This window comes from Lepidochelys kempii, chromosome 27, assembly GCF_965140285.1.
Source record: "Lepidochelys kempii isolate rLepKem1 chromosome 27, rLepKem1.hap1, whole genome shotgun sequence".
NCBI classification, from domain to species: domain Eukaryota; kingdom Metazoa; phylum Chordata; order Testudines; family Cheloniidae; genus Lepidochelys; species Lepidochelys kempii.
In genome coordinates, this window is record NC_136406.1 from 15709899 (window position 1) to 15984191 (window position 274293).

General features: G+C 58.9%; 9 protein-coding genes across 15 annotated transcripts in view; 5 read left to right on the forward strand and 4 right to left on the reverse strand.

Moving 5' to 3' along the window:
* RAPGEFL1 (Rap guanine nucleotide exchange factor like 1) overlaps positions 1–20815 on the forward strand; it is a 22555-nt gene extending 1740 nt beyond the window's left edge. The window contains exons 2-15 of the mRNA XM_073326308.2: positions 7188–7266; positions 8207–8357; positions 8857–8954; positions 9297–9409; positions 10142–10309; positions 11125–11222; positions 12173–12295; positions 12938–13116; positions 13604–13694; positions 14689–14739; positions 15696–15783; positions 16605–16669; positions 18513–18567; positions 19071–20815. Coding sequence (XP_073182409.1) covers positions 7188–7266; positions 8207–8357; positions 8857–8954; positions 9297–9409; positions 10142–10309; positions 11125–11222; positions 12173–12295; positions 12938–13116; positions 13604–13694; positions 14689–14739; positions 15696–15783; positions 16605–16669; positions 18513–18567; positions 19071–19192 — 1481 coding nt within the window. The 3' untranslated portion in view covers positions 19193–20815. The remainder of the gene's footprint in view (positions 1–7187; positions 7267–8206; positions 8358–8856; positions 8955–9296; positions 9410–10141; positions 10310–11124; positions 11223–12172; positions 12296–12937; positions 13117–13603; positions 13695–14688; positions 14740–15695; positions 15784–16604; positions 16670–18512; positions 18568–19070) is intronic.
* A 1812-nt stretch (positions 20816–22627) lies between these two features.
* On the forward strand, positions 22628–46670 carry WIPF2 (WAS/WASL interacting protein family member 2). Of its 2 annotated transcripts, XM_073325524.2 has the most exons (9): positions 22628–22754; positions 27960–28012; positions 36207–36333; positions 37411–37543; positions 38062–38184; positions 38895–39557; positions 40798–41007; positions 42525–42626; positions 43464–46670. In XM_073325524.2, the coding sequence occupies exons 3-9, from the start codon at positions 36271–36273 to the stop codon at positions 43502–43504; spliced, it is 1335 nt and encodes a 444-aa protein (XP_073181625.1). In that variant the 5' UTR covers positions 22628–22754; positions 27960–28012; positions 36207–36270; the 3' UTR covers positions 43505–46670. The 2 variants fall into 2 exon arrangements, with proteins under 2 accessions (XP_073181625.1, XP_073181624.1); XM_073325523.2 differs by lacking the exon at positions 27960–28012.
* A 3488-nt stretch (positions 46671–50158) lies between these two features.
* On the forward strand, positions 50159–61728 carry CDC6 (cell division cycle 6). Its single transcript, XM_073325665.2, has 12 exons — positions 50159–50199; positions 50964–51160; positions 53400–53657; positions 53743–53942; positions 55395–55570; positions 55992–56098; positions 56479–56618; positions 56806–56906; positions 58310–58374; positions 59307–59521; positions 59893–60033; positions 60556–61728. The coding sequence occupies exons 2-12, from the start codon at positions 50980–50982 to the stop codon at positions 60643–60645; spliced, it is 1674 nt and encodes a 557-aa protein (XP_073181766.1). The 5' UTR covers positions 50159–50199; positions 50964–50979; the 3' UTR covers positions 60646–61728.
* A 5026-nt stretch (positions 61729–66754) lies between these two features.
* On the forward strand, positions 66755–131764 carry RARA (retinoic acid receptor alpha). Of its 4 annotated transcripts, none has more exons than XM_073325661.1 (9): positions 66755–66845; positions 91532–91990; positions 122559–122707; positions 124696–124837; positions 127966–128126; positions 129080–129256; positions 129640–129844; positions 130224–130382; positions 130720–131764. In XM_073325661.1, exons 2-9 carry the CDS (start codon positions 91813–91815, stop codon positions 130929–130931), a joined length of 1383 nt encoding a protein of 460 aa, XP_073181762.1. In that variant the 5' UTR covers positions 66755–66845; positions 91532–91812; the 3' UTR covers positions 130932–131764. The 4 variants fall into 4 exon arrangements, with proteins under 4 accessions (XP_073181762.1, XP_073181760.1, XP_073181764.1 ...); XM_073325659.1 differs by lacking the exon at positions 66755–66845 and adding an exon at positions 80733–80817; XM_073325663.2 differs by lacking the exons at positions 66755–66845; positions 91532–91990 and adding an exon at positions 98301–98417.
* Positions 131765–135851: 4087 nt separating this feature from the next.
* GJD3 (gap junction protein delta 3) lies at positions 135852–139487 on the reverse strand. 2 transcript variants are annotated; one of them, XM_073325692.2, is made up of 2 exons: positions 139433–139487; positions 135852–137214 (listed from the first exon to the last, which is right to left on the reverse strand). In XM_073325692.2, exon 2 carries the CDS (start codon positions 137187–137189, stop codon positions 136320–136322), a length of 870 nt encoding a protein of 289 aa, XP_073181793.1. In that variant the 5' UTR covers positions 137190–137214; positions 139433–139487; the 3' UTR covers positions 135852–136319. The 2 variants fall into 2 exon arrangements, with proteins under 2 accessions (XP_073181793.1, XP_073181795.1); XM_073325694.2 differs by lacking the exon at positions 139433–139487 and adding an exon at positions 138478–138577.
* A 7058-nt stretch (positions 139488–146545) lies between these two features.
* Positions 146546–172803, reverse strand: TOP2A (DNA topoisomerase II alpha). 2 transcript variants are annotated; one of them, XM_073325643.2, is made up of 35 exons: positions 172237–172803; positions 171855–172010; positions 170419–170509; positions 169872–169935; positions 168241–168386; positions 167177–167274; positions 166598–166810; positions 166207–166380; positions 165882–165983; positions 165083–165220; positions 164762–164900; positions 164262–164419; positions 162888–163013; positions 162068–162178; positions 161866–161971; positions 161053–161162; positions 159833–159925; positions 158903–159017; positions 158467–158588; positions 157567–157715; positions 156703–156934; positions 156469–156603; positions 156139–156339; positions 154759–154954; positions 153616–153707; positions 153103–153249; positions 152925–153008; positions 152046–152243; positions 151081–151186; positions 150669–150809; positions 149994–150138; positions 149778–149842; positions 149276–149413; positions 148571–148800; positions 146546–148157 (listed from the first exon to the last, which is right to left on the reverse strand). In XM_073325643.2, the coding sequence occupies exons 1-35, from the start codon at positions 172267–172269 to the stop codon at positions 148014–148016; spliced, it is 4698 nt and encodes a 1565-aa protein (XP_073181744.1). In that variant the 5' UTR covers positions 172270–172803; the 3' UTR covers positions 146546–148013. The 2 variants fall into 2 exon arrangements, with proteins under 2 accessions (XP_073181744.1, XP_073181745.1); XM_073325644.2 differs by having other exon boundaries at positions 149994–150105; positions 172237–172693.
* A 4330-nt stretch (positions 172804–177133) lies between these two features.
* LOC140903757 (uncharacterized) lies at positions 177134–196372 on the reverse strand. Its single transcript, XM_073325525.1, has 23 exons — positions 196283–196372; positions 194219–194394; positions 192918–193059; positions 190849–190938; positions 190263–190325; positions 189796–189864; positions 189054–189233; positions 188266–188622; positions 187119–187238; positions 186727–186780; positions 185940–185966; positions 185416–185520; positions 184976–185020; positions 184457–184528; positions 184327–184368; positions 183804–183831; positions 182746–182795; positions 182043–182177; positions 181412–181474; positions 180248–180316; positions 179559–179753; positions 178932–179053; positions 177134–178262 (listed from the first exon to the last, which is right to left on the reverse strand). Exons 1-23 carry the CDS (start codon positions 196370–196372, stop codon positions 178070–178072), a joined length of 2487 nt encoding a protein of 828 aa, XP_073181626.1. The 3' UTR covers positions 177134–178069.
* Positions 196373–205719: 9347 nt separating this feature from the next.
* IGFBP4 (insulin like growth factor binding protein 4) lies at positions 205720–236073 on the forward strand. The gene is made up of 4 exons (XM_073326022.2): positions 205720–206293; positions 231920–232083; positions 232670–232804; positions 233711–236073. The coding sequence occupies exons 1-4, from the start codon at positions 205948–205950 to the stop codon at positions 233843–233845; spliced, it is 780 nt and encodes a 259-aa protein (XP_073182123.1). The 5' UTR covers positions 205720–205947; the 3' UTR covers positions 233846–236073.
* A 34771-nt stretch (positions 236074–270844) lies between these two features.
* TNS4 (tensin 4) overlaps positions 270845–274293 on the reverse strand; it is a 13635-nt gene continuing 10186 nt past the window's right edge. Inside the window, exons 9-13 of the mRNA XM_073325526.2 lie at positions 273508–273579; positions 272545–272713; positions 271933–272001; positions 271575–271601; positions 270845–270974 (exon numbers count right to left, since the gene is read on the reverse strand). Of these exons, the coding sequence (XP_073181627.2) occupies positions 270845–270974; positions 271575–271601; positions 271933–272001; positions 272545–272713; positions 273508–273579 (467 nt within the window). The remainder of the gene's footprint in view (positions 270975–271574; positions 271602–271932; positions 272002–272544; positions 272714–273507; positions 273580–274293) is intronic.

Sequence of the window (274293 nt, forward strand, 5' to 3'; positions counted from 1 at the left end):
CCAGCACAGCGGGTGCTGGAGAATTAGACTCAGGGAGTCGGTAGCAAAGCTCCTGCAGTGAGCCAGAGCTTCACCCTCTGCGCCTTGAACGTCCTCTGTAAAGGGTGTCTGTGTGTGTGGAGGGGAACAAACCACCGTCTGGCCTGGACGTTCCTGTCCCGAGTCAGGGGGTGCAGTGGGCATGCAGGGAAAGGGCTGTCACTCCTTTGCTTGGGACCTTAGCAGCAGCGTGGGTGGGTCTGATCAGGACCATCTCTGCATTGGCTGGGGGGTGCAACAAGCCCTGCTGCCTCCCGTCCATCTCTGAGCTCTGGCTCGGGGAGGATCCTGGGCAGGAGGAGAAGCTGGCGTCTGTTCTAGGACTCTGGGACCTTAGCATCCATCGAGGCTCTTCTGGGAGGTGGCAGAGCCCTCTGATTGGATGCTTGTCTTTGCTCCGGCTGCCTCCCACACCCTACTGTCCAGTGCATGGGCAATGCCAGCGATGCTGGTGGCCATGCAGCTGTTCAACAGCTGCTGTGTTCCACCCCAGAGGTGGCTGCATTTCAGTGTCACCTGAAGTGATCCCTTTACCCGTGTCACAAAGGGCCTGTGGGGCTAACTTGTGATTGAAGCACTATGAGAGCCTCACAGGAGCAGTGTCTTGTATTGTATGTAGATGGGGAAACTGAGGCACAAAGCGAGGTGGAGCCTTGCACAGTACATCAACAGCAGAACAAGGAGTAGTGCTGGCTCCCGGTCCCCTGTAGTGACCACGGGACACGTGCCTCCGTGTACGTCGCCTCCCAATGCAGTGTGGGGTATAATTATCCGGATTTTCACAATAAAGCAGGGGATGAAATGTCAGGACAGGTCCAGCCTGGGGAACAGAAGGATTTCGGTGCCCCCGCCCCGCAGCCCTCATTGCAGGACCACCCTGGCAGCACAGCCCTGGCTCCATTGTGTTACGGATTTGCTTAATCTCCAGCTCACTGGTGCAGAGTTACCTCGTGTGCAGATTGGCAGTGCTTTGATCCCGAGCTTGGCATTGGCCCTGAGCCAGAACAACGTGCCTGCCGAACGATTCCCATCCCAGGGTCTCCAGGCACTCGCCACCCCGCTGTCGGCAGCCCCACTGGCAGAGGGCAAGTGACTCCTCCGTGGCCTCCCTGCCCTAACCACTGGACACCGCTCCCTTCCCAGAGCTGGGAATAAAACCCAGGAGCCCTGGTTCCTAGCCCCATTCGCTCTAACCACTAGGCCCCACTCCCTCCCTTAGCCAGGGATAGAACCCAGGCATCCTGACTCCTGGGCGTTTAAACCACACCCTGCGCCCTCCCTGCATTAGGTGCTGTGTCCCCACCTCAGAGTGCGGCTGGGCCCGTGGGGGCCAGCAGCTCGCAGAGGGGGCTGGGCGTGGGGGGTACCAGTGGGTCATGCTGGCTGTGTTTCAGGCGGGGGGGGCTGGCAGAGGTGCCCCCTTCTCCTGTGGGGCTCAGGGGAGGAGCAGTGGTGCTGGGAGCACCCAGACCAGCTCCCCTCGCTGCAGTAAGGGGCTGCTCTGAACTCCCTGGGTGCTCAGAACTGCTGTCTGGTGGGAGCCCCGGGGCAGGGAGCAGCCCCCCCCGCCCGCTCCCCGGGCGCCTGCACGGTGCCGAATACCCTGCAGCTGTTCTGGAGCATGGGCTTGCCCCGCACACAGGTTCCTGCCTTGGGAATTTCCCTGGGCCTCTAGCTCTGCCCGCCTGGCTTTGGCGGGGTCTCGATGCATGGCGAGGGCCACTGCCCAAGCGGTGCTGAGCGTCCCCTAGGAGGCGCTGTGTTCCCAGAGGCTCCCAGCCTGGCAGCCAGCTAGCAGGCTGGTAACCCCATGGGCAGCCTCGATCTTGCTAGAACAAGCCCTCTAGGGCCGGGGGAGCCGGCTGAGCCTCTCTCCGCTTTAAGGAATGTTTTTGGGAGGGTGGGGCTGGGGGGGGTCTGAGTGTCTGGGGCAGGGAAGGAAGGACCCTGCCTCTGGGAGTCCTCCAGGGTACGGTCCCCATGGCAAGGAAAAGCCAAACAAGCCAGACAAACCGACCATGCGGCTAGCAGGAAATCCCCTTTTCTTATACACGGAGATACCCCCTAGCCTGCGGGGCTCACTGCCCCAAGGTGTAGCAGCATGGTCAAGGGCTCGGTACGATTCAGGAAAGCGTTAAATACATACCCTGGCATTTTCCAAGGGCCTTAAGGGACCCTGATCCCAAATGCCCCTAGATCCCCAATCTCAGCCCCTGGGGACAATAGAAGGAACATCTGGTCTGTCCTTCAGCAATCCTAGCTAAGGGCTGAGGGATATACACCCTCATGCATCAGGGCACAAGTCAACCCGAACCTTCCCAGGGTCAGGAAGGAATGTCCCCTAGAGGCAGGCTAGGGCATGAACTGCATGGTTGTATAGTCCATCCAGGCACCTTCCTCTGTAGCGCCTTGTCCTGGCTGCTGTCTGAGACGGGCTGCTGGGCTAATGGCTGCTCTGAGCCCGTGCAGCAGGAGAGACATCCGAGGAGGGACAATGTGACTCAGGGGGCAGGGCTGGCTTCCTGGCTTCTGTTCCTGGCTCTGCTGCTGACCTGCTGGGCAAGTCATTTCCTCTCTGCGTGCCTCAGTTTCCTTTCCCGTCCTGGGTCTGCTTAGGCTAAGATCTCTATGGGGCAGGGACTGTCTATCTGTGAGCACCCGGCACCATGGGGCCCAGTCTGGGCTGCGCGCTCTAGATAATACGCCTCCTGACCATCGCTGTTCTGAGGCCACGTGGCAGGGGTCGCATACCAGGCCAGAGGGAGCCCTGGTCTCCTGCACTAGGCTAACCCTGGTAGTCCCCCTGCGCCAGGGGAGGTGGGAGTTTGCTGTGGCTGGTCCGAGGCCGATCTGCCGCCCAGAGATTGCACTGCAGCCCTTCCCGACTGACGTCGGGCCGCAGGGTCCCCTGCCGCCCTGGCTGGGCAGCGGTGGGTGCCCTCTCCCAGCGCATGCCCAGGGCAGGCGGCTGGCTGAGCATGGGGAGGGCGACATCAGGCGAGTAGGCCCCGGTTGGGGCAGGGTACGAGATGGTCCCTCCCTCGGGCCTCTGGGCACCGCGAGGGAGCGGGCGGAAAGCGGGCTGGTTGGCTGGCGCCACGAGGAAGGATGCTCATTGATTGCTTTAGACCCCACCTGGCTTCCCTGACCGCCCCAGTAGGTGTGTCGGCGTTCACCTGTGGGCTGGCCCTGCCAGGACACGCTTGGCCCCTGCTGCCAGGCAGTGCTTGCCCAGCCTGGTACCTGGCACGAGGCAGGGGTAGGGGCAGACTTCCCAAGGCAGAGAAATTGCAGCGCAGAGCCAAGGGGACTGGGCGGGAGGGAGCTGGACGCCCTGGTGTCGGAAGCCACCTGGGGTCTGATCTTCCAAGCGGTGGAAAAGGGGAGAGGCCAGGTCACCCTGCCGGCGCTGGGCCAAACCGGGGTCCCCGGCAGTTAAAATCCCCTCCCCCCACTCAGGGAAACGCCCCCCAGCCCCTGGGCAATTCCACTTCTCTCCCTGCACTGGGGAGTGGGCACCAGGAAGTGGGCACTGGGGAGCTGGACTGAGTGGGGCTGGCGAGGACTCTCTATACTCTGCCGCAAGAGCCCTTTGTGAAACGCTCCCCCTGGCTCTGGGGGAGCCAGGTGCCCGTGGCCCAGAACCCGCCCCACACTGGGTGCTAACCGACCCCTTGTTGGCGCGACCGTGGGCCTGGAGCTGCTCCTTGGGCAGGGTTTGGCATGCAGGCAGGGCGTGGTGTGGGTGGGAGCCTCCTGCCCTGCTCAGGTGGTGCCTGCTCTCTAAATAAACAGCCGGCAGGGCGGGGGGCCCCGTTCCCCAGCGTCCGCCCCCCCTTGTTCAAAGACAGCTGGCAGCCGGGGGAGGGGGACTGGGAGTCAGGACTCCTGGGTTCCATTCCCAGATCTGGGGCCGGGCGGTGGGTGATTAGAGCAGCTGACTCCCGGTCAGGATCCCTGGGTGCTGCCGCTGGCCAAGGGGGAGGCAATGTGGACTAGTGGTTACACCAAGCCACTGGGACTTGAGACATCTGGGCTCTGCTCCTTCCTGGGTGGCGCAAGAGGACCCCTCAGCCCCCGCCCGTCTCCTGGGTGTGGAGCCCTGGGACGGTTAAACGCTCTGGCCCAGCCCTGTTGTTGTGAATTCGCTGGGGCTGGGGCAGCGCCAGGAGCCTGAGTCTTGCGTCAGGGCTCGGCGGGCCGGGCGCTGCACAGACTGGGATCAAAGGGACGGGCCCCCCCCGCGGGCCTACGATGGAAGTGACCCAGCGAATGGGGTTCGTGCTGATACCCCGTCCCCTCCTCTCAACCCGCCCGCCCCCAGACTTAGCCCCTGAGTCACTGCAGGTGGGGTGCAGCCCCGCTCTGTCCCTCCGCTCTATGCCACGGGGTCTCTGCTGCTCATGGCCTCGCCGGCCTGGCATCTCGCTGGGGCCTAGCGAGGCGGCCTCTTGTCTCGTGTCCATTCATTGGAGCCGGATTCGCTAAGGGGCTGGGAGCCAGCTTGGCTGGGGTTGAGCAGCTGGCGGGGTTACTCTGTTCCTGGGGTTTGCATTCGTTGTCTCCCCCGGCCCTGGTACCTCGCGCCCCTGCAGAGAGAAATGTAGAATTCCTTCAGCGCCGATTAGCCAGCCAGCGGCAGCGCCCGCGGCAGCATGTGCCGGGCCGGGATCCCAACGGCTGCGTCAGGTGCTGGCTGCTTGAGCTTGTCCCAGACCTGACAAGAGGCAGCGTGGCCCAGTGGTCAGAGGCCCTGAGGCTCACTGGCGAGGGCTTGATGGCTTGTGGCAGCCTGGCCTGGTGGCAGGGACACTGGGCAGGGAGGCAGGACTCGCGGTTCTATTCCCAGCTCTGCCGTGTCACCGTGGGCAAGTCATGGCCCTGCACCGTGCCTCAGTTTCTCCTCCCACCCCTTCTCTTGTTTGCTTAGATTGTCACCTGCTCGGGGCAGGGCCTGTCTGTCTCTGTGCAGCATCCGGCACAACAGGGTGCTGGTCTCGGTCGGGCCTCTAAGCAACACCCGGTGCTACAAATACTAATATTAGGGGGGGTGTTAGCCTGGCTTTCCTGCCTACACCCACCCCACCCTGCAGCCTCCGGCAGACAGAGTATTTTCCTTCCCTGCCTGTCCCGTGTGCTGTTAAACAAATCAGGGCTCCGCCCTAGAGGTGGCTGCTTCTCCCGGTCGTGGGGGAGACGATCTGCGCCGGCTGGTGGGGATCTTTTGTTCTTTTGCCTCCTGCCCTAAGCTGTGCTGTTCCAGTCGGCTGCGGGGCCGCACGCTAGAGGTGGCAGGGTCTCGGGGCTGGGCGGGGTGTGTGGGCTCCGAGCGCATTTTCGAGTTGGGGTGCTCTGCTCTGACTGCAGGCTCCTCGCGTGGGGAACCGTCTCGCTCCCACAATGGCGTTACGAAGGCAGTGAATGAATTTCCTTCCTTGCCACCCACCTCCTTGCTGTGAAGTGGCTGCCCTGCTGGGGGCGGGCGCTCGGCCTCCCGCTGGCTTTTGATGCCGGGAGCTCGAGCGGGGCTCAGCGCCACAGGCCCTGAAGCAAAACCAAAGGGATTTGCTTTGAGAAAAACCTTTGGCTAATCTTGACTGACGCCAGAGGCTCGTTCCCCCGTTTTCTGGCCTGGCGCGTGGTGTCACTGGACAGGCTGGGCTTCCGCGGGCAAAGTGCCCGCTGGGGAGGCTTGTCTGAGTAAGGAATGGCAGGACTCGACCCCTTCAGCGGGTGCCGTGTTCCACCCCAGAGGTGGCTGCATGTCAGTGATTTTCAGCCCCTTTTCCCTCCCCCAGCTCCCTGGTCTCTTTTCCCTTAACCCCGTTCCCACCTTCCTGCTGCATGTCAGGGGGTGATGTCGTGTTTTGGGGGGAGGTATATGAAGTGGGTGGGTGGGGAGTGTATGAAGTGGGCGGGGAGGTATATGGGGTGGGGTGGGTGTAGGAAGTGGGTGGGTGCGTGCTGTGGGGGTATATGAAGTGGGTGGGGGTATATGAGGAGTGGGTGGGGGAATATGGGGTGCGGTATGAAGGGGTGGGTGAGGGGTATATGGAGTGTGAGGTATATGGGGGGTAGAGGAAGTGGGTGGGTGAGGTATTTGGGGGTGTAGGAAGTGGGTGGGGGGATAGGTGGGGTATGAAGGGGTGAGTGGGGGGGTATATGGAGTGTGAGGTATATGGGGGGTGTAGGAAGTGGATGCGAGGGTGACTCGTTTACAGACAAACGGGTCTGCAGGTTTGCTGTGGGTGCTGGACATTTTGGCATCACCCAGCATTGCTGCCCCCCGGGGTCGTGCCAGGGGCTCGCCTAGCGAGGGGGCTGGACTGGATCAAGGAGCTGTGGGGGGCCGTGGCTCGTGGGTGCAGAGAACCCCCTCTGCAGAGCCCTCGCTGGCCCCTGGTGTGGAGGAGGAGGTCAGAGCGGGGGCAGGGGGCAAGGCAGGGGCTGGGGGCAGAGTCCATGGGCAGAGGGTGAGTCACAGCATTCCTGGCACGGGGACAGCCTGGAATCGATACCAGTGCACCCTGGGAGGTCAGGGACCGAACAGGCTGCCCCCACCGCCCCTCCAGGCCGGCCCCCTGGGGAAAGCGGGTGAGCTGGGTGCTGCTGCCCAATCGCTAGCGCCAGGAGGTGGGTGACAGGATGCCTGGTTCTATGCATGGCGCTGGGACTGAGCGAGTCCTCCCCACGGCCCCTGCCTCAGTTTCCCCAGCTGGGCTAACAATGCCAGCCCACCCTTCTTAAGAGCAACGTGAGATTATCCTGTAGCAACGGGGGCCGAGCTCCCCGAGTTGTGAGCCCGGCCCGGGGCCTCCGCGTCGACCCTGTTAACTCACCCGAGCCCTGGCACAGGCCAAGCGATTGGAAATAGCTTCGATGCAGGCGTGTGTGCGCCTGAGGGACCGTGTGTGCAAGGGCAGCGTGCGTGCGAGGGTGGCCCGCGTGCGAGGGTGGCCCACGTGCGCTTAACCTACTACCCGCCCCCCGGGAAGGGATGGGGCCAATTCCCTGTGACTAACGCCGTGCTCGCGGTGTTTGTGCGTCCACCAGTGGGTGCGTGGCCCGGCCGTGCCACCGTCAGTGGGCACAGAGTGCCGCCCGCCTGCCCCACGCAGCCCCCAACCCCGTGTCCGTCTCTCTCCTAGACGTGCTACTGGACGACGTCATCCTCACCCACTCGCTCTTCCTGCCGACCGAGCACTTGCTGCAGGAGCTGCACCGGTGATATCCTTCGGGGGAAGGCCCCTAGGTTGGGGGCAGTGGGGATGGGCAGGGGGGTCTGATCTCGCCTCTTCCCTTTCCACAGCTGATGGGGGCCGGACTCGGGGGGGCGCGCCTTTGCCCGGCTATTTGCTTGCAGCGGGAGGCGCTCGCTCGCCGTGGGGATGTCGGGCGCAGCCATGCCCTGGCTGTGATTTTCCATAGCACCGGCGGAAGCTCGAACTGGAAATCCCGTGGGGTGAATACTTGGTTTCCTCCACGGCGGGTAGAAGCTGGTTTGTTATTGTAGGGTCTCCCGTGAGGAGCTGTGCTCTGCACGCTGGTTTGCTCCTGAGAGCAGGGTGGGAGCTGGGCCGGTTTGTTATGGTAGGGTTGAGCACCGGCCTGCTGACGTGTATTCATGCCAGGCTGCCCGTGTGTCGGCGTGGTCCCTGTGGACGGCGACGCCAGGGAGGGCCGGGGTCGGGATGCCCGTGGCTCCCCTCGCGGCCTGACCTGGAGCAGAGTCGACCAGGAGAGAGGAGGTGGAAGGAGCCAACGTGGCGCTTTGGCCGGGTGCCCTGGTTCGTTCCCCAAGGGAATGTGCCCCATCTCCGGGCCAGGCGAGCTCGAGTGAAACTCGCATCAGCTCACTCAGACGCTTGTCCCGCCGCCTCCCCCCGCGGGGTTACCCCTGTTTGCCCCCCCTGTGGAACCACGGTGTGCAGAGCAGGGCCCGGGGTGCTCAGCACCCGCCTCCAGAGCTGAGCTCATCTGTCCCCGGGGGGCAGCTGGGAAATGAACCCAGGTGTCCGGCGCCGCAGCCCGGCCCCTTTCTCTCGCTGCGCTAGCCAGGGCGCTCGTTGCCCCAGAGGCTGGTTGCCCCTCTTCCCCCAGGGGAGACTTTCAGCCCCTTTCCCCTCCCCCAGCTCCCTGGTCTCTTTTCCCTTAACCCCGTTCCCACCTTCCTGCTGGCGTCGGGGGGCCCTTCGCCTGGCTGGGCGGCGAGCGACGCGCGCCCGAGGAAGCGGGCCGTGCTGACCGTGTTGCTGCACTTCCTGGAGACCTACAAGGGCATCCTGCAGGAGGAGGAGAGCGCTGGGAAAGTCATTAAGGTCCGTGGCGGTCGGGGGGGGGGCAGCTTTACCCTCCTTCCCAGCCCTCGAGGGGCGGGGGGGTCCCAGCCCAGAGCAGGACAACCCTGGGTCTGTCACTGAGGGGGGGGGGTCATCGGATCCTCTCTGCCCACCTCTGTTTAACCCTCTGCGCTTGGCCAGGCTGGTCAATTTCACTCTCTGGGCTGCCCCACTGGCCCCCACCCGGCTGCCCTGATTCTTCCTAGTAGATTTAATTCCCCCCCAAACTGTGTGTGGGGCTCCGATACCCCAGGGACCCCCTGCCCCAGGGAGAGTATCTCTGGTGATGTGTTGCTCAGTAGCCGGAACATGGGCCCTGCAATCCACTCGGCTGCGCCCCCCCAGAAAACCAGTGCTGACCATGGCCGGGGCAGGGGGTTGTTCCCCAGTGTGTCAGGGCAATGCCAGGCCAGATCTGAGCTGGGGGAGCCCTGCTGGCCGGGCAGCCGAAGACCCCCCTCCCTGTGCCCCCCCGCAGGATCTCTACCTGCTGATCATGAAAGACGTCTCCCTCTACCCGGAGCTGGAAGACGAGATCCTGAGACTGCACCAGCTGGTGGAGAGAGCGGAGCTCAAGTGAGTGACACGGGGTCCCCGCCATGTTAACTGGAGCGACGCTGCCCCGAGCCGCGGCCCTGCGACTGCACCCTTGCTATGAGCAGCGTGATAACGCCAAGAGGCCCCGATCCGGGCTCAGGGCCCCCTTAAGCCGGCTGGTGCCGTGCTGGTACCCAGACCTGGGTGCAAAGGACTACTGGGGGACACTAGATGGCACCCAAAGATATTTCTGTTGGGGGGGCCAGGGCCTCGTGAAAACCAAGTGTGGCTTAATGCCCACTCTGCAGCCTCCCATCCCCCACAGGGCATTATTCCCCTACATCCTGCCCCTTTCCCTGACCTGCCCCTGCTTGGTTGCAGGGTGCCCGAGGAGATCCCGCCACCCAGCAAACAGGTCAAGCCGCTTTTCCGGCACTTCCGGCGCATCGACTCCTGCCTCCAGACCAGGGTGGCCTTCCGGGGCTCGGATGAGAGTGAGTGTGGTGGTGGCGGGGGTCCGAGTGGTCGGCCTGGCACGGCGAGCAGAATCCGATTCCCTGCTGGGAGGCAGGACGTCTGGGTTCCCTCCTGCGGGGGAGGATGTAGCTGCTTGGCCCCAGTCACCAGCGCTGGGTTCCTGCCCCCGATGGAGGGTGGTTGGCACCGGGGGGGGGGGGGGGGGATGACATGCCTGCTGCCTGCATTCGTTACTGTGATTGCGTCAGTTTCTGCGTGGGCTGGGGGCAGCCCCAAGGCTCCGGGCGAGCTGCCAGAGTGGCTGTTGGGGGTGTAAAATGTGGGCCCTGCCCCCACTGGGTAGTGCGGGGAGACCTCAGGCAAGTCCCTTCCCCGCTCTGTGCCTCGGTTTCCCCATCTGTAAAGTGGCTGGGCAAGCAGGAAATGCTTTGGGAGCCTGGGAGGGAGGGTGCAAAGTGACGCTGAGAACGAACTGTGAGCTGCCCCCATGTCTGATCTCCCCCCGCCCCAAGCCAACAGCAGCCCCTAAGTGACCCTGCCAGCAGAGCCCCCGCCAGGGGGCCCCTCCGCACACATCCCCTGCCCCCCATGCCCATCAATGGGGTTGTATGGCCGCGGGCTCACGAGAGCGGGACCTTGCTGCCCGCTCCATTCGGGGGGCGCCGGCGATGGGACAACGGGGATGTGGCTGAAATTCCACCCCCACAGCAGCCCCCCCTCTTACCCCTCCCTCATCTGTCTCCCTGCAGTCTTCTGCCGCGTGTACATGCCCGATCACTCCTACGTCACCATCCGCAGCCGCCTCTCGGCCTCGGTGCAGGACATCCTGGCCGCGGTGACGGAGAAGCTGCAGTACTCGCAGGAGCAGGGCGCCCGCGAGGAAGCCCTCGCCCTGGTAGCGGTGGCGTCGTCTGGAGGTGACTGGCCTAGGGGGTCTCAGTGCAAGGCATGTTCCAGCTTCCCTTGGGGCTCGGAGGGTCATGACTGGGCAGGGTCCGGCCTGGCATCGCTTCCCCTGGCTGCCTGCAGCGCATCAAACCAAGGATGTGCCAGCCCCCTCCAGGTCCGCCTGATCCACTGAGCCGGAACCGCCGAGGCCTCCGTGGTCTGAGCAGAACGTGGCCCCTGCCCCAGGGAGCCTGCAGCGATGTCCTCCCTGGGTGCCAGTAGGGGGCACTCTGGGTGGTTATCGGGGCACAGGGGCCACGCCAGACCTCTGCAGTCTCCAGCTGACGGGCTGGTGCCAACCCTGGATAGACATGGGTGAAAGGGGCTGCAGGAAGGAGAGACCCGCTACCCCGCGGGGGTCTGAGCAGAAAGGGTATTTTACAGCTGGCCCTGGCTGCTGCCAGCTCATGGGTGGGGGAATTGACCCCTGCCTGGGGCATTCCAGGGTCTGGTGGCTCCGAGAGGCCCCTTGATACAGATCCAGAGAAATGTGGACCCTGCATGAGCCCACCGCCACCCCCTTCCCATTCCAGGCCGGGGGGCAGAGCCTGATGGCCATTCATTTGCTGGCTGAGGTGCAGTGAGTTTGGCAGGTCCCAGAGCCTGGGTCACAAACCTTTGGGCACTAGCCAGCCCCCCTTATGAGCAGAGAGACTGGCATTGATTGGCCCCTGGGTCCTACGCCCCGCACCCCCAGGGCAGAGGGAGGGGGCAGTGTGGCTGGGAGACGGGGCGTGGGGGTGGGCTGACACACTGACCCCAGCCCCGTCTCTCCTGCCCCCAGAGAAGGCTGTGCTGCAGCCCAGCGAGGAGTGTGTCTTCACCACCCTAGGCATTAACAGCCACCTCTTCGCCTGCACGAAGGACGCCATCGAGTCGCTGGTGAGAGCCCCGCCCCGCCCAGGGCACGCGCCAGGGGCCGCCCACGGCAGAACCCGGCTTCCTGCCTGTTACTCCAGAGGCAGCCAAATGATGCCAGCTGTGTCACAAACCAGAGGGGGAGCTGGGGACGCTGGTGCCCAGAATCCTGCTTGTTTTACTTCCCTTGCCCTCCCCTCGGCGGGGCTCTGGCAGATTCCACCCCCCCAGTTCCCCATGTCCCAGCCATCCCCGCCCCTGCCAACCCTGGGGACGGATCGCTGATCTCCCGTGGTTCTCATTCATCCTGTAGGGGAATCCCAGGGCTTTTGGAAACAAGTCTTAACCCTGAGATCACTGCGCTAGCAGTGAAATGCAGCCACCTCTGGGGTGGGACGGCAGCTGCTTGGCAGTGCACCACAACGCTGCACAACAGCGCAGGGTGGGGATTTAGAAATCCTGTATCCAGCTGAAGCTGCAGGAGACAAAGCAGAGTCCCCGGGGGTTGGGACGTGGCCAGAGCCCTGGGGTCGATGTCCCGACGCTTGCAAAAAGCATCATGAAATCTTAAAGGGCCCCCAGGATCTAACCACTAGGCAAGACCGCCTTTCCCACCCAAGGCCGCCAGTCCCCTCTTGACCGCTGGACCTCGCTGCAGTCCCTGCATAGCGCATGCAGGTGCCCTTTGTACCAGGGACATATGGCCACAGTGCCACTGGCTTACTGGGGCAGCGCTGCGTGAGCGGGTGATTTAACTGGGGTCTGGTCGCTTTAGCTGTGTGGTTCTCTCCCCTTCTGAGCATGTGGGTGGGGGGAGAAACTCCCCGCCCTGAATGCAGTGGCTTTTCTCACGGCCCACCGAGGGGGAGGGGAGGCTGCTACAGAGGCCAATAGCCCAGGCACCTTGCCCCCTCTCCGCACAATTAGCCTGAGGCTGCAGCCTCATGGCAAGTCTCGCCCCTTACCCCCGACAGGTCCCGCTCCCCGAGGAGATCCAGGTCTCGCCGGGCGACACTGAGATCCACCGCGCGGAGGCTGAGGAAATAGCCAATCACCTGACGGCCTTTCACTGGGAGCTCTTCCGCTGCATCCACGAGGTGAGGTCGGTGGGGCTGGCCTGCAGGTCCCAAGCCTGTGTGCAGGGCTGCAGGGCACATGGTGGAGAGACATGGGGGGCAGGGGGAGGAGACACGGAGCAGAGCATGCTGGGGAAGCCAAAAACAATTGACAAAAACAATCCCCCACCCCCCGCCCATTTTTTGTTGAAAAATTTGGTCCACGTTTTTGTAGGCTCCGAACCCGGCCGCTGCAAACAGGAGCAATGGGCCGGCCGGGTCAACAAAATCTGAGATTCCCGCACAAAAATGGAAAGCGGCACAACGCTCTCCATGGAATCGAACGTCTTTTCTGTGGGGTGCCCAGCTCTGAGATGGGGCCTTTGCTCCTCGCTGCTGGTTTGAGTCCAGCCTAGGACAGCAGGCAGCAAATGCTGTTCCCAGCAAACAGCTGTTTGGCCCGTAGGTGACACGAGTCTGGCGGTAGTTGACGGGGGGAAGCGTGTAGGGCACTGGGGCTTTGCTAAGACTTCCTATACAGGAGGGGGCAGGGGCAGGGAAAGGGTTCAGGGTTGGGGGCTGGTTACGGGACGGGGTTAGGGTGACCGGCAGGAGCTCAGGGTTCAGGCCGTGGCGCACTGGCGTGGAGCGACACCCACCGCACCCCTCTCCCGTGGTTTGCAGCTGGAGTTCGTGGACTACGTCTTCCACGGGGAGCGGGGCCGGCGGGAGACCGCCAACCTGGAGCTGCTCCTACAACGCTGCAGTGAGGTGCAGCACTGGGTGGCCACCGAGATCCTGCTGTGCGAGGCGCTGGGGAAGCGCGCCCACCTGCTCAAGAAGTTCATCAAGATTGCAGCCATGTGAGCGCCGCGTCTTGCCTGCTGCCAGGACCGGGGGGCCCTGCATGGGGCTGGGGCGGGTGCTATGGACGGGGGGGGCCCCCCTCCTTGCAGTCCCAGCCCCCCGGTCCCTGGTCCCTCGGCCTCAGCTCTGTGCTGCCGGGCGTCTCTCCTGCGTGGGCAGCTGGGACAGCGTGTAAGGCAGGTCAGGCGTGGATGTCGGTGCTGATGCGGCAGGAGGCTGCCGGGCCCCTGACTGGCACCGCCAGGGCCGGGACTGGAGTGCTGGGGGTGGGGGGTGGGATTCCGCAGGGGCTTGGGGACACTGGTCATGGGGCTGCCCTCCACTTGCCCCCAGGGTCCTGATGACCCCATGCCTAGAGCTTGCCCAGCTGGAGGGCCGCAGGTTGCACGCCCCTTACCCCTCCCGCTGGGCTGGGGGGCAGGATCTCTCTCCCTTTTAACCCGTTAGCGGCTGGCCCCTGAGTCTCCTGCTCCGTGTCCCCAGATGCAAGCAGAACCAGGACATGCTGTCATTCTATGCTGTGGTGATGGGGCTGGACAACGCGGCCGTCAGCCGGTTACGGCTCACCTGGGAGGTAAGGGGGTAGCAGGAGTGTGGGTCTCTGCTTGTCGGCCCAGGGTTTGGGACCCCCCATCGGTCAGGGCAGGGCTCCCCATCCCCCATCTGAGCCAGCTGGGTCGCTTTGCCCCGACTGGCAGGGACCTCACGTCATGGACCGCATCCAGCCTGCGCCGTGCTTGGGAGGGAGACCTCTAAGGAGAACCCAGGGTGCTGCTGGCTCAGTAGGGGGCGCTCTTCCCTGGCAGTCAGTGCTGACCCCAGGGGGGCGCTACGGGGTGCTGTGCTGCAGGGACTGGGGTGGGGGCTCAGTAGAGGGCGCGCTCCCCTGGTAGTCCATGCTGACCCGAGCCAGGTGCTAGGGGGCCCGGGCTGCTGTCTCTCCGAGGTTGGGACTGTTTTGGAGGCATTAAAGACCCTGCCGACTGCCCTTTGCATCCGAGTTGGCTTTTAACCCCGATGCCCGGGCTCAATTCCAGCCCTGTCCTGCACCCAGCCTTGCCCCTGTGGTTTCAGCCGAGTACGCAGTGCCTTGCCCTCCCTGCCCAGAGAGGCTATGCAGCCTTGCTCCGCGGCTGGGCAAGCAGCTGCCGTGGTCCACCCCAGAGGTGGCTGCATCTCCGTGCTGGGGGAAATGGCTCCTTCCGCAGCTGCAAAGTGTGTGGGGATCCCGGTTGCTGTTTATCTTCCTTTTCCTCCCTCCAAGTAAACAAACCCAGGAAATAAACCCCAGGCCCCTCCCTCTGCTAACAAGGGCCTGGCCCATTGCACAAGAGACCCTTGCCCAGACGGGGATTAGCTGCGCTCCAGCAGCCTCCCCGCCCCCTCCCTGGGGCCCGGTGACCCCGCTCCACCTCGCTGCCCAGGGATGGCGCCCTGCGATGGAGGCGAGTCCCCCATGATGCCCATGTGCCAGCCTGAGCCGGTGACCTCCTGGCACGGGGGTGCTGGGCGGCGGGGTCTGAACCTGGCCCCGGGGCTGGGCACTCACGGTCCCGTTTGTTTTTCAGAAGCTTCCGGGCAAGTTTAAGAACCTGTTCCGGAAGTTTGAGACTTTGACGGTGAGACCCTCGCCCCGGGGGGCTGGGCTGAGTGGGGCGCTCACCGCTCTTGTGCCAAGGTGCTGGGGGGGCAGGACTGGGCACCCATGGGTACCTGGGTAACCTGGCACCCGCACAGGGGCGGGGTGGGGGCTGGGAAGGGAGGGGGTGGAAACGGTCCCCTGCGGCTCCGCTCCCGGGGGCCCCCAGTGGGAATCTCCCCTCGGAGTTAACTAGCAGCCCAAGGACGCGGCTGAGAGGAGGGAAAACACAAACAGGGCCAGGGACTAGCCGGTCAATGGCCTCGCCCCTGTGCTGGGCGAGGCGACCGGCAGCCCCCCAGCGCCTCCTGCTGGGAGTCCCGTGAGCCGGGTGAGAGGTACGCACCACATGCCCCCGGCTGCCGCGGAGAGGTGGTGTGGATAACGTGGTGCCACGGCAGGAACCGTCCTCCCAGCCCGGCCTTCTCGCCCCCAACACCGGCCTGCATCTGCCCCCTCGCTCAGCGTCTGAGTGTCGGGGACATAGGCGGGTTCCCCCATCCGTGTTGAGCGCACAGCACTTGGCTCCTACCCGGAGGCACCGGGGGATTGGAACCGGCGAGTTCCTGAGGCAGCCACGCTGGGTGCACTAGGCCGTGCTGCCTCGTCTGTGCCAAGCCGGCCGGCTGGAGACCCCCTTGCGGGGGGCTGGGCCTTGCCAACGCTGTGATCTTAGCCACCGGCCCGGCTGCCTAGAGCGGAGCCTTGGGTGGCAACGGGGCTGACGCCGGCGTGACCCCATGTGCCACAGTGTGGCCAAGCTCAGCCGGGTGGGTCTGGGTCCCCCGAGGGGTTTGCCTGGTTCTTCTCTTCCTGGCCCTCGACCTGCAGAGCCCAGCCCCTTGTTCAGCGTCTCTGGGGTCCCGCTGGGGTGTCCAGGCCGGGGTTCCCTGGAGCACCCCCCCTTGACCTGTCCTCCCTCCCCGCCCCCTGCAGGACCCCTGCCGGAATCACAAAACCTACCGGGAAGTCCTCTCCAAGATGAACCCGCCCCTCATCCCCTTCGTGCCCCTCATCCTGAAAGGTGAGCCATGGGCCGCCAGGGAGCGCCAGGTACAGTCCCTCCCTGGGGAGGCCTGGGGGCTCCTGGGAGGCGCTCCCCACTGCCCCCTCCCCAGAGAGCTCGTGGCCACGCAGGGACCCAATCCTGGCAGCCGAGGGCCCATGTGTCTGCACCTCGTTGTGCAGGGAAAGCATTGCCTAGTGGTTACAGCTGGGGGGCTGCTGGACAGGGCTTCCGGCTCTGCTGCTGTCTCATGGGTGACCTTGGGCAACTCCCCTCCCTCTTCGGTGCCTCAGTTTCCCCAGCTGTGCTGCAGGGAGCAGGGCCCAGGGCTCAGTAGGGGGCATGTTCCCTTCACCGTCAGTGCTGACCCCACTGCCCCAGGGCGGTGTCAGGAGGCACTGGGCTGCCTGACCTGCTGTCGCTCCCAGGAGGTGGTAAAACCTGGTGACCCCACAGCCCTTCCTGGCCAACAAGGGCCTCCTGCCCCTGGCCACATTTCGACTGGGCAGAGTGAGCCCTGCCTGCTCCCCTCCCTCCCCCGCTGCTGCCCGCCCGGGATTTTCCCTTGTCCACTGACAGCTGCCGTGCTCCACCCCAGAAGCAGCTGATTCCTGGGACTCTTGGGGGCTGTGTCCTGCCCTCAAGCAGAGTCTCCGGATCCGGCAGCCCTGGGAATCCCGCTGCCTGCAGAGCTATGGACTGGGGCATGGGGATCTCCCAGCCAGGTGCCCACAGAGCAGGAGAAGGGGCTGAGACCCGGGCCAGCACGGCATCCGGGCGGGGGAGGAGAGAGTCCATCTTGCCTGCGCTCACCTTGTCCCTCCTCCTTTGCCCCCCAGACCTGACGTTTGTGCACGAGGGCAGCAAGACGCTCCTGGACGGGCTAGTGAACGTGGAGAAACTGGTGAGTTGCCCCCCTCCTCCGACCCCCTGGAGGAAGAGACCCCTGGATCCAGTTCTCCCCAGTGGGTTTCATTTTCCCGGACACCTGGGTTCTTTCCTTGGCAAGGCCCTTCCCCTCTGTGACGTGTGTTACGCACAGAGTGCGTCCCTGCCTCAAAGAGCTCACACAGGGTGGGAGGGGAAACTGAGGCAGAGAGCAGGGACGGGACCTGGCCCGGATCACCCAGCAGGCCAATAGCAGAGATGGCGACGGCTCCCGCCCCGTGTGCCTGTTGCAAGCCCCTGGCCTGGCTCTGAGAACAGCTGGTGTCTGGGGTGGGGTGGGGGGCGTTGCAGCACCGGACCCGCAGGGCAGCGAGCTCTGCCTTTGTCTGGATGGGACCCCAGGTGGCAGAGCCCCAGCCCCCTGCAGTGCCCCCCCGCCCCCCGCGAGATTAACTGGCGTTGTCCTGGGAACGTCCTTCATGCAATATTCAGCCTGGCGCAGGCGCGGGGGGGCCGGGAGTGCCGCAGCCAGCAGAGGTGGAGTGTGGGGGGGGGGGCTGCTGCATGGAGCCAGTGTTGCCATGGCTACGCACTCAGTCCCGCAGCCCCTCCAGGGACGTGCCAGGCGCTCGGCTCATGGGGTCCTTGGGCCGCAGCTCGGCACAGAGAACGGGCCATGGCCAGGCTGGGGGGCGCCTGCTGCCCTTGGGGAGATTCTGGCCCGATCTGCCCATCTGTCCAGCTCGACTCCCCTGTGCTGAATGTCCCACTTCCTGAGCTGGTGTAAACGGAGCCGCTGCCGCTTAGCCACCGAGCAGAATTCCCCCCACCTGGCCCGTAGCTTCCGGGCGGCTGGGCTGAGAGATCCCCTCCCCCCACGGCACCCCTCTTCAGGTTTCATGGGGCTCTGGGCTGGCTGCCGAGCAAAGCGCCGGGTCGCTCCCCGACTAACGCAGCCCGTCAGTGCCCTTCAGCTGGGGCGGTGCTGCGCCGGCAGGGGGCGGCACCCTGGGTCTCCGCAGCGAACCCGGGCGGCCTTGCCCTGGGCACGTGGGCATGACCATACCCCACACGGCATCCTGTCCCCTCGGAGCCTCGTCCCTGCCTACGGATTGGCAGCTCAATGCAGCAGTTCCCTGCACCCCAGGGTTCCCGGCTCAGCCTGCGCCCCGGGGCGGGCGTCTCACTTGCCTGGGTCCCCCCTGGATCGGTGCTGGGTGCTGTGCTGGGCTGGAGTTCAGAGCTCCCTCTCACCCACCCCTGGTGGGATCCAGGCACCCTGTCTAGGTGCTTGGTGTAGGAAACCGGGGCCCAGGTCTTGCTAAATCAACCCCCGGGGTGGAATTTCCCCTGCGCGACCTGCAGGTCACAGCCCCTGTAGGGCAGCAGCAAGGAATGATGGGTGCCGGGACGGCAGAGGCAGCCTTGCTCCTGGCACTGGTGGGGCTCCCGGGTGCTGCGAGAGACCAACAGCTGGGTCCAAATCCCCTCCCCCGCCTGCACCTGAGCCCCTGTGTGTGTCTTGGCTGGGGTGTCTACCGCCCTCTGCTCCCTGTGCGTGGAGGGCTTCGACCAGCTGTTTGTTATTTAACACACCTGCAGGGGTAGAGCCAACTGGATCGGGCTCCTTGGGCGCCCGGGCGCAGGGTGGGCGCAGAGTCGGTGCCTGTCCCCTGTGGGATGAGGTGGGTTCTCCCAGCTGTGGCACGGGACGGCTCACTGCCCTGACTGCCGGTCTCGTTTCTGTACCCGGCTCGGGGGCTGGGCCCACGGTCCTGAGGCCCTTGCTGGGGCCTGGGCTGCCCCAGGGCCAGGCCCAGCGCCCAGGCTGTTAACCACGTGGCTGCCTTCCTTTGCAGCACTCAATCGCCGAAAAAGTGAGGACAATCCGAAAGTATCGCAGCCGTCCCCTGTGTGAGTATGAGCGTCTCCCACAGGCTGCCCCCCCGCGCTGCTCTCCAGGGACAGGAAGGGCAGCGTCATTACCCCACGGAGCTCCCTGCTTCCCCAGACTGCAGATCCCGACTGGGGGGCACTGGGACTGGCAGCCGGGGTGACTTAGGGGGTGGGGCCTTTGCCCCTGGTTTACTGCTCTGAAACCTGCCCAGCATGGGAACAAATGAAAGCTGCCACCTTCCAAGCGGCAGAGATCTGTTGCCCGGGCCATAAACCTGTGCGAAAGCCGACTCAGGCTGGCCTGTCTGGTTCTCAGGGAAGCTTCCCAGCTGGCCCGGTCAGGCCACCTGTGCCAGGGCCCGCCTGGCAGCCGCCATGCTTAGCCCCAGGGCAGCAAGCAGCCCGCCGTCCTCTCTCATGCGGGCAGGAGCCAGGCAAGGTGAGTTCCACCAGGGGAGGGAGAGCAGCGCCTCCTGCTGCTGGCTCCCGGGTCATGCGCCCTGACTTCTCCTCCCCCGCAGGCCTGGATTTGGAGGCGTCGCCCAGCCAGCTGCAGACCAAGGCCTACGTGCGCCAGTTCCAGGTGATCGACAATCAGAACCTGCTCTTTGAGCTCTCCTACAAACTGGAGGCGAGCAGCTAGTGACAGCCGGGGGGGCGCTGGATCCGTCACACTACAGCACTTTGGCTGGCCGCGGCCCCGGCTCGCTGGACGCCCCTGTGCGCGGAGAGACACGGGCACTTTGTGGTTTACAGAGCCACGGCACTTTGTGGTTTACAGAGCCGGCTGGACTCTAGACACATGGCCCTTCCCCATCAGGGGGTGGGAGGGGACAACCCCTGCTGCGCAGACGGGGTGGGCCGGGACTGGCTTTCGGTCTAGCTTTAAACTCTGGGCCAGGCGCCCAGGGCACGGTCTGGGAGACCAGGGCATGGGCAGGAGACACTGTCCCCTCTGCCAGGTGCCAGTGGGGTGGGTTGGAGCCAGGTGGGGTGAGGGGCAGCATGTGGTGTGGGGTCAGCATTCCCCTTGGCAAACAAAGGGGACCTGTGCCCCCTCTACAGGGTCCCAGCTCCCCCTCTCCCCGTTCCTGTCCTCTCTTCTTGGGTTCATCCCTCCTGCTTCTCCCACCCCTGTGTGTTTCCCTCCTTTCCTCCTTGCCCCAGCCAGAGCAGCTGTGACTGCATCACCCCCTGCCAGCTCTCAGACCCCCTCTGCTGGGGTGCTCTCAGTACATGTCAGAATGCAAAGCTCCCCCCCCCCCGGGGGAAACAGCATTGGGGTGCTGGGGAGAAGCCCTGGCTCCCATGCCTCTGTCCCCCAGAGTCGGTCCAGCTGCAGGCACCTCACTTCCCTCTAGTTTCAAAATTATGGGTTGTCCCCACCTGCCCGGGGTGCCTTGGTCCCTAGGAGTTTGGCTGCAGTACCTGACACAGGTGGGGTTTGAACCTGTGAGCTACAGAGTGGAAAGCAGGAGCCACCGGAGCTAGAGCCCTAAATCCCTTCAACAGCTTTCTAACCTCATACATGGGCTGGCAGGGGGAGGGCAGGCAGAGCCCCCTGTGGGGGTTATGTGGCCCTCATAGTGCTCTGGGGCTGGGTTTATTTTCCCATTAGACTCCACCTGCCCCCCAGCTTCTCCCCCATCTCTGCCCCTCGCTTACCTACGCCAAGGGCAGGGTCCCCAGTATGCCTGGGCCGGCGCTAAGGGCAGTTGTGTAACCGCATTGCCTTTAAACCCTGCCTGTCTGCTCCACAGAGCTGCTCGTGTCCTGAAGCATGACCCTAACGCCCCGGCCCCCAGCCACCCCCCACTGCTACAGCAGGGACTCTTCACCTGGGATGAAGCCAACCCCAACCCCCCTCCCCCCACACACACATTGTGCCCCTTGGCAGGATGGGAGCCACTCCCTACAGCCAGCTGTATCTGGCCCCAAGGAGCCCCCATGGCAGTATGCAGAGAGGATAGCAGCCTACGGGAGTGGGCATCAAGAGTGGGGTGAGGTGGTTGCAAGGGGCAGCAGGTGGGCGGGGGAGCCCCAGAACAATGTTCCCCGCAATTCTAGTTTTGTACCTATCCTTTTGGGCGCGTGGTAAACAGCCCGAGGAGGTTCTCTTTATGTATATTCAGGGTCTTTCTGTTTCTGTCACGGCTGAGGGTCTCGCCTGCGGCCTGGGCGGCTCCCTGGCCTAACACGAGAATGTATATGTTTTGTACCAAAATGCTCTCTTAATTGTAAATTTATTTTTTAAAAGAAAACGGCAGCTCCTTGTGTGCTACGGTGCTTTGTACAGAGACTTTTCTACGGGCGGCTTTGGGGTTGCGGCCCTTTGCCCACACGAGCTGGAATGGAAAGATGCACTGTGCAGCTTGGCTGAGGCTGTTTGGGTTCTGAGTTTATGATTATTTTACCATGCTCCAGAAGCACTGGGGTGGGAGGAAGACTTCGGACCGGAACTGGCAATAAAAGCGGCACTGTCTACTGAGAGGCATGTCCAGCACCTGAATGATTGCAGCAGCGGGTCCGAGCCCCAGCCGGGCACCAGAACCGCACGGCATTGGCCCTAGGCAAATGCAACCTGCTGAGTCTCTAGACTCCAGTCCAGGCCAACCTGCCCCTTCTCATTCAGTTCCACTCGTCACGCCCCATGGGGGAGACAAACGGGGCTCTGCGTGGCGTAGCCTTTTGGGAGAGTCTTTCGGGAGAGTCTTTCAGGAGAGGCCTTTGTAACCCACACACCTCCTGGGCGTGGCATTGTGTCCCATCTCGTGGCACCAGACCACTTAGAGAGAGACAATGAGTCTGCTCTACAGCCTTAGCTACAGCCAGTTGGCTTTTAGCTCATGCGGAAGAGCCTCTTGCACTAAGCTCCAGAGAGCCACAGTTCGATCCTGCCTGCTGCCGGCCGGGGGCCTGTTGGCGTTACACCTTTAAAGTCCAAGGTCCCTAACCCCCTTTCGCCCGAGTGCGTCTCTTGAGAGGGGAGGTTAACCTAGGGGCTGGCCGTGCCTCAGATGGCCGTCTCTGTAGTGCATAGGGTCTCTATCCTAAGCCCATCAACCTGGCCAGCTGGCGTGTGTATGAACCCCATTGTGGATTTCCTAGGACAGCTACCTCAACAGAGGGACGCTCCTGAGAACACTGGGACAGGCGCCAACCTTAAGTCCATGTGCCCTTTCCCCCGGCTGCGCCCAGAGGTGCTCCCTAGCACTCTGTGTGTGACTCCCTGCATGTTCCCTGGGCTCCAGCATGCCCAGGAGCTGGGCCCCTCAGCTGTTAAAGCGGGGTGAAGCAATTTGGGGGATCCAATTAGTAGGAAGGATCGGACCCCTGGCACCGAGTTCCTGAGTGTGGGTTATCGGGGGGTGTGTGTGTGCGCTGTGCAGAGAGGGACATGGCCGTCACCCCAGGAGAGAAGCTGGCAGAGGACCCCATGTGGTGCTCCCAGCTGACACCCTGCCCCCCCCCACCCCCGTAGGGTTGCTGGGGGTCTTGTGACATGGCTGGGGGGGCATGAGGTTGGCTTAAGATCATTGCATTTTGGTGCAGCATGATGATGTCATATAGTGGTGTGATGTCACTGAAACAATAAGTAGAGGCCTACTGAGGTGTGACATCATTTTGGCGCAGTGTGATGATGTCACGTCGTGCTGTGAAATGCCAGTACCCCAGGCTGAGGGCAGGTGGCAGCCTCAGCTCCACAGGCCTGCGGACAGGTGGGTCCCAGGGTGCTCCAGGGTCTGGCAAAGAGCCTCAGCAACCCACCCCCACTCACTGGTCCTAGGGCCCTATGTGACCTTCCCTGCATGGTGGCCCAGGCCACACAGCTCAGCGACCTTCCCAAGAGGCGTACATAGCAGCACTTCCTTTGGACCTTCCTAAAATGGCCACAAAGATGGTTTCGCTTGACCTTCCCAACAGGGCAGCGGGCTGCTGTGTGACCGGGTGACCTCGCCAACATGGCCGCATACTGGCAGGCCATATGACCTTCCCAACATGGCGTCTTCAACCTGTCCCAAGCGTTGAGCGTCCCGTCGCGCTAAAACCGGATGGGGGGGGCGTGTCCTCTGCCCATGCGCAGAGGGTTCCCCGGCCGCCATTTTGTTTGGCCGCCGCGGCTAGGGGCCGGGGAGGTTCGCTCATTTCCGGGTTGGCGGAGGCAGGAGGCCCCGGTGCGGAGCGAGCGGCGGCGGCGGCTCCGGGTGAGCAGGAGCCCCGGGTGGGCGGGGCCCTGCGCTGCTGGGGGCTGCGACGTGCCAGAGCCCACAGGCGCCGGGGGGGGTCTGCCGGGGGGCTGGGCCCGGGGGCGGCCGGGCGGGGGGTTCTGGGGCTGGGGTCCGGGGGGGGGCGTCTGCGGGAGGCTGGGGCCCGCGGGGGGGGTCGTCTGGGGCTGGGCTGGGCCCGGGGGCGGCCGGGCGGGGGGTTCTGGGGCTGGGGTCCGGGGGGGGGGCGTCTGCGGGAGGCTGGGGCCCGCGGGGGGGGGTCGTCTGGGGCTGGCGGGGGCGGCCGGGCGGGGGGTTCTGGGGCTGGGGTCCGGGGGGGGGCGTCTGCGGGAGGCTGGGGCCCGCGGGGGGGGTCGCCTGGGGCTGGCGGGGGGCTGGGGCCCGAAGATCCGGACGGGGAGCCCTTGCAGCGAACGGGGTGGCTCCGATTCCCTGCAGCCCAGTGGGGTGCCGCCCCCCGCCCCGCACTCCCTGGTTCAGCCCCTCCTGGGTGTGTCTTGCCCTTGTGAATTGCCGCGGGCTCGGTGCGGGTCGGGGGGCTCTTGCCAGCTGTTCCAAGGCTCTGTGTTGCTCCCTGCATGAGGAAGGTGGGATTTCCCTTTCAGGATTGGGCTCGTCCTTCCTCAGCTCTTCCTCACGCCCCGCTGGTCGGTGCTTCTCTCCCACGCCTGCAGCACCGGGGTGCGTGCTACTCCCTGCCCCTGTTGGGACGCTGTGTCGTGTCGCTCCCGTCGCACTAGTTGGGAAGGAGGCTGCGCCTTATTGAGCATCGCCAAAGCACCTGCCTCTGCCTGACGAGCTGCTTGTGCTGCGAATCTTAAATTGCCCTTCTTCTCTGAGAAGAGACATAGAGTTCTTCCAAATTCCCCGTCCGTCTCCCAGTCATCCCCACTCCTGAAACACAACCCCCCCCCCCCCCCCCCCCCCCCCCCCCCCACCACCCCCCCCCCCCCCCCACTCTCCATGAAGGACTTGGACGGTCAGCCAAGGGAGCGTCAGTCTTGGGGCAGAGGATTACCCGTTCTCAGACTCTCACAAGCATCTTGACCCAGGTGTTTATCCCTGCTCAGGCTGTTACCTGCCCAGCCTTTAGCCTTCTCAAAGCTAGGTTTATGTGCAGATGAGGAAAAACAGGCAAACAGACTGCCAGCAACATACTTGAGAACTTGGCTAGCGTGTGATGGGTTTGTCTCTGTTGCTGGATTTTAAGGAACGGGCTGCAAGAGAACACCTCAGTTTCATCTGTAGTCTGGGGGAATCTGACAAGCCAATTGCAGCCAGGGAACTCTCCTCCTGGGCCATGTACAGAATTGCCCAACTGGTCAGGTGCATGATGGGGTTTCTTGCTTTCCTCTTAAGCATCAGCTCTTGGCTGCAGTTAGAGGCAGGGTAACAGCTGGGGAGGACCAATAGTCTGATCTGATCTGGTAAATTGTGCATTGCCATGGTTCTAACTAATCATGTGATAACCTGGGTGCTCCCCCAGCTTCCTGCTCTGTGCTTCCATTGTAAATCTTTGGGGTTCCCTGTGCAAAGTCCTTGTTTTAACAAACAAACGAGAAGGCAGCTGATAATTGTCTTATCATGGCTTGAAAGAAACTGGTGTCAGGCCAATGTGCCATGGTATAAGCACTGTCCTTTCCAACCCCCTTGCTCTGCAGAAGTAATATGGCTTATTCCTGTCCTTGATTATTCTCCTGCTTTTCCAGGCTCAGGTTTCACCTGTGCAGAGACTGTGACTCTTAGTCTGTTATAGGCATTTGTCTGTGTGGTATCTTGGTGCCCCCAGATAATCTTCAGGGCTCCAGAACTGGCTGCGTGTTGGGGGCTGTGTATGGGAAGAATATCTCTGCACAGCCGGAGTGTGTGCCAGGTGTCTTGGCGTTGAGTTTTCTCTTGTCACTGCATTCTGTTGGCTTGCTCATCTACTGTCACCTAATTGATGGGCTGGCTCGCTCTCTCTCTCTCTCACTCGGCTATTCAGTCCCAGCACAAGACTGTACAGGGAATGTCTTGTACTGGAAGAGCCAGGGAAACTGCATGTCAGGTTTTGAGGGGCTTTGGCCAAATCTCATGTGGGAACTGGGTCTGGAACGACAGGTCAGGTGTGAGAGGCGGCAGCAGCAGAGCTGGGGGTGGGTAGCCCGGGACTGAATTAGGGAGGGATTCTCAGCCATCAGCAAGCAGTGTGTTACAGGCAGTGTGGCCTGATGGCTAAAGCACTAGACTGGGATTCAGCAGACCTGGGTTCTACTGCTGATGTTAGAACAGTACTACCGTTCTTCTACTTCTTCTGGGTGACTGGGAAAGTCACTGCCCCTCTTTGTGCCTGTTTCCTCATCTAGCAAATGAGGTGGTAATACTCGTCCGCTTTGTAAAGCGCTTGTGATCTGCTGATGGCAAGTGCTGGGTAAGAGCTAGGTTATTACTGGTGTTCTGGGGTCCGTAGTGAGTATTTTCCAAACCGCAGCTTGAGCTAGCTTCCAAGCTGATGCATCTGGAATGAGTATCTCACACAAATCCATTTGCAGTTAATAAGCTATGAATAATCCATCTCTGATTCAGTAGCTCTGAGAACCAAATTCATTTAGAGAGAGACAATGGCCCCCTTTGCAACTGTTCAGGAGCCTTGGCAAGCAGTTATTTTAGTGTCGCCCGATGGGATGTTGTGGAAGCAGATGTGAATTGCATGTAGTGATCAGCAGATAAATGAATGCACTGCTCCTGGCACCTTGAGAGCACTTCACAGGCGTTACCAACAGTTCCTTGCAGCCAGCTGGTATCGGCATGGAAGTCGTTCTTTGCTGAAATGCAGGTGTTGTACATGGAGGGAGGCAAAGAGACACCTTCAGGCCAAGGACGAAGTGCAGCTTAAGCGCGCCAGGACGGGGATGTTACAGCTTCTTCCGTGGGGTTGTGCAGGTGTCCTAAAATTGGGCTGTGCCGAGGATAGAAGCATCACATGGGGGAGTCATTTAAAGGAACCACTGCAGAGAGCATATTTCATGTACTGCATGCGGGTGGGAATGTTTGGAAAGATGCCGTGGCTTTGTCTGAGGCCCCTCGTTCAGCTGTCAGCAGCCTTGGATTCTGCTCTGCCTGCTGCTGATCTCTTTGGTGTGGCCCGTGGTGGCCCTGCTAGAGAACGCCAGAGGCGCTTGGTGAAGCTGATTCCCCTTTACGGTAGTGCCTTGACCGCTGCTGAAGGAGCCGATGCAGTTTCAGGCAAGGCGTGAATTTGTCCGGCATCATGCAGGAGAGCTGATTTGAATGTGCTCTCTGAGGCAGACCCACCTGCCAAGAATGTCTCCTGCGGTGCTGGGCTGATGCCTGCGTTAGTGTTTTAGTGCCAGGGCTTATTGCGGTTGTCACACTCCTGGGTAGTTGGGCACACCCGCTAGGCCTCTCGGCTCGCTCATGGAGAGTTTATCGGAAACGTCGTCAGTTAGGTTATTGCTGCAAATTGTCGAATGACGTTGCAAGATTCTGCCCAGTTTCAGCTCTCTCGCTGTATTGCTTCGCTGCTTAGGGCTCTGAAGGGGCCCAGCCCCCCCTGCATGACAGTGAGCTGTGCATTGGGCCAGAAACTGCCCAGACCGGTCGTTTCCTGAACAAAGTGTCGCATCCAGCAACTTCGCATACGTTCGATATGTGAGCTGCACCACACAGCTGGGGGGAGAGCAGGCTGTCCATCGGATCTGCACACAAATTGCCCCCCTCTCTCCAGACATTATTTCTTTGCAGCTGGGCCGTTGCTCTTCAGAGCCAGACAGGCTGGCTTGATTTACTATCTTCCCCTTTCACTGGGTCCGTTTGACTGGTGTTCATAACTTGGTGCTAAATCAAAGCCCTACTTTATGTTGTCGGCCATCAAGTCATGGCAATGTGTGAATTTCAGAAGCGAGCTGTCTCTGTGGCTCTGGCCCCAGGGCATTAGCGCCAGCAATGAGAGTCGCTGCTCAAGACTTCCACTCCGTTATTGGATTTTCTGTTCTGACTGGATTGGCTCTTCATGCATTATCTTTGAAGTGAGGCGTGACAGTCACCTGCACGCCAGTGGAGAGGTGAGGGTGCTTGCTTCAGAGCGGGGCTCTCGCCGCCGGGCTCTCTTCGCTTTCAAGCGATTCTGTCAGGGCGTTTGGTCCTCAAGTCTGTCTGACCTACTTACTTCTCGCTCTTTCAGAGGGCAAGACAGAGCCATTCTTCAAAATAAAAGTAGGGTTTTCACGGCGAAACAGACGTTGCCTGGGGGAAAATGGTCCCTAGTTAGACATCCCACGAAAACAAACTGTCTTCTTTCATCTCCTGGCTTCCCAGTAGCACTTACTGAATCAATTCCCTCTTTGTGCTTCTGGGGCACAGTAACAGCACTTAGTACTGGAGCGTTTCACAAAGGTGAGTCCGTTTCGTGGCCCCCATTTTGCAGAAGGGAAAACTGAGGCTCTTAGTGGCTGTGACTTGCCATGGGTCATACACTCAGTGGTGGAATTGGGATTGTGATTTGGAGACACTCTGGTTGCATGGTCAGGATGAATGAGATGCTGCCATTGCCCCTGACAAGCAGTCTTGGCTTCTCACCTCCCATTAGCCCTACTCCTGGTTCTCCAGAGCCCGTCCTTGGACACCAGAGCAGCAGCTCCCTTGGAAGCGCTGGCAGCTCTGGGAGGCTATTACTTGTCTCCGTGCACGAGGCAGAACAGGACAGAAGCTTTCTTGCTGGCGATGCGTGGCCAGAACGGACCCAGGGTGACTTTCGGGTCCCACTGGAAGTGCTACAATGGCACAACTGTAGCGCGACAGCTGCAGCGTACACACGACAGTACTGGGAGGGGCTTCTCCGTCCCTGTAATAAATCCAGATGTTGTAGCTAGATTGAGGGAGGAATTCTTCCATCCACCTCGTGGTGTCTACACGCGGGTGTAGGTCGGCTTAATGACACCATATGGGGGGGTGACATTTTTCACAGCCCTGAGCGATGTAGTTAAGCCAACCTCACTCTGTAGTGTAGACCACCCCGGGGATGACTCTGCCAAGGCTGAAATTTTCTTTTTTAAAAATAAACCTGTTTAAAATTTGAATTTAGTACGGACTATTTATTATAATGTGCTATAGATACTATAGATTGATTATAATCTCTCAAAACATTTCCCTACAAAATAAACATGGTGTTGTCTGTAATTCCAGTTACCACCCTAGTGCAGCTGGATACAAATCAGGAACAAAAAGTGAATTAGCTGGTAAGTAAGCAATGTATCATTCACCACTTCGTAACATTTTACAAATTCTCAGGTGTAAGCTAGATAATTGCTTAAATAAATGTGGATAGCTACAGCGGCTCCTCCTAGGCGGCCAAGCAATGGAGCAGATCTCGTGTAAAGGCTCTATTTAGTTGTAAATCAACATGTTTAACTGGTTAGATCAATCAATTAGAATGTGCTTTTGTTCAGTTATTTTCTAAAGTCCCAGTGGAAAACTCAGGTTAAATCAGCCAGTGAACTGGAGGCTTTGCATTGAGTGATTAAATCAGTCCACGGGGCTGGGTACTGAGCTCTAGTCTGCAGGTGTGTCAGTTTCACCCCCGTGTTGACACAAGACCTTTCTTACACTTACCCAACCCTTGCAAAACACACACGCCCCTGCAACTGGAGCTGTTGTGGTGAAGGCCCTAACACCTGCTCCTTCAGCTCCTGTTGACTTCTGGGGGGGCCTTGCCTGAGTAAGGACTGCAAGATTGTCTTAATCTAGTGGTCCCGGGTTATGCACAATGGCCTATGGCTAAGACATGGCATTAATAAAATGATTTGGGGATCCATATGGACTATCCACCACACCTGGCAGGAAGATGCTTCCATTTGACGTCTTTCCCAGAGTGCATAGGTAGTGGTGGGGATAGCAGAATGCCTTGCAGGCTGGATTGCAGAGAGAGCGATGTTATAGTCTTGCCATTGGCAGTAGAATTGCATATTTATGCCATAAAGCACCCATATGGCTCTTCCAGCATAACACTGGGCCCATGTGTAATGCTTTTGTGTCTTCAGAACTGTGTACAAACATTGAGCGATTGTATAAATGGCCCAATATCACTCGCAAGCACTGAATAGATGGCCCTGGGCTTGTAAACTTGCTCCTAATTGCTCGTGAACTGCAGAACTGGTTAGAAGCAGCAGCGTTTTTAGCCACTGAGGTTTAAAAAAACATGCAGCAAACTGTTTCCTGACTGCATCTCTTCTCTCTGTGAGGTCATCCTGGCTTTGGCTCAGCTCGGGGTAACCAGACTCTCCTGGTGGAATTCCATTAAACGGTTCCCACATTGTTACAGCAAGGATTGGCCATTTGTGGTAGCTACGCAAAATAACTTGCACTGCATGCCTGTTCCTTGCCCTGCATAGTCTGGATTATAAATTGGTCCATCTCTGCTTGGCCCGTGCCTAGGAAAACCCTGCGAATACTTGGCTATGTCCCTGGGCCCAGGAGCCTGCTTTCGCTAGATCGCATGGAAGGACGAGAGATCTCTCCCCACACTGAAAGAGAAGAATGCAAGGGACTGTTGTGGCCAGTGCTGCCTCCCAAGGCAGTGCTCAGAGATCCCAGCCTGTGAAAGAATCCCTCCTAGAAAGTGGAGGAGGCAGGCAAACCAGTACGTCCAGTCCCTTGTGGCCTACAGGGGAAAAAACAAAGGATAGCAAAAGGAACAAGTTAAAGGCCAGAGACTTCCATGGAACAAGAAGGGCTGAGAAGGTATCTTTGAGGAGTGCTCCACAGACAGCTGGTCCGTTAATAAGTAAGGATGGGTGGGAATGACTCAAACTGCGAAGAACGTAGAACTCATGGGAATAAAGAAGAGCAGTCTGGACAGCCCTGAGCCCAAATGTCTGCTCTGTAACTTCATAGCCCTGCAGCCCGAGTCAGCTGAGATGGAGCAGCCCTGGTGTTTTATTACAGTGTGGACACACTCAGAGAGGGAGTCAGGAGAAGACACGGGCTGGGACTGGCCATCGTGGGGCCAAGGAAGTGGCCACCGGTTAGGGCGCGAGAGGCAAAGTTCCCTGCAGCACTGCGTCCAGGCATGAGGGGGTGCCCTAGAGGTGAAGATGCACTCTTACAGACCCTTAGCACCTTTTGAAAATGCTATCAGCCTAGCCAGTGACGTCTCCTCCGCTTCTGCATTGCTCAGTGCTGAGTCTAATTTCATTGGACGTTCTCCTTGCCTAGTACATTCTGTTGTTGCACCTAAATTCTGCTCTGAGACCGTTCTCGGGGGCCTATATGAGATGAACTAAACAATAGCCCTTTTTTCTTTTCAATTGTGAGAGTTTAATTTACTTGGAACATACAAGCAGCTATTTGAGCTCTTAGTGGACGGGGATGTTGGATTACTGGCTGTTGCTAAAGAAATGTAACTTTTATTTGAACTATAAGCTACTAACGTCAATCAAACAAAGGCACTGGGGTCCTTTTTCCTCTTGCAGCATATTGTTTGGTTGGAGGCGTGGGTGGTGCAGTTGAATGCATCCCCCTTTCCCCTCCCCAAATGCCTTTATGGGGTCACATTCTAAAGCCTCAGAAAGCCCTTGATTCAGTCTCTATTTACTGTTGTCAGTTAAATGATCAGTAGAGGATTTTTTAAAATAAAATGTTGATAAGAAAAGTCCTCTTGTTAGTTTTCGTCACATGCGTCCCCATCCCTCTCTGCACCTCATGGGTTGTTCTGTGGCGGGAGAGGGAGGGAAATCCCTAAGCTTTTATGGGAGGGGTGTTTCCTCCTTGCCAGATCACTGTTTCCTTTGCTTCAGTTTGATGTGATGACAGGATTCCTTGATCCTGCTGACACTCTTCCTTTGCCAAATGAAGAAAGTTAAGATTTCTGGAAAGCTGTTAATGCACGGCCCAACTTGGCAGCCCTCCAATGGAGCAAAGCTCCCACTGAGTTGCAAAGCGGGGTCTTGCTCCATTGAGGACCCTGGAATTTGGCCCTGAGGCATCTGAAACTTTTGTTCAAGGTTTGTTAAAAATGCACTGTCAGGGCCTGTGGGTTGTTAATAATTCATGATGAGTGTCTGAGTCCTGCAAACTGAAGCAGGTATGTCTGTTTGCACTCAGAGATGGGCCATGTGTCTGAGAAGCTTTGAATTGAGATGGCAGCTTGCTCTCTTAAAACATTTATGGTACATTTTTAAAAGCCTGACTGACCCTCAATTCCGAGATATTTTGCAGAGTAAATTAGTTATGTAGCAACCTCTGTGCTCTTCAGAAACAGAGACTCAGGAATGTCGCACTTCAGGGTTGGGTCTGGGATACTGAGTCCAGGATCTGGAATACTTTCAGGGTGCTGAAGAAGGAAATTATGGAAGTGCTCTAATCTTGTGTATAGTCTAAAAGCTACTATAGCTACATCCAGCAATCAGTCCGGCATCATAAGGATTGGAAATTCCACTCCAATCTGCAGTTCAAAGCCACTGCCCTCTGTGAGGATGAAATGTTTTCTTCATCTTGGTTTGCAAATGCAAACTAGCCGTAGAAGCATTGTAACTATGAAATATGAATCTGGCACGGTACCCAAATCCCTTTGAAAGGTGAGGAAATGTGCTCCTGACCTGTGAAAGGCACTGCTGCATCTCCAGTGAAAAGTCCTGACTGGATCAATACTGAATGCTTTAGAAAACAAGTTATTTCCCTTTACAGCACATCTGGATTTCACAAATGCCTAGAAAGTTTAAACTACTTCCAGCATGGGTTTGATCTGTGTGGATTTTCGAAGGCTAAGCACAGTTGGTCACTACAATCCAGTGAGTTTCTGAGCATGAAGTTTGGCTTAGTTATTCTTTAAAAGGGTGGGGGAAAGGACTTGTTCTTACGCTCAATAGAAGTGCTTGCAAATAGACCACTTCTGATCTGGGTTTATTGGGCGGATGAACTAGTGTATAAGTTTTCCAGTGGGTGGGACACAAGCTGAGTTCTGAATGGTTACTATAAAGGATCTCTGTCAAAGGAGGCCTGGTTACCTTGCCATCCAAAAACCACTTGCCTCCTTCTGAGCTCTTCAACTGAAGAAACTGGGAAGAAGATGCTTCCTTTATTTTTATGTATAAAAGACCCACTAAATGGCAAATGTCTTTTCCTCTGGTTTACCCAAAGAGCCTGGCTGTGTTCTGTGCTTTAGTCTATTACGGTGCCTTTTGCATGCTGCCCTGCTCTGGGTCTTTCAAATTGCTTCCACCACAAACCAGAGGCTAAACCGTTGGAGCGTATAAAACCCTTGAACATTAAGATTTTTTTCCAGGTAAAAATCCTGGTTAATAAAGGACAAAGCAAATGAAATGCTGGGCATCGGCTGTGTTAACTGCATTGTGTCAAAGGGGCGCGTTTCCCATAAGGTGCAGACTCAACGGGAAGGGCCTGTAAGTGTTGCTGTGAGAGACTCTTCTGCAGTTTCCACAGTATGCATCCGATGAAGTGAGCTGTAGCTCACGAAAGCTTATGCTCAAATAAATTGGTTAGTCTCTAAGGTGCCACAAGTACTCCTTTTCTTTTTGCGAATAGAGACTAACACGGCTGTTACTCTGAAATTTATCAGCTGTGTTGACTGACTTCATGAACCTAACAAAAGATGTGGTGTGGTTTTTTTAAGATTCCAAGATCTAGATTACTTCAGCCTTCCTTTGGAGTTTTCTTCTGGTTTCTCTCGGTATAAAGTAACGCGCTCCAATAGGGGCTGTTTTTTGAGCTCAGTTGAATTCATTGGCTCTTAATTTTAAACCTGACCTTTGCTGAGGGGTTTGTAGCCGTGTTTAGTTGCAGGATATACGAGAGACCTTTCCCAGATCTGAGGAAGAGTGCCGTGTCGCTTGAAAGCTTCTCTCTTCCACCAACAGAAGCTGGTCCAATAAAAGATATTCCCTTGCCCACCTTGCCAAGTGGTTCATCCGTAATGTGCATTGGGCCACACATTAAAATGAAGTGACCTGGTCATTAGAAATCTAGCTCCCTTTTCTCTCTGAGCTGCTTTAGCTTAGACTCTTTCTGCTTTTTTTCTTCTAGGGCAGAACCTTTATTTGAACGCCTGTTTCAGTAGACTGGGACTTCTGCTCAATGTAAAGCGTTCAGAGATTAAAGTGCATCCACATGTACTGTGAGAATCTTTCCCCAACCAGCCCCACAGTCACTCAGTTTAATTCTGCGGGATTTTCCCCTCTGTTCCACTGAACGATTGCACGTCAAACTGATGAAAGTTGAGTAATGATCTTCGAGGTACAGTGAGGTCCCAGGGGTCTGAAGTAGGATGTGGAAGCAGGTGTGCCCTGATTCTATCCTGGACTTTGCCAGTGACTTGCTTTGTGACCGTAAACAAATCACGTACTCGGTGTCTGTGGAATGGTGGTTGCAGCTCTTGGTCTAGGGTGCCTATCACAGTCGTCCGCGTATTACTTCCGTAGCATCTGAGCACGGCTGGTACTCGCACGGTTGGGCAGGATTGGTGTATGTAATGTTCAGGATCTATGGGAAGTGCTGTTGTGTAAGTACAGGGCTAGATAGCAACACCTTCCTTTGCATGGACTGCGATGGGGATTCCATCAGGCCTGATCATGCTCGTAGCAAGCTGCTGAACTTTGATTTCCGCTCAGTGGAGATCCGTTACCTTGCTGATAACTCCTCTAATCATCTGAATGCTCCTACAGGCCACGCGTCGAGAGGATGGGGAGCAGTTCTTCATGGCTTTGATATTTTTAAAGAGGAAGTTGGGTGCTAGGCATGGCTTTCAAATACCTCAGACTGAATCATAAATCTTTACCCCGTGCGCATTTCCCAGCTGTTAGTGTAAGCTAATTACCCCAAGCTATTTTCATCTTCGCCGCCGAGCTATGAAATCACAGTATTGGCCTTGTGACATCACAGTTGCTTCTGTGGCAACAGGCAGTGCGAACATAACACGAAAGCATGAGTTCATCGCAGGAAGGAGTGGGAGCACACGTGATGCTATTCAGGGAGCGAGCTCCTGTTCAGACACACCGAAGGCAGTGAAGGCAGCGCAGAGAAACCCCAGCCAAGAAATTTGTTCTCTTTCAGATCTGTTCTTGTGTGCGAGTTCCTATCTGAGTGGATTTGATGTCTTACTCCAATTCACTTGCCTTCTCGATTGTTGTGAGGACAAGGTGGGTAAGGTAGTGTCTTGTTGGACCAACTTCTGTTGGTGAAAGAGACAAGCTTTTGAGCTTATGCAGAGCTCTTCTTCAGGTCTGGGATTAGAGTCTGGAAAGTGCTGAGACGAGTAATAGCTGTAGATGAGGTCTAGATTTTATTTAAAAGCAGGATCTCATCCCGAACAGAATTCCACAGCGGTGTCAAAATGAAGAGCTGTTGTCTGAAAGGGCTCTTGGGTAGCTGGATTGCAGCGCTCACTTGGTGTGCCGTGTTCAAACAGGGAGCCTCGTTATTTAAAGAGATGTTTCTATCTGAATTTTTTTTCATAGTAATGTTTCAAGTGCCACTTAGTATCACACTAAACAAAAGACTTAGACAAATATTTTTCTTCGGTTTGTTTATGTATTTAACAGCAGTTTGTGTAGGGCCAGTTTCACTCTTTCCCGCTGTCTGTATGGCTCTTTCACTCACCAGCAAGAGAGGGACGTTTTTAGAGAAGGGGTTGTAAAACCACAAATATTGGTATGTGGGCTCTAGGGCAGGGAAAGTCCTTTACATTATTTTGAACTCTGTTTTTTTAAATTGACTCTTTCAGTCTGCTGGTGTCCCTTTAAACAAGGCAATACATATAAATGATGAGACTAGAACCTCCCTAATTTGCTCTGATTGTGGAAGGAGTACTGTGGGAATGACGGGATTCTGTGAATTAGCATGAAAGGAAATGAACACAACTTAAAAAAAAGCTGCTTTGATAACCTAAAATGTACATGATTTATTTAGACAATATGGGTTGCCTCACTAGTAAATTGTTCTATAGTTTATCTTGTAGGAATAATGAAATCTTATTACAAGCCCCCATTGCAGCCTCTGTTGCTCACTTCCCACCTCTCAAAGGTTGGCCAGGGTTTATTTTCTGCATTATGAAGTCTTGCTATGTCATGTAACTGCCTGTTAAACTCCTTGGTTTGCTTATGATGGGATCTGGGCAAGGGATCTGGAGCACATGTAACTCCTGCTTTGACAAGTGAGTCCTGGTGTTCATCACATTCCAATCCCATTAGCCGCTACTGTTTGAGAGTTTTAATTTTGTAATTTCATGTTGTCAGACTAATGGCTCTGACAGGTATCGGTGTCTTGCAGTCACCTGGTGATTCACCATCTTGTGCCTTTATCTGTTTCCTCCACGGAAATGTTTCATTTGTGACAGTGGATGGTTTGTACAGGCTGTTCAGTACCCAGGTTATTCAAAGGCCTACCAGCAGTTGGTGGTGGCTGTGCTAGGTAGGGTAGAACTCAGATACATTATTAGGATATTTCTATATGAACAGTTCAGACAGTGAAATACGCTCCCATTGGGCACTTTGGAGTCACTGTTAGAAATAACCTAGACACTGGGCCAGATTTTCAGGTACTCCGCTGGCCCTTTGCATTGGCGCCTGTGTGCGATCTGAACCTTTTTGAAAATCTGGCCGTTAATGCCTCCTTCTCAGGGATGGTTCAGGAAGAAGAGATTCTCCCCTGCTGTGACCCAGGGGTGCAGGCTCCAGGTCTCTTCCATCTCAAATGGTTCTTGATGATGATTTACACGATAAAAGATGTAGATACATTTATGGCTTGTGGCTCCCGCCTGGGAATTCTGCAGCGTTAGCTCGATTTCCACTGATGAGCTGTAGATGTCATGGGCCCGTTAAATCCTGGCGTTAGCAGCCGCCTGCTGTGGCTGAAGTGGTGTGGATTGATGGAGTGTAGGATCAAGGTAGCTGGTTTGTTCCTTTCTCAAGTGAGATGATTGGGTTAAAAATAAATTGAATTCTGGATGCTTTGCAGCTCTCACCAGCCATGCTTCCTGGGCAAGTGCTGAGCCTTCCTTGCTAGGGACCTAAAAGCGGGTCCAGATACAGGGTCTGGGAGATAGTAGCTGCCCCCAGGCTGCTCTTCCAGGTGTGATTGAAGTAGTTGCCTCTCAAGGAATCTCGCACCTTAAGCTGGCCAGGAGGTGGCGCTCGAAGCTCACAGGTATTGCTCTCCTGAAGCCAAGCCCTTGTAGAAGTCTCTGTACCCGACGGACGTCCATGTGGTGCTGTATCCTAAAGCTCTGTGCTCAGCGTCCGCCTGTGATTCTCTCCCAGGATCCGTGTCGTTGGGGACTCTCAGAAAGGCGGGGCTGCTGAAGTGGGGTGTTTCAGACAGCGTGGCCCGCTCGTGCCAGTTGCCGTTCCTTGCCCTGGGACTTGCACGGTTGTGTTGCTGAAACGGCCTGCGGGTCCCTGACTGGTTCTGTCTGAATTGCAGGTATATGAGGGACCAAACGCTCCACGGACGCTAAGCAGACTGAGCCAGCCAGGAGTGGGAAAGGATGCCAATACCTCCTCCCCCTCCACCGCCTCCTGGCCCCCCTCCACCACCAACCTTTAATCAGGTACGGCCCCGCTCGCCCCCTCTCTCTGGGGCTAGTGGCTACTCTGCCCTGCCACTTCCCTTCTCCTGGGGTAGCTCATGTACATGGGGTGCTTTCTTCACAGCTGCATTTTCTCTGGCTGGACACCCTGGTGCGTTGCTGGAGCTGTTGGCGGCAGCTTGAATGGGACTCCAGAGACTGTGTGTAACTGTGGATAAGTCACCTGACTCCTGCCCTCAGTTTCCCTGGCTGTGTGGTGGGGATCAGTGAATGCCCATGTGACACAGACGATGCTAAGTGCTGGAGACGTGTTGATTAATTAGGTGATGCTGTGAGATTGTGCCCTGTGTGCATGATTCTGATCTGGCACTGTGTGGTTACTGCCTGCTGCAGTGTCCCCTCAGGGCTCAGCTGGGCAGCATGACCAGCCCTATGGACGTGTCACTAGCAGAAGTTCTGGTGTGAGACAGGGCCCTGCTCAGCAGCGAGAGCTAGGCGCGTTTTGGGCAGCGGGGGAAGTGGAGCTGGTCAGAAGCAGGGGATGAGAGGAGGGAACAGGGGAAGTGAAGTTGCTGGTGGGCTAACGGTTGCCATCACCTGTCAGTTGGGAGTGGCGCTTCCTCCACCAAAGCCAATTCGAGGCGTGCTAGGGGAGGGCTGAGATCCTGTGATGTGGGGCTGCTGCCCCCTTCCCTCCCAAATGGCCCCAGAGGGAGAGCAAAGAATCTCAGGTGTGGTTCTTATGCCCCTTTGACCCAGCGGAGATGGGGATACTTATGTGTGGGGTAAGGGGGCAAGGACTGTAGCGACGCTCCTCTTGGGCATAGGAGGAACCTGCCCGGTACTACCTGAGAACTCTGCGTGTGCCTTGGTTTGGGTCTGGCGCGATGCTCCGTCTGGAAGGGAGGGATTGAAGCAGAGCTGCCTTGTGGCGGGAAGGGACAGTGCATTGCTGCCAGGGGCTGCAGTCAGGGTTGGAATGGGGGGATTGGGGTTGGTTTGTAATGAGACTTCCAGCCAGCCCGTCTGTACCAGCAGGGCTGGGAACGTGCCTGGCACTGACTTGCTTTCTCTCTGTAATGTCCCTCTTGTCTCTAGGCAAACACCGAGCTCCCGAAGCTGAGCCGAGATGAGCAGCGAGGTAGAGGAGCCCTGCTCCAAGATATCTGCAAAGGGCCCAAACTGAAAAAGGTGACGCAGGTCAATGACCGGAGCGCTCCAGTCCTGGAGAGTGAGTATCCTAGGCGTTTGCGTCCAAAGCGCCGGGCGGTGCCTCTTGGCCCCAAAGCCTCCTGTCCACCTCTAACTGCAATTCCAGTTGGTGTTCCTCCAAATTGCTGCCGTTGCTGGGAAGGGCATTTGTTGTGAAACTGCGACAGCCCCATGGCTGCTCCGGACTGGCCGAGTTGGTTTCTCCCCACACCTTCCCTTAGAAACTTTTGAGGCCCCATGCTCCTAGGCGTACAGTCCTCGTTCTGTGAACACGCACTCACTCCTGAGCCAAGGCCTGGGGGAATATTGGTGCTCCAGCTGCAGACGTGAGAGGCACCGTTCAGTTAGTGGTCCTGGAGCGACAGCGAGTGGGGGTGAACAGAGCTGCTAATGCCCCGCATACGCGCCCGGTGCTGCCTAATCTGAGGCATGCTGCACCTGGAGCTGGGATGCTTCAAATCAAAGCCGCGAGAAGGAAAGGGGCCCCTTGGGAGGGAGGCTGTGTTAGGGGCTGAGTTTGGACCCCTCTTGTTTCAGAGCCCAAGGGAGGAGGCGGCAGCGGCAGCAGCGGGTCCAGTTCAGCAGCGCTCCAGCCCAAAGGGGGCCTCTTCCAAGGGGGCGTCCCTAAGCTCAGACCCGTAGGAGCGAAGGACAACTCAGGTACCCAGTAAATCGCTCGCTGCCGTTGCTTACTGGTCACCAGCGTCGAGCAGGGGGGTCTGAAATGCTGCTGGGGTGCAGGGGCGCATCACAGCACGTTGCAATGCACCAGTCCTTCCGTGGCCCCCCGCCCTCGCTAGGCTCTGGCACCTGATCTGGTCTCAGAAGGGCTGGGGGTTCTCACTGCATGAAACCAGGGTTACCAGGCTGGCCCCGACGGGGGAATTGTCTGAACACAGGCCTATGAGCCAGGCGATAATCCCAGTTTTTACAGCCATCCTGTCTGGGACTTTGGGTAAACCAGTGCATCCCTCTGTGCCTCAGTTTCCCCCATCTGTCCCATTAAGGATAGTTTATTTCCCGGGGTGGGATGAGGCTTGTCTTGTCTCGTGCTTTGGGAATGGCCCTAGGTGCACCAAGTGTTAACAGAAGAATGTTACTTTGCCTTTCTTCTGTGCATAACCTTGGCCTTCAGAACCTGCGAGGGTTAATTAGTGCTGCCTGGGAGGGGAGCTTTCCGCTCCCTCTGGAGATCCCTGTGCTTGCCATTCCCCTGGCGCTCTGGCTCCGCTGAATTGTGTGCCGGGCGCTGGCTCCAGTGTGTCCCTTCAGACCAAGCTGGGCCCATCGATCTCCCTCAACTCAAGCCCTAGGCCGGCTGGGACCCTTTTCCTCCCTTGGCAAGTAACCCAGCTTTCTGTCCGTCACAGACAGCTCCTCTGGCAAGCAGTCGCTTCAGGTTCCTGGCTCCAGATCAGCAGCCCCAAGACCCCCGGTGCTTGTGACCAACAGCCGACCTCATGATGACTCCGACAACAACCGGGCTTCCCCTCCCGAGCTTCCCCGGATGCAGAGACCCTCCTTGCCTGACCTTTCCCGGCCCAACAGCGCAGGCAGTACTGGCATGAAACACAGCTCGTCTGCCCCTCCGCCCCCGCCTCCAGGCCGCCGAGCCAACGCACCCCCCGCACCTCCTCCGATGCATGGCAGCAAAGCGCCTTCCTACAACCGGGAGAAGCCGTTACCACCAACTCCAGGACAGCGGCTCACCGCAGGCCGGGATGGACCCCCAGCACCGCCCCCCATCAAGCCCCCCCCATCCCCAGTGAATGTCCGAACGGGGCCAAGTTCTCAGAACCAGTCTCTAGCTCCCCCTCCGCCCCCCTATCGGCAGCCCCCCGGCGTTCACAATGGCCCTTCCAGCCCTATCAACGAGCTGGCCCCGGAGCTGCCCCAGAGACACAACTCTTTGCATAGGAAAACCCCGGGCTCCGTGAGGGGCATGGCCCCTCCTCCACCCTCTTCGGCCTCCCCGTCACTCCAGAGCAATCGACCCCCTCCGCCAGCCCGAGACCCTCCAAGCAGGGGAGCAGGTAAGAGCCCCTCCAGCGCACCCTGGTCAGCAGCCCCGGAGCTAGTGTGGCCGTCAGGCAGCCACGTGAGACGCGGCTGCCGGCTCCTGATGGTTTGCAGCGGTGTAGCCGCGTGGCTCCCCAGGTGTGAGGAGAGACAAGGGGGCGGGGTGGAATCCCCAGTGCCTGCTGCGGGTAAGGGGCGTTCGTTTGTCAGGCTTACCGATGTGTTTGTCTGATCCCTGAGGGGGTTCAGCCTCCTCCTGGAACTTGTCCCTTGCGTTAGAGCCCTCGTTTGCAGGAGCTTCCTGGGAGAAAGTCAGAGCTTCAGGGTCTGATGTCAGCCTTTCCGAGCACGACTTAAGGCAACATTTTCTCTTCAAGCTCTTTGCGTTTTCTCCCGGATGCCCTCAGCTTCCCCCTTGCACGTGGCTCCGTGGCCGTGCAAGCATCCGCCTGTGGTCAGCCCTTGGAGTCGGGAAAGCATAGCACTCGTATTTTATCGGGCTCTTCGAATGCACCGTCCCGGGCTGCGCCACAAGGCTGCAGTTCTGCCTCGGTTAGTTGCCAGCTCCAGCCCCTTGTGGCCCTGCTGGAGTCCCTCAGTTGAGTCACCGCTACAGAGCTGGTGCATTATTCTGTCTAATTAACCTAATTAGGAACATGAGCTGAAAATGTCTCATTGGGGCACGAAACAGCAGAAAGGCTCTAGTAGGTACTTGCCGAGCCCTGATCCTGGTGTGCTCTAGCCTGGCATCTCTGCCTGACCTGGAGTCTCGGCTGGCATGAGGGGGTAGAGTGGGCCCCTGAAAATACTGGCTTGAAAAATGTCCAGAGCCTGACGGGTGAGCTGTGTGCTGGGATTTTGCAATGGTAACGACCAGTCTTGTTGAACGTGGGCTCCCCAGCCGGCCGGAGGAAGGTTAGGTCTGGCGTTCTGTCCCCCGCTGGGCTGCCCACTGGAGAACTGGGCAGTACCTTCCGAGCGGTGGAATAACCCTCAGTGCCCCGTTGCTGGAGGATGCCTCACTGGAGAGTGCTGGGGGAGGCACAGTCCTGCCCAGGCTGCGCGGATGGACATGATGATCCAAGAGTCTCCCGGGCCCTTGTTTGCTGGAAGCTGGGAGCGGGCGACGGGCTGGATCACTCGATGGCTGTGTTGTTCTGTTCATTTGCTCAGGGGCACCTGGTGTTGGCGGCTGGGCCATGGGTCTGACCGTTCCTATGTCCTTATCTGTGCTGATCAGGGTTTCTGTTGCAGCCCCCCCGCCCCCGCCCCCGCTGATGCGGAATGGTGGTCGTGATGCTCCCCCGCCCCCGCCCCCCTACAGAATGCATGGGTCATCGGAGCCTCCGAGTCGAGGGAAACCTCCGCCCCCACCTACCAGGACACCTGCTGGGCCGCCCCCTCCACCTCCGCCCGTGCGAAATGGGCACAGAGATTCCATCGCCACCATGAGATCTTTCTTGGGTAAGTAGATGATGTTAGACCCCAGACAGAACCTGCCTCGGCCTGCTTGGGCAATGCAGTCCAGGTTCCAAACAGCTCTCTACAGACACTGCGTTGGGGAGGTGCATGGAAAACTGCTGTTCTTGTAGGTCCTACGTAAACAAGGTGCGAGCCACTCCCTGCTGATGCTGCAGCAGTTCAGGAATCTTCATGGGTGGGCGCACGACTCTCCGGCAGCTCGAGCGTTCCTGGGTCTGTCTCCAGTACAGTGCCTCTGCTGTGGCTGGCTCTTGGGAGGAGAGCATAATGCTCCCTCCCTCCCTGCCCTTAACAGCCAGATGCTTTCTTCCGAAGGGTGTTATTGCAGGGCTGACTCTGCCCTTCCCCGCTTCCGGGGTGGAACCCCGCTATTGCTGTCCTCCTTCAGTTCAGAGAGGAATTCTGTTCCCCCCAGGGCATTCATTGCCTCGTGTCTCTCTAGCCCCTAGCAGCCTGGCTTCTGATACCATGTCGTGGTAGAATTCTAGCTCCTTTGGAGACAAGGGAGGATAAAATGGATGAATTTCAGGGTCTTATGAAGGCTTTAGGGGGTGGTGGGAAGCCCTGTGTTCCCTGGCTGTGGTGTCTATGCTGGCTACAAGGGTGGGAAACCTTCAGGAATCCCCACTCCTGCAGAGCACTGGGCTTAACTATTGAATGAAAACCTTCCGGCCTTGGGCAGTGCCAGGCATGAGACATGCTGGGGTGGGCAAACTCCCTGTGCGTTGCTCTGGAACCGGATTTGATAGAGGCTGAAGTGATCAGGTTCTGTATTTGCCCCCTGGCTTGGAGTCATGGGCCCCACTCAGAAAATCTAACCACCATCGACTGGAACTTGAGCCTCGTGAACCATTTGGCTCCTGTCTGAATCGGGTCCAGGCCCACTAGGAACAGAGGGTGGGGAGGGAGCATGTTCCAGTTAACAGGTACTGGGGCCCAACTATTCGATGAGGCTAAGGCCTGATTTCCACTCGCGCAGCACTCCCTAATGCTTGCAGAGTGGCTTTGCAGCTAGCGCAGTGAATGGAGGGCCCCCGTCAATGGGATCGTGTCTCTAACTGCGTGATTAACACCCGCTGATCGGGTTCCAGGTGGAAATTCAGCCCTGTGTCTGGAGCCATTCTCCTTTGTCAGCCAGCCAGGCAGCATGGCACAGAGAGAAATGGGAACTTACAAGGGGAGGGAAAAATTCTCCTCTGGTTCATTTGTACTGACTTGCTTAGCCAGACACTGTTTGACTCCGCTCCCCCGTGACACCCAGAGCATGACCAGGATGGGTATCTCCATCCCCAGCTGCTCAGACTCGCACAGCTGGATCTCCAACATGCCCAGCAGCTCCCGCGAGTGGGGAGAGATTCTCCGTGCTCCCCCCCAGCAGTAGAGTGCTTCTGCGTCACTGGCTCCGATTGGGAGCTCCGAGAAATCGGGGTGCAAGCTGACCTTTTCTGTTTCCTCTCTTCAGTTGTCTTAGTTAGTTCACCCTTTTCCCTTCTTCCCAGATGACTTTGAGTCCAAATATTCCTTTCATCCAGTTGAAGACTTTCCAGCTCCAGAGGAGTATAAACACTTCCAGAGAACTTATCCCAGCAAAACGAACCGAGGTAGGTGACGGACCTAGCCAATGCGTCTCGCCGCTAAAACATCTGCGCCTGGTTGGTGGAGGACTCCCCAGCGCCTGTCCCGCTAAGCCACCTGGGTGGCACCTACCGCTTCAGAGCAGGAGGGCTAAAGCCACTGCTGAGCACTGCTGTCCACCGGCTGTCTGTACAGCGAGCAATGGGCTTTTGCCTTTCTATCAGCCCGTTGTCTTCCCTTGCTAGGCTTCTCCAAGCCCGCGCGATGGGTCTTTGCCCCTGTTCACACATGGGGTCTAACCCCAAAGGTGCCTTGATTAAGCTCATGGCCTGTGGCAATATTGTGCCTTCTAATAGCACCCCCCAGAGACCTGCCTCCGTCAGTGCAGAGCTTCCAGGGCTCTGGCCTCCCCACCTGAGCTCCCTGGGAGCCTGCTGCTGACAGGCACTGGCTGGAGATGCAGTCCTGATTTCCTTCCCCCCCCGCCCCCTTCGCTCCTGCAAAACCCCAGGCCTCACACTGGGCTCCTCCATGGCTCGTTCGGGGGCGGTGGCTCTTTGCATCCCCTGGGTGGGTGGAAGCTGGAGCCCCAGGGGGCAGTGCTGGAAGCTGGGATGATAACGAGCCCGTGCACCAGTGACAGCTGGGTCTGTGGTTGCTGGACAGGGATCCCAGGTTTTGGGAATTCCCTGGGGGAAGTGGCCCATGAGTGCACAGACTCGGCAGCCGTTGGCCAGGCTGGTGTCCAAGGACCGATACTTGACACGGCAGCTGGTGAGGAGACCTTTGAACTGAGTGTCTTGGCCAGGAAACTCCTGCTCTTCCTGTTACAGCCTAACTAACCCGGCTTCCTTGCCTTGCAGCAACACGGGGGGCCCCGCCGCTGCCTCCCATTCCCAGGTGAAGTCCAGCTGCACTGCCTGGTTGCTCCTTGGCGAGGAGACAGACCTCCTCTCCTTTCCTTGAATGGACTTTCCCTCCTGCCCCTAGGAACCTGCATGAGAAGCTCCCAGTGTCTTGTTTTGTTTTTCCAATGGTGCAAGGAACAAACAAACCCGGATGAATCCCCTCTCACCTCCATCTATGCATTCATACCTGGACTTACCTGGGTGAGTCCCTTCCTCCACTTTATAGCTGCAGATCCACGGGCCGCGCTGGAAAGAGGCTTCCTGCGCCATTCTGCAGATCTGTGCAAAAAGACTCTCCTGGTCCACAAAGTTAATATAACGTAGGGTGAACTCCAAGCAAGAAAGCCAGTGTGTGATGGCTTTGGGGCCAGAAACCAGCGTGGTGTGGCCAGTACCCCCCGGTGCTCCATGCTAGGGCAGGGGCATGTGGGGCGGGGCGTCAGATTTGGAGAAGGGAGGGCGGGAAAGGGCCCGGGGGGGAGGGGGGTGTCAGATTTGGAGACGGGAGTGTAGGAAAAGGGATGGGTTTTTGAAAAGCGGAATGTCTAGAACACTATTGGCTGAGAACACTATATACTGATCAGGTCAGCTAAAGCAACAGGGTACAGGAAGAGTTTAAACTAACATGGTTATTTACCCAGACACAGCAACTGCCATTTCCCCCCATGGATACAGCGAAGGGGACCCTACTGTCCCAAAGGAACACGGGCACACTGGACGGAGCAAATGCTAGCTCAGGGCATGCTATCCCAGCCGTTCCAGAGGGACTGACCCCTGGCTGGAACATGCAGGCTGTTTGTGGGCCGTGTTCTGTCTGGGGATGCTGTCCATGGCTGCGTGGCCCTTCCTCAGAGCGCATTGTTGTAGCAAATAGGGCACTGCTAGATTTCCCCTCCTCCCCCCGGAAGAGAATTTGACAAGGCTAATCATTCCTGGTTTTTTAACCTGGTAACAGCAGCTGCAAGCATCTCCAGCTTGCCCCCTGGTTACGAGACGGATGGTAGCTAGCGGCCTGTGATGTCGGAGCTTGCTGTATTGGGAGCGGTCAGTTTAATCAGACTGATGGGTTCCTGCGAAATGCTGTCTCTGCTCCCGATGGGTGGCACGGCCCTTCATGCCCTGCTGGGTACTCTGATTTTAATGCTAAATGACCAGATTTATCATTTTAACAGGAAGACTATCATCGTTGTAATGTTAATAAGCAAAAAATATGGAAACCCTGCTAAATAGGTTTTAATCTGTGGGGGGGAGATCAGGGTCCTTGTGTTCTGACTGTGGGTTGCCTGGCTAGAGAGAGTGTTTTCACACTATTTCTAATGGGGGGATTGCCTCGTTTGGCCAAACTAGCTAATGACTGTTCAGATTCCATGGTTTCTAACAATAATCCAGTACCTAGCTGTTGTTTTGCCTTATACACTACTTCTGTCCTCCTGTTGGTACCAGATTGATGATTATTCTGTATATTTACTCTCTAACCAGGAGGGGTTACATTAATCATAGTTACTGATCTATTTTGTATGTTGTAAAAAGCTTGTAATATAGGATTAAGGTGGGCTTGTTGCAAGTATACTAAAATCCTCACCTTTAAACTGCTCTTTTTCTATGATGATGGAAATGTATCCTTTTTATGTTAGAACTAGGCAGCACTCATGTTGAGGACCACTGCCCAGTTACAGGAAATTTTGGGTTTGTTTTTTGTTTTTCTGGAGGAAAAATATCTGCCCAGCTTAGCTGGTTGGAAGAGAAGTTAATGCACTGTGCATTTTTGTTTAAATAAATTTTAAAAAAGGAAAAAAAGTATTTCCCTATAATGTTCGCTTCCTGTGAGTCTTGTTTTGGAAGCAGAGGGGGTTCTTTTTAAAGGAAAAAATAAAAACCAATAAGCTTGAAATTGCATTTAAATAAAAATAATAAAGATGCACCTCTGTTCAAATCGCAACTTCTGGGCCAAAGCACTTTGCTATTAGGTGTTTCGAATGTTGTCTTGTATATGTTTTGTGGTACTTCCACTGCTCGTCGGAGACCTGTTAGCGTTTCCTTCATCACCCTGCTGTGGTGTCTGTATGCCTTGGTCATTTATCGGTCGGTGGGAAAACGCAGGCGGAACCAGCTTTGTAGCAATGCGGGGAGTATCCAAGATGGTTCGGCCAAACTGGTCTGTGACTCATCAAAGGATGCTGCTAATGGTAGATCACAGGGAGCCCTTCAAGGAGGCATAGACTTGTTTGGGTGGGGAAGAGGGGCAGAAGGAAGAACAGGAAGATACCACTGTATGGCAATGTGATGCTTCCTCAACTAGCCTGACTTAAGTGTGCTTAATGTCAGCTTTGCTTAACGTAACATGGGGTTTGCTTGATTTTTTTTTTTTCCTGACTGCTTGAAATGGGGCCCTTGAGCCTGGGCTTTTTGTAGTAATAGACACTGCACCAATGAGGAGGTGTGTCCACCCCCCAAGAGGTGAGCAATCAGTTTGGATGCTCCAGCTAGCAAGGCTCTGCTGTGCCCTCTTTGGGATCACAGGGATCGGCTGGAAACAAAGTTCCTAACAGTACTGTTTTTCGTAGTCTTGCATTGTACCTGGAGCAGCTCCGAAGGGCTGCAGAAGGGAGAGGCTCAGTGGGTCTTCAGTGAGAGACCAGTCAATGGATGTAAAGAAAACGAAAAACGTTCTCCATTCATGCTTACGGTGCCTTACCTGTGTCCAAAGCATTTCGGACTCCTCTCCTTGTGCTTTGCGGACTGAAACAATTCAGCATGCATATTCCCACCACTGAGATTTGTTTTTCCTTTCACCTGTTTGGTCCTATTTTAAATCCCAAGTTCGTCTTGACTGCAGCGCCACTGGGAGGAAGGGTTCCAGTTTCTTGAGTCTCTCCCACTGCAGCCGCTCCTCAGCTTGGAAGAGCTCAAGTATTCGACGGCCCATTGTATAAATGGACCAGATCTGACCTGTGTGTGGAGTCTGCATGATTTTTATAATTTATTGTATGATGATTTTTTTTGTTACATTTTGCTGCAAGACTGTAGCCATCTCTAAAGGTTTGACTTCTCCCTTGGAGGGATGTGTACTGTAGCTCAAGATTCTGGTCTAATTTTGTATGTTTCTTCCTGTCTCTGCTACATGCAATTCTTTAAACCTCACTATTAAAATAATAATCGCAATGTTCTGTCGTGCTTCAGATTCTTACCCTGAGGCCCCAAGGAGCTGCTGGCCAGGTTGGTGAATCCCCCGCTCTCCCATCTCCCAGCGGAAACAACAGCTGGATGGAGGAATCACTTGTGGCAGGTCATTTCACCTGCCTGGGTTTTCACAGTCCACATCTGTAAAATGGGGTGACTCAGACCTGCCTTTCCTGAAGCGCTCTGAGCTGTTCCCTTGTAGCTTGCTAGCTAAGTGCCAAGTATTGTGTCCTGTTCTGTGCAGCTCCTCAGCTGGTGTCAGGCTGCCAAATCAGAGGTCACGGCTGCCTGGACTGAGAGGCCCTGGATGGGATTTTTCTCAGAGGTGCGGAGTGCCCCCAACCCCATGGATTTCAGTGGGACATGCAGCAGCTCAGCCCTTCTGAAATGGGGGGTGTCTACAGACATTTGAAAAAGGGTGGCTTTAGAGCTCCGTGCCTCGATTTCCCCATTTCTCTACTGGGGGATTTTTCCCTATCTCAGTGTTCTGGGTCTGTGAAGTGCATTGAATTCTCAGATAGGAAGGAACGAGGGAAAATCCCAAGGCTTCAGCAGCCCTGAAGTTTGCAATCAAGCTATCTCCAAGGCAGAAGATGCCAAGAGCCTGCTGTGTATCCAATGGAACAGGCAGCTGACCTGCAACTTGCTACTGGCTTGGCTGGAAGGTCTTATTAGCAAATGTTGCCCCTGTCTGTTTTTGTAACATGACAGCGATTCAGATGGGCTGCTTGCCCTGGCCAGACCTTCACCTGAGTTACCTACATCAGTCTGGGAGCTTCTCTGCAGAGTCCAGAGGTGGCAGGGCTGAGTGGACGCAACAATGGCATTGAAGCTAGAGTCAAGTCCTGTCCCCCCACTCCCTTTCTGAAAATTCTGCTTAGGAAACTTCTCAGAGCTGGGCACTACCCAAGGACTCCCGGCTTGCAGGGCAGCAGCAGCCTCTGGCCTAGTGGCTGAATGAGTAAGAACCCCACTTCCTCTGAGTAGAGGAATTCTGACCCAGTGCGTGCCCTGAACCCAGCTCTGTCGCAGCTCCCGGAGCTTGTCATTCTAAATTCTCCTCGAACTAGGGCTTCCATGAAGTCTGCGCGTGGCTGCTTCACCATAATTAAGGTAAATGTTCTGTGGAATGCTAATCATTAGTGCAGATGAGCACAGAGCCAGCTGGCACCATCACTGCCTGCCCAGTTTGCAGTACTGCCTTCAGATTTTAAAAATCCGCTACTTTCTGATCCACATAACTCCACGGCTTGTGGCCGGCTGCAGCAGGTTTGATTCTCCAGTAATAGGTGCTTAGAGCTGGCTGCTATTTTTCTCACGGGGTTGAGAAGCTGTGCTGTATAAACGGTACGGTACTGCCTTTTGATCCCGGAGACCTAGGGTCTAGTCTCAGCTCTGTGACCTGGGCAAGTCCCTCTGTGCCTCTCCCCCGCATCTGTTTAGATTATAAACCCTGGCTGGGCAGGAGCTGTCTCATGCATTGTGTTTGTAAGGTACCTAGTACACCGGGGCTCTGTTCTCAGTTCTCTGAACCTCACTACTATAGTTCATAAGAGGAAGATGTAATGTGTGCTCTTATCAGTTCTCTTTATTTTCTGGTCTGTGGGGAGGAGTGGAGGTGGGCCAAAGAGAAAACTTGGTTAATATTAACTCTTATCTCTGGGCACCTTGTCCCAGTTTGCATTTAGCAGGCTTCTTTAATAATACACCCAGGGCTGCTGACACCCTGCCCATCAGCCTTGGAGAGAGACTTAGATTTGTTAAAAGGGTAGGTTTAAGCATGCTTACAAAAAATACCTGAGTGGGTTTTTGTTTGTTTTTTTTAGTGGTAATGGCCCTCCAGCGATAGTGCGGGTAGCAGTGGTATAAATTTCCAGCCTAGCTCCTCAGCCACAGAGAAGAGGCTTCAGTCACTGGCTTCTCTGTGTTATGCCTGCTGAGGTAGGCTATGGATACTTGATCACCATAACTATCATGCCATAGCAGTCGGGGCTGGATCTGCACCACCCGTGGAGTTTCCTTAAGCAGCCTTCTGCCTCCCTGTCCTGTTACTAATTAATTAGTGATATAGTTAATTGTAGGGACTGTCCTTTTTCCTCAGCAGTGAGTGCAAATGTTTTCTCACTTTGTTGGGGCTACGTGCTCATGCCTTTGCTTTTCGTTGAAGGAGATGGATATGTGTGTATTGCTAATGGTATGGTCTGGCTCTGGTCCCTGAAGAAGAAGAGAGCACTACCCTTTCCAGTGGTGGTTGGATGGTCAGATCTTCCAAAGCTTGAGACCTGCCTGTGCCTTCCTATCCTGCTAACTCACCTGCCAGAACTGATCCAGGAGTTACAGATACCGCCCTTCTAACAGGCTGGGGCTAACCTGCTGTGTTCCTTGGCGGGGCTCACCAAGGGCCGAGCCTTGCTGCAGGAAGTAATCCTGCTCCTGGGTGGCTGTTAGAGCTGTGATTCATCTCACACTGGGAAAATAGGCAGCAGGTCTTCGCACAACCCACAGTCAACCTGTGGAACTCCTTGCCAGAGGATATGGACAAGGCCAAGACCATGACCATAACAGGGTTCAAAAAAGAACTAGATAAGTTCATGGAGGATAGGTCCATCAATAGCTATTAGCCCGGATGGGCAGGAATAGTGGCCCTAGCCTCTGTGTGCCAGAAGCTAGGAATGGGCAACAGGGGATGGATCACGGCCTGATAACCTGTCTGTTCATTCCCTCTGGGGCACCTGGCATTGGCCACTGGCAGCAGCGAGGACGCTGGGCGAGATGGGCCTTGGCTCTGACCCCGTGGGGGCAGTTCCTATGTTCTAAAAACCCTCCACCCCCGGTGCTCTGACGAGTCTCTCTGTGGCTCAGCCCCCCACTTGCTCCCCAAACACAGGGCTCCCTACGCCCCCCTCCTGCTGCTCCCAAGCCTGCATTTTCCCTCTCTGGCCCTCAGCCCCAGCGTCCAGCCCCGGGCGTTTGCAAACCCCCCCCGCACGTAGCTGGGGGGGGGACAGGGAGCGTCTGCCTCCCTCCCCAACAGCAGGGGCCCCTGGAGCTGCTGGCCCGAGGCCGTGGCTGAGTCCGCTCCTGCCTGGCGCCGCTCCGGGCCGGGCTGTCCCTGGGCCCCCCCGCTCCAGGGCGTATCGCAGCCGCCAGCTCCTGTCCCGCGCGGGCTGTCCGTCAGGCCCAGCACGTGTCTTTCCCCGGGGACTCCATCTCCCGGCATGCACTGCGCCCCGTGAGCACGCGATGCGGCCTCAGCTCTGCCGCATAGGCTGCTGGGAGCCGTAGTCCTCCGCGGGGGCCTCGGTTTCCGGGAGGGAAGGGGGAGGGGGTCGCGGCGGCTCCCTGGGCGCTGATTGGCTGCCGGGCGGCTCGGCTTGGCGCGGAGGCGCGCGATTGGCGGAGGCGCCGGGCAGAGGAGCCTATGGGGCGCGTGGGCGGGGCTGGTTCGGGCCGGTGGCGCGAAGTGAGAGGGAGAACGCTGAGGTGTTTGGCGCCGAGCGGCCGGAGCCGGGTGAGAGAGGCGCGGGGCCGGGTCTGGGGGGGCCCGAGGGGCTGGGTTGGGGCCCGGTTTGGGGGGGCTGAGGTGAGAAAGCGGGGGGGGGTCGTGGTGTCTGGTTGGGGGGGGCTGAGGTGAGAAAGGGGGTGGCGGGAGGGCGTGGTGTCTGCTTTGGGGGGGCTGAAGTGAGAAAGGGGGGTCGTGGTGTCTGGTTGGGGGGGCTGAGGTGAGAAAGGGGGGGCGGGGTGGCTGGGTGGGGGGCTGAAGTGAGAAAGGGGGGGCGGGGTGTCTGGGTGGGGGGCTGAGGAGAAAGGGGGGTGGCTGGGGGCGGGGGGGCTGAGGTGAGAAAGGGGGGTGGCAGGGGGCGTGGTGTCTGCTTTGGGGGGGCTGAGGTGAGAAAGGGGGGGCGGGGTGGCTGGGTGGGGGGCTGAAGTGAGAAAGGGGGGGCGGGGTGTCTGGGTGGGGGGCTGAGGAGAAAGGGGGGTGGCTGGGGGCGGGGGGGCTGAGGTGAGAAAGGGGGGTGGCAGGGGGGCGTGGTGCCTGGTTGTGGGGGCGGGGGGAGTATTCCTGGCGAGTGTGTTCTTGGCTGAGTCCCCTGGCTCCAGCCTGCTCCTGTGAAGGGGGTAGCCGGGGGCAGCTCTTCCAGCTGCCCGGGAGGGTCGGGGGTTTCCCATCTAGCTGCTGAGCCTCCCCCCTTCCCCGCCCAGCGTTGTGTGGGGGGCCGGTGCCCCTTATGGGGAGGGGATGAGTCTGAGGCCAGTGGTTCCCCTGCCTCCCAGGTATCGTGTGGCAGCCATGCCCAGCACCAGGTCCCAGACCCAGGCTGCTATTGACTTCCCCCGGAGGAAACAGCCCAGGACGCCTGTCGCACGCGCTGGGGCTTACAGAGATGCCACATCGAACCCCACCAGGGTGACTCTCCTGCCTCTCTCACCCGGGGAGACGGTCCTGCCGCTGAGCCCCCGCAAACGCCTAGGTGAGGTACTGCCAGGGGACTTACCCTGCCCCCCACCTCTTGCAGGGCCAGAACCTTAATGAGTTCAGGGTTCCTGGCTCCCAGCCCCACGCTTGGAGCTCACCATTCCCACAGGCGTTACCAGGCTGTCCCCTACGCCCCACAGACAGCAGGCTTTCTTTTCCTTTCCACCTGGAAAAAGGAGACACTGTGATTGCTAAATGCCTGAGAACTGGGCCTTGTTTCTTGGGTAGCAAATAACTACCTGGTTGGTCATCCTGGGGGAGGGGTGGCAAACACTCAGCCCATGGGCCAAGTCCAGTTCTTTTGCATCTCCAGAATCCAAGGGCTTGTCAACGCTAGAAAATTTTGCCCCTTTAAGTATGTCAGTATAGTTAGAGTGATGCAAGCCTCCTCATGTGGCTGCATATATAAGGCACTTCTACACTGATGCAACTTCAGCCACACAGGAGCTTAGACCTGTATAACCATGTCAGTAAAATATCACGCTCCTAACTGACACAATTATATCGGTAAAACTTTTATTTCCAACCCCCCACCCCAAATACCAAAGAGCGTGTCAGTTATGAACTGTGTGTAACTAAGGCAGTACTGACTCAGGTCTCAAGACAGCCTAGACCAGCGGTGTCCATTCCCCACTCCACTCATCACTGAAATATTCACTCTTAGGGTCCTAGATTATTTTAGTGGGTGGAATAGGGGAGTGGAAACGGAGCCCAGGGATGTGGAGGTGGGATCTAGGGTTGCCAGGTGTCCGGTTTTCGACCAGAACGCCTGGTCAGAAAAGGACCCTGGCAGCTCCGGTTAGCATTAAAAGTCTGGTCGACAACGCAGCAGGACAAGGCAGGCTCCCTGTGGCTACCGGAAGCAGCAGCATGTCCCCCCCTCCTGATCCTATGTGTAGGGACAGCCAGGGGGCTCCATATGCTGCCCCTGTCCCAAGCACCAGCTCTGCAGCTCCCATTGGCCAGAGCCCCCTGGCTGCCCCTCCGCCTAGGAACCAGAGTGGGAACATGCCGCTGCTTCTGGGAGCTGCTTGAGGTAAGCGCTGCTTGGAGCCTGCACCCTGACCCCCTCCTTCACCCCAATCCCCTGACCCAGCTCGGAGCCTCCTTGTGCACCCTGAACCCCTCATTTCTGGCTTCACCCTGGAACCTGCAGCCCCCTCAGAACCTGTACCCCCTCCCATACCCCAACTCCCTGCCTCAGCCCGGAGCCCTCTCCCATACTCCAAACCCCTCGGTGCCACCTCAGAGCCCCCTTCTGCACACCAAACCCCTCATCCCTCGCTGCACCTCCAGTCAGAGGCCTCACCCCCTCCCGCATCCCAACCCACTCAGCCCGGAGCCCCCTTCTGCACTCTGAACCCCTCAGCCCCATGTCGGAGCCCCCTCCTGAACCCCGGAGCCTTCACCCCCTCTTGAACCCCAACCTCCTGAGCCAGCATGGTGAAAATGAGCAGATGGGAGTGGGGGGGCGGTGCGGTAAGCGTTTTTGGTTTTGTGCAAGTAGAAAGTTGGCAACCCTAGTGGTACCTAGGAGTTGCTGCAGGGCAAAGAGATCAGAGAAGTGGGAGAGGAAGATGGGGAAGGAAGGAAACGAGGCAGGAATAGTGCTGTTTCTAAAGGGCAGCAAGTTTTTCCACTAAGTGATGATGAAAATGACAAGACACTGAACAAATAAGCCAGGGTGACCGAAAGCTTAGTCACTGCATAAATGCTGTTACACTTTTAATCTGTGCCAGCCTCTGCTGAGGTCAGAAGTGAGACGTGGTCCTAAATGGAAACCACTGCCCAGGGATTGCAGTGAAAGTTAACACCTGTGTTAGACCCAGCAGGCTTTTCCTGGGCCCTGTAGACTAAGGGAAGTTTCCCCCTCCCTGAGGCCAATGCAGGATTGTTTTATTGTCTTAACCCAGCCTAATATGAAGGATCCCAAGCAACAGATGAAACTGCTCCCCTGGGAGGCTGGCCCACAGCTGGATAAGTCTGTCTCACGGACCTTTTGCTATTATCGGGGCTAAATTTTCCCCTTGGCCCATTAATTGTAGTTACCACTGCTGGGTGCCATTCTAAATTTCTCAAGGGGTTGACATCCTAGCCTGTCTTTCAGAGCGTGCCTTAATCCTGCAATGTAAGTTGGTCCCTTGTCACGGCATCCAGATGCCAGACCTTCCTCCAGCCATTTACCTCTCCATTGGCCCCTGCTACCTATTGAACTTGACGCTTCTCTCCTGTAGGTGATGACAACCTGTGCAACATCCCTCAATCACTGCCCTGCTCCCCAACAAAACAGAGCAAGAAGGAGAATGAGCTCCTATCTGCCTCTCACAAGGGGCGATGCTTGTTCTTCAGCGAGCAGCCAACGACTGAGTCTCCTGGCAAGAGGAAAAACTTGGTGCCATCCCCACTCCACAAGCGGCAGGAGACCCCAAGAAGCTCGGAGCGCTCTCGTCTCAACAAGGAACCTGTGTGCAACCAGCTGTTCAAGCAGGAAAGTAGGTGTTGATGCAATGTCTGGTAGAGAACAAGCCCCAGGGCAGCTCCGCAACCTTCTCTGATGTGTTTCTTTATCTGGCATAGGCACTTGTTATCAGCAGGCGAAGAGTGTTCTGCACACGGCTGTCCCTGACCGGCTTCTTGCCAGGGAGAAGGAGACTGATGCTATCAGGCGGTTCCTGAAAGAGCATGTCTGTGGGGAGAAACCTGGCAGTCTTTACATCTCTGGTGCTCCTGGCACTGGAAAAACTGCCTGTCTGAGCAGAATCCTGCAAGACTTCCAGGTATGGCTGTGCTTGGAGGTTCAGACACCTGTCTCAAATGCTCTGTTATGGATGTCAGTGTCTCTTCTGTAGCTACAGCAGGAACATGCCTACTTGCTATAAACCCAGTGTACCCCCTACCTTTGACAAACAAAATCTGATCCCCATGAAATCTTTCTTGGGTGATCTTATGTGGGATGGATTTTCCTGGGAAGCGTGAGGCAAATCACACAAGTGGTTCGGAGCATACAGGGAAGGGAGCAAACAATGGGGTGACTTTGGTTCTCCGGCCCCTCCTTAAGGCTGCTCTTCTGGCTCACCACAGCTCAAACACTTTGGCCTTAATGTTTCATGTTTGGTTTAATCTGCCATCCCCAGTCAGCATTAGCACCTCTTATTACTGCAGTTTGGGCATGTCGTAGCTCCATGTATGTGCAGAGTAATCTACGAACCCTGGTCCCTGTCGTGTGGTGCTTAGTCTGGTTCAGGCAGTTAAATGCAGTGCATGTGGAGGGGGAATAACGAGATAGAGCATGTGCAGAGTGGGGTTTGAGGAGGAGATAGTTGAGGGCATTTCCTCAAGAAGAGGGGAAGATGCCATGAGAATCGGAGTAGGAGAAAGGAGTAAGTGTGCACTAGATACGCTTCAGGTGCACCACTGTAGAGTAGACTCTTCCTACAGAGATGGAAGGGCTTCGTCCATTGCTTTAGTTAATCCATGTCTTTGAGAAGCGGTAGCTGGGTTGAGGGAAGAATTCTTCCCCTGCCCTAGCACTGTCTACACGGGAGCTTTGCTCGGCTTAATTACATCTCTTGTGGATGAATTTTTCATCCCCCTGAGTGATGTAGCCAGCTTGATCTAAGGCGATGGCTATGCTACAGAGCTTAAAGCAGCACGGCTGCTGCACTGCTAATGCAGACGCTCTAAGCCGACAGGAGAGAGTTCTCCTGTCAACTTAATTACCCCCGTCCTCGTGAGCGGTGGTAGCTCTGTTGGCAGAAGAGGTTCTTCCATCAACGTAACCCTGTCCACAACAGCGCTTAGGTCAGTGTGACTTGCATTGCTCAGGGGGGGTGGCTTATTCACATCCCTGAGCAACATAACTTATACCGACTGAAGTTCTAGTGTGCACACAGCCTGAGTTTTAGGTGTAGACCAGGCCTGAGGCCGAGGGACATAATGGGGAGAGAAAGAGAGACAAATACAACACCTTGAAAGTGAGGTTGGGAGGCATGAATTTGCTGTGATGATGCTGTGGGACTGGTGCACTGGGAAAGGGAGCTGGCTGCTAGCCAGTCTCCGCTCTGGACAGACTGTCAAAGCCTGGGTCAGCTGAGCTGCGTTGTCCTGTGCTCCGGTGCGCTGATCTGCTTGGCTCGCCTGAGCCTTTGCCTGGCGCAGGAGGGTGAGTGGGATGGGATCTGAACTGTGGCTCACTGGCTCTCTAACTCTCCCTTTTCTCCCTGTGGCAGAATGAACTCCCGGGCAGCAAAACCATTGTCCTGAACTGCATGTCCCTCAGCAGCTCCCAGGCTGTGTTCCCAGCCATAGCTGAGCAGATGGGCCAGCAGGGGGCATCCAAGGTAGCTGGGAGAGACTTGGTGAGGAAGCTGGAGAAGCAGCTGACAGCAGAGGGGACGCCCATGATGTGAGTACCCTGTTCCGAAACTCTCCTGAAGTGTTGTGAGCCAGAGGCTGGGCCTGTGTGATAGCTGTGTTCCCAGCCAAGATTCCCCTAGTCATTGCAGCTGGTTAACTGCCAGAAGAGGGAGCTGATCGGTGCCTCTCTGCACCCAGGGGCTGAGGGCTTGATTTTCCAGAGGTGCAGAGCATTGCCAGCTGCAGTGGAAGTCAGGAGGAGATGTGGGTGCTTGGCATCTTGGGATAACCAGGCCCTTATTTTGTTACTAAGTACAGGCTGTGTCAGGGAAGGATTGCACCCTGCCTCTGCCATGCCCCAGCACAGAAGGGGAGTGCCCCGCCATGCCTCAGCAGGGGCTGGTTAGTCTCCATGCCCCCAGGGTAAAGCCTCGGTGCTGAGCTGGGCTTTCTTTCCTGCCTTTGCATAGCGTGCTGGTGCTGGATGAGATGGACCAGCTGGACAGCAAAGGACAGGACGTGCTCTACACAGTGTTCGAGTGGCCCTGGCTCATTGGCTCCAGGCTTGTCCTCATCGGTAAGTGTGTCAGTTGTGCTGTGACAATGCTTTGGCCTGGTGCTGCCATTGAAATGCCCTGTGGCTGCAGAAGCTTTGTGTCGGAGTGCCCTGAGGGGATGGCACGTATCCACCCTCCTGCAGGAGGTGCCCTGACATTTTTCCTCTTGGAGAAAGCTGGGGAAGATTATGAAGCTGGTTTCTGGCAACAGAAATCAGCCTAGTTATAGTAGCAAACCTATCACCTGATAGGTGTGTTTAAAAACTGCCCTTGCCCAGCCCCAGGATGCATGATCGATGCAGGGCCTTGCACATGATATTCTAACCCTGGGCTTTGGAAGATCTCCCCACTCCCTGTTAGCCTAGGCTGCCATTCTCAATAGCCTCAATGTGCTTCACAGGAGTGGCCAATGCCCTGGACCTCACGGACCGGATCCTGGCCAGGCTACAGGCCCGGCCCAAGTGCAAACCCCAGCTACTAAACTTCCCACCTTACACAAAGGAGCAGATTGCCTCAATCCTGCAGGAACGGCTGAGACAGGTAAGAACCCAGGGACCAAGTCCACATGGGCTCATCCCCTTCTCTGGGGAACAAGCTTAGACTCCTGAGCCGTTATACACAGAGATCTGGAACCAAACGAGCAGCTTTCTGGTGCTGTATTGGACCACCTGAGGCTTCTGCAGTGGAGACCTCTCCATAACTGCCCTGTGCCCCGTTTTCTTGGCAGGTGTCTGGTGATCAGGTCCTGGACAGCACTGCTGTCCAGTTCTGTGCCCGGAAAGTCTCTGCCGTTTCGGGAGATGCTCGCAAGGCACTGGATGTATGCAGGTAAATGCCGCCGCCTTGCCCTGCTGCCTCTGAAGGCAGGCTCCTTACCCAGTGTCCTTTGAGCGAATGTGACTTAAGGCTCCATTATGCCGCTGCTTCCCTGGCATTGAAAGGAGGGCTTGCATCACTCCAGGCATGCTGCCTCCTGACCATGTTAATGTCTGAGACGTTCGCAGTCCATTACCTATGGAGGGTGAGACAACGGGCTGCTGCCAGCCCTCCCTGCTGTGACTAGAGATTGGTTAATTACATTTGTATTGCAGAAGGCCCCATTAGCAGCTCTCAAGCAGGCTTCTTTATGAAGCTGAACCAGTTTTTCTTTCAGAATTTTTTTCTCTCCTCGTTCTTTCTTTCTGGGGCTGTTTTCCTCCTCCAGTTTCATTGTAGGTGGGACTTCTCTACCGCACTGGGGACACTTCCTTTGCTGGGGCACATCACTTCCAGAAAGGGGTGCCAGTTAAGCCTGTGCCAAAGGGTACATTCTGGACTATCCTGTTGCTTGGGGCTTCCGCACTGGCACAAGGACAGGTGCCATCCTGAGCTGGGAGTGTGGGAGAAGCAGGGCTGTCCCAATAGGAAAACAGCTGTATTGGAGGGACATTGGCCACCAGTTTGGGCCCAGAATTTGGGCTGGGAGGGACTAGGAAAAACTTACACTAGAATGCTGTAGAAGTCAGGTTGCTCCCCCCACCCAGATCTGAACCTTCCCCTGCTATGCTGGCCACCCAAATGCCGCATCATCTTGCCAGGCATGCAGTGGTTCTCTTGCTTCCTTTTGTGGTCCACTTCTTAAAATCAAATGATTTCCTGGGCGCCTCCTCTCCCAGCCTCCATCCATCAGTGACCCTGCAGCAACTAGAGGATTTTGTCTCATTAGGGCCATGTTTAGAGATGAAAATGAGCTCCTGTTAATGGGCTGTGTGCTGCTGTTTGTATCCCACAACTTCTGTATTCATGCTGGTTTAGCTTCTCTCCCTGGGTGCAGGGCTTATTACTTACTGGCTGTGATACTGCCTGCCCGGGAATTCTTGGGAGATTGGGTCCAGCCTTCTGGGAGTGGGGTGGGGTGAGTTGGTGCCTAAAAAGTGATCACAGCTGAAGGAGGGGGTGCAGCAGTCCCATAGCGGCATGACCCAGGCTGCAGCTAGCAGTGAGCATCCCTGCTTGGAGACGAATGGATGCCCCGTTGTTGTTAGGGGACCATTCTTTAGTGGGGCAGTCAGGGGGGTCCAGGTGTGGGGCATGCCATGGGGATTTACCCGAGTCCATGCAAACCCTTCATGTTCCAAGCTGCTCTGATTCAGTGCAGAGGGGCAAGGGTGCTGCTGGCAGGTCTGGGGCGTTAGGTTTTGACAAGCCCCAAAGGCTCAGTCTAAAGTAGCTTGCGTAAATCTGTGTCCTAGGCGAGCCATTGAGATTGTGGAGTTGGACGTGAGAAGCCAGACTGTCCTCAAACCACTGCCTGGCTGTAAGTAGTTGCCGCCAGCCTGAGTCAGGAAGCTCTGCACTCTTGGCTTTTATTTTTCTGTCAGTCTCCTCGACCTTAATTGTAGCCTTCCTTGCCAATGGCGTGTTTTGCGCATTACTGGAATGGAACTCCCCAAGAGATTGAACAAACGCCTGGCACGCAAGGAGCTTTCCTTCCAGCTCTCTGGAAGCAAAAGCCCTGGATGTGAAGGTCACACCTGCTCTTGTCTCTGGGGCTGGCTTTAACTAGAATGAAAGCACTTAAGTGTAGGTGTGAAATAGCAGCTCCCAAAAGGGGGCGATAGAGTGGGCGGGAGAGCTTGGGATAGGAGCCGTGGAACCTTTCCAAGTGCAAGCTGTACATAGGGGCTGTGCGTGGGGGGGTATTAGCACAGCCGTGTCTCAGCCCGTGTTCCAAAGGACTTCAGCCCTTCCCCTTGGATTTTTGGCTGCCATATGCAGGATGTGCTGCTCTTAGGGGTGGCTAAAACATCCCCCACTCTTGGGTCCTCATCAATTTTGTGACCATATATATAGAATATGAGTCTCTCTCCCACTACTCCTGGTGCTTCAGACTATAATAAGATGAAGTTTGCTTTAAAAAATCCGCTTTTCTTTGCACCATTTTATGCCGCTGGCATTTTGCCCTGCCATGTCCTAACAGCGAAACTAGATGGATCAGTTTCACTTCCTGGTTCCCACGCACTGGCCCAGGGCTGCAGGATTTGGGTTCCCAATGCGATGGGGGAGGAAGGGATAGTTACATCCCACTCAAACCCATGGCGTCTGACAACTCGGACTTGACTGAGTTGCCTTTAGCAGTAGCCAATACACTGTGTGTTCTGCCCTGACCTATTTCCTGTCCTTAGTCTTGTATTGCTTCTATATTGATCAAACCACAACTCCTCTGACTCAGCATTGTCTGGCCTACAGGTAAATCGCCCACTACATCTGCCTCGGTTTCCCCAGTTCCTAGGAGAGTTGGGCTCCCACACATATCCCAGGTGATCTCAGATGTGTATGGTGACAGGATGGCCCTGGGAAATGATAGGGCCAGTGACTCCTTCCCCCTGCAGCAGAAGATCCTGGTCTGCTCCCTGCTGCTCCTAGCCAGGCAGCTGAAAGCCAAGGAGGTGACACTGGGGAAGGTGAGTCAGACCATTGGGTTGTACGGCTAGACGATCCTGCAGCAGAAGCTGAGCTCTTTGCCTCGTGCCCTAGTCCAACGGCAGTAGGTTGGGGGTTGCAAATCCCTGGGAAGGACAGTCTCTTCCACCTCACTGGTCCAGTCGTGAGCCCCACTGGGCATATGATGTGGGCCAGTCTTGTTTGCTCTCTAGCAACTCCCCGGCAGGTGCTCAGAGTGATGTTGACACATTCTGGAGGGGGAATTAGGTCTAGCCACACACCTGGAGATGGTCAGCCCGGGGAGGGTGCTGAGGCTTGCTGGCACCTGTGCATCTCCCTCACCTGCATTCAGTGGCTGTGGGTAATGTCTGCTCCCTCCCTCCTCTTGCAGCTACATGAAGCCTACAGCAGAGTCTGCCAGCAGCAGCAGATGGCAGCTGTAGCCCACTCCGAATGCCTCTCCCTCGCCACCCTCTTGGAATCCAGGGGCATCCTGGCACTGAAGAAAGCCAAGGAAGCCAGGCTCACAAAGGTACCCCTACAAACCATGCTGCTTTTTCCCCATGGACAGGCTCCAAAGGGAGCCGCTGCAGAAGGGGCGTGGCTGTGACACACAGGCCTTGAGGGCGAGCGGAGGAGAGCACTGGAAAATGCAGGGTTAGCTGGGGAGCCAGCAGGGTCGAGGAGAACCCTGAAGGGGGCATGTACAGCAGCGGAGGGCTGCCCTGACCTTACAGTTAGGTTCCCAGACCAGTAAGCTCTGTCGTGGGGACATTTTAACTCCTGGAGGATCTGACACCGACCGTTCTCGGAGGCGGGCTACAGACGGAAGGCACTAGTGCTTTGCTCTGGTGGTGGGCTAGGTGGGCCAGTGCGGGAGTGGCAGGATAGCAGGCTATTGTTGGTCAGCTGCACGGGGGCAGTTCCTGTTGGTGCTGCTGCTTCTATGGACTCTGTAACATCGGGTGAGGGTTTGAGTAGCCTGGGCCGTGCTCATTGGCTACCACGGATGCTGGGCAGGTCTGTGTAGTAAGGAGCCTTGTCTCTCCTCCAGGTTTCCCTGAAGATAGAGGAGAGGGATGTGGAACATGCCCTCAAGGACGGCGTCTTGGTTGGAAACATCTTGGCAGGGGGGCGGCTCTAGACTCATCTACCTTGATGCCTCTTTTTCAAAGGGATGTGGCTCTCTCCATATCTTATACAAATAACTGCATGGGCTCCGTTGTCCGCGGTAACAACCTTTGCTGAAGGTCACGCTGAGCCATGGCAGTGGAGCGTTTAAAAGGATGAATTTGATCTGCCTTCATCTCACGGCATCTTGTTATAAAGCTGCCTCGTTTGTTTTTAACTGTATACTTGTTTTTAAACATGCTGCCGGCTGAGGTGGATAATGCCCTGTGTCGGAGACAAAGCCAAACTGACCCTCCTTGTGGTGGATTTTGAACTGTTTGGGAATGGCTGAAGGCCCTACCCTCAGCCTCTTGCAGGGCTTCATCTCCCTCTTGGATCCAGGATGTTTGCTGGCCATCCTGACATCCTTTCCCCACAACCTGCACGTACGCCATCATGTTGCCCTTTTTGAACAGCTGGAGATCAAAGAGATGGTGCTCAGGCAGCAAGAGTCTGTTTGGAGAAACGAAACCATTAGCAGTGCGAGAGGCTGCAGGAGGAAATGAGATGGCAGGCGCTGCGCTCCCAACCCAGGCTCCTTTGAAGTCTGGTTATTTCCGCGTAGCAGATGTCGCTCTTAGTGAGGCTGAATGTCTCTGGGGCTCGATCAGGGCTTAGTATGAAGCCCTGAGGGCTGTGTGTATCTTACTGTTCAAGCTGTGGATACATTTATTCCTTCTTCTTTGTGGCATTATGAAGAGTCACGTTAGGCCTCTTCCAAAAGACCTGGTTTCTTCTCCCCTTTCCTGCGCAGTAGAACAGAACATCTGTCCTATGACCCCACCCAGCCTGCATCCTGCTCTGCACATCGGAGGTTCCTAATCTCACCGTTGGTTTTTAATTTGATCTACTCTTTCCTCTTCCATCCCTCCCCCAACCCCTTGTCCCGAAGAAGTGACCCACTTCAGACCTTGTGATGTATTCGCCCTTGGAGCAAGGTTTCTCCAGCAGGGGGCATTCTTGTAGTACAATGACCGGTGCTTCTGTCGCCTGGAACAAGTTTGTAAAGTTTGAGGAAGCTGTATTGCGTGTGTGAGGCCAAACAGCGTGGGGATTCTGGGCAACTCCTTCTCCTATCTATTTTTAAATTAAAAAGTAGCCTTTCTGGGTTGAAAATGACTTATTGTCTGCACACAGTGTCATCTGTTTGTAATGAGCCTCTTGTGAGAGCATAGACCAGACAAATGTGTGCCAATGCAGTGAACATTTGGCATGTGTTATGTCCCTCCCTAACCTCTCTGTCCCCCACATCTCCCAGGTTAGAGCTGCCCTTGGGTGGACTCACTCCTGTAGCAGATGTGTTTTGAAAGGCAGGTGCAAGGACACAACTCCACTGAGAGACAGGCCCAGCTGTATTTACAGGTTGGGAAACATAAAAAAGCCTCCACTCTCACTGATGTGTGGCACTCTCTGACCAGCTCGACAGACACATTGAAACTATCCTCCAGTGCTGAGAAGACACAATTACATTTTCTGCAGCTTATGTTAAAAATAATACAGGCTTTGACAAAATCGTAGCTTGCTTGATAGGCCAGCTATTCCTCCCCCTTCTGGTGCCGTCCTCAAAAGGGGTTCAGTGGGGATGTGAGACTGATGCTAACTTGTCTGGAGCCCCTCTGCTATCCCATGGGGTGCTCCGATTCTCCACACACATTGCAGGGAGGGGTAAGCTGCCACCACGCATGGCCAGTGCAGCATGTGGTGTAATCAGTGGGAACTCTCTGATGCCCACTGTTTTAAATGGAGTGGGATGTATGGTCCCCAAGCAACCCAGGTTCCTGGCTACTGGAACCCATCTAGGCCCTGCGCTACAAGGAGTTTCTGTGGTGCTGTTCACCCAGTCTAGTCCATTAGCCTTTGCCATTCTCATAGCAGGTGAATAAAGAAAGGGGAGGTGGCCTGAAGTAGGCTGACTGGCTGTACAGTGAATGCTGGAGCCCCCCTGTTCCTGCTATCAACGCTTAAGGGGAAGGGGTGTGTGGATAGCTTCTACCTTTTCTAGGATCTGTGCCCCTCTAACAGTCACCCAGTGTGGAAAACGCCAGTGGGCAAAGTTAAAGGGCTGCTGGTGAAGATGAGCTGTGGTCTAATAAGAAGCAGGCTCGGAGCAGGATTGAGAACAGATGGGAGCCTTGATTTAAATGGCATTTTATTGGCTGTGGAGACCTTGAGAGAGACAGTTGTTCCTGCAGCTACTGTCTGTACTGGGTCCAGTGCCAGATGGTCCAAACTGTTCGCAAATTTGCAAAGATGCTGGCAGCAAGATACGGGTCAGCCAGAGCCACCACAACAGATACGGCCTTGTGGGCTGCTGTTTCCTTCTTACCCTCTGCAGCTCCCAGCACCAGCTTGCTGTGCTGGCAAGCTGAAAGCTGATTTATTTTTAACCACCCCTGCTGCAGCCTCCCAGTGGGATCTGCGAATCCCTTTGGTTCCTCTCCTGTCGTGGCTGGTTGCTATCCAGGGTAGAAAAGACTCCAGCTTGGTCTTCCCTAGTGCTAATGGCACCTGCAGGGCCTTGAGAATGAGGACTGCTGTCAGAAAAGGCAACAGCTCCTTACTGCTGCTGATCACTCACTCTCCAGGCTGCAAAGAGGGTGTGGTGTCCATGCAGCAGCGGAGTGGGGCTGTGCTGTGCTCATGGAGGGGATGGCGCCTGAAAGAAATCCTCTGCGTAGAAATTAAAGCCCACCGAGACCTGGCCCTTTCTAAGTGCAGGCTTTAATCCCCTTGAGTGAGGACTTTGCTGCTATTAATCAGAGACAGGGCTTGAGCCGAGCACTTCCAGAGCAGGTCTGCACCTGGCAGCTGATGTCAAGAGGAGAGGCAGGTGCCTCTGTGACCGAGCACCACACCTACACTAGAGAAAAATGCAGCTGTTTCTTTCGTTCTTTCCCCCAGTGAAGGTTAGAGGCCTGGCGTGCCTTAGGGGCTGGCCCCAAGTAACTGGCACAGAGCTGGAGCAGAGCTGGCAAGCAATGGGATGAAGTGGCACTAATTTCCAACAGCCTGGCTGCATGTCACCTTGCTGGGCTGTTGGCTAGTGGGCTTGAAGCTACTCTGAGGGGAAAGGGATGTGGAGGTGCGGGGGAGACCATGTTTGTCCTGGAAGCAGCGGGGGCTGGCAAGGTGCAGAGGAGGGGGCTGAAGTGACCTAGGGTACAGACCCCTTTCAGGCTTGCCTCTTAGTCGTGCCTCCAAGCTCGGCCTGTGCGTAAAACAGGCTCGTCCGTTTGAACCAATTGTCCTGATGGGGCTAGCGTGCAGCTGCCCTCTGCCAGTCGGATTTGAATTGTTCAGCTATGTGGCATAGGCCCTGTACTGCTGCTTGCTAATGGAGGAGGGGCTGCTGCTGGGAGGCTCTGGGCAGGGCCGTGCTGAGCGGCTCTGGCATAGGAGGGAAGCTCTGGGGTGTCTAAGAAGAGCAGATAGTTTGGCACCATGGCTGGGCATGGTCCCAACACCCCCTCCCTCCCCGCCTTGGCCTGGAGTACAGACCTGGTGGCCCCTTTTCTCAACAATTGATGGCTGTGGGATGAAGGCCGGGCTCCCGCAGTCAGTGGTGCATATGCAGGGCCCTCAGCCTAGCTTCATACAACAGCTGACTGTGCCCTGGCAATAGGGCTCCCTTTTTATTTTAAAGGCACTAATTGGGTTCTGAATCACGCTAGACTGCTTTGATCTCTCAACCATTTCCCACACAGCCTGCAACAGCCTCATCAGCAATTTCTAATGAGGGGGCCCAACTGTCTCCTCTAGGCCCTCTTCCACCCCTCCCATCCCTGCCTATTAGGCCCGGTACCGCCCCCCTGCACTGCTTGGCAATGACGCTGGGAGGTGTAGTCTGTATTTCTTACATGCCTGGGGGGTGGGGTCAGGCGCCCCAGCATGACTGCAGTGCCTCTGAGTGCAGAGGGGTGCCCCCTTCTGGCCAGGCAGCAGAGCGGCTGTACTGCATTAGTGCCATCTGCCTGAGAGACTTGAACCCAAGCCCCTCGCAGGCAGCCGGTAGAGCCTGTTTTCCCTGCTGCCCTTTGGCAATGGATGGAACCCTTTTAACAATGCTCATTAACAGGTTGAACCTGTCCTGCTACATGTGGTCATTGGAGATCCCCAGGAGTCAGGGTGGTACTGCCAAGGTCTGGAGCATGGTCCACCGTGGGTCATTACACTCTGCCTCCCTGAATCCAACGCCCCTTCCCTAGAGTCATACCTGTGTGATGGTCGAACACTGGTGCTGTTCCACCCCAGAGGAGATTGCAGATCAGCAGCAGGCACAGTAATTCCTGTGTGTAGGTAGGTCCTGATCTATCTGCGTGGTTGGACCTCTGCACGGCTGGGGCATGGGCACCAGGATCCAGCCTCCTGGAGCAGTTTACAGGATCTGCAGAGCACTTTGGGCAAAGAAAGGAGCGAGAGAGTGTGGATTGTTCTCATCTCTGCTCTTACCCCTCCGCACCCCCTAGCTCCCTGGTCCCCCAAAGATGCCTTTGTTTACAGCAGGGCTGCGCCCCCAGCCTGGGATGGGTGCCCCAGAGGGAGCCCTGCCGTTACAAGGGGATCCTTATGAACCTTTTGGTTTTACAGTCGCTTCAGGAACGGAGCAGGTGCGTTTGACTCCTGGCAGCAGCCTGGGTGCTTGAGGATGACAGCGGTGGTGACATGCGGTGCGGGTGAGGTCAAGGGCAGAGCAGGTGATGGGCAAGCTGTGGGGCTGTGTGATGAAGCAGGACTGTTCTTAATGTTTCCTCTGAATATTCTGGGGGTGCCTCAGTTTCCCCTATGCAATTCTTAAGTATCTAGGTGGGGGGATAAGGGTGTATGATTGTTGCAGAGCCCTAGAGGGCAGGTGCGTGCAGGGGTCTGGACACAGAGAATGGCCAACACCCTGTTTCCTGGCAACTGATGGCCTGAGCCCTTTCCCGCTGCAAGGTGAGAGCTAAAGGGTTGGAGAACAAAGGAACCAGGTGACCTCCTGGCCTGGAAAGGGACAAATCCCGGAGGAGGATGGGCTGGAGGGGGAGGCAGTTTGGGGCTGGCTGGGGACCAGGAGTCAAGTGCAGATGTGGTTGTCGGGCTCACTGCCCCCCAGAATGGACCCAGCTGAGGGGTCCTGTTCTCTGCACCTACGAACTCTGTGTTAGACCATGTTCCTGTTGTCTAATAAACCTCTGTTTTACTGGCTGGCTGAGAGTCACGTCTGACTACGGCGTTGGGGGGCAGGACCCTCTGGCTTCCCCAGGACCCCACCTGGGCGGACTCGCTGGGGGAAGCACACGGAGGGGCAGAGGATGCTGAATGCTCCGAGGTCAGACTCAGGAAGGTGGAAGCCGGGTGAGCTGTGTGTCCTGCAGACAGGCTGCTCCCAGAGAGGAGACTTCCCCAGAGTCCTGCCTGGCTTCATGGGGAGCAGTTCCAGAGCATCGTCCAGGGACTCTGTGACAGGCTCGGGGAAGCCCCTCCCTCAAAACCCCACCACTTCCACCCCAGCACCTTGCAGCAGAGAGTCCCACATGGGGTGGCTAGGTGATGGCTCCGAGTAGAAGTGTTGTAGGGAAACTCCCTGCAGATTGTTTCCTTTCACATATTTATTTAATCCGCTGGAAGCCAATAAAAACATCCTTGCTGCCAGCGTGGGAAGCTGCCTGGACCCTGGGGAGATGGCCCAGTTCCCTGGGGCCTGGGGGGGTAGAGAAGAGGCAGGAATGGGATGGAAACAGGAGGGGAAGGAAGAAGGGTGGGTTGGCTTTTTAACACTCTCCTGAGCCTGAAAGCCTCCCTCCAAAGGCCTCCGTCTCCCCATGTCTACGTGGGCCTGTGCATATCTCCCCTCTGATTATCTCCTTGGCCTCCTTCCCCCGGTCTATAGTGGGGGTAGCATCGCATCTGAGGCGCCCCCCCCGGGTTGAGCTTAGCCCCCTTATTGCTGGGGATTTGGGGGGCCCTTAGACTGCTCCCCGCAGTCCGTGTGCCCCCGAGCCCGCCTGGCAATGAGCCGCCAAGGCCCCAGATGGGCCACCCTGGCGCGGAGCCGGCCAGGCGCTAGGACCCGGGGCAGTCGAGTTCCTGTTGCCGCCGCAGACGGTGCAAACACTCACTCCCCCAGAAGCAGGGGAATCCTGGCTGCTGGCTTCCAGGAGGGCTTCCCCCGAGCGGCCCCCTGACCCCCGCCAGGTAAGCGAGCCCCGCCGCCCCCTCAAAGGCGAGCTTCCCGCTCTGTAGCGCCTCTGCCCCGGGGCGCCCCCAGCCCGGCCGCGGGGCAGCTGCTGCAGGGCCCCTGAGCCCCAGAAAGTTGTGGGGGGTGGGGGGGGGGGGCTCCTTCCCTTTCGTGCCTTTGCTCGTGTCCGCCCCACCCCGGCGGCTGCACTTTGTCCCGGGTGGGGGTGGGCGGGGCGAGCTTGTCTCTGCAAACTGCCGCCCCCCGCCCCCCCGAGCTTTGCAAACTCTCCGGCAGCCCCCGAGCGCAGGGAGCTGCAAACTGCTGCTGCGGGGAAGGAGAAGTGGGAAAGGCTGGGGCGAGCCGCCGGCCTGGGCTGGCAGGAAATCCAGCGCGGAGCCTGGGCTGGCTCCCACAGGGGCAGGGCCCTGGGGCGGGGGGGCTGGACCCGCCGTCTGCACGGGCAGGGCTGGGCTCTCGGTGCCAAGCCGGAGGAGGAGCTGATGTGAACTTTCCCCACGTCCAGGGCTGGGGCTAGGCAGTCCCGTCTCCAGCCCTGTCTTGCTCTCCAGAGTCCCGGGGCCAGGGCTCTGTTTGCCGGCTGCCAGCCGGGCACGGGGGCTGCAGGGCCCGGGGGGGCGAGGTGGAAACGAGACATGAAAGGCAGGGGCAGAGCCCTGAAGCCACGTGATGTTCGTTACAGCTGTTGTCTGCCAGCTGGATCTGTGTGTGTCCCCCCCCCACTCCCCAATGCAACATAAATGGCCCTGTCTGTACAACTCCGCTTTCTGCTCTCGGCTGAGCCGAGCGCCTGGGAGACTTGGAGCAAAGTTTCGCCGGTGCCGGGCTTCGGCTCCGGCTTCTCTGTTGTGCCGTTGCTAAAAGCCTGCTGCCAGCTTCACCCCAGAGGTGGCTGCATTTCAGGGTTGGCCGAGAGAGAGATTTCCAGCAGAACCTGGAAGGCTTGAAATGGGAGCTGGGTAATTCTGAATTAGGGGCAGGGGCAAAATCTCCACTTTTTCCGATTCATTCCAAAAGCCAAAGCAGGATGTTGGGGGCTTTTTGAGCAACAGAAGAGATTAAAGCCTGGAACAAAACTGCAAATATCTGTGTGCCAAGGGCTGTGTTTGCTGCTCTCAGACTGAAAGCCAGGATGGCCCCGATCCTGCCTAAGGCGACGCACGCGCAGGCCTGACGACGGGACAAGTTGAAGGGTTCTGGTTAGACACGGACTAGGCTGGTTTTTGGGGTCCCCGGCACAGACTCTTGAGTTCCCAGTGGCTGGGAGTCAGGCCCCTGGGCTCTGGCGGTGGTTAGAGCAGCCGGACATCTGGCCAGTGAAGGGAGGCTAACTGGCTGTTTTCTGGTTGCGCGGCTGTTGTACCCAGGGCTGGGGGGCAGAGAAATGGGGCAGGCATCCTCGCTACACCCCAGCCTTCCTGTGGGCCTGACGAGGGGGAGGAACCGGGCCTGGTGGCACAACCAGTTGCAAGGCCAGACCCGCGCCAGGCAGTGCCCCCCAGGTTCCAGGACTCTCCCCTGCCAGGGCCCCAGTGTGCTGCGGGTGCCGGGCCAGGGAGCCCTCTGCCATTGTGCATGTGTCCCAAACCTGGGCTTTGCAAAGGGTGGGGGGGCATTGTCTCTGTGCTGTGGATGGGGAAACCGAAGCACAAAATGGCATGGACGTGCCTCAGGTTGCACAGCCAGTCAGTGGCTGGGCTGGGAACAGAACCCAGGAGTCCTGACTCCAGTTGTGTCCTGTAAACGAGCCGCCATTGTCTTGCCCTGACCAACGTTTGCCTCCTCCCTGCCCGCCCCCGCCGACAGCACTGGAGATCTGCCAGGACCTGCTCTGAGTGGGTCTGTGTGTGGGCACCCTGCCAGGCATTGCCAGCTGCTGTGTGCGTGCCCAGGGGTTGGATCTCAGAGCAGCCATGGTGCCAGGGCTGGGCCGGGCAGCTGCCTGAGGCAGGGGGTGCATTGCGCCCAGAGGTGGGGTGGGGACTCGGTCCCTGCTGCCGTCTCTGCCCTGTGATCCCCATCGGTCCCCGGGCCTGGGGGAGGGGTGCAACACTTGGTGCTGTTGGGGAGCACCTGGGTGTCCCCACTTATTGGCAGTGTGTGGGGGGTGTTGCTCTGCCTGACATGCGGCTTGCCAGCTCCCTGGCTGTACGTTGCGGGTACTCTCCCCGGCCCCGTGTAATTATCTCACGGCTCCGCTGGCTGCTGAGCGAATGTAGGTCATGCAGATGGGTGAGTCCTGGATTTCCATCAATTAGAGCATGCAGGGGGACGGGGAGGGCAGCTCGTTCAGTGCCATGGCACCAGCCAGCCCTTCTCGCCTGGTCCATCTCTCTCCCTCCTGCTGCAGGACTGGCTGGCCTATGGGTTAGCACTCAGTGTGGGGACCCCATCCAGCCATCCTGGGGGCTAACACCCTCCGCGGGCTGGTGGGAGAAGTGGATTCACCTCCCAGTCCAGAGTGATAGGAGCGGGGTGGTGTCCAGAGCTCAACAGCCCCCCCTCCTGGCTGAGTAATGGGCGGGGGGAGGTATTGACCAGATTTGGGGGTGGGCGGAGGAGCATCCTCTGCTGTCGCGTTCATTTGACTGGAGCCCGGAATCAGACCTCTTGCCAGTTTGGGGTGATGGGGGGCAGCGGGGTCTAGACTGGGGAGGGGCTGGGAGCCAGGACTCCTGGGTTCGATCCCTGACTCTGCCAGTGACTCACTGTGTGAGCTGGAGGTTCACTCTCTGTGCCTCAGTTTCCCAGATGTATAATGACAATTGGGAGGAGAGAGGCTTTGAGATCGTTGGCAAGATTGCACTAGACTAAGCTCCATGTGTCTGGCAGGGAAAGGGGCCTGTCTGCCAGTTGGGTCTGGATGGGCTCCACCCTCCCCAGGGCAGATGGGGGGATGGAAACTGGAGAGGATGGGGGCCTGGGCTGTCCCCGGCCTGGCCTCGGAAGCGCAAACCTTCCAGCAGCCTGGGAGGGGGCCTTCTGAAAATGCACCCCCAGCTCAGCCGGTCACGGTGCCTGTCAGTCCTGCCCCCTCAGCCCCATGCTGTCCCTGCTTCTCCTTCCCCCTCCCAGCCCCCTGTAATGGCCGCACCCTCTGATCTCCAGCAGCCTCCAGTACTGAAATCAGGGTGGGTCAAGGGGACTTGATTAGATTTGTGTGGCTGAGTGGGGCCTTTCGGAGTGGGGGTGGGAGCTGGGAGTTAGGACTCCTGGGTTCTTTTCCCAGCTCTGCTTCAGACTCCCTGTGTGACCCTGGGTGAATCCCTTCTGTGTGCCTCAGTTTTCCCCCGCTGTCATTGGGGGGGCGGGGGGACTTTGCTGTGGTTTCCCCCACTGGCCATGTCCCCACAGTGCAGACAGGTGAGGTTACCCCCCCTGACTATCACCCCTCCCAAAGCTGGGACCAGCTTCTCCCCCGACAGTGCTGTCTCCCTTCTCGTGCTCCCCAATGCCAGAGTGAGTCTCCCGGTTCCATTCCCCTCCCCCTCCCCCCTGAGCACCCCCCCCCATTCTCATTTCTTGCTCTATGGCTCCACGGCCCATCGGGCGCCCGAGGGAGCTAATCGGATCTGACAGCTGAGAAATACCACGTTGGCTTTTAGGCCGAGAGTCGGGGATGGGGGGGGAGTGCGGGGGATGGGGGTGCCAGCTGATCTTACAGGGGCTGGATGGGCCTATGGTGAAACCCACCCCCCGCGTAAGGGATGTGCTGAGCACAGCAAGGCCTCTGCCATTCCTGCTGTCCAGCAGCAGGTAGTTCCACAGGCTCCGGCCATCCCCATCCCCGCGGGAGCCCTGCGCTTGGCAGGCCCGCACTATGGCCCAATAGGAGGACAGGCCTGTGCGGGGAGGGGCCAATCCAGGGGACCTGGGGAGCAGTGGGGGATGGCTCAGCTCCCTGGGTCACTGCTGACCCGAGCCGGCCGGAGTCATTTCCCAAATGGGCCCCGGGAGCAAGCCCTGTGCCAGCTGGCCTTGTCTCTCCATGCACTTCACCTGCCTGCTCAGCCCCCCAGGTGTCAGGGGCTGCAGGTCAGGAGTGAGGGGCACCAGCAGAGTGGGGGGCAGGGACCCCAGCACGGGGCTAACAGGGCTGCAGGTCAGGAGTGAGGGGCACTGGCATGTTGACGAATAACCTTGTCATTCATCCCACTGGCCGCTAGGTGTCGCTGCTGCTCAGTGCTGGGAGGCCCCATGTTGGGGGGGGGGCTCTAGGGCTCTGAGCCAGCCCCCCCTCACCCCCAATGGACCCCTGGCACCTTCAGCCAGGAGCCCTGTGAGCTGGGACAGGCCCTGCCTGCTGCCCCTCCGCTGCCCCCCCCCCCCCCAGGCCTGGTGCAGCCAGGGCCGGTCCCGCTGCCTGGTGGGGGCGGGCGGGGGGGGGGGGTTGCTCTTGGCTGGCTCCTTAGCTCCTGACCTTTCGCCAAGTTGGCTGGGAGTGGGTGGCGGAGGGGCCTCCGGGCGCCTGCTCCCAGCTCCATCCTCCCGCGCCTGGCGCCCGGCCAGGGCCTTCGCCAGCGACCGGCCGGGCCTTGGGCACCGACCCAAAGGTGGGAAGCTCCCCCGGGTGAGGGAGGGGCAGGCAGGAAAGGGGAGGGGCCTCCCCAGCCCCCCTCATCACTGAGATTCCCTGTTACCAGCATTGGCGTGAACTAGCCAGTGTCCCCTGGGAGGGTGAGAGGAGCCAGAGCAGGGGGGCTGGGAGCCAGGACTCCTGGGTTCCAGCCCTGGCTCTGACACTCTCTGGCTGTGGAGGGGGTGTGGATCATTTCTCTCCCTGCCGTGCCTCAGTTTCCCTCCATCCCCTGGGGCTGATGCCTGACCTACAGGAATCGTTCAGTGTTTATGGGTCCCTGCATGGAGGGCGCATGTGGGAAGTGGGGCAGCATCTTGCCCAGAATCACCCACCAGGGCAACTGCTGAGCTCCTTGTGCCCCTTGCTCCCGACCCGCAGCCCCCTGCTGTCCCAGCCCTGGGCTCCCCACGCATGCTAGGAAATGCTTCAGCAGCTGGGCGGGGACGGGGAGAGCTGTGTCTGGTTGGGCGGGAGGGAAGTGCCTGCCCTTTTCCCAGTGCTGCCCAGTCCTGGAGTGTTGCCAGAGGCTGGGAATGGGTCACTGGATGATTCCCTGTTCGGTTCATTCCCTCTGGGGCAGCTGGCCCGGGCCGCACTCGGCAGACAGGACACTGGGCTGGACGGACCTTTGGTCTGACCCAGTCTGACCGTTCTTGTATAGTAAGGATTTGGGCTGCTCTCATCACCCCCATTTTACTGGGTGTGGGGGGAAACTGAGGCACCCAGCGAGGGCAGGTCAGGCCTTGACGTCACAGGGCGAGTTGGTGGCAGAGCTGGGGAGACTGAACCCAGGTGTCCTGGCTCCCCGGCCCTTGCCCCCCTTGTCTCTCCTGTCCCTGCTGCCCATGGTCCCTGCTTTACCAGGAAGCCTCCCACCCCCGTGCGCTGCCTGGGAGCAGGAGTTAAGCAGATAATGTGCCAGGGCTATTTATAGCTGTGCATTCCCTGGCATGTGTGGACGTGCAGAGCGCGGGGGGGACGTGGGGGAGCTCTGGGGCGGGTTCAGCTGAGGCTGCTGGTCTCTGTCTGAGGCAGCGAGGGGCTGAGCTGGGGGGTGACGGGACAGCATTGATGGAGAGGGGAGCGGGAGAGGCAGCGGGTGGCCCCAGGCTCTGCCCCTCCCCTACCCAGGGGACCCTCTGGGCTCCGCCCTCCCAGATCCTGCCCCTGGAGGCTGGGGTGGGGCTGGGGAGCTTTCGGGGCAGCTGGGGCGGCCTCATCCCACGCGGGGCTGCTGGCGTCCTTGGGGAGCCCTGGGAGCTCCTCCCCTGGCACCGCGGCATACCCAGGTGCTGTGCACAGCCGTGCTGGTGTCACCCTGGCTGAGCCGGGGCTCAGCTCTCCCCAGGGTGACAGGAGCTGGGATGCCCCTGCCCCGAGTCTCTGCCATGACTCATCCCCAGCATCGTCCTGGCTCTGGTACGAAACGCGGGCCCCATGACGCCAGTAGGAAGGAAAAGGCCGTGGGGTTTCTGCCAACCGCAGTGACGCCGGTGTGACGGGGGAGGGCGAGTCTGCCAGGGCCCTGGCCCCCGCCAGGGCCCTGGCCCCCCCCAGGAAAGGGAAACCTTCAAGGCAGATCGGGGAGCTGTTCAGATTGGGGGATCCCCCCTGCCTGCACAGGGCCCCCCAGTCCCGCCCCTCCCCTTCGCAGGGGTGACCGGGATGTGCCCCGCAGGCTCCAATCTGTGTACCCTGCCCGGGCTGGAGGGCTTGTTGATTGTAGGGTTGCTGTCATGGGGGGGAGGGGGGGCGATGCCAAGCAGAGGTGAGAAACAGCCTTGTTGGCTGCCCGGACTCCTGGGTTCACGCTGCGCCGGCAGGTGCTACAGGAGCTGTTTGGGGGGCTGCCCCCCCGGTCCCGTCACAATCTGGAGGAGACCCTGACACTGTCCTGCCCCCTCCCCCATGGTGCTGCCCCCCCCATGGTGCTGCTATGCCCAGCAGGAGCCCCCCAGGCATTGTGGGTAATGGCTGCCGGTGCTAAAAATAGACTAGGGAAACCTGTCATCCCCGTTCCTCCCGGGTTAATTTCCAGACAGAGCGGGGGGGGGGGGGGCGGACAAGCCCCCAGCTCTGCCCTGGCGTCCGGAGGCCTGGCTGGGAGTGGGGTCCTGCTGCTCCGGCTCCGTGGGGTGTCGGGGGAACAAATTTGGGGAATGGGGTTGGCTCAGGTGCTGGTGCCATCTGGGCAGCGCCACCCCCTGGGAGAACACCCTGAATGGGCACTGGGGGGCAGTCGGGGGCCTCAGCAGCACCCCCCCAACGAAGCCTCCCCCATCCCCAGCCGGCTGCTCCCGGGTGCCGGCTGGGCTGCCAGCCCTTTGCCTGAGCCTGATTGGGGCTGACGTGGGCAGGGGGCTCCCTGCAGCCTGCCCCTCTGGGGCTGCCCGGTAAAGGTCACTTGGGGGGGGGAGGCGGGGGACACGAGCTCTTTGCTGTGTTCGAATGAGCCAGGCCTCCCCCTCCCCGTGGTGCCCACCTCCCAGCCACTAAGGGGTTAAACAGGCTGTTGGGGCCCGCCTAGGAAGGGGGATGTGAATGTGGAGGGGACAGAGAGACAGCGGGGCCCAGGGACTGGTCAGGGGGGAAGCCAGGACACCTGGGTTCTATCCCTGACTCTGGGAGGGGAGTGGGGTCTAGTGGTTAGAGCAGGGAGGCTGGGAGCCCGGACTCCCAGGGTCTGTACTACAGGGACTTATGCTGTTACCTGGTGGATGATAGGCCCTGATCCACTCCCCAGGCCCAGCTCAAATGAGGGGCTCTGTCGGGCTGGCCTGTCCCAGCACTGACATGCAGCCACCTCTGGGGGAGCCCAGCAGCTGGCCCCGAGGGGTCCCTGTGCCCAGCGTTGACCCGCGGCTGCCAGCGCAGGGGAAGGAGCCGCCCTGCCCAACATGCGCTGTGGGCTCGCTGCTCTTGGGGCCACCAGGCAGCTCAGGGAGTGTCTGCCTGCCGAAGGGGGCACTCGGAGCCCATGTTTGCCCAGCTCTGGTATCAGGGGCAGTTGGAAATGGGAGACTTCCCCCCCCGGATGGCACAAAGGCCCCCGTGTCCTTCCCCATCACGCCTCACTGGCAGTCTGGGACCCTGCCATGGGCACGGGGGGCGCAGAACCTTGGTGAGGACCCCCTGCTACTGGCGGGGCCGGGGCCAGTCCCTCAGGGCAAGGGACGGTGGGTGGCATGGACTGGCACAGGGCATGGCATTGTCCGGGCGTTGGCATGGACGGGTGCAGGCATGGTGTTGCCATGGCATAGACAAGGCAGAGTGTCGGCACCGATGCCCGTATCAGGGCTGGGTGTGGCTGGCGTGGGTGTGGCCAATGGAGCCTGTGAACTCCTTGGGGTGGGGTGGAGTGGGGGGCTACGGCTCACCCTGGGGGTCCCCCAGAGCAGCATGTCAGGGTCCCAGATCGATTCCTCACTCTCCAGATCCCGTGGGCCTTTGTCCCAGATGTGGGTGGGGGGAGCCTGGTGTACGGGGGCGGGCAGGGGGATGGCACTGGGGGAAGCCAGGCACATGCGGGGTGGCACATAGGGGAAGGATGCTGGCACATGGGGGAGCTGGGCACTAGGGGGTGGCACACAGGGGGAGGAGGCTGGCCTATGGGGATGCAGGCACCGGGGGGCTGACACCAGGGGGACGTGGGCACCGGGGTGGGGGGGCGTGCATGCTGGGCCACGGGAGGCGGATTTGTCATCTCCACGGCCCTTCAGATCCCACTTTCTGCCGCAGTGGATGAAAAATCGATGGCGCAAATTGATTCACTCCTGGCGGCGCCGGAGCCTCCTGCCAGAGCCGTTAATCACCGGCCGCGGGGGGGCTGGGCTGCCCGCGCTAACGGATCCCGCGGGGGGTGACTGAACACAGCGGGATACCTTATTCCCCTGGCTGCCCCCAGCTCTGGGGAGAGGGGAACCCCCAGCCTCAGTGATGGCTCCCAGGCCCCAGGGCAGGCTGCTGCAGGGACACCCCCAGCCCAGCCCCCCCCAGGAATCCCAGCACAGCCATTTCAGAATAGACAGAGCCCGGGGCTGGGCTAGCAGCAGGTTGAGAGTGAAGGGCACCGGCAGAGCTGCCAAGGGAACATGGTGGCGGCTTGGCCCCAGCCAGGAGTCGGGGAGGCTTCGGGGAGGACAGGCCGTGTCTGGGCAGGATGTGGGGTACTGAGCATGACATGTGTGCAACTGGACATATGTATTAGTGTGATTGCACACACGTGTGCATGGATGGGGCAGGTGTGCGTTCACTAGTGTGCATGGGGGGGACGTGCCTGGCTCCATGCGCACACACCCGAGCCCTCTTCCACACACGTGTGCACATGCCTGAGACCGCTTCCACACGTGTGTGCACATGTGGCTGGGCATCGCAGGACCTTCCCTCCCTTCTGAGTTTCTCCAGGCTGCTGTCTGGGTTGCGGGGAGCAAAGTCCAGGGACCCCCCTTCCCCACAGGTTCCGACAGCTCCTTCCCCGGCTGCGGCTGTGCTGGGGGCTCCGGTGCTCCGTCCCCACCCCAGCACGGCCTGTCCTCCTTTGCACTCTCCTTACATAAGCCCACACGTGGCCGTCACTGGCTGCACCCAGATTCCATCTGACAGGGAGCGTTTTCCACACGGCTGGGCTTCTGCCGGGCACCGGAGCTGTGGGCGCGGGGGGGGGGACGACCCCGCATGACCCTGTTGAGTGTGGCCCTGGCCAGTCCTGCGCCAAGAAGGAGCCATGGGGTGAGGGTGGGGGGGGGAGCTTCGCGTGTGATCTGTGTGTGAGATGGCGGTGCCCAGCTGGGGGGTGACCTGGGGAATGGGGGAGGAGGAAGGGATGGGATGGAGCAGAGCTGGAGCAGGGAGCCCAGGGTTGGGATCATGGGGGGCTGCAGGTCGGGAGTGAGGGGCACGGGGGAGGGCCCTGCTCTGCCAATCTCAAGGGATGTGTCAGGAGCAGCTGCGGCTTCTTGCCGCCCGGACGGGAGCTGGGCCTGTCCCGAGCTGTGGGCCCCGGCTGTGTCTGAAACGGGCCAGTCTGCCTGGCACCTGGCCCCCTGGCCTGACGCCCCAAGCTCCAGGTGCCCTCAGGACCATGGGTTCGCGGGGCAGGGCCTGTCCCCTGCTGTGTGTGCAGCGCCTGGCACCATGGGGGATCCAGGTCGGGGCCTGGGCAGCCCCCGGCACGATGGTGGGGGGACCACTGGGGGTAATGGGGCAGCTGGTAGGACACTGGGAAATCGCCCCCCTGCCCCATCACCTGGGTTAATAGCGGGGGGGGGGAGTTGCTTCTCTTTGTGTTTTCCCTTTTGGCTCCATTCCTGCCCCCTGGTGGTTGTGAGGCACGGATGCCATGTGTGCCCCCCAGGTTGGGGGGAGCCAGGACTTGGGGGGTGACAGGGAATGGCCTGTGGCCGTGCAGGTGGCTGCTGGATTTGGGGGGATCCTTTCCACCCCCGTAAAAATGCCAGTTGCCAAACCCCCCCCCCCCCCGACCTCCCCCAGGGCCCCAGAAGGTGGGAAGTGCAGGGCTAGTGGGATCCATGCTGGGCATGGCCCCAGCTCTGTGCCCCTCCTCCGGACCAGCGCGGGGGGAGGGTGGCGCCCTGCGCCAGCTGTAACCGTTGGCATCTGACGGCGTCTACCTGGCTGCACCTGGGCCATGGTACAACCCTGGGTTCCTCCCCTAACCCAAGCTCTGCCGGTGCCCCTCACTCCCAACCCGCAGCCCCCTGTGGCTGCTGGGGGGAGCTTGCAGTGCAGTGGGGGTGGCTGCGTGCGTGGGGTCCTGGGGCGTGTCCCCCAGCAGCGGGAGGGAGTTGGGGCGCCCAGGCCTCACTTGGGCCGGCTCCCTGGGCTGCGTGTTCGTGCTTTGTCCCGCTCCAGCTGGCTGTCAATCCCTCCCAGCTGGTGTGGGGGACTCCGGGCCAAACTCGCTGGGCCGGGGCCAGGTGTGTCCCTCTGCCCCCTGCTGGCACTGACTGGCCTCGCTGCCAGGCTCCGTGCCCGCCCCCGGCCCAGCGGCTGGAGCCCACCCAGAGATGCCGGGGGCCTGAGCTCCTGGGGCCGTGGGGGGCGCTTGCCCAGGGACTCGTTCAGGAACTGACCCACGGCCGTGCCCGGGGTCTGTGTGGCACGTGGCCTGGATTCCCACGGGGGGCTGCGGGCCGGGATTGCTGAGGGGGGCGGGGGCGGCTGGCGCGGGAGCTGCCGGGGCTGCCTCACATCTGGGAGTGATCTGGGACATTCCTGCAGGCTGAGCGCATGCAGCGGTGCAGCGCCCGGGCAGCTCCCAGCACAGTGCGGGCGGGTCACCTCGACAATAGGGACCCCCCGCCGTGTCTCCCCACCCCCCCACATGGAGCCAGCGCCTTCCAGGTCTTCACTGTGTCGGGGGGCCATGGGACCTTGTGCCTCGGTTCCTGGGGGCTGCGCTGCCGCTGTACAGTTCCCCTGCCCTGAACGGACTCAGGCTCCATCGCCCTCCCCCCTGGGGAAACTGAGGCACGGAGACCCAGGTGCCCAAAGTCAAGCAGTGAGTCAGGAATGAACCCAGGCATCCGGGTGCCTGGCTCCCCCCGCTTCTACCCCCCGCGACCTGTGTCCAGGTGACTCCCAGCCGGGGCCATTCTCCACAGAGCCTCCCAAACTCGTCCCACTGGGTGTTACCCAGCACTGCACCCCATGGACCCCCCCCCCCGACAGGAGCAGTGCAAGACGCAGCAGGGGTCCTAATGCACACGCATGTGCACCGGTGTGAGCGCATACACGGACATGCGTGTGTTTGCATGCAGGCATACGGGAGCAGGTTCATGTGCACACGTGCACAAACACACGCACATTTGCACACACGTGCACACGCACAGGTTTGTGACTTGGTCTGCTGGTGCCTTTTTCATCTCAGTTGAATGAAATCATCTCCCCCCAATCTCGCTGCCCCAGGCCGTGCTCGGCAGGGGTGCAGGGTCAAGCAGTTAGAGCAGGGGGATGCTAGATAGGCCCTCGGGTTCTGTTCCAGCCCCGTCCTCAACTCGGCGTGTGACTGCCCTGCTCCATGCCTCAGTTTCCCCCGCTCTGTGAAAAGGCTCCTGTGATCCCAGCCTGTGGGGCGAGGGATGTTGCTGGTGTCTCCGACACACGCTGGGGTTTGGGGGTCCCTGGGGGGCTGTTGCTGGTTGTGTGCAATGAAGCAGTCTCATGACAGAATGGTCGGGTTCGAGTTCCGATTGCAAAGTATCCGGGGGGGGGAGGGGTGTGACTTAGATGTGAGCAGGAAGCCTGGGGGGTCTGGGTGAATTGCTGGGGTGTGGGGCCCAACTCCAGACCGCTGGATGCCCGGCCCCCTCACCGGGCAGGTTAAAAGGCTCCAGGAGGTTTCATTTGTAGGAACTGATCAATCTGTCACCCTGGGAGTGAGGGCGGTGGGCTCAGGCCCTGGGGTCGTGACTCCAAGCACCTCCGGCCTCTCTGGGGTGGCGGGTCCGGTGCAGCAGGAAGGAGGCTGGTGCTGGCAGCTGGGTCCCGGCCTTGGTGAGAGTGCTGGCATCTGCCCTGCCCCACGGGTGGCACCATAATGCACAGAACTGCCACGTCCCGCCCTCCCCTGGCTCTGGGGGCCTGGTAGGAAGGTTGCCCCACACATCTCGTACCATGGCAGCCAGCATTCTGGCATGTCCTGACAGTAGAGAGCCCGACTGCACCCCAAATGAGGGTCTTTTTATGTTGTCTGTGTGTGTGTGCGGGGGGGGTTCACTCACCAGTCAGTGAAATGCAGCCAGCTCTGGGGTGGAAAGTGGCTGCTGTGTAACAGCTGCGTGGTGCTGGCTTAGGGCCGAGTGTGGGAGGCAGCAGAACCGGCTGGGGGAGTTCAGGGAGAGGGCTGATCTGAACCAGGGCCAACGCCCTGACTCGTGTGAACATGCCAGGGGAGCTGCCATCGTGTCACACGGCTGGCACCTTGCTCTCGTCTGACGTCTTGGGCTCCAGGGGCCGGGACCCCTGCAACATGCTGCCAGGGCAGCCTGATTCCCCTCCCCCAGCATGGAGCCAGCCAGGGTCCGAGATGCAGGGGCTGCAGACCCCAGGGATGCCCAAACTGAGGCCGGGGGGTCCTTCGGCCTTTGCTCCCCACGTGGGATGAGCTAGAGGTGGGCAGCCATGAGCCGGAAGTGAGCTTCACCCAGCCCCCCTGCCTTGGGGGGAGCTCCCAGCAGAGGCAGCCCATAAATCAGGGCCTGCTCCTCGAAGCCCTCCCCCTCTCCTGCTCGGATGCGTTTCCGATCCCTGGCCAGCCATTAAGATCCGAGAACAGTGCATCTTGCACTCCGCCCCGGGGGGCACAGCCAGCCCCAGGCAGCCCCAGGACAGGGTGGGGGGGCTCCCCGGCAGAGCGGCTGGCTCTGGGGCCGGCCTGGCGGGAGGGAACCCATTGGATTCTTTTCTTCTTTCCCCTTTCTGAGTGAGACAAATTCCCAGGCTGTCCGGCGCTGGCATAAGTCATTAATTCAGCCCCAGCCAGGCCTGGAGTTGTGCAGGGTCCGACGGCCGGCAGGCGCGTGCTGCAGCCGAGAGCGACCGCTCTGTGGTTTGCGTCTCGCTCGGCTCCGCGCTCGCTGTGGGCCTTTGCTCGGCAGCTGCGTGCACTGAGCAGGGCCCAGCGACTTCCTCAGGCCGACGGGGGCCAGGGTCGGTAACAAGACTCGGCGCTTCGCGATCGCTCGCGTGACTCTCCGGTAGCTCGACGCTGGGCGTTCGGGGCCCCAGCTCGGAAAATCCCAGGGCCACGGGATGCTGCGGAGTAGCTGCCTGTCCATCTATCTGTCTGTCCGTCCATCTATCTGCCTGTCCGTCTGCCTGTCCGTCTGTCTAGCCATCTGTCCGTCTATCTGTCCATCTCCGCACACTGCAGCTCTCTCTGTGAATCCGGCGGTGGGATTTTCACTGGGGTTTCCTGCCATCTTGGCTACCCAGGCTAGCGCCCGCCAGCTCCTCTCCCCACACACCACCCCCTGGCATGGCTGGGGAGAGGGGAAACTGAGGCAGGGGCAGGGACTTGCCCACGGGCACGCAGGGCGGTCAGGGGCGGAGCTGTGGGTAGAACCCAGGAGTCCTGGCTTCCTGCCCGGCCCCCTACAGGCCCCGCCCCGCTCGCCCCCCCACCAAGGCGGGGCCCCTGTCCCTTTAAGAGCCCTCTCCCTCCCCCAACCCGCCAGGCACTTCAAAGGGCTGCTCCGGAGCCGCCGCCCCGCCCCCCGCGCGCCATTGGCCGGCTGGCGCAGGGGGCGTGGCCCGGCCGCTCCCCTCCCCCCGCCCCGTGTAAAGTTTCCCCGAGCACATGACCGGCCATGGCCGCCGAGCGCTGAGCGCGCGCCTGGCCCCGCGCAACGTTCCACCGCCCGGCCCAGGTACCGCCCGCAGCGGCGCGGGGGGCTGCGTGCGCTGGGGGGGCTGCGGGGCGGGGGGGTACGGGGTGCTGCCGGGGTGTTTGGGGGCTCTGGGGGTGTTCTCGGGGGGCTGGGGGTGCTTTCGGGGCGGGGGCGCTGCGGGGCGGGGGCGTTTGGGGGGGTGGGGAGTCTGGGGGTGCTCGGTGTGTTTGCGGGGCGGGGGTGCTGTGGGGCGGGGGCGTTTGGGGGGGGTGGGGAGTCTGGGGGTGCTCGGTGTGTTTGCGGGGCGGGGGTGCTGCGGGGCGGGGGTGTTTGGGGGGTGGGGAGTCTGGGGGTGCTCGGTGTGTTTGCGGGGCGGGGGTGCTGCGGGGCGGGGGTGTTTGGGGGGGTGGGGAGTCTGGGGGTATTAGGTGTACTTGCGGAGAAGGGGGATTGGGGGGTCTCCTTCCGCCCGCTCCCCCCCCCCCCGACGGCAGCGCCCGTTGCAGGCCCCTGTCTCTCGCTGATCTCCCCCCGGCCCCTAGTAAGCTTGTGTCGAGGGGCGGGGATCCTGCCGTGCCCGGTACCCCGGGGGCTGTGGGGTACTTCGATGCCTCTGAGCTAGAACAGCTGGGGGGTGGGGGGGCAGATCCTTTTCTTCTCTCCCCTCCCCTCCCCTCCCCAGCTGGAAATGTCTGAACCCAACTGTTGCAGAAGTTGCTCCAGGCTGGGAGCATTCCCAGCTGTCACCGGATCCGCCCCCAGCTCCGTCCCTGCCAAGGGGTAACCGCCCCAGGGCAGCTTCCAGGCCAGGCTGGGGAGTGCGTCCTTTGCCCAGGGACCACTGGTAACCTCTGGCTTCCTTCCTCGCCTGCACCTTGCTCGAGCTGTGTCCTCGTTTGGGAGAGAACTGGGGCCTTTTGTGGGGAATCCCCGTTGCTCCCAGACGGTCCAGGGGCGCCGGGGTGAGCGGGTGGGCGTGGGTTTGGCCAGCTGGCTCGCCCTGCTGCGCTGAGCGCTTTCACACACAGCTTTTCACTCCTTCAGATTTGTTTGCCAGGCCCCATCCGGAGAGCACTGGGCTGCTTCCCCTTTAGCTGGTGTTATCTGAGGCGAAGTGGTGGGTAGTTGCTGTGCTCTGGCCTTTCCAGGGGCCCGTGCTGGTGCCGTGCCAGGGGGCCGCCTGCTTTGGAAGATTTCAAAAAGACACTTTCGTTTGTGTGTCACTTTCCCCGGCCTGGCGCGATCTTTAAAGGGCTCGACGCGGCTTCCGAAAGGCGTCTGCACGGCGACGAGCATGGGGCCCCGGCCCGCTCCCTTCCCCCGTGTGCCGTGATCCATCAACAGGTGTCCTGCAGCCGGGCCTGGGGCCTGGACTTGGGAACAGCCGTGGGTGGGGGTGAGAGAACCGGGGCAGCGAACCCAGCCCGTGGGTCAGGGTAAGAGGATCTGTCCAGGCTGTGGTTTTGCAGCATCTGGGGGTGCGGGTCTGAACTCGGAGCTGCGTGTGTTGCGGGGACCGGTGCGTGGCGCTCGGCCGGGGCTGGGGGCTGGTGTCGGGCACCCCCTGCTGGGACACCGCATTTGGCTTGACAGTTACCGCAAGACTGTTGGGATGCATCGTTCGGCTCTGCGGCGTGGACAACGCCCTCGGAGCTGCGGGACCTGAGGCCATGCGGAGGTCTCGGCTGGGGGGCCGGTGTTGGGCACTCCCTGCCGGGACCCGCGTTTGGCTTGGCCGTTACCATAAGCCCGGTGTCGGGCGCGGGCCATGCGCTCGGAGCTGCGCGGTTAGGCCGGTTCCTGCCCCAGGAGCGGGATGTCCGAATGCCCCAGGCAGTGGCATGGGCTGGTCCGGGCGCTCCCTGCCGTGTCTCTGCTCTCCGGCGCGGCACCGGGGGGCTGATGGTGGCCACCTTCCCGCTGGTGGGGGGTTGCGCTACGCCTGCTCTCGTTGTCCTGCTGCGGTCGGGGGGCGGGGGCGGGGTGGTTCCTGGCATGGCTCAGGACTGGAGGAGGTGATCCTCCAAGGAGGAAGTCCTCTCTTTGCCGACAGACAACCCGCTGGCACAGCTTCACACCTGGCACCCTCCCTTAGTTCCCTCCCATGGGGGGGCGGGGGGGAGTGTTTGCGTCACTCGTGGGCCGCTGCAGCAGGTCCGTTCCTGTGTGGCAGAAGCCGGGAGCCTGGCCTGGGGCTGGGGGGAGCCCTTGTGTGTTACCTGCGTCCTGGTCTCTGTCTGTCTGGCGCGCTGCTGAGAACAGCAAATTCGTCGCCGCACTCGAGGTGTGAGCATGGCGCTCTCCAGCCCGGGGGGGTGGGTCCCGGGCAACGCCAGTGCAGTGGGTGTCCTCCCCCTGCCCTGTGGAGCCTGCAGCCCCCTGGACGGACAGTGCTGGGACCCTGGGTAGGTGTGAACTAGCCCGCTGCGTTTCCGTGGCCACAGCACCTCTTGGCAGAACAGCAGAGGCTGCTGTGGCCTTACCCTGCCCGGTAGGTGCCGACTCCCTGGGCCGCAGGGAGGGTGGATCTGAGTGAGCATCCCCTGTGGTGAGACCCCTGTGCCACTTCCTCGAGCGAGGGTCTCCACGCACTTTCCAACAAGCCCCAGTGCGATCTCTGCTGTGCTGATGGGGAAACTGAGGCATGGGGGGGGAGAGAATTCCCTTAAGTCCTGTAGTGCTGGGAACAGAACCCAGATGCCCTGGCCATTAGACCCTGGACCTTTTCAGATTCCTGCGTGTGCATGGGAGCATGGATGGTATTTACTGAGCTCTCGGAGTGAGGGAGCAGAGGGCCCCTCTGCTCTTTCTCTTCATTTATTTTCCGTGACCCCTGAATGCCCAGGTGCTAGTGAGCTGCGGATCTTGGCTCGTAGCACAACGGGGTCTGTGATAGCCGCGGCCCAGATAATAAATCGTTGTTGTGGTCTTTGTGTGGATGCTCCTGGCCAAAGAGGAAGGGGGCTGGACACACTGGGATTGACTGAATATGTCTTGCCAAAGTGATCAGCAGTGACGTCGTTATTGTCAACATCAGGGTTGTCGTTAGGTTTCAGAGTCAACCACCAGCTGGGATGAAGAGGGGCGTGAGCCCTGGAGCGATTTGCTCAGGCTGTCTGCAGACTCAAGTGTGGCATTAGTCCCCGTAGTCCGTGTTCTGTTCATCGTCTGTCCCTGGCTCCCACCCAGCGGCTGCCTGGCAGGACCCTCCCCTGCAGGGTGAGCCTGGAGCTGGGAATGGCACCGTGCCCCATTCCTGACTCGGGGCTCTCATGGGGGCTCCCCCTGCCAGGGAGGGGGCTGTCACTCCCGGCAGCAGCCCTTCCTGCCCTTGGAGGGGCAGCTGGACCGATGGCTGTCTGGCCTGCTTCCTCTGTATGCAGGGGGGTATGTCCATGTGCTGCTGGCACTGTGCTCTGCCCCAGAAGTGGCTGCATTCTGGGAGGGGATGGGAAGAGAAGTGCTCCCAGTGGGATATAAATGCAGTTTGTTTTGGGCGGGATGGGGGCTGGAGAGAAGACCCTGCTTTTCCCAGCCCCCCTGGGCTCTGTGCCAGCCCTGCCCCAAATCCATTGCCTGGGGTAGCCCCGTGGGCCGGGGCAGCGGTGGCGAGGGTGGGCCTGGTGCCTGCCCAGTGCCAGTCCCGACACTACAGACGAGCGTGTGGAGTCATGAGTCTGGGCTGCGGGTGCCTGGCCACGCTCCAAGCAGGGGCCTTGGGGGAAGGTGCTGAACTGCCGGGGGAACCAGCCGGGACCCTCCTGCCTGCCTTGTCCCTCCTCCAACACGCACCCACCCCAGCACTCCATGGGGCTGGGACAGCCGGGGGCTGCGGGTTGGGAGTGAGGGGCACCGGCGGGGCTGCGTGCAGGTGGGGGGCCCAGCCCCAGGTGGCTGGGACAGAGTCCAAGCGTCTCTTGCCGGGCTGAGGATGCAGTGAAGTGACCCCCACGTGCCCCTCTGGTGGACAGGTAGCACTGGCCCGGGGTTGGGGTCGGAGCCTCAGTAGATTGCCATGGGGTGGGGGTCTAGGCAGCCAATTTTCACCCTGTCCCCTCTGCCCTCCCGGGGAGGCATTGGGGTCTCTGTTCTGGCAGGACACTGGGGAAAGGGACTGCTGAGTGTTTCTCTCCTCCCCACCCCCCAGCTCTGTGGCCGGGTATCCCCCATGTCTTTGAGGAGGTGGAGCTCTGACTCCGCTGGCTGGGCCGGGGGAGAGGGGCTCTCTTTGGGGGTGCCCGGTCCCCACCCAGCACTGGCCGCAGCTTGGTTCACACCTGGCTCCGGTAATCCCTCGATCTGCTCTGAGAGGATTTCCGAGATAAGGCTGTTAAGCTGCCCCCCGCCCCCCTCGCTGCCTCTCTTCTCCCCCCCCCCCCCCAGAAGACTGGCTTTAAGCCAGGGGTTTGCGCCCCTCTGCCGCATGCCTGCTCCACGCCATAGGAACGGCTCCTCCCCGTGCTATGGGCGGGGGTCTGCGGGGCAGCAGGGAGCCCCAGCACCTCATTGGTGGAGGTGAGAATGGACGTCATCCACCAGGGCCCCCTCTAGCCCGGCATCCCATCTGGCAGCCGCTGGCTTGCCCTGCCTGTGGGAAGTGCCACCCCATATCCTACTGGACTGGGGCTGGCTCTGGCTGTCATGGGGGAGGTGGGTTCCTGGGATCCGCTGCCGCCTTCTGCAGGGCCAGGCCTCCCCAGTCCCGTCAGGTTCTAGCAGCGGGGAGTTCCACGGGGTAACTGAGGGTTGAGCTGCCTTTTGGTTTGATGGGTGTCCCGTTGCTCTAGGGCCCAGCAGCGGCGCATGTCTGTCCCCTGAGGGTCTGGACCCTCCGTCTGCTCCTCCTCTGCCCGCCCCGCTCTCAGGTTCGGCTGGGGGCGCTCTCCGCGGGCATAACACCAGGGCTCAGCGCCCCGTCCCCGTCATACCGTCCAGCTCAGCCACACTCGGGAAGCCGGCCGCTGTGGCTTAGCCCTGCCCGGAGCCGTCAGCTGGCCGGGCAGCCGGCGTTCAGGTCGGGACTGGCCAGTGTCCCCGGCATTGGAAAGGGCCCGGCTGGAGCTGTCTGGCACTGCCTTCCCCCGGGCTGCACCGCTGGTGTCTCCAGACCCTGTGCTGGCTTGGCTCCACTCTATTTATAACCAGCTATTTCACTTCCCCCTGCTCCCTGCCTTGGCCTGGCCCCCGACCTCTCCCCGGCCTGACGGCCAGCCCTGGGCAAGGGCAGGTGGGGAGCCAGGACTCCTGGGTTCTCTGCCGGCTCTGGGAGGGGAGTGGTGACTAGTGGGTAGAGCAGGGGGGTGCCACCATATGCCTTAATTTACCTGTAGAACGGGGCTGACAGTGGCCCCGTGTTGTGGGGGTTGAGTGGAGGTGCCGGGCGTTTTGATGCCAGGCCGTGCCCGGGGACGCTCCCTGCCCTGCTGACCCTGTGCTGGGCTGGGTTCCCCCTCCTGTGACTCTCTGCCCGGATGGAGCAGGGGGGGCCATGTCCCCAGGGCTGCCTGTGATCCCTTCTGGAGCAGAGCCCAGGCCGGGTTCGTCCAGGGGCTCTGCCTAGACCTTTCCCCCTTGTGGGCTGGGGGGCTGGCTAGCAGCAGCCATGGGCATGGTCTCCCCCCCCCCCATGGAGCAGGTGGGGTTGTGCCAGCTGGAGTTGCCCTGGCAGGAGGTGCGGCCGCCCCAGGATTGGGGCTGAAGTAATGACGCTGCCGGCCACTGCGCCTGCCTCCGGGTGTGAACACATCGAGATGACAAATGTGCTGATTAAAGAAAATGGGTTAATCTCTCCCCGCCGCAGGAGGTGGCTTAGTGTGGGGGCGGGAGAATAAATAAAAGTGTTTTAACCCCTTGCATGGAGCTGGGCTGGGGCGGGGGAGCCCCAGGCTTTGCTGCAGGCTTGCTGTGTCACCTTGGGCAAGTCACTGAATTGCTCTGTGCCTCAGTGTCCCCGTCCCCCCCCGTTTGCAATGGGGATCATGGCCCCGCCTGGCTGGTGAGCTCTCTGGCCCAGGGGCACTCGCGCCCTGTGCAAGGCCTGGCGCAATGGGCCCCAGGTTGGGAGCTCCCAGGACCCCGTGGGCAGTGCCCGGGCAGGCTCCCCCAGCCACAGGAGCTGATTGGCAGCTGGGTTTGTTTGCTCTGTTTCTCCTTTTCCGCCCCGGGGCGTCCCTGGATCTACGTTAGCCACTGCTGTGGGGCTGGGGTCCAGCGGGGGTGGGGAGCGCGGGGGCTGCATCCAGATCGCTGGCGCTGAGAATCCCACCCCCCAGCTTGGCTGGAGACCCTTGTCCCCCCACTTTGCATTGGGGCTCCTGCCCAGCTCACTGAATGAGCAGGGCTGGCATGGGACCAGGGCAGCGTGTCCGGTGTCTGTGCTGCGGGGCTTGGCCTGCTGGCCCCCCATGCTGCAGCTGATGGATGGATGCTAGCTTGCCGGGCTGTCGCTTGCCCTCTGCCAGCCTAGGGTCCCTGCGAGGGGAAGGCTGGGCAGGGACTTGGGAGATGGGGCAGGGGGGCAGTTCCCAGCTCTGCCTCGCCCTCCCTGTCTGACCAAAGGCGTGGTGGGTCGCGTCTGGCCGTCGCGTGCTGCGGCGATGCCAGCTGGGTGAGTATGGGCATGCTCGGCCGTGGGAGGAGATGGCTGGCAGAGCTGGGAAGGGAACCCAGGAGTCCTGCCCTCTCCAGGGGCCGTGGGTCCCTGACCCAGTCATCGAGCGGGAGCCGGGCCTGGTGTGCTGGGGGGGCCGCAGGCTGAGGGACGGGGCAAAGCAGGGTCTGCCTTGTGCCTGGGGTGCAGAGCTGCTGTTTGCTCCTCCCTCAAGCTGGGTGCGAATGGTGGTTTCCCCCCCCCCGGCCCGTTGCGCCAGGCTGCGGAGACCCCAGCCCGGGGCCCCCATGGGAAATGCAGCAGCAGCCCAAGCCGGGACATGGGGTAGGGCCCCCCCCCCCCCCCCAGTTTCGGAGTCTTTGGTATTTGTCGTATTCTGGTATGACCTGGAGGGCCCTGGCCCCAGAGGTCGGGATCCTGCGTCCCTCAGGCCCCAGCCTTGCAGGGAACCGTCCACACGGCCCAGCCCCGACCCTCGTCTGGGGGAGATTGGGGGCGCTGGGCTTGTGTGGGCAGCAAACCCAGCCGGGGTGACGCTGCACCGAGCTGCCCCCCAGCCCAGTGTCCCCTGAGAAGGGGCCTTGGGTAGGGCTTAGCGGGGGGGGGTCAGTAACTCTCCGATTTAAAACCACAGATTCGGAGCCCGGACAAGTGATTCCAAGGGCCAGGCGAGAAGGGGCAGCTGCAGGGCTGCTCCCCTCTCCCGCCCCCCAGCCTGCAGCCCTCTGCTAGCCCAGCCCTGGGCCCCCTCAGCTCTCCGGTGCCCCTCACTCCTGAAGCGCAGCCCCCTGCCGGCCCAGCCGAGGCTGGGAGCTCTGGCTGGGCCCCACACGGTTCCTCTGCCTTGGGCCAGAGCAGTGGCTGTAGCTGCTGGCGGGGGCAGCACCTGTCGCTGGAGAAGAATGGGGCGCTGGGGGGGGCCGCTGGAGGGGGGGGCACATTCCTGGCAGTAACTGGAGCCGGGGACAGGTGGAATTTCATTTTGCAGCTTCAGCCTCAGGAGGCGGGGGCAGGATCTGTGCTGGGTGGGTGGGGCGCGGGGGCTGGGGAGCCTTGCCAGGCTGGCTCTGGGCCTGCTGGAGCCCGTGTGGGAGGGGAGCAGCCCTGCCCCCCACCCCCGGTCGCTCTGGCAGATCGTACCTCCGCCTTGCCCCTCCAGCGGGCGCTGCCCCGGGGTGCCAGCCTGCTGCAGGATTTTCACCCTCTGTCTTTGGGTGCTGTCGGCGGGTGTCTCTGTGTGCCAGCTGCTGGTTGATGGCTGGGGTGGGGGCCTCAGCTGGCCCCCAGCCCTGTTTCCTGAGGGCAGGAGTGTGGGGGGGAGGGGCTCCTGACCCGGTTGGATTTAACAGGTGGGGGTGGGGGCGGCAGCTCTGGGCACAGGCAGCTGGATCCCTGCCCCGGCAATGCCACCAGGGTGGGTCTCGCGGGGGCCGCTTTAGCAGCTGCCTGGGCCCCCTCCTGCCCGGGGGCCGGGGGCGTGATTCATCCCCATCGGATGTAACAAATGTGCAGGTGACTCAGAGCCTGGAGGCTGCTCGGGGTGCTGCCCCCCCTCCCCACCTGGCGTGAGGCTCCGGGTGCAACAGCCCCCGGGACTGGAGGGGTCTCAGCTGCTGTGGTTTGCCCCAGTCGGGGCGGGGGGGAGCCCCTCAGGCCCGACCTGCAGCCCCCTGCTCTGCCAGCCTTGGGCTCCCCTGTCCTGCCCGTGCCCCTGGCTGGGCAGCACCTGCCCGTGCGCATGAGGCTGGCATAGCCGAGAGGAGAGAGGAAGCCACAGGCTGTGACCACACCTCAGATTGTCGGGGCACTTCCTGCACTGCTGTCCCTCCATCCCGGGGGGCGGGGGTGGCTGCCATATCAACGGCCCCATAAACAGCTGGTCGGGAGGGGGCGTCAGGCTAAGTGCCTCCTTTCCCGGAGTGCACCAGGGCGCCCAGCCCGGCCACGAGCCGCCCTGGCTCTGCCCCGGCCAGGAATCGAGAGCACTGAAGGGGAAGCTGCGGTCGCAGGCGTGACGGGAAGTGTGCGGTCAGGGCTTCTCCCGCAGCAGAAGAGCCTCCAGGATTCGCAGCTGCCGTCCCGGGCGCAGGCCTGGCTCGGTGCCCCCTCCGGCTCGCCCCTGTGCCAGGCCCGCCCTGTCACATGGGGCTGCCTTCCTGCTGTGTGGCGCGTGCCCGCAGGGCGTGTGTCACATCCGGGGGTGACAGTCCCTTCTGCCAGTGCAGAACACCATCCAGCCTGCATCTGCGCTGGGGCGCCCCGGGAAGGTGCAGGCAAAGCAGCGACGGGCACGGCAGGGCGGTGCCCCGTTGGTCTGGTGTGGCCCCGGGCTCTCCCTGGCCAGGCAGCCACACACAGGTGCCAGCAGGTGTCCTGGGGCTAATGGGTCTCGAACTCGCTGGGAAGGGCTGTGTTGCCCCTGGCAGTCTGGCCCAGGGCTAGGACACCGGGCTGGGAGCCAGGACTCCTGGGTTCTGTTCCTGGCTCTACTTGGGTTCCTTCCTGCCCCCTTCCCCCCAGGTCTCGCACTCGGGGCAGCGCCATGGGGTACCCTCTCAGCAGCTCCTGTGCCAGGCAGGTCAGGGTGGGGCCCTCCTGGGTCACCGCTGGGCCCTGCCTTCCCACCCCTTTGAACGTCCCCCTGGCAGCTGGCCCAATGGCGCATGGGGTGGGCCGGGGACAGGGCTCTGGGGGGCACGTGCCCCTTGGTGCAGGGGTGCCCTCCTGCCATGCCCTGAGCCCAGTGCCTCGGGGGCAGAGCCGGTGGGGCCTGGGCTGGGGGACTCCGGGGCTGGCTGGGACTTGGCCGTGGCTCCTGGCACCCAGCTCTGGATTCTAGGAAGCGGCGGGTCCCAGCCAGGCCCTGCCGTGGGATTGGAGGAAAAGGCTCCGGCTCCGGCCCCGCCCCGGCCAGCTCCAGCAGGGGACAGAGTGGGTGCCCCCCCCCCCTCCCCGGCCCCAGCTGTGGGCTCCCCTCCCCCAGCCCACGGCTCTGCCCCTCGCCTGGCTCTCAAGGGAGCGTGGCCCAGTGGTCACAGTGGGGAGCCAGGGCTGGCCCAGGGGTCGGCTCTCTGCTGTGGGGGAAAGAGGGGCGGCGGCCTGGGATCCAGGACTCCTGGGTTCAGTCGCTGATGTGCTGGGCGACTCGCGCTGGGGCGGCTCCGGGGGGCGGAGGAGGAATCCTTGGCAGGGCTGCGGGCGGGGAATGGCTGGCTGGAGCCCAGGAGGCCGGAGCCGCGCTGAGGGGTCCGGCTCTGGCTGAGCCTGACGCATTGTCCGGCAGCACTTGGCACCAGAAAATAGAAACGGCCCCTGCCCAGCCCCCTGCGCTTGGGTGGCTGCAGCCGAGTCCCCAGGGCCTGGACAGGATGCGCCTGTGTGCGCTTGGTGGGCAGAGCCCATCGTGCCAGGCGGGGCTGAGCGCAGCTGCCAACCCGCTGCCATCCTGTGCCCACCCTGTGCCCACCAGCGAGGCTGTGGGTCAGAGCCGGGGGCGGGGCTGCGGGTCACGGTCGAGAGGTGCTGGGAGAGGAGGGAGCCTGGGGGTCGGGGGCACCTGGAAGAGGGGCCCGGGCCCTGCCGCCTGCGCTGGGCCTTTGTCCCTTAGCGCTGGGACCAAAGGGCTCTGGAGGCTGGGGAGGGCCAAGGCTGGCAGCCAGCAGCAGACCTGGGGGTGGGACCCAGGTGTCCTGGTTCCACCCCCTCCCCCCATGCTCCTGTTCAGTGCTGGCTGGGGCAGCCTGGCCTCTGGGTGCTGACCTGGCTGGAGGGGTGGGGGTTCTGTCTCGTTCTTAACCCCCTGCGCCCCGGTTCTGTCGCCCAGGAGCCCTCCTGGCCCCAGCACCCCCGTTTTGTCGCCCCAGATCCCTCCCCCTGGTATCCCTGTTCCTTTGCCCGGGCCAGGCCTGGGGCACCTGTGATCTCTGTCCTGGGATACTGATAGTTTTCATTCACATGGTGCTTCACATCCGTGTCTGCAGCAGGGAAACTGAGGCACAGAGAAGGGGGAGGGGTTTGCCTGGGAGCCAGGGCTGGAACCCAGGTGTCCTGTGGCCGTGTATCAGGCTGGGTTCCTGCAGCACCTCAGCCCTTGCCCTTGCCCCCTCGCTAACCAGCCCCCGTTTGTCTCTGCTTCCCTTACAGCTCCAGCGCCGACGTGGGCCAGGAGCCGCCAAGAGGACGCCACACACGTGGCGTGGACCCTGCCCGCTGGTGCCAGAATCTGCCTGCAGCCCCAGAGGCCTCGTGGAAGGAGTGGGGAGGCTGCCCTGGCTCCTGGGCCCCGGTGGGCGCCGGCCTAGCCCCGCAGAGCGCTGCGTCCCGGGGAGGCAGCAAGGCCCTGTTTCCCGGGGCAGCCCCATGGAGCTGCCCGTGGTGCTGCGAGCTGCCTGCATGTGACTCTGCCAGGACTGTGCATCCACGCCATGGCCAGCAACAGCAGCTCCTGCCCCGCGCCGGGGGGCGGGCACCTCAATGGGTACCCGGTGCCCCACTACGCCTTCTTCTTCCCGCACATGATTGGGGGCCTCTCGCCGCCGGGCACGCTGGCGGGCATGCAGCACCAGCTGCCTGTGAGTGGATACAGCACCCCCTCGCCAGCCAGTGAGTACCGTGCCCGGGTCGTGCCCTCTGTCGCCCCGGGGAACGCCGGGCGCAGCTGCCGTGATGCGCATTTTGGGGCACTGGCGGAGCGATGTCATCTGTGAGCAGGGGGACTGGGAGCCAGGGCTCCTGGGTTCTGTTCCCAGCTCCAAGAGGGGAGTGGAGTCTAGTGGTTAGAGCAGGAGGGCTGGGAGCCAGGACTCCTGGTTCTGCTGGCCACATGCCATGTGTCTCGGGCGCGTTCCTTGCACCTCTCTGTGCCTCAGTTTCCCCCATTTGCCAATGAGTGGGGTGCTGGTTTGTGAGGCTGGGCTGAAAGGCCAGGGGGAGACTTGGTGGGGTGGGGGTCTCTGGGTCGCTCTGCCCCCTTGTCCTGGCCCCTTTTAGGGGAGGGGAAATCATCGTGTTCAGCACCAGGAAGTGCTGCCCGGCTGGGGACATGCCTGTTTATAGCTAGCCCCCTCTCCCTCCACCCCCTTCCCATCCCAGCACATGCTTCCCCCCTGCGCCTGCCCACAGGGCCTTGACTGGGGCATCCACGACTGGGTAGGGCCCAGGGCCTCGCCCTCCCTCACTCCCTTCCAGTGCTCAAAGGGTTAAAGGGACCCTTCACCCTAGCTGTGATGTCAGGTCCGTGCTGGCCAATTGGGGCTCACAGCAGGAAAGCGGGGGGAGGGGGGGGCGCCTTGGGGCCGAGCTGCTGTGTCTGGGGAGGAGCCGGGGGCCAGGTGCCCGGCTAGGAGCACAGAGCCCATCCTGCAGCCAGGCTGTGTCCACCTGCGCCAGCCACTCCGGGGCTGTCCTTGCGGGGTCCCCCCGCTGGCTGGATGCTGTGGGGTGCTGGCCCTGGGCACCCCATGGGGGGCTGCTCTCAGGGCACGGAGCTCTGAAGTACGCTGCCCCCCCTGTGCAAGGACCCTGGCACGATGACTCTGCAGCTGGTGCTGGGGGTCAGCGTGCCAGGCTGCTCTTTGGAATGAGGTGGGAAATTAAGGGGGATCCTGGCGTCAGCTCTGCCAGCAGCTGGGGCAGGTGAGCTCCTGGGCTGGGCTGCCAGCTCGAGCCAGCTACGGCTCTGAGGCAGTGCCAGGAGGTGCCAGCTGGCACCGGGCGCTGCCTGGTCAGAGACAGACCCTGCCTCAGATCCTCAGGGAGCAGAGTTGGGGGACCGGGAGCTCGGGGGGCTGGAACTCACAGCTGGTCAGAGCAGAGCCTGGGCAAAAAGTCGGTGCCCGCTGGGCCATGCCCGGCATCTGGAGTTAGGGGCTCGGCACCTCTGGCTGGGGGAGTGTCTGGCTGCACAGACCCCACCCCCACCATCTGTAAGGCAGCACCCCTTCCCTCCCCCACAGGCCCCGGACCCGCCGGTAAGCCCAGCTGGGGGTGGGGGGCCACTGTCCCGGGGCTGGCGTTAGCCTGGGTCGGCTCCGTGGGGGCGGGGAGGAGGGCTGGGGCGGCTCCGGGGGGGGGGGGGGGCGGCCGAGCGGGGAAGGGGGGAGGGCTGGGTCGGCTCCGGGGGGCGGGAATACTGAGTTAGATCGGTTGGTCCCCGCCCGGGCACTGGTGCCGTGCCAGGCATGGGCAGTGCCCGGCCTGGTGACTCGGTGGCACTGGGACCCCTCGGCATGTCGGTGCCTCGTGATCCGGCTCCGGGCCGTGCCCGCCTGGAGAGGGTTGTTGAAGAGCCTCGCGGCAGGAACCGAAGGGTGAACAAACCTTGAGTGCTGCCCTGCCCGGGGGGCCGCCGCACCCAGCCCCCATGCCGGGGGCGATCTGAGCTCAGCCCCAGGGCCCAGACAAGGGGGGGGCAGCCCTGGGCAGCCCCCAGTGGCTCACGCTCTCACGGCCTGTCCGTGGTGCCGGGAGCTGGGGGGCTCCCCCGGGGGGGAGTGGAGGGGTACAGAGCCATCGGCTGGCCTGGGAGGGATCTGCCCCCTACCCCACCCCTAATATTGACCCCATCTCTTGGCCAGAGCGTTTTCCCTGCCAGAGCAGCTGGTGCTTCGTGCCGATCGAGGACCCTGCAGGCCCCCAGCCCTTGCTGTGGGGTGCGCACTGGGCTGTCTGCAGGGGGTTGGGCACTGCCCTGGGGCAAAGGGCAGCCACAGTGTGGTTGCTGCGGCTTGTTCCTCCCGGAGGCTGGGCCGTGGGCTCACCCGGCGTGGGCAGCCTGCAGGGCTGTGCTGAAGCCAGGACGAGGCCCTGGGTGGCTGGAGTCTGGCTGGGACCCTTGACACTGGCCCCGGGGGGTGCAGCATGGCTGGGGACCCCTCAGGGGGGGTGGGGGGGTGAGTGCTGTGCCGTGCCGAGGCTGGTGGGTGCTCCCTGCCTGCGGCCGGGGCGGGGTGTTAATTGGAGCCGCTCGCGGAGAGTTGATAATTGTTGTGTTTATGCCCCGCACCCGTCAGCCGCCCAGCTGGCTCTGCTTAGGGGGAATCTTGCTTCAATTAGTGTGGCCCTGCTGTGAGCCCGTTAGGCCTGGCTGGGAAGGGGGGGGTGCTGCTGGCCTGATGGGGGGTGGGGGGGCAGATGTCTGACAGGTCCCCTTCCTGTCTGCACCCCTCCCCCCTCAGCCAAGTCCCCCTTTCTGGGTCCTATTCCCCACTCTGCCATGGAATGGGAGACCTCTGCCTCGGTTTCCCCATCCATCGTGTGAGCAGTTGCAAAGGAGGCCTGCTTGTCTCTGTCCCCCATGCCCCACTTTTTTCTGGGGGGGGCTTCAGCGCCCCAGCTTAGTCACTGCAGAGCCCCCTGGGGAAGGGAGGGGTCCACGGAGGCCTGCTGGGGCCCGGAGCTGCAGCAGCATTCGCTCTCCCGGGGACCTGCCTGCGTGGCCCCAGTTTAATTTCCCGATCAGCGTGTGGCACTGGGATGGGGGCGTGGAGGGGGGGTCCCCACTCCCCTGTATGAAGTTCCTTCCTCAGGCTGCAAACTGTCCCCCACTCCTGGGGCGGGAGGTGGCTGGGCACAGCGCGTGGCTCCCCCTGCCTGAACTGGCTGGCCAGATCCTGCTCCAGTGGGATTCAGCCATCAGCTGACCTATTTCCTCCCCCTCCCCAGCTCTGCCGGTTCCCCTTGCTCCCAACCCGCAGCCCCCAGCTAGCCCAGCCCTGGGCTCCCCCTCCCCAGCTCTGCCCTCGTCCCTCACTCCCGACCCACAGGACCCTTCCCTCTTTCACACCCCTGCTGTTTCCCTGGAAGTGCCCCTCCCCCTGGGCTGGGTTCCCTCACCCCCATTCTGCTCTGGGGCCTGGCTTTGACCCCCAGGTCTCTCCACCATCGGGGCCGATTCTTCCACGGCCCCTCATACGATTTAAAAACAAACTGCAACGAAAGACGCCCCCTCCCCCCATTCTCCGGGGGTGGTGGGAGGGTTGACCAAGTGGCTCAGCGGGGTGGGGGATGGAGGCGAAATTCCGGTGCCCCGGGCCTGGCCGGGTTATTAATGGGCCCTTTGTTCAGCCCCTCGCGGCGGCTCCTGGCCCCCGAGCTGCGGCTCAGGGAAAGTGACAAATCGAATCGGCCTCTCGGCTGCGGCTGCGATTTACCCTGACAGGCTCGTTCATCACCCGGCCCCGGATAATCACAAACACCCGCCGCGGGGGGGACGGGGGAGCCTGGGACCGGGGCGGGGGCTTGTGTCCAAATTCGAGTGCGGCTGCCTCTTTTCGCTCCCAGGCCAGTGCCCAGCCTGCTCGTGGGAGCTTTGTGGGCTATGACTGCAGAGCCTCGGGGTGCGGGGAGCTCCCGTGGGGGCCCTGCTCTGGTGCTCGTCATGTTCCTGTTGTGGGGTCTGGCTGGCCGCTGCGTGCGCCCAGACATCCCCCTGTGCTGGGGGGCAGGGGCTCTTTGCCATGAGCCGGGGCGTTAATTTGTGGGCGCAGGAGCCGTTGGAAGGTGCTGGGGGCGAGGGGGGCTGCTTGCTTGCGCTCCTCCAGAGGCTGAGGCTCTGGCCAGGTGTGGGGCCCTTGGGGGCTCTCCTGGCTGGCAGTGCCCATGGGGCAGGGAAGCTCTCTGAACATATCACCAGTGGCCCCATTTCCCCCCCCCCCCCTCGCCTGCCAGCCCTGCACTTTTAATGTGCCGCTGAAAGTGATGGCTGAATATTTCATGCAGTCGCTTTAAACAGATCACCTGGGGCTGTGGGTGGGGCCGTGGGCAGTGCAGGCTTGGCGCTGAGCCATGGCACCGGCGTAAGTGGGCAACTCCATCGATGATGCCAGCTGCCTCCGCGTCACCCCACATTCAGCCGGGCGGGAGTTTATGAGGCGCAGGGGTGAAGCCCCTTTCCTGTGTGTGTCTCTTGTGGTTTTGCCGGGGGCTGGGAGTCAGGACTCCTGGGTTCTGTCCCTGGCTCTGCCACTACCTGCCGTGTGGCCTTGGCCAAGTCCCTTTCACACTCTATACCTCGGTTTCCTCTCCAATCCTTTGTATATTTACACTGTGAGCTCTTTGGGTCAGGGGGTGACTCACAATGTCTGGGCAGTGCCAGCCGCCATGGGGGGCCCCTGCTCCAGGCTGGGTCTGGGCAGCGCCTGTTGTCACAGGCCCTGTCTCTAGGTGACGAAACACGTGGTTGCCAAGGAAGTTTGGTGGGGAGGGAGGATCCTCGTTTAGGTAGGACCTACACTATTTTGTAGGTGGAGTACCCGCTGCCCATGTGTGGCACTCTCCAGGGGGCGGGAACCCAGGACTCTGGCCTCCCATTCCTGGGCCTGAATCCTCTCCCTCGCGCCCGCAGCTGGGCAGCCCCTGGGTCTGGGGCGTTGTGCCAACCCCATGTGGCCCAGCTGCTGCTGTCCCCCGGAGCAGGGGGCCCGGTGCAGGGAGGGGGGCTGGGGTTAAGTAGCCGTCCCTCTGTCCTGTGTCCCTCCCCCCCATACAGGCCCTAACATGACCCGAGACATCCTGTGCTCCTGCTCCGGGCGGGTGCGTGGTCGTTCCCCCGCGGCCCAGCTGTGCTGCAGCTGGCCTGGCGGCCTCTGGATTTGTTCTGTCCTTGGGCGGGTGACAGACAACTCAGAGCTGGGACCCCCGAGCCTCTCCCGCCCCAGGAGCCTGGCACCAGGCCAAGCCAGCCCTGCTGGGCTGGGCACAGCTCAGATCAAAGCCCCCAGCTCAGACCCCTCTGGCCAGGCTGATGGGGGGGCCCCTTTGTGCTGGGTGCTGCAGCCCCCACATCGTGTCAGATGCTGCATGGACACAGAGCGAGGGCCCCCCCCCCAGCTAAGCTCTTTGCCCAGCTCAGCCATGGTGTATTGAGATCAGTGTGTCAGGGGGAGGGTCCGTTGTCTCCATGAACCTTTTGGGGCCGGAGGGAGCTGCCAGCAGTGGATCCGGCCTGGGGGGTTGTAGGGCTTTGTCCCCGCGCTGAGTGACGGGGCAGGAAATCGGATTCCAGCCGTATCACTTCCCACTGCCTCGCACCAGTGCCCCGGGCATGGCCGAAGGGGGGCCCCCCCGGCTGCATGCTGGTCTGGCCCAGGGGAGGGGAGGCTGACGGCAGTGGCTCGTAACCCCCCCCACACACACACAATGGCCGGCCGGTACCTGCCTCCAGGGATCCCGGGCTGACCCCTGCCACAAAGTGAGCAGTTTGTCTCTGGCTGGGTGGGAAAGGCGCAGAAATCCAACCCAGTTTCTGTCCCTGGGGGCCTGCCACAGCTCCCAGAGCCCCTGCCCCCCCGGCACTCTCCTCCACCTCTGGGGGGGAAACTGAGGCACAGAGAGGGGCAGGGACTTGCCCAAGGTCACACGGGCAGTAGGTGGCAGAGCTAGGAATAGAACCCAGAAGTCCTGGCCCCCGCCCCCTGCTCTGGCTGTGAAGGAGCGGAGCCAGGGGGCCCGTGCCCTGCCAGCTTCCTGGGTCCCTGCCCCTTGGTACCTGGCTGGAGCGTGTGGTCCTGGTGGCTGTGACCAGCCCCCTGGCAGAGGGGATAGTCGAGCTGAGCCCACCGGCCTGCATGAGACCTTCGTGCCGGTTGCCCCAGGGCTCCGAGGATACGGCCAGTGGGGCTGGCCCAGCTCAGGAAAATCCAGGGGGCTGCGGTGAGGGGGGCAGGAAGGGGGTGTCATGCTGTAGGGGGCAAGGGGACTTGGCAGGGCTGCAGGGGTCAGGGCACTGCGAGTGTCCAAGGCCCCCAGCATCTCCCACCCGGGCCCCGCTGCTCTGAGAACCTCCTGCCCAGGCCGCTCCCAGGCCAGGGCGTTGGCAGGTTCCTGTGACCTGGTTTGTGCAGTTTCGTAAGGGCCCCCAGAAAAGGGGAACCGAGCCTGTGTTGGCCAGAGCTGGGAGGACACCCATCGCAGCAATGCCCAGCCAAGAGCCGCCTTTCCCGAGACCTGGGCCTGGGGCTCACTGCTGACCACCTGGAGGGAGTCTCTTCCCCCCACCCTCCCCCCAATCCGGTTGCCACAAGAGCTTGCGGTATTGTGGGTTTTGGGGAAGGGAAGGGGTGGGGCCGTCAGCGTGGGCGCTGGGTGGGGGCGAAACTGGCCTGTGGCCACCAGGATGTCCCGGGAGGGGATGCGAGCACCTTGCCCTGCCTGGCAGGGGGATGGGACATTTACAGCTCCCTGGTGGGGAAACTGAGGCACAAGGCAGGGAGGAGACGTGTCTGAGGCCTCATGGGGGGTGGCAGAGCTGGGGCATGACCTCCCCCACTGGCCCCCAGTCCCGTACCCTGGCAGGGGGGCTGTGGGGGGCTCTCCCGACAGCCACCTAGAAATGTTCCCTGACCTTTGTCTGGGCTGGTGGCTCAGCTGAAGCCCTCTAACTGCTCGGTGATCCCAGCCGCCTCGCCCGCTCTGCACCAGGCCCCATCGCCCCCGCTGGCCCAGGTCTGCCACATTCAGCAGCGTTCGAGCCAAAACCCCGGTCCTGGCGGCGGGGGAGCATGGGTGGGTCCTGGGCAACCCGCGTGCTGTGGGGGGGGGGCACTCACCTCTGTAGCCCCATCCCCTCCCACCCTGGCTCTGGGGCAGCCTGGTCCCTCGGGTGGAGCTCGGGCCCTGGTTCGAGGAGCTGTTGTGGTCCTCAGGCCCCACGCATCCATCCGGCTTCATGGGGCAGCCTGCTGGCCAGACCCGCTGCGGCAGCCGTGGGGGGTGTGTGTGTGTGGGGGGGCAGGTTTAAATGCCCACTGGGGGACCTCCAGGCACTGGGGGTTATCCCCAGCCTGTCTAGCTTAGGGGGCAGCCCTCCATTGCCCAGACCCTGGATGCCATCAGTGCCCTGGCACGGTCCACAGGTGCTGCGGAGCTCTGTGCTCAGCGCTGCTGCCCCTTGGGGGGCCCTGCCAGCTCCGGGGCGGGGGTGCATAGTGGACTCCTTATGGCAGCACGTCCACCCGTGCTCCCAGCAAAGCCACGCGCATGACTGGCTGCAGAGACTACATCTCCCAGCGTGCCCTGGGCCAGGATGCAGGGGGGGGCAGGAGTGCTGCATGCTGGGATATGTAGTCTCTCTCCAAATGACACCCCCCCCCCCAATCATTAGATGGCTCTTAGCAAAATCACTTGACATTTTCCCTCTGTTTAAAGTGTGGGTTCAGGTCGTTTGCCCCCCTCCCCTCCTTGTTGCGGGGGGTGGGGGCTGCCTCGAGATGGCTTCGTCCTTGGCTGAGTCCCTCTGCTCATCCCAAGGAGCGCTGGGCACCCTGTGGGGGGCTGGGCTGGCCCCTGGACAGGGCCCAGCTGGAAGCCCCAGCCCCGTCCCACCATGTCCCCTCACCAGCTGGGCTGTGACTGCACTTTGGGGCTGGACCCTGGGCCATGCCCCAATACACAGGGCAGCCTGGTCTAGAGGGTAGGGCGTTGGCCGGGGAGCCAGGACACCTGGGTTCTATTCCCGTCTCTGCCACTGACCTGTTGGGTGACCGTGGGCCAATTATTTCCCGGCTCTGTGCCTCAGTTTCCCTTCCCCACATGCCCATGGCTGTGATTATGGGGGACCCCTGCTAAGTGGGGTGATTTTGGGAAGCGGTGGGGGAGGGGTGTCACCTTTGGGGTTCAGGCGCTTGTGTCTTTGCGGGGGGTGTTGGGAGCCCCATAAATTAGGCCTGGGGGAGCCCTGTGTGTTAATTTAGCAGTTTATTCAAATTACCTGAGCCCAGCCTCACGCGATGTGTGTGGGGGGAAGGTACCATGCAGTTGCTGTGTTTGAAATCCCCCCCCATCCCATCCTAGCCGGTGTGGGGTGGGCTGGGGGCAGGGTGGAAGACCCCAGCCCAGAGAGGCAGGAATCTGAGGGTGATGGTTGCGGGGGCATGGCCCCATCAGCCATCGGGTCCCTTCCCTGAGGGCACAGCCCAGGCCTGTGTCGCCATGGGGACGACCCTGGTGCCAACCTGCCAGGCCAGCACCTCTGCGCGAGTTAGTCTGGACGTGGCGGGCGGAGCTGATCTCCAAGCCCGGCCCTGCTGGCATCATGTAAAGAACCAGCCACAGCCCAGAACTCCCAGAGCTCAGCCTGCAGCTGGCTGCTCGCCCGGGCACTTCCGGGTTTGTCCAACAGCCGAGCTGGGCACGCCCGAGGAGTCCAGCCAGCTTGGGGAATGCCAGCAGTGTGCCCCCAAGGTCTGTGCCGTCCTCGCTGCTGGTTACCTGTGCCCGGCCGGCCAGCTCTGTGCAGCAGGACCTGAGCCTCCCTGGTGCCCCCGGTGCCACCCTAACTACCCTGGTTAATAATCATCGCAGGGGCCGGGGAGAACCGGGCCGTGCCTGCCAGGACTCCCTTAGACTGTCCTTTCTCTCTGCACACCCCCTTTGCCGGGGCGGGGAGATTAACGAGCGCCCGGCTGCACCGCCAGCGGATGGGAAAGCCCATTAACTAGGTTGCTTCTCCATCATCCTGTCACGGGCGGGTTTGGGGAGAGCCTGGAATGTGCCTCTCAAAAAGGCCTGCCCAGCTGGATAAATGATCCCCTTTGGGGGGTGGGGGGAGCTGCAGGGAGAAACAAAAGCCGAGCGAGGGAAAGGAGGGAGGTGAATAGCGCAAGACAATGGCCCTGCCTGCAGTGAGGGGAAGGGGACAGGGCGTTCTGCCGTCCGGTTCCCCTGGGTTAGATAGTATTGGGGGTGGGGGGGTCTCTTGCAGTGGAAGTCGCAGACTCCCCTGGGGGATTCGGGGTGATCGGCTGGATGTTACACTCTGGTGACCTGCCCTGCTCTGGAATGCCTGCCTTTCCTGGGGCTGGGTTGGGGTGTCCCCTTCTCTCTGGGGATCCCCTCTGGTTGCACAGGGCGGGTTCTGGGCACCAGCCCCGCTGGGGTTGCTTGCGGGAGCCAACTCTCCAAAGGCTGCAGGAGTGGGCTTGGGGTCCTTGTTCAGCCCAGCGGGTGCTACTGGGGAGGGGGGTCTTGTCTCCTGGTGCTCATTACAGCTAAGTCGGGGGGGACCGGCTGAGATGCAGGCAAGCGAGAACCTCTGCCGGTGCCAATGGTCACAAGTCCCACACCTGGCCCGGCCCGGTCTGTAGGAGAAACCGTCTGTCTGCCTGCGAGGGCCGGTCACTGGGGAAGTGGGGAGCCCGCTTCAAATAGCTGCTTGTTGGGCAGTGCGCATTCGCACCGTGGGGCTGGGAAGGGGCAGCGGGAAAGCACCGATCCAGGGCTCTGATCCTGTCACGTTACAAATAAAAAGCCGACCGGCTCTGCTTAGTGATTGCCCTGGGCCGCCTCGCTGGACCCAGAGTGATCCCAGGGTCTCCGCTCCTGTTCTCTAATGCCCTCGGCCTGGCGGGTGCTGACCCCTCAGGGCTGCATGTGGGCGCTCGGTGCTTGGGAGACTCTGGCCCTGGGTAGCAACTGCCTGTGGTACTGGGCACAGCAGCGGGCAATGCCCTGGCAGCCTCCCGCCTGAGCGAGCTCACACGTGGGAGCAGTTTTCCCGGCCTGCCAAAATTTTCAGTGTATCGAAGGATTTTTCTGCCCCAAATCAGGGGGAAAAATGAAAGTTTCAAAAATGTTTTGAACCAAAAATCGGAAGAAAATCTCTGCCCTGGGTCACTGGCCGAGGTGGTTGTGGGGGCTCGGACCACGGGTAGTTCTTTGGCTGTAAGTAGCTGAATGTTTGAGCGCCAGGCGATGGCAAACGGCAGAGCGGGAACTTTCCCATCCAGGTTTTCTTCAAAGAATCTTCGGTTAGAAAAAGTCCTTGAGGCTGACCCCCGTGTATAATTCCCCCTCCTTTGCCATCCAATCAGGGAATGGAAACGCACCCACCTGACTTTAGGCAGCCAATCGCATGCGTTGTGATGAGCGACTTGACAGCTGGTACCGTTTTCGAAAGTGGTGGCTGGGGAGGGGGGCAACCTGTGCCCTGGGTTTGGCCGGGGCCGTGTTCTGCCCCCGGTGCCAGGGCTGGAGACGCCCAGCACCAGACCAAACGGGGCCTGCTGAGGCCCCGTAAGCAGAGCCCCTCCGTGGAGATGTTGCCTGTGGCACAATGTTATGGGTGCAAGAGCAGGAGTGATACCGGGGCGGGACTGAACGCCCCGGGGGGGTGCTTTGGGCCGATGCTGCACCCAGGGCTCTGCAGCGGGGCCTTAAGGAAGGTGCATCTCTAGGGGGCTTATCACCTGCAAGATCCCAACTTTCCCGCATGCCCTAGGGCGCGACTGGCCTCAGAGGAGTCCAGAGAGGCTGGGGGTTCTTCCACTCTTCCCTTCTCTGCTTGTTTCCTTTCTCTTCTCTCCTTCCCCAGCCCACCCCCCCTTCTGCTCAGTCTGCCTTTGCAACAGGGACTTTGCATGACTAACAGCCTGGTGAGAACCGGAGAAATGTTTTCTCACCATGTTTCACACGTCCAGGGTCAGGTTCCAGATTAAACACTGGGGGGCTAGCGGTTTTATTTTGGGAAGAGAAGTTCGTGTGCGTGCATGTGTGTGTGAATGAGTGTGCGCACGTGTGCAGCCAGCCGGCCAGGGGAGTGCATTCCCCTGCTCGATGTTAAGTGCTTTATGGAAAATGCCCAGTTCCTCCGACTGTTTCTGTGGCCCCTGCTGGGACTGCCATACTCTGACCGGCGGCTCTCCTGGCTGATGCAGGGTAGAGCAGCGAACACCCGGGACATGGCCCTCTGCTTTAGAGGCATTTGCACGGCGCGTGCGAGCAGGTTTTTCACCGTTGCACTGGTGTGTGATTAGCAAATTGCATGTTTGGGGCGGCTCTGGTTGGAGCCTGTGGGTTTGCGTCGTTCCCGGCAGTTAGCGGGTTTCCCTTGTCTGCAGCCGTGGGGTGGCGAGGGAAGCCCATCTAATTCCAGGGCCCTTTGCTCGGGAGCAGGGCTGCCTGTGAGGAGTGATGAAGAAGTCAGCCCTGTTCTGGACTAGGCTCCGTGGCCGGCCTGGCTATGGTGAGAAACAGGGCGGGCCTGCGGGCTGTTTTCTGAGCTGTGACTGCTCAATTTGTTGCAGGTTTCTAGCAGCCCTTCCGGGTCCGGCTCCACAAGTCAGGGCTCCGGGATTCTGTGGCTGGGGGGGTTGCGTAACCCAGATTGATACTCATCTCCCAGCCAGAAACCTGGGTGCCAAATTCTGCCGCTGTGCTCGGGCCGAGCAGCCCCTTCCTCCTCGACGGGGCTTGGCAGCTGCTCCCCAGTGCAAGCGGCAGGCCGGGGTCCGTGAAGGTGGCACTGTCTGAGCCTGCTTGGCACACTGCCGGACCTCGGGGGGGGGACGCTGGTGACAGAATAAACAAGGGGCCCAAGATTTTCCCGAGCGATGCACCGGGAGAGTGCCAACTCCAGGCACCTGGCAAAGGGCCGAGCACCAGCCCCAGAAATAATCCAAAAAAACCACACCCCCAAACCCACCAGTGCCCCTGCAGCCGGGGGGTCCGAGAGCCGCCTCCTAGAGTGCAGCGGGGCTTCCAGGGGGCCGGAAATGATTGAGGGGGTTTTTAAAAGCAAAAGCGCTCGGGGGTCATATGCGCTAGGGAGCATCCCAAAGGGCCTTTGCAAGCCCTGGGTGTGAGGGGCCAGGCCCGGGGCTTGGCTCTGCCGTAGGCTGGTCAGCCCCTGGCCCTGTACCAGGCTCACCCGGGGGGGCCAGCTCTGTGTGCCAGCAAATGAGGAGCGCAGTTGGGCCTGGCTGGCCGGTCGCTCCCAGTTGCCCAATTGAGTTTGGCTTTTGCGTTGAACTCTTTAACACAATTTTTACTCGTTTTTCCTGTTGTCGGGGGAGGGGGGAAGGACTCCAGAACCCCGGGACCGAAGTGGGCAGCGGCTGAGTATGAGGAGGAGAGATTTGGGGGGGGGACGGGGGGCTCTGTGTGTGTGTGTGTCCCCCCAAGGTGAAGCATTCCTACCGCAGGCCGGCCTGTTTGGTTCTTTCCCGGCGTGTGTTTGAAGCCAGCTTTCCTTCCAGCCCCAGTAAATGAGTCAAAGCAGACATTTGTCATGTTCGCTGCAGGAAGTTGGAAGAGTGCTGGGCTTTTGTTCAGAAACCTGCTGGCTAAGCAAAACCTTTGACTTTCTATTATTATTTAAACAGGCGCTGCTGATGCCTTGCTCTCTCTCAGGCGCACACATGCCTCCAGGTTTTTCGGGGGCAGATTTCAGACAAGCCTGCTCAGCCCAACTGTTCACTTTTTTAGGCCAGCGGGGAAGGGAGAGGGAGTTGCAGGGGGGCGGGTTAATGCATGGGGAGCCCAGCCCTGTCACATGCAGATAAGGCCGAGAGATCAGAGAGGAAGGGGACCTGGTTTCTTTCACTCAGCTGCATGGAGCCTGCAGGAGGCCAATGGGCCCAGCATGGCTGCTAAAAACCCCAGGACTCATCAGGTTGCTTTGGGAGGTCGAAACTAACCAGGAGGCTTTGGGGTGGGGGCAGGGACCCCAGGGGCCTGGCAGTGATGTGGGGGCTGGCACTGGAGTTAGGTTGTGCCTCTCTGACCTTTTGTGGGGGAGTGCCTTACACCCCATCCTACCTCCCACCCCAGCCTGGGTCACTCTGGGGGAGTTGCATTGTTCCCTTAAGGGGAGTGGGGTGGAAAGAAACTGGGAGATACCCTCCCCTGCCACACGCCCACCATAAAGGCCCTTGTCAGGTTGTATATCTCAGCTGAATTCCCGCAGGCCCCCTGCTCCTCTGAAGGAGATGGGGGTGGGTTTTTACTGCGCCCCATGGCCACGCGATTGCAGCTTTCAGGGCAGAGGGGGAGGGGGGAAGGTTATAAAAAGGCTTTCTCGCAGCTCGCACGTCCAGCGAAGCACCCAGCGCCCGTGACAAAGCCCCGGGGTCTCCAAACAGACGTGCGAGACCCTGGCACTGCTGAAATCCACTGTGAGCCCCCCCCGAGAGAAGGAGGGAGATTTCTGAGGGGGGGACTTGGCTGGGATGCCTCGCCACGGGGCACTGACGATGCCGATCCTGCGGCCCGCACATCAGCCCCGGCAGCCGTGCAGCTGCTGGAGGGGCAGCGGCTGCCTGGGTGGGGGAATCCCGACTCAACTGACCAGCGAGCGGTGCCGTCCTGTGGACGCGCCCACAGCTTCCTGGACCTGGCGTCCTGCCGGATTCCTCCCGGAGGGCAGGGAGCGAGGAGGGGGGATTGGGTGTCGCCCTGCTCTGCTGTCTGGGACGTGCTGGAGTCTGGCCCCGGACCAGTTCTGAAGGCCCAGCTGGCCCGGGGTGGGGGAGGGGTGGGGTGGGGCGCTTCCTGGGGCGCTGTGGGGAAGGGGGCAAGATCCCATAGCTTCCCCACCCACCCCCAGCTCCAGTTCTGGTGTGGGGTGAGCAGCTGGTCTTCTCCTGGCGAGACCTTTCTTAGGCCATGATCCTCAAAGTCCAGGGAGACGAGGCAGCTGGGGTGAGCACTGTGTCAGGTGCTGGCCAGGGACCCAGGAGTTCTGGGCTCTGCCGCTGGCCCTAGCCAAGTCCCTTCCCATTTGTGACTCAGTTTCCCCTCTTGCCCTTTGTCTCTTTCAATGGAAGCTCTTTGAGGCAGGGGCCTTGATCTCGGTGGGGGCGCCCCGTGCTGGGAAGAACGGTGAAGTCTCCGTGCTGTTTCAAGACTCGCCGGGCAGCACAAGTCGCTGGGTGGCGCTTGCTTGCTGTGCCGCTGCATGGGGCAGCCGAGCGGAGCTTGGCAGGATTCAAACTTGCAGTTTAAGGAGCCTGCGTTTTCCCTGGGCCCCGGAGCAGGACTCTCCATCCCCTCCCAGTGGTTCCCCCCTGTGAACTGCTCCGTGAGGCAAGGGCAGCCGGCTCGGGGAAGGGGGTTCAGCCTGGACTGGGCAAGGAACTGAAATGCCTGTGAGCTCTTCCCTGCCTGTCGCACCTCGTGCCAAGGCGGCTGCTTTCTGCAGAAGGTAGCAGGACCCAGGTGCGCACTGCCTGGCCTGGCTTGGAAACGGAGAAGAGGGGAGAGGGCAGGTTGTAGCTTGCAAATGGCTTTGCAGGCTGCATTGCTGCTGTATCCCCAGTCGATGTGTGTGGGTGCAATGGGGGGGCAGAGCCAGGACTCCTGGGTTCTTGTCTCTGCCCCGGCCTTATTGCCTGGCCTGGGTGTGGGGATCAAGTCTCTTCCCTGGGCCGTGTCTAGGGCAGCTCTGCACTTACAGCCCCGCACAGGGGCTCGGTTCAGCAAAGCCCCAACCGAGGGGAGAGCGTCTCTCGTCGGTGGAGTTCACTCACCCACCTCCCCAAGGGGCGGGAGCAGCGCAGGGGGTTCGGCTGGTGTAATGGTGGCACTCGGGTGTGGACAGGGCTGAGCAACAGGGCAATACCCCGGGCTCCGTTTCCTCTTCTGCAAAGATGGGGCTGGTGCCCCTGAGCCCCTCCTGCAAGGGGGCAGGCGCGTGGGGGTACAGTGCTCCATGAGCCGGCACGGCCGCGCACTAGGACGGGCGGCAGGGGCCTGGCCAGGGTCAAGGACTGCAAAAATCTGGGGAAAGCATACAATGGGGGGGGGGGTGTATTTCTATAGATTTCTACCCCCGAAGAAATTCGCTGTCTGCCTTGTATGGCTGGAGCTGGCTGGAGCCGCAGCAGGGCTGGACTATCCGTCACCGCCCCTCGCACCCCCTCTGCCGCTGCACGAACTGGAACGGGACCCAGCGCTGGGCGCTTACAAAGTCAAGTTCCCCTCCCCGGCCCCTTTCTGTCTGTCAGGTGTTTGTGCAGCCGGACACCGGGGGGGCGTCCTGGCCATGACGGGGGCGCCCGGTGCTACCTTAATACAAACCAGACCGAAATGCTGAGCTGGGCCGTGTCCGTGCCCCATGTGAATCGTGATCCCCCGATCCTGCGCTGGGCGCTGGCCTCTGCTCTCGGGCCACTGGGTGCAGGGCTGGGGGCTCTGAGGCACCTGGCAGTTCAGACTCTGTAGCTGCAGATACGAATGGGGGGTGTGGGGGGGTGTCACACGTATTAATGGGACAGGGAGATGGTGTGAATCCAGGTGGCGGGGAGCCAGGATGCGGTTCGGCCGCTAGCCTGGGCTTGGGGAGGTCTGGGCCTAGTTCCCAGCTTTTCCACAGGCTCCCCATGTGGCTTAGGCTCTGCCTGCCTCAGTTTCCCCGCTGTCCAGCGAGGCCAGCAGCCCTGCCCTGCCGCACAGGGGGTGGAGGGTAAACACAGGCAGGAGGGGAGGGGCTGTGAGCGCTCCTGCTCCGTGCTGGGGAGGAGCTAGGTTGTGTTATGTTGTGTGATGTGATGTAATCCTCCGGGGGGTAGGTAATTAGGCGCTTGCAAACTCTGGGGCCCGCGGTAGGTGCCGTGAGCGCGCAGGAAGCGGCGGGGGCGGGGCGCGCAGGATCGGGGCCCGGGCGCGGGTGGAACCGCTGGGGCGCAGCTCGGCGCGGGGCGCACCCACGTCGCTGTGGCTGGAGCGGGGGCCCGGGGGCGGCGGGGCCTGGGGCCGGGGGTCACGGGGAGGTGAGGCGCTTGCGGCGGGTTCAGCCGGAGTTCAGCCGCATGCCATTAGGCAAATGAGGCGGGCGCTGCCGCGCCGGAAAAGGCCCTTCCGGCGAGGGGCGCCCCGGGGCCGGGCCGTGGCGCAGCGCGGCGGCCCCGCGCAGGCAGCCAAGGGGTTAAGGCCGCTGGGAGGCGCCGCGTGGCAGGAGGGATTTTCAGCCGCGGCTCCGTGCGCAGAGCAGACGCGCCGGCCGCAGCCCGGCTCTCCGGGGGCGCAGCGCGCTGCGGGCGGCCGAGCCGCGGAGCCGAGCCCGGGAGGGGCCCCCTGGAGGCCGGCCGGGCCGGGAGCGCCCCTCCTGCCCCGCGCGGTTCTCAGCCCGCGGCCGGCTGGAGGCTGCCGCGCCCCCGGGAGCGCACGGAGCGATGGGCTCCTCGCCGGGGAACTAGCTGCTGCGCCCACGTCTGAGGGGCCCCGAGCCCCGGCTGGGGCGGGGGGGTTTGTTCCCCAGCGCCCCCGGCCGTGGATTTGGGGCCGGTCCTGGGCTGGGGGAGCCCCCTTCGCACGCTGCGGGGCCCGGGCCCCAGGTGTGGGTCTCCGAGAGCGGCGAGCGGAAGCGGGGTCCGGGGCCCCCCATGGCCCCTGCGTGGGAGCTGAGCGCCTGGACGGCAGCCTGCTGAGGGGCTTGACCCGCCTGACCCCGACTCTGGGCCGGGCGAAGGAGCCCCCGGGAAGATGTACGAGAGCGTGGACGTCGCCGGGCTAACCCCCAGCCCCAACCCCTTCCTCATGATGGATTTTTACAGCCAGACTCGGGCCTGCTTGCTCCAGGACAAAGGGATCGGCCCCCCCACCCCGTACGGCCCCCCGCTCCGGAGCCAGCCCTGGAGCAGCTCCAGCCACTGTAGGTATCATCCCCTGAGCGTGTGGAGAGCGACCCGGTGCTTGGGCGCAGGGGGCCCTGATCTCTGCCAGGCCTCCAAGGTCCTGCCAGCCCCCCTTGGTTTCCTGGCCCCAGGGGCCGCCCTGCTCTGCATGGGGGATGGCAGGGCACTGGCTGGAGGCAGCGGTGTGCAAGGGGAGCAGGGGAGCGTTGTGTGGCCTTTGGGGTTGGGGCCAGAATTAGATTCGGCTCCTGGCTGGGAGCAGCCTCCTGAAAATCCGGCTGTAATCCAAGGGCTGGGCTGGGAACGGGCTTCCCCTCGCCGGGCCTCTGCGGCTCCTCGCTGCACATCCCTCCTGATTACTGCTAGGGCTAATGCCCCGCGCCGTCGCCATAAGCAACCCTTGGCCTAGTTAATTCCCGCCTCCCCCCGCCTTGCCTCGCCTGGGCAGGCGGCTGGTGGGGTGCTGGGGGTCCCCGGCTACACTGGGCTTTCTGGGAAGAGCCTGGGATTGAAAAGCGGCTCCCTGGCCCCGGGGGGGGGGTGTGTGTGGAGGGGGATGAGCGGGGTATTTACTGCCCATGATCAGCTCTCTGACCAAATCCAATTAACTAAATAGTCTGCTGTGGCTTTATCCGATCTATGTGTGGGGGGCCGTGTGTGGAGGCAGGGTGGAGCTCCCAGGAGGGATCATTGTTTCCTGGAAAGCCCCCCCCCCATACCCGTTCACATCCCAGGCCTAACACGAAGAGGCCGGGTGCCCTGTTTTCCGAAGGGCAGCCAGGGAGCTGAACCCATTTCTCCCCCCGCCCTCGGCGGCTCGCACCAGCCCAGGGAGCAGGGTTGTCAAAGCCCATCAGGGGTCCACCGCTCCTGGGGCTGGGGGAGTAGAGACCAAAACTTCAGTTTGCCTGGGGCCACCAGATCTGCCAAGAGTTCATATGCCCCCCGGCAGGCGAACCGCAGTGTGGGACAGCCAGGGTGCCAAGGGATGCATTCCTCGCACCCTGCCCCCATGCAGCCCCCCAGGAACTGTCCCGGGCCCCTTTGGAGCGCGTGGGGTCAAGACATAGTTGAAACAGAGTGAGTTTAAGGCCGCTGGTTCTTTCCCAGCGCCAGGCAGGGTGAGGAGGAGGCTTGGAATGGGGGTGTGTGTGTGTTGGGGGGGTGTTTGAAATGCAGACTGGGGTGGAGTGGGTTAGAAATCGGCTCAGTCCCCCAAGAGGCGGCTATTGCCTGCTCCGAACAGGCCAGCTGGGATCGGAGCGAAACAGGAGAGAAAAACAAACCGAGACACACAGACACAGAGACGTGTGGGGAGCGGAGGGGCTGGGAGCTGGGTTCCTTGGTGGGACCCGGGGTTCTGGGCCTGGTGCGTCTGCGTCCGGTCCAAGGCCCTTTGGAGCCAGCAGCACTGCTGAGGTCCGAGCCTTCGGCCCGGTTACTGGGATGAGAGGCCCGTCCTTTGGGAGGGACAATCCCCCCCTTTGTGAGGCGCTGGGCTGGACGCAGGGCGAACGCGCCGCCCTGCTCTGTGTCTGGGCTCTTTGTAGATTGTTTTCGCCTTGGGGGGGGCTCTGGGGCCCTCCCTGCAGAATGATCTGCCCTGCCCGGCTCCCCAGGGATACTGGGTCTGGATGGCAAACAACAGCCGGCGCCATGCTGGGGGAAAGTCCTTGCCGGGCGGGGCGGCTTTCCAGGACTTTGTTATGGAGGGTGAAAGTGACACCCCCTTGGATGCCAGCTTTCTGGGGCGGGCAGCCTCTTCTGTTGCCTCCCCCTTCCCCGGGCTGTGCAGGAGGGCAGAGCCCCAAGGCGCTGAGCAAGTGCACCCGGGAGACTCTCTTGTCTTCCAGTGTCAGGGCGGCAGCCTGAGCTGGGGGATCCACAAGGGGCAAGGATGGGGGGACCCCCCCAGCTGGGTTGGCCTGTACTACTGAGCCAAAGCGATGCCCGAGACCCTGCCTGGCATTGGAGCTGTTAGCTGCCACCTGAACTGGGCCCGTTAAATAAAACCTCCCAAGGCCAGCGCTGGGCCTGGAGTGCAGCCCCGGTCCATCCAAATCTGCCGTGCCCAGCCTGCCCTCCTGGTCGCCCAGACACGACCCCCCCCCTCCCCGATGCCCAGCCCCTGGGCGCTGCCTGCCCTCCTGGTCTCCTAACACCCGCCTCCCCGGCCCAATCTCCAGAGAACAAAGTCCCTTTTTGCCATTGTCTGTGGGGCCCTTTGACCTTTTGCTCTTATCAGGGAGTCAACAGGACCCTCCTCCGGGGCCTTTGTCAGCAAGGGGGGTGGGAAGCTCCTTGGGCAGCTTGTTGGTTTTTTGGCTTAAAGCTTCTAAAAGGTTTGTGTCCAGAGGGCGGAGGGGGGCTGCCCTTTTGCCTTCCCCTCCCCCTCCAGGTGTTGCGAAAGGCCCGGGCTGGGCCCTGGGGGGGCCTTGGCTGCGCCCCAGAGCCTGGGGCCGACGGGGTTTATTTTCAGGCGCCTGCTGGTGCAGGAAATAGGATGCAGGTTTGGAAGGGTGAGTTGGCCACGCGTCGTGCGGCCACCTCCCTGGCACTGGCAGCTCTGGCCTGATCTCGGCTGGCCTGGGCCGGGTGCGCGGGGGCTCCCTGGTGTCGGGTGGGGGTAGCTTGCAGGAATGGGATGTGCTCTGCTTGTCCTGCTCCGAGAAGCCTAGGCCGGGATGTGGAGGCCACTGGTGGGGGGGCGGGTGCCGGGCGAAGCGAATTAGCACCATCTAATAACTGCCGGTGTCTGGCTGGGGGGTGGGCTTTCAGAATAGGAGGGGGGCACGGATTCAGAGCCTGCTGGGGAGGAGGCTCTGTCTGTCCCAGTGCCTGGTCTCTGGCAGCCTGTGAGGAAGGCGTCGGGGTGCCCCGCACTGGACGGGTGTGGAGTAGCCTGGTTGACAGTGTCCCTTCCGGGCGCTCAGCCCCGGGGCTGCTCCGGGCGCTGGACCCACACTCCTCAGAAGTGGTGGCAGAAACCTGGCTGCCTGGTGAGGAGCCTGGGGTGCCTGGCGGAGCGGGGCTGGCAGCTCCTGGGTTCTCCCGTTGGCACTGGCAGCCAGTAACATGCCAAATCCAGAGCCTCTCTTAACCTGTTGGTCCAGGCATGGTGGTGGTGGTGGGGGGGGGCAACACTTTCCCCGATCCCCATTGTGCTCTCGCCTGGGGGCTGTGAGGAGGAAGGGCTACACCTCTCAGCCCCTTGGGGCCAGGAGCCTGCTGATTTCTAGTCAGGGACGGGTCAGACTGGGGCACAAGTCCTGCCCCATGGGCCCTGGGGCCTGTCCGGGGGGCGGGGAAGAGGCTATGGGGGTGGGCGAGACCCCTGCGGGAGCCCTGCTCAGATTCCTGCGGCTGATCGCGACTCTTCCGCCGGACGTTTGTCTCTGGGCAGTGCCAGTTCATGGAAACCAGACACTTGGCTGAGGGCCGGTTCCCACGATTTATTATTGGGTTTAACGCTAAAAACTTACTTGCAGGGAGAGAAAAAGGGTTTGAAATTGTGAAAAGAGCCATTTCGACTTCAGAATCTTTAATTTAAAAAAAAAAAAAAAAAAAGCTTTCCTGCCTAACACGGGGAGCTAATTGTAGTTTCTCAAACACCCCCTAACAACGGCTAAAATGGAAACAAAACATGTTAATTGACCCAAGCCGGATCACTGATCAGGGCATGAAAATGTTCTGAACTTCTGACTTTTTGCCCCAATTTGCGAGGGGAAAATTTGTCCAACCTGTAACCCTCTGGCCAGGCGGGAACCTTGTAAAGCTGGTACAGCCGGGGTGGCTTCCACATTCCCCATCCCCGCAGGGGAGTGTCTTCTCCCGGCGGGCTGGGGACCCCCCATGCCGATGCCTGCCCCTCTCCAAGAGGTCTGCGCCCTGCACCCATGCTTGCCTGGCTTTTCTCTGGGCATTGATGGCTGGTTCAGGGGAGCTGCAGCTCCCAGCGCCCCAAAGCGGATCAGGTATCTCTCTCTTGATTTGGGGGTGCTGCCCTCCCTGCCCCCCCCAGTTTTCCCTGACCCCCCCCATCCCATCTAGAGCCTGGGGGTGTGCTGTGTGAGGTGTCCGTATGACCTGCCGGTGTGGGGAAGCGTGACCCGTGGGGGGTGGATCCGGTGCGGTGCGTGGGGGGGTGGATCTGGCGCAGCGTGTGGGAAAGGCGGGGGGGGGGGTGGATCCAGCACTGCGTGTGATCAGGCGTCAGTGGTCCGGCCGTGGTGTGCTTGTCCTGCATGGTGGGCGAGGGGCGTGGAGTCCCTACAGGGCTGGAGGGGCCGGGCATTGCTGTGGAGGTGGATGGAAGGGCGCGTGGTGAATTGCCAACAAATGACGGGTGCCCTGACCTTGCCCATCCTGGGTCTGCTCTGGGTTGCTCCCCCCGGCTGGCAGCACTGCAGTGGTCCCTGCGGGTAGCTGGCCCAGGCCGATACGACACCCTCCACCCCACTCCGGCTGGGTCTGAACGCTGGGTGGGGGGGTAATGTAGCTGGCACGCGGGGGCCCCCCCCCCGAGCTCATGCCAGTCCCAGCTGGGCCAGAGCATTTCAGGCCAGTCCTGGGGATGGTTATTTGCGGCAGGCAGCGTGGGCTAGTGGTTAGAGCAGTGGGCTGGGCTCTCTATCTCTGGCTGCGCCACTGACCTGCTGTGTGACGGAGGGCAAGTCACTGCCTCCTTCTGTGCCTCAGTTTCCTCCTCGGTTTGCGTGGAGCTCTCTGCGAGGGTTACTCTGGTTCTCTCTAGCCAGGGAGCTGGGATCCCTCCCTTTGGGGGCGGTGGGGCTGGTAGGGGGCCGGGGCAGATCTGTCCCCCGGGGAATGTCCATGGTACCGACTGTGGTGCAGAGAGATCACGTGACCTGTCCGCTGCTGCTCCCCAGCGTCCAAGCGAAGAAGGGAACCCAGGAGTCCTGACTCCCAGCCTTCTCCCCTGCCTTGCCCCACTCCTCAGAGCCTGCGTCCACCCTGCCAAGGGCACTGCCCCCTGCTCTCCAGCTGAGACTCCGCCTGGTTGGGGGGGAGGGGGAGGCAGCCCCCCTGCGTGGGCTCCTGTGGGGTTCCAGGAGCCGGGGGGAGGCTGTGTGTGCCCACGGGCGGGGGGGTGGTGACGGACACTCGCTGCTCCCGGCAGCCAGTGCGGGGCGGGGGCGATGCTCTCCTGGGCAGCGTGGCGGGCGGGTGCAGGGACGGCCCCGCAGTCTCCTCACATTAGCCGTGCTCCGTCGCCCCCACCCCGGCTGGCTCTGCCGCAGCCAGCCCCCGGCGCTGCGGCACTCGGGCGGTGCCAGGCAGGCAGGCGGGACGCGGGCAGATGGGGTCGGGGGCACCTGGTGAGTTCGGACCTTTCTCCCCTTGCGGGTGGGGGAACCCGAGGGCACTCTGCGAGCAGGGCTCTGCTGTATGCTACCTCCCACTCGAGGGCCCCCCCATGGCTCAGCTGGGCAGGGCGTACCAGGCTTTGGGGGAGGGGGTAGCATAGCAGGAGGGGGCTGGTCTCCCCACCTTGATTCAGGCTCCCAGGGATGCTGCAGCCAGGGTCTCTCGGGGGGGTCGCCCTGCCCAGTGGCCCAGCCTGCCTCAGGCAGGCCAGGCCGGGTCTGCACTGGGCGTGGGCTGTGGGACCAGAGCTGAGGGGCTCTGTGGGCCCCAAGTTGTTTGCGCCCAGGGGCCACCCTCTTCCAGCCGCTCAGCAGTTCAGGGCAGGAGAGCGATGGCCGAGCTTGCAGCCCCCCCGCCACCCTCCAAGCCATGCAGGGGTCTGTCCGACCATGGCAAGACCCGGGGGGCTGATGCTGCCCTCCTTTAAAGTCATGGGGTTCAAGGCTGCCCTGGATCATATGGGGCCCCCCAGGACAGATGGCTCAGATGCACCCTCCTTGGTGTGGGGGGAGGAAGGGGTCAGGCCACCAAGGGGTTCACAGGGCGTGCTTGCCTGGGCCTGCCAGGGGCTGTGGGGGGAGCAGTGCTGCAGGATGGGGAATTCCCCTAACGGGGCATCTAGGGGTTAGTGCAGGATGACTTTGGCAGAGAGTGTTTGTCTCTTGCTTTGAGTGGGAAGGCTGGGAGCCAGGACTCCTGGGCGCGCTCTCCAGCTCTGGGAGGGGAGAGGGGTCCAGTGGTTAGATTGGGGCGGGGGGGGCATCTGGGAGCCAAGACTCCTGGGTTCTCCCCAGCTGTCTCTGGAATGCTGGCCGGCCCCGCTGCCCGGGAGCCTGGTTTCCCACGCCGGCGCGGTGGTGACATTGGCCCGCCCGGGGGCTCCCTGGCCAGGCGGAGCTGGTAGCCCGGGCACTGCCTGGGGGCTGGGCAGCCGGGCGAGGTCTGGGGCGTGTCTCGCTGGATTTCCTGTGCAGCGACTCAGGAAAAGCAAACCCATGAGGAGTGAAAATAGAGCCAGGGCTGTGGGAGGAAGGGAGGGGGTGGGGGGCTTTTAAATCCTGTTTGCCCAGGGAAGCTCTGAGCTGCAGCATTTGGCTTGCAGCTGCTTCCCCTCTTACTCCTGGGGAGGGGGGGTCTAGTGGTTAGGGCTGGGAGTCAGGACTCCTGGGTTCTAGTCGCCTGCAGCCCCCCTCCTGGCACCTTTGTACCGTCCCCTCTCGTGGGGCCCCTCCTGCACCACCACCACCCCATTCCTGCTCCCTCCGCCCCCTGGGTTATTTCACACGCCAGCCCCTCCCTCCACGAGCAGCTTCCCCTGCTCCCCAGGGTACGTCGGGGAGGGGGTGCTGCTCTCCGATGCCCCCGGCCCCATGTGCCCGGAGCTCTTGTGGGGAGCGGGCTGGGCTGCCCGGCTTTCTGCTCTCCTGGGATCGGCCAGGGGCCTCCAGGAAGGAAGGGACATGCCCGCTTTGCTCTGCAAGGTCTCTGTGCCAGGCAGGTACCAGTGTGGCTCTCCCGCAGCCGCTCGGTCAGATGGCGCGAGCCTGGCACAGTCGGGGCTGCCAGGGGGACTCAGTGAGTGACTCCAGCTCACCGCCATGGTAGGTGCTCTGCATGCCCCACATCTGGCAGCAGCTGGCGTCCGGTGCCCCGTGCGTGACGAAGCTCGAGCAGCGGGGACCCCTTGACCAGGTCCCCCCACCACCGACTGGTCCAGCGCCCTGGGTCTGTGTCGCCAAAATCTCCTGCCCTAGTGGCACGTTGGGGGAACCGGAACCAGGCTGTGCTTGCCCTGGGCCGTGAGGAGCGCCCGCCCCACCCCGCCCTCCTTTCCCGTCCCTGCCGGGGCCCAGGCTGGGGTGGGCAGCTTTCCCCTGGCAGTGTCATGGGTAGCGGTCCGCACCCCCCCCCACCCGGCAGATGTGCCCCGGGGGTCCGGGCTGGGGCAGGGAGGCCGGGGGCTGCTGCCATCGTGTTGGCATGGGCGGGACGCGGGGGAGGAGTTGTCTGCTCGGCTCTGCAAGGCCCTCTGTGGCCCGATGGGGGGTGAGGGGGCAGGAGGCCAGCACTGGTGCCATGCCCACCCGCTGCTACGTCAGATCTCTCTGCGTCAGCCTCGCCCCAGCCGCCTTGAGTGCTCACTGCTGCCAGGGGCCCTTTGGAGTGAGTGTGTGCACGCAGGGGTGGCTGCGTGGGCGGGATGCGTGTGGGGATGCGTGTGCGGGGCGGGGGGCATGTGTGTGGGAATACGTGTGGGGATGCGTGGGGACATGCGGGGGCGTGGGCGGGGGCGCGGGGACATGCGTGGGGGGGCGTGGGGACATGCGTGTGGGGACATGCGTGGGCGGGGGGCGTGTGCAGGGGGCGCGGGGACATGCGTGTGGGGGGATGCGTGGGCGGGGGGCGTGTGCAGGGGGCGCGGGGACATGCATGTGGGGATACATGTGGGGATGCGTGGGCGGGGGGCGTGGGGACATGCGTGTGGGGGCACGCGTGTGGGCGGGGGGATGCGTGGGGGGACATGCGTGGGCAGCTCTGTCGGTCTCTCAGTGGCGAGCGCTGCTCTCCCCGAGGAGGGTGGTGGACCCCGGCCTGCTGGTGCCCGGCTGGCTCCGCTCCCTGGAGTGGCAACGCCCGCCGGGGATCAGTGCCCAGCACGTTCTGTGTGGCGCTCGTCACGAACCCCAGCATCTCCTGCCCCCTGCCCTGGCTCTTGGCCCCGCAGCCCGGGCCAGATGCCAAGTGGGCCTGTCCCGGGAAGCCCTGGGCACTGGCCGCCACGCTGGGCTGGAACGAGGGAGGGGTTAGCCCCCACCCCAGATGGGCAGCGCCTGCCTGCATTGCCAGGGTGGATGGGGGTGGGGTGAGGACTGGGTGGGGTCTCGTTGCCCCGTAGCTGGGGGGTGTGGGGCTGGAACAGGCCGGCTCCTCTCCCGCTGGAAAGTTGGTGCCAGCATGTGTTGGCAGAGCGAGGGGGCTGTGCTGGTTCGGGCTGCAGTCACAGGACCATGGGCACCGACAGGTATCGGGTCCCCCAGGCTCCTTTGACAGGTACCAGGCTCCCTGCAGCCTCCAGCCCCTGCCCCGTGGGGATCCCATTCTCCCTCCATGCCCGGCCTGCTCCCTCCCACGGTGGCATCCCAGCCCCATTGCCTGAGCGTAGCTGGCAGTGGCGTGGGGCTGGGGGGAGCCAGGTGGGGGGCGCGGGACACAGGCTGGACCCTTCCGGGCCACCAGCAGTGTCTCCTACCCCAGGGCTCTTTGTGGGAGCTGATCACCTGGCCAGGCTGCACGGTTTCCCCTTCTCTCGTGGGGCTGACCCGCTCTCTGCCGGCCGGGGGGGGGGGGGGGCAAAGTGTTGTTTAAGTCCCTGTGGGGAGAAGTTCGGGAGGACGTGGGAGCCGTCACGGCTGGTCCCTCAGCCCCTGCCCCACAGAGCTCAGGGCCTGTCAGGCGGGGGGAGGAGGAGCGGGTGCTGCCCAGGCTGGGGCCGAGCGCCTGTTACCCGGGCTGGGCTGCCTGAGGAGGGGCTGGGCACAGAAACAGCGCGAGTCTGCCCAGAGGCCCCAGTGCGAGCCCTGGCCCGCCCCCCATGCTCCCACGGGCCTCCCCCTCTCCTGGGCCCCCACCAGCACTCCTGTTGGCATCACCCCCGGGCTGCACCCCCCGCCCCATGCTCCCATGGCCCCCCCAGCACTCCTGTTGGCATCACCCCCGGGCTGCACCCCCCGCCCCATGCTCCCACGGGCCTCCCCCTCTCCCGGGCCCCCACCAGCACTCCTGTTGGCATCACCCCCAGGCTGCACCCCCCACCCCATGCTCCCATGCCCCCCCCCGGCCCCCACCAGCACTCCTGTTGGCATCACCCCCGGGCTCCCCCCCCCCATGCTCCCATGGGCCTTGCCCCTCCTGTGTGCATCCTGGGCCCCGTGTGTGTGAGCACCCCCCACCCACCCCGCGCCTGCCGGAACGCAAGCCCCCCACGCCAGGCATGTGAGGAATGGCTGGGAGAGCCGAAGGGGAAGGATCCCCCCCCCCCCCCCGGGCTGGGCTGTCTATTGTCAAGAATGTGGGTCTTGGCAGAAGCTAACCCAACAATGGCCCCTTTGTGCCGATCCTCCGGCGCCTTTATCACATGCCCTTTGGAGTCTCCCCCTCAGCCCCCCGCTCCCCCCACAGCTCCCCTGCTTCCTCCTGCTCTGCCCCCTACTGCCCCCCTCCGGCCTCAGCCCCCTGCTCCCCCTGCCTGTCCTTGTCAGGAGCTTACTGGTTTGTCCAGCTTCTGAGCTCGTCCAGGTCAGCCCCCCCCGATCCCCCGACACCAGGCCAGGAACTGCAGCCTGGCTTTGCACCCCAGTGTGGGCGGGGGGAGCTGCTCTTCCTGCAAAGCAGCGGGGGAGGCGGACTCCTCCTGGGGCCAGAGGGTGGCTTGCTCAGGACAGGGGGCTCGCGGGGCCTGGCTGGGCTCCATGGCAGTCATCTGGACACCCCTGGCTGGGGCTCTGTGACCCGTGTTCTCTCTGCTTTGTAGAGAGGGAAACTGAGGCCCAAACACAGTGCTTCTCCGAAGGTATTACACAGTCTGGCAGGGCCGGGCCTGGACTCCCAGCCCCTGCTCCACCCACTAGGCTGCACTCTCAGCTACAAAAATAGAAGCCAGGAATCCTGGCCCCAGGTCCCGCCTCTAACCATTAGACTCCACTGCCTCCCAGGGGCCAGAACAGAGTGCCCAAGCCCCAGCTCCTTGGCGCCTGGCCCTGAGCTTGCCCAGGGATCCCGGCTTGCAGCGGGGGAAGCCCTGGGCCGAGACGCCTTCCTGCCCTGCAGGAGGGCGTGGGGCAGCTGCCAGCCGGGTTCTCGCTGCTCTGAGCCCAGCCCGAGGCCTGTTCCCCAGCCCCTCGCCCCGGCTGCGCTGCTGGGCCTGGCTCCGGCTGATGCTGGGGTAGGGAGCCCATCTCTTTCCTGCTGCTTGTCCCAGACGGACCTTGCCCCTCAGGGAGCCCCTGCAGCCGTGGGGGCTGGGGATCCAGACGCTCCTGAGCAGCTGCTGCGTCCTGGTGGGCACTGGGAGCTGGCGAGGGGCTGCTTGTTTTGCTGCTCTCCAGCCCCTGACTCCCTCTCCTCAAGGCCCGGAGGGATGGACAGATGGACAGCGTCAGCAGATCTGCAGCCAGCCTAGTGCTTACAGCACAGCCCCGACAGCCCCTTGCCCTTGGGCAACCCCAGGAGGCCTGGCTGCCAGCCCCACTGCTCTGACCACTGACAGCATGGTTGACCCGCTGGCCCGTGGGGCGCCTGGCCCAGTCTCCTGGGGCTGTGGCCTGTGGGGGGGTCCTCAGGCCTGGGATCCTGCGTCTGCCACAGGGGCCCTGGCACTGCCCATGTGCAGCCAATGAGGATGTGCCCTGCAGCTGCCGGTATGAGCCCCAGCCCCCTTCGGGGGGCTCTGGGGTCCCCACCTTGTCGGTGTCGTTCAGGGAGCCTCTGGCCTGCGGGGAATCTCCCCTTGCCTCTGCCTGTCTCTGGGCCCGCCTGGACTCGTTGTAGCACGGTGCCTATGTTTGCCCACTGTGCCCGCCCCGAGCTCCTGGGTTTCCTCACTGCAGAGTAATTAGCGCAGCCTCCTTCGTTACCCTCAGGAGAAGCGACAGCCTGGACCTGTGATGGGAACAGGTCCCCCATTTTTAACCGGGGCTTCCCCTGTGGCTGTGACCAAAAGGCTCCGAGCTGGGGTGGGGGGCCTGGGAAATGCCCATCCAGCGCCGCTCTGTCCCTGGGCGTTCCCAGACAGCCACTCTCTGGGGGCTCCGCTTTGGGGGCGTCTCTCAGCAGCCCCCTGCGGGGAGCAAGTGCCATGTAACTCCCCCACCTGTTGCCCCCCTTTCCCTTCTGGTCGAGTGCCCCCTGGGAGGTGTCCCACCCCAGGTCCTGTCTCTTTAGCCCTCGTGTGCCTGGTGTTCACCTGCAGCGGCAGCAGCCGGCCCCGTGATGGCGTGCGAATGCCCGAGAGAGATGCTCCGTGCCCCTGGGGGGGAATGGGAGCCCTGCCCCTGGCCTATCTCACAGCAAGGACAGAACCCAGGAGTCCTGGCCTCCAGCCCCCATTGCTCTAACCACGACCCCCCTCTTTTCCCGGCTGCGCAGTGGCTGGGGGCCAGGAATCCCCCAGCAGTGCCCGGGGTGGCTTTCCCTGTGCTCAGGGCCGCGTTGCTCTTTGCGGTCTGATCCCCGCATGGGCAGCAGGCAGGGCCCCCTTGTTCCCTGCGCAGAGCAGACCTGGGGGGTGGGGGCTGGTGTGTTAACCCCGCGGGGCCAGGCCCGTCATATCCTGTTCGACTGGTTCGCTTGGCTCCCACCGTGTGCAAACACCCTGAGCGGCTGGCATCGCCGCCTTAACCCCTTCCTGGTCCCGTGCCCGCGGGGAGCAGGTGGGGTTAGGGGTACTGCTGGGCCTCCCCCCCAGAGCCAGCCCCTGGGTCTCCCCCCCCCCCGCCCAGTGCTAGCACCCCCAGGGAGGGGGCATTGCAGTGCGCTGTGGGGAGGGTTTGCGCGCCGCTACCCTCTGCTGGCTGGAGTCGGACTTGCCCCGCCTTGTGTCATAGGCACCGTATTGCCGCTCGCTGGCAGGGTGAGCTCAGGGTCTGGCACGGGGGCAGCTGTGCCGCTCTGACTCCAGGGAGTCCAGCAACATCCCCCGTTCGCCTAGCCTTCGGGGAGCGAGGGCCTGGTCCGCGTTCCCTGGCTAAGCCCCATCGGCGCTGGGCTGGGGCGGGCGGGGGCGTCTGTGGTGCTGTTTCCCTGGTGCTCTGACGGGTTGGGGGACTGTGGTTCTGTGAACGGGCAGCTCGAGATGGGCCCAGCGCAGGCCTGTCGGCTGGTAGAGAGCCGGGCCCAGGGGAGCTCTGTGCACTCCGGGGACGAACTAGCTGCAGGACTGTTGGCTTCTGGTCTCGCCCCCTTGCTGGCCTCTGGGCAAGTCACTGTGCTTTCCATGCCTCAGTTTCCCCATCCAACCTCTGTTTGTGCAGAGTGTGTGTGCCGTGCGGGTGGGCGCGTGGCCGTCCGTGCGCGGCATGCGGGAGGCTCCCTTAGCACCGGAGCAGACGCTCGGCCAGGCGATTGCTGCTGTTAGGGTCAGTCGCAGGGGGCATTGGGGCCCTGGGTGCTGGGGCGTCTCCTGGGTGGGACGGGAGGGTTTGGCTGGGTCGATCTGTTTTCAAATTTCTAGTTCAAGGTCGTATCCTGACAGGCCCCCCCAACCCCTTTGCAGACCCCCCCAATTGCAGACACACACACCCCTGCACTCACCCAATTGCACGCACACCCCCGACACTCTGGGGTGTCCAGACGAACCCCGTCATCTCCCGACAGCAGGCTCTCAGCTCCTGGGGGAGCCCAGGCCACTTTGGTTCCAGGGTGCGGCTGGCAAAGCCAGTCCTGCCCACCCCTCCGTCCCGTGGAGGGATCTGGCCGCTCCGAGGGCGGCCGGGGCGGGGTGCCGGGCAGACAGTGGGGAGTGCTGGGCTGCTGGGGCGGGGTGCCAGGTGGATGGGGGGTGCCAGCAGGTCCCTTCAGATGCTGATCAGAGGCAGCGAGCGGCTCCTGGGTTAGGCTGTGTCTGACTCGGTTCCAGGCTCCATCCTATGGCCTGGAAACGTCAAGCTGAATCTGCAAGGCTGGGAATCCTCCTCCCACCTCCCTTGCGCTGAGGGCTGGCAGCTCCCTGGCGGGCACATGGGCTCCTGGGGGCCCCGGGACTGCCCTGAGGGGGGGACCCTGCTGCCAGGAATGCCGCCCAGCGGCGGCCAGGCGTGCAGGGGACGGAGCACCGTGAGCTTCCTGTACCCGGCTGCTCCTTTCCACCCGCGTGTCGCTGGCACTGGGGGGAGGCTGCCCTGGCGTTTCTGGCACTGGGCGGAGCAGAGGGAGCCGCGTGTCCTTGCGGCTGGTGTCTCTCTCGCGACGCTCTGATACCGTCGTGACGGGGCCTGTGGGGCTGGGTTCCAGCAGCACTGGGCACCGCAGGGGCAGGGCCATGGGCTGGCGTTCGTCCAGTAGGGAGATAAAACCCCCCACCACCACACACACACACACAGCCAGCCAGGCCAGCACAGGGGCAGCCCCCCATGCCAAGAGCAGACCATGGCTGCTTTGTAGGCATCTCCCCTCTGTGCCCAGCATGGCCAGCCGTGTGGCAGGGTCCCGTGAAGTGGGGAGGGAGCAGACTCTGGCTCGCCCACCCCCCTGCCAGTGGCTTTGCCCTGCCCCGCAATTTCCTGCCGCAACTCCCCTCTCCCCGATGTCTCCTCCCAATGCCCTGCTGCATGCGGGGCGCCTGCCATGGGGCAGAGTCCCTCTGGGTGCCCGTGGGTGGGGACAGGCCTCTCCAAACGCAGCAGCCAGACCCCTGAGCGCATCTCCCCTTCTCCCCACAGCCATCGAGACGCAGAGCACCAGCTCCGAGGAGATTGTCCCCAGCCCCCCCTCGCCACCCCCGCTGCCCCGGATCTACAAGCCCTGCTTTGTGTGCCAGGACAAATCCTCGGGCTACCACTATGGGGTGAGCGCCTGCGAGGGCTGCAAGGTGAGTGCGGGGCTAGCAGGGAGCTTGGGGGGCAGGGCTGGGGGGCCCCGGGTAGCGGGTATGGAGGGGGGGCTGATGGTTACAGGTTACAGCTCCCTGAGGGGGGACCCCAGGTCTGGTTCAGACAAAGGGACGAGGAGTCCTGGGTTCCAGTCGCGCCCCCACTCCTGCCGTAGGTCATTTCGCCTCAAAGCAGCTGCTGATGGGCCTCCCGGGCCACGTGCTCAGCTCCGTGCTCAGTCACGGGAACCCGCGCGCTTGAACGAGGCCCCTCGAAGTCTCGGTTTTCCTGCCCGTAAAGCAGTGACCCCATTCCTAGCCCAGCCCCCAGGGGGCGCCAGGTGTCCACCCCGCTCTGGACCTGGCATGGGGGGCTGGCGGCTGTGGTGTTTCTCTGGCTGTTCCACCCAATTCACATCTAGGACCCCCCGCCCCCGCCAGCCAGGCGCCTGTCCCCAGTGCCCATCACCCGTGGTTGGCCTGGGCGTGGCACCCTGCGCTCTGCATCCTGCTGCAAAACGCTCCCAGCCTGTGGCTGGCCAGGGCAGGGGGCTCCCTCTTCCATCCCCGCTGGGCAGCAGCCTCCAGGCCAGGGGCTTTGCTGACGGTTCAGCCCTGAGGCTGGAGGGCAGCGTAAACCATTCCTTGGGTGAGGGGGAAATTGAGGCATGGGGAGAAGTGAAGTCCCTCCCCAAGGTCTGCCAGTGTGTCTGCACTAGGAATAGAACCCCAGAGTCCTGGCTCCCCGTTCCTTGTATTAACCGCTACACACCCCCCACGCACACCCATTACAGCCCTGCAGTGCGTGCAGCTCAGGGCCCCCCAGGAGAGCACCCCCTGCCCCAGCCTCGCGGATCAGCGAGCAGTGTGGAGCTTAGCCTGGCTCTGCTGGGGATTAGCGCTAAACAGTGCAACAGCCGCTGGCTCCGGCCCTGTTCGGCTGGCGTCACCGTCTCTGCGTAGGGGTCAGGGTGAAGGGCGCCGGATTGGGTGCGTGTCTCAGAGTCGCTCACACGCAGTCTCCTGCTCTCGTGTGCCCTCAAGCGCAGCCGGTTAAAGCTCCCCCACCGAGCCCCCGAGTGTCCCGTTGTGCGTGTGTGTGTCCCACCCCGGGAGGGGGGCGCATGGGAGCCGGGATTAATCCCTCAGCGCGGATGTGCGGGGTTCCTCGCTCAGCTGCTTTGCATCCCTCAGCACGTCGGAGTTACATTCCAGCAGCGGCTGGGCCGGGGCCAGCCCGGGGGCGGGGGAGGAGGAGCGTCTGGCTGCGGAGTCTCACACGTCTCCTGGCTCCAGCGCCCACGGCCAATCTCCCCTCCCCTGGGCCCATCCCACCGGCCTGGCTCTCCTCTTGGCCCCTGGAGAGGAAGGGGACCTTGCGGCCTAGGTGTGGGGCTGGGGCTGGGGGCGGGGGGGTCACTTCCCAGCTCTGCCACAGACGCTCCGTGCCTCAGTTTCCCCATCCGTGAAAAGCTGGTGACGCTCTTTCCATTTTCTGCCTGGGGTGCTTCTGTTCTTGATAGCAAGCCCCCATCTCGGTCGGGGTCCGGGGGGCCCCCGGCGCCAGGGGAGCCCCCATCTCGGTCGGGGTCCGGGGGGCCCCCGGCGCCAGGGGAGCCCCCATCTCGGTCGGGGTCCGGGGGGCCCCCGGCGCAAGGGGAGCCCCCATCTCGGTCGGGGTCCGGGGGGCCCCCAGCGCGAGGGGCCGTACACTTGGCTCCAGACTTGGCTCCGGGCTCCTGCTGCTCCTTTACCCCCCCGGAAGCTCCGACCCTGTCCGGCTTTACCGCCATGCAGCCGCGCAGCCAGCAGGGGGAGCCGCTGGGTCTGGACCGGCGGGGGGGGCCTTTTTAATGGTAATTAAAGCCAAACCCCGTGGGCGGGGGAGGCCTCATCCTGCCATGGCGCCGCACCGGGGCCGGGGGGGGGGGCAGCTGGTGCCCCGGCTGCCCCCCCTCGCTCACCGGGGCTCTGACCGGCCCTTCCAGGGCTTCTTCCGCCGCAGCATCCAGAAGAACATGGCCTACACCTGCCACCGCGACAGGAGCTGCGTCGTCAACAAGGTGACACGGAACCGGTGCCAGTACTGCCGCCTGCAGAAGTGCTTCGACGTCGGCATGTCCAAGGAGTGTGAGTGCGGGGGGGGGGCCGGGGGGGGTCATGGCCCCGGCGGGGCGTGGCATGGGGGGCAGGCTGGGGCGTTAGGGCCCCGAGGGGGGCGTGGCATGGGGGGCAGGCTGGGGGGTTATGGCCTGGGGGGAGGAGGACATGGCATGGGGGGCAGGCTGGGGGTTATGGCCCGGGGGGGCGTGGCATGGGGGGCAGGCTGGGGGTTATGGCCCCGGCGTGGCGTGGCATGGGGGGCAGGCTGGGGGGTTATGGCCTGGGGGGAGGAGGGCATGGCATGGGGGGCAGGCTGGGGGGTTATGGCCTGGGGGGAGGAGGGCATGGCATGGGGGGCAGGCTGGGGATTATGGCCCGGGGGGGGCGTGGCATGGGGGGCAGGCTGGGGGTTATGGCCGGGGGGGGCGTGGCATGGGGGGCAGGCTGGGGGTTATGGCCTGGGGGGAGGAGGGCATGGCATGGGGGGCAGGCTGGGGGTTATGGCCTGGGGGGAGGAGGGCATGGCATGGGGGGCAGGCTGGGGGTTATGGCCCGGGGGGGCGTGGCATGGGGGACAGGCTGGGGCGTTAGGGCCCCGAGGGGCGTGGCATGGGGGACAGGCTGGGGGGTTATGGCCCGGGGGGGCGTGGCATGGGGGGCAGGCTGGGGGGTTATGGCCCGGGGGGGCGTGGCATGGGGGGCAGGCTGGGGGGTTATGGCCCCGGGGGGGCGTGGCATGGGGGGCAGGCTGGGGGGTTATGGCCCCGGGGGGGCGTGGCATGGGGGGCAGGCTGGGGGGTTATGGCCCCGGGGGGGCGTGGCATGGGGGGCAGGCTGGGGGGTTATGGCCCCGGGGGGGCGTGGCATGGGGGGCAGGCTGGGGGGTTATGGCCCCGGGGGGGCGTGGCATGGGGGGCAGGCTGGGGGGTTATGGCCCGGGGGGGCATGGCATGGGGGGCAGGCTGGGGGGTTATGGCCCGGGGGGCGTGGCATGGGGGGTTATGGCCGGGGGGGCGTGGCATGGGGGGCAGGCTGGGGGGTTATGGCCGGGGGGGCGTGGCATGGGGGGCAGGCTGGGGGGTTATGGCCCCGGGGGGGCGTGGCATGGGGGGCAGGCTGGGGGGTTATGGCCCGGGGGGGCGTGGCATGGGGGGCAGGCTGGGGGGTTATGGCCCCGGGGGGGCGTGGCATGGGGGGCAGGCTGGGGGGTTATGGCCGGGGGGGCGTGGCATGGGGGGCAGGCTGGGGGGCTATGGCCGGGGGGGCGTGGCATGGGGGCAGGCTGGGGGGTTATGGCCCCGGGGGGGCGTGGCATGGGGGGCAGGCTGGGGGGTTATGGCCCCGGGGGGGCGTGGCATGGGGGGCAGGCTGGGGGGTTATGGCCGGGGGGGCGTGGCATGGGGGGCAGGCTGGGGGGTTATGGCCCCGGGGGGGCGTGGCATGGGGGGCAGGCTGGGGGGTTATGGCCCGGGGGGCGTGGCATGGGGGGCAGGCTGGGGGGTTATGGCCCCGGGGGGCGTGGCATGGGGGGCAGGCTGGGGGGCTATGGCCGGGGGGGCGTGGCATGGGGGGCAGGCTGGGGGGTTATGGCCCGGGGCGGGGAGGCTGAAAGCCGGCGTTGCACCCTCCGGGGAGCAGGCCGGCGTGGGAGTCCCCGAGCCGGCCGGGCGGGTGGGGGGGGGGCACTGGTGACTCCCCCCCCCCAGGCCGAGGGTCGGGGGCTTCCCAGTCAGGCCAAGAGCTGGGCCCCTTCCCTTCCTGCGGGATCCAGGCCGTTGCCCCGGCAACCCGTGATTGATGATGTCAGAGATAAATGACGCTGACAGGGGCCTCCCGGCGTCTGCAGGCCAGTTGTCATGGCGCCCGCCTGTAAACCCGCCCTCCCGGCTGCCTGGCTCTGCAGAGCCCAAAGGGGGTGCAGCTGTCTGGCCCCGCCCCCCGCCTCGTGGGGCCCGCCAGGAGAACCCAGGCATCCTGCCCCCCCAGGTTCCTGCCCCATCCGCTGCGGTGGCCCGGCCGTGCCCCTGAGCCGGGGCGGGAGTGTGCTCAGAGACCGGCTGGGGGGGGACCCTGCCTGGGGAGCGGGGAGGGGGCCAGCTTGGAGCTCGGGGCCCTTCCCAGCCTGCCCCGCCCTGGGGTGCTAGCCGCCGGCTGCAACGGGTGTCATGGAGCCGGGGTGGGGGATGAGCTGAGGCCTCGGTGCGGCTGGCTCTGGGCCGTGCCCTGGCCCGATGATGAACGCCAGGTCACAGCTGCAGTGTTCCCTCCCCGCGTTTCGCTCCTCTCCACGGTGCTGGGTTTGCCGAGCAGCCGTGAGTGGTTCCCGCAGCCCCGGTCCCCCTCCCTCGGCGCACGGCCTGAGCGATGGCCTGTCACCGTAATCGGCTGCTGATGGCCCCGGCGCCTTGTTAAAGAGCCGTGTGCACGGCTTCTGGCTTCGCTGCCATTTGTCAGCTCGGCTGCTCCAACCGCCTGAGGCCGCGGGCCCCGCTCGCCCGTCCCCCAGCTCCCCCCGCGGCCCCAACTCGCCTCCAGCTCGCCTCAGCCCCCAGGAGCCTGATCGCCCCAGTTCGCCCCCAGCTCGCCTCACCCCCCAGCTCACCCCTGGCCCCCAGCTAGCTCCTGGCCCACCCAGCGGTGCTCGCCCTGCCCCCAGGGGAGGAGATCGGGTCTGTTCTGTCCAGGGCAGGGGCAGGCTGGCTTAGCGGTTAGGGCATCTGACTGGGGGAATCTGGTTCAATTCCTGCCTCTGCCACTTGCTGTGTGGGGCTGGTCACCGGGCCTGGGTCTGTGCAGCCCGGGGGCTCCTGGGGCACAGCCTGTGTCTTGCTGTGGGGCAGCGTCTGCTGTTGGTCCTCACCGTGCAGGGGGCTCACCTCCCCCCTCCATGCAGTCCCCCCAGTTCACCCCCCATACAGCCCCCCCAATCCCCTCCTGGGCGTCTCTCCGGGCCCCGCCCCCCTATGCTAGGGGGGGCTGCTGATACCGACGCCCCGAGGGGCTGGGCTCGCTGCCCGCCACAGTCTGTGATCGCTGAGCTCTCGGCGCCGGGGGGGTGCCCAGCGAGTGACCCCCCCCGTCATGGCGGTGAGAAAGGGGGGGTGCGCCGAGGGGCATCGGGGACGGCCCGCTCACCCGCCTGCCCTCCCCCCCAGCCGTCCGGAACGACAGGAACAAGAAGAAGAAGGAGGCGCCGAAGCAGGAGTGTTCGGAGAGCTACGTCCTCACGCCCGAGGTGGAGGATCTCATTGAGAAAGTGCGCAAAGCCCACCAGGAGACCTTCCCCGCCCTGTGCCAGCTCGGCAAATACACTACGGTGAGTGCCCGGCTGTCGCCCCAGCCTCGGGGGAACACTGTTGCGGGGCGGGAGTGAGGGGCAGCAGCCTGGGGGGCTGGGATCAGGATTCGGGTGCACGGAAGTGGGGCTGGAGCTCCGGGGGGCAGGCTGCATCTGGGAAGCTTCACTCCCCCAGCTGGCCTAGCTGTGAGCACGGCCCGACATCCCCTGACATCCCTGCCAGTGCCCCATTTGCTCCACGCTCTACCCAGGGTCTGTGTTCCCAGCCCCCTGCTGCCTTGGCCTGGGGTGCCCAGGGGGCTGACAGCAAAAAGTGCAGGGGGCTGGGAGCCAGGACTCCTGGGTTCTCTCCCCAGCTCCAGGAGGGGGGTGGGATCTAGTGATTAGAGCAGAGGGGCTGGGAGACAGGACTCCTGGGTTCTCTCCCCAGCTCTGGGAGGGGAGTGGGGTGAAGTGGTTAGAGCAGGGGGCTGGGAGCCAGGACTCCTGGGTTCTCTCCCCAGCTCCAGGAGGGGGGCGGGATCTAGTGATTAGAGCAGGGGGCTGGGAGCCAGGACTCCTGGGTTCTATCCCCAGCTCCGGGAGGGGAGCGGGGTCTAGTGGTTAGAGCAGGGGGGCTGGGAGCCAGGACTCCTGGGTTCTATCCCCAGCTCCGGGAGGGGAGCGGGGTCTAGTGGTTAGAGCAGGGGGGCTGGGAGCCAGGACTCCTGGGTTCTATCCAGCTCTGTCCCTGATTCTCTGCATGCCCTTGAACAACTTGCTTCCCCGCCCCATGCCTCAGTTTCCTCAGCTGTACAGTGAGCCCCCTGCATCTTTAGTTAAGTGCTGACTGAGAGGTGCTGCGAGGGCAGAGCGCTGTTCATGCCGGGGGACAGGGGGGTACGTGAGGGCCGCCCTGTGCGGTGACAGGCTGATGGAACCGACCCCTGGCCCTCCCCTTCCCGCTCACCGTGGCCGGCACGTCCCTGCAGAACAACAGCTCGGAGCAGCGAGTCTCGCTGGACATCGACCTGTGGGACAAGTTCAGTGAACTCTCCACCAAGTGCATCATCAAGACGGTGGAGTTCGCCAAGCAGCTGCCCGGCTTCACCACGCTCACCATCGCCGACCAGATCACCCTGCTCAAGGCCGCCTGCCTGGACATCCTGGTGAGCCCCCCAGCTCCCCCCCGCACCACTGACCCTGGGCACTGTGTTGTTCCCTGCCTGGCCAGCTGCAGGCAGTGTCCCCTGGAGGGCTGGTTCTTGGCACTGAGGGTTGTGCCGGGGGCACAGATGGGGCAGACCAGGGATCATGGGGTGGGGTTGATGCCAGGGGGCAGTGGGGAGCAGGGTTGGGGAGTATTGGGGGTCAGGGCTGGGAGGCAGTGCTGGAGGGCAGAGGGGGCAGGGCTTGGGGACAGTGGGGGGGCAGCGCAGGAGGGTGGGGGGCAGGGCCGGAAGACGGTGGGGGCAGGGCTGGAGGGCAGGGGGCAGGGCCGGGAGATAGTGGGGGCCAGGGCCAGGGCCGCACTCACCCCAGCTCCCCCCAGATCCTGCGGATCTGTACGCGCTACACGCCGGAGCAGGACACCATGACCTTCTCGGACGGGCTGACCCTGAACCGCACCCAGATGCACAACGCCGGGTTCGGGCCGCTCACCGACCTCGTCTTCGCCTTCGCCAACCAGCTGCTCCCGCTGGAGATGGACGATGCGGAGACCGGGCTGCTCAGCGCCATCTGCCTCATCTGCGGGGGTGAGAGCCGGGGCGGGGGGTGCCCGGGGGGTGCGGGCGGTGCCCAGGACAGGGCTCCCCTACCCCTGGGAGGTCTGTTGCAGTCTCTCCAGTGTCCCGACGGGACCCGACAATAACAAACCGGGGGCCCCGGGGGAGATGGGTGCTGGGTTCCCAGCAGGCTCTGGGCCCTCTGGGGGCTGATTAACAACCCCCCCCCCCCCGCCGCAACAAACGAGCTCCCTCCGCTGGGGTCCCGAGTCCTGCTCGACAGCACCCCCTGGTGGGGAGCTGGGCACTAGACTCTGGCTTCATGGCTGGGATCCCGGCCCCTTGCACTGCGGTGCCTGGGGAGGGGGCTCGGCCCCGGCACTGACCCGCCCCCTGCCCCCCCCCCCAGATCGCCAGGACCTGGAGCAGGCCAACACGGTGGACAAGCTGCAGGAGCCGCTGCTGGAGGCGCTGAAGATCTACGTGAGGAAGAGGAGGCCCACCAAGCCCCACATGTTCCCCAAGATGCTGATGAAGATCACGGACCTGCGCAGCATCAGTGCCAAGGGTGAGAGCCTGGGGGGGCTGGGGCCAAGGGGAGGGGCTGGGGGGAGTGAGGGGAGAGAGCCTGGGGGGGGGGGCGAGGGGAGGGGCTGGGGCTGGTGCTTCTCCCCCCCACCAGGCAGTGGGGCACTTTGATTTGGGCTGGAGTCGGGCCGTGGGGCCGGGTTTCTCCCCCAAAGTGTGTGTGTCCGAGGGAGGGGGGCGCAGGCTGAGTGCAGAGAGGGTGACTCCAAGCATCCCCCACCCCCGTGTACCCTCTGCCCCCCACGGCAGGCCCTGTGGGGGGCCAGGCTGGGAGCCGGCAGGGCCGCGCTGAGCCATCTGCCCCCGTCTGCCCGCAGGTGCCGAGCGGGTGATCACGCTGAAGATGGAGATCCCCGGCTCCATGCCGCCCCTCATCCAGGAGATGCTGGAGAACTCGGAGGGCCTGGACACGCTGGGCGGGCAGCCGGGCGCCTCCCGCGTGAGCAGCCTGGCGCCGCCCCCCGGCAGCTGCAGCCCCAGCCTGTCGCCCAGCTCCAACAGAAGCAGCCCGGCCACCCACTCGCCGTGACGCCGCGGCCGGCGCCGGCGGCAGGACGCCGTTCTTGCTCTTTGCTGCCAGGCCCGAGGGCCGCATGGCAAGCCGAGGAGGAGGGGGAGGAGGTGACGCGGCCGCGGGCCACCCCCCGCCCCGGGCCCCGGGCCCCAGCCCGTTCCTGTCCGTACCAGCACACGCCGTGGCCATGGCTTCCCTGTTGATTTGTGACGGACTCCTCTGTAGAATCAGAAGTGGATCCCGTGGGCACTGCCAGGGGGCCGCTGGCTCTGCGGGGGGCACGGAGCCCTCGCTGGGATCGGCTGGGGCTGGTTTACAGACCCCCAGCGACTGACGTTCGTACCCAGGTTGGAGCAAACTAGCGCCCCGCTCCCCCCCCACTCGCCCCCCCAGCGCACTGGCGCAGGGGTCCGGCCCACGGCCGGGGGGCGCTGCACCCATGTGAAGATGAAGTGTCGTTTGGTTGAGTTGCATTTCAAGTGTTTCCGGGGGGGTTGGGGGGAGTGGGTCGGTTTGGGAAACGTTTGTTGTTGTTTAAAATTTTCATGAGCAAAATCGATCAGCTGATTGTGGCCGTCACGTGCACCCCCACCACGTTCCCCCCCCACACACACACACCTGTCGTCACCAGCAAAACCAACAACAATCCAGTTCGCTTGTCAGGTCAACCCAGAAACACCCCCAGGAACCAGAGGCCGATTCCTTGCAAAGCCAGACAAAGCCAGATTATATATCTATAAATAGCTATAAATATCTATAAATACCTTTTAAAAACTTTGTAAAAGTCGGGAGGGGTTTTTAGAGATGTGCTGCAGTTGGCAAGGGGGGGTCCCGGTTCTGGATGTGAAGTGGGGGCGGGGCTGGGGGCTGGGGGGGACGGGGTCCACACAATTTATTATTATTAAATTTTTTTGTTGTTGAGATTGTCCTGGCTTTCGAATCTCTGGGGAGAAGTTGAAAGAGGAAGAAAAACACAAACCCAAAGAGGCTCCCCCCCCCAGGGCTATTTCCCCCCCCCCCCATGCCACTGGGCTGTTCTTGATTCCTATGAAATCCAGTTAGGGGGCACTGGACGCGGCCTGTCAGTCTCTGCCTCGGGCAGGGGGCCTGTTTGATTTGAAGTGTGTTTCTCTGGGGGAGGACCAGCGACCTCCACAGATATCTGCTGGGGGCACGTAGAAAGGCTGGCGGGTGGCACTATGGGGGGCGGACAAGGGGCTGGCCGGGTGGCTTAGTGCCCGGGGGGCTCTGCCTGGAGGTAGCTGCTTGTTCACCTGCTTGGCCAATTCCTGCCAAGGTGTGGGTCCTGGGGTGAAGATGGGGGCTGGCAGGAGGCCAGGCCGGGGGGTGGCCAGGCTGGGGGCTGATGGCGTTCATTATACCAGCTCCCTGTCACGTCTGCTGCTTCCCTGGCCCTGGCGGTCCTCCTCCCCCCGCCACACGCACATCCCCTTGCGGTGTCTTCCCTGCAATGGGAATGGGGGGGGCACTGGCTGTAGCAGGGGGGTTGGGGGGGCGGGAGGGAGGGGCCTGGGTCGCAGCGCCCCGCCCTGCTAGCGCGGGGGCCAGGTTGGTGTATTCCTCACACCCTGCCCGACTCCAGCTGGGTGCCCCATGCAGCCGGGCCAGTCACACCCTAGGCTGCTCGGGGGGGAGCGAAGCCGAGCTCGACCAGCTGAGAATTGGTGGGGTGGGTCTCGCCTGGGGAGATTCCTGGGCTGGGGCGGGCGAGAAGCACCAACAGCCCAGAGTCCAGGAAAGCAGCTGCCCTCACCTGAGAGACACGCTGTGGCGGGAGTTCAGGGGAGGGGGGGGTAGCGTTCCGGGGCTGGTGGACGGGCGACTCTGAGCCATGAGTGTCAGCCGGGCATTGGGGCCACGGGCCAGACCCTGCGGGTAAGGCTCAGACTGGCTGGGCTGGCAGCGGGCGCTGGGCAGACCTGGTTCGCCGGGGACGGGCAGGATCCGCTTGGATGAGCGCAGCCCTAGGCGCCGACCCCCCCTCGTGCGGGCAGGGGCCGCACGGTGCTGCCCAGAGGGGAGACCAGGGCCTGCCTGAGCCAGCTCCCGCTGCCCGCCCCGGCGTGTTGAGGGCAGTGCTGGGTGCTGGGCTGGGGCCAGGCAGGTCCTGCCCGGGGATGGGGGGCAGGTTGCTCATTTTCAGGGTTATGGCTTATTAAATTAAAGCATCCTCGGCCCCATGGGCCTGCTGCTCTGGGCACCAAAGCTGCCCCCCCCAGCAGATGATTTAATAGTAGGGCTGTCGCTTAATCGTCGTTAACTCACACGGTTGAGTCAATAAACGTCTCGCGATTAATCGCCCTGGTAGTAGAATACCAACTGCGCTGTCGTAAAGAGTTTGAATGTTTTTCTACATTTTCAAAGACGCTGATCTCTGTTACAACACAGAACACGCACTGCGCAGTGCTCCCCTTCGCTTCGGTTTTATTACAGAGATTTGCACGGTAAAAGATCAAATCGATACTTCTCAGTTCACCTCATACAAGTGCTGCAGTGCAGCATCTTTATCCTGGAGCGCAACTTACAAATTTGGGGGGTTTTGTTACATAACCGCACTCAAAAACAAAACCATGTAAAACTTCAGAGCCTGCAAGTCCACCCAGTCCTATTCTTGTTCAGCCGATCGTTCAGACAAACACGGGTTTTACTTTGCAGGAGACGAAGCTGCCCGCTTCCTGTTTACAATGTCACCAGAAAGTGAGAACAGGTGTTCGCATGGCACTTTTGTAGCCAACATTGCAAGGTCTTCGCATGCCAGATATGCTAAACATTCGTACGCCCCTTCATGCTTCGGCCGCCATGCCAGAGGACATGCTTCCATGCTGATGACGCTTGTTAAAAAACTAATGCGGTAATTACAATTGTGACCGAACTCCTTCGGGGAGACTTGGGTGGCCCCTGCTCTGGTTTACCCGCTTTCTGCCGTATAGTTCGGGTTTTCACCGTCTCGGATGACGGCCCAGCCCGTCTGATTGACGAACACTGTCACTGCAGATTTGAGAAAACGCAAAGAAGGTACCGATGTGAGATTTCTAAAAATAGCTACAGCCCTGGAGCCAAGGTTTAAGAGAATCTGAAGTGCCATCCAAAATCTCAGAGGGACGAGGCATGGCGCGTGCTGTCAGAAGTCTTAAAAGAGCAACACTCCCATGCGGAAACTACAGAACCCGAACCACCCAAAAGGAAAATCTCCCCTCGGATGATGAAAATGAACTTGCGTCGGTCTGCCCGGCTTTGGATGGTTATCGAGCAGAACCCGTCATCAGCATGGACGCACATCCCCCGGAATGGTGCTTGAAGCATCGAGGGACATATGAATCTTTAGCGCATCCGGCATGTAACTATCTTGCAACGCCGGCTACAAGAGTAGCCATGCGAACGCCTGTTCTCACTTTCAGGTGACATTGTGAACAAGAAGCGGGCAGCATTATCTCCTGCAAACGTAACCAACTTTGTTTGTCTGAGCGACTGGCTGAACAAGAAGTAGGACTGAGTGGACTTGCAGGCTCTAAAGCTTTACATAGTTTTACTTTTTAACGCATTTATTTTTTGTACATAATTCTACATTAGTAAGTTCGACTTTCATGATAAAGAGATTGCACCACAGTACTTGTATTAGGTGAACTGAAAAATACTATTTCTTTTGTTTTTTTTACAGTGCAAGTACTTGTAATCAAAAATACATAGAGAGTGAGCCCTGCACACTTTGTATTCTGTGTTGTAATTGAAGTCAATATATTTGAACATGTAGAAAACATCCAAAAATATTTAAATAAATGGCATTCTGTTCTTGTTTAACAGTGCAATTAAGCATGCAATTAATCACAATTAATTTTGTTAATCGCTTGACAGCTCTAATTAATACAGCCTCGCCCAGGCACCTGCAGCACTATAGCTGGGGAAACTGAGGCACAGCAAGAGCCTCCCCCATGGTGCGTCACGGGCAGAGCTGGGAACAGAACCCAGGAGTCCTGGCTTGGGCAGTGGTGCAGCCATGAGAGGGTTAATGGGGGGGCCCTTGCGCAGGATCTGGCACGGGAGGGGGGTTGGTGTTTTTCTTTTCTGCCTTTTTTTCCATTAACCTCTGGATGTGGAGCCACCCTCCTGCAACAGGAAACAGGAGACAAGGGGAACCTGGCACACAGCCAGCCCCTGCCCCCTGCATGGCAGCCAGACAGCCACACGCACCCTCCCAAAATGTGAGAGCCCCCACTGCCGCGCCCGCGGCTGCCACAGGCCCACGGCCACGCACCGCGCAATTAATGGGAACCCTGGCACACCCCCTGCCAGTGCCCCTCAACCCTGACCTGCAGCCCCCTGCTATTCTGTTGCTGGGCTCCCCCCACACCTCTGTCACCGTATCCAGCCCACACAGGGTAGGGCTGACGTCTGACACCAGGTTCCACCCCATGCACGGGCATCGCAGGCCCTCAGCCGCCGCTAAGCCCACAGGCGTCTGCAGCCGCATGCCCAGCGTGGCCAGAACAATCGTTGCCACACGGTGCGCTGGGACGGCCTGGAATCTGGTTCCAACACAGGGCACTGCCAGTATCTCTCCCCACAGAGGTGAGTGCTGCCAAGGCTTGGTTCTGGGCGGCAAGCCCTACCCGGCCTTGCCCAGCTCTGCCAGGGTGGAGCCTCCGAGCACTCGGGCAGAGGGAATGTGTCACTGACAGGACAGGTTGAATTTAGCTCCTGCTCCAAATCAAAGTGTGAAAATGAAGGGAGAACATGGCCCCAGCCCAGGGCAGCGTGTCCCCCCCCCGTGGGACCGAGTTGCCGTTCGGCTCACGCCACGGCTCCAACCTTGCTCGCAAATCACCGGCTGGGCTCGGGTTTTTAATTAAAAAGTTTTCTTCTGTTTATTCACACAAATGTATAAAATTTGACGACACTGTTTCGCCTGGCCCCAGAGCCCCCCATCCCTGCCCGCCCCGCCCAGCTTCCTGTCTTCAGGAACTGTCCCGTCCCCCGGCTGAGCAGCAGGCAGAGGGGCTGGGTCAGTTCATTGCCCCTTGTCTGGTCGCCTACACCAGCCGGAATGAGACCCCCAGCTCTCCCCTGTGCCAGCCCAATGCTCTAAGCCTTGGGCCACGCTGTCACTCCTTGTAGTCTAGCCAGCTCCTTTCCTGCTGCTCGTGGCATAAGGGGCTTTGTGCCCTAGGCTCAGGGTCCTCTGTGCGCCCTCTGCCAGGCTGTACAGGGCTGGTACGGACTGTGGGCCCCGGGCCCTTAGGGCACAGCTGGAAGGTTTCTCAGGGCCACTGAAGCTGCAGCAGGGCTGAGAACGTCCTGCTCAGGTCACTGGTGTTGCCGCGGCGACCCTGCTAAGCGGAAGGCCCGGTGACTGGCACAGATGGGAGCTGGGCTGTAGTGTGAGCCCTAGACCACCAAATCGGACTTGGCCGCGGGCCGGGAGGCCATGCTGCCCTTGGAGGGGGCGTGGGGCCGGAACAGGGCCGAGGGCTCGTAGTGGTTGGGGACGCTGCAGGCCGCCCCCTTGGCGCCCCCCTCGCCCGGGGGCAGGAACTGCTGGCACTGCTCGTGCGCCTGGTTGGACCAGTTTTCCTGCTGCTCGTGGGAGGTGGCTGGGGGCTTGGCGGCCTCCTGCCCCTGGCACCTGTCCTTGGCCAGCAGGTGGGCCAGCTCCAGCAGGCTGAGCAGGGCGGAGACCACGCCCACCAGGAAGTAGAAGAGGATGAAGATGGTTTTCTCGGTGGGCCGGGACACGAAGCAGTCCACCGTGTGGGGGCAGGGCGAGCTCTGGCAGGTGAAGCGTGGCTCCACGTGGAACCCGTACAGCTGCCACTGGCCCACCAGGAAGCCGGTCTCAGCCAGGATGCGCATGGCCACGTTGGCCAGGTAGAAGGTGCGGATGTGGTGGGCCCGCTGGCTGGGCTGCAGCCGGGGCGGGCCCGTGGGGCCGCCCTCCTGGCCCTGCCGCAGCTTGCCGCCCTGGTGCATGGCGTACATGACGAAGAGCAGGGCAGGGGCCGACAGCACCACGATGTGGAAGACCCAGAAGCGGTAGTGGGAGATGGGGAAGGCCTTGTCGTAGCAGACCTGCTTGCAGCCTGGCTGCAGCGTGTTGCAGGCGAACTCCTCCTGCTCGTCCTCGAAGACGTCGCTGCCCACCGTGGCCAGGATGAGGATGCGGAAGATCAGCATCACCACCAGCCAGAACCGGCCCACCATGGGCGAGTGCTCCTGCACGGCGTCCAGCAGCGAGCTCAGGAAGCTCCACTCACCCATGGCCGGGGCCGGGGCCGGGGCCGCGCTAGGGGAATAGCGCCAGTTAGAGCTGCCACCTGCTCCCCGCTCTGGGCACCCAGGGCCCCCCCACTGACAGCGTGGACACAGACTCCCTGCTAAACACAGCCCCCCTTAGCCGGGAGCCGTAAGCCAGCCGCAAGGGTTATGCAGTCCGCCTCAGGGGTCAAGGCTGTTCTCATCTGTGGGGCTGCAGCGACCCTCAGCTGCCAGCGCTCCTCCCCCCACCCCGGCTCCTCGCTGCCCGGACTGAGCGTTGCACCCACGAGCCGAGCCCCGGTGGTACCGGGGCCAAGATGCCCCCAGCCAGCCGCCATGCCAGTGCCCTGGGCACGCAGGAGCTGGGGGCTGGCTGCGGTGCGCAGCTCTGTGCAGGGCGCAGGTGGGTCAGGGAGGCTGGGCCGGGCTCACCGTTTGCCAGCTGCGGCCGCCGGGGGTGCTCTGGGCACAGGGAGCTGCCCCGCTGGGACCGGCTTCTCTAGAGCAGCAGGGGGCCAGGAAGGGCTCTCGGGGCCAGGGGCTGAAAGACCCAGGTCCCAGCCCACATGTGGGTCAGGCCTCTGCTCCCCACAGGCGATTCCACTCCCCACGCATCACCCACCTTCAGCCAAGCCAGACCTCCCACTCTTGGAGGCAGCCGCTGCTGGCCATGAGCCCGGGCATCCCGGCACTGCGCTGGCCATGGGCATGGGGCACTGGTCTCCTTGGTCAGGCAGGGCTGGTCGCTGGGGGGGCTTGGGGCAGAGGCTGGCCTACGCTCCCCCATTTAAAGCCAAGGGGCTGGAGGACGCCAAGCCCCCCCGGCTGTGGTGTCCTGTTCCTGTCATCTGGCCAGTGCCCATTGCGGCGGCAAAGGGCCTGGATGAGAGGATGGGGGGGCCCTGCTAGTATCCAGTAAGTCAGGGGCTGGGGGCCAGGGACCCCCCCCCGGGCCAGGATCTGCTCGTGGCCCACTCACCCCAGGTGTCACTGATGCCCGGGCAGCAGGGGCTGGACCCCGTGCCCAGCCGGTCCCTCCAGCCCTGGGGGGGCCCCAGCCTGCCCCGGCTAGGCTTTGGGGCGCAGCGTCCGGAGGGGAGGGGTGGCCCCCAGGTCACGGGGGGAGGGGCTGTTTCACGCGTGGTGCCAGCCGTGGGGCTCCCTGCCGGGGGGGGGGCAGCCCCCCACTCCACCCCAGCCTGGGGCAGACTCACCCTGTCCCCGGGCCGTCCCCTGGGGGGCGCAGTCACCCCCCCCCGCGCCCCAGCCCCAGCCCCAGCCCGGCCGGTACCTGCAGGCGGGGGCTCGTGCAGGGGCCGCGTCCCGGACCCGGCTCGGCGCAGGCTGCCCGGGGCTCGCGCATTGTCCGGCCCGGGACTTTCCCCGCAGCTCCGCCTGGAGCCTCTTAAAGAGACAGCGCGGGGCAGCCCGGCCAGCCCCCTCCCGCAAGCCCGCCCTCCGGGGCTGCCCCACAGCCCCCTCCTCCAAGCCCGCCCCCCCCGGGGCAGCCCGGCCAGCCCCCTCCCGCAAGCCCGCCCTCCGGGGCTGCCCCACAGCCCCCTCCTCCAAGCCCGACCCCCCCGGGGCAGCCCCCTCCCGCAAGCCTGCCCTCCGGGGCTGCCCCACAGCCCCCTCCTCCAAGCCCGCCCCCCCCCGGGGCAGCCCGGCCAGCCCCCTCCCGCAAGCCCGCCCTCCGGGGCTGCCCCACAGCCCCCTCCTCCAAGCCCGCCCCCCCCGGGGCAGCCCGGCCAGCCCCCTCCCGCAAGCCCGCCCTCCGGGGCTGCCCCACAGCCCCCTCCTCCAAGCCCGCCCCCCCCGGGGCAGCCCTGCCAGCGCCCTCCCCCAAGCCTGCACCCCCCCCCCGTCCCAGGTCCCGTGGCTGGGGCAGAGGGACGGACCGTTTCTCCCCCCCCGTCCCAAGCAGGCAGCAGGGGATGGGGCAAGAGGGACCAAGGGCTGAGAAAAGGAACGAGTTTGGGGGGGGGGTCGGGTCTGCGCAGCGAGGGGACTGGGGGGGGGGTGGGGAGGCTCAGACTGTACCCAGGGCAGAGACAGCCCCCAGCATCCCGTTCCCTGCACCCAGGAGCCCTCAGGGCCCCAGCACCCCATTTGCCAGGATCCCCTGGGTAGGTCCCTCACCCAGCCCCCAATTCAGTCCCTCCTCCGCCCCCTCCCCAATGGCCCAGATTCCCTCAACTGCCCCATTCCCTTTCCCCACAATCCCCCGGGGCCCAGCACCCCCTTACCTGCTGGGTGCTGCTGGGTGCCAAGCTTTCCCCCCGCATCCCCTCACTCAGCGCCTTGCAGGCCTAGCGCCTGGCGGCTCTGGGCGGGGCACCAGGATGTGGTGGGGCTGAGACCGGCGTCTTGCTGGCTCAGGAACGCCCGTGACCGGCCCCCTGCCCCATGGGAAGGCTGCACCCGAGCCCCAGGACCTTGACCTCTGCTGGGTTCGCGCCCAGCGCTCCAGCTGCATGCCGGCATGTCAGCTGCTTTCGCTTTCCTCCCCAGCGAGAACCTGCCTGGCGGGACTCCTGGGGCCCCTGGGGGCCAGGACGGCCAAGGGCCACACGCCCAAACTGCAGTGCCATGCTCAGCTGTGTCCGATATGCAGGGACAATTGCCAAACCTAGCCCCTGGCATGCGCCGGGCCTGGCGGTTCCCGCCCCGCGGCGTTGGGCCCACAGCTGGGTTTAGTAGCCGCTCACCATGCTACTGTGGCTGGGGGGTGACCCCAGAGTGCAGCCTAGACTGTCCTTAGCCAGCTCTTTCAGCACTGTGGGATGGTGCTGGCCCGGCGTATGCAGAGACAGGAGCCGGAGGGCCTTGGCTGGGGAACCGAGAACCAAAGGCCAGACTGGTGGAAAGGCGCCATGCCAGCGGCATCAGGGCCCTTGGGGCTGGGTCAGTCATTGTCCAGACACAAAGGGAATAGGGGTGTTCCCCCCTTCGCCCCCCAGCCACGTCCCCCTGCGTTCTTCCTTGGTGCCAGGGACACAGAGCTCGGAGCTGCCTAGCACACGGCCCTGCTTTGTGTCTGAGACGTGGGGGCTCACCCTGGTGCCCAGCCCCACGCCGCCTCCCCACCAGCTGACAGGTTCTGTGCCCTCTTCCCGCTGGCTGGGAGCACCCCCACCCCCGGCCGGGTTCCCCTTCGTGCAGCCAAGCCCCCGCTGGAGTAGTCAGAGCTGGGGGGGGGACACAGAGCCAGAACTCTCCGGTTCTAGGCCCAGCTCCGGGCATAGCGTGGGGGGGCTAATGGGTCAAGGCAGGGGTGGGGATTGGGGCCAGGACTCCTGGGTTCTATTCCAGGCTCTCCCACCCTCTGTCTGGGTGAATCTGAGCCAGCCGTGTCACCCTCTCTGTGCCTCAGTCTCCCCCCGTGTAAAATGGGGCTACCGCTGAGCTCAGAGACCAGGGGCAGGGAATACACATTGAATGAACAGTTCTGTACCTTGTAGTAACTGTGGGTTCTGGCCAGGTTGTGGGCTGTGTGGCTCCCATGCCAGGGGCACATGTACCCTATGTGTGTGAGGCCCCCTCCCCTGCCCAGGGCATATAGGGCAGAGCTGCTACAGCCCCCCCTCCACGTCCTGCACTAATTCAGATGCCCCGAAAAGGCCACTGAAAAAGCAGGGCTGGGGGCTGGGATTTGGAATCCAGTGGGTGACAAAGGACCACGAGGTGAGCCTGTTCCCTCCGGGTGAGCGGGGATTGACGGGGAGGGGGGCATTAGGAGTCCAGACTCCTGCCAGTGAGCCCTGCAACATGGCCCTGTCCCAGCTGGTGTCTGAGCTCGCAGCCAGGTCGAGGGCACAGTGTCAGCCCAGGGAGGTTTAACTCCATGGCGCTGCCTTGCAAATGTTGGGTTCGGGGCCCCTCCTGCATTGAGGAGAGCCAGCATTAACACTGGGCGGGAGGGGGCTAGCAGATGACTGACAGATGGCTAGTCACCGCCTAGTCCATTTGGCTAGTGTAGGGGTGGGGATGGCAAGACAGGGAGGCACAGGGCAGCCCGAAGGCCCCCGCTTCGCACACCTGGACCGGGCGCTAGAAGCCGCAGGGACACCGCTTTGCTGAGTGCCTAGCACATGCCTTCACTGGAGGGAGTGGGGCAGAAGGGGCTGGGGCTGGTCACAGAGGCTGGGGCACCTCTCTCCCAGGTGCGCCTCAAGTGCTTGACCTGCTTGGGTTGGCCGCAGGGCACCTGGCTGGTCAGTGCCACGTGGGGGCCCTAGCCTGGCCTGTGTCCCATTGCGTGGGGGCTACGTGAGCATCTCAGCCCAGGCCCCTGGCTAGGAGACGGGCTGATTTCCTGGAAGGTTTTTCCTGCGGCCCCATTGTTGATCCTGCGTTATATTTACTAAACAGGAAATGCTCCTAATGCCTGGTTATTCCGCTGCCTAAACAGCTGCTTTTCCTTTCTCTTTTGCATGGCCTTTCCCAGCCCCCGGCCTGCCCCTGCTTCGCCCTGAGCCAGAGCCATCACTTGGGAAAGCGTGTTCAGCTCGACCCTCGTTTAGTCACTGCCCTGCGGGCCATGACCCCAGAATAGCAGCCTTGTACACTGTGTTCCCTCCTGCAGCCACTCGTCCCAAGATACAGATTCCTGAAGGGAAAAACTTCCCCACTGTCAGAGTGATGACGCTCGGGAATAAATTGCCCAGGGAGGTTGTGGAATCTCCATCTTCGAAGATTTTTAAGAGCAGGTTGGAGAAATGCCTGTCAGGGATGATCGAGATAATACTTAGTCCTGCTGTGAGTGCAAGGGACTGGACTAGAGACTTCTCAAGGTCCCTTCCTGTCCTATGAATCAGGACTCCTGGGTCCTATTCCCAGCTCTGCCACTGACTCACTTTGTGACCTTGGGCGAGTTACGTTCCTCTGTGCCTCAATTTCCCCACTTGCAACCAGTGGGCAACCAGTGTTATCTCCGGCAGAGTGAGCCTGCTTGGCCATACCTGTCTGAGCACCTCAGACCAGATGTGTTTCCAAAGCAACTCTTTCCTCTCCAGTCACTTTGCCCCTCCGTGACTCAGTTTCCCCATGGGGAATAGCCTGAATCCATCAACATGATTGTGGAGATTAAGTAGTCAGTGTTTGTAAAATGCTAAATACCATTCGAACACCCTCCAGCACTGTGGCCAGTTTCCCTGGAAAAGGCAAAAATCAGGCGCTAAGGGAGGAAAGCGTACGCTAGCTGTCTCCATCCAGAGCATGTACAGGGGGCAGGACCTCACCCTAGTGCCTGCAAAGCTCAAGCAGAACCAGAGCAAGGCTCCAAACCCTGAGCTTGGCATGTGGCGTACAGAGCCTGGAGCTTCTCTAACAATAAGCTCCTTAAATGGCCCCTCAGACGGGACGTGCCGGAGACGCTCTCCAGAGCCCGGCAGTGGAAAATCGGACAGAGCTTTCCACACTTGACTGTCTTCCAATAAACACTTCACTTCCACTGATACGGCTCCCCGCAAGCCCTTGCTGGCTCCTGGGCCCTCCTCGCACTCCAGCTCCGGCCTGGCCTGGGTTAAAAGCCTGGCCAGGGATAAATGGGTGGACCCACACGCTGAAGTGCATAATGTAGCCATGATGGTTCAGCCAAAGGCAATGGGGCGGTCTCGCCAATCAGCATGCCTGCTGGTGCATATCGTTAGTTGCCTCCCATGATGGATTCTGGGATTGGAGTACAACAAACCCATGACATTTGTTAACCCCCGCATGATCTCACCCAGCATTCACACCAGCGCCAAAACGCCACCACCGGTAACAGACAGCAGCACCCATGGGTGGCAGGCAATCTATGGGTCTTGGGCCACCACTTCCCGAGCGAGCGCTGGGAGGGATTCGCATCTGTCACCCTGAGGCAGCGCGCAGAGATTTGCGTGTGGGACTCCGGCCCAGAGCAATCTCAGCTTGAGCTGCATCCAGCGGGGGCGACTGGCTACGAGAAGGGGCCTTTTAGCAGCAGACCTGTTGCTGGCTCCTCATGGCCTGGAAAAGCAGAACTGGTGGCCAGGCTACCTACTGTGGGCCTGGCTCATCCTCCAAGCACAGCTCTTCTCCGCAAAGCGACCGCGTAAACTGGCCCTTCCTTACCCACAAGCCCAGCGCCCCGTGCACTTGGATGCTAACGGCTAGGGCTAGGGGCTATGGGCTCTTATTAGCCCTGCAGAACCAGCCCAACACAGGCTGGACCCTGCTCCTCCTTGGGCATCAGCAGAACTACTCCCTGGGTGCAATCCCTGAACCAACCAGCAACACCCAGGGAAACCCAGTGGGGTACAGAGGCCTCACCGAGGTGTGACCAGGACAGCAAAACCTTTCTTACACGTGCTGGCGCACGAGAAGGAAAAAGGCCAGCGGGGGGCTCAGCCCCGGGGCGCTGGCAGCCTGGGTAGTTACACAATTATTAGTTAGGTAAGATCTGGGCCCCATTGCGGCGGCCCTTTCACACACAGGGTGGAGCCAGCCCCTGCCTCGGAGAGCTCCCAAGCTAGAGGCACGGCTGGGAGGAGCAAGCGGGCCGGGGAGGCGAAGGCAGGGCCCAAGGTCACTCAGCTGATCAGTGGCATGCGAGGCACTTGGCTCTTGCAAGGAATGGCAGTAAAATCCAAGGCAGTTCCTTGTAAAGCACACCTGGGGCACGGCCACGCCTGGCGGCCTTCGCGCTTTATGGCCAGTCCCACCCACCCTGGAGGACACCAGCTGGACCTGTCATCCCTCACCTGCTCTCCTCCACTCGCAACCCGCCAAGCAGACTGGCCTGGTCTCCCCAGGCTCAGCCCCTGCCCGCCAGGAGCTTGCTGAGCTCCAGGAGCAGGCTCTAGGTGTGGTATTTCTAGGGGGGGATGGTCGGACTGGCATTTCCCCTTGCAAGAGGCCTGTGATAACAACTCTTATCTCTCCTGGCACCCGTTCAGCCTTCTGGTACTCCCCCCACCCTCGCACTGCTGCTCCCCGCCCTGGGCGGACTCGGATCACTGCTCACCACAAGCTGCCTATCGCCCACTGACTTCCGACATGACAGTCACAGGACCCCTTTGGGATCTGGCCCTCCTCTTTCCTCTGCTGCTCACTGCAGCCAGCAGCAGCCTTTCACAGCAGACAAGCGGCCATCCCCGAGAGAAGGCATTCCAGGGGGGCTAGGGGAAAGCGGTGCACCCGGGCTGGTCTTCCAACCCCTACTGTGCGTGCGCAGCAATGTTCAGCTCAAAGCACAAACCGTGAAGCCTCGCACCCCACTCCTGGGCGGCATCTTTCCATTTTAAACAGGGAGAAACTGAGGCACAGGGATTTTGTAAGGTCAGACAGACGAATGGAACCCAAGCAGTCCTACTCTCAACGGGGCCATGTTTGAGCCACTAGATGGTACACGCTATCAGCACATCCCTTTCCCTTTGCCCCGGAGAGCTCGCGGAGCAGCTGCGGTGCTAAGGAAAAGACAAGGCCAAAGCAGGAGAGCTTTGACCCTGTCCCAGGCTGCTGACAGGCCCCTGCAGCCACCTAGGCTCTAACCCAGGAAACGGGGGCAGCAGTTTAAATGGCCCATTTTGTGGGGCTGGAGGCTTGGAGGAAAGTGGCTGATTAAACACCCCGAGGAGCTGCTGCTGCAGACCATTGGGGCAGTCGAACGTGAAGCTGCTGCAATCGGTGCTTGGGGAATGCCAGTGGAGGCAGGTCCTTAGTGGCACCCCAGAGCAACTGAGGCTCTCCTGCAGGACACGTCAGATTTGGCTGGGCCGGGCCCACGCTGTGGGAAAACCTTGCTGCCATTACCTGGCCAGCCACCTGTTTAAAGCCACTGGAGCAGCTTGGACTTGGGGAAGCGGTTGAACTGTTGTCAGAACCACTGGTCTAGACCAGGCAAGGTCAAGTGAATCCCTCTGCTTCAGGCTGGCTCTCATTTCTTTCTGAGAAATCACAGCAGTGTCGTGGGTAAAGTATCGACTTGTACAGAATCTGCCTGGCCACCAAGTTCCCCCTCAAACGGCTACGTTATTCCAAGAGCGAGGCGGCAAAGTGGGCAGCCACGTGTGCCAGGCCCCTGCCCAGGGTGGCTCCCGTGCCTGGCATAAAACCAGTTGCTGAGCCCCCAGACTCTGCGCCACCTGACACTGTCCAGCTGCGCTGGGCATGGGGCCAGCTGCCTCCCACTGCTGGAGAAATCACCACACTGGGCTAATTCCCAACTGCCATGCAGGGCCTTTCTCACGCGGCGCTCCGGCTCTCTTGCACCTGCATTTCAAGCCTCGGAAGAAGCTTCCAGCCCTACCAAAGGATTTATTGTTAGGCTGCCTGAAGTTAGACCTGAGGAGAAAGGGCGCAATGGCAGAGCAGCTGGACTTCGGGTTGCTGCCCTGTGAAGACGCCCCTGGCTACAGTGCACAAGAACGATCCTTGTCCAACAGGACAAGTGCTGAAATCCCCTCTAACAAACGCCAGGCTTCAGCTTAGCGGGTGAGGGTTGGAGGGTCTTTGCCAGTTGTGCAAAAAACTGAAAATATTTTAAAAGTGTTCACCCCGTGCCAGGGGCTGCAATCTTCTCTGCTCAAGGGAGAGAACTGCTCCCATTGATGTCACTGAGGAAAAGCATTTCAAGGGCTCAGTCACTGTGATTAACTCTTTGGCTTTGCAGAGACCCAGTGTTATAAAAGAAGGTACTCACCCCTCCCCTCCCCAAATGGTCTCCCTTCCCTTTGTGGGCACCCCCTTCATTCCACAAGGAATCACACCCCAACTCTCCCCCCAATCTGCTCCTTTGATCCAACACAATTTGTTAATTTTACAGCACCAGAGAGGTACTTGACACATTCCAGGCCATCAAACATTGGGTGTCTGCCCCAAGGACTTGTCTAAACATGGATTCAACTCCAGTCAGAGCCCACCTCCACTTGATCCAATGAAGTTTTAGAATCATAGAATATCAGGGTTGGAAGGGACCTCAGGAGGTCACCTAGTCCAACTCCCTGCTCAAAGCAGGACCAATCCCCAATTTTTGCCCTGATCCCTAAATGGCCCCCTCAAGGATTGAACTCACAACCCTGGGTTTAGCAGGCCAATGCTCAAACCACTGAGCTATCCCTCCCCTGTGACCTCGGTCATTTCCACCATGCCAGCGTCAGGCTGGATAATTCACTGCAGGAAAGAAGCAACAAGGACATCATTTGTATGTTGCTCTTATGAAGAGCACAAGGCACCAAATATTGGCAAGTGCCATTGACCCCATTTAGGCCTGTTGCCTAGAGGCAGTGGATGGGATTGAGGCCTCTTCACTGGGGTGATTCAGTGTGTCCAAGCAGTAACACAGTTACCAGTGGGGACAATGCCTTCCTGAAACAAACATCAGCATTACTGAGCAAAACTGGGGTAAAAATCCTTTATTACAGAAATACAAAAATGGCCGTTAGAATGTCAGGACGTTACAAACACAGAAAATATTTACAGAGACAAACACTTGAGCAATCCCACTCAGCACCATGGAACTGGCTCTAGGAAAAACACATTGAACATCAGCCCTTCAAAGAAACAGTGGGCAAATCCTCCAGTGGATGCCTTTTCGGGGAAGAGGAACAAGACACACTTCCCAGCTCCTTCTGCGTGGGCACCTGGATTGCATAAACCCTGGCCACTAGATGTCTGTGGCAACTGGCTTCAAGCTGGTATCCTGGACAGCCCGACTCCAGGCACTCAGACCCCTGACGAGCTAATGGGTGGCGTGAACAGGCCTGACAGAACCTGCACTCACGTTGCTCAGCTGGGCACTGGAGAAGTTAGCAGGAAGCCCCTTGTCATCAGGACTAACTGAGGTGGCAGTCGGCTAATATCCCTACCTGGGACACAGGAACCTAATGGCCAGTCTGCCATGGGGGCACTGGAATGACCACCCTGCTTCTGACGTGTTCCTTTTCAATGGTAAGGATTTTCTTTGGCCGTAGCCAGTATTGAAGGCGTCTCCCCAGCCCCGCGCTCCCTCATCACCAACGCCCCCACTCCACCAAGGTCACTCGCTCCCTCAGCACCGGGCTCAAGCACTCAACAGGCATTTTAATATTGCAGTTTATTCCTGGGGACAAAGGGCTCTTACCCAAGAAGCGACTGCAGGGCTGAACACAATGGAGGCGGGAACACAGAGTGCGGATCGGGCACAGCCTGAGCCGCACACACCTTCGTCTCAGGGCAAGTTGCTCCAAATCGGACGTAAGCGTCACGGCTGAAAATTCTGAAGGTGGCAAAATGTTGGCCACCAAAAGAGCAAAGTGGAGCTTGGACGAAATGACAGATTGTGAAGGAGCGAGAAGAGTAAAACCAAGAAAACCTCCCTCTGACCAAGGGGTCTCGCCCCACTTTAGAGCTTGTATTTTTGAATCTCTTGTGGTTGTTTAGCCTAGAGACTTGCAGTAAAACATGTCTACAGCTTCTTTAAGACAATCGAAAGAGGAGGGAACATACGTGAAGTGGTAAGATATTTGGTGGGCTTAAAAGTCTGCTTCTGCACTAAAATGACCATGAAAGGCCAGGGAAATTAGCTCCTCCAGCTAACGGGCTATAGGATTCTCTGCCACTAATTGTACATGCTACTGCTGCTTGATTCTTGCTGGAGGGGGTTTTGTTCCAACACATGGAAATGGTATAACCCGGGGGGAAAACGAGATTGGCACTCACATGCAGCATCACATTTTGGGGCAAGCACTAATTATTCAGTAAAACCATTTCCTGGATCTGAGATCTGCAATTCTCTGGGGAGACTCGACAGCGCCTGCTGAGAGCTCCTCTCCAAGAACGAGTTTGTAGATCAATACGGTCAGCACTTTAAAATCTTCATATTAAAACTCAAAACATCTCCTCCTCAGACTCTTCCAGGTACTGAATGGGCTTTCGGGCACGCCCAGGCCTTGTGCAGGGAGCAGGCGCCACAGGGCTGTCCAAGTCGGATTCTAGGTCAATATGAAAGCTCTCGTCTTCCACCTTGGATTTCTGGGGGAGAAAGCAAACAGGTATGTAGCATCGGACACTTCTCTAGTCACTGGGCCAGAGCCAGGGCCAAGGAGTGCCAGAGCAAGTCGGATATACAAGGATGTGTTCTCAAACCGCCTAACGCTGCCCTTTGCTCCCCTGCTCTCAGGGCTGGCACCCAGGCTCATGCCCAGGTTCAAAACAGCATTTTGGGATTGGTGCGGCTTAGCAGCATCCCAAATGCACCTGCTTTCCTCTGGCCACACACCCCAAGGCCAGCAGCAGGGAGAGGTCTGACACGGGGGCTCCTACAGCCTCCGTTCCACTAGAATGACTGAAGTTACACTTGTCGTGCCCCAGAATGAGCGCTTGCCGTCTTAAAAACAGGCGTGGTCAGGGACACCTCTGTGCCTGGTGCGGGGCAGAATACGAACCTTAACTGCAAATGACTTGGGAGGCTTTGACCCAAAATCAGAATCTGAATCCGAGTCTGAGCATGGCTTCCTTTTGGTGGTGGTTTTCTTCCCCTTGGCGGGGGCCGGCTTCCTAGGCACTACTGTGTCAACACTGGAGTCTGAACTTCCTGCCTTGGCTGTTGCTGTCTTGGAGGATTTGGGTGCTGCCTTTTTCTTGGCTAGAATGTCCATGATGGAAGGCTGCGTATCTGAAACAGCAACAGCTGCAGTTAAGCCTTTGGGTTAGTTACTTGCTTCCTGCAAGTTTCATTTCCAGCAGAAATGTGGTGATGTCACACGCCACTGTTTCTCTGCCTGGTTCCCTCATGCACAGGACAGACATGGAGGGACCTCTATGAAGCCTTCTCTTTTCTTGCTTCCAAATTCAGATGCTCACCCTAAAAGCACGTGACCCGGGCTCTAGGCTCACATGCGTCATTAAGTAGAGATGGAAAGAGCACACAGTAATATGTCCAGAAATGGAATTTTTCCTTAAAAAGGACCGTGACTAAAAAGGCCCTTTGCCATAAACTCCAGATCCTTTTCAAAACTACTAAAAGCTCAAGTCAACACTCTGGCCTCTAAATGGCAAGTTAGAAACCATTGTTTCTAAATATATTAGTAACCAGTAATAAAAACCTTTAAATGATTTTCTGCAGCTCTGAAAGACTGAACTTCACCTACCCTTAGTGGCACTGGTGGTTTTCTTGCCCACAGCAGGTTTTCTGGGTGCAGCTTTTCCAGGCTTAGCAAGAGGGGCAGAGACAGAAGGAGCTGCAGAAGTTTGACTCAGATTTTCATAATCGGTGTCCTGGATTTGAACTCGAGTAAATAAAATCAACAGTGAATTCAACAGGCCAGGCTCTTACTATTTCAGTCTGATTGTAAATAGAAGATTGGAATGAGCTCATTTCTGATCAACTCTAACTGTAAGAACGAGATCCACTTTCAGTTCTGGCTTAATCATGAAGTCGATTTGATCTGTAGAGCCAGACTGGAATAAAAGCAGCTCCCTGAGGCCAGCTCTCCTAACTTCCTAATAACATCTCACAATAAGGAGATATTTCAATTTGTTATAACCTTTCTGCTTTGTCTGTATCGAAACACCATAGGGTGCCCACACACTTTAAACCAGTCTAGGGTATTAAGGCAAACCAAAGAGATCTCATTCAGGGCATATACTTACTAGAGATAGCACTTTGCACCTGCTGTGGTTTGGATTCTTCTTTAGCTTTCTTTTCACTGGTTTTCCTAGAACACAACCCCACGACACATTGCTGAACAGATGTATATTAAACAATTAATCCACAAAATAAAAATGTAGCTTCTTATCCAATATAAAACACTGAGTATAACCCAGCAAACCCCAGCTCTAAAGCACTGTATCCAGAAAGATCCTCACTTGGGGGCCCCTCTGGCCTTGGGAGCAGACTTCTCTGGTGAGTGTGCTTCTGGGACAACATCCTCTTCGCTGACCTCCTGAGACTGAGGAGTCCCGTCTGCATCAGTGAGATCTGAATCCGAATCCAAGGTGTAATTGGTTTTTACTAACAAAGTAAAAGAGATGCGATTCATTTGCTAACTGTACAATTCATCAGACCTCTTTAGTGGGTTTTATAGCATGTATCTCAATTATCTGTGTCATATTTTACCTACAACAGAAGGGATAAAATTGGCCATAAGAATCTTCCTAAATGTTGAAGGTTCTGCCTGTGAGAGAATCCAATGTAATGGGCACAGATCTGGGCTTGCTAACCAACAAAAGAGTTGATTTTATAAAATAGTTACGCTGCAGTTAAACAAAATAGCCACATTACTCGGGTTGCTCAGGATTACTACCCCTTCACTTTTGCCCCAGTGCACCAGAGGTGTGACAGACAGAGCTGCAATGTGTGACTGAATAATGGAATTAACTAGCTCTTGTGTGTAACACAATAAATGGTCAGCTTAAAAATTACTTCTTGCTGGGATCATCTGACTATGGGACCTCTATAATTGGTGTAGCCAAGCCTTAAGGATTCAAGTTCCATTTTACCCTTCATTAAGTGCCCATTTTGGTCCACGTGGCATTGCTCACCTGCTGTCTGGCGAATCGGCCTCTCTCTCGGAGGGGCCACCTCACTATCACACTCTGAATCAGATTCTGAGTCAGACCAGGGATTTCGTTTCTTCTCTTTCTTCACTGGCTTGAACGGCAGAGTGGACTGTTTCTTAGTACCTGAGAGTTGGATGCACACAGAGGTATCAACTGATCTACGTGTGCACTCAGAAGTCCAAGTTAAAAACTTAACAGAATGGGCTCTGGCTTTAACACAGGAGAGACATTCTGGTTGTGCCTCCAGCCAATGACCATTTTGCACATCCCTCACCTAATTCTTTTGAGCATACTGGTCCCAGATTCCACCTCCCATTCTCAGACATGCTCATACAACCAAATTTGGAACAGCCCTCGCTTTCCATTGAAGGGATTACATGTACAAAATGTTTACCTGGCTCAGTTTTAAATTTCTTTACTAATCTTTGTTTAAGATTTGCAGGTTTCTTATCTTCTGATGAGTTTCCTTCTTGATCCTCCTCAAGTTCCATTTTTTCAGTCTAAAGATACAAAGAGACATGAGAGCTCCGCCTGGTTCTTCCCCATTTAAAATGGCTGAATGCAGATAAAAAAGATTAGCATTTTTACTGGGATGAACTCGCAGTTTTAAATACCACATTACAGTACATGGAGCAATAAACTGCTCGTCTGGTTAGGAGCAGCCAAAGCAAATCAGGTGTGCTCATTCTTCAAAGCAGATGAGTTTGCTAAACAGCAAGAGTCAACCATTAAATACAAAACAAACATTGCCCTGCCCATCTGCCAGAGCTTTGCTGCCTTTTTATGTCCCAGTGGCATCCCGGGAAGGGTGTGGAAGGATGCAGAACTGAGCAGGGTGTGTTTAAAAACAGAGTGCAGGTTAACTGGAACATTTGTTTGAGGGAATAGGCTGTGTGGAAAGGAGTCATGAGATTAGCTTCAGGGCAAACAAAAGGTGAGGGATCATTTGTTTTTGTAAGTGGGGATTGGCTGAATTGTATAACTACAAGTAGCCATAGGAAAATGTCGAATCTGGTTTAAACTCTGCCCTGGACTCTAACATCCACAGCAATGATTCACTGAGTGACTAGAAATAATGTCACTGGAAACACAAATGAAAAAGGGGTGAACATGCCTGCAGCACTTGTCTCTTACAGGATTCCTATTCAGTGGACTACACCAGTTCAAACAAGTCTTCCAATGATTCCTGGGACAGGTTCTACTCTCTGCCCCTCTCTCCTTACCCCGAAACTCTGCACAGAAGCGTAGCAGGCTTCTGCTGTGCAGGGTCATCTTCACCTACCCAAAATTGCAATTTCACAGGAAAGGCTGGATGAAGAAGGATCCCAGCTAAGAGTCCTTTCAAGTGTTTTGTTTTACCTTTATTTTCTTTTTAGTCTTCTTTTCCGCATCTGCCTTCATCTCTGCAGTTACTCGAGGGATAACTCTTCTGCCATGTGGCGAGGGCATAACTTCAGCCAGTTGCAGCTTCTTCATCTTTAGTTTCCCCCCTTTCCCTTTGAGAGCTTTGCCAGCTCTCCCACCCAGCTCATCCTGTTTTTCTCTGGCTTCCACAGCCTGCAGAGGTGATTGTAAAAAACCACACCAAAACAGTGAGCTTAAGAAAAATATTCCTGTTCTACCAAGAAAAACAACCCTTTGCAGATACTCAGTGAATGACTAGACTCTAATGACTCGATGATGCATTTCCTATCATCTGATGACGTGAAGCTTCCACAGACTGCTACAGATTTGTCTATTTGCAAGGCACTATTTAAGCCAGAGCTGCAGTTCCGGTTACTACTCTGAGAATACAAGGAATTGGTAATAATGTACAGCAGAGCAACCAGAACTGAAATGGACAAAGGCCAGGTCAGTACAAAGCTGCACGTGTACTGCCTACAGTCTGACCACTCAGGCGCATCCTCCTGTCTGCAGTATCCTCTTTCAACAAGCTTTCTACTCCAGGCCTTCCCTGACTACTTCATAGTTCTGGCTTTCCCTTACCTGTCCCAAAGTCCCATCCCATTGCCTTCCAACAGCCACTGTTCCTGGCTGGACTCTCTGCTGGTTCCAGCTCTTTGCCCCAGGGCAGGGACACCCTGTCTTACCCAGCAGAATGGATACAGGGGGGGGTTACACCTCTGCTAGGGAGAGATCAGGCTCATATGGCACATTCAAGTTATATTCTTTAGGCTTCTGTGATGGAAACAACATAGATCAAGATCTTATAGCTGTCTGCACTGATCATCTACATACTTCAAGTTCTTCAATAAAGGCAGCCAGGTCTTCCTTCCACAGATCTGAGGGACTCTTGCGTTTTAGGTTTTCCAGCTCCGTTTCCTACAATGAGCCAATCAGAAAACATTAGTTGCTCATTTGAATTTAAACACTACTTCCCTTTCTAGCTTTGGAAGAACAGAACCAACCAGCATACTTTGTTATCTCTCTGTTTGCAGAGCTCATCTTTCTTCTCTTTAGTCAGGTACCAGAGGGGCATGTTTAGCAGGTAGTTGAAGTCTGGGCCGGAAGTTCCAGCAGATTCGTTATCCTGGTCATTGTCACTCTCTTCCTCTTCTGCACCCTACAGAGAGATTTAAATAGTCAACTTCTATAAGTAAGTTTACATAGAAAGAGGAGGACTGTGCTCTGAGACAACTTTCTCAGCTGAATCTAGACTATGGAACTCAGTGCCACAAGAAACAAGAATGAAAGGGGCCTCATCACTGTCAGAACAAAATACAAAACTTGTATTTGGTTTCGCTTTCTCCAAAAGGACCCCATGGACTAACACACCTGCTAGTTAAACCTATGTGCTAGAAAGGAAGAGCACATTAGTATCTGAAGACCTCCCAAGGATTTAAAAAACAAATGACAAGACTAAAGTGATGGGGCCAGTTCAGAAGCTAGACAGGTTGATTTGGAGAAAAGAAGTTGATGGAAAAGTTACCTTCTGCTGAGATTCTTTCCAGGCCTTCACAGGATCCGATTCATACCCTCTCTGGATAAGTACCTGAATTAACTCCTTCTTGGGCTTGTTTTCTGTAAACAGACATTTCCGTTAATGAAACCCTGACGTTTGTGTTTCACTGGCTTAGAGAATAGGAATTGCATTTACCGTTTACTGACCCATGAAATCGTAATGTTGGGAAAGATCCTGGGCCAGCACCGATGGCACAGATAAGAGTCAAAGACTAGCTCGACATGATTATAACAACTCAGCATCCCACAGGGCTCTACAGAATAGTCTCTCCATCTCTACTGCAAACGTCACCACAAAGTAATATGTGAAATGAGCCTGTAGCTGTACTAAAATGTAGAGCCCTGGCTGATCATGAAGAGTTGTCAGGCCACCAAGTTGCTACAATGCTTGTTAAGAGCACCTGCCTGAGCACTTTGCATATTTGTATTCGGTGCATTTCAGGGGAGGAGAAAATCATTTAACAAGGTTGGTTCTAGATACAAACTATGAAGCATTGCTCCTTAGGAAAATATATCTATGTACATCTTCAGTGGATTTGGTTACATGCACACACTAAAGTACATCCTTTTGGATAGAGGTGGCAAAGAGTTTTGGGAGACCAGAAGAGCTGTTTTCTGTTCCTAGCTCATGATTCTCCCAAATGCTGTTGCATCTCCCCAGGATTCCAAATGTAAGTCCAGTCAGAACATAACACTGAACTTCAACCTGGAAATACAGGGAAAAAAACTTGGGCTCAAGAATCATCCACTCCGACTAGAAACAGAAAAGCAAATATTACCACTTCCACTCACGCTCAATTTTAGCCCAACTAGGTCAGAAGTTGGTGGGCTGTTTTTGCTAAACAATTGCTGGAAAATCTTTCAACCTCTGAACAGAATAAACAATCCAAAAGTTATGTAACATCCTATTTTGAGTAATGTGTACTGGAATCCTCTGCTCAGTAAGACTAAGCAGACTGAAGCGGCTTCCTGTGGCATTTCATCAAAAAGGGAGGATCGCTCTGGCATGAGTTATTAAAGGCAAGTTGAATAGATAAGAGACCACAGGAGAGCAACTGGCTTTAAAAAGGACATTTGATTAGAACGCAAAGCCACCACAGAGACTACATACCGATCACTATTATGCCCTCAATTTTCTCCAGGATGAAGCGAGCCTGGTTGTTGAGTTTTGCAGACTCTGCACCCAGCATTCCTGTAAGCCACTCTTTTCTCAAACTATAATACTGGAGTCGGAGGTCAAAGAATTCTCTGAGAATATCCAGAGGAGTCTCATACTTCTTGAGAAAGCCTACAGGGTCAAAGAGAACCTGGGGCAGAGAACAAAGCCTTAGTTATAACTGCAAGAAGATGACATTCAAAACTACTGAATTCCCACAATGCTGAGGTGCACATTTGTCTTATAATTAACATAGCAAAATCAAAACATCTGTCATTTTACAAAGTACTCCAGCTTGCACGCATGCCTATCAGGGATGACCTAGGTATACTTAATCCTGCCTCACTGTCGGGGATAGACTAGACCCAGTGGTTTTCAAACTGCGGGACGTGACCCAGTAATGGGTCGTGGAATGTAAGACAAGTGGGTTGCGACGGCTCTCGTCAGTACCGCCGACCAGGCTGTTAAAAGTTCCCTCGGCAGTGCTGCCTGGCTAAGGCAGGCTAGTTCCTACCTGTTCTGACACCACACTGCACTCCGGAAGCAGCCAGGAGCAGGTCTGGCTGCTAGCTGGGGGGGCCATGGGGCTCCGCACACTGCCCCTGCTCCGAGCACTGGTTCAGCCAATGAGAGCTGGGAGAGCCCTCACCCCAACCCTCTGCCCCAGTCCTGAGCCCCTCCCACACCCCAAACCCCTCATCCCCAGCTCCACTGGGTCGTGGGCATCAACAATTTTCTTCAACTGGGTCGCCAGAAAATAATAAGTTTTAAAACCACTGGACTAGATGACCTTTGAGGTCCCTCTCAGCCCAACTTTTCTATGATTCTGTGTAAGCCACTATACCAGGAGAGGAAGTTTTAGGATTTCAAAGCTCCTAGAAAAAATATTACAGGCCCATGGGGCTGTTTGAAAGTTAAAACTTTGCCCTTTGGGATCTAACTGTTACATCATAACATTGCACTGTCACCCCCATCATGTAATGCTAATGTCAGTGTTGGCATTGTTACAGTATGGGGGTGTCCAGTGGATTATGGTAGGATCACCTCTAGTAGGAGGACCAAATCCACACCACCTTATGCTGCCCCAGATATCCCAGGGCACACCCTGACTTTCCAAAGATATTTATAGAATGGCACTTTAAGATAGCAACATAAAGGCAAAGTAGAACAATGAAGTGACTTGGTTCCATCCGGGAGGATATTTTTGCTGTCAGCAGTCTCTTTCCTGTCATCATTCAAAAATGCTACAAGCATTTGAGACTAAAATTTGATTTTTCAGTTACACTCCTTTCAGAGACTGCGTGTGACAACCTGTTTGCAGAGAGCTGCACGTACCATGGAGTTGCAGGTGAGATTTGTTTGGAGTTTGAAGACCTTATGCAGCCCCGCTGCCTCTGCCTCAGCCAGTTTTTGTTCACTCATCTTCACTATAAACTTGACCGTGGTGTCTGTGTGATATTCTCTATAGTCCGATATCAGTGGGGGAGTCTTCTCGGTGCCATTCAACATGGGCTCCAACACCTGCTCCTTATAGGTCTGAGGAAAGAATTAAAGCAAGTCAACTCTACGCTCTCCCAGGCAGCAAAGCTGGGAACAGCAGCCACCCCCCTTTTTGGTTCTTTGGGACAAAAGATACTTTCCGGGGGACAATTCAGCATTTCATACCTGTGTCCATGTTCTGACTGGAAGCTCTGAGATCTCAATGGTTGTCGAATCCAGGATGGACACTTCCCCATTTATCAGGTATTGATTTGGTCCCAGTTCATCTATTGTACCCTTGAAGTTCTTGTAACTAGGAAGCTAAATAGTAAAGAACATTGGGTTCAGCTTATACTTTGATAAATGCGCCAATATTTGAGGGAGAATCCCAAAACTGAGCTGTAATTGATTTCCACTTACCATTGGCAAGGGCTCTTCTCCATCCATCAGGAGGCGAATATTATTCACTACTTCTCGGATATCAAAGTTGGGGATCCTAGAGGACCAGCCAGTGCCAATACCTTCTGCTCCGTTAATCAGTACCAGAGGAATGATAGGCATATACCACTCTGGCTCTACGCGCTGGTTGTCGTCATACAGGAACCTCAGAATACTGTCATCCGTTGCAGGGAAAATCAACCGTGCCAATGAGCTAGAAAGGACGAGAGGATTTGGGCCTAAATTCTTGTGTTTAGGATATAGAAACGACCAAACAAGCAATCCCAGAACCTCAGGCCAAATGTCAAAGATCTGTACAAAATTCAGAAGTTCTGGGAAGATTTCATGTTCCACAGGATACCTTGTGTCAATGCAACCATCATGTATGAACTCAAGGAACACATTTACAACAGTGTAACAGAAGGTGCTACAGGGTCAGAGAGAAAACGGCACCTCCACAAGGACACTAAGCTTAACTCTACAAGCACAGCCTCATTTCTTAACTGCTCCTCAGTTCTTGTTCCTCTCTTGTACCTCCCTGCTCCCAACCCTGTTTCATCTCACTCCTTTCTCCTCTCTGTGAAAGCAATAGCAGAGTGTAACTGATCTGAATCCAAAGAAGTGTGAATCCAAAGAAGTCTCACTTGGATGTTGACACATAACAAAAGGGATAGTAGTAAAAGCAGGAAGTGTTAAGGGTAGCAAGAATAGGCCCTGATGTCAGAGCTAAAAAAGGGATGTCTTCTGATCATTAATGTCTCTCATTCTAGGTGCTTGCTGTCCAATCTTCAAATGCAGCCATCTAAGTCACGCCAAATGCTAATCTGACAAGCCAATACTACTGACCTGAGCATTGTGAAGATGTATCGAGGGCTGGCAGAGTCTTTTCCACCATGCAGCCTGGTACCGAACTGACCAATGGGCTGTAGCAGGTTGAGGTTATTGCTTCCCACAAAGTTCTGAGCCAAATTAATAATGGTCATCATCAGTGATGCCTGCAATGAAAACATAAATTGAAACCGTAGAGTGCAAAATTCCTTTTGGAAAGGACAGAGTCGCATGATCAAGTCATGCAAAGCACAGGGAAAGGCAGGACTAGCATGGAAGGTCAGCATGGCAGAGTCAAGCCAATAAGAATGGAAACTGATGAAACAAGATCTGATTCCCACTATCAAAACTTAAATCTCAGATCCTTAGGAACAGACATTCCTTTATTCTGTCCCAAGTTGAGAAGGCAGAGAAAACTTGCAGGATTGTCCTGCAACATCTATCAAAACCCCTCACCCGTTCTAGGAAGGCCTGTTTAATCCCCACCCTGCCCAACAGGAAAGCAGGATGGACATCCTCCTCTGTGGCTAGCTCCAGTACACCTCGCCACTGATCGACTGCAAGGCACTAAGGCTGAAATTTTCAAAGCCACCTAGGGGATTTCAGTGCCCAATTCCCATTCCCATTTAGTGAGAATTAGTTTTTTCAAACATGCCTCTCAGCCTACAGGTATCACGTTTACAACACACTTGGTTGTCATTAGCCCAGTTTATGGAGGCAGCACCTGACTGAATACCCAAGCAGGGTAAGCTGATCCAACAACGTAGGGTTAAATTCAGAGTCTAATGCACAAAAACCAGGCAAACTGACTTGTATCCATTCTGTTTGGGAGTTTTACCTCCACTATTTCCCCCTAGGAGTTTCTTGAGTATGGAGTCAAGAATTTTCCCCTCAATATTGTGCAGGATAGGTTCTTACCTCACCATGATGGTAGGAGGACATCTCAGCTACAGAACCAGCCAACTGAGCAACCTTCACTTCCCGTTTGTCATTTCGTTTGAAACACGTGAACAGAACCTTCCTTTGACCTGGTTTCAGACCTTTATTGGGAAAATGACATTTGCCTTAGTGATCAGTACAATACTGTGCACTTACAATGCCTTTCAGCTGAGGCCTCCCAAGTTATTTATGCACTTCCCCCGCCCCAAGAGGTGGGCATTAGTCAGACTAAGACTTACCCATGGATATAAAAGAATCAGCTGCAGATCTGAGACCAGAACCCAGAACTCCAGACTCTCAGTCCCAAACTCAAGCCAACAGACTATATATTGCTTCCCTGATAGTCATGCAAGTATTCAAATACTAAGTTCTTGGCAGAACATACTAAAAACCCTACCATCTAGGAGTAACTTACCATCAACCAGGGACGGAATGGATCTCTCATTATCGGAGTTTGAGAACAGGACCAGCTCTTTGTGAATGAAGTCATTGTATGTCAGATAACTAGTGGATTTCCCATATACAAAATCCTAAGGACAAAAAAAGATTTAACATTGCATTAGAGCAGTGGTTCCTAAACTTGGGAAGCCCCTTGTTCAAGGAAAGCCCCTGGTGGCCGGGCTGGTTTGTTTACCTGCCGCGTCCGCAGGTTTGGCCGATCATGGCTCCCACTGGCCGCGGTTCGCCTCTGCAGGCCAATGGGGGCTGTGGGAAGCAGCGCAGGCCGAGGGATGTACCGGCCACCACTTCCCGCAGCCCCCATTGGCCCGGAGCACCGAACTGCGGCCAGTGGGAGCCACGATCGGCCAAACCTGCGAACGGGGCAGGTAACCAACCAGCCCGGCCCACCAGGGGCTCTCTCTGAACAAGCGACATCCCAAGTTTTGGAAACACTGCCTTAAAGAGCTCGTACCCACATCCTCTGTCATAGTAAGATGGCCTTGCTCCAACGAAAGTCTGTTTTATATAGCTAGTTGAATCCAACTGTAGTGCTGCCATTTTCAAATGCTTCCTGCCATCACTATAAAAATGAAATTCCACTTCCCACAATCCAGTTTAATTTACCACTTCTCTATTTAGAAAGCTATTCCCAGGGTAAGCGTTCTGCATCCAACCAACTTAATCACTGGTCAGTTGACATTGAGTTTACACAAACCAGCTGAGAGGAGTGGGCAGGAAGATGCTGCTCTGTCGCATTCTGCAAACATCCCAGTAATCTCCTATTGGCCGGCTCCATGAACCTATATTACACACTGTTCTAATATACCAAAATGAAACTGCACTCAGTCCTGGGGAAAGGGAAAGACAGGAAACTGCGTTCCTCAACGTATTTAAAACCATTCACCTCTGGCAGACCATGTAGCTTCCGTTGTCTTCTGCCTTCCATGAAATTAGTCAGCCATTCCTTCCGTTCCTCGATCTTCTTCTTGCTAAAGGCCTGTAAATTCACAAAATGAAAAGAGTCAAGTTTAAGACCATTTCTACTGGGCGTCCCCGCAGGGGACTACTCTTATCAATGAAAGCAGTATGCAGGAGAGCCTGAACCAGAAGAACAAAGCCCAACACTTGCTAAACAGGCTGGCTTAACAGCATAGTAAATGCAATAACTTACTCTTAGTCATAGCTAAAGCTGAAGGCAGAAATAATAAGACATAAAATATCATATTGCCTCTATAAATCCATGGTATGCCTACATCTTGAATACCGTGTGCAGAGCTGATCATCCCATTTCAAAAAAAATATACTGGAAAAGGTACAGAAAAAGGCAACAAAAATGATTAGGGATATGGAACAGCTGCCATGTGAGAAGAGATTAATAAGACGAACTTTTCAGCTTGGCAAAAAGACTACTAACGGGATATGATCGAGGTCTATAAAATCATGACTGGTGTGAAGCAAGTTAACAAGGAAGTGTTATTTACTCCTCATAACACATGAACTAAGGGTCACCAAATGAAATGAATAGGCAGCAGGTTTAAAAGAAACAAAAGGAAGTATTTCTTCACACAACACACAGTCACAGCCTGTGGAACTCGTTGCCAGAAGATGTCGTGAAGGCCAAGACACTAACAAGGTTCAAAAAAGAACTAGATAAATTGTATGTTTTGGAACGGCTTGCTTCATGGTATTGGGTAGGATATCAGAAGTATGCTTGAGCATCAGCACCCAATTAAAATGAGGCATGTTCAGAGTTCTGGTGAACTATTGTTTCAGTGAAGCTGCAGAATCCCATCTGACAGTAACGTATTAAAAAGGCCAGGGATTGGGTAGAAAGATCCTAAAGGAATATTTACTACTATGGCTGAAACCGTCAATGGGGCTCGAATGATTAGTTTCTCACGAGCTACATTTAAAAGTCTTTAGTAAAACAGTGCTCTCGGCCCTGAGATCTGCAGACAGATGAGATTCTACTGGTTGGACCTGAACTGTAGCCCGGAAACAAAGATACTTTGTCTCATGCGCAAAGGCCTCAGACCATGTTAACAGAAAACAACACAGCACACTAAGTAACAGAATACTAAAAGTAGTAACAAGTCAGTAATTCATTCAGGTATTCCTAGTTACCAGGGTGATCGCAGCATCATCTTCTGGGCCAGAATACTTGAAGCCAATTCGATGTCTTGCCATATCTGCAAAGTACTCTTTAGCCTCTTTTGAGGTGCTGGTACCCAAACCTGCAGAGCCAATATCAGTGAGTCAAAATAACATCTTGCACAATTTAAGCTACAGTTTGAAGAAATATTTCAGCAAGTCTAACTTCCGTGGTATATCCTGTAAACTTTTGATGACATGCTGCAAAGATGCCTTTATGAAAACAAACTACCTTTAAAATGCAAGGTACTTGTGCACAAATGCAAGGTATCATGAAATCCAAGAGTTAAGCGGAAGGTCACCCGCAGAAAAGTTATACATTCAGTCTACCAATGACCTCCACAAATGCCAAAAGCTAGTATTTCAGGCTGACGCTAATTTCTGATCAGCCAGCTGTGTTCTGCACCAGGCAACTGGCATGAAAAGATTCTGGAATCAGAATTCAGCGTGCACTGCCATCAGTACAGAGCCGAAGGAAACAGAGCTCACTGGCTCTGCACTGTGGACAGCCAGAATAAATCCAGTGAACTAAGCAGATAGGGCTGACCCCTGGAGAATGGCTACCTGCAGGATCATGGCTGCATTTGGAGAGATGTTTTTCTGAACAAACAGACTAAGTGACACCCCATTTAACATGGGTTTTTAGGCGCTCGCCTTTGCACATCTCCAAAGTGGTTTATTGTGCTATCTTAGAACATGTATATTTCACTCATGTATCTATTTATCTGTTAATGAGAGAGCTCTTACTTGGCCTCCAAGCACCACCACACAGGGTTTATAACAAACCTTTGTAGTACTTGGTTTTCCAGGATTTGTGATTTGGAGTATTGTTTTTCCACTCTTCAAACTCAGGGATGCTGTAGAATGAAAACTCCTCCTTGTTTTTTGAAACCTAGAGGGAATGAAAATTATAATCGTGAAACCACATGGAGCTCCAGACTAACACTTTCCTCTACTTGTTTAGATTACGATCTATGAAGCATTTTACCTTTATGATGGGAGTAATAAATTCCTCCAGAAAACGATGCCTTAGAAGAGATGGCCAGTTGTGATGGATGAAGTTAATCAACAAGCCTTTGATATGGGAACCATCTTGATCCTGAAACAGTTTTTTCAGAAGGCAGATTTTAACCAGAAGCCTGCAGGAAAGCAACTGCTCCTCAGCTTAGCAATATAGGATCCAATCCTCGGGAGATGTTTAACACCCTCAACTCCCATTGAATCTCAGCACTTCCCGGGATCCAGCTCATGGAAACCAACCTGTGTGACTATTTGGAAAACAGACTATGATCTCCAGAGTTTAGCATGGAACTTAACCAAGAAATGGGGAAAATGCTGGAAGACCATTCTTGGCCACAGAGTGCAGTGAGCTATAGCTCACGAAAGCTCATGCTCAAATAAATTGGTTAGTCTCTAAGGTGCCACAAGTCCTCCTTTTCTTTTTGCAGATACAGACTAACACGGCTGCTCCTCTGAAACCTGTCAGAGTGCATCCAGGGGCTAGTCTCTTTCCAGACTTCCCAATCTGCCTGGCACAGAGTTCAGCACTACAGAGCAGCAGCAGAGGGTGGAAATACTTCCCACTGCTTTATTTTGTTTCATGTTATGAGAAGAAAGTATGATAGCCCCAGTACGAAGTGGAAACTGTTAAGAGAGTGTGATAAGAACACATGGATAACCAGAGTCAGGTAAAACAGTGCTAATAGGAGCAATGCAGATCCACCCTGCTTTATCTGCTAGCCATATTTTCTCTTGTAATTTAGTAATTTTTCTGATTTTAGGAATATTGGTCTTTAAGTGAACCTAACCTGATCTGTCATAATCATAATTTTTCCATAACGAAGGGTCTTCAGCGATTCTTGATCGTCATAGTTCTTCTTATACTGCAAACCCACAATCTTGATGATATTGTTGATTTCAGCATTTTCCATTATCTGAAAAAAGATTACACCGGACAAGGACTTATTTTCCAGAACACACATGGTAGTTCACGGGACACCATCACAGGGCCTAATAACATCAGCCACACTATCAGAGGCTCATTCACTTGTACATCTACCAATGTGATATATGCCATCATGTGCCAGCAATGCCCCTCTGCCATGTACATTGGGCAAACTGGACAGTCTCTACGTAAAAGAATAAATGGACACAAATCAGATGTCAAGAATTATAACATTCATAAACCAGTCGGAGAACACTTCAATCTCTCTGGTCACTCGATTTCTGACCCCAAAGTGACTATCCTTCAACAAAAAAACTTTGAAAACAGATTCCAACGAGAGACTGCTGAACTGGAATTAATTTGCAAATTGGATACAATTAACTTAGGCTTGAATAGAGACTGGGAATGGCTGATTCATTATAAAAAGTAACCTATTTCCCATTGTTTATTCCTCCCCCCTTCCCCCCCCACTGTTCCTCAGAACGTTCTTGTTAAACCCTGGATTTGTGCTGGAAATGGCCCACCTTGATTATCATACACATTGTAAGGAGAGTGATCACTTTAGATAAACTATTACCAGCAGGAGAGTGGGGTGGGGGGGAGAGAAAACCTTTTGTAGTGATAAACACCCATTTTTTCATGGTCTGTGTGTATAAAAACATCTTCTGTATTTTCCACAATATGCATTCGATGAAGTGAGCTGTAGCTCACGAAAGCTTATGCTCAAATAAATTGGTTAATCTCTAAGGTGCCACAAGTACTCTTTCTTTTTGCGAATACTAACACGGCTGTTACTCTGAAACATGGTAGTTCATGTAATTCAGAAAAACAAAGGAAAAGGCTCTGGGTCAGGCAGGCCCTGCTGATTGTGCTTTGTTTTCTCATTGAGTCTCTTTCCTCTGTTTTGAAATGTACTATTGTTCAAACTGATGTCTAGCACTTAAATTACTCTAAGACATTTCAAACAGATTTCACACTCCATATCACAGCTACTATCCTTCAGGCAAAGCACTAGATAGGACTCACTTTCTAAATCTGTCAATGCTGCTCCTTAATCAGCAAGACAGGCTGATGGTGAGAATAGCCTCAAATATTTATTTAAGATGCCATTACTATAGTTACATTACACTAGGTTTCCAACTAGAGTGGAATAGTCTCAGCTCAGAGCATATTTCACTACACTTAAAGCATGCCATGTCTTTCGGAAGTAGTTGTTTCCAAAGGCATTCCCACTAACCTGTTTATGAGAGGCTTCTCGTACGTTGAGCATTTTTCCACGAAGGGGGAATACTCCGTATCGGTCTCTCCCAACCACTCCCAGACCAGAAACAGCCAGTGTTTTGGCTGAGTCGCCTTCTGTCAGGATAAGTGTACAGTCTGTGGAATTCTTACTACCTAGAAAAGCAATTCATTTCTCATCAACATCTTGATTAAAAAAGTCAGCTCAGAATTTATACACTCTTAGGAAACGTGCTATCTGTGGAATGAGTAATTTTAACATGCACATTGATTTACTTGGACAGCAGTTGGCACTTGTTGCCAAAAAGTCAATAATTTCGAGAAGAGAAAATTTAATATAAACTATATTTCACACAATTTTTCTGTTCTCAGTTTAAATAATTTCCTGTAGATGACATGACTGGATAGGAAACGTTTTTTCTCGTTTGTTTGAGATAAAGACTTTGCTACTGTGCTTGAATGAAATGACTGTGCTTAGAAATGGTCTAAAACATTTACCAGCATCATTGGCATCATCCAGTTTAGGAATTCCCTTAATCCTGGTGTGTTTCACAGCTGAGCACTTCTTATTCAGCTGGATCTGAGCTTTAAACTTTACCCAGTTTAGAATACTTTCCACAATACCACAGCTGACTGCCTGCAATACAGAAGAGCCAATTGTGGAAGTTGTCTTAACCATGACATGATATGTTAAATTATATTCTTTTCACTGATTTAACTGAAATTAGTTCACAGGTACTATATTCACTACATTTAATTTAAGAGGCAATTTCACAGGTGCCTCTAGCTAGCATGTAATTGCTGCACCTCCATACTTACACCTTTGATGAATTTTTCACTCAGTTTGCAAGTTGATCCAAAGTTCTTTGCCTGCAGAGTCATATTTTCCTTAGTCTGAGAGTCAAAGGTTGGGTTCTCAATCAAGGAGTTCACAAAAACCCACATGTGGTTCTTCACCTGTAATTAAATTTAACAGTCATGACAAACCCATACAAACGCATCTCATTCTACTAGCGTCGCTCCCAGCTGCTTCCTGATACCTGTCTGCCAGCATCACACACTGTCTGCTCAACTACCAATCAGTAAAGGTTTTTTTTTAAAAAATGTTACTAGATGTCTAGGATTGAACGGAATTAAAGGGCATTTTCACAGCAGTACCAATTAAGATTCGAGTAGTTGAGACGGCCAGTGAACACTTATGATCGATTTTATATTTGTTAGGATTGTCAAGAAAATCATGGGCTGTTTTGCTAAACAGATATCTCCAAGCAAGTCATTTTCCTAGTGCAGTTCAATTCTAAGTGGGCACACTAAAACTGAAATACATTGTATATACTGTGCACCCTAGACTGCCCTAAACACATTCTTGTGTTCTGACTCCAGAGGGTGTCAGCCAAAGCTATTTTTCCCAGGTGCTGAATAAAGAGCAGATAGTTCACTAAAACTGGAAACTGAGACTTCTTTATTTAATGCACTTTACCTGCAGTATTTCCTAACTTAGTTAAAAAAAAGCTGGGTTTATCAAATAAATGTAACAAACAGTATCCTACAGATTGTTGTTTCAGTTCACAGTAGCACTGCGGTTTGTTTTTCCACCATGCAAATCGTGAGATTGTACCTGAAATGGCTTTACTCCAACCCCACCTTTGTTCTTCTTCTTCACAACTTCAATGAGTTTATTTACAATCTGGTCAGCTACATAGTCAACATGCCTGCCACCCTAGAGAGAAAGGACCAAACATGAGCTCAAGCTTCAGGGAAAGGGTGAGACTATTTTGTATGTTTTAGTCACCAGCCATATGCATTGCAATTACATATAGCCTTTGCATATTAGGCAAATTAATGATTTTTCACTGATTATATACATGAAAAATGCCAAGATAAACAACACAATTAGTAACAAACCCCACCATTAGCTAGTCTAAATGTGGTTAAAAAGTTACCTTTGTGGTGGCGATGCTGTTGACAAAGCTAACTTGCTGGAAGCCTTTTTCACTTAAAGTTAAACACACTTCCCAGCGATTATTTGCCTCCTCATGGATAACTTTAAGTGCATTACCAGTTTCATCTACCTTGTCCTTCACGTAGAGGTCCACATAACTACGGAATCCTTTCACCTGCAGAGATAAATGCAGGCAGCTTGTTGACAACAGGTTCATATGAATGCTTATTAGTTCAAATGCTCCTGCTCAGAGTACACAGAAGAGTCACCCGTGAACTCCACTCCCACACTGCATAATATTTTTTAAGTTTTTGCATTATCTAGGCACAAATCTCACAGCTTACGTGGAAGGGAAACATATAGGAATTAATGCTTTTGAAATAGTCACTCACGGGCAGTCTCTTTCCGTTTAGGAAGACTTTGACATCTTTCGTGCACCCAGCAATATCATACGCTCTTCGAGACATCAGTGCCACAATGTCCTTGTCCAGACTTGTCATTTTAAACTTAGACAGATCAGGTTGAAAAGTGATACAAGTATAATCTTCTCCATCAAAGTATTTCAGTTTCATTTCACCAGCCTTTCCCATATTGTCCGTCCAGGTCTGGGGAGGAGAACTTTGATAAGATGCAAATTTCAAATACATGAGTAGATAGCTGAATTTTTTAAAACGTAGGTAGAATTTATTACTAAGCTTAACAATTTAGGGAAAATTTGTTTTTTTCTGGTCCCTTTATTCTTACTCTAATAGCTGATTTGGGATTTTCAGACAATACTTAATTAAATTTACAGGTCAGTACAGTGGCTGACTGTAGGCCAAATTTACCCCAGTTGTGACACTTGGATCTAAATAATATAAATTGCACCCGCATATTATGGGAGCAAATTGAAGGCAAGCATTCAAAAATCTACTCCTCTAAAATTACACCCTACTGAAATAAGCAACTGAAGCAATGCAGATCATTCATACCTGCTTAAACAGTTTCTTGTACTCACGACACGCAGTTTCCACTGTAAATTTGGTACTGAATATGTTGCACAATTTGGCCCCATAACCATTTCGACCACCTGGAATTATAAAGCAATCATCCTTGTGTTATGTTACTTTTTATGATAAACCCTTTAAAAAGTGTAGAGTATTTTAATAGGAATTCGGTCACTTTGGTATGACCAAAATGTGGGATAAAACACAAAGCTGCCCTGTGCGCCTGGTATGTAATCTTAAAGCCATGTTTCATTGGAATATTGATCCTTCACAGGGATTTGGCCCTTTTCTGCATCACAGTACATTATCTGCTGGAAAGTGGGGTACTGGATGCTTCCTTTAATGTAGCTCTGGAGCTCAATTTTTAGTACTGCTCATAGGCAGCAGGTCTCTGATAAATTTGGAGCTCCTCCATTTCTACATTAGCAAGAAGGTGGAGCACTCTACTGTAGTGGTTTTCAACCTTTTTTCATTTGTGGACCCCTAAAACATCAAATGGAGGTGTGGACTCCTTTGGAAATCTTAGACAGTCTCGAGACCCCCAGAGGTCCATGCACCACAGGCTGAAAACCATTGCTCTATTCAAATTATTTTTGAATGTTGTCTGAAAGGAGTTTCCCACTCTTCTTCCTTCAATTTTTTTTTTGATCCTCCTTTCTACCCTGTCTCTACTGAGGAGAGAGAAATCCACTGCTTTCTGGGCAGCAGAAGTGATAACGACAACGATGCTGTGTTTTAGAGCTCTTGCTCCAGAAGAGAAGTGGCTCTGCTCACTGGAAGAGTGTCTTCTATAATTGAACATTCAGAACCCTCTGAAAAGGACTCCCAGCAGAAACTGAGTTTGTGGTTCAGTGACACTTGAAAAGGACTTGTGAGTTTCACTGTTGCTCAGAACAAGCAGCAGATAACTAAATCTGGATAGCTTTTGCTCCTCTGCTGCCAACTCTTGTTCACTCACACTTGGGTAGTTCAGTGAACGCACTTAGGCTGATTAGGCTGCACAAAAATATTTTCACGGCTAATATATGGAATTTCTGACAATCTCCTACCTGTGACTTTCTTTTCATCATCATCATAATTGCTGGAGGTTAATAGCTGCCCAAAGATAAGAGCAGGTACATAGACCTTCTCCACTTTATGTTCTACAACAGGAATACCTTTCCCATTGTTCCATACACTGATTGTATTATTCTCCCTGGAAAGAAAAATGTTTTCCTGTAAAAGTGAAATTGACTGAACTGTGTTACTTGTGGAATGAAAAATGTCATATGAAGCCTTACAAATCCCTTTGGTAGATAATTTGTTCATAAGGGGCTCTAAAACAAAGAGCTCTTTATTTGCCATAGTTATATACCACTCCCTGTTCTTAGATGTCTTAGATGAGGAATTTTCCTCCAGGGCAGATTGGAAGGCCCTGGAGGTTTTTCGCCTTCCTCTGTAGCATGGGGCACGGGTCACTTGCTGGAGGATTCTCTGCTCCTTGAGGTCTTCAAACTACAATTTGAGGACTTCAATAGCACAGATATAGGTGTGAGGTCTTTTTTAGGAGTGGTGGGTGAAATTCTGTGGCCTGCATTGTGCAGGAGGTCAGACTAGATGATCATAATGGTCCCTTCTGACCTAAATATCTATGAATCTATGTTTGAAATAAACTCATTATTTCAATGACAGGCAAACACCAAGCTTTGGATTCTAGTAGTGCAGATTGGTCAGTCATTTTTAAAAGGCTGTTTTAAAATGCTCTTTCAAGGCAATACTAACACAGGTCAGATTTCTGGGCCCAAGTCAGTTGGCAACATACATTTAAATTCTCTTGATTTACAGCTACTGCTTTTACTTTACTAAAAAGTCTTAGCAAAATTGTCAAATGCCTTAAGGCCTAAAACCTTAAACTTTTATCTCATGTGAAATATTCTTTTGATTCAAAATATCTAATCTATATTTTTAATCACATCTGCCCCTGAGGGAAAAAAAGCCACCATTTTGGCAGAAGCAAAGTTTCTGTTCAGCAGCTGCAGAAACAGTCGGCAGAGGGAGCACAAGTCAACTAAATCCCCATTGTCTCAGAGATGTGCAGACACAGTTGATGACATTAAACATGCCAAATATTTGTGCTCTGTGAGAAAAAGGTGTGTGTGTGTGGGAAATAAATTGAAAAGGGCAAAATAGGTAGAGAATAAAGAATAAAAGCAGAGAATTGACCTGAAATCACCACTTTGTGGGAGAACCAGATTAGGGAAAACACAAGCTTTCACAGTTGGTTGATATTTGATGAGCTGGGGAGTTACATTTGTCTAAGTTGGGTGAGATACAACAGTGTTTCTCAATCTTTTTTATACCAGGGACTGGCTTGCTGCCTTCCTAAACTGCGTCAGGGAGATCTCAGGGACGAGCGCTGGTCAGACCAGTCATTGAGAAACAATGGGCTACAACATATAGCTCTCTTTGTTTATGCCACTCTAATAGAACAGCATCAGAAGGAGAAAATCCTTGCGTCCCAGAATGCTGAGCTACTTTCCCCATATTCCACTGAATGCATCCGATGAAGTGAGCTGTAGCTCACGAAAGCTTATGCTCATATAAATTTTAGTCTCTAAGGTGCAACAAGTACTCCTTTTCTTTTTGTCCATATTGGCACCTGAGGAGATGGGAAACCATTGAAAAATGAAATCAGACTTACGGATCAATTGTAATTTTAATGCAGGACATGTTTTTATCCCTCTGCTTGTTGTCTGCAGCATTGACTAAAATGGAGAAAGGATTGTAAATTTACCAAATTACATTCTCAGATGAGACACTTAAATTTGAGTTGCTTATAACAAAATTAAACTCGGAGTATTCAAGAGAACAAATACACAAATTCAGGAAGAGAGGCTGCTGAGAATCATCTGGGGCTTCACAGATTTTCCATGTTAAAGAGGCAGTTTTCAGTTGAGTCACACTAAGAGTACAAAGTGAATTTCTTTCAAAGGACACCTTTCAAGACCTCAGAATTTAGAAACACTATCTTAAATTACCATCATACATTACACTCATTTTTACCCAACACAATTATATTATTTATCAAACTATTCAATGGATATTATTTGATCAACCACAGAGCTGGTCGAATGATGCAAAAGTTACGAAAATGTTGGTTACAGATTCTTAGTGAACACATAGAGAATCCACAATTTGTTTTCAGTGGAATAAATTGCTAGCAACCGAACTGTCATCTCTCAACTTACCTAGGATTTCATCAAAGATTTTATACAACCCAGGCACAAAACTCACATCTCTGCAGCTGAGGCCCTCGTCTTCATCATAAACCCACATTTGCTGAAAATAAAGTTAAGAAACACTGTCTTTAGATTTACCATGATTTCCTGATCTGCTATTTATATACCAAAACCACATTGCTCGCCAACTGTGTTTAAAATGTTAATGATTTTCCATTTATGTCTAGGAATTAAGTACCACTGAACAGGCTCTATTTAGTACTGTGATTTCTTTCTAATGTATAGCAACATGACTATGCAAGCAAGCTACATGCATCGATCAGCTGAGATCAGTACTAAAAGACCAGGGAAAACATGCCATTCAAGTTAAACAAAGCGGTCTGAAGCGAGCACTATTTGCCCATTTCCAGTCATACTCACTAACCCATGTAAGAGCTTTATGGTTTATAGACCAGGGGAGTGTGTGGGCAGGGAGAGCGGGGGATGCGCATTTGGGGCGCGCCATAGATATAGAGTCCTGCACTTAGGATGGAAGAATCCAATGCACCGCTACAGACTAGGGACTGAATGGCTAGGCAGCAGTTCTGCAGAAAAGGACCTAGGGGTTACACTGGATGAGAAGCTGGATGTGAGTCAACAGTGTGCCCTTGTTGCCAAGAAGGCCAATGGCATTTTGGGATGTATAAGTAGGGGAACTGCCAGCAGATTGAGGGACGTGATCATTCCCCTCTATTCGACACTGGTGCGGCCTCATCTGGAGTACTGTGTCCAATTTTGGGCCCCACACAACAAGAAGGATGTGGAAAAACTGGAAAGAGTCCAGTGGAGGGCAGCAAAAATGATTAGGGGACTGGAACACATGACTCATGAGGAGAGGCTGAGGGAACTGGGATTGTTTAGTCTGCAGAAGAGAAGAATGAGGGGGGATTTGATAGCTGTTTTCAGCTACCTGAAAGGGGGTTCCAAAGAGGATGGAGCTAGGCTGTTCTCAGTGGTGGCAGACGACAGAAGGAGGAGCAATGGTCTCAAGTTGCAGTGGGGGAGGTTTAGGTTGGATATTAGGAAACACTATTTCACTAGGAGGGTGGTGAAACATTGGAATGGGTTACCTAGGGAGGAGGCAGAATTTCCATTTTTTAGAGGTTTTTAAGGTCAGGCTTGAGAAAGCCCCGGCTGGGATGATTTAGTTGGGGATGGGTCCTGCTTCGAGCAGGGGGTGGGAGGAGATGACCTCCTGCGTCCCTTCCAGCCCCGATATTCTAGGAGTCTGTGATCCTGCGTGGGGCTGCCCCAGGCCTGCACCGAACCCCAGGGGCCAGGCGCTGCAGGGAGGCAGCACAAAGAGGCCCTCAGTCACTCCAGGGTTGCCAGTCCCAGCGGGGAGCAGGATCTCCTGGTAGGTACATCCCGGTGAAGCGGGCCAGGCCTGGGCCTGTCCTTGTTACCTGGGTGACAAACTCCACGGAGCCGATGTAGGTGTCGGGCCGGAGCAGGATATGCTCCAGCTGGGTTTTCTTCTGGTAGATTCTTTCCACCGACAGCCGCTTCTTCGCCGCCGCCTCCTTCTTCCCTTTGCCGACTTTGGGGTTCTCGTCCACGGGCTGGTTGGGGCCAGAGAGAACCCCCCCGAGTTAGCCAGGGCCAGAGACCCGAGCCCGCTGCAGCTGGGACCGCAACGGGCCCGATGCGCCGGGCCCCGGGGGCGTGCGACGGTGAGCGCGGGGGGGGGTGAGGGGGGGGCCGGGGGGGGCGCTGAAGGGATCCCGGAGGGAGGGGGTGTTGGGGGGAGTGTCCCGGGGGGAGGGGCGCGAGGCTTCCCCGACCCACCCTCAGCGGCGACAGGGACTGGTCCAGCTCCATGGCGGGGACTCCGGGGGGCGAAGACTTGGCTGCGGTCCCGGTTCGGTGTCGTGGGTGGCGGTCCCGGCTCGATCGGTCCCGATCCGCCTCAGTCCCGGTGTCCGGGGCGGGTGGGGGGGTCCCGGCTCGATCGGTCCCGATCCGCCTCAGTCCCGGTGTCCGGGGCGGGTGGGGGTGGGGGGTGGTCCCGGCTCGATCGGTCCCGATCCGCCTCAGTCCCGGTGTCCGGGGCGGGTGGGGGGGGGGGGTCCCGGCTCGATCGGTCCCGATCCGCCTCAGTCCCGGTGTCCGGTGGGGGGGGGGGGTCCCGGCTCGATCGGTCCCGATCCGCCTCAGTCCCGGTGTCCGGTGGGGGGGGGGGTCCCGGCTCGATCGGTCCCGATCCGCCTCAGTCCCGGTGTCCGGGGCGGGTGTGGGGGGGGTCCCGGCTCGATCGGTCCCGATCCGCCTCAGTCCCGGTGTCCGGTGGGGGGGGGGGGGGGTCCCGGCTCGATCGGTCCCGATCCGCCTCAGTCCCGGTGTCCGGTGGGGGGGGGGGGGTCCCGGCTCGATCGGTCCCGATCCGCCTCAGTCCCGGTGTCCGGTGGGGGGGGGGGGGGGTCCCGGCTCGATCGGTCCCGATCCGCCTCAGTCCCGGTGTCCGGTGGGGGGGGGGGGGTCCCGGCTCGATCGGTCCCGATCCGCCTCAGTCCCGGTGTCCGGTGGGGGGGGGGGGGGTCCCGGCTCGATCGGTCCCGATCCGCCTCAGTCCCGGTGTCCGGTGGGGGGGGGGGGGTCCCCGGCTCGATCGGTCCCGCGCGCTCTGTCCGAGGTTCCGTTAACGTCTGAGCTCTTCAAACCTCCGTCCAACCCGCCCAAAGCCCTCGGCCAATCACAGCTCGCTGAGCTCCGGCCCTTCCCACCAATCGCCGCTCGGACTGCGTGCAAGCCGTGGGCGGGGAGCGGCCACCATCCACCAATCACAGGACGCCGGCCCGCTCAAACCAGCCATTCACACGCCGAGGAAGCCGGAGGGAGGCGCGGAAGGTTTTCAAACTCCACCAATCGGCTGGGACAGCCGGGTGACTGGCAAGCGGTTGAACCAATAACAACGAAGCAGGAGGAGGGCTAGGCCTCCGGCCACAGAGGCATGGGGAGGTCAAAGGTCAGGCTCAACCTTTGACCTCCCCATGAGCTCCCACGTGGCATAAGCGGGGGCACATGGAGTTAGTGCTGTCTGGGCCTCTCCAGCCTGGCAAGGCCTGTGTGCCCAGCTGGGGGGCCCAGAACTCTGCCCTCTCCCCTGGGGGGATCCGTGCCCCCGAGTGGGGCGCAGCCTGGGGGCTGGTGTGATTCGTCCCCTCGCCGAAGCCGTCCCCATGCTCGTCCCCACCCCCTACAGTTGCTGCGAGCGTCGGGGGGGGGGGGTCCAGGGGTGTGATGCAGAGGATCCGGCTTGGAGGGGAGGTGGCGGCCGCTGATCCTGCTGGCTGGCCAGGTCCACCAGCGGGCGTGGCACTGGACAAAGCCCTGGGGGGCGGGAATCAGCTGCAGGGAACAAAAGATTTTTCTAGCCCCCAGGATGGGCCCCACATCTTTATGGGTTTTTTCCGACCGACCTCCAGCACAACCAGCTCTTTTGCTGGATCTTTCTGCTAATGTGATCAGCAGTGACATAGTTAAGGGTTGTGGCTTCTAGATCATCATCATTATTAGGTTTCTTTGTGTTGAGATGTGGGGTTCCAGGCACATGGGTCGCAGACCCAGGAAGACAGCCGGACGCAGTCCGGTCTGGAAGATTTTCTTTTCATATGTAAGGGCTGGAAGCTTTAATTTTTTGAGCGAGATCTTAAATTCTGCAGTAATTCCTTCCTTTGCCTCTTTATTAATAGGACACCTTCTACTGTTAAAGAGAATTTTTTAAAACATCCCTAATCTGTTTTCTCCTTTAAGTTAATTGTTTCCTTTTTGCACTTTACTCTGTTTAGACAGTGAAACCAAAGTCATCAGGGTCATGTTTGTTTTTAGGCACTTTCACCTAGTACAACTTTGTAATATTTGGCTTGTTACAAGGCAGGGGAATGTTTAAATAAATAAGATATAATGGTAATATCAAAAATCCTGTGTCAGTCCTGATTGCCCACAGTCTTTGCATGGACCGAGGGGAGTTTTCCCCAAGTACAGACTGAAGGTTCAGGACATTTACCCACATTTCTGTCAAAAGGCCCTTAATTTATTATCTTGGGAATTAATTCCTGCACCAGCACCAGGGCATATAAGAGGTAGGCTGCATTTTCCCTGTTCAGAAGGTATTGGAGGGTCAGTTTAGCCCCCGGCACAGACTAGGACAATTTAGCTCCTCTGAGTTCGTGGCAGCCAGAAATCAGTGGGATACAGGGCTGCCCTAGCAACTCCTTCTCCTACACCTGATCTGCCCTTTCCCTCCTCCAACGCCTCCCCAGCCTGCCCCCTGCGCTGGGAAGGGGTGGGAGTGGGGGTCTTCTGCAGGTGTGGCACAGAGTCTGGTGCCTTGTGAAGAGGGCCCCTGCTCCGGTGGCAGGCACAGAGGGACCTCACCCCTGTTCTCTGGCTCCTTTGTGGCAGCATGGCCAGCACAAAGGGACTGTACCGCAGTGGCAAATCTGACCTGTGTGTCTGTGGTAGCTTTTACCCTGAGAACTGGCAAGCACTAACCAGGCTTTACACATGCAGGGAAGCCCATTACCTTGGCCACTAACACTGAACCTTAGACACCCATGACATCGCAAATCTGCTCTTGCCTGGGAACCTCTCCAGAGAGCTGCTGGAGTTCTCCTCATGCAGTCTCCCCGTCCGCTCATCTTGCTGCCTCCATCCGCTGTCCTTTGGGATGCTGGAGGTCAAGGGGAGATGACTTTCCTCCTGTGCTGCCGACAGTTAACAGCCCTTTCGGATGTAAACAGTGAGGCAGTCTTTCTGTGCAGTCCAGAGTTCCACGAGGTCATAGACACAACTGCAGTGACATCATGAGACTGGATTATGCCATCTCCCCAGGGTTATTGGCAGTACTGTGAGCCCTGGAAGGGAAACCTCCTTGGCAGTTGTTCAGACGCCAGTTGCTGGTTCAAACCCAGCTGTTCACAAGTGGTGCTTCACTCTCTGAGAGCCCAGCTCAGCTGTGTTCTAAAGGCTGGCCTGCGTGGTGGGGTCCGGGTTCCCAGCTGCCCAGCACGGTGGGGTTGGGATTCGGGGTCCAGGGTCAGGGCTGCTGGCTGGCACCGCAAGCCCCAGGGTTGCCAGCTGACCCAGCAAGAACTGGGGCTGCCACCCGGCCTCATGCAGCAGAGGTCCGGGGCAGGCACCCGACCAGCCCCACATGGCAGGGGTCCGGGGCGGGCATCCGGACGGCCCCATGCGGTGGGTGGTCGGGGGTACAGCTGTATGTGGTGCTACATATGCAGCCCACAGTAATAAATAAATTGAGAACCACCGGATTATAGGGTATTAGATAAAACCGGCTGGGCAGAAGACGTTATTGTAAAGCATTACGACACTCCCTCCCCCCCAGCATGGTGGAGGGCGGTACTGGCCCCTGCTCTGCCTGGAGGGCTGCTTAAGGCAATGCTACAGCAAGGGCAGGGCTGTTTACTGATGGCAAGGAGCCCGCGGCTGCCCTCCGGGGCTCTGCAGAGGGCCGACCCTTTGCTTCGCACAGCCTTGGAGGTTGGCTGCACCTCTGCCAAGCCTCTTTTCATTCCGGAGAGTCTAAGCCGCATTACGCTGCTGGTGAACAGAGCAGCATCACACCCTCTGGTTGTCCCCAGAAGAGGCACATCATGGGCAGAGCTGTGCAAACTCCACTCACTGCCCCTCGCCAGAGCACCTCAGCCTTGGCCCACAGAGACTCCTTCCAGGGGCCAGAGCAGTCGCTCTTCGTTCCCCTGTATCCCTTGTCTGAGCCCACCAGCCTGGCGGCCATGACGTCAGGATACTTCTGGAGAGCCCACGCCCCCCCCAACTCATTGCACAGACCACTTAGCCCTGCTTCAGCTTACTGGGGTCATAACACAAAAGCCTGGCTGGGGCCAGAGAACGACCCCCCAGCCTGAGTGAAGGGAAAAGCAATCCTGCGGGTGGCAAATCTCTAGCAGAAGAGAAAGCCTGGCTTGAAAGCCAACCTGCGCCAGGGGCCTGCCACTGTGAGGAAATCATTGCAAAGCAAGAGGTGTGGAAGGCTCCTGTGTCTGTTAGCTCAGCCTCCCGGCTGACTGTTGGAGCCACCTGAGCTCCTGCCTCATGGGCCAGATTTGCAAGAGCTCAGCCCTCAGAAGCAGGCTCTGGCCTTCCTGAAGATCCCCGGCTGCAGTTGGCCCACGTGCCGAACAGACCTGGAACCGTGGGTGCAGATGGCGCAGCAGGAGTTGGCTGGGTGCGGAGCGCTTCTGAAAACCCGTCCCTTCGCTAGGCGCTGCCAGGTACATGTCCGCTGCGGCTGAGAACAAATCTCGCAGGGCACGCAGACCGGCTTGCGCTGGGGGGACCAAGCTAAAAATAGCAGTGCGGCTGTTCTGGTGCTGTGGACACTCAGGCTCTCACGTCCAGCTGACGCCCGGGCTTCAGAGCCCATGCTCCAGGCTGAGCCAGACGTCCACGTTGCTGTTTTTAACATGTGAGCTCGAGCAAGTCTGTCTACCCAGGCTGGCTCCCGGCTGCAGCATAGACAGACCTGGCAAGGGAGCAGAGAAAACCTGGCTCTAGTGGTGGGCACTGAACACGTGAAGATCTGCCCCCTATACAAGGCCTTTGGGGCAGCAGCCAGCTCTTGGTTCTGTCTGTATCCTGCCTGGGAGTGCTAGGTGCTATTAGAATCCAAATGCTCCGAGCTTAAATACCGGCCCAAACCCCAAACTTTGAACATGTTTATTGCCCGCTAAAGCACACAGTTGTTTTCACAGCTCACAGGCTGAGCATGTGGCCGCCAAGAGTCCAGAACGACACCCATCTCTCTGGAGCTAGCAGAGCCCGACATTGCCATGATGCTGGTCAGCCAAAAGATAACTATTAGCAGGCTGCATTAGGCCTGTCTATCTATATACACACCGAAAACCCCAGCACACAGTCCCTACCTTCCCCCATCTCTCTGCTGAGTGCTTCGGGAACAGCAGCTGGTAAAAGCCAGAGGTAGGGATGGAGCCTCTGGGCTGGAGGGTGGGGGGCATTTGCCTATTGGGAACCCAAACCCAAGCTGGCAGAGGCAGGAGGGGGGAGCGGCTGGGAGTTGACAGAGGCAGAATGAGGGGGCATGGAGGCACAGCTACCACTTCGGGTGGGTTTCCCCTACTTGGGGGCAGGAGAAGAGCTTTTAGCTTCCGGAGAGTCCCTGGCGGAGCTGCCCAACAGCCCCAGTGCAGAGAACACTGGCCCCGAAACCCAGCTCTCGTCTGCACCCCAGTGCTCACTACAGTGCATGCCTGGACCCTCAATGGGGCACTGGTTTGTGGGAATGGCCCCCTCTCCTGGGGACGCCCCATGGTTAGCGCTAACTAGATCCAATGCCTCGGAGAGATGGCTCGGTGGTGGCATGGCTCTGAGTTCGGGAGGCATCGCAGTAGCCTCTCCATTGGTCTCTATTCCACACATATGGACCCCCCCCGGTCAAGGATAGCCCCCTCTGGCTATGGGTACAAGGCTGGCTCCACTATGGGGGATAATGGTGAAATAGCCCAGGAGCCAAGATCAGCCCAGGGCTGGCAGGTGACCGTCGGCTCTCCTGGTTGTATCCAGCTATGGTGGGATCACCAGTCCACGGCCCGCCTAGCTGCTTGCATCACCTCATGTGCAGCTACAGGAAGCTGATCTCCATGCACAGGACGACCAGGGAGTGGGAGCAGTCGTGGCCCTGCTCAGCCAGGAGCTTCCCCTCGGTCAGGGGAGAAGCAAAGCCCTCGGCTAGGCTGGCCCGCCACCCTTGGCAGTCCTCCTTTGGGGCTCGGTGCCCACGCTGGCTGGAGCCATGCCAGATTGCCCTGTGAGCCCTGAAGAGACAATGCCAGGCTGGGGTCAGTGAGGGTCAGCAGAAAGCCACTCGGCCTGATTTTCAGAGGTGCTGGGTGCCCACCCTCCAGGGGATGTCAAGGGGAGCTTGGCGCACCCGGCCCTAGGCGCGTGGCTCAAGCTGGGGCCCCCAAATCAGTGGCTGCTTTTGAAGAGTTCAGCTTTGGGGTTAACCCTTGAGCTGCTTAGACTGCACACAGCCTCCCCTCCCAGCTGAGAGGCCAGCCCCAGCCTCCCCTGCCTCCAGAGGTTATGGGGGCTGGGGGCAGGCGAATGTAACAACATCTTCCCTTCTGATTGGTTCCCAGGCACTTCAGCCCCCAGGGACAGAGTCCCAGCCCTGGGGTTCTAATTCGTATGCATGCAACAGAGTCAAAGATAACCATAGATAACCAACCAACATATCCTGTGCAAAGCTCCTGGAAGTGCCACTTACTGGGGAAGGGTTTAAACCCTTTCACCCCCAGCTCCTTTGCTACAAGGCTCTCCTGGGGCAGATCCTGCACCTGGGGGTGGGGGTCGTCAGCCAATTAGGGTCCCTTAGGAATGACCTCTTTGCATCATCTCCTCCCCACTAAGGTCTCCCCGCAGCGACTGCCCCAGCGACACCCCCCCGCTGTGCTGCTACGCTCTCCCGTTCCCGCGCTCACCAGCTGGGATCCGTCAGCACGTTCCGGCCGTCGAAGGTGTAGATGGGAAAGCGCAGCGAGTTGAAGCGGGCGGCGCCGTCACCTCCGAACAGGGAGTTCCAGGTCTTCGCCAGCAGCTGGCCCTGCCATTGGAATCAGGTTGACTGAGTGCGAGCGATCACAGAGATTTCATCTTGTACCGGGCCGGCCAGGCAGCGAGCCAGGCTCACGGGCCAGGGATTGGCCAGCCCTGGTCTGAGTTTCCAGATCTGAACCAGGCCAGGTTCAGGTGGATTCCTGGGGACTCCCATGCACCGGTCTCTACTGCAAACAAGCCGGAAGGCACGGGCTGCTCTGCGTGACCAGGGTCCATTCAGGCTGAGGGGCCAGGCTCTGAGATGGCTCTGGCTGTGGAGGATTCTCAGTGGACACTAGACAGTGCCCGGGAGAACAGGCCATAGGGCACGGTCCTGCTGTGGGGGAAGGGCCAGATGGCTCCGTGGGTTTTAGCTTCTGGGATTCCCTGAGAAAGGTTTTTCTCCATTTTCCTGGAGGCTCCTAAGCACCAACTCTGGGCGTGGGCGAAGGACCCAGCAGCTGCAGCCGCTCACCCTGACAACGCTGCTGCGATCAGACTTTCTTACTCACCTTCAGGTTGACGACGGGCAGAGCTCTGTCTGTCCTTTTCACGATGGAGACCAGGTTCTGAGTGGGTGACGACAGAAAGGCCCGGAAGGTGCTGGACAGCTGGGCCTCCTGCGACTGCTTGTGGCACTGCAGGTCCGCGCCGCTGAGCCCGTTCATATTGCCGGGCAGCGGGAAGTTCAGCGCAACCAGGCGGAGCTGAGAAAGCAGAGGGGTTAGCAGGAGCAGGCGGGGTGGGGGGAGCTCTAGCGGCTCTGTCTTCCAACAGGGCACCAGCACCCAAGGGTGTCGCACCACCCAGGGCATGAAACCTCGTGCTAATGGTGCTGTCTCGGGCAGCACCTGCAGGCGCTGAGAGATCACACCGCCGAAGGCTGAGTCTCTGGGGCGGACTGAGCGCCGCTGCACATCGGTCCCCGAAGCGGAGACGGTAACTGCATGTGGGCCAGAGCTCTGCTGGCTGCCGGCTGGACAGGCCCTGGGCTCGGTCCTGCAGATCCTACATCACAGCCCCTGGCTGGGCTGCGGGGGGATCCTTTGCAGCTTGGATCAGCCTGGGGTGACACCCCGCCTCCCGCAAGCTGCCTCCACATTGCTGGCGGGACCTAGGCATCAGGACGGGGAGCCAGGAGTCCCAGGGATCCCTCGTTGGTGCCCAACGGGTCCCAGGGGAAGGCCAGCCCGCAGCTTACCGAAGGCACCCTCGCGGTGATGCTAGTTGGCAGGATCCCGGTGGCTGCTTGACTCCCTTCCTTTGGGACCTAGGAAACACACAGCGCGTTAGCCTCAAGGGATTCGGAGCAGACTCGGGTGTGCCCAGCACGTCACAGGCCTGGTGGAGACAAGGGCCCGGCCCCACGGATCTCACACTGGGTCCAACTAACGGGCTTTCCACAGACCCCGCCGAGCACAGCCCCTCGTCCAGGCTACCATGGCAGCGTGAATTCCATGGAGGGAGGTTCAGGCCTGTGTTATACAGCAGGGCAGACCAGGGAGTCAGAGTTGTCCTTTGCGGCCTTGAAATGGATGAATTCCCAGGGGCCCATCCCACCCTGAGCTCGGTGTTGCATTCCTGCTCCCACCCCTGAATGGCCTCTCCCATGCTACCTGTCCCCCCAATCGCTGCAGTGTCTGAGCTTCTGTATCCCCGGAGCAAGAGCGCTTAGCCCCAGCGCTGGGCGAGGCGGCCGGCCCTCCCATTCCTTGCCTTCTTCCAGCCCCACATCTCCCTTCTCGGGAGAGGGAGGGGTACAAAGGCCACCTGTGCTTTCCTTCCCTGGCCTGAACCCCTCCGGCGAGTGGCCACCCCGCAGCTGTTGCGCTTCTCATCTGGTGAGAATTCTAGACCAGCCACGCTCGCGGTGCAGAGCCATTTCCCCACCCTTCCCGCACTCAGCCTGCCCTGCAGGGACCCGGGCAGGCTGTGCTGAGAAGCAAAGCAGCTTGCCAGGCCGGGCCGGCTGGCTGAAGAGTCCCATTTCTGCATTGTCAGTGCTCAGGACTTGGGGTTGGAGTAAGAGGAACTCAGGACGCAGCTGGATATGGACAGCACTCCATGGAGTCAATGGAGCTGGAGCTGCCCACACCAGGGAATAATTGACTCCGTGGTGTGCAAGACCTGTTCAACATGGGGACAGTGACCCTGGTGCAAACCCTAGTGTAGAACCATTGCACTAGTGTGAGCCTTCTGCATGTGCCCCCTGTCCACGCCCAGAGTTCACATCCACGTGACAATGCTGGTGGCTAAACTCCACAGTGAAGACAAGGGCAGATAGCCTGGATCTCCGAGCATGGCCTCTCTGGTGACACAGGTCAGCGGTGGTGGTCAGATGTACTAGTCATGAGTGAGTCCTCACCTGATGATGTTCTGTGGACACAGAAGGGTCATCGCCAGCCAATATGGAATCCGAATCTTCCAGCTGAGCAAAATCACACGAGAGAGGGAGGGATGTGTTAGGTCTTGATCTAGTCCTGTAGCTTTATTCACACGTGGTTCCCTTAAGGAAAACCTGTCCCCATTTTCCACTGGACTCTTATTGGAAATGAACATCTTTGAGTAAAACAGACATTTCCTTTTAGAGCCTAGTGCCTGGCAGGAGAGAAGTCGGCGGGGAATTCCCCCCGAAACCTGGAGAAGTTCTACAAAAGTTGGTGATCTTTTTTCCTTTCCCCCTTGGCTTGACTCGTGTTCTTCCTGGACACTCCTTGTAAGCAGGTGTATTAATGAAAACACATTGAACAGCTCACTAAGCTGTCTTTGTTGCTACCGGACCATTTCATAACAAATCTCAGGGACTGTACGTCAGGGATTCTATTCTCCACTACGGACAGGTTGCATGAGTTTGGGCAACACACTTTCTCTCCCTGTGCCTCGGTTTCCTGTGAAAGGTGCCATGGGAACACCAAGCATTAGCTATTGCTAGAGATCCAGAGACCCCAGCCCTGGCCATCTGGAGTCTGGCATTTCCTGATGGGCTGGTCCCATACCAGGAGCTTGCTCCAGCCTCTCGGGGTTCTGATGAAGGCGCTGTTCTCATCGCTGACGTAGACCAGGCTCCCTTCGGGGATGGACGAGCTGGATTTGAACATCAGCTCCTTCGACTTGAAGACCCAGGTGTGATGCTGGGGGAGGGAGAAGCAGCAGTTACGGGCTAGCGGCCAGACCGCAGAAACGCCCTTAGCCGTGGCCCTGCTGGGCCGTTCCCACTCTGGCACCACCAATCAGCCACTTGGACCCCCCCAAGCTGGCAACAGCCAGGAGTGTCCTAGACCCGTCCAGCACAGCAGCCCCCAGCACAATCAGCGGCTCCGGCAGCAGGTTGCGACACCTGGGACGGGTCCTGTGCTTGGGGCCAGTGCTGTCTCCCCCATGCAGATAACCCGAAACCCCAGCTCCCACCCATGGTGCTGGATGCCAGGGAGCGGATGCGTTCGAAGCCCCACGATGCCCGGGATGTGGGCATGCCAACATGCTTGCCACACGGTTTGAGGGGTGTATGGAGGCAGTTTGCTGCAGCTGATTGACGTCCCTGGGACGTGGTAGAGGTGCCCTTAGGGACGAGTCTCCTCATTTGCGCTGGCCAGTCCTAGCTTTCTCTGCCACCCCTGCCCCTGGCTGCTCAGGGCATGGAAAGCCACTGCCACGAAGGAAGACAAGGGATGCTACAAGATGCCGAAGTCCAATACACACCCTGGAGTCAGCCGGGGGGTCAGGCACGTCCTTCTGAGGTGACTCAGCATCTAGAGAGCAGCAGACAGAGTCGTCAGGCTCCCGCTGCACGGGTGGGTTCGGCAGACCTGAGCGAAGGCTCCGGCCGGCCAGGGAGGGCAGACCTGTGCTCCCTGCAACCCACCCCGTGGCTCCTCCTGGCAGGATCTAGGTTGGTGTGCACAGAGAGGGGCCCTTTCCGTCCGAGAGCCCTGCTCTAGCCCCATTCCAAGGGCCCCTGGGGCTAAGGAGTAAAGGAACCCCTTGTCTCCACTGGGCAGGGAAGCCGACCTGGAGCCCTGCTGCCCAGAGCAGTAACACCATGGTACGGCCAGCGAGGTTCTCGCAGGGGCGTAGCCCGCTAAGAACTCAAGGAAGGTGCCGCTTCCCAGCTCTTCCTTGGCAGGGGTGGGGCGGGGCACTGGTTGGGTCTTCCCGTTTCCCAGATTTTTTTCAATCCAAAGCAAACCCCAAGGCCGCCCTGAAGCTGGAGATGATGGGCACACAGTGTGAGGGAGCCATCGGCACTCAGCCAGCGGGGAGGTCCTCACACAGCGCCCATCACAGGGAGGGGGAGACCTCTCGAGATCAGGAGGAGATGACAGAGATTGCTCATTAACAGCTACTCCTAGCTGGCCGCAGGGTCCCAGCCAGGCAAGGGGCAATGCCTACCCTGGGCTCAGTAAGACCAGGACAAGGCCTTGCTTGTGAGCCCAGCTGTCTCATGGGGCCGTGTGTGGGCAGCACCATCGCCGAGACGCTGAGACAGAGCTCACGGGAGCCAGTGGAAAGACACCCACTGACTCCAGGAGGGCTTTGGGTCAGCCCAGAGGCAGCTCAGAGAGCTATTGACCTTCCCCTGGAAATATTCTGCAGTGGGCTCCTGGAAGCACTTCATGTGCCACCCACGTGCCCTGGGAGTCAGTGGCCAGGGGAGCGCGGGACGGGTATGGGGAGGCCAAGGAGGGTCCATTACTCTGCTAGCGGGGCCTGAAATCTGGTCCGTGGCCCCCCTGAAATGCCGAGAGCAATGTCCCTACCTGAGATCCCAGCTGTGTTGTGGGCCACCTGGAAAAAACAAGTAAACGTGGATCTATCAGCGCGAGACCATCGCAGACAAGACGGGCCCATCTCAGGGCAGCTGGGATGGCGAGCGGGGGAGGGGCTGGGGCAGAAGCCATTCCTCCTGTCTAGCCATAGCTACCCGAGCTCATCCCCCCGCGGGGAAGCGCGAGAGCCGCCCTGGCAGGGTATTTCCAGCCCGAGGAGGGGCAAAGGGTGATTTGCACACTTGGCTGAGCAGGCCCTGGGCTTACAGGTGGACGAGCGGCAGATCCAAACAGTGCCTGAGCCATGAGCCGCAAGAGAGCACAGGCCTGGGCGGTCAGAGGAAGGGCCTGCCACAGGAACCAGCCCTGCCCTCTGCCCCAGGCACCCTAGTCAGGAGCTGAGCAGCCTCAAAGACTTGGGGTCCCTAGTCCCTCCACGATCCCACTGCTGCCCTGGGTCTGGCTGTGGGCAGCAGGGGAGGCTGGCAGGGGGCCCAGGAGGCCCATGTCTTACCGGCTGTTTGCAGAACGGCTTGGTGCGGATGGGATAAACCCTCTGAAATCAAAGACAGGCTGGTTTGCATTGAGTCCGGGAACCGAGCACGGGCGCAAACGCATGCCCAGCCATCGGCCGGGATCCTTACATTGAAATAGAGGACGCCTGGTGGGCCGGGGGGCCCTGGTGGGCCGGGGGGGCCTGGTGCTCCGGGGGGACCCTGAAATAAAGATCAGCACAGAATTGGCCATGGATGTGTTAGTGGGCTGGTGCTGCATGTCCCAGGGAGGAGGGTGCTACCAGACCAGGGCCTGCCTGTCATCTCCCTGCCCTCCCGTCCCCACCTGTCCCCTGGCTTTTCCCCAGAGCCTCCCCTGTCCTGCTCACTGGGCACCCTCCCTCTGCTCTCTCACGGCCCTGCTTCAACCCTGCCTCATTCTCCTCCCCAGCCAGCTGGATTCCTCCACTCAGTGCCCCACTTCCTGCCCAGTCTAGGATCTCCGAGCCCCCAGGAAACCCTCCCCCGGGGCCTCCTGCAAACAACAGGGCAGCACCCAGCCTCACGGAGTCCGTGGTGCGCCGGGCCCTGGAGTGCAGGAAAGGTCTGAGCCCGTCCCAGCCCACGGGCCCCTCAGGCTGTGGAGACAAGACCCAGGCCACAACTCACATGGGGGACGATTGCACCGTAAATCTCCGTCTCTACTTTGCCATTCTGTAGAGGGAGAGAGAGAACAGGGGGAGTCTCCTGTGGACAGGTTGGGTGCAGGTCAGGGGAGGGGGCCTGGATATATAGCGACGCTCATTGGCCGTCCAGCCCATTTACTCCCTAGGTCGGCTGTCCGTCTCCCCTGGCCTCGGGCTCACAGGAAGGGTGGCACTCGCTGGGTGCGCCCATGCTATGCTCCTTGCCTTGCGGGGGCTTGGCTGGGCTGTTGTGGGGGCGATGGGCCAGGCAGGGGTGCTGGGTTGGCTCCAGTAGCTGGGGATCCAGCTGCAGTGTGGCAGAGGCAGGTGAGGGGCTCCTTCCCTGCCCACAAACAGTCCCCATGCCCCGGCCTCGTGGCACTGACAGCCCTCCCCAGAACACACAAACAACTTTGGACAAACCTCTTGGTATGTCAGTGGCACCCAGGATCCATATGGGCCCCTGGAGCTGGGGAAGAAAGGGTGGCGTGGCAGGACCCCGGCCTCCCCGGGACAGCTGCGGCATCCCTGGTGAGCCAGCAAAGAGAAAGAGAGAGGGGCCGTGATCTCCATTGGGCACAGGAGGGCAGGGGCCAGGCATGTGGGGAGCTGGGGTACTGTGACTCGCTGCACTAGCCCCTCGGCTTTGGAAATTGGGCTTAGTTCACAAGGGAAATGAGTTGGCCAGTCTCTGTCTGGCTCCCATCCAACCCCACAGTGGATTTGGCCCAGCCATGGTGGTCTGTGCTCAGGCAAGTCCCTATCCTGCAGTGGGTCCAGGCGAAGGGGCGTTGGCGGAGGGATGGAACAGCATCGGGTGCTGGGTCTCAGGGTGGAAGCGCCCTGGGCAACCTTTCCCAATGGCTGCCTGCATTATGCCAGCCCCAGTGCTGCCGGGGCCGTGCGTGGCACAGCTGGCTGCCCGCCATGTTTCCATGGCTACTCACCTGCTCTCCGGGGTCTCCCTTTTCACCCTGTACAAAAAGGAGACAGTCCCATCAGAGGCCCGGCTCTCAGTGCGGTTCACAGACCCCACTGGCTCAGCCCCACTGATCCTGGGAAGTGGGAGCCATCCTCTCATACACACGGGGAAACTGAGGCACAGAGCGCTGGAGTGGCTTGCCCGGGGTCCCATGGCAGGGTTGGTGCTGGAGCCAGGAGCCCAGCGCTCAGACCAGAGTGGAGTATTTGACAGCCCGTTCGCGTCTCTTGGGCACAGCAAAAGGGAGCTCCAGTGAAGGGTTAAAAGTGGAGGAAGGAAAGCAGCACTAGGGGGTTGTACCACTGGGCCAGGAACAGAACGGGGGGGTGACGGGACGGAGGCAGGGTCCCTCTTGCACCGGCGGTGATCTCTGCCTGTCTTTGCACACCTCATGGCCGGACTGTCCCGGACTCCTCCAAACATGCAGGTTATTCCTGGGAAATCTTCCGCCGAGGGTGGGAGCCGCGTGCTGGGTGGGGGGCGGGCACAGGTGGGGTGCGGGAGCCAAGCGCTGCAGTTCTGAAGATGGACTTTCGGACTTTCCTCTCTGCCCCAGAGCCCACGTGGGGTGGCTCAAAACAACCAGTGTGGGGAGGAGGGGGGAGGCGGGTTACCCGTACTGATTAGCAAGGCTGCAGGAAAGGGTATTAGTAACCCAGTGCAGTGCTAGGGGCCACTGTGCTTCAGGGAGTGGGGCAGGGGGCTCAGTAGGGGGCGCTCTCCCTTGTCTGCCAGTTCTTATACATACTCACCTTGGGACCCGGCGGGCCAGGCCATCTGGGGTGCCCTGAAGAGTGGGGGTCACACTGCAGTGAGAAGAACACAGCTGTGAGGGGCAGTCTGGGCCTTTCCAACAGCCCTCGCCCAGCGTGACGGCACGGGGGGCGGGCCAGACCCACCCCACACAACTCAGCTCGCCTTTTACATGAGCACAAAGGGACCGTGAAACATATCCGCCCCGGATCCCCCACTCATGGCCACAGCTGCCAGCGTGTGAGCTCCCCCCATTGCAACCCCTATGCCCCCCCCCCCAGGGCCAAGGACCCCCCAAATCCTGGCATGACAGCAATGCTCCCATGGGTGTCTCTGGGAGCTCCAGGCACTGGCAGGCAGGCGAGACGCGACCGAGTTCACGCCCACTCACCCTGTTCTCCCCGGGTGGTCCTGGTGGCCCCATGGGCCCGGGCGGACCTAGGGAGCCCTTCTCTCCCATCAAGCCGGGGCTGCCTGGAGGGCCGGGCTGGCCAAGATCACCTATCTCGCCCTGAAGGGACACAGCGCAGGGGGTGAAATAGCCAAGAACACACGACCCCGGCCCGTCTGCAGGACCCAGCGCTCTGCAAACACTGCCTGGGGGGGCAGCGTGGTACAGCTGGGGAAACTGAGGCATGGAGTAGGGAAATGACTACTTGCAGTGATGGAGCTGGGAGCAGAACCCCGGAATCCTGACCACACTCCCCTCTCCAGGGACAACCCACCGTCATGTTGGTCTGAGCAGCGGTGCCACGGTGGGTCCAGCTTGGCACCTGCTGCCTTGGGCCAGGCCCTCCCATGCTGCCCTGGTGATGGCCCTGTGTGACGAAGTGGGACTGTTTTTAATGTTTCCTCTGAATAATGTAGGGGTGCCTCAGTTTCCCCTATGCATGTCTTAAGTCTCTAGGGGGTGGGATAAGGGGGTGTAATTGTTGCAGAGCAAAGGGCCAGGATACATAAATGGCCGACACTCTGTCTCCTGGCAACTGATGGCCTGGGCCCTTCCCCCCTGCCAGGTGAGAGCTAAAGGGTTGGAGAACAAAGGAACCAGGTGACCTCCTGGCCCGGGAAAGGACAAAGCCCAGAGGAGGAGGGGCTGGAGGGAGTTTCAGTTTGGGGCTAGCTGGGGACATGGAGTGAAGGGCAGACGGGGTTGTCTGGCTCACTGCCCCCCAAAATGGACCCTGCTGAGGGGTCCTGTTCTCTGTACCTACAAACTCTGTGTTAAACCATGTTCTTGTCATCTAATAAACCTTCTGTTTTACTGGCTGGCTGAGAGTCATGTCTGACTGCAGAGTTGGGGGGCAGGACCCTCTGGCTTCCCCAGGACCCCGCCTGGGCGGACTCGCTGTGGGAAGCGCACGGAGGGGCAGAGGATGCTGAATGCTCCGAGGTCGGACCCAGGAAGGTGGAAGCTGTGTGAGCTGTGTGTCCTGCAGACAGGCTGCTCCCAGAGTCCTGCCTGGCTTCGTAGGGAGCAGTTCCAGAGCATCGCTCCGTGACACCCTGTGCCCCCCTTGGCCCGAATGGCCCGTTACCTTTGGCCCGGGGTATCCTGGCTCTCCGGCAGGCCCCGGGTTTCCTGGTGGTGGCATAGGCCCCGCAGGACCTGGGGGCCCTTCACGCCCTGGAGCTCCTGGAGGCCCTGAGAGTCCTGGAAGCCCGAGGGGGCCGTCGGGCCCTGGGGGGCCTTGGAAGCCTGGCGGCCCTGGGACCCCAAGTGGCCCTGGAGGGCCAGGAGGTCCTTGCTGCCCTTCGCGGCCTGGTGGTCCAGGGGGGCCTTGGATGCCTTCATGTCCTGGGTAGCCTTGGGGGCCTGGAGGCCCTTGGTAGCCGGGCAAACCCTGGGGTCCAGGTGGCCCTGCCACGCTGGGCATGAGTGGCTGCTTTGTCAGCTGGCAGGAGAGAGAAGAGATACCGCAGAGCCACTTCTGTGGTGCCAGCCACCCCATCGCCCATTGCACCTGCTTTGCCCCCATTGCAGCCCCCTCCTCTTCCACACTGGCCCCACGGCCCTGCCCCTGAGACCCTGCTCCCGTGGCCCTGCTCCACCCCTACTGCCTCTGCCCTGCCCCCACGGCCCCTGCCCTGCTCCACCCCTACTGCCCCTGCCCTGCCCCACCTCCCACACTGGCCCCTGTCCCACTGCGGCCCCCGCTGGGACTTTGCGGGCAGATTAAGGATAACTTGGCCCTGATCCAGCCGGCCGCCCCCCAGCTCTCCCCTCCCACGTGCTCTCTGCTCTCCCTCTCACTTTCCCAAGCCCCAGAACTCCCGAGGCCCCCCCCAGGAGGCTGAAACCTCAGACACTCCATCCTGCCCTCACCTCGTTCTCAGACCCCTCCGGCCCTTCGGTGCCAGCTGCCAGCCCCGGCACGCCTGGAGGCCCAGGGAGACCAGGCGGCCCCTGGAGGCCAGGCTGCCCTGGGCTCCCCGCCTGGCCTCGCTCCCCAGAGAATCCCGGCAGGCCTCTTTCCCCCGCGGGCCCCCGCTCTCCTTTTTCTCCCTGTTGGGGTGAAGATACGCAGTGGATGGGCTGAGCCCCTGCCCTCCAGCCCCCACCCCGTGCCACTGGGAACCGGCTCTGTCCACGTTGGAACCCGCTTGGGAACCGCCAGCGCTCGAGGGGGTCCCGTTCCTCTGCTGGTCCCAGAGAGAGGGGCAGGAGTGGGCGCAGCCTGGCATGGGTCTGTCCCCCGCTAGCGGCCAGGCACTGGCTGCCTTGGCGGGAGCTGCTCACGCAGCAGCCATGCCAGCCTGGCCCCCGGTGGTGCCAGGTTCAGGCCTGGCAGACGGCCTGTGCGGGGAGGGGGATGTGCCACCCCCAGGCCATGGTGCTCGCTGCTTTCTGGCTAGCGATGGAACGGGGGGTTCTGTAAGCAAACACCCCCTCAAAAAGCCCCAGCCTGAATCCGGGGAGGGGAAAGGGGGTGTGTGGCCCCAGAGAGCCTCTGAAAACCCAGCACCCTTCAAAGCCAAGCTCTCGAGGGCCTGGGGACCCCAAACGCACTGGGGGCCCCATCCCTGTGCCCCAGAACACAGCCCCCCACGACCCCCTTCCTTCCTACCTTTGGGCCAGGAGGCCCAGGGGGGCCGGGGACGGCTGGGCAGACGCACTGCGAGAGGTTACCAGTTGCCTAGGAGATGGAAACAGCCTTGAGTGCCGTGGGCGCTGACCGGGCGCAGTACCAGCCCCATCCCCGCTGGGCTTCAGGGGGTCACGGGGCAGAGCAAGGGAGATCTGGGGTGGCAGAGTGGGGGGAGGGCTGGCCTGGAAACCCCCTCGTTCTGCTGGTACAGCCGCAGCGGCTCCCCTCTCTGCAGGAGGCCTGGTACCCGTGCAGCAGCGGGGTCCGCCCTGGCGGGGCTCTGGGGGGCTGCTGGCACAGTTAGCTTCACAGCAGTCGAAGGGCAATTAAGGGGAGGGTTGGTATGGATACTCCTTGAGCCCCGGCTCTGCTCCTGCCCCTGCATGAGCGGCTGGTGCTCAGCCCAGGGCAGGCTGTGCCGGGAAGGGCCCTTTCCCACCACTCACCTGGGGAAGGGTGGCAGCTGCCCGGGCGGTGGGCGCTGCTGGTGTCGGCTCCTTTGCAGTTCCCTGTGAGAAAGCGGAGAGAGATGGCGTGTCGGCACCATCACCGCGGCCCCCCTTGAACCTAGAGGCACTGCTGGCAGAGGTGCCCACCCGGTGGGGAGGGCAGAGTATCTCAGCCGGGCTGGCACGTGTCCCTTTGCTCTCGTCCAGCCAGAGCAGCCCCCGAGGGGGGCAGTGGCAGAGGTGAGCTGGAGTCACCTAACTGAAAAGTCTCCATCTGCTGCCATCCTCTGCAGGGGATCCCACCCCGGTTCTGGAGAACCCCCGGGCTCTCTCATGTTGGCAGTGGCCCTGGCAGGCCTCAGAGCCCCGGCTGCCCAGAAGGGTGAAGGAAGAGGCTCCAAGGCCAGAGCCGGCCCTGCCTGGCTGGAAAGGGCCCGTTCCTGGGACGGGACAGGCTGGAGGGGTGCAGGACAGTGCGGAGCCGGGAGGACGGAGAGAGAGCGACCATGTGTCCATCCAGCTGAGGACAGGCCCACACCATCGGCTCCTAGAGAGAGCCGGGCGGTAGATTCCCCCCTCTTACCTTGATCTGCAGGAACTCCTCTTCCTCCTCCGCGCTCCCCTCGAAGAGCCCTGGGGAGGGGCGGGGGCGGGCAACAGGGACTGGAGGCGTCTAGGAGAGACGGGGCCAAGGGTGGCAAAATCAGTCCCAGCCCCATTCCCCTGTCAGCTCCTCACTCCCTGGAGAGCCCAGTCCTGCCTCCTCCGGCCCCATGGGGCAGCCATCTGGGCCCTTACCATTGCCACCGGCTGCTGGCAGAGTGGGGCTTGGCTGCCTGATTTGCATGCGCTTACCCATCCTGCTTTGCTCTCCCCTCCCTTCCTGCTTGCACCCTAGCCGTAAAGTACTCTCTCCTCCCACGGAGGCTGGCTGGGCCAAAGCCCCCTAGACAGCCCTAGACACCCAGCCTGGGGCTGCCCAGTGCCAGGGAATCAGAGCCAAGGGTACCAGCCAGCCCCTTGCTATCCGCCTGCACTTGCTGAAGAGCTTGGGGGTGGTACAGCTGCCTTGTTCCCTCCCTCTGGAGTCGTAGCCCAATTAGTATAAACTGTGGCCCAGCTATGTGCTAAATAAAAATCTGGGTTCTGGCTGCCTGGCCTTGCTTGGCGGGGTTTGGGTTCTGGCTGTCCAGCACCGTGCGTGGTGGGCTCTGGGGTCCAGGTCCCGGCCCCGTTCGGCAGGGTCCAGGTTCCGGCTACTCGGCCCCGTGCGCAATGGGGTCTGGGGTCCAGGTCCTGGCATATGCGGCCCACACTGATAAATAGCCTGAGAACCACTGCTCTAGCAGGCCCAGTGAGCCACGCGTCCCCAGGCTCCCTGCCCTCTCCACGCCCTGCTTGCCCGCCCCCTCTGGTGCAGGGGCAGCTTTCTGAGGGCCCTTCAGCCGCCCATCGCTGAGGCATCAGGGCTGGGTTGGGAGGGGGGAGAGCTGCACGTGGGGGCTCTCTGAGCAGGGGGAGTGAGGTGCAGAATCCACAGAGCCCTTGAGCCCAGCGGCCCCCTGTCCCCACTGGGGCTCTTGGGGCTGGGGTGGGGGCCTCCCCTCCAAGTGAGGGAGGGACCCATGCAGAGGCAGGGGGGCCTCAGGGGGGTTCTCAGCAGATCCAGTCCAAAAGCCAGAAAAACAGCAGCAAAATACCATTTTACCTGGCAAAGGGCTGAGCTGCTGAGCCCTGGGTAGGGTGGCGGGCGGGGGGGCTATTGTGTCTGGCCTGCGGGGCCCTGAGATAAGGGGGAAGGACAAGGGCAGAGGAAACTGATTAACTGGAAGACAGGCCCCAGTCGGTGGGGGTATGGGGTGGGCTGGGGATCAGGGCACAGCTGGGGGCTGGGCACTGGGGCATGACTGGGGGAACTGAGCCTCTGTGAGCAGCAGGGGGCTGGATATCCGGGTGTGGTGGGGGGCTGGGTATTGGGATGTGGCTGGGTGTCAGGGTGCAGCTGGGCTGCTGGGTATTGGGGGGTGGCTGGGTATCAGGGGGTGGCTGGATGGCTGGGTATTGGGGTGTGGCTGGATATTGGGGTGCAGCTGGGTATCAGGGGGTGGCTGGGTATTGGGGCACAACCAGGGGCTCGGTATTGGAGTATAGCTGGCTCGAGCAAACCTTGGGACCTTGGACTCTGCCTCCTGGCACTAAAATGTGGCCCCAGCCCAGCCCGTGAAGGGGACGGGACAGAGCCCTTAGGGACCTGCAGAGTTCATAGCTCCTGCCCAGCATGTGCCAGAGCTTTGCCCACTGCATTGGGATTCACTGGCCTGCCCGAGCCCTGCCCCAGGCACACTGCAGCCGGGCCGGGAAAGCAGCCCCAGGGGAGAGCAAGGGGAATCAGCACGTGGGGGCCAGGCAAAGCTCACCTGCCCCTCCACAGCGCGTGCTCTGCCTTGTAGAGAGTGTGAGAGTACTCCCCGCCACGGACCCCTCCATCCCCCCAATGCACCCCTACCCATCCACTCCCCGCTCAGCCCCACGTGTCCGCCATCCCCGCCGCACACTCAGCAATGTGATGTTGGCCGCACACACAGTCACTCTCGCACACCCACAATCTCTCCCCACATGGACCCTCCCCACTCGCTACCTCCCCCAACGCACCTGGTCTCGTGTTTCCAGGGGGGCCTGCGTCCCACCCCCTGCAGCCTCCTTGAGCGCCAGCGATTGGCTCGGGGGGACTGGCCTCAGGGGGGTTTGCTCAGCAGGATTTTCGGCGTTGGCTCTGTGTCGCCAGTGTCCCTGTCTGAAACAGCCAAGGGCAGGTGGGCTGGGAGCAGTGTCTGTGCCAGGCCCCCCTGGGCAGCATGGCATCGGCAGGGAGCTGTTGGGTGTTGGCTCCGTCCCCCCTGGACACAGGGTGTGGGGCTGGGGCGGGGACGACAGGGCAGACCATGGCCTGGATCCATGTCCTTGCAGCAAAAAGGCGAGCGTTTGTCCTAGCTAGGGCAGAACTTGGGGGTCAGGACGGGCTCCATGGGACCAGCCCCAGCCACATGGAGCAGCCTGGGTGACTCCCAGAGCCCCAGGGCCAGTGGCTGTGAGGGGTTGAGAGTCCCCCCTGGGGCCGGATCCCTCCCCACGCGCCAGCCGTGCTCTCAGCCCCTCTGCTCATACTGGGCACCCTGGGTGCCAGACAGACTGAGCACGCTTGCCCAGGGTGGGACAGCTCAGGCCTGGCGGTGCCGGGGGACCCAGAGGATGGGCACAGGCAGAGCTGTATGCCACAGAAGGTCCCACTGCCATGAGCCAGCGCTCCCTGCAGAGGGAGGTCCCAGGGAAACACAAGCTCAAGCTCCTTGTGGCACCCCACCCAGCTGCCCACTCACCTTTGCCCGCACACCCTGTGGCTTGCCCCGATTGCAAATGGAGCAGAGCAGGTTGGCTGTGGGAGCCCACGGCCATGCTCTGCGCCCTGGCACGCTCGCATGCATGACACCGGGGGCAGCATCGGCCAGTGTGCCCACAGTTTGGGGGGCCCTGGCTGATTCAAGAGCTGAGGTCAGCAGGAGCTGTGGGGTGCTCAGTCCCTTGGGAATCAGGCCCCAGGGTGTCTCCAGCTGGCCCCCCAGAATCAACACTGCCCACCCAAAGGAGTGAGCCTCACAACGTCATCACAGGGAAACTAAGGCACGGAGCAGGGAAGGGACTTTTTCAGTGAGTCAGTGGCAGAGCTGAGAACAGAAGCCAGGAGTCCTGGCTCCCAGCCCTCCCCTGCTCTAACTAGGCCCCCACTCCCCTCCCATCTCCCCCCCTCCCATACCAGCTGGTGGAGGTGGCTGGGCTCCTGCCCTGTTTTGCCCCATGGCTGGTCTGTAGCACCCCCTGTGTGCTGTAAGGAGCACGGATGATGGGCAGGGGGGATGTCCCTTCCACCCCCCCCAGGGGTCACCACAGGCACCTACCTTCCCCCTCCTCTGGGGGGCGCTGTGCAGCTGTTGGGCCAGCGGTGGTCATGGGCGGGGGTGTTGTCGTCAGCCGGGAGCCCAGCAAGAACCACTGGGCCATGCTGGGGGGAGCCCAGACCCCCACCAGCAGCAGGATGCTCAGGCAGTGGCTGCCCTGGGGGGTCCCCATGGTGCTATGCTGGGCGTGGGCTGCCCTGGGCGCTGGGCAGCTGACTGGTGCCGTGGCCCCTGCCTGGCTCGCTCTGTCTGCCCTCCGCGTAGGAATGCGCCTCCCTGCAGAGACACAGCGCTCAGGGCTAACCTTTGGCACCTCGCCCTGCGCTGTTATCACACCACCTCCCCACCGCCCCCGGCTCGGACACGCCCCTGGCCTGGCGTCGGCTCCTCCCTGGGACCTCAGCCGGCAGGGCCCTGAGCACCCTCCTCAGCGCTGGGCGGGATCGGGCCTGGCTGCAGCTCCAGCATCCCCCTCCTGCCAGGTGGCACCGTTGGCAGGTGTGGGGGGCTGGGCTGCCCCTCACTGAGGGTCAGGTTACCTGACCCCAACCTGCATGTGCAAAGAGGCTGCTTGGGGATACAGGGGCTTGGAGCTGGGGCACAAATGAGCTCCCCCCAACCGGCATTTGGCAGCATGGGGAAAGGAGCTGGTCCCAGCCCAGCCACGCAGGGGCGGAAAGGGGACTGGGCAGTAAACGCAGACCAGGCTTGAGGGGCACCCGCAGAGTTGCAGGGGTTGACCAGAGCTGTTATAGCGGGGGAGGGGAGGGGCATTGGCAGAGCTCGGGGCAGGGGGCAGCCAGGGCTGGGATAGCAGAGGGCAGCCTGCGGGTCGGGAGTGAGGGGCACTGGCAGATCTGTGTGCATGAAACTTGCCCAGTCTTGGCCCTCCCCAGCACACCAGGTATGGCCCTGCCATGCCCCTGCAGGAAGCTGAATGGGCAGAGAGCGACCAGGGCAAGTAACTGGGCTTGGTGGCAGCCCGCAGGTCTCAGGGAGCGAGTGGTGGGATGGCGAGCAGTGGGCCACAGGTCTCAGCAAGTGAGCGGTGGGATGGTGGGGGGTGGGCCATTGGTCTCAGCAAGTGAGCGGTGGGATGGCGGGAGGGTGGGCCGCGGGCGATAGGGAGCGAGCGGTGGGATGGCGGGGGGTGGGCCGTGGGTGTGAGGGAGCGAGCGGTGGGATGGCGGGGGGTGGGCCGCGGGTGTCAGCGAGCGAGTGGTGGGCCACGGAGGGTAGAGGAGGCTGATGCCTCATGGGGAGGGGTGGGCAGAGCTCCCAGCCACCCTCTCTAGTCCCAGGGAGCTCTGACCCCCCGCCCCGAGCTGAGGGTGGGGGAGCATCCTGGGGCTGGGCACAGAGGGGAGAAGGGGGGGCATCCGCTGGTGCAGCTGTCTCAGGCTGGATGCAAAGTGTGCAGGGGCTGCAGGTGTGTGGGAGAGAGACCCCAGTGCAGCCCCCTGCTCCTCTGGAGCTGGGTAGAGAGCAGGAGCCAGCGGAGTCTGGTCCCTTCCCGTGAGCTCAGGGAACGGGGCCCCTGGGGGAAGGGCCGGGAGCGAGGCCCCTGGGGATCAGCCTCCAGGCCTGGAGCGGGGGCAGGGCCTGGCGGACCAGCGGACCAGGCCCCATCCTGCACACTTTGTTCCCTTGGCAGCCGTGCAGACACAACAGCCCCCCAGCCCCACTGCTGGGGGCCGATAAGGAGCCGCGGGGCTGGGTGTCTGTTTGGGTTTGGGCAACTCCTCAAGGCTGGCGCCTCCCAGGCCTTGCCCAGCTCATGGCCACCACGTGGCCCAGCTGGGGGATCCAGCCGGGCCGTCCTGATGCAGCCATGCAGGGGGGTCACTGAGTGACATGTGAGACTGCCTCCCCTGGGGACTGAGACCCCTGCTTGCCCTAGGAGCTGCAGGGGCCATGGCCAGGTGTGGTGGGGGGGGGGGCGGGTGTGTGTGTTCAGAATCAGGTTATCTCGGTGGAGAGAAGCAAAGTGAAGCTGCTCTGGCCCCAGCAGCTCTGCGGGCAGCATGGCGCGTTCCTAGGAGGCCCAGAGCCACTGCTGCTCACCCACTGTACGGCAGCATGGGGGCAGTGGGTGGCAGCTGAGGCCTGGCCAACCTGCTGCCCTTTCTGCTGGATGCCTGCCCGCAGCACCATGACACCGGGGACTTGTCACCCCTTTGCCTGGACTGAAGCAACTGGGGGCATTCCTGGCACTTCCTTTGCACCCCAGTTCTCCTGCTTCCTGGCCTGTTCTCCTGCTTCCTGGCCTGTTCTCCTGCAGGTGAAATCAGGGCAAAATCAGCCCAGCTCTGCCTTTCACTCCGGAGCTGGAGCTGGTCCTGCCATGACTCCATGTGGATAAACAGTAACATCGCCTGGGCTCTTCCAGCCCAAGAAGCACTCAGAGTTTGGAAGCGCCATGGCTATACCCGGGCTTTGCTGCACCTGGCCCTCAAATGCAGCCACCTCTGGGGTGGGTTAGCTATGTCTCAGGTACATGGCACCGCACTAACACACAGCACAGGGAGGGAAGTGGGACCTGGCAGCCAGTCAGTGGCAGGCTCTCAGCCCAGCTCTGGGTTCTTCACAGCCATGAGGGTCGGAAACTATCAGCATTTTAAACAGCCCTTTGATTCTGCCAATGCTGATGGAGATCACAGGGGGAGCGCGAGGGAACAGCGAGGCGAGCTGTCCCCCGGGGCCCGACGGCAGACAGGCCCCACCTCTGGGCTCAGAGGGGACTGTCCGTGTCCAGCAGCCCAGGCCCCGCTGCCTGCCCAGCCCAGCGTGGCGCAAACGACCCGGGTGTGGCCTCCTGAGCAGCCCAGGGAGCTGCCCGGGTCCGTTGTGCCGCAGGGCACTGGGCACCTGCCAGGCAGAGGGTTCCCTGCATTCCTGGGTGCCCAGCAGGCCGGAGGCAGAGACCAAGCTGACAAAAGCCCCCGGAGCCCAGCCCAGGACACACCAGGGGCCTGGTTCTGTGTCCCTCTCCCGGATCAGCGCGGGCTACAGGGGCTTTGAGCTGCTTGCTGGGGGAAGCTAGGGGCAGGTCTGAGATCTCAGGGACCTCCCCCCCGCAGCCCTTTGGGACAGGAAGTGAAGGAGAATCCCACCCTGCAGTGACCACGCCGGGGGAAGGGAGCTGCCCACATCGGGGTTTGGCCTGGACACGGGAACTAACAGCCTCCCTCTGCCAACCTCCCCAAAGGTCGGTCTGCCCAGCGCTCTAGGGCTCTGCCAATCGACGCCCAGCCAGCAGCACAGGGCCCCCAGTGCCCGCCGGCCTGGGACGGAGTCTGCCAGCAGGGACCCTCCCTCCTCCGTGCGGGGGAAGGGCCTGGCCCACAGAGAGCCTGGGGCTCAGCGCTGACTCGGGGAAAAGGCCCGGGAACCTCCACCCCAGGGCCCGCAGCGCCGGGGAATGTCTCCCATCTCAGCACTGGAGAAACGGGCCACTGGGCAGCGCCTCTCTCCCAGGAGCCCGGCCCAGCGCCATCGCTCCCGGCCCGGGCCTGCGAAACGGAAGAAATGAACGCTCAGCTGGAAGCCAAGGGCCAGGGCTAGCCCAGGGGCGAATCCAGGCGATCGGGGCAGCTCCTCTGCAGGACAGGGCTTGTGCTCCTCTCCCTGCCGGGAGCGACAGCACCGGATCTGTGCCCCCGGCCGGATCTGCAAGAGGGCCCCGCGCCCCACAGCTCTGCGCTATGGGGCTGGATCTCCACTACGGCCCCGAGGCCCCCACCCCTCCATGCTATGGGCAGGATCTGGCCAGGACAATCAGGGAGGCAGGACGATAAATTGAAAGCTGCTGGCACCTAGTGGCTATTGAAGAAACTCTCGCGGAAACTGGCAGGATTTGGGGGTGGAGACGCGGGTCCCTCTTAGCTCAGAGGTTCAGGGCTCCTGAGGGTCCTTTATTCCAGCATCTCTATGGCTTTGTGCCTCGCTGCCCCGTTCACACAGTCCCCACGCTTGCTGGATCTGTGCGCAGGGATCCATGGGGCTGCTGGTCCAAGCGGGCTGGCCAGCGTCTGCCGGTCGGGCTCTCCTGGCGCACCATCGCCCCGGGCAGCCCCAGGCTGGGAGCAGGCCCCAGGGCGCTGTAGGGACACAGGGCGCGGAGCCAGGCCCTGCCCCAAGGAGCTGCCAGTCTCGGTCCAAGCCAGTGGCTGCAGAAGGGACCCAGGCCGGCCCAGCTCCCGCGTTGGCAGGCGCCGCAGCCCTGGCGAGCTCGGAGGCGGGACCTGACGGGGGACATCGCGGCTTGCGGCTGCTCCTCGGGGGCGTCTCTCGGGCGTGGGGGCAGCACAACGGCCCCTCTTTGGAAACGTGCCAAGGGGCGACCCAGGCTGGCCTTGGGGCCTGTTCTCCAGCCTGCGCTCTCAGAGCCCCCGGTAGCGCTTCACCGGCTCAGCCAGCTTCTCCGGCGCCCCGGGCAGCCCCGGCCAGCTCTCGGCGCAGCAGCCCGGCCTGCGCCACTCGCGCCCGCGCAGCGTCCTCACGCCCAGCTCCGCGCAGGACCGGGCACCGGGGCAGGTCCTGCTTGTCCGCCAGCAGCACCGGGGCACCCCCTGCAAGCCCTCAGCCTCCAGCAGGGTCCCAGCTCCCACCCGGCCTCCCCCAGCCGCTGCGCGTCGGCGCTGCCCGCCGCGAACACCGGCCCGCCCGTGTGGTCGTGGTAGGGTCGCCCGAGGGCCCTGATCCGGGCCTGGCCCCGCACGTCCCACAGGGTGACGGGCACGTCGCGGACGGGCGCCACCGTCTCCACGTGGAAGCCCAGGGATGGTGGGGAGCGTCTCGTTCAGCTTCAGCCGGTAGCGCCGGGGAAGGGGGTTTCCCCGGCGTTGTCCAGCCCCAGCAGCAGGACCCGAGCCTGCAGCCCGGAGAACCCGCCCAGCGCGGCTCGCAGCCTGCCCAGGAGCAGCCCCATGGCGCTGGCCCAGCTGCCTGCCAGCCCGGCCCGTAGGCCTTTAGTGACAGCGGCCTGGCCTCCCATTGGCCGGCGGGCCGGCGGGGGGCGTGGCCGGGGGAAGCCCGGGCGGCCCTGCTGGCCGCGGCCCAGCTGGCCGCGGCGCGCTCTGACACGGCCGGGGCTAGGGGAGCGCGGCAGCCAATCAGAGCGCGACCCAGGGGGGCCCCCGGGGGAATCCCCCGGCACGTCAAAATGATCCTCTCCTGGCGCTCCCCCGTGGGCACCGCCGCCTTCCGGCTGGGGACTGGGGGGCTGGTGCTGCCCACGAGGGACGATGCCGGGGGCTCTCCTCTGTCCTGCCCCTTATGCCCGGGGCCCTCACCCTGTTTCTTTCTGAGCGCCCCCCCCCAATGCTATAAAATTCCAGGACCCAGTGGAGGGGCCTTCCGGGATCCAGGCTTCAGCTGCGGGGATGGGGGGGGAGAGGGCTTGGGGCTCTGGGCTTAAGCCGAGGGAGGGGGGAACTCAGGATTTCTGCCCTGCAGGGCACAGGGGCTCGAGGCTCGCGGGGGCCGTAGGCTAATTTGACTTCTCTATTTGGGGGGCAGGTCCAGCCAAGCCAACAGGGCTGTGCATGTGGGGGGGGGGGAAGGAATTCGTGCCCACAGGGGTGCCATTTCAGATTTTTGGGAGGGGGGACAACTTTGACCCTGATTGCAGGGGCTACTTAAGTAACTGAAAACTCTAGGGATTTTTTTAAAGATAACAGCTTAGAAATCTCTGGCAGGAGCACTGTATCTAATTCCTATATCAAAATAAAAAGAAATTAAATAAAGTTTAGACCCACTCAGCTCTAACACTGACATGTTCTGACCTCTTGTGGCAAGTCACTTAGGGGACACTGGCTAGGTTTAAAATGGTAATGTCCGTTCTTACTCAGGTACCTTAGTAAGGTCAGAAGGGAGCATCCTGATCATCTCCTCTGAGCTCCTGCACCTGGCCTGCCACAGAACCTCCCTCACCCACTCCTGTGATAGACCCTAACCCCTGGCTGAGTTACTGAACTCCTCCGAACACTCAAGTGGCAGAGAAGCCACTATTTTCGCTAGTTTAAACCTGAAAGCGACCCCTGCCCCAGCTGCAGAGAAAGGTGAAAACACCCCAAGGTCTCTACCAATCTGACCCAAGGGAAAATTCCTTCCCACCCCCAAGTATGGTGATCGGTTAGACCCCAAGCATGTGGACAAGACCACCAGGCAGATCCCTAGGAAAGAATTCTCTGAAGTAACTCAGAGTCCTCCCCATCTAGTGTCCTGTCGCCAGCCATTGGGGATTTTTGCTATAAAGAAAAAACAAGTTCCCCTCAGCTCTAAATCGAGTCTGAGCTCGGGGCAGAGGCTGGGCCAGGACTGACTTCGCTCCTGGCCGATACAGGGTGAGAGGTTCCATGGGAGAGCAGAGGGGTGATGCCTGGCCCAGGGTTCCCCTCCCCACTCCCTCTGGAAGCAGTGCCCGGGGCACAGCACCGGGGATTAGCCCAGCAGCTCCTGTTTACTCCGGTGGGATGAAGCTTCGGGGCAGCCTGCGCCGCCAGCACTCACCCAGCCCACGGCAGCCGGGGGGGGGGGGGGGCCGTTCAGCGCCGCCTGCCACCCTGAGACACCGGGCAGCAGCTCAGGCCTGCTCCAACTCTGCTGAAGCCAACAGAGCTCAGGGAGGGCAGCTGCCCCCCCCACTCGAATTGCTGGGGAAGTTTAGAGTAAGGGAGCAGGCTGGCCCGAGGACTGGGGGCTGCCCAGGACGCTGGGGCGAGGCACCCATGGGAAGCCCAGATGGCTAGGGAGCCCCTACCTTCCCCACCCCCTGAGAACACCACCCCGAGCGCCCCGCAGTCCCGTTAGCTCGCAGGGGGTGAGGGGAGCCCTGATCTCTCCAGCTGCCACCCCAATTTCCAGCCGCACCTCACAGGTTCTACGGATGAGTATCCAGGAGGCCCAGGCCCCTCACCTTGGCGTCGGGCCCACCTTCCATCCCCCAGTTCCCAGGCCTCCCCCCACAAGCAGGGGGAGCGCGAGGGAACAGCGAAGCGAGCTGCCCCCCGGGGCCCGACGGCAGACAGGCCCCACCGCTGGGCTCAGAGGGGACCGTCCGTGTCCAGCAGCCCAGGTCCCGCCGCCTGCCCAGCCCAGCCTGGCGCAAACGACCCGGGTGTGGCCTCCTGAGCAGCCCAGGGAGCTTTCTTTATCCCTGCCCAGCTGCCTGGCTGCCGCGCCCCCCTGGCCCCGGCCGTGCCAGAGCGCGCCCGGGCCAGCGGGTCCGCGGCCAGCAGGGCCGCCCGGGCTTCCCCCGGCCACGCCCCGCGCCGGCCGCCGGCCAATGGGAGGCCAGGCCGCTGTCAGTAAAGGCCCACGGGCCGGGCAGGCAGCGTGCGGGCCGCGGGGCCAGCGCCATGGGGCTGCTTCTGGGCAGGCTGCGGGCCCTTGGGGACCCCGAGCAGCTGATCTTCCATCCTCCCCAGGCGCCCGCAGACCCTGTGCTGCAGCCGGCCCATCCGCCGCTCTACGCCCGCAGCGGCCTTGGTGTCGCCCCAAGGAGCCGCGAGCGACTCGCCCACAGGGAGGCCCAGGCGGAGAGCCGGGCCGAGCCCCGTGGGAGCTGCTGGGCTTCCTCTCTTTCTCCCGGGGCCGCCAGCGGCTGGGTAAGGACCATTACCCGCGTTGGCCAGCCAAGGGCGCCTGGTGCGTCTTGTTCGCCGCGGCAGGAGTGTGGGTGCCCTGGGCGAGCTCCACACTGGGGCGCTGCCCCCTCCGTCCCTCCTGCAGCGTCTGCGGGGGCTGGGGCTGGGCTCAGCTGGGGCAGCGCCCGTGGGCCCCGGTGCGTGGCGCCGCTGGGCCCCCGTGAGCTGGGCTCTGCTAAGCTCCCAGGCCCGGGACATTCAGGGCTTGCCGCAGCCGTGAGAGGTTCGTAGGGAGCCTGGGGCGGAAGGTGCGAGGGAAACAGCGGGGGCCAAAACCTCTGGTGAGGGAGCTCGGCGAGCTCAGTGCAGCGGATTCCCTCGGGTGAAGCGAAGCCCCGGGGGACGTGGCCCGGGGTGTCGCCAGAAGTTATTTTAGGGCCGGGGCAGGGACTGGGATATTTCCTTGGAAGCGCCCCTGCTCTTGGATCCTTTTCTCAGCCCTCGTGGGGAGTCGGTGCCCAGCTGTCCAGTGGTTGTGGGGCGGGCGGGGGCAGCGCGCACTCGTGGCTATCGGATCAGCCTGTCCTTGCAATGCCATTGATCGCCAGCAGGGGTTATTGTGCCCTCGCTCTGTGCCTCGGTTTCCCCAGTTGGCTGGGACAGTCTGTAGCGACCTGCTGGGGATCACAGAGTGTTTGCAAAGGGCGTTGGGTCCCTGCGCACAGATCCAGCGAGCGTGGGGACTGTGTGAACGGGGCAGCGAGGCACAAAGCCATAGAGATGCTGGAATAAAGGACCCTCAGGAGCCCTGAACCTCTGAGCTAAGAGGGACCCGCGTCTCCACCCCCAAATCCTGCCAGTTTCCGCGAGAGTTTCTTCAATAGCCACTAGGTGCCAGCAGCTTTCAATTTATCGTCCTGCCTCCCTGCTTGTCCTGGCCAGATCCTGCCCATAGCATGGAGGGGTGGGGGCCTCGGGGCCGTAGTGGAGATCCAGCCCCATAGCGCAGAGCTGTGGGGCGCGGGGCCCTCTTGCAGATCCGGCCGGGGGCACAGATCCGGTGCTGTCCCTCCCGGCAGGGAGAGGAGCACAAGCCCTGTCCTGCAGAGGAGCTGCCCCGATCGCCTGGATTCGCCCCTGGGCTAGCCCTGGCCCTTGGCTTCCAGCTGAGCGTTCATTTCTTCCGTTTCGCAGGCCCGGGCCGGGAGTGATGGCGCTGGGCCGGGCTCCTGGGAGAGAGGCGCTGCCCAGTGGCCCGTTTCTCCAGTGCTGAGATGGGAGACATTCCCCGGCGCTGCAGGGCCTGGGGTGGAGGTTCCCGGGCGTGTTCCCCGAGTCAGCGCTGAGCCCCAGGCTCTCTGTGGGCCAGGCCCTTCCCCCGCACGGAGGAGGGAGGGTCCCTGCTGGCAGACTCTGTCCCAGGCCGGCGGGCACTGGGGGCCCTGTGCTGCTGGCTGGGCGTCGATTGGCAGAGCCGTAGAGCGCTGGGCAGACCGACCTTTGGGGAGGTTGGCAGAGGGAGGCTGTTAGTTCCCGTGTCCAGGCCAAACCCCGATGTGGGCAGCTCCCTTCCACCGGCGTGGTCACTGCAGGGTGGGATTCTCCTTCACTTCCTGTCCCAAACGGCTGCGGGGGGGGCGTCCCTGCGATCTCAGACCTGCCGCTAGCTTCCCCCAGCAAGCAGCTCAAAGCCACTGTAGCCGGCGATGATCCGGGAGAGGGACACAGAACCAGGCCCCTGGTGTGTCCTGGGCTGGGCTCCGGGGGCTTTTGTCAGCTTGGTCTCTGCCTCCGGCCTGCTGGGCACCCAGGAATGCAGGGAACCCTCTGCCTGGCAGGTGCCCAGTGCCCTGCGGCACAACGGACCAGGGCAGCAGCCTGGGCTGCTCAGGAGGCCACACCCGGGTTGTTTTTGCCATGCTGGGCTGGGCAGGCAGCGGGGCCTGGGCTGCTGGACACGGACGGTCCCCTCTGAGCCCAGAGGTGGGGCCTGTCTGCCGTCGGGCCCCGGGGGGCAGCTCGCTTCACTGTTCCCTCACACTCCCCCTGCTTGTGGGGGGAGGCCTGGGAACTGGGGAATGGAAGATGGGCCTGATGCCAAGGTGAGGGGCCTGGGCCTCCTGAATACTCATCCGTAGAACCTGTGAGGTGCGGCTGGAAATTGGGGTGGCAGCTGGAGAGATCAGGGCTCCCCTCACCCCCTGCGAGCTAACGGGACTGCGGGGCGCGCTCGGGGTGGTGTTCTCAGGGGGTGGGGAAGGTAGGGGCTCCCTAGCCATCTGGGCCTCCCATGGGTGCCTCGCCCCAGCGTTCTGGGCAGCCCCCAGTCCTCGGGCCAGCCTGCTCCGTTACTCTAAACTTCCCCAGCAATTCGAGTGGGGGGGGGCAGCTGCCCTCCCTGAGCTCTGTTGGCTTCAGCAGAGTTGGAGCAGGCCTGAGCTGCTGCCCGGTGTCTCAGGGTGGCAGGCGGCGCTGAACGGCCCCCCCCCCCCCCGGCTGCCGTGGGCTGGGTGAGTGCTGGCGGCGCAGGCTGCCCCGAAGCTTCATCCCACCGGAGTAAACAGGAGCTGCTGGGCTAATCCCCGGTGCTGTGCCCGGGGGCACTGCTTCCAGAGGGAGTGGGGAGGAGAACCCTGGGCCAGGCATCACCCCTCTGCTCTCCCATGGAACCTCTCGCCCTGTATCGGCCAGGAGCGAAGTCAGTCCTGGCCCAGCCTCTGCTCCGAGCTCAGAGTCGATTTAGAGCTGAGGGGAACTTGGTTCTTCTTTATCCCGGCCCATCTGCTGGGCAGGAGCAGATGTCGGTGGCCTGCGACCTGGGGTTTGTTGGAGGAGAAATCAGTGGTGCAGAGGCTGGGATATGCTTAGTGTCACTGGTTTTGTTTACACAAATGCACCCATCCCTGAACAGAGGTGGTCACAAACAGCATGCAGAGAAATCCCATCCCCCAGGAATCTCAGCCCAACACCAGTGTCTGATTCCCAAGGAGCAACTCTGCCTCCAGTATTGTCTGTTATTAGCGAGATGAAGGCAAAGGGCAAACTCTCCTGCAGCTCACCACAGCTCCCCCACCCCCAAAAACCTACAAGAACCAAATGACACTAATAACAACACTGCATTTCTTCAATGGCTAACAACTTGCTCGCACAGCAAGAAAAAGAACTTGTGAGACTATGTGTAATGGCGCCATCTGGTGACCCCTGCCACAACCAGGTATATTTATCCTGGGCTGGGTTATGAGAGCTAGTCTCCAGCCTGAGCACCTGGATTTGAAGCGCCCCCCCCCCCGGGAGTGAACCGTGGCTCCGTGGCCAGGGGCACAGCGCACCCTCAAGCAGAGAGCTCACATGCCTGGGGGCACAGCAGGCAGAGACTCGCCTCTGGGGCCTGGAGATCAGGTCCCCACTCGGGTCACAGGCAAAGTGACATTGGCAGAGCTCAGTGTTTTGTTGAGTCACCTCAGACTCTTTGCAAAACACCTCCTGATTCCTGACTCCGCTCAAAAGGTTCCTGGGACTTGACTGGCGGGGGCAGGGGGAGGCTGTCAGTCAGGATTGAGGGGCACTAGCTAGCCGGGGGCTGTGGGTCGGGAGTGAGGGGCACCAGCAGAGACGGGGGGCAGGGAGCCCAGGGCTGGGCTAGCAGGGGGCTGCGGGTCGGGAGTGTGGGGCCCCGGAGAGCTGGGGGGCAGCCCAGGGTGGCGATCAGAGCTGCAGCTGCTCTCTGGAGCCTGGGCCCCTCCTAGCCCCTCCCCATGGGCTCAGAGCAGCCCCTTGCCGCTGCCTCTGGGCTGCTCCCAGCCCTGCCCGTTCTCCGCCCCGGGCACTGGGCTGGCCCCGCGGGGAGGGACCGGGCTGTGACAGCTCCGGCAGGCGGGGAGCCGGGGGCGTGGCCAGGGGCCGGTATAAAGTCAGGGACTCTCGGCTCCCCCAGGCAGTGCGGAGTCTGGATGGCTACTGGCCGGACTGAGAGCAGGCTGTGAAGCCCTCGCCTCTCTGCGCGTCTGGAGGGGGGGGGCTGCCTGGCACCCCGGCTGGGACCCTGCTGCCTTCCTTGGCCTGCGCGCTCCTTCTGCCCCCCTGCCCGCGGCTGGCCGGTCCGTTATTCGCCATAGCGCCCGGTCCGTACGCCCGCCCGCCATGCCCTCGGGAGGCCTCTCCGCTGTGCTGCTGCTGGCCACCATGGGCCTGTGTGTCAGCGACGAGGCCATCCACTGCCCGCCCTGCTCGGAGGAGAAGCTGACCCGCTGCAAGGCGCCCATGGGCTGCGAGGAGCTGGTGCGGGAGCCGGGCTGCGGGTGCTGCGCCACCTGTGCCCTGAGCAAAGGGACGCCCTGTGGGGTTTACACTGCCCGCTGCGGCTCGGGGCTGCGCTGCTACCCGCCCCGCGGGGTGGAGAAACCCCTGCACACGCTGATGCACGGGCAGGGGGTCTGCACGGAACTCTCCGAGATCGAGTCCCTGCAGGAGAGCCTCCAGCCGGCAGGTAAGGGGGCTGGGCGTGCGGGGGGGGCATGCATGGGAAGGGAGCCCCCGACCCCCCCCCCCTCAGGTCAGAGCCCCACAGGCTGGCGCGGAGGGGGTGAGCCATGGGCTGGCATAAAGGGGCAGGTGTGTGTGGGAGGGGAGGGGTTGGATGGTCTGTCCCTGGACACTCAGCTGCCCAGGGGCACTGCAGGGAGGTGAGCCGTACCCACGGCTGGACCTTTAACACCCTCCGGCGCAGAAGTGCCCTCCCCAACTGGCCAGCAACGGGGGCTTGGCAGCTGGGAGGCCCCTGTGGGAAGATGCTAATGGCCAGACTCCGCTGAGAGACCGAGCCGGATCGTTTGGGCGGGAAGGGGTTAATGCCAGTGGCCGGTGCTCGGGAGGGGGCAGTTCTCCGGGTACGAGGGGCGGACAGGGGGCACTCAGAGGAGCCCGGCTGGCTGCAGTAGAGGAGCCGGCTGACCCTCTGTGCCATCCCGGGGGGCGGGGGGGCAGCCCCGCTGGTGCACTTGTCTGCCAGGGCAGAGCTGGGCTGGTTCTCTGCAACAACTGGCACGAGGATCCCGGCGCCCAGTGTCTAGCTTGCCCACCCCATGCCAGGTGCCTGCGTTTCCCCCAGTGCCAGCCGTGGCGGGTTCCTTGCCAGGTGAGGAAACCCACGGATTTCCTTGCCCATCCTTGCTCTGCCAATGAGGGGCCCCCTCACCACGGTGCCCAGAGGCCGGCCAAGAGGCGGAGCAAATGAACGGGCCCAGCACTGGCCGAGCACTGTCTGGGCTATGGGCCATGGGGGCTCCAGGCCCCTGGGCCAGCCCTGTGCCTTGATCCAGGGGCACTCCAGGAACAAGACAGCCCCCAGCTGATCCATCACCACAGGGTCAGATTTGCATCCTCTGGCCCCACCCCTAGCCCCTCAGACTCCGCCTCCTCCCCTGGCTCACACGGAGGGGTAGGAGACGGGGACTGTGTCATGCAGCTGGCTGAGCCCCTGTTCCACGGGGCACCCTGTGTGCATGGGCCTAGGTGGCATCATCAGCCATGCCACATCCCCCTCCCCAGGGCACGGGCTCGGCAGGCTGGCTGGGGGTTACAGAGCAGAGGAGCCCAGTGTCGGGAGGGTGGATGGAGAGTTCGTTCCCCTTGCTCAGAAGGACACGCTCCCTCCTCCGGTTCCCTGGCACTCCCATGCCCTCTGCTGCTCCCCCCCTTCCTCCGCTGGGCCACACAGCAGCCCGGGAGGAAAGAGGCCTCTGGGCACAGGCTGCCCTTTCGAACCAGGGTCTGGCCTTGGCCCTGGGGCTGGGAGTCAGGGAGGGGGTGAGATCTGTTCCCCACCCCAGCCAAGAGCCTGGGAGTGAAGGACGGACTCCTCGCAGCTTGGGCTAGGGAGGGCTGCAGGACGCCACCGAGGGCGAGTGGAATAGGAATACCAGGCATCCACCCACACATCTATCCGTCCAGCCACCCGTCCGTCCATCTGTCCAGCCATCCGTCCGTCCATCCATCCATCCACCCAGCCATCCATTCATCCGTCCTCCCTTCGCTCTGCACAGGGAAGGCTGGTGAGACCTGGGGGCTTGGGGCTGAGCTAGAGGCGGGAACGTGGCCCTACATCTGCGCTTCCTCCCACTGGTTCCAGCTGGTAGCTTCAGCCATGGACACGAACCTGATCCTGGGGGAAGGCTTGGAATCGGCACCTCAATCAGGATCCGGACCATGCAGCTGAGCACCTGTGCTCCAGCCCCGGGCTGGGACCTGGGCCGAGCTCCGGTTGCTTTGCAGGGACCTCTGCCTTTTGGTGGATCCCCCGGCGTTGCTGGGCGAATGGGGAGCTGGGCCACGGGGGACAGGGAACTGCCCTTTCCATTGGCTGGAGCTGTGGGAGGCTGCCTGTCTCCTTCCTCCGCCTGGATCACACTCAGCCTCCTGTGTTCTGCCTGGAGCAGGCACGGGAGGGGCAGGACTCCTGGGGCATCCCTGCCTATGCGGGTTGCCTTGGACACTGTGCCCGGGCCACCCCGTTGCTGCGTCAGGGAAACACATCCATGCCCTGAACCCGGAGCCAGCTGCTCCCACGCTAGCCTAGTGCTGCCCGCGGGTGCTCGCAGCCCCTGAGGCCCTTCCGCCCCGCCAGATTCGGGCTGCTCCTCCAGCCATTACGTCTCTGCACCTCCCTGTCCCCCTCCCCTCGCTCTTCCGCTCCAGTAGACTTGGGCTGGGGACATCGGGGTCCCTCGGGGTGTTGGAGCCGGCTTGCTGCATGGGCACAGTGGTGCCTTTGGGGCGTCCTACTGGAGGATGGGCCGGGAACGATCCCCAGGCCTGACCTTGCCGCATGGGCGTCTGTGCTGGGCCAGACTGCAAAGGCCTTGGGCAGATTTCCCGAAGGGACCCACGGGAGCTCAGCGCGTGCCCAGTTCCCATTGCTCCGAGGCACCAAACCCTCTTACGCATCTTTGGAAAATCCCTCCCTTGACGTTTGTCCGGCCGGTGAACTGGAACCCAACGCCAGCTCTTTCCCGCGATGCTGGCCTGCCTTTCCCAGCCCCCCGTTCCCACTCTGATGCCATGGGGATGGGCACTCATCTAAGGCAGATCCACATCCCTTTTGCCAAATCACCTCCCTGCTCAGCGAGCCTCTGCCCTGCCTGGTTGCTGCAGCATGGGAGTCAGGTGCAGAGACGCGGGCATGATGATATGGTGGCTGCCTGCTGCTTTTGGCTCTGCCCTGCACAATGCAGAATTTCCCCCGGAGTCTTTAGGAAACAGACTCGCACTGTCCCACCCCTGTCTCCTCCAGCATCGTAAGCTCTGGCTGCGGGGAGAGGCCCGGGCCGTGGGAACCTGGGATCTTCAGCCAGATGTTTCACTCAGAGCTTTGCGGGTACCCGGATGAGTATGAGGCATGGAGAGCAGGCATATTATTCCTTGGGGTGTGTGGGGGGGAGCGTGGTAAAGCCGGACCCGCCCAGGCTCAGGGTGGCCCCATCAGCACAGTACAGGTCACTGGACAGTTGGGATCCTTCCGCTGGCCTCCATTAATCCCAACCTTCTCCCCTGTCATATTGTGTTTGCTGCCAGCTTCCCTCCTCTCTCCCAGTGACTTTACATCCTCTTGTAGGCATCCCCGAGGCAGCCTGAGCCATTGGTAGGTGGCCACCTGGCCAGTCGTGACTGGCCTGGCAGGCTTTTCTAGTGCCTTGCTGTTCACCGCTCAGAAGTCATTCGCTGTTTTTTTGCTGTGGCCATGTGTGGCCATGCGTGCAGCGATCTTAACTACTGGCCGTGCCCGTCACGGCTGGGAGTGCGCTGTGGCCACCTGGCTGGCACCCGGGTCCCACGCTGCATGCATGCGGTGTGTGTGCCAGGACAGATGCCAGCCAAAGGGGAAGCGGTGCCCTCATCCCGCCTCCGAATTCCTCCACATCCTGTGTAACTTTCCGAATGCTGAGACCCTTCCTGGACCCGCCCTCAGACTGGCCCCACCTTCCCTGGCGTCCAGACCCACCCACAGACTGGCCTCGCCTCTCCTGGAATCTGGATCTGCCCACAGAATGGCTGGTATTTGTGTGCCTCAGAGGTGGCAGCCCTGCCCTTTGGGTAGAGCCCAGGGCTGGGGGGTAGTAGAGTGGCTCTTAGGTTCTGTTACTGACTTGGATGAACTATGGCAAGTTTCTGAATCTCCCCGTGCCCTAGCTCCCAACCTGTAAAATGGGCGTAGCAGGCTGGCTAGACTGGGCTTCTGTCACCAGTGTCCTCTACTGGATAGAATAAGAACTGCTCTCCTGTGTGTCACATGCCCAGTACTGACAGCAAGCGTGGTTGTTATTCATTCTCCGTATTAGCGTCGTGCCTATGAGCCCTAGTCACGGACCACGACCCTTTGCGCCAGGTGCTGTACAAACACAGACCAAAGAGCTGACAAGCTCCGGAAAGAGAAACCAGCTGGCTACAGCCAGACAAATGTGGGAGTCCCGGGGAGTGAGCCAATGCTGTGTGAATAGATGACCCAGATGCAGGGTGGGCATCGGGGCTGTACATGCAGCAGGAACAATGGGGTGGCCGGAAGGAAGTTTGTTATGTGGCAGGGAGCCGGTGCCGTTGGAGCCGGACGAGATGAGTATTCGTTACTCCCCCGTGCATTATTGCCAGGGGGGTCTCTGGTAATTCGATGATGAGTGACGTTCCCTGCCTGTGCCGGGGACCCCTGGACTTTCCGTGAGAACCGAGCATCCTAAGCCCCTCTGAAAACGCAAGCCGTAATCAATAGCCAGTGCCCAGGTGTGGGCAGGTGTCGGCACCATCTGGCTGAGATCCCAGGGCCAGGGAAAAAGACCCAGGTTGGTGGTGCAGGCTGGGGGGGGAAGAGGGGGGCACAGGTTCAGCGGCACCTGCCCCAGCTGGTGGCACCCCGGAAGGGAGATAGCAGGTGGACTGGGTGGGTTTCAGGGCTTGTCTACACAGAGAAATTGACGGCTGTGGCTAGGGAGGTCTAAGAATGACTCTGCCCTAGTGCTGCCCAGCCCTGCAGAGCGTTCCTGGAGACCCGCTGATTGCGTCCTCCGGGCAGACGTGACTGGGGAGAAGTTAATGTGTAGCTAGGACAGTAAACATGGGTCCCCAGTACCAGGAATTGCGCATCCCAGGAAATCCACGGGTGGGGGTGGGGGTTCTTTTTGGATTGCTCTTGAAATTGTGGCCCAGGCCTGGCAATCTTTGTCCTTGACCACGGGGCATGTGGTGTGATGGGCCGGCGCCCGCTGGAGCTGCATACCAAGGAGGTTCGCTAGGAAGCCAGGGGAGCAGGTGGCTCGTGCCCTGATACGGAAAGGGGGCACTGCTTTTCTGAGTCTGGGATGGGAAACCTGGCTGTCTGCCCAGGGCTTGAAAGATCGCTGCGTCTGGAGCTCACCAGTGGGGCTGAGGGAAGCCCCACCCCTGCCCCCATGGACGCATCACCCCAGCTGTTAATGGAGCGGTGTTGATGGAGGCGGCTCTTGCAGCTGGGCGGCTGAGCGCCAGCCGACGGGCAAGGAAGGAAATGCAGTGGGGGGCACGTGACCCTTCTGACCCACGCTTCCCTCCCCCTCGGCTCCCAACTCCCCTGAGCTTTGCTGCACTTCAGGATCCGGGCCCCCCGAGTTGGAGGTTCAGGCCCGGTAAAGGGAAGCCAAACGCAGCTCCCCAAGGGGGTGGTTCATCTCCCTGGGGGAATTGCTCAGCCGAGCCTTGGAAGGGGGAGAAAAGCCAATGGGACGGGGGGGCCTGCGGACTCGGACCCACCATCCGCTGCCCAGGGATGCGCAATGTACCTGCGAGCTGATTGTTAACCGTTCCAACCCCAGAATCTGCCAGCCAAGCAGCCGCTCGGGAAGCCATGTGTCTCCAAAGGGTTAATGGCGCCCTACCTGCCTCTTCTCTTGCATGTTGCTACAGGCCAGCGAAGTCACCTACGCCTGCTTTGACCGGTACTTCCACTTGGGCTGCCCCAGGGGGAGCTCACTGGCTCCCCTGCAGCACCCCTACACTCCCTCCGGAAGGCTCCAGGCCCCACAGGGGTCAGCGAGGCAGGAGGGTGCTGTGGACGGGTGCCACGTGACGAGGCTGTGCGTGGGGCTGGGCCTGGTCCTCCTACTCGCTGGGCTGTGTTTGCGGACAAGATTGGTGGCTGATAACAAGGTGGCTCCCAGCAGAACAAATACAGAGAGGTAGCCAGGTGGGTGTGGGCCTGCCCGGCAGAGCCCTGTGAAGGCGGGATGGGCTGGGAGAATGTATGCCCACCCACCTGGACCCTGATGGGTGCCTGGCTGGAACTGGGACAAAGAGGAAGGGAAACCAAGAGGAATCAGCTGGCTGCAACGTTCCGTGTCCTTGGGAACCCCACAAGTTCACTGTTTCATCCCATGAAAACAACATTGCAAACTCTTCTGAGGAGGAGCGGAACTGGATTAAGAGAGGCACAACAGGACTATGGGCCCTGGCTTCTCGACTTAAATCATGAGATTGGAACATCAGCTTTTAAAAAGCAAACAAAAAACAAATGCTCCTGGCTCTCATGGATGAAAAAAAAGCTTGAAAATATGACCACAGCATAACTGGTGTCTGCCTGAGTTTGCAGAGAACCTGGAACAAGAGCTCAAAGGAGTGTGATCCCATTCATCTTAACTCAGAAACCTGTTGCCTCTCCAGAGAGGAGCAGGGTGACAACTTGGGGCAGGGAACATCGCCTGGGGTGGGCCCGCGGGATGTGTTTAGGGTCCTGGATTGCCTTAATTTGGTGATGGACAGGATCCCTGTCTGTGCTGGAGGCACTTGGGAAACAAAAATCCAGCCAGGTTTGGATTTGAAAAGATGCACCAGGCAGCTAAAATCTCCAAATTTGGCTTCTTTCAACCAACAGCCAGGGCTTCTCCAAAAGCGGTCCCTGGCTTGGTTCGCTCAGCTGCCGGCATGAGAATGAATTAAACCCAGCTGCGAAGCCATTGCACCCCAGGGACTCCTGGGCCATACTCAGGAAGTGCAGGTAGTTAACCTTATTTCTGCTGCCACCCACAATTACCAGACAGGCTCCAGAAATCATGAAATTTAAACATAAAAGAACCCGACATTTATTTATTTATTTGCTGTCTGGGTTGTGAGCCTTTAGGTTTAGTGGTTTTAATCTTTTCTCCACAGTCACAAGATCTAGCAACTTCCTGGGGATCTTTAATGACAGCTGAGATTCTCACCTAATCACAGGGCTCCAGGAGCTGGGGCTTTACGAACCCCCAAGTATCTTGACACTTGCCATAAGCCTGAGAGTTTGCAACATGGCTGCATTAAGCTAATGGTGCAAAGCCTGTATGGAGCCAAAGAAGGTTTGGTTTGTCAGAACATGGGAACTGCCAGACTGAACCAGATCTGAGGTCCAACCAGTCCAGTGTCCCATCTCTACCAGTGGGCAGCAACAGATGTCTCAGAGGAAGGTGTCAGAACCCCATGGTCAACATAAGTGGGATTATCTACTTCTGCCACATTAGCTCTCATCCTGATCTCTAATAGTTAGAGACAAGTTTAAACCTTGCAGTAGGAGGTTAAATATCCCTTCCAAACTTGGTTGTCATTAATGATAATAAGTCTGGGTGTTCTTGCTATCCAGATGTCTAGCTCCTTTTTGAATCGTGCTAAATTCTTGGCCCCAGCGACTTCCTGTGGCAATGAGTTCCACTGTCTAACTTTGTCAGTTTCTGTCTTGTGGCATTCAGTAGCATCTGCTGCTCTTGAGTGTGTGTGGCATTCAGGAAAAGCCAAAGGCACCTTCCCCCCCCGCGCCCCATGCCCCAACACTTCGCCAGCAGTTAGTAATGATTTAGTACTGGATAAATGTCTGAGAAAATTTGACCCTGTGGGAACTACATATATGTTGTGTGGCTGCATGGGCATGCGGGGGACGGAACCTCTTCCCTCCTCTCCACACAGACATGCGGACCCCAGTGAACATGCTAGCCCCTTGTTAGCAGCCTGATTTGCCCATGGTTCCCATGGCACCTTGCTCTCTGCTGTGTCTTTCAGTTTTTCCTGCTGCCTTAATTTAAATCTAGCTTGTTTCAGAGCTGGCGAGGCGTTTTTTCCCCCCCACAGTGTGGAGAGGGAGCCGGGATGATGCTGGCGACGGGCCATGTGCGGCTGGTTTTAAGTTTGTTTATGGGACAGGCTAAAAATAGCAGGTAGGAAGAATGGATATAGCAGACAGCTGGGTGAGCTTGCCCAAGGGCAGGGGAACTAGCCCAGTGTGCTGTGGTCATTTCTACCTGGAGCTATCTATCTGCCTCGTCTGGATCCTGCTCCCTGCTCTTCTCGCGTCGGGGCATCCCAAGTCTGAGATTTGAACCTCTCCAGCAGCCGAGGCTCCGGGCACAATTGTTCTGGTGCTGACTTAGCTCTAGTCCATCGGATACGCTTTGGGCATCCATCAGGAGATTTCTTTCCTTTGATCCCAAGAGTCGACTTGGCCTGTGCTTCCAGCCAAGGGGCCCTCCGCCGGGATTACGTCAAGCGTGGACTCAGGGAGGGGAGGAAATGCTGGGCTGTTTGCCGAGTAACGTGGCTTCAGCGAAATGGGGCTGGCACGGGGGCGATGCGACCATCAGGGGCGGTGGCTGCTGAGCGGAGGGGTGGCATCGGGGTAACCACTCAGCACCTGCTCGGCTCCGGCATCTTCCCGGCTCTTTCTAGAATCATTAGATTGTAACTGACGATGTTGCAGCGAGCAACAGTTACCCAGCATCGCCTGGCACTGGCCTGGAGGCGTTCTGGAGCCTGGCACTGGCCCGGAGGCGTTCTGGAGACAGCGGAAGCAGGATCCGCCGCACCTGGGAGTTAATGGTGTCTCTCTGCTCCAGAGCAATGTAATTCTGGGCACCATTTGTCCCCAGGCTTACCAGCGCCGACACATGATTGCAGGGAGACGCTCTGCCTTTCCAGGGAGGAGGAGCGAGCCAGCGGGGTTATGGGAACGGAAAACCCAGATCAACCAGCATCAGAAAATACAGCAGCACTTCCCAGGGTATTCGTGCATGTGAGAGCTCTCTCCCCCATCTGTCTCTCTGGCTCCAGGGGGATCTTTCCATCACACTCCTCACCCTGCCAGCAGTACAGGTAACTCTGCCATGCCCGCCCCAAATTCTGGTCTGGGTCTTGCATGTGGCTAGAGTTTGGGAGCTATGGAAATACGCGTGTGGCCTTGTCCCACTGTCTGTGCCTCAGACCCTGGGAGGAGCTGCTTGGCCAGAGATCCGGGGGGGTGTGTGAATCCAGCCTGTCCCCTCTGCCCGGGATGGATGGTTGGGTACGGCAGACAGACCAAACAGCCCTCTCTGTTTCTCCATGGCCCACTCCCACCCCTCCCTCCCCCGGGCCTTCCAGACTCTCAGCTGGCGAGGCCTGCAGTATCCAGGTGGGCCTCACGCCCCGGGAGATGGGGGCTGATCCCTGGGTGGTCTCCTGAGTGCAGACACGGGAGGGGGGCTGTGCACAAGCAGGTGTGCAGCCATGTACACAGGTGGACCCCCAGGCATGCAGGCGTGCCGCTGCGTACACAGATGTGCCTCCAGGTACACAGGTGCCCCAGCGACCCCCCCTTACCCTCCCCCGCTGCTCATTCAAGCGCAGGTGTGCCACGGCTCGGCTGGCACAGGCTCCAGCCAGCAGAGGAAGTGGTTTCCCTCCCTGCAGAGGTTCCAATAACAAACAGATGAGGAAGTGGCCCTAGCCCCCCGCTCCAGCTCCCCCCCGCCCCCCGCCAGCTCCAGCCCTGGGCCCTTCCTTTTGCCTCCTGCCTGACCTGCTCCCCCTCCCCGCCTCACCCAGCCCTGCTCCTTCCTCGCAGAGCCAGAACTGGGTGGGACGAGCGCTGCCTTCCCCCGGCCGGCGCCTGCCAAGCGAGAGGGGCTCGGCAGCCAGCAAGGGCGTTTTTCTTCCCCGCTCGGCCGTGCCGGTGCCAGGACCACCCGCAGTTGGTTACCGTGGGTGCTAGGCTCCGGCCCGCACCTCTTTGGCCTGGGTGGCTGGGATCTCATGCACGGGGCTGGCTCCGGGTACTCGGACCCTCCTCCGCAAACCTGGCCCTGTTGTTCTCATGTCGCCCCCCCGTACTCGCAGCCACGGGGCGAAGAAGCAGACGAAACCCCGAGCTGGCCGGGGCTTTGCTCTCCCCGCTGGGGTCTGAGATGCCGGGTGACCCTGGGCTCTGGGGCAGTTTGGGCTGGGACCGGGAGGGGTGGGGGTGAGGGCTATGCCTGGTATTGGAACTAACGCCCCAGAGGGCGGGCATGCCCACCTACGCTCTATAGCCTTGGCTGTGTTTGCAGGTGTATATTGCCCCCCCGCCCCCGCCTTTCCTGGCTTGGAGACAGTGCTGGTGATTCTGCAGTGGGTCTCCTTCCTTCCTTGGCATGACCCAGTGCTCAGGGATGCGGGGCCGCTGGTGGGGCCATTGTGCTACCCAAGCTGTGATTGCACCAGTCAGCGCTCGTCAGCCAGCGCAGGGGGGGCCCCCATGTCCTGGACAGGAAGGGGTTAAGGACAGAGCGGCTGGCTCTGGGGAGCAGCACTTCCTTCGGTGGCTCTGTTGTGATCTCGGCTGGCGGGGCTGATGTCCCAGGCCCCGCAGATGGTGCCTGGCTTAGCATCCTATTTCCTCGAGGGAGCCAAGCCCTCCGGTTTCACTTGGAGCAAACAGGCCACAGACTGATGAAGGAATGACCACGTGAGAAAGGAGGGAGCTCAGTGCGGCAACAGGGCAGGGGTTAACTGGGGGGGGTTTCATTCCCCTAATGCATTGATCCTTCCTGCCTTAGCCCCGGCCCAGCCCATCCTGCAGCATTACACGGCAACCCTGCCCCCCCAGTCCGCTCCCTGGCTCCACCCCAGCCTGCAGAGTCACGGGAGTCTCCCAGCAGGTTCACACTGGGTGCGGGTCCCTCCATGTCAGAGGGGCTAATCCTGATTCTCGCGGGTGGGGGCAAGAGGAGACTGAGGCCCTGTGGATCCGCTCCCTGGGGTTGCGCTGGGCTTCGAGAGGCCGGGACCAGGTGTCTCAGCACGACACACCGCTCCCCCCCGCCCTAACCCCAGCGTGTTGACAAGGTACCAAAAGCCAAAAGAGTTCTGCCGGGAAGGCCAAGAGCACAAAGAGCAAAGGTCCCGACGTGGCCACAGGGGGAAAAAATCTGTTCTAAGGAAAAGGGCAGAAGGCCCCATCTCCAGCTTATCAGTGGCCTCTGGCGCTGGGGGCCCGCGGGGCTGGTGGGGAGCTGCTCCGGGCTGTGGGACTGTGCAAGGAAAAGCTGGGGGGTGAGCGGCAGCAGGAGTAAGGGGGTGTCACGGAGTCCCCGGGCGATGCTCTGGGACTGCTCCCCATGAAGCCAGGCAGGACTCTGGGGGAGTCTCCTCTCTGGGAGCAGCCTGTCTGCCGGACACACAGCTCACCCGGCTTCCACCTTCCTGGGTCCGACCTCGGAGCATTCAGCATCCTCTGCCCCTCCGTGCGCTTCCCCCAGCCAGTCCGCTCAGGCGGGCTCCTGGGGAAGCCAGAGGGTCCTGCCCCCCAACTTCGCAGTCAGACGTGACTCTCAGCCAGCCAGTAAAACAGAGGTTTATTAGATGACAGGAACATGGTCTAACACAGAGTTTGTAGGTGCAGAGAACAGGACCCCTCAGCTGGGTCCATTTCGGGGGGCAGTGAGCCAGACAACCACGTCTGCACTTCACTCCATGTCCCAGCCAGCCCCAAACTGAAACTCCCTCCAGCCCATCCTCCTCTGGGCTTTGTTCCTTTCCCGGGCCAGGAGGGCACCTGATTCCTTTGTTCTCCAACCCTTTAGCTCTCACCTGGCAGGGGGGAAGGGCCCAGGCCATCAGTTGCCAGGAATCAGGGTGTGGGCCATTCTCTGTGTCCAGACCCCTGCACACACCTGCCCTCTAGGGCTCTGCAACGATCATACACCCTTATCCCACCACCTAGATATTTAAGAACTGCATAGGGGAAACTGAGGCACTCCCACACTATTCAGAGGAAACATTAAGAACAGTCCCACTTCGTCACAGGGGGGATCTAGCCTTCTAGGGGCACCCAGTTGCATCTGCAGGAGGAACATGGGGGAAGGGACGTGAATTTCATGGGCCCTCTCCTGTGCGGAGCTGAGCCCAGCCGTCTCAGCTATGATTGCCTCCTCCTGGCCCTCCAGCTAATACCACCGTCATCCCACCCTGAGCCCTTTTCTGGAGCCCTGGGGGCGGGTCACTGTCCGATGTGACCCAGCGGACTGGGCTAGATGGGCTGGTGTGTCGTCCGGACCCAGCTCCGCATTGGGACGGCCCCGGGGGCTGGCGTGGGCTGGGGCTGGGGCTGGCGTGGGCTGGGGCCGGGGCCGGGGCCGGGGCCGGGGCTGGGGCTGGGGCTGGGGCCGGGGCTGGGGCTGGGGCTCTGTTTCAGGCCTAGCTCCGGTTGCAGGTGGTCCGAGCAGGAGGCACTTGCTGCCGTGCTGAAAGCTGCAGCTGTTTATGTCCGGCTGGAAAGCACCTGCTCTTGGCTGAACCTTCAGGGTGCCGTCGAATATCCCATCTGTGTTGACCGGTGACGGCAGCACGGCCCGTGGAGCTGCAGCCGGCGGACCTCTCCAGCAATGTCTTGAAACCCCCGTTTAGGCAGGCCCTACACAGAAGCAATCATTTGTGCCGACCCAGCAGAGGAGGCATGTCTTCCCAGCACGGAGCTACCAGCCTTGACACTGCGGCACGAACAAAGGAGTGGGCATGAGAAAGCCACATTGTTCCAGCTCTTGGTACAGTCCTGTTGGCCTCTGACAAACCAGGGGCTAGACTGTTAGTGCCCTGGGTCACTGTGTCGGTCTCACAGGCAGCAGAGAGGGAAGAAGGTTGATCATGTGGATGCTATGAAGAGAAATGTGCCCAGGGCGACTGGATGACTCAGGAGGCCAGAGGGTCCTGGCTGGGGCTGCACGGCCTTTCCCAGTGCAAACGCAGCCAAGAGTCACCACGCTCTGCGCAGGGCGCATTGAGCTGCTGGGGCTGAGCCCAGGTCCAAGGGGACAAAATTCTACCAGCTACTGGCGGCTCGGCAGTCTCCACAGCCGGATGAAGAAAAGGAGGACTTATGGCACCTTAGAGACTAACCCATTTACTTGAGCATGAGCTTTCGTGAGCTCCAGCTCACTTCATCGGATGCATACTGTGGAAAGTACAGAAGATCTTTTTATACACACAAAGCATGAAAAAATGGGTGTTTATCACTACAAAAGGTTTTCTCTCCCCCCACCCCACTCTCCTGCTGGTAATAGCTTATCTAAATTAATCACTCTCCTTACAATGTGTGTGATAATCAAGGATGGGCCCTGGAGACCGAGCGCCCCCTTCCTCCGGACGGGGAATGTTGGTGGGGCCGAGGGGTGCTGGCAGGCTGTCTCGTGAGTGGAGGGATTTGTGTGTGCAGGGCGATGGGCCTGGCACCGTGCTCCCGGGCTAAGTGCACATTCGTTTCGAGGGCTCTGAGCACCTCGCAGGGCTTGTGCACTTCCGCGGGCTCCCAGCACAGCAGCGTCGTTTACAGGCTTTGGCAACTTACAGCTGGGTGACTAATAAAGATATTGGGGGAACAGTCACAATACATGACTAAGACAAAACAAGCTATTAAATGCCAAGCAATTTTTCATTGTGGCAGAATCTGCTCCAGTAATCCCGCTGATTCTTGGCTCCGTCCGGCCTCTTTCCTTCTTCCCTTGGCTTTTCCCTCTTCTGGGTCATGCTGCTTTCTCCTGCCTCCCCTTTCCAACACAACTCTTCCAGCTTCCCTCCGAGGGGGAACGGAAAGGCCAACGTTCAAGCCACAGCCGGTACGGAGGGGGTATGGTGGGGGAGGGGGTTGCTGCACCTTGGGAATCTTTTGCATTGTGCCGAGTTACCATGGCAAGCGGCCCCTCCATGGAGTCAGAGAAAAGTGGGGCTGGAAGGGATGCCGAGAGGTTGTCAAGTTCTGCTCCGATTTGTTCCCGTCTTTCCCCAAGTGCGGTGCCCAGAACTGGACTCCAGCGGGGGTCTCCTCTGTGCCTACCAGGGTGGGACAAGCACCGCTTGTGTGTTACCTCTGCATGCTTGGTACAACACCCCGGAAGGAGATCAGCCTTTGCTGCAGCTGCAGTCCATTGCTGAGTCAGAGTCTGCCTGGTGAAGCCAGGAGTCAGCCGTTGAGAATTCCCCGAGGGAACCAGCTGGGATCCACCGTACCGGGCTGGTCTGGACAGGCAGCCTGCATTCCATGCAAAGCACAGCGGGGCTGGGCTGCCCAGCAGAGGGGCTGGCAGGATGCACTGTGGCTTTGGATTGCTCTATGCACAGAGCTGGACGTGTTGCAAGGTTGACTGGAGCCAGCGGTGGCTGCTGTGGCCATCAGTTCTCCCAGAGGGAGCATAGTCGGTCCCCTCGCAGGGTTTCTGTCCCGCTCTCCTCCGAGCCCGTCATGTTGACAGCTCCTGTTTAGCGTTGCTGCTGCGTTGACCCGAGAGACGCTGGAAGGCAGAAGGGCAATGCCCGAAGGACTCGTCTCCTGGGAAATCCAGCCCAGCCCCTAGGCTTCACTAGCGGACCTGGCCACTGCCCCCCAGGCCAAATGTGGCCATCAGAATATATCAAGGAGTGACTCTGGCTACTGGCCCTGGCTAATAGAGCTCTGGGCCTGTCTCCGCCCCGGGCTGCGCGAAGCCACAGCTACCAAGGGGATGGGCAAAAGCACATTCCTATGCCCCGTGGCCAGCGAGAGTGCCAGGCCCGGCATTGCCCTGCCCCTTTCCACCTCTGCCCGGCAGCCTCTCTCCAGGGAGGTGAAGCCGGCAACGGCCGTGTGGAGAATGGGACCCACAAGCTCAGCCTATCGGGACAGCAGCACCTGGAACCCCAGGCATGGCGGTGTGAATCCAGAGCCACTCATCTGAAATTAAGAATGACTCTGGATTTATCCCCTGGGCCTGAGATCCAAATCTATCCCTGTGGCCCTGGATTTCACCTCAATGCTGAGTCCACGGCTGCCTGGGGGCTAAGTAGCCAGGACCCAAATGCTCCCCAAGGGTGCCAGAGTCTTCACGTTGCGTGCTGCGAGATGCACTCCCCTGCAGTCTGGGGGGGCGCCCGGGCCGACGCCCCCCCCAGGTGGCAGGGCTGTTTGCTGAGAGCGCTGGCTGCATTCCTCCAGGCCAGGCGGACATCCCTTTCCTGTTTGCTTTCTGCACAGACCTCAGCCTGCAGGCTTGTTATTGTGAACTCTCCACAGTCCCACAGCACGGAGCAGCTCCCCACCAGCCTCGCAGCTCTGCCAGCACCAAAACTGGCACCAGCCTCATTCTTCTGCCGCCCCCTTCCTGGCCCGACCCCCCCTAAGGAGTCAGAGGTCAAGGCCTTTATCCCATTTCCCAGTGGCCGCCAGCCAAGTGCAGCCATGCTGGGGAGTGACATGAGATTTGTGCATTAGGCAACATTATTAGCTGGCCTGAGAAGGAAATGGGGGAAGGTTGTTTCTACGCAGGGCTGAGAACATGACACAGCGATCAGGCTGGTGCTCTTCACGCGTGATCCCCGCTGGGAAGAGAGCAGGGCCCAGGTAGCTAAGGAGAGATCAAAGTGCACCCTTTGGAGACGAAGGCAGCCCAGAGCCTCCTGAAAGGTGGCCTGCACTCTCCTTCAGCTGTGGCTGGGGAGGAGCCCTGTCCCAGCAGAAACGGAACATTGCATGCCGGGAACTAGACTGGGACCTGCAGCCCTTTAGGACAGAGTTTGACCAGCTCTGGGCTCAGACCTGGTGTCGGCTGATTTGAGTCAGGCAATGAAAACTCCCCAGGCCACGTGCAAGCTCTCATACTTGGAGACACAGAAACTTAATAGCGGGGACCTTAAACCTCCCCATGCGTAGGGTGCTGGTGGGCCACCCAGGTGGTGACTGGATGGGACTGGTCAATGAGGGGGCTCCAGACTCTTGGAAGACACTTTATTTTCCCCATATGCTTGGACGAGAGGGGAAGAGCTTCCTTGGCCCCGCCCCAGCATATGCAAAAATGCCGAGATCAGCGTGAGAGCAACAGGCTTGGGGCCATTGTACGTGGACCTGCTCGGGAACCTGTAAAAGTCACCCCAGGAGCAGATGGCTCAGCCCGGAGACCCTGAGCTGTAGCCAGGTAAACCAGACCAGGCGTTTCCCAGCAATCGTGTATGTCGCAGCCTCAGGCCGGATTATGGAACTTGCTCCTCCAAAGTGTGTTGCCTGCAGTGAATCCTTTGCCTCTTCAAGGCACTTCCTGTGTCATCTGACCTTACCAAAAGGGTCTTTGCTTTATTTAGGTCATTTTAACTGGGCCCATTTAGATTCAACACCTCTACACAGTCGGGGCATGGAGGGGGCTTGAAGTCCCTTGGTAAAACATTTCGCTCTGCTTCTCCCCAAATGCCTCTCCCCTGGGAATGGCAGGTGCCAGGTGCAGCGACCTCAGATCTGCCCGCGCCACCACTGAGTGTGCCCAGCTGAGCAAACAGTCCATCTGGCATGGCAGGCCACCCATATACCAACCCGCCCCAGTTTGGAGGGGGATCTTCCCCCCCAGACACATACTGAGATTCCAGCCGGGACAACCACTGCAAGGCTGGCTACCAGCTCACAGCACGCGGCATGGCCACACCGTGGGGCAATGGGCAGCCAGAACCGAACCTCGCCACGTCCCATCAGCATCGGCGCCACCCTGGTACGGGGTCTCCGGCCGCTGCCACCTCTGGTTTCACATTTCAAGGACTCGTGCTGTTTCCTAGAAAAGGATTACATGGAAAGCAAACAACAAACATAAAAACGGAGAAGTGTCCGCACTGCAAACTTTGACCTGGCGCCTGGCAGCAGTTCCAGAAATCCTTCCCTGGGCCAGTACGGCAGGACTCTGTTGGTGAACGCAGGCCCCCGGCGCGCTACCCACGGACTGGCCTTGTGGCAGGGCACTGGTCCCTTCCCCTCTCTGGGCTTGTGTGTTCCCTTGGGCTTGTCCAGTTGGACTGTCCGCTCTGTAGGCACGGGCTGTTCTTGTTGCACAGCGGAGCCTCTGATCCTTGCTGGGGCCTGAAAGGGCTACCGTAATAAACATAATACGAGCCACGGGCAACATCTGCTTCCCTGCAGCTGGCCCAGAGGGTTTCGCTGGTATTCACCCTGATTGCTGGGGGAGCAGGAGCAGTCAGTAGCTCCTGCCCAGCCTTGGGTCAGAGAGCCGGCTGTTGGCAGAGATGGGACAGATAGACGGGAACCCCGTGTCTCGCTCTCCTGAGAGCTTTGGTCACTATTTGATGCCACCTTCCTTCCAATCCACGTGATTTACTCCTGCCAATTGACATTTGCTGGGAAAAGGTTCCTTTATCGTTACCTTTAGATTTGGCTTGTTCCTTTTTTAGACGTTCAGGGCAGCAGGTTCTTGTGTTTAAAACCTGCCTCTGCCCCGACACCCTCTGTGACCTTGGGGTCAAGTGACTTGAGCCACCGCCCCGCTAAGTGCCTCAATTTCCCCATCTGTAATGGGGTTAATGATACCGACTTCTAGCCGGGGGTGGCAGCTGGGTGGCTTAATAGTGTCTGTAGTGGGCTTCCCAAGGCTGGGCTAGCAAAGGTTCTGCCGGGTGTTCCAGACCTGGAGCTAATGTTCCCTACATTGCTGCGTAGCCTGGTTTGCCGGGACTGTCTTCTTGCATCTTCGCAGTGCAGCTCTCTCCCTCGGGCACAGCGTCTGCAGGCTTAGAGCTCTGATCCACCCCATGCTGTCTCTGCTGAAGCAGGTGGAATATCCAGGCGCTCACTGCATCTGGTGGCATCCCTGCAGTTTGGTCTAAAGAGTTCCCTGTAGGATCCTCCATGGGGGAAAGCGGTTCCCTGGCCCCCAGGCCTTGTGAGGCACAGGCTGGGAGTCACGCAGGGGTGAGCAACGCCTGTGGCTCGAGTCTCCAAAGTGGAGGCAGGATCAGAGCCTGCTGGGGCCGTGGCTAGCAGGAAGTCGGGCTGTGGAACGTGACCCCTCCCGGCTGCTCTCAGGCCACGTCAATGCTGGTGGGGTTCTCGCGCACCTCGGGCACCCCACATCCTGTGTTGTCGTCACAGAGGAGCGTCAAATCCAGGGCTGAGTTCCCGAGGCTGTTTTCACTGCAAAAAAAGTGTGTTCTTACATCAAGCCAGTTCTCCCCGGTGGAGACGAGGCCCTGGTGTTCTTAGCTCAGTGTACCCCCAAAAACCCCTCCTCTTGTGGCAGCGAAGACGAAGCCTGAAAAGTGGCTCCCCTTCTCTCTCCTCCCTGTGTGTGAAGAGAACTGCACCAACGTCCAGGCCTGGCTCCTCCAAAGAGGAGAGCAAGGTCATTGCTTGCCCTTGCCTTGAAAACTCTCCTCCCCGTGTGGCTGGGTGAAGTTCAGAGCTGGATGGAGCCCTGCAGTGGAGGCTACAGAGGGAGGTCGTCACAGCACAGGAAGGGCATTTGCAGTTTGCGGCTTGAATGTTTTTTTTCGTGTCCCCTTGTTGTACTTGGCATCTTGGCCGGTGGAGAGGTGTGATTATGTGATGGAAAGGAGTCACCGCACTCCAGTGAAGTGCAGGAGGAGATAACCTTGGCACGTCCCTTCCAGGTATTGATTGCCAGCAGGTCAAATTACCAGGCTGGTTTAGGCAGATTTCAGATTTTGGCCAAGTTATCTGTAAAACTCTGCTAGCGTTTGGCAAATCAGCAGAATTTCTCACCTCCTGGTGCCAGGAACCATCGCTGTGTACAGAGGGCTTTCAGTGAAGTCAGCACAGCTCATCTTTGCTTCTGCTGAAACCGAGTTGTTTGGTACAAAAATCTCCCTGAGCAGGTTAGATTTGGTGTTATGATTAAAACCAAATCTTGCCTTATTTCATATGACCATTTCCGCCTGGGAATTTTCTAAAGGATCTGTGGGAGTCAGGCGTGTAAATCTGACTCCTAGGACAGGTCCCAGGCACTAGAGAGAGAAAAACTACAGTTCTGATACACTTCTTAAAAATCAAGGGGGCTTTCTATCGTTTTGCGCATTGATGGCATTTCACCAAATTTCTTTAGGAAATTGTTTCTTCCTCTGCACGATTGATTCGCTTAAGCTGTAACTGCACGTGGAACTGGACCGTGCTACACCCTGTTACAAGCAGCGTGTGTTTCTGTATCTGTCTGCTCTATGAAACTGGGCTAACAGAGTCCAATAGTGAACAGATTTCTTGGGGCCTGTCTCATTTCTGTTATAGCCCAAATCAGTCAGGATAAAATCCACCACTGAATAGTTTTAACCCTCCACAGAGCTGGGTTCCAAAACCAGGCAAATCGTGTGTGTGTGTGTGTGTGTGAGAGAGAGAGAGAGAGAGAGAGAGAGAGAGAGAGAGAGAGAATGCACTTTCTTATTTCATCGGCACATCTTCAAAATGTATGTGGCTGCAGATGTGCTGCCCCCCTTTGCTGACAGACTGAGCCCATGACGCGGCCGTCACAAGCAGGAGACCTCGCTAGTGACACGATGGCTCGGCCCTGCGGCTGTGGAAACGGTTTGCATGGCAAAGACAGAAAAGAAAAAGCCCGGAACATGCAGTGGAAAAATGTTGTTTGAACCAACCATAGAGCTTTAAGGATCTTGAAATCAAAGGGACCTGCAGCTTTTAAAAAATGCTACGCTAACCAGCTCTGGTCCCATGACAGCAAATCTCCCAGCCGCCAGCGTCCGGTATTGCAGTCCTGGAGCTGCGCTTCCCCCAGACGGGCTGCCAAGACTCTGGATTTCAGAACTGGACTCTGCTTGAGGTTAACTTCTTTATTCCTAGAATTGTTTCCCACTCTCCCCTTCGGTGTACGTTAATGCCTGGTGGTTTCTGACTCCCCGGAGCAGAGGGCATGGCTCTCCCACTTTCGCACAGCCACACGAGCACGGGAAGGTCTGCAGATGCAAACCCCATGTCCCATTTCCAAGGCATGCTATGTCATTGGCCCTGGCCTCTTCCCACCCTGGATGCAGCCTTTTGTGCCCAGTTCCTTCCCCGGAGTCCCAGGGACAGGCTCAAGATCCTTTGGCAAGTGACAGCTTGTAAATGAATCTCAAACAAAACAAAAAGGGGGCCGGGCCACATTGGGAACAGCAGAGAGCATCCTGGGAAAATCCTGCTTCCCACAATGTGCTCCGCTCAGCAAGGACATGCTGTCCGATCTCAAAGGAGCAGAAACCTTTGGCCTCCGGCGCCTGCCCCCTTGGCAAAGCAGCTGGACCTGGGCTGAGCAGCAGCGCCCCCGACCGTGGGGAGGGATGTCGGAGCGTCTGACTGAGGCAGAGCCCAGAGGATGGGCTGCCCTGCTGCCAACTGGCTGGTCTGGCGAGAAGGTGGAGAGGGCCCATGGGAACGGCGCTGAGGTCAGAATCCCAGCCCAGCCGATGTTCGCTGAGTCTGGAGGACGCTGAGTGAGCGGCAAAGGGTTTAGGGGCGTTTCCCCCAAGGGCGAGCGAAGGGGGCTCACACGTTCCGTGACTGTTGATGTCCTTGGTTTCCACAGGACTGTGCATGCCTGGGTGCGCGTGCGTGTGTACCCATGGGCGTGCACTGTAAGCACACGTCAAAGCAATATCCAGAGATAATTGAGCAGCGGGGGTGGGGGGCTTAGGCCAGGCCAATCTACTGTCATGCACAGCGGCACAAGAGAATCTAAACTTCCCATCCCATTTGATAGGCCCGTCTGTTCGCTGCCCTGGCTCAGGCCTGAGGCCCATCCCGGGCAGGATCCCATCTGGCCAGTACCACGAGCGTCAGAGGAACGTGCCAGAGACCTGCAGTCAACAGCCTCTGTTTCTAACCCCTGTAGTTAGAGAGCAGCACAAACCCCAGAGCAGGAGGTTTAATATCCTTTCTAAAGCTCTTGTTATAGGATTTACTACAATCGCTCTCCTTAGCTAGGTACTGGTCTAGTCCCTCGTCGAATCTTGCTAAGATCTTGGCTTCAAAAATCTTGTGGCAATGAGTCCTGCCGTCTAATTATGCATTCTGTGAAGTATTTCCTTGCATTGGTTTGGAAAGGCCCCCCATTCTGGTTCATTGAATGGTCCCTTCTTTCTGGGTTGTGAGACCGGGAGAGCAGAAAGTCCAGACCTCCCTTCTCTAGACTACTCACTATTTCCCAGTCCCCTCTTGTGTCCTCTCTAAGGCAAACGATCCCAATATTTTCAATCACATTTCTGGGAGAGTCTTTTCAGGCCCTGATCATTCTCATTCCTCTTCCCCGCACCTCCTCGAATGCTGCAGTGTCCTGCCTGAGGGATGGCCAGTGTGGTGCAGCGGGATCCAGGTGGTGGCTCCAAACTCCTGGGATCCCGAGGGAAGCCCCAGAGGCCTTACACCGTCCAGCCAGGCTGTATTTTTGTAAGGGGAAGTATTAGTGGATCTGGCCTCACTGTGTCTGGCATCCCAGAGCAGGGCACTAATGGTGCAGAGGCCACAGTGAAACTGGAAAGGAACCGGGGGGAGGGTTGAGGTGGGGGGGGTAGTTTAACTGAACTTTTGTGAACCCCGCCCAAAAGGTCGATGAAAGTTCAGGGCCACTTATTGGGCTGGTTGGTGGGTGCGCTGGGGCTGCCCTTCGCCCTTCATGCCGCCGCAGGACATCACTGGGGAAGGGCAGCCCCACAGCGCTCCCCCAGCAGCGGGCAGCACTCCCCTGAGCCCGAGGCCGTGCTCAGCCGGCCAGCCCGTCCCTCTTGGCTCTCAGGACTCTCGATGTCGCTGCAGCTCAGACAGTGAAACTTGAGCTCGTTGGACACGGTGCATTTCCAGAGCGAAAGGCTGGGCCAGGGAAAGGAGCTGATGTGCAGGGCCTGGCGGAGACCGGCGCCAGCTTTCCATGCCGCAGGGATAAAGTGCTAGAACGAAAGCGGGGAAGGGGGGGTCTGAATCAGCCCGTCACTGAGAGAGCCATCTAGGCAGGCAGGGGGCCGGAGCTCGTTACTGTGTAACGATGCCCATTAGGCCTCCGGTTGGTGTCCTTGTTTTATCCCAGGTGCAAATAGGACAGAAGCATCGCTCCAGGCACCCGCCCTGGCATGGATGGGCACGGTCTTGGGTCCGCCGCAAGCCGCCGGGGCTGGGAAGGTGGATGATTTGCCACCTCCTGCCTCGTTAGTGCAGCCCAGCTGGAGGATCTCATGGCCCTTCGGGCCTCACTTTTCAGAGGTGGCCCCTGATTTGGGGCGTCTCCCTTTTTTGGAGAAACTTGGGGGTTTCTAAAACCTCCAGGTCTCCAGAATTTGGGAGCCCAGCGGAAGAGCTCTGGCCTGCGCGGCTTTTCTCCGAGGAGTCAGTCCCTATCTGGGACTTAAACCTGTGAGCTCTGGGTCTGGAAGCAGCTCCCGCGTGAGCTGAAGGAGGAGCCGTGTTCAGCTGTTGCTGCTCTCCCCTTGGCAGGACTCCAGCCATTCTAGGGCCAGACCAGGCCATGCTTCCTTCCTGCCAAACTCATCCAGCGCAGCCCGCATGGCACCCGCCGACCGTGCCAGCGGGCGCAAGTGAAGCCGCGTCCCATTCAGTGCAGGGCTTCAATACAGCGGTGGTGGCAGCCGGCGTCACTCCACTTCAGTCCGTGGGGTTGTGTAGGCACGGGGGAAACGCTCGTCCCAAGAGCGCCCCGAGATCTGGCCAATCCAGATTCGGATCAGGGATGCGTGGGACGGGCAATGTGCTGGCATTAAACCCTTTTCCCAGCGGGGATCAGCCTGGGCCACCGAGATGCCCTGGGCGAGGGGTATGCCATGAGCTAGGGGCCCCTGAGCAGATCCCTCTTTGGCCTCCCGGCCACCTTGCTGGGTGCACCCAGAGCAAAGTGAGGAAAGTGTAGCTGTCTCCTTGGCCTGCTGCCCGCTCGGGCCTAGCAGGTAGACATAGAGGTGGGGGGCCAGGGAGGGGGAGTTTGTTGTGGTTACCATCCCGGGTAGTGACAGATCTCTTGGGGAAACGCCAGCCGGAGAGACTGTCCCAGCCGGCCTGTGGGGTGGGGGTCCTGGCGCTGCACAGAGCCTGCCGTGCCTTTCCTGTCAGACGGGGTCCTGCCACGGGCCCCAGCTTCCGTTAGCAAAGGGAGCTGCTGGGCCGTAGCTGCGGACACATCGCCTGGCCCGAGGGGCCTCCGGAGCCGGGGGTGGGGGGATGTTGTTGGTGGGGGGGGAATGTTGCTGGCATGGGGAGGGAGCCACATGCAGGATGTCAGCGCTGACGCGGGATATCGCACAGGGGACCCCAGCGAAAGCTCTGGGTCCTCATGGATGGGACGTTCTCCGTCCCTAGAGGGCAGGAGGGAAGGGTGGGGTGCATGGGAGGATGGGGGTGGGGTCACTGGGACAGCCCCTCTTTGGGGGCTAGCTGTCATCAGCCAGCCAATAATAATAAAGCCCAGCATACGTCACAGGGGACCCTACAATAACAAACCCAGGTATGCCGCGCAGCACCCCGAACAACTACCGCTAAAAACCCCCAACACCTACATGCAGCCCTGCAGTAACAAACCCCGGTATGCAGCCCAGCACACCCGAGCAGCTCCTCTCTCATGAAAACAGCACCGGTGTGCAGCCCTACAACAACAAACCAATGACTGAAACCCACCACGCATCACGCCCCACCCCACAGTAACCAACCAGGCTGGCAAACACTGTATCTTTATAGCTTGTCATTTAAAAACAGTCAACGCTGACAAGCGGCTGGGGCCAGGCAGCGAGAGGGGCCTGGGGGAGAGGTGTGGGGGTGGAGGTAGCAGCGGCCGTATGGGGAGCTGGAGGAGGGATGCTGATTGGGGGAGAAGACAGTTTTAAGCCAGGCACTATTGATGCCCCCCTGCCCCGCCATGGCTGCACAAGGGGCAGGTTACGCTGAACTGCTGAGGCTGCTCCGGAGAGAGGCTGATGTGCGAACCCATTTGTATCCTACGTACATTCCCGGGAGCAAGGCCAACTTTTACATAATGGATGGAAACTTTTATTCAGCCCTTTTGGAAAAGGGCTCGAGTGCAAAAGCGTTTTGGAGTCCCGGTGGGAGGGAACGAACTGGGCACAGAAACGGAGCCGGGAACTCGCCCAGAAGGGGGCTGTCAGTGGGCCAGCTCGGAGTGGGGCTGGGGGCCAGAGCTGGCTGCTGCTTATGAAACTGTCTCTTTGGGCTGCAGTCGGGATTGCTGGGGAGGTGCCCCTGAGCGAGTGGCGTGGTCGTTCTGGAGAGGCAGGCCGGGCAGCTGCTGGGCACCGTGGCAGGCAGCTTGGGAAAATCCAGCAGTGACAAGCGGCACTAGGAAGATTTGCATGGAAACAAACTCACTGGCACCAAGCTCCCCGCAGGGGCCACAACAAAAGCTGGGCAGGAGGGAAAAGGACATTTCCTGCGTCCCGTCCTGGTGAATTTCCCTCCAAGCCAATGGCTGGAAGAACGAAGAGGAGGATGGCCTCAGAGTTACGGAGAGGAAGAAAGGCCCAGTGCCGGGGCACTAACCTGGCACTCACTGGTGCATCAGTTCCCAGCTTTTCCCTCCTGCTTCGTCGGCTGCTGCAGTTCCAATGGGGATACGGGCACCGAGCTGCCGTCTTGGATAAATAAAGTGTGTGAGTTGTGTGGCTACTGCAGTGATGGGGGGACAGAGACACGCCCAGCTAGACAGGCCGACACGCCCTGGCTACGTGCCATCGAGCGCTGTGGCCCTGCTCGGGAACTCAAGAGACCTCAGTTCTAGTCCCATCTGTGCTGTTGTTTCAATGTATGGCCTTGGGTGTGTCCGTAATCTCATTGTGCCTCAGTTCCCCCATCTATGAAATGGGGAGACGGATCCTGGCTTTCTCCGGCCTCTTTGTCTGTTTAGACTCTTCTTCCTGAGTCTGTCCACACCTGGCCCGAATTTAATACAGATCAGTGAGACTAGTCAGAAAGGTGAGGTGGAAATGCCTGAAGTGCCATGAAAAGCAACCAAGGTTTCTGAACTTATGAAGCGGCTGGGTGACATTTAGGCAAGAAACGTTGGTTTGGTGGAACTGGACAAATCCCTCGTCTTGGCTGGTGAATGAGGAGCCAGCCCAGCTCCGCACTAGTGTCTGTAGGCGGCTGGGAAAGCAGCTCACGCTGCCAGCTTCTCTATCCCCGTTAACGCGCGGTATTTGGGCTTGGTTTAACGGGCTGGGCCTTCACCCAGCGGGGAAGAGGGAATCGCCAGCCACAGCCCCATGTAACGATCTGAGTCAAAGTCTCGTGTTATTCTGTCCTGCTTTGACACTGCGCGTGTGACCCCGGGGAAGGCAGCGCGCCCGGGGGGCTGGAGCAACGCTTCCAGTCTGGCCACGCCTCACCCCCAACAGGAGGTGGGAAGGTTGGTCCAGCCAGGCGCTGACGTCCGTGACCCCTGTACGTCAGGGCTTTGCTGAATCCCTGGGACTCCTCCAGCTTGGGGCTCTGCTGGGATGGCCCCGCTGGGGCACTTCCCGGGGGTGAGGTTTTCGATGGGGGCGTTTGTCGAGTGGGACCAACACGCGAATGCGGGTGTCTGTAGCAAAGGCTTCGCTTGGAGCTGGCCTGGGGCTTCATTTCACAGAGGTCACCACCAGCTGCCGGTGCAGAACCACAGACAGGAGCAAGCTCCACCGAACCAGGCTTGGCCCAGGCTTCCCTGACAGGGTATGCGGCCCCAGCAGCACTGCGTTGGGTGCGGCTCAGCACCGTTGGGCTCTCATGCTGCACGGCTGGGGCATTCGGGGAGAATCTGAGCAGACGCCCTGTCCTCGCTATCCGTGCGCCCGGGGGCCCTGTGCAAAGCATATTAAGTGCACCTGGGAGCCACGTGCTGAGTCAATCCTGTAACAAACTCCCTGCAGCTTTGCACCAGGGCCATCGCCCAACTTACCTGACGCCTCCAGGCAGGGCGGGGGCAGGGATGTGCAGGGAGGGGGAGCTGGCCAGGGGCAGAGCTGTCCCCAGTCCCTGGGTATCGCTCCGCGAGGCTCCTGCCCCAGCCAGCCCGAATCACAGCTCCCCTCTCTCCCTGGCTTTCCGATTTTGCAGATAAGGAGGAGATCGACCACCCCAACAACAGCTTCAGCCCATGTAGCATCCAGGACAGGAAATGTCTCCTGAAGCAGCAGGCAAAAACCCGCGACCGGGTGAACAGCGGCGTGAAGATGAGGAGCAACGGGAACTCGCATCATCGGGAGGAGACGAGGCAGATAGTGAGATGCCCCTTCCTCTCCCCTGGCAGCCCACTCCCTTTGGCTTGGGGGCAGCTGCTGCGCGGGCCTGTGATCCACTCCCTTCACCCCCTGGGGCCTCTCAGTGCCCAGCAAGTGACTGGGGTTTGGGGCTGCAGAGCGGGGACTAGTGGGCAGGTCTGTCGTGCAAGCAGCCAGCATAGGGTAGCTTTGGTTTGCCAGGGCTGCACCATCCTGTTAACCCGGGGACTAGCTTTTCACTGCTCACTGCACCCCAGAAAAGGAAATTCGCTACTGGGGTGGGCTGTGCGCGCTCCCCCAACACCGACCCCGACCAAGGGGAAATGAGCAATGTCCCCTTGGTCCCCAGGCATTACAGGGGCTAAAGCAGGGAGTGGGGCTCTCCAAACACCCAGGGGGATTTTACTCTCATGCTGAGGGGGGGTGGTGTTTGCAGCCATCCCCTCCTCCAGGGAGGAAGCTCACTGCCACTTGGTGGGTATCTGGCCATTGATGGGAGAGGATGGCTCCAGCCTGTATAGGCGGAATGAGGGAGGGGGTCTTCTTCCTCCCCTGAGCTGGGCTCCGATCAATGCTTTCTGTGCAGGCCCAGGGGTCGTGTCAGAGCGAGCTACACCGAGCACTGGAGAGGCTGGCCGCATCCCAGACCCGCACCCACGAGGACTTGTACATCATCCCCATCCCGAACTGTGATCGCAATGGGAACTTCCACCCCAAACAGGTACGGCCTGCGCCCCCATTGCCAGCAGCATCCCCAGCCTGGGTGTCGGGGACAAGGGCAGCCGGAGAGGGGCACACACCCATTGTATAGCTAAGGCTGTGGCTGACCCACAGGCATGAGAATCTGGACTCTTGGGTTCTAGCCCAACTGGGTGACCGAGGACCAAGCTACAGCCCCTAATTTGGGGTGTTCAGCATCCGCAGCTCATTGTTTTTGGCCCCTTGGAAAGCCAGGCCCCAGAGGTCTCAAGTCGGGCCCCCAAACTTAGTGGAGATGACCACGGAAAACATAGCCTTCACCTCCACGGGTCCCGGTCTTCCTGTCTCCAAAGGGGACCCCGGTGCCCGCACCCCTGCCTCGCAGAGGGTTTGCCAGGCTATGAATTAATCATCGCCAGAGGGTGCTTTGGGATCCTCGCCCGGAAGGGGCAAAAGCTGGGCAAAGAACCACTGGGAGCACCCACATGGTGGGAGGCGTTTGACCCGCCTGGGCCAGTTCATCCATTCGCCACTAGCCCGAACGGTGCTGCAGAGAGCCACCTCCTCCGTTCAGCATCACTTCTGCCTCAGGCCCACAGTGGCTCTGCCCAGCACGTCACCTGGCGCGGGTTCTAGTCCCTCCTTGAAACCAGTGGGACTATGGGGCCTGGGCCAGCAAGGTGCAGTCTGTCGGGTTCATCGGGAGCCTGCTGAAGTCAATGGACCCTGTACGGAGCCCATCATGTCTAGAAAGTAGAGAACGGCCCTGGCTGTATTGTTGGACTCGGCTCCCCATGCTCACAGGGCAGGGCCGGACGTGCCTCTCTGCCAGGGCAGGGCCGGACGTGCCCCTCTGCCAGCCCAGGGCCGGACGTGTCTCTCTGCCAGCGCGGCACGGACTAACCAGAGCCTCCTTTCCCATCCGCAGTGCCACCCAGCCCTGGACGGGCAGCGTGGGAAGTGTTGGTGCGTGGACCGGAAAACTGGCATCAAGCTGTCGGGAAGCCCGGAGCTGAAGGGTGACCTGGATTGCCACCAGTCCGTGGACGGCGTGCGAGAGTGACTTGGTGGTAAACGGGGGACAGGGAGATTTCTTTGGCGACCGGCCGGGGCCGAGCCAACCCATTGGTGCTGTTTCTGAGTGGAAAGGAAGGGGACACGACCACAAACAAACCTCGCTGGGTTCGGGGGATGCCAAGATGTGCTAATGCCCTCGCTCCCTCTGCGCCTCAGAGCCGCTCTGCCCTGCACCCCCTGCCCGCGGGCCCCTTGATTCCGACACTGCAATTCTACCCTGGGCTCTGTGCATGGACAGGGGCCGCCCTGGCTGAAAGAGGGGTGGGGGCTAGGCCTCCAGGCCAACATGACCACTAGCAACGAGTAACTGTAGGGACGTCACACTCAGGGGTATGTTACCCCTCAGCCTCTCCGGCCCCTGGCCAGCCTCCCGGTGTGACCCCCCCCCACCCCGCACAACTTCCCACTTTACTCTCGCTTGCCCCAGCCAGCGGGGGCTTCGTGGATTTGTGGCTTTGCTGGCCCTGGGGCTGTCTCCGGGGCAGGCGCGGGAATGTGCTGCAGCAGCCAGAGGGAAGGAGAGGCTCTTTCTCGATCACTTTGCCAAAGTCCGATGATGGAGAGCAACAGACACAGGCTCCCAGGGTCGCCTCAGTGCTGCCGCGAAGTATCTGCCTCATATTAGATGCCGGGTCATGGCCCCGCTCAGGGTGGCTGCAGGACTGTTGGATTCGCAGCCCTACCCCCTACTGCCCCCATTTTTTCAATGTGGTTTCACCATATGGTGTGCTAGGATTTCCCTGCATTCCCATGCCTTCTCCTGTGCCTGCCAGATTAAGGCGTGGGAACTACAGGCTTGTATCTAGGGCCCCAGCACTGGGAGCCATGTCATTGCATCCGAATCTCCGCTTTCATTTGGCAGAAGAAGAAGTAAGTTGCTAACCCTCATGATGGCAGAGAAACGCGCAATGATATGACCCAAGTGCTACTTACGGATGCAGTGAGATCTTCCTGAGTCTTCAGACAGCCTGAAACAAGAGCTCGGACAGGGGGGCCTGCTCCGCTCATTTCAATGGGGTGTTAACTCCAGGCCCTGCCACTCTGGGGGCCCTGCCAACCCCACCCAGCAGAGGACTCTGTATGGCAGGAAGAGACGCGTGCAGTGGGCCTGTTCCCCTTCGCCCCAAACAGATACACCCCAGCAGGTCAGGTAAGTACTGGGGAGGGGGGGACCTTGCTGCCACACCTGCCTGTCTAGGGAGGAGGGGAGTGCCAGCCCTCCCCAAGAGGAATACTAATGGGCTGCCCACCAGGCAGTTCATGTGTGGGTGATTGGGGGGGGTGAGCCAGGAGAGGCCCCCTTGTTGTGATGTGCCCGAGCTCCTAGATTGTGTTGATGTGGCCTGTTGACACACAAGGCAGTGTGTATCTGTGTCAGTGACATACATGTGGGTGGGAGCATGTGGGGTGGGTGACAGGAGACGTCTGAGAAGGTCTCAGGGAGGCAGGTAGCAAAGGACACAAGATCCCTCTCCAGCTTTTCCTGGCTCGTCGCTCGCACTTACTGTGAGCCCCATGAGATCTGCCTCTCAGAGTCCCCGCAGTCATGCGATTTGGGGAGAACTCTGGTGGGCCTTAACAAGCGGGACATTTCTCGCCCTGTTGGCTGCAGGGGAAAGCCTGAACGCTGACCCAGGGGCACCCGAAAGGCTGCAAACCCAGAAGACAAATAAAACGAGACCCAAATCGATCTCTTTTAGATCTCCCTTTTTTTAAGCCAGCCTCGCCGTTTTTGAGGCCGGCCGCCTGGTTTTGGGCTGCGTGGAGCTGGCCCCCCCCACATGCAGCGAGGCCCCAGCGCTCAGCCTCACAGCAGTGCCATTACAGGCAGCCATGAGCACGTACGGGGCGGGGGGAGTCGCAGGGTTATTTCTCAGCACAGCCCAGGAACGCTGTCGCCCCCCAACAATAGGACCTTCCTTCTTATTGCAGAGCTAAGGCAAAGTTTCCCCTGCAAAGCCCTGGTTTGCGGGAGCAGCCGGACAGCGGGCGGTGGGGATTGGCCCCCCTGGAGCTCTCCCGCCCCCTCTAACGGCCAGGCGACGTGTGTTGTGTCGAGGGTTGCCAACTTTCTAGTTGCACAAAACCGGACACCTGCCCCGCCCCTTCCCTGAGGCCCCGGCCCCGCTCACTCCATTCCCCCTCCCTGGGTGGCTCGCCCTCCCCTCCCCTCCCTCACTTTCATTGGGCTGGGGCAGGAGGTTGGGGTGCGGGAGGGGGGTGCGGGCTCTGGGGTGGGGCCAGAAATGGGGGGTGGAGAGTGCGGGAGGGAGCTCTGGGCTGGGGCAGGGAGTTGGGGTGGAGGAGGGGGTGAGGGCTCCGGCTGGGGGTGCGGGTTCCAGGGTGTATCTAGGCAGGCAGAGGGTACATTTGGAGACAGGCTCTCCCTGTCCGGAGAGTCGTATACAGGGCCTGAAATGTCTGACCTGGGCTCCCTGCCTGTGGCGATCTCTGCCAATGACCGGTCACGGGGAGCCTGTGAGCGGGCCCCACTCCCTGCTGGAGGTCTGGGGTTTCAGGGCATGTCCCTGTGGAAGTCAGGGGCGGATCAGATAGATTCGGAAGCAGCTCGTTGTTTCTGGGCGGCCGGTGAGGTCCAGGCCTGGTTTGTTTTCCACTGGAAAACACAACAGGCTGCAGGAGGCAGAAGCCCAGGCAGACAAGGCCCCTGACAGCACAAATCCAAGCAAAACCTGACAGCTTGCTCACCCCCTTTACCCCCTGGGCTCCAGCCGGGGACAGCAGCTTACTGGAGCGAGTGCTGGAGGAACGTGAAGGCGGCAGCTCTTAGTGGGAGCCCAGCTTCGTGGAACAGGATAGAGCCAGGGGCTTTCAGCCTATTCTGCCCTGCAGATCCCTTCCCATCAAGCCCGCCTCGCTGTGGCTGCGTGGAGCTCCGTGGCTTGAGGTACAGCTGCATTCGCACCTTGTGGATACTCTCACAGCTTCTCCTCTTCCTCAAGGGCTGGTTGGGTCCAGCTCTCTGGGCTCTTCTGTTGGTGCCCCACATTGTGGTATCTGCAGCGGCCACCCCACCAGAAGTAAAGCCAACAGTACCAGAAATTTGTCAGTGACGTGGGTTTCCAACAAAAAACGTCCTTTTGGGCTAAATGTAAATCATAGAATCATAGAATCATAGAATCTCAGGGTTGGAAGGGACCCCAGAAGGTCACCTAGTCCAACCCCCTGCTCGAAGCAGGACCAATTCCCAGTTAAATCATCCCAGCCAGGGCTTTGTCAAGCCTGACCTTAAAAACCTCTAAGGAAGGAGATTCTACCACCTCCCTAGGTAACGCATTCCAGTGTTTCACCACCCTCTTAGTGAAAAAGTTTTTCCTAATATCCAATCTAAACCTCCCCCACTGCAACTTGAGACCATTACTCCTCGTTCTGTCATCTGCCACCATTGAGAACAGTCTAGAGCCATCCTCTTTGGAACCCCCTTTCAGGTAGTTGAAAGCAGCTATCAAATCCCCCCCCATTCTTCTCTTCTGCAGGCTAAACAATCCCAGCTCCCTCAGCCTCTCCTCATAAGTCATGTGTTCCAGACCCCTAATCATTTTTGTTGCCCTTCGCTGGACTCTCTCCAATTTATCCACATCCTTCTTGTAGTGTGGGGCCGAAAACTGGACACAGTACTCCAGATGAGGCCGCACCAATGTCGAATAGAGGGGAACGATCACGTCCCTCGATCTGCTCGCTATGCCCCTACTTATACATCCCAAAATGCCATTGGCCTTCTTGGCAACAAGGGCACACTGCTGACTCATATCCAGCTTCTCGTCCACTGTCACCCCTAGGTCCTTTTCCGCAGAACTGCTGCCTAGCCATTCGGTCCCTAGTCTGTAGCGGTGCATTGGATTCTTCCGTCCTAAGTGCAGGACCCTGCACTTATCCTTACTGAACCTCATCAGATTTTTTTTGGCCCAATCCTCCAATTTGTCTAGGTCCTTCTGTATCCTATCCCTCCCCTCCAGCGTATCTACCACTCCTCCCAGTTTAGTATCATCCGCAAATTTGCTGAGAGTGCAATCCACACCATCCTCCAGATCATTTATGAAGATATTGAACAAAACCGGCCCCAGGACCGACCCCTGGGGCACTCCACTTGATACCGGCTGCCAACTAGACATGGAGCCATTGATCACTACCCCGTTGGTTCAGAAATGGGTGGATTTCAGCTAAATTTCATTCCGAAGCATTCTTATCATGTCGAAATGTTCCATTTTGACAGATTCCAAACCGACCGCTTCGACTTTTTGATTTTTACTTTCAAAACGACTTTTCCAAAGGAAATTCCGGGGGATTATATTTAAAAATGAGCTGGAATGGGCGAAAGCAGAACAAACTCTTTCGAATTTATCAAAGCGAATCATTTTGATCAACCCAGAATTAAATTTTTTCGGAATTTTGTTACATGGGACGTTTAATTTTTGCTTTGGTTGGGTTTGGCTCTATTACAGAACAGCAAAAGTCACGGAATTTCCCATGAAATGGAAAATCCAGGCCTGGCCTCGCTCTGAATAACAGTGAGATTTTTCCTCCTCACTTGCAAGCGAGAAGTGGTCTAGGTTTTTTAAAAGTGAGGATCATCTGTAGGAAAGTGCAAGTTCTGCTGTGAATGGGGAGCTATTACAGGGTTGGGGGGCAGAGAGGGCGCTGGGGTTAGCTGTGAGCGTAATGAGGTGCGGTATCTTATCTCCTGTGGCAGTGAGTTCCGTAGTCTAAGCACCAGCTCAGGTCCTGGCTTAGAGCTTCCTGCTCGTCGCTGGAAGTGTCATTGTTCCCATGGAATACAGCTACCGGAGAGGTTCAGGGTCGAGGGGTGGGGTGGGGGGGATCTCTCAGGTAGCCAGGACCAATCCCACGGAGAGCTTGGATTATCAGGCAAGGACCTTGAACTGGGCTCTGTATTTCAGTTTGTTGTTTGGCTTTCCCCGTTTGTGTAACAATGACATGCAGTGTAAACAGCGCACATACACAACCCCTCCCCCATTGCACCACCCCATTGCGCACACCCGTCAGGTGGTGGGTTTTGAATTTGGTCAGCTTCCCGGGTGGGGCAAAGAAACATTTAAAAGAGCTCTACGGAGGTAGAACAAGCCAAACCCCAGGGCCTGACCCACCCCCACCTCCCTCATTGTGAAGTCATTGACAGGCGTGTGAGATGTTCCCCAAAGTGGGTGTGTTTCACACTCATTTTGCACGGGTTATAGATGAGGTGCAGTGTGTGTCTGTGGTTGTGGGGGGGGGGGGGTATCAGACCCAGAGTTTATTATTCTGTTTCTTTGTCAGCTCTCACCTTTCCACTCACCCACCGTCACATAATGATTAGCTCAGCTTGGGGGGGTTTCCCAGCCTAGCCCTGGAGAAAGAGGCCATCCATTGCACCCCAGAAAGGAGAGGGCAGCCGGGGAGTTAAGCAGGGCTCCTCAGGTGGCCAGAAGAGGAATGTGTGTGAAGGTGCGTGTTTGTGAATGGAGCTGGGCTGGCTGAGTGTGTGTTATTGTGTATGTGGGGGGCGGGTCATTAAGTAAACATGCCCCCCCCCTTCCAGAGCAGAATGAATCTCTCCCTTCAGCCAGCCTATGGCTTTTCCCCACCACCCCCTTCAGGCTGCACCAGATTCCAAACACAAACCTTCATCCCCGGGTTCCACCTCGCGCCGGAAATCAGGGGCGAGTTCAGGCCAGGAGTCAACTCTCGCTTATTTCACTTGTTGGCTGTGGTCAGAACAGTGATGTAGGAAGGGCCCTGCCTTCGGCAGCGTTTCTGAGGTCAGGCTGCTGCCCTTCCTGGCACCATTAGGCTTTTACTCCTGCAGCATGGCAGGTGGCTCGGGGAAAGCATCTGTTGTGCCTGGTTCATTGGCCTCTGCGCCCTGACTGCTGGTGGCCACAGAAGAGGCCGAACTTGTAGAATCTGCAGGAGTTTGTGTTGCCGGCAGCCTTGAATTCTAAACTGAGCCACTTTGCTTGGGTAGCCCTTGAGTGGGGACCAGCAGGGGCCCGCACGTCCCTTCATCCAACCCCTTGCTCAAGGCTCACTCAAGCAAACCCTGGGTGAAAAGCGAGGCCCTGGCCCTGGAAAATTCTGATCAGCAGCACACAATGGACTATGGGGTGTAGCCGATCCCCGGGACCGGCCACCATGGGGTGACCTGGTCTTGCTAGCACACCATGAAACCAGCACTGAAATGAGGACAGACTCAGGCTGCCTTTGTGTTCAGCACCTTGGCTGCTTCCAGGAGGGACGGGGAGGGTGGAGGGTGTATTTTCCAGGAGGTTCCTGTAACTCAGCCCTTATCCTATCTGCCCATAACAGTCAGCCCTCTCTTCCCATCACATTCCAGAGTTTCCCGTCGGCTCAGCTTGGATTCCCTCGGCCCCAGACCCAAAGGGGTCTGTGCTGCTGAGATCACAAGGGTCGGGAGCTACCTTCCCCACTGCATTATTGCTAGCCACATTCCAGGGGTGAAATTCAGCCCCGGGCAGAGGGCCAGCACCAGGCCTCTGCACCACGCAGGTCTCCAGTGGGACGTACGTGCTGCTTAGAGCTTGGGCGGGCCTTCTGCGCTGCGGGGGAAGGCCACCCTCTGGGTGTCACAGGACCACTCGATTGCACAAGGGCTAAATCTCTCACTTTTCCACTTCCGGCATGTGGGGAGATTCTGCTGGGTTTCATCTGCCATCCTTTCCTTCCCCCCCTTTCCTGGTGATCCTCCGAGTGCCCGGCTGGGCTGCAGGCCGGTCAGGAACCTTTTATGGGACAGCACACTCAGCAGCGCAGCGGGTGACTCCTCCGTGGACTGAGCTGATACACTCAGCATCATAGCAGGTGTCGTCTGCCTGGACACACCTGGTGCAGTTAGCTTCATAGCAGGTGCATCATTGCTAGACGTGCTTAGTACGCTCAGTAGCACAGCCGGGATGGACCAGCCATGCCTGGCCTCATGTATTCCCTCTGGACACACCCAGGACACTTTCCAGACCCAGATTAAGAAAAGACTTTCCTAGTTGGTTTCCTGAGGAGAGGGTGAGCACCTTATAAAAAGCAACAGACTTTCCCATTTAATGGCAGCCTGGCCTAAAAACTGGTCTCTTTGGAAAAAAGGCATCTTGTGAGGGCATTACATTTTTTGTTCATTAGAAAGCACCCTGGCATAAAGGACTTGACCGTTGTATCGCATCTCTCTTTAGTTTCATGCTGTATTTACACATGCTCATTTATGAGGCTAAGGCCAGCTAATCTCGTCGGTTTCTGCACCCGTGTGCTTTTTTATCGTTTGCTCTTCTGACGGATCCTTCGGTGCCTCGCTCGGAGAACCCTCTCTGTGTAGAGGCTATTGCTTCTTTACCCAGTAAACTTGAAGCTTTAGATTGTCAGAAAGACAACCAGTAATTGCTCTATTTAATTGTCACGGTTATTTAATGTGTTTCTCTTAAATGTACTTTATCTTTACATCGCTGCAAAAAGCAAAAAGCAAATGACAAACAAACCCCACACAACTAATCCTGCGGGTGCTGGGGTGTCAGCTGGGGCCTCTAAGCTGTGATTTTCTATGATATGATTTGTACGTTATATGAAATCCTATATGCTTTCTCAACCAGCCGAATTAAAACAAAAACCACATGTGACTTCACCTCTTCTCTGCCATGTTGTGTTGAAATGTCAGCAAGGGGATTTATCCCCCGCAAAGAGGGAAACCATCTCAGAGCGTCTCCCCCTTCTCTCTAGGCCCTGAGCTGGCTCTCAGGAGCACGCTGGGATTTTAGCATCACAACATGCCTGTGGGGGAGTGACGGGTTAGGCCCTGGTTGCGGATGGGGAACAGGGGCTCGGATCACATAAGGAATCTGGGGCAGAGCTGGGACTGAACACAGGTCTCCTGAGGCCCAGCTGGCCTCCCCACAAAGGGGATCTGGCAGCTTGTTGTCAGAAGGAATCAAACCCACACAGGCAATGTCCAAGGGGGTTTCTAGTCCATCCTCTCAATTTTGGGGCTATCGCTGCCACTGCCTGGGGGAGAATGGGCCATATGAGGCCTGAGCCAGGACCTTAGAATCCAGACCTGATCGGCCTTAGGGGCTACGCAGACCCAGGAGTTCAGGTCAGAGCCACCCCAGCCATCGGCAAGTGTTATGGCAGCTCCGTACTCTCGGGGAACGGCTCTTGCTTGGTGCACGAAAGGTCCAGTGCCCAAACGCTGGCTAAGGCCCCCACCCCCGCAGGGGAGAAATCTTTGATTCCGATCATTGTAGCCAGCACTTAGCAATCGGCAAAGGAGTCATACGCGGACCGGCGGATGCTCTTTCCAAACAGCGTCACAGACTCGCGGCCTGCAAGCGAACGACTCCAAAGTCAGGGAATAAATACAGGGCTGGACCAAATTCAGTACAAAGCAATTGAATCCAGGTGCAATGCAGCCTTGGCTTCGATGAGCTTTCTTCCTGCTGCAGATGGTCTCTGGGGCCGCACGCAGACCGGCGCCACTGGCTCTGGGCTCAGATCGCTCAGGTTTGTCGGACTCCAGCCCGGCTCTGAGACACGCGGTACCTTTGACCCTATTTCAGGCTCTGATACAAAGGGAAACAGCAGCAGCAAAGTCTCCAATGGAAAATACTGACGCTGAGAGTGTGGGGGGACGATCACGAAGTTCCACTCCCACCCGGAGGATTGGTGCATCCTCTCCCCCAAGATTAAAACCAGATCCGATAATGCCCCCCGAGTGTCTCCAGTTTCTTCTGATGAGGCAAAGGTCTCCAGGACCCCAGCTTGAACAGCGAGCTACCGAATAGCGGCAGGGGGGTGTGTGTGTGATGTATCTGGCTGGTTGGAAATCACAAGGTTATGCAATATCCTGTGCCAACAGTAAACACCTGTCTGATACCTGAGTGTGATACATGGGTGAGAAACAGACTCTGTGCGTGTGCGTGTGTGAGACAGCGTCAGTGTGTGAGCTGAAGTGACTCTGGCTCCGACGTGTTGAGCCTCTGGACCCCTACTTTTCAATTCATTCAGATGGGCGCAGCCAGTGCTCAGCCTGTTTGACACGGTTTGTCCCCTAAAGCCAGTGACAATTGCCTAGTTTAAAAAGACTCTCAACCTCCCTCCCCCTCCAGGTCAAACCAGTTTCTGCCAGGCCATGGTCTGACTCTGAACCTTAGCTGCCCCGCTGTTCTTCTCGTCAGGAGCTGCTCACTGGACAGCTGCTCTTAGGAAGAAATTTTCGACTGTTATGGGTCTGTGAAATGAAGGGCAAGATCCTGCCTGTTGTCAGACACGCTCCTGTTCATTCCAGTGGGCGTCTCCTGCACCCTCTCTGTCCCAACAACGTTTGTAAGAAGGCCGGTGCCTTGAGCTGTCACACCATAAAGAGAGACCGACATTAACATCCCGTCTGTCTGTTGGCAATCTTACCTTTTACATGGTACTCTAGTGACACAGGCAAAGAGGAAATCAGTCCTGGAAATGAAGTCGAGCCTTCTTGAGAGGAGAATCACTTTCCCCAGCCAAACCACAAGTCATTGATATAAGAAATGAGCGGCAGCTCGCCTGCTGGGAAGGAGAAAAGTGGAGAAGAATGGGGAGCGCTCATTCATTGTGCCGGTCTCTTTGTGTTTACTGTGTAAACCCCAAAGATAGAGGAATTTGGCTGAGTTGTTAAACCACTGTGTGTGGAAGCAGGAAATGGAGTAAAGAATATGTCAGGATAAGGGTAGCGGGCCGCTTTGGAGTTGAATAAGTTCTTACATACTTCGAAAGCATCTACAGAAAATCGGAGCTGCTCTATTGTATTATTTCCTGTCCGTGCTCTGAAACTGGATAAGCCACTTAACCTGTGCGTGCCGGATGCGCCACATAACAGCGCTGCCAACTCTCACGATTTTATTGTGAGCCTCGTGGTGTTTGGTGTTGTACTGAGAGCCAGAGCTCCAGGATCCTGGGTTATGGGGCAATCTCAGCTTTCGTCTCAAAGACAAGTTTCTAGCCCTCCTGGTTGCAGAGAAAAGTTGGAAAATGTGACCCTGAAGGCTCAGGTCCAGAAGGCAAACAAAGAGAACCTTTGGAAACATCTCAAGATTTTTTAAGACAATCTCGTGATTATTTTGGGAGGGAGCTGACCCATGAGTTTTGAATACCCGGTGTTTGAACATTGGTGAGTCTGATGCTGCTTACGGGTGCTTTGCAAAGCACGCTGAGATCTCTAAGGGTGTGTCTGCCGTGCCATCAGAAGTGTGATGCATGAAGTTACCTCAGCTAGCACCATGGCCGAGGAGGCCCAAGTACAGCCCCAGGCTCCCTGGTGGGCACGTCGACTCTTCACCCTAATGAAAAGGTGCAAAAGCCCTGATCCTGCGGTGACGGCTGGATGCAGCCCTTTATTTCCAAAGTCGTCTCCAAAAACAGAGTTGAAAATAATAAGACACTCCTTGATTATTAAGAATTTAACGTCTGAGATTTATTAACCACAGAAAAGATCCCATTCCGATGGCCTCCCTAGGAGAACATGATCTAATCAAGCCATTCTAAACGAGCTAAATGCTGGCTGATTATTAAAACCAGATTTTGCTGCCAGGCTTATCACTGATCCAAGGGCAAGCAGTCCCTGCCCAGGGCAGAGCTGCTAACCCTCAGAAAACATGCCTGTAACATTCCTGTGTCATTTCATTCCAAACAAAAACAGCCCTTTCCATCCAAATTAAACCCTTCGTGGGGAAGTTGAAATTGTTGTGTGACAAAGACGGTGCAAAGTTTCACCCGGGGGGGGGAGCATAGCCTCCTGAAAATATGGTAATGTGCTCCTGGATGGTCTTTTTAGGGAAGTGTGCCCACCTCAAATGACAGCATGGCTGGAGTTTCCAAAGGGCAGGGCGTCTCTTTGAGAAATTACGGTATGCCATTGTTTTCCAGAGGCTCAAACCGCAGAAGGTTTTGCAGAGTTCAGAAAGGCAGCCAGATCAGTTCCATACTCCTCCTGGTGATCTGTAAAAACGCAGAGCAGAGCCCTCATCTGACCTGCTCCGTGGGGATCAGATTGCTGAAGAGGAGGATTCGGCTAGCGCCATAACCCCCCCCAGGCTGGCCTGCCTTTGGCTCATGCAGCACGAAGCGACCTACCTGCCCCATCTCCAACATGATCCGTTTCTTCTGTTTTGCTTTTTCTGTTGGAAGCAGAGCCAGGGCTGAGATGCTTGGCAGCTTTACTGCGCTGGCCCAGGCCCAGAGCAGAGCCGAGAATGTGTGAGCTCAGGAGGACAAATCCTGCTCCAGAAAGAGGGGAGAGAACATGGAAACAGGCCGGCTAATTCCCCTTCCCAGCCCCCCTCCAGGCCACATCTTGTCTTGGGGGTGGGGGAGGGGACAGTTTCCTTTAATTTCTTTTAACTCCTACTTTTATTAACAAAATTTCCTCGGAATAAAACTAATGCCAAGAACATCTGCAGTGAACAGCTCCAGCCCTGGGCTGTGCAATTAGGAGCCATTCAGAAAAGTCACCCCCAGTGCACTGGCCAGCCAGGTTTGGCTTTTGCACTGAGCTTTCCTTGTGCCACGATAGAATGGCCTTTCCTGGCACCTAGAACGGGGCGTCCGTGGCCAAAAGTGGCTAGTGATTTTGAGGGCCTAATGAAAGACTCTTCCAAAAGGGCCTCATTGTCCCAGGGTGGGTGCCCAGCACGTCCCCCCCTTCCTGGCCTCTCAAATCCCCCCTCCCCCCAACATCCAGGCTTCTCCCATCGCGAGCCACTTCTGCAAATTCAGGCGTAAGGATTTTTTCCCCACCCACCCTCGACGCTTGGTCTCCTCTGGGCAGTTGCGCCGCAGCTGGTTCACTCGGCAGTTTGGGCTGGGGAGCGAAGGAAGATGGGACTGGAGGGAGGCAGGGTGTTGGGGCAAAGAGAGCCCGGGATCCTAGGGACCACGAGCTGCCTGGCCCTGGCTTCCCCGGCTCAGCCACAATCCAGCAGCAGCACCCCCTCGTCCCCACTGGGGTACTACGCATGCTACTGATGCACCAGGGAAGAGCCCCCCCACCTGAATGACCCTCTCCCTTTCCTGCAGCCCCTCGGCAGCCTCCCCTCTGAGCAGTGACCCAGCTTCCTTTAGGAGCCCAGGTAGGACGCCTAGTCTAGCCTGCCCTGGGGCCCAGTCTGGGGCCTGTCAGTGGAGGGGAAAGTGGCAAATCTTGCACTCATCTCCTTCCCCAGTGCCCATCCCTCCAGCTGCGATCCTGCCCTGAGGCCAGCAATGGCCCAGAGGTGCACGGGGCAGAGGCATTGAGGGTGACTAAAGTGATTGGTGGCAGCAGAGGCCACCCTTAAATCTCTTCCCCTTTATTTTGGAAGGAGGCGCTCTGCAGCGTGTTCAGAGCTGCAGGGGCCAGACGGGACTCCCCGGGAGCTGCCAAGCGGCGTTTACTCCCTGCTTTAGTTCAAATAAACAGCCCCGTCCCTGCCTGCCTCTCACTGTGCACGGGCTAACGAGGAGCTGGCGGGATGGGGGGGTAAGTGTCCCTGGAGACGATGTAGACGCATACACACACCTGCTGGGCAAAGGGACCACAGGTCTGAGTGTGACGGGGTGGGGCTGAGTGTGACGGCTGGATGAACAAGTGGAGGAGTCGGTGATGTCGCCAGACCAGGAGAATTAGTGGGTTCACAGGAGGCGGGGGAGGACTCCACACCCCAAGGAGGGGTTCAAGGCTGCTGCTTTGTTCTCAACCAGAGAAGTCAAGAGGGTGAGAACGTCCTGCTCCTTTCAATGCCACATACAATAGGGCTTCCCTCAGCCAAAGTCCGAAGTGCTTTGCTGATCTGTGGCTCCCCACAGCCAAGGTAAGGAGAGGACCAGGAAGGCCAACGACCTCTCTAGGTCTTAAACAGCAGCCATCACCGGGGTATGTGGAACAATGGACACGCCCATCGATTTCTGTCTATCTTCTCCAGGCAACTGTGGCTGGAGATTTGTCCCTGCCCCCTGACTCTCACGGCCACCCCAGTTACAGCATGCAAAGAGCCCCTAACTCATTCCCCCTGGCTGAGCTAGTCCCACAAATCCCTGCAGCACTCGGCTGGATACGCCCATCAACCACGCAGGCCGACCGGCTCCTCTGCAGAGTTAGGGGCAGGAAGCCAGGCGTCCTCTGATTATGCCAGGCGCGGCAGGTGAACCCAGCCATGCTCGGTGATGGCTCTCGGCAGCTGCTTTGCTGCAGGGTGGAGTTTGTGGTGGGCGGATTCAAGGGGACTGTGAAGAGGGCCGACAAGGGGCAAGGGGGATCCTGAGCAAAAGGGGTGGCAGCCCTTCCCCTCCTCGGAGCCGGCCCAGGGATGGCATCCAGCTGAAAGGGGCTTGGACTGCAGGGTGTGGGGCAGAGGAATAGCAGGGGAAATGCCTCCTGCCCCAGAGAGGAGAGGGAAGGAACTACAGCAGGCAGGCCACCTCTCTGTGCATGCACCATGCAAGGGGCCAAGTTCTGAGCGGAAATTGGCCTAAGGGAGCTGGATGCACCAGCTGGGAGTTCAGCCTGTGCTGAGCACTGGTGGGATCGCCAAACTCAGCACATGTGCCCCTAGGCAGCGCCGGCTTTGGGACGCAGCCTGTGGCCAGAGCGGCCCCAGGCACTGATTCAGTCAATTAAGCAGGACTTACGGGGTGCGTAGGCCTGAGGCTAGTGCTCTATACTGGGGGGGGATTGCGGCAGGGCCCCGAGATCCCGAGCCTATTCAGCCGTGGCTTGTCTCTCCACAGCGCTAGCTCCAAGGCTCTACCCAGCCCAGTTGTCAACCCATGGGATGAGGCTGCCACCCCTTTCCTGGGACAACTATTCCAGACCCTTAGCAGTTCTCCAGACACCCAGTCCTGGGCTTTAACCACTGGACCACACGGTCCCACTTAGTGACCTTCAGTTTCCTGGCAATTGGCGACTCCAGGCCAAATGTATCCCTGTTACAAGGCTCACCAGCTCAACTGCCCCCCAATCTCCTGCACCAGACAACCCCTGCCCCACACAATGGCATACGGATGAGAAACAGGAGGCGACCGGGCCCACGCACACGCTGACTCTGTGGGGGATGCACAAGCTGGTCCTGGCGGAGGAATCTTGTATCTCAAGGTGGATCAAGGTGTCTCCTCCGGCAAGCCTCGCGGGGACTGTTTGCTGTAGTTCCAGGGGGCTGGCAGCTGAGAGGCTGCAGCTGGCTTGGTTGCTGGAGAAGCCAGCACAAATATTTTACCGTTTCTTTCCATTTGATGACTATCTGTGCTGGAGAGAGCTGCGGCCCGCAGAGGAGCCCTGCACATGTGCCTGCAATCAGGGGCTGTAATATCCTGCCGGTGGAGCGGAGCTGCGTCGGGGAGGGGAGGGATGTTTTCCAGAGGACTCTTTCTCTTCCATACAAGATTCACCGCCTGCTGCTCTCAAAAGTCTGGGGCCAGGGCTTCATTAATGCTGGGGACGGGCTGGGGCCAAACCGGCAGATCCAGCAGGCCCCATCTCCGCCCAGGAACCCAGGTCAGCGTCTCAGCTTTGCTGCTCCGATTGGGACCGCACCTCTTGTCTCAACATCGCCATGTGCGAATGGGCCGGACGCCTCCGTTCTTGATCCGAATCTGCCCCCCCAGCAGGGGCCTGGCCCCAAAAGTTGTTTTGCAGAACCGAAAGCCAAGCAGTGATGGTGAGCAAAACCAAACGCGCCCCCATTTTTGGCCAGTCAGTGTCTCCCAGCGCTTGGATGAGGGTTAATTAATGAGGCCGCACAGGGAGAAGAGTCAGCATTCCAATCCCTGTTTCAATGGTGGGGAAACTGAGGCATTGAGTGGGCAAAGGAATTGTCCAAGGCCACATGGCAAGTCTGTGGCAGAGATAGGAAGAGACGTAGGTTCTAACCATTAGGCTCCAGCTCCTTCCTCCTCGGGGGCTAATATTGACAAAGAGTCATTCAAGCAATCCCTGGACACCAGCGACCCTTCTTCACTTCTGTTGGTGTAGACACTCACAACGGCGATGGGAGAGGTTCTCCCGTTGGGTTGGTTACTCCACCCCCTTGAGAGGTGGGAGCTGGGATGAGGGAAGAAGGCATCCCCTCGACCTAGAGCTGTCTACACCGGGGGTCAGGGCAGTTTAGCTGCGCTGCTTGGGGTGTGTGTGGATTTTTCACCCCGCTGAGCCACGTAACTGGGTTCACGTGACTTGTGTGTAGACCTGGCCCCAGAGACCTGCAGCCCTGTTCAGCCACGTCTCGTCTCTCCTCAGGGCTGGCCTGGCTCATCACGCTTTGTTCGCCGGGGTTTTATCCGTTCCATTTGGAATTATCCCAGGGGGCAAGGCTCTGACCCCGTCCCTGAGGTGACTTTGCATGACCCTGATACATCTCCCTGCCCCAGAGCTCTGCCAGCATCCAGCCTCGACGTTCCCTTTGTTCATTTCCTCCACATTCCTCCCAGCCCCACACCTTGTGCAGCACCCCAAGGAATTCCTCTATCCGCCTCCAACACTTGCAGGCACTGATCCTACCCTCTTCCCCTGCCCCCTCATAGAGAGGGTCCTGGAACTCATGCAGGGGGAGCGCTGAATCTAGGCCCCTCCACAGCCTTCCCTAAAGTCTCACAGAGACATGGAATGGGGCAGGTGCCCCACAAATCTGAAAGGGTGTGTCAGGGCCTCCCAGAGAGCAAAGGGTTAAACCCATAGTGCCCTGAAGGGCGATCAGCCCCAGATGAGCCTGCATCAGCCTCTCCAAGACTGGGGGATTTTTGGACCAAGAAGGATCCCCTGGGGAGCTCCCAATGGGGTCCAAGTACCAAGCTGTCCTGCTTAGTGATTAGGAACCTCTGGATGGTGCTTGCTGCCCGGAAAGGGGGGGTCTCGTGGGCTGCCCACCGGCCTCACGGCTCCATGGGCCCTGCCATTTGCAGGGAATATGTGGGGCCAGCAGGGAGTGGGAGGCAGGCATGCCCCGTGGATGGGCACTGCTGGGGTGGGCGCATGTTCTCTGTCCCTGCCAAACTGCAAGCTCCCAGCCGCTGGGCCCAGAGCACAGCATCGCGGCAGGCAGGGCTTAGTGGCCTGGGAGAGGGATAAGTGATGACAGAGGGGAGCCAGCTTGAGGCAGCTTAGGAGTGGAAAAAATGCTTGAAATGAAAAATTGTCTGGTGTGTAGATCCTGGATTGCGTTGCAGCGAGCTGGCCCCGGGCCGGCCTTTGTCCCTGCACAGGCCGGTGTTTGAAATGCGGCGGGTCAGCCTGCACCACAGCAGACCCCGCTCTGCGGGCAGGAGTTGGATCAAACACTGGGGCGTTGCCCTTCCTCTTCAGCCACGGTGGTGACACAGGCTCCCTCCCTTGCTATTCAACAAGCCATTCTCCTCTCCCTGCTGCCAGCGTGACTCCATTACATGAGAACGGCCAGACTGGGTCAGTCCGATAGTCCAGCTAGCCCTGGGTCCTGGCTTCCTCTGCTGACTGGTGCCAGATGCTTCAGACTGAATGAATGGTGCAGGGCAGTTATTGGGCGACCCATCCCCTGTCATCTAGTCCCAGCTTCTGTGATGTGAACTTATCCCCTTCCTTTTTGAGCCCTGTTATATTTTTGGCCTTCACAACATCCCCTGGCAGTGAGTTCCACAGGTTGCCTTCCTTTTGTTTGTTTTAAACTTGCTGCCTATTGGTTTCATTGGGTGACTCCTGATTCTTTGGTTATGTGAAGGGGTAAATAACACTTCCCTCTTCACTGTCTCCACACTGTGCATGATTTTATAGACCTCTCTCATATCCCCCCTTAGCGGTATGTTCTCTAAACTGAGCAGTCCCAGTCGTTTTAATCTCTCCTCATATGGAAGCTGTTCCATCCCCTCAGTCACTGCTGTTGCCCTTCTCTGCACCCTTCCCAATTCTAATATCTCTTTTCTGAGATGGCGTGACCAGACTTGCACGCAGGATTCCAGGTGTGGGTGTAGCATGAATTTACATAGTGGCATTGGGACACTTTCGGTTTGAGTATCGCTCCCCCTCCTAATGGGGCCTAACGTTCTGTTTGCCTTTTCGACGGCTGTTGCACTTGGAGCAGAGATTTTCAGAGAACGCTCCACAATGACTCCAAGATCTCTCTTGAGTGGTAACAGCTCATGTAGACGCATCGTTTGGTAATGTATAGCCGGCATTATTTGTGCATTACTTGACACTGACCAACACTGAATTTTGCCTGCCAGGTTGTCGCTCAGTCACCCAGTTTAGTGAGATCCCTTTGTAACTTGTCGCAGTCCACTTTGGACCTCACTGTCTTGAGTCAGTTCATATTGCCGTATTCCTGCCCTTTGTTTCCTATATTTCAAACAGTCACTGATCCAGCAGGGGACTTTCCCTCTTAGCCCAGGACAGCTTGCTTTGCTTACGAGCCTTCTGTGAGGGACCTTGGCAAAGGCTTTCAGAAGTCTGAGTGACGCCCAGTTCACACAGGGGTGAGCCAGAGGAGAGTCAGGTTCAGGGTCTATTTCCATCCACACACATGGGGAGTGAGAGGAGACTACGTCAGCCAGGGCTACAGATTCCAACCCGAGCCGCCTTGCAAACAGAGCAGAATGGCCACTAGGAAAGTGCATGAGGGGCCTCCTTGCCAGAGACCAGAGGGCTCGTCAACATCCAGCGAGGCCTGGCCCGAGGTGATGTTGCTGTCTTGGGCAACACCAAGAACTGAGTTTAAAAGCACGAGCCTCGACAGTGTGAGCTACAGCACCAGGCTCCATAATGGCGGCTCTGACAGACCCCTCTCCGGCGCAGCTAGGGGCCACGTCGCACACACTCCCCACGGGGGCACACGGGCAGGAGAAGCGAGACAGGTGAGCTTCCCAGGAGGGTCTCACCATCTCTAGTGTCTCGCAGTCAGGCTGAGTCGAGGGGCCTGTTAGCTTTAGCTGTGGTTGCTAAGGCTGAGATCCTCCAGCCCAGAAGAAGAGTGCTATGCAGAGAACTTCCCGTGCCGCAGCTGGGAAAGAGAAGGCAGAGACACGGCTCATCTAAGGTCCCACAGCGAGTCATTTACAAAGCCAAGCTTAGACCCCAGGCATCCTGACTCCAAGAGCCCTGCTCTGACTGCTAGACCACACTGCCATGCCAGGGAATAGAACCCAGGAGTCCTGATGCCCAGCCCCCCATCCACCCACCCACCAGCCCACAATCCCTTTGCAGTGCTGCAAACAAAACCAATGTGTCCCCACTCCCTGCTGTGACCCTGCACAGTCTTGATTGAGATCTTCAGAAATGGGCCATTCTGCTCCAAGGTTACTGTTTCAGTGTAAACGGGGATGTGGATGTAAAAGGGGCGTTCTCCTCCAATTGACACTGGCTTTATGCCCATTCAAGTTCCTGCAGAAGAATAGAGGAGGGTGAGACAGACAGGGGCCGAACGGACAAGCACTACAAAGTTCAAATAAACCACCCGCCCAAGATGGCAGGAATGTTAAAGCCACAGCAAACCGTCGCGAACCTGCAGCCCGGACCTTTGAACTCTGAGCGGCCCGAAGCCAAAAAGGAAATGGGAAGAGTGAGGGGGGCAGGGAAAGAAAAACTGCTAATAAAACCCACACAGACAAAAATCCTGCCCCTCCAGCCTGGGAGATTAGCATCAAGGAGACATTAGTAACTGTCGATTTCCTGCAGATGTTGTTTTCAGAACGGTTTACAGGGGGCTGGATGGGTTTGAATTTAAGCACTCAGCTTATGGGAGCTCTGCAGAAGCAGGTCCATGGCTCCTAAGAGGCACTGGACTCCTCTAACCACTTGGGGTCTCAGTCTTGGCTGCGGATTCATTACAAAGACATTCAACCCCACATTAATGACGCCCGGAATCACAGTCAGGAGCTCCGAGCTCTTGGGCTTTGCTTTGTTTTTATATGACGATAAACCCAGACAAGGTGTTATGGCCACAGTAGCAAGAACTAAAGATTCCTCTCCTGGCAAACCTGCTGCGGAGGGAATCTGTGCTCATCTCTCAGCGCGTGCCATGCTTGTCAGCAACAACAGGCCAATGACGGCCAAACTCGGCAGGCATGCATGGGGGTCACTGGCTGGGCCCCCTGGATTTGATTGAATTAGACGGGCACGGAGCCCAATTGCTCAGCCAGTGCAGTGCCCCCGAAACTGACCCTCTGACCTGGTTTTCAGAGATCCATGGAGTATTTGCAGCGCCCATTAAACTCAGGCCTGAAGGAATTCCAAGGAAGAGGGATGAAGGGTTAAACATCTTTGCCCAATAGCCGCAAACTATTCTGCTCTGCTACTGCACCCCCAGCGGAGAGAGCACGACTTCACTGACCCACCTCTCCTCTTCGAGCTGAGCCCTGACCATTTTTTACACTGATGACATAACCAATGATGTCATTGACCAAGGACATGTTCCAAAGCCCATTAAACTCCCATTGACTTTCCAGGGCTTCGGATCACACCAAAGCCATGGTCATTTCAGTCCAGGAAGCAAAACCCAAGTTCATCAAGGGGAAAGAGGCGGCACTGGACAGGGAAAGGAAGTGGGGGCGCTTGAGAACCATTTAGAAATGTGTTTGGCAAGTTTCTGTCCTCTCTGCACTGAATGCCACATCATTTAAAATGAAGCATGTGACCCAAAACACTGACACAGCAATAGGCTGTGAAACGCGAATTTCTGAACTGAAACTGTTCCGAGCTGGGAAAAGACACCGAGACAGGCTTCAAAAGTTCAGGCGAGGACAGGCAGAAACAGGGAGGGAGGTGTGAGGCAGTAGCCAAGGTAAATTATTCAGGGCCAGCCAGAGGGCTGTTCTGCGGCGCTTTGGAGCATGTCATGCGTATGTGGGAGCGTGTGCGCACTTCCCCTGCCCCAGGAAGTGAGCCAGGCTGGATTTGGGGTCAGAAAGATGTTTCTGAAACATCCCCTTTTGAGAAGACGGGCTGATGGTGAGCTGCTCTGTGGGACGTGGCTCCGAGCTTGGTTACACTGTACTGGACACACATAAGAGGGGAAAAGACCCAGGGCAGCTGCTAGTCTGAGGAACTGCCCCACAGCTCTGTCTGAGTAATAACAACTCAGCTCACATGCAGGTGCTTTTCATTCACCCTTGTCCAGAGCCACGTCACAGAGACAGCAACAGAGCCCCGGGCTCCGGGCCTGAGACAGAATTGCTCCTGGCAGAACTATCGCCGGGGAGCTGGCCATTCTAGACAGAGGCCTTGTCTAGCAGTGAGAGCACTCGGCAGGGGGAGTGCTTAAAGGAGCCATTGTCCTAGGTGCTGTCAAAATGCACAGAAAGGGACAATCCCTGCAGCAAAAGGTTTGCAGGCTACAGAGGCAAGCCCTGTGATTTGCTCACACAGTGCGTCAGGAGCGGAGGTGGGAATAGAGCCCAGGCTTCTTAGCATCCGCGTGACTACTTGAGCCACTAGACCATGTTGCCTCAAGAGCCACTGACTCAGGCAAGTTCTCTCCCTCCTCTGGGCCTCAGTTTCCCCATCCGTCACATGGGGGTAGCGCTACTGAGCCACCTCCGAGGAGGCTCTGAGGGTGTGTGTTTGTAAAGTGTTGGGAATGATTCATACTGACTAAAGGCTCCCCTTCGCATGAGGTTTGGCCACCTCCCTGTTAAACTTCCAACATGCACCATTCGCCGCCCCAGAAATGGGCAGGTCACCTTTAAGGTGTGCGAGACTTGTGTTCTTCCAGCACTCTGCAGGCTTTCCCCCGCACTGTTCATCTGCCCCAACCCTCTTCAGCGCTCTGACAACCCTCGCAGCCTCCTCCACCCACTCTCACTTCATGGCCAAAAGCTTTAGAACAAAAAAATCTCTTTTCCCCCTAAACTGCTGTTCAGGCTGGTCTTGTTCCTGCTGTTTACGGGACCTGGTTCCCCTCTTGTCTGGAGAAATGTGTTGGGGAGAGGACGGGCCGTGAGGCTGAGAAGCGAAGTGACAGCCGACAGGTTCGCTTGTCACACGGCTCCTGCAGTGCCCCTCAGACAGTGTAGGGGCCAGCAGGGCCAGCGAGGCTGGGCTCTGTCACTGAATCAGAGTAAATCATGTCTCTGGGGCTGGAGGAGCCAGGTGCAACGCTTAGGGCACTAAGATAGGACTTGGGAGGCCAGTGTTTGGGCTGCTGCTTTGCGCTCAGGGGCAGGCTGGATCACAGTGGTCCCTTCTGGCCTGAGGACGTATGAACTGGCTGATGGCTTGGATGTGCTTTGAGATCCTTGAACAGAAGAGCCCAGAGTTGCTCTGTCTCGCTTGGCTTCTAGGTTTCATTCCTTATGTCTGTCTTTTTGTGAATGTAAAGTCCTACGGGCAGGGGTTGTGCCTCCCTATATGGTACGATCAGGCACAGATTCCTCCACGGTGCATTTAAATGAATCATCTCTTCATGGCTCTCCATGCAGCCCAGTTCTTTGCTATGGGTAAACTGGAGACCCGCGTTCTGCATGGAGCTCGCACTGGTGTCAGGCTCTTCCCATCAGCCGCTGCAGAAAGACTACCCCACAGTGACACTAGGGGGCGCCATGCTGCTACCGGTGCCTTCTTTCGGCTGAGATACGGTCCCGACCCCATGAGGGAGAGGGTTGGGGGTTCAGGTCCTGTCCTGCACAGCTGTGTGGTGTTGCGGTGGGACTGTCAACAGCTGCTGTGCTTCACCTCAGAGATGGCTGCATTTCACCGGCGGATACAGAGATCCCGGTTTCAGAGGAGCAGCCGTGTTAGTCTGTATTCGCAAAAAGAACAGGAGGACTTGTGGCACCTTAGAGACTAACCAATTTATTTGAGCATAAGCTTTCGTGAGCTACAGCTCACTTCATCGGATGCATTCAGTGGAAAATACAGTGAGGAGATTTATATACACACAGAACATGAAACAATGGGTGTTACCATACACACTGTAAGGAGAGTGATCACTTAAGGTGAGCTATTACCAGCAGGAGAGTGTGTGTGGGGGGGAACCTTTTGTAGTGATAATCAAGGTGGGCCGTTTCCAGCAGTTGACAAGAAAGTCTGAGGAACAGTGGGGGTGGGTGGGGGGGAATAAACAAGGGGAAATAGTTTTACTTTGTGTAATGACCCATCCACTCCCAATCTCTATTCAAGCCTAAGTTAATTGTATCCAGTTTGCAAATTAATTCCAATTCAGCAGTCTCTCCTTGGAGTCTGTTTCTGAAGTTTTTTTGTTGAAGAATTGCAAGTTTTAGGTCTGTAATTGAGTGACCAGAGAGATTGAAGTGTTCTCCGACTGGTTTTTGAATGTTATAATTCTTGACGTCTGATTTGTGTCCGTTTATTCTTCTACATAGAGACTGTCCAGTTTGACCAATGTACATGGCAGAGGGGCATTGCTGGCACATGATGGCATATATCACATTGGTGGATGTGCAGGTGAACGAGCCTCTGATAGTGTGGCTGATATGATTAGGCCCTATGATGGTGTCCCCTGAATAGATACGTGGGCACAGTTGGCAACGGGCTTTGCTGCAAGGACAGGTTCCTGGGTTAGTGGTTTTGTTGTGTGGTATGTGGTTGCTGGTGAGTATTCGCTTCAGGTTGGGGGGCTGTCTGTAGGCAAGGACTGGCCTGTCTCCCAAGATCTGTGAGAGTGATGGGCCGTCCTTCAGGATAGGTTGTAGATAGATCCTTGATGATGCTCTGGAGAGGTTTTAGTTGCGGGCTGAAGGGAAGGCTAGTGGCGTTCTGTTATATTCTTTGTTGGGCCTGGGTGACTTCTGGGGACTCTTCTGGCTCTGTCAGTCTGTTTCTTCACTTCAGCAGGTAGGTACTGTAGTTGTAAGAATGCTTGATAGAGCTCTTGAAGGTGTTTGTCTACAAGTCTACCCGGTATAGGCTGAATCTCAGACTGTAGAGGATACGTTGATTAAAGGGTTCAAACAAAGGTCAGTTATTATCACTGGGTGACCATTTTGGCTTCCACCTCCCGTTCCTCATTCACATCGCTTTGGGCAATTAACATGCCTGGAGATGAATTAGCATTTGAATAAAAAAGACAGCCCCCTACGTTCCTCTGCTGCTGGGTTCTAGGGACGTCCTTCCTTCCCTGTCGCTGCCTCCTAGACTGGAACCTCTTTGCAAAAGGGAACTGCCTTTACCCGGGCGTCTGCAAATCACTAATGCCAAAGAAACACAATGACTTCGCAATTCTCTCTCTGTCTTAGAGGGCCCCGTTACCAGAGTAACTGAGCAACTCCCTATCTTTGCTGAATGTCACCTCCTGACCCATCTGTGCAATAGGGCAGGGCCACTGGTCCCATTTTACAGATAGGCGTTTGAGGCCCAGAGGGGAGAAGAGACTTGCCCACGGCGATTCAGGAAGCCTCTAACAGAGCAAGAAATTTAACCCAGGTCTCCCCAGTCCTCAATTAGCCCCCAAACCATGGCACCAACCCATCCTTCCTGTCTAACTAGCAACCACTGCTCAATGCGGATTTCTGAAAACTGTCCCATAGGGACATAGCCGCCTCCTGGGCTTAGACAGCCGGGCATTTCTCTCCGTAGGGGAAACTGACATCTCTCAGTAGAGCTTTGCCAATGGATAGCTTATGGCTAGGGAGTCATTGAGCGCTAACCTCCAGAACCCCTTAGACAACAATCGGCCAAGCCAGGAGGTCTCCCTCCCTTTGATGAGTCCAGATCCTTGCCGAGTGAGTCAAGCGGCTCCCGGAGTGCAACAGCGACAGGTGATTTCCCTTGTCTCTCCCCCACACATCTGGCCAGCTGGGTGACCAAAGTCAAAGCACCTGTGGGCCAGAAGTGCCCAACAGCAAACTGTGCCCACTGTGAAGTTGTAGCCGTCGATGGGCCACGTGCAGCACATGCCAGCAGCTCTGCTGGGGAGGCCTGGGAAGGGAAACACTGATTGTGAGCAGTCAGGAATTTGCAGCCTGTTGGTGCACTCATGGACACGGCTGTCCAGGGAAGAATCTGCACCTTCCAGATGCGAGTGGCCAGCTCCCACACCGAGTGGCATGGGCTCCCTTAAGCTCTAGAGGCACAGACAACTTCGCTGCTCCCATTTTGGGAGACCCTGGAGGTCATCGGAACAGCAGTTTGCCACATCATCTCCCTTCTTTCTTATCGCTTGTGGGCTGCGTGTGTACACGTGGGTCTGCAAAACATCCAATAGGCCAGGTCCCTTGCACCAAAGATTGTGCAAAGCACCTTGCAGAAACCCAGTCCTCAGACAGGCCTCCTCCCACTACAGGATCTCAACATACCTTGCAAATATTCAGGAAGGAAGCCTCCCACACCTCACCTTTCTCCAGGATGCCAGAGTATTATCCCCATTTTACAGAATGGGAGACTGAGGCATAGACATGGGGGCCACCAATGTTTTTCCTGAAGTGGTCACTGACTTGGGGCAGCTTGAGCCTGGTTTCCAGAGGTGCTGCTCATCCTGCTGCTCCCGCTAGGTACCCGTGGAGTTGTGGGTCAAGAAATCAAGCCCCTCCTATGCTGATTGGTCCTCTACGGCTGCTTCCAGCAACGGCACTTTTTAATAGCGCAGCCTGCTCCCAGAACGCTTTGCCAACAGGGTACTGGTCAATCTGGGATTATTACTCCTCCGATCTCCAGCTCCCGAGGCCGCTGCTCGGCTGTCCCAGAACGCACTGGGGCGGGGCAGGGCTGTCCAGGGTGTTGGCTGCCAGCGTGGTGCTTTAACCTGTTCCAGAGGAACTGGTTCTTTGCGAGAAGGCGCAAGGCTGGGGCCTAACTCGCTGTCGATGCAACGGCGTCTTGTGGACAGGGCTGAATTTATGGGCGCCGCCAGGTGAAAGGTCTTGCCTCTGGGCCGGAGGAAAATTGCAATTCTGCCTCCACTCCATGGGCAGACGCTGTGGATCAAGCCCCCTACATTGGTTTAGATTCCTCTGCCCTGGCGTTGTTATTAAAAACCCAGAGCGGGTTTATTTACACAGCTCCTCCAAGGGCTGAGGGCTCCAAGCAGAGAGGCTGCTGAGGTGGATTGTAATGGCACGGCACAGTCTTTCCCCCCCAGCGTCCCTCGGCCAAGGCCAAGCCTGGAGTTTGACCCCAAGCTAGCGGCCATCACCCCAGGCTCTGGCCTGTTCCTGCGTGGAGCCCCCTGCAGCTGCAGAGCACGGCCTAGCACCCAGCAGCTCCCATGGTGGCCCGTAGACCCCCACACCCACCGTGCCCCCGAGGCGCTACGGTCTTGGCAGCAGCTGGCTCTGGGGAGGGGCGGGGGGGCAGGTTGGGAAGTCTGGTCCTCCAGTCTCCGTTAACAAACTGCCCGGCCCTTTGTGTGGCTGGCTTCCCTTTTCACTTGGATTGCCAATGAGCTGGCCCCAGCGCCACTGCGTTCCAGATGCCATCGTTTTGGGGGTCACTGGCTTGTTTAGCCCCGATCCATGAGGCGTCACGGATGGCATCACTCCACTTGAAAAGACAGAAACCCGCCCTGCTGGAACGCTCTTCTCATCCCGCTCTCTGACCAGCTGACTCAGTTTGCTCCTTTTCCACAGGACCTGGGGCAACCCCAGTGAAATTCCAGGTGTTTCCCATTAGTCCCTGGACTGTTCGTCAGCTTCCAGGAGGTCGTTTGGGTGCCAGGAATAACCCACATGTTTGCAGAGCAGGGCGAGGAAAATCAAGGCCCCTTGTGCTGCACCCCGAGCAACCCTTACTCACGTGAGTCGTGCCATAGACGTGAACGGGACGAATTGCTCGAGCGAAGGGGGTCGAGTTGGGCTGGGTGTTTTGTACCGTGCCTGCTTGGCTGCAAGGCTAGTGACCTGACAATAGTGCAGGATCCCGAAAGCGACGCTGGTAGGAAAGCTGTCTTGTGCGATCCCTGACATTTATTACCCAAAGGCACAAAGGAATGCAAGAAAGACTTTACAGCCGCGCTGTTAATCTGGAGCAGCCAGGTACATTCCAAGACCCATAACCCAAGCTCCAATCAAAGCAGCTGCCAGTATTTTTACACAGGTTCTGCGCTGACTCCTGCCAATCTTCACAGCCCCGTGGGGGATGTATTCACCTGGGGTATAACTCCAGAGAAGGCAACGGAGAGACAGGTCTCCAAGTGCTTTAAAGAGACTAATTAACTGAGCTGGGAAAGAGCTGTTGACCCCAGATGGGGAAACTGAGGTACAAAGGGGAAAAAAAGTCTTGCCTGAGGCCACACAGTGAGCCCTCTGCTGAACCAGTCATAGAACCCAGGTGTCCTGGCTTCCAGACCCTCCCCACCCTGCTCTAACCACTAGACCCCACTCTCCTCCCACAGTCAGGGACAAAACCCAGGAGTCCTAATTCCCATCCCATCCCGTACTGTAACCTTCAGCCCATAGGACAGGCTGTTAGGCTAGTTCTGAAATTTCCCCCACCCCCCACTGCCTGCTTTCCCCCCGTTGTTACAGAATGACGCACATGTCTCTGATTTCCATCTGGAGCTCCCTCATCCTGTTACTCAAGGCTGCTTTAATGGCATGCAGCAGCGTGGCCCCATGGCTGGTGGTCTGTGGAGGAGCCCTATGCCAAGCCAGCTGGCATACCCCTTCGCCTGGCACAGCACAGAGCTGGGCACCACTGTGAAAAGACAATCATCTCATCGAGGGGGATGGTGTTTTCATCTCCGAATGCTCCCGAGACATGCCATGAATGGGGGAGTTCTCCCAAACGGTCGCCAGTCACACGCCTTGTGCCGTGTGCCCTGGAAGGAAGGCAGCCCACGCTGAGTGTGTTCAGCCACCTTGCTTCCTGGTCGGAGGGTTCCTACTGCAAGACAATTGACGCTCACCATTGTCTGTGGTCGGACTCCCTCCAGGGCCTGGTGATGTCACGCTAGCAATGAGCAGCACCTTTGGGAGGCTGGGCCCACAGGGCCCGCAATGCCCTGGGGACGAGGCTGAAGACATGATCAGTATCTCCGTCACCTGCTGGGCATTTCGGGAAGGGGGTCTCCAAAGTAAGCCAGTGCAGGAGGCTGAGGACGTGAAGGGCATTTCGGGAAGGGGGTCTCCAAGGTCAGGCCAGCCCAGGAGGCTGAGGACATGAAGGGCATTTCGGGAAGGGGGTCTCCAAGGTCAGCCAGTGCAGGAGGCTGAGGTTGTGAAGGGCATTTCGGGAAGGGGGTCTCCAAGGTCAGGTCAGCTCAGGAGGCTGAGGACGTGAAGGGCATTTCGGGAAGGAGGTCTCCAAGGTCAGCCAGCCCAGGAGCATTCCCATCGCTAGCATCACCATGAGGCCTAAAAATGGACTTTGATGCCTAATTCAGGCACCCACATCTGTACCCTTTGGCGAGGGTGTTGTACAACACCTCGGCCCGGCAGGCCCGGAGGGCTCATCCTATGGCAAAGGCTACATCCCCAGGGTGCTCCTAGCCTGGGGGAATTGACTGAGGCTGCTTTAAAAACCACAGAGCACGGAGTCTGGTAATATCGTAACTACCCATCAAAGTATTCCATAGCCTCCGTACTGCAGGAAATCTCCTTTGGCGCCATGGTGCCCACCTGACCTTGTTTGGCGCATGGCCTGCCCGGGGAATGCGTGCATTGACTCACATGCAAACAGCCACCTTGTTCCACGAGCGCCCCGCGCTTCACCACAGCTACCATCACGGGGTGGGAGGGGGAGACTCTGGCCCAGATCCGAATCCCCCAGCTGGCAGCGAAGGAACAACAGACCGAGGGTCTGATGCCACAGCAGTGTAATTCCCATACCCATGGCAGCCAGACAAGGAGCTTTCTGCTGAGTGGGTGAAAAGGCCAGGTGAGGGAAGTGTGGCTTCCTGCCTAGCAGCATCTCCCCGGTACCAGCTTGGATAGTTCACCCCGTGGGGGTCCTATCAGCTGGAGGGAATGTGGAGCCTGGGCAGGCGAGAAGAGAGCGAGGCAGGTGGGAAGCTAGCAAGGTGGTCGGTGGTCTGCACTAACAATGACCAGATCCTGCAGCCTGCAACAATCCCAGTGCTGGGGCTTTATCAAGGCGAGAGAAAGGGGGAGAAAAGCACAGATCTGTCCCCCCCAGGTCAGTTGAGGTGTCCGGAGACCCAGCATTCACTCTGCTGGCCCTCCGGCAGCCAAGGACCCAGCGCAGACCCAAGCCAGCAGCGTGGGGAGAGCAGGGCAGCTGGGGCAGCCCAAGCAGTAACACGCCCCCGCCCACAGAACAAACCACACATGTCCCTCCCCGAGAGCCGGGGGCATGCGCCGCGAGGCCCCTTCCTAGGAGCCAGTCTGTGATTCACAGCCAAGAACCACAAGAGCCGCAGCTGCTTCCCTGCGGGTTCTGGATGCAGCTGAAAGAACCGGAGCTTCCAAATGTAGGTGAAGCGTCCTGGGGGGCAGAGGCCACACGAGCCCCCTCAGCCCGAGCCAGCTGCTCGTGGGTGTTTGTCTCCCAGTGGCAGAACTTAAGGGGATGAGTAAGGCCAGCCAGGAGAGTAGAGAAGCAAGCTGGCCTTGGGGCCAAGGCCCTGCACTGGGGCCCTGGAGATCTGGGCTCCCTTCCCAGCTCTGCACAGACTCCGTGTATGACCTCGGGCAAGTCACTGGGTCTCGCTGGCCTTCGTTTGCCTAGTTAGGCTGTAATCTCCTGGGGCTGGCGGGGAGCAGAGAGGTGTGTGAGCAGGGCCCCTCCATGCTACCGTCATTCACACAATTATAGTGGGAACATGACCCTTGTGCTACCGTCATACATACAATTATAGTGGGAACATGACCCTTTGCAGATGCTTCCCGGAGCAGTGAAAAGCCTTTAATGGCAACGAACACAGCTTGCAAAGTGCAGCTAACCCTGATAGGTCAACGGTCCTGTTCACCTCTCGCCCAACAAGAAACTCTCCCACAGCCATTGGATCAGTGTCGTGAGCTCGCTTTGGGTCAAGCACCAGTCTGGTTGGACCTGGGATTCTGGTTCAGGCCATTAGAAGGGGCAGTAGGGGCCAGCTGCAAAGCTTGGCCCCAGCCCCACCAAAATCTGGGGCTTGTTTGGCTCTGATCTGGACCACGCTGTGGTTGCGAACGTGCTTTAGCCCCAGCCTCCATGAGCTTTGGGTGAGCAGGGAGACATGGAGGTGCTGGGCAGGGCGGTGTGGAGGTGCCTTGCGAGGTTAATCAAATTGCAGCCCAGGAATGCTGTGGCCCCCTCCTGTTATGAATACGGTGCTGTGGCTGAGGCCCTGAAGATGGCTTGCTCCTCGTGTCCATTCCCCACCTGCTCCACCGGCCGCAAGGACTCGATTGTGTTGGCCGTCACCCCCCCCACACACACACACGCTTCATTTCTATGTTCACAGGGGTGTGAGAAGACACCCCAGGGCAGGCAGCAGGGATAGGCCTGTGCAGCTCCGAACCCAGCCCCCTGCCCTGTTTGCCACCCCTCCGGTCCTGTGTGCATGGCCCCCACTCCAGTCTGACACACTGGAGCACAGGGATGGGATGTTCCACGGGGGGCAGAAAGCCCCGGGAAGTTTGTTCCATGGATCATTGCCCCGGGCGGACGCTCCAAGAGACCTGCAATTAAATCAGGCCGAGGTCGTAAATTAAAGAGAGTCTGAGCCAGGCAGATATTTCACAATAACATCACATAAGCTGGCGGTGTCCTGCTGGGACTGGAGCGAAGGGGGGTGAGGGCGGGTCAGGAGCGAGCTGTCTGCGAGAAGCGGGGGATGGGCACAGCAGCTGGGCACAGGGGGAGTCGTGGGGGGAGCCTGAGGGGCATCAGCAGAACGGGGGGTGGCGGGCGCGTGGGACTGGAGCAGCAGGTCAGGATTTCAGGACTGAGGTTCAGGGCAGAGTTTGGCAGGGTCTTGCCAGGGGAGAGTGGTGGAGGCAGAGCTGGGGGGCAGGAGGGAGCCCAGGGCTGGAATAGCAGCGGACGGGGGGCTGTAGGACAGGACTGAGGGGCATCAGTGGGGGCGGGGGGCTCAGCAGTCTTCTCAAGCCCAGCATCCCAGTAGCACTGAGTGCTACAGCCCCTGGCCTTAGCGCTCTTGGGCCAGGGCCCGTGGGGGTGGGTGGGGGACAGAACGGGGTGCTCACACCGGCGCCGGGGAGCCGGATGGTATATAGAGGCTGGCAGGGACGGGTGGTTTGTAAGTTGTTGTGGGCACTTGGTGCCTGGCTAGCCAGAGCACGGACTTGGCTCTGCCCCGGTTGGATGACTTCCAAAGCCCCGGAGAGCCTGTTTCGGGAGGTCCAAGGACTGCGTTACAGTCTAGGAGAAGCTGCTGGTTTCGGACTGAGCTGGCTTGACCTGAATGCCCAAGGCTCCCCCAGGGAGTGTTTCCAGCCCCCCACCTCACCAGAGACACGTTTGCACACAGAAAACCCACCCACCCAGTCCCAGTGCACTCCTGGGCTTCCCCTGCTGGGACCTCAGATACGCAGTGCGGCTGGGAGGGGAGGGGCCGTTGGTGTTTGACGAAGGGACGTGAGCCCCCAAACAGCCACCCCCATCCCCATCGGCCCCCATGAAACAGGTAAGGGGGGAGCTGCCGTCTGTGCAGAGCGCAAGCATAGAGCCAGCAGCAGGCCACTCGGCTCCCGCGCCAACTCCCCAGGCTGGTGCTGGGCCGCTGCTGGATTTCACCCAGGGAGAGCAGGCAGCAGGTCCTCAGCTGCATCCACCTCGGACCCTGCTGTCAAAATGTATCTGGCCACGGCTCTGATCTCACTTTGAAACATCGCGGATTCCAATGGGACTATTATTATTGTCGATTTCTACTGCAGTGCCAAGGAGCCCAAGTCATGGACCAGGGGCCGGGCCCTGTAGAGACACCAAACAAACGGACAGTCCTGTCCTCAAAGAGCTGCCTAGCAAAGTGTTGTAAATACACGGGTTACTTCTGCGCTGCATTGGGGTCAGAATCCAACCCGAGCAGCAGAATTGCACCAGGGACGAATTTGGCTCCCCCAAAAGCTTAGCCAAGTGGAAAAGGATAAAACGGGGGGGGCAGGATCTGGGATTTTTCTGTGAGCGTCTAAAAGGTTTTAATAAACAATAAAAAAACAAAAAGGGGCAATAAAAGCGAGCGTATGAACTGGAAAAGGAGCCCTCGCAAGCAGAACTGCGTAACCAGATACACCAGAGCCACAATCTCCCTTCGCGTGGCATTTCAGGTATGTTTTCAGAGCAAACTTTTGCGCCGAGCGATAATGGATTGGGACCTCCATGCTACTTCCCTGTGCCAGCAGCTCGAGCTCAAAATCCATTTGAAGCTGTTTTCCTTTCACTGAAAAACTTGTTTCAAGCAATTAAAGGGGGAAAAGAAAACATTCCAGGCCGAGAACCCTTGGACGTTTGTTAAGAATCAAAAGCTGACGAGGCTTTGTCATCATTTTTAAATTAAACTCCAAGCATGAAGGAGCCCTCGCTTGAGTGAGCCTTTGGCACAGAGCCCCCCGTCTCGATTTCCATCGGATGAGGATGTTGCTGGGAAATAAATCTCCCTTGGCAATGCTCCACTCTTCCCCTCTGCTTTTGCAGAAACATCCTTAGCGAATGCAACTAGTGGGGTGCGTGGGTGTGTCCATGCATGCGTGTGTGTCCGTGTGCAGGCATGTGTGCTGAAGGGCAGCCGTGCTCGTGTATGGGGTGCATATGTGTGTCCATGTGTGTGTGCACCCATTTCAAAGCAGAGCTGTTAAGGGCTTCTCAGCCTGGTTTGCTGCTGGGTCCATAGTTATCAGTTAGGGAGGAGAAGCCACCTCCTGGTTTGGGATCATAGTAGGTCACTTCCCCACAAGGCCTGGCCTTGTTAGCTTAGAACTAAGCCTCCAACCTGTTCCGGCAGCTGATGATAATTACCCACCTCTCAGTGCAGTGTCGCCTGCAGGCCCCTTCCATGACTGTTGGCTCCAGGCCAGGATTTAGGGAGACCCCCAAGTGGCGACCCTGGGCGGCCCAAGCTGGGAGCCGGAGATTCCCAGAGCAGCGCAGGGTCTGTCTGTCCCGCAGCCTCAGCAGAGGATCCCCTTCACACAGGAGTTACAGCCGAGCCTGCTCTCTTGGGCAGCGCGAGGCTCTGCAGCCTGGCACAGCCGAGGAAGAGGAAACCGGCCCCTACGAGGTACCACTCCCCTGAGCCTACAGTGTGAAAAGGTGGAGTCGGGGCACGGTGCCTGGGTTTGCTGGTGCAGGTGGCTGCCAAGGGCCCCTCCAGCTTCAGCTCTGGTCCCTCTTTGTGCCGGCAGCGTTGCTGGCTGGCTGGGGCAGGGGCTCGGTTTGCCAGCGTGCGGTTCCTGGCTTGCTAGTGCCCAGCAGCTCATCTGTATCGCGGGGCTGGCAGCTGATCCGGCAGCAAGACGCCAGCATCGTGCGCCAGGGTGCTGCTATTGCCCCGTTTCCGGAAGCCCCTTTCGAAGAGGGGCCTGTGGCTACATGTGGCTCTCTCTCTCGGACGCCTCGCAGAGCCACCTGGAAACACAGGACCCGGGCGAGAGGCAGGGCGCTGCGGCTCCAGGGCCTCCTTTGCAGGAAGGGAGGGAGAGCAAATCAGCTGGACGCACTCAGGTGCCCGCTGGGCCATTTCCACGTGCAAATACGTGTGTGCAGTTGCACCTGGGGGGGCTGCAGACCCCGCCTTACAGGGCCGGGAATCTCCATTCAGCGCAGTCCACCAACGGGGTGGCCCCGATCACCATCCCAGCACCTTCCCGCCAGCCTCCGCTAGCTGTCCGTCACACAATCCCCCCGCCCCTCCACGATCAAGGCGACAGAGGAAAGGCTGCTTGGATCTGGCCCAGCCGCCCCCGGGGGCCCCATGAGCATGAGCGCTGGGCTGTGCGTGTGGGTAGCGGGGGCAGTCCCACCCCAGGCTGGCACGTGGCTAGGCCGGTTCAGGAGGGTCTCACTGCCCCCTCCTCTCAAACAGCTCTGACAGGCAGGAAGCAGGGAATGGGGGTCAAGGAGTCTGGGCTGTAAATTCCCGGCCAAGCAGAACTGATTCCAGATGACAGCAGTTTGCTCTGCCCAGGAAGGAGACAGGGAGCTCAGCTTTCCGATGCCACCACCGTAGAACCCGAGCGAGACGAACGCCTCTCGCAGATGGGAGAGGCCCGCACAGGCTTCAGCCGGACAAAGCACGGAGAGCCCAACGGAGGAGACATCCCCTCGGGGAGTGGGCAGATGGGCCATGCTGGTCGGGAAGTGCCTTGCCCCAGATCACAGAGGGAATAAGTGTCAGGGACTGGAGGAGGCCCAGGAGTTCCAGGAGCCCAGCCCTGTGCTCAGACCATCAGAGAGTCGGCCTGAGAAGCAGCCTTACACTCAGCACCGACACACCCAGGGGCACCTTGTGCCGGCGGCCGGGAGGTTTAATGCTTCACGCTATGACGGTATCTGCTTTGTGGCCTATGCTGCTTCACACGATACAGCCCCTGGAGACAGAACACTTTGGGCTGTACATTTGCAGGCGATCCCTATTCCCTCCCGGTATATGGTCCCTGGGCTTCAGATGCCAGCAGGGGGAAAATCCACCCCCCCCCCCGAGAGACGCCGCTGTTCAGTCGGAATAACCACGTTACTCGGGATTTGGCTTTTCCACACCCCTGAGCGACATCATTCCCCCGTCAGACGTTTGTCGTGTAGCCCGGGGCTGTGACTTTTCGGAGCATTGAGGGGCCTGGGGTGTTTGCCCTTGAAATATCCGTCACGGGCTGGACTCCAGAGCAGAGCGGCAGTGATGACATGAGGCATTTGCTAGGGCTGGTGCAGGGAGCTGTGGTTGTAAAACCACAAACCAGGAAAATAAAGGATCGGGCCTTGTTACAAAATGGCTGGAACGAAAGTGAAGAACCTAAACCAAGAGCTGAGCGTCCAAAAATCCTGGGCCAAGCCGTGGAAACCAGGAGGTGCTTGGAGACTTGCTGGCTGCTTTCTTCCTGAATCCAGGTGGTTTGGGCTGAGTTTCCCTTGGAGCGTTTGGATTGGTCTGACCTGAAACTTCAGCAGGATTTCATGAGCAAAGGGCTCTTCACGGACACAAAACATTCCAAATGCAAAAATGTCAAGGATTTGGCTTGACAACTGGCCATTTTCCCTGCTCCAGAATGGTTTGGGTTTGAAAAGGAAAAGCAAACAACAGCAACACAGATGGGTTTGGAGGAGTTTTGCAAAATTGGACTCATTATCAGCAGCTTGGACTGAAAAGTGGAGGGTGGGGGTGGGAATTAGATTTTCTTGGGGAATTTTTGCATATTTTATTTTCTAAAAAGAAAAAGGAAAGCAGCAAATGCTCTTAGTGCTGTCATTTGGCGAGCCAGAGCACTTGAATTTCATATTCCCTTTTGCCATTATACATAGGTTTTCATGGAAAGCACTGTAATAAAAGCAATGAATTAAAACATTGCTTGTTCACAGCTTGCATAACAGAAATCACAGTCCCAGAGGCCAGGCTCTTAGAGGCCAGGCACAGAGGACTGAAAGTCACAGAAGTGATTAAATTTTGTTTAATCAAAACAGCATTACAATAACCAGCAAAGCTGCCAGACAGACTTTCCTGCGTCTTTATAACTCCCAGAAGATGTGCACAAGGGGCCGGAGAGAAAAGCTGACTCGGTGGAGCCCCCTGGTGTTCTAAAGTGGCTCATCCCTCCAATTCCAGAGCTCCGGCTGGGCTGCGTGGGGCTCTTTATTTGTTTGCAAAAAAAAAAAAAAAAGAAACTCTGGAGGGATTTTCAGTTGGTGCTAATTGGCTCCCTTGTAAACCTGCTCCGCGGAGAGGCCGGAGACTCAGCAGGCACTGCTGTGTTATAGACTCGTCAGAAAGCCTCTGTACAAAAAGGCCAGGTTGGGATGGCCACGTGGCCTGGCCTCAGAAGAGACTCATTTGGGGAGCAGACGACAATGGCGCTTTTGTAGGGTATTATCCCCTTGCCTAGTTCTTCCCCTTGGGTGACATTCAAGCCTGTGCAGAGAAACAGCAGACGGCCTAGGCACCAGGTCAGCCCCACCTCCGGGCGAGGCTGGAGGACTGCAGGGCCAGTGGCTGGGGGTGCTCAGCGAGGGCTCAGAAGACCAGCGTTTGATGCCCTGTTTTGCAGCTCCCAGTGAATCAGAACTAGAGGGAATCTGTTCCATAGCCTCTCCACTCAGCGAGCGGAGAGTCCTGAGCAATGGATCACACAGCCAGAATGGAGCCCTTGGAAATCAGTTCTTGCAAAACAACAGATCTAGCGGATTCCATTTCTTAAATATCTTCACTGAAAGTCAAAGCTCAGAATAACACCCCCCCCACACACCCCACTTTTACATAGAAATGAGTGCACTGGTTCAAGAACGTCTTCCCCTGGAGATTTAAGGCTCCTGCCTCGTTTTATACTCCTTTGCATCTGACTTGGCTAGACATGAATTGAATGTATTGAGTCTGGGGCCTCCTTGCGCTGAGTTCTGTACAAAGTGAAAGGTCGCCCTGCCCCAAAGAGACTGCAGCAAAATGGGGGCCCCAGGCCCAACTGGGGTCTTTTGGGCACTGCCATTATATAAAAGACAGACAAAGAGCAGGAGGGGAAACTGATGCACAGAGAGGTGGAGCAACTTGCCTACAGTCACACAGCAGGTCACTAGCTGCCAGGAGTAGAACCCAAGCCTCCAGAGTCCCAGTCCAGGGCTCTAACCACTAGACCATGCTGCCCCAAGCCTTGCCCCTAAGTAAACCGGGCTGCCTGCCTAAGTCCTGGCCAAAGAACAAGCCCAAAGAGTTACACAGCCTGGTGCTTTTGTAACATCTTACTCCTATGTAAATAGCCCAGGAAGTGCTGTGAAAATACAGCAGTTAATGGACGAAGAGACACAAACAAACTAACTGCCCAGGATTTTGGCTTATCAAGTGGGTAAAGCAGATTGAGTTAGGGGATTAGACAATGAGTATTGCAACCTGTGCACACCCCATCTGATTTCCAAGGTCCAGACTCACTAGCTCAAGTCCCTGGTTTATCTCCTCATGCTCCGCAGGGATGAGACCGTCAGCTGATGGCCGTTGAGTGAAGGGACTTGACCTCGGAGCTCCTGGCTCCCAGTCCAATGCCCTAGCTATGCAATTGGGCCTCTTACTTACTGGAGTCACCTGCTTCCTTTAGGAGGTGGAGTGCCCCAGAAGGCGGCTCTGCCAATTTACATCAACTGAGGATCTGGCCCAGATCCAGGTAAGTCTCCTCCAAAAAGCCAATACATTTATGGTCATGAAAACGTCAACGTTTATTTCTCCGCTGGTCATGATCCGGATATTTCGATCCAGGCTAATCCAGCTGAGCAAAAATGGCACAAAAATTTACCAGCCCTGGCCAAAAAGCTCTGCTTCGCCTGACATTTCAGTCACAAAACCGTAGGGCGCCAAGATTGTTTCAGAATCAGCTGGTGATTGGAGGGGCCTTGGTTTGCAGAATCCACCTGGAGGCTACTTAGAAGGGCCTATCGGTCTCCAGAAGGTCCTCGCCTGGTGCCAGGTACCATTGTAGCAGAGCGTCATTTATCCTCACAAGACATCTGTGAGGTCGGGCGGTGCTAACCCGGAGTTTTGGAGGGTGGGAGCTCAGATCCTTTTAAGAGTCTCAAACTGGGCAGCCAGAAACCGAGGCATCACTATCAAAAATCTTGGCCCCAGTATTTTCCCTGCCTGTTAAAGAACAAAATTCCTCGCCCCAGATGAGTGAGCAAATAACTTTGCAAGGCAAATCCAAGCCGTCGCACACTCATCCACCATCTGACCCACTGTGGCTTCCTGCAGGCTGCAATACGTACACCTAAGGCATTCGGCATGATAGAGATTTCCATGGGATTCCTCATCAGAGACCTTGAATGAGATCTGATCCCAGAAGAGGCTCCCAGGGCTGAGCAGGGAGCGTAAAACCTTCCTCTGAAACTCTGGACATCAAAGTATGTAACAAAAGTTATAAATAGGAGCAGCTGCCAAAATGCAACAGGGTGGCAATAGAATGGCAGAAAATGGCTCAGCAGCATCCAGGTACTGCCAGCAATGGCTTCTACGCAGGTCTGCAGCATCTATTGCTCTGGGAGGAGTTTGCTGATAAAGTCAATGACAAGAGAAGCCGGCTGCACAGTGTCGTACTCGGCAAAGAGATGACAGACATTCTCGGCATCCGTTTGGCTTTTGGCTACAAAGCCAAAGATCCTTTGAAAAAGAGAGAGACCAAAAAAAAAAAAAAAGGCCCAGTTAGCCTGCACTCAGAAATGGCAGAGAACAAGCTGAAACTAGCCGCAGAGTGAACGTCTGAGTCTAGCAATCCCACCTGGCCCATTCCCCAATCACGTTCCAGAGAAAAAACCATACTGGGGTCGTGCTTCTCGCTGTCACCTTCCTGACTGTGAAACATTTCTGGGACACAAAGTAGAGTCATAAAGGAACTTACTTCCTGAGTACTGAGAAAACTTTGGGGGAGGATTAGGGAGTTGAAGGATTTGCTGGGCTCTTTCCACTTAGGGTGAAATTCACCCCGCTGTAGCTACAGCAGAGATCTTACAAAGTTTGGGTCTCTATGGGTAACACTTGTTTCCCCCTTCCATTCCAGGAGGGGTTCGTTACAAAGCACTGATGAATTCTCCTAACTCTGTTCAAGCCAGCCACTAAAGTTTGTTTCTCCTCCGATCACTGGGGTTTTAATTTTTAAGTTTAAACTGCTGTTTGAAATGTGTCCATATAAATAACCAGAACCCCGTAACTGAAGCCCCTTTCCTCCTGCGTTTTCGGGAGGTTTCTTTGGATGAAGCTTACCTTGAAGACTTGCAGTACTTTTGCCACCTGAAAGGAAAGAGACGAATAAGCTTACAAGAGAAATCCAGATATTTAATTTTATTAGCTGCGTATAATTACTGTGTAACTAGAAAACTGTTACTTTTACTGGGGAAAAAAGCTGAACTTCAGATTAGTCTTTTCTGAAAATCTGGAATTTTGATCTGTTCTTTCAATTTTGACTTTCTACTCAGGTCCAGTCCTTGGTCCCATCCGGTGCCCACCGGGCATGAGACACATGGCAGTTATTTTCCATCAAGGGTCAGATGAACACTACAGCACCCAGCCTGCACCCTGAATAACTTAACTGCCCCGACTTGCAGAGTAAGTTGCAACTTACTTTCTGTTCTCAGGATCCATGCTACAGAAACTGAGGGCAGCGAGGGGATAGTGCCTTCGGAAAAACACCCTGCAGAGGGGAAGAAGAAGAAGAAGAGAAGGCTTTAAAAGGGGCAGCGTCTGGATAGCTCAATGGGGAGAAATACACTTCTTCAAAGTCAAACCATTCTTGCTGAGCCAAGGAGCCCATCGGTGCCTAAGGGCTGGGATCAGATCCATCTCGGCTGAGCAGTGACATGAATTTAGCGCCCGATTCTAACTCCCATCACCAAAGGGCCAGTGGCAGTTACAGTGGCTTTGCTCCAAGTGGAATCCTGTCCCTGTACTAGTAAATGTAATGGGTCAAATACAGCCTGGGGGTTACGCCTCCAATTACAGAAGGGATTAATTTGTCCCAGAGGACCAGTTTCCCCTGTAATTTACATGGGGCTTGCAACACTGGAACCGGGAGGAGGCTTTGGCCCCATTTCGGAGAGGAAGCTCAGGATTAAGATAACGAGGTTGTATGCAGCCCTGTCCCCATTCATGCTGGAATCTAGCCACTCGGCCAGCCCTGACCAATCCCAGCATCTCTGCTGGACCGGGCAGGCTCGTCCCAGATGACCGTCCTTACTTTCTCTGGACATCGGTCAGGGTTATTCCTTGCTCGGTCACTTTGAAGTGAACAATGGTGGGCACGGGCAGCGTCTCCGGCTCGAAGGTGGAGGAGACGGCTTTCTGAACCGCCGAGGCGCCGGTCAGCGTCTCCACGCTCACGGAGTTGAGGTACAAGACATTGCAGGCTGCAAGGGCACAGCACAAAACCAAGGTCAGCGCCACGCTGGGTCTGCGGGTCCCGCCTGCCTGCTTTGAAGAGCGAGCAGGGGACCAGCTCTTTGTTCTGTGTTTGTACAGCACCTAGCGCACTGGGGCCCCTGCCCACGGCACGACAGTCAGACCCGCAATAATTATACTACATTTCTCTCCCTGGTCCTCAGCCCTCGCCCGCAGCGCACCTGTTACTGGCTGCATACTCAGGACAGGAGAATGACCTTTACATCCTGCTAGCCCGGGAGTCTTTACACTTCCCCCATTAGGCCCCCTATGCTTGTCCGCACAGCAGCTCGAAGCAGCCACAACAGCACTGCCCCAGGACCGCCAAATCCCAGGTGTTCAGAAATCAGTAGTCGGGTTCTCTTCCTTTGCCTTCGGAGGTTTGAGCCGTTTGCAAACGTTTCTCAGGCATGAGAGCTGGCTGCTGCCTTTCATTTTAAAGCAAGCTGAGATTCTCAGGCAGTCCCCGATTCCTGGGATTGGGGCTACAAGAAGAACACCAGGGGCCACACGACTTGTGATAAAATGGTGCAAACTGGCACCGCCGCTCCCCTCCCGCTCCCCCAAGCTCAGCTGCTCCTCCACTGCTTCCGCGACTTGTGTCAGAATTGATCACAACGGTGAAAAAAAAAATCGCAGTGTCGGGTGCGTTACAGGTGAAATCACTCTGCACGGGGTGAAGTCCAAAGGCCTGCAGGATGGCGACAGTTGCCCCTCCAGCAAATAAAGCCCGGAAGAAACCTGGTTGCTTTTCTTTGCTCACCAGCAGTTTGCTTCCTTGCAGAAAGTGCAGATTCCAGGGGGGTCTCAGGGCTATTTTCTCCGCCAGCGAAATCTGTGCAAGGAACAAACAGAACCGTGAGGCATGGACGGAGCAAGCAGCTCTGAAATCAACGGTTGGCCAGGGGTGAAATTCACCCTCTGTTCAGAGGACACACAGAGCCCAGGAGCCGGTTAAGTCTTAGGGTCTCTGCACGCGGGTGAATTTCACCCGCTGTGAATAGGCCACATCTATTCAGGGATCCAGGGACATCCCCCACCATCACCCTCCACCTCTTCCAAGCCCTTCGTGTCTGTGTCCTCCCTCCACCTCTGTGATCTGACCCCTCCTTGTTCGTCCACACTGCTCCGCCTTTCCGGCCCTGATGCAGATTGTGGTGCTTTGCGGCTGCCGGGCCAGCTCTCCGGAGCCCTCTTCCCAGCCTAGGGGTCTCTCTACGGGCTCACGTGCACCCCCCACCCCTTGGACTGCTGCAGAGGCTGCTCGCACCCCGCCCGCTCGCTGGGTTTAGCAACGGCAGCCGGCGGGTTGGTATCGCTGCACGGGATTGAGAAGACAGCGTCCGCTCTGCCCACAGCCAGGGAGGTATTGGCCAGTTTTCCTCATCACCCCTCACCACAGTGGCACTTACAGCTGCCAACCCTTCATGCCTCTCCCTGACCCCCGACCCCACCTACCAGTGCTGTCCCCCATTCCCACTGACGTGTCCGCACTGCGGTAATGGCCAGGCCCTATGCGTGCCATGTGCTGGCCCCTTCCAAACTCCCA

Bases quoted from the DNA above. Each gene is read 5' to 3' on its own strand.
- WIPF2 (XM_073325524.2), top strand. From the start codon at position 36,271: ATGCCAATACCTCCTCCCCCTCCACCGCCTCCTGGCCCCCCTCCACCA. The intron at 37,544-38,061 runs GTGAGTATCCTA...CTCTTGTTTCAG, and splicing joins GAGCGCTCCAGTCCTGGAGA to AGCCCAAGGGAGGAGGCGGC. The intron at 42,627-43,463 runs GTAGGTGACGGA...CTTGCCTTGCAG, and splicing joins TCCCAGCAAAACGAACCGAG to CAACACGGGGGGCCCCGCCG.
- CDC6 (XM_073325665.2), top strand. From the start codon at position 50,980: ATGCCCAGCACCAGGTCCCAGACCCAGGCTGCTATTGACTTCCCCCGG. The intron at 56,619-56,805 runs GTAAGAACCCAG...TTTTCTTGGCAG, and splicing joins TGCAGGAACGGCTGAGACAG to GTGTCTGGTGATCAGGTCCT. The intron at 58,375-59,306 runs GTAAGTAGTTGC...TCTGGCCTACAG, and splicing joins CCTCAAACCACTGCCTGGCT to GTAAATCGCCCACTACATCT.
- RARA (XM_073325661.1), top strand. From the start codon at position 91,813: ATGGCCAGCAACAGCAGCTCCTGCCCCGCGCCGGGGGGCGGGCACCTC. The intron at 122,708-124,695 runs GTGAGTGCGGGG...CGGCCCTTCCAG, and splicing joins GCGCCTGCGAGGGCTGCAAG to GGCTTCTTCCGCCGCAGCAT. The intron at 129,845-130,223 runs GTGAGAGCCGGG...CCCCCCCCCCAG, and splicing joins CATCTGCCTCATCTGCGGGG to ATCGCCAGGACCTGGAGCAG.
- GJD3 (XM_073325692.2), bottom strand. From the start codon at position 137,189: ATGGGTGAGTGGAGCTTCCTGAGCTCGCTGCTGGACGCCGTGCAGGAG.
- TOP2A (XM_073325643.2), bottom strand. From the start codon at position 172,269: ATGGAGCTGGACCAGTCCCTGTCGCCGCTGAGG. The intron at 162,179-162,887 runs GTTAGGTTCACT...AAACTGTTTCAG, and splicing joins TTATGATTATGACAGATCAG to GATCAAGATGGTTCCCATAT. The intron at 159,926-161,052 runs GTAACTAGGAAT...GTGAATTTACAG, and splicing joins ATGATGCTGCGATCACCCTG to GCCTTTAGCAAGAAGAAGAT.
- LOC140903757 (XM_073325525.1), bottom strand. From the start codon at position 196,372: ATGGTGCTGCGGGCAGGCATCCAGCAGAAAGGGCAGCAGGTTGGCCAG. The intron at 193,060-194,218 runs GTAGGTGCCTGT...TGGCTGTTTCAG, and splicing joins CCCCCCAGAGGAGGGGGAAG to ACAGGGACACTGGCGACACA. The intron at 189,865-190,262 runs GTGAGTGGTGGG...TCCATCTCCTAG, and splicing joins CAGCTGCCACCCTTCCCCAG to GCAACTGGTAACCTCTCGCA.
- IGFBP4 (XM_073326022.2), top strand. From the start codon at position 205,948: ATGCCCTCGGGAGGCCTCTCCGCTGTGCTGCTGCTGGCCACCATGGGC. The intron at 206,294-231,919 runs GTAAGGGGGCTG...CCGATTTTGCAG, and splicing joins GGAGAGCCTCCAGCCGGCAG to ATAAGGAGGAGATCGACCAC. The intron at 232,805-233,710 runs GTACGGCCTGCG...TCCCATCCGCAG, and splicing joins GGAACTTCCACCCCAAACAG to TGCCACCCAGCCCTGGACGG.